Source organism: Bufo bufo, chromosome 7 (genome assembly GCF_905171765.1).
Source record: "Bufo bufo chromosome 7, aBufBuf1.1, whole genome shotgun sequence".
In the NCBI taxonomy this organism is placed as follows: domain Eukaryota; kingdom Metazoa; phylum Chordata; class Amphibia; order Anura; family Bufonidae; genus Bufo; species Bufo bufo.
Genome location: NC_053395.1, coordinates 167,173,355 through 167,461,712, shown reverse-complemented (window position 1 = coordinate 167,461,712; position 288,358 = coordinate 167,173,355). Strand labels below are relative to the sequence as shown.

Sequence of the window (288,358 nt, the reverse complement as noted above, 5' to 3'; positions counted from 1 at the left end):
ATACCCCCATAAATGACCCCATTGTAGAAACTACAGAGGCTGTACAGCATAATACTGTGCTGTACAGCCTCAGAGCAGGGATGATCGAGGTCTGTGAAAGACCTCACACAGCCCCTGCACTCTCCGGTCACGGCGGTCACATGACCGCCGGGCCGGAACAGGAGGCGCACAGCGCTTCCTGCTCTGCATACACAGCGCTCGGTGAGCGCTGTGTATGCAGCGATCCAGAGGGCAGGGACACCTGGGCACTGTCCCTGCCTTCTCTCTGGGTTGCCCTGCTGTCACTGACAGCGGGCAACCCGATTAGCGTGCAGCTGCGATTTCTGAAAGGACGTTTTAAAACGTGCTTTCAGAAAAAGAGGTCCACCCATAGGACGTTTATATCCTATGGGCGGACGGGAGAAGGTTAAGGTTGTAAAACCCATTAGGGGAAGATTTATTAAAACTAGCCAAAAAAACTGGCTTAGTTGCCCATAACAACCAATCAGATCCCACCTTTCATTTTCCAAATGAGCACTGAAAAATAAGAAGTGGAATCTGCATCTGAGGTTGCATCCGACACCTCTACAATCAGCTGTTTAAATAGGAGTCGGCACTCCATACGAGCCCTACTTCCTCTTTATTACACTGCCTGTCGCCTCCCTGTAGTGGTGGCGTAGTGTAATTACAAGTATTCACTCAATTCAATTTAATGAAGTGAGTACTTCTAATTACACTGCATCGCCAAGACTTCAGAAACGAAGGGCAGTGTAATGAAGAGGGAGCACTGTTTCATAGTGTCTGTAGAGGTTGTAAGCTAAATCATGCACGCATCTTTCCTTCGAGATGTTGCTTCCAGAAGGTAGGCAGAGCTTAAACCCTTAGTGACAACCCATACGCCTTTTTTTGGTGGTCCCCAAGGGGCCTTAGACTGGGCCACCGCCTTTTCCCGGCAGCCTGGTCTAAGAGCTGCACAGGTCTCCTTTGCAGCGGAGAGCAGGGGCTCAGCTCTCATACTACTGTTTAACCCCTTACATGCCGTGGGCAATGGCCCGCTGCTTGTATGTGGTGACAGAGGGAGTGGAAAAAAAAACATTACATATTATAAAAAAAAAAAAAAAAAAAAAAAAAAAAGCTTTTCTCCATTGAAAATCCGCTTTTCCAATGAAAAAATAGCAAAAATAAAATCTCTCCCACATGATTGGTATTGTCGCGACCGTAACGACCCACACTAAAGAAATATCATGTATATCAAAAAAACATGAAAAAAGTCAGAATTGCACATTTTTTTTTAGTCACCAAAAAAACTTAACAAGCGATTAAAAAGTGTTATTTACCAAAAAATTATACCAATGAGAACTACAAATCGTCCCGCAAAAATCAAGCACTCAAACAAGTCCATAGAAAGAAAAAAAAAAAGAAAAAAGTTATAGGTCTTGGGATGCGGCACTGCAAAAATACTTTTTTCTTTTTAAAAAAAGGCGTTTATTGGCTTGAAAGTCCACACCTCACAGTTTGGAATTGCAGACACTGTGGAAGAAGTTGGATTTGTGTGCACCCCCAGCTGCAATGGTATGTGAGAAGTTGATATGTAAGAAAGGACATCTCAGAAGGAACTCTGGCAGTAATCCATGGTTCAGCCAGAACTTGGAACTGTTGCTAAGATTTGCATCTCCATCTTGTGTGGAAGTTTTCTGCATCTGCTGTTCAAGAAAAGACAATTTATCGAAACTGGCATTTGATATGCTGGTATTGCTACGGCCTGTGCTGCCAGAGGAGGCGTTTATGATGAGGCACAGACCTCGCCATAAATCAAATGCCCTTTACAACAGTCTGTGCTCCAGAATGAAATCTACAGCGGCTCTTAGCTGACATAGATTTCAGTCATCATTTACCCCAGTTTTTGCCGTAAATACTGATAAATGTGCCAGGGCCTACAGCCTGCCATCACTCCAAACTGGTTAGAGTGCCATAAAAACACCAGTTGCAACTAGATTTGGTCGCAATGGTGTTTTGCAACTTTTTTGCGCCAAAAACAGAGCCTAGGGGAATGATAAATTTCCCCCTGTAAGTTAGCGTGTTCATCTCCACTCTGGTCTCCTGCCTATCTTTCCACACCTCACATCAAGGACACCCCACCTGACATCAACCAGAAGACTCCACACACAGGGTTTGCCCCTGGGACCAAGCTGCCATCAATACTGTGACAACTACTTCCACCAACACTACTACCACTTCCATCCTCCTCTCTGTGCTCCAACTGGGTTGATGTACTATGATGAAAAATTATTTTTATTAGACTCACCAGCTGCAGAGATGACCTATTTACAGTACTGCTGATTAGAAGCCAAACAAATGCTCCCCCAATTTAAAGGGGTTTTCCAGGCTTTTAATACTGATGACCAGGCAGGGACTTGCCATAGACACTCCAGGGAAATTTCCCGGTGGGCCAATGCCCAGAGGGCCACCTAAGCCCTCCTCTTGGGCAAAAGCCAGGTACATAAAAATCTGATGCTCTCGGAATTAATTTAGGCAGTATTTTGTGCTGCACTGTGGTATCTGGTTCTGCTGAGGTAATATTTTTTACTGCACTGTGGTGCTTGGGGCCACTTTTTTTTCCAGGGTCACTTTAAGTTCCCAGTCTGCTCCTGTTGATGACCTACCCTAACGATAGGTCATCAATATCAGATTGGCAGGGATCCAACACACGGTACCCCCACCGATCAGCTGTATAAAGAGAAGGTTAGCGCCATGCGCGTGTGCTGTCTCCCGTCTCTCTTCCTGCTCACTTTTGCTATGTCTATGGCAAGCAGGAATAGAGACAGGAGACAACATGCATGCACGGCATATGCCTTCTCTTCGACACCCCCGCAGATATTCATGACCTCTCGTTAGGGTAAATGTGAACTTCATCTGGACTGTTGGAAAAGCATCCAAGGAGGCTCAATAACTTGGATGAGAGAATAGCTAATGCTGTTATCAAGGCAAGGATGGCGACTGAAGAATTGAAAATATAAGTGTTTCACACTTTCCGGTCACTCCATGACTTAGTCTAGTTAGTTGACTTTTGATGGGATTAATATTATTCTTCAGACATTTATTTAAAATATAAAGCAAAACATCATGATTCAGATGTCCACCTATATTCACACAATGACTAGTATTTAATTAAATGATCGTGTATTATCAAACTAACTGCACTTAACAAATTCGAAAAAAAAATAATTGTACTTACACTCATCGATAAATACTACCAATCACATGCAGAGATTACGAGGAAGCATGGGAGAAAGTGTAAAGTACACATACAAATCCCATGCAGTAAAGAACAGTATAGAATTACAGTAGACTTCAGGGCCAATGGCAGGGTTCCATGTATAAGGGAGCTCAGAAATGCAAGAACTGGCTTCATTTAAACTCTTCTATTTCTCTGGTTTCATGCAGAAAATGTAGATATAAAAACACAAAAATATACGGTATAACGTTTCATAATTTTTTTTCATAAATAGCCAATTTTCAAAACTTTAGATTGCACTAGATGAGAAGGCACAGCCAAGGTACACTGTGTAAATGTCATGATGATATATGTAAGTGATTACAATATTAAAGCAAAAGGGTAAACTTTACAATTGATAATACCCTGTTGAGCCACCTATAGGCCACAGATGTTACAGCTGGGCCTCTAGATTCTACACACTCGTAAGTTGCTGAAGCTGGGGTCCTAGTTGGTCTCATAAATGATTGATTGGCGATAAATCTGGCGACCAGGGAGGCCAAGGAAGTGTTATAATCTGGCAGAGACATTCCTGGGAAACCCTTGCTTCTTGTGGGAGAGCATTATCATGCTGAAAAATGCCAGTTGGAAGCCCTGCTTTGAGAAGCAACACATGTGGATGTCCTGTACATATTGCTGAGCTGTTAGTGTCCCTTGTATCAATACTAGGGGTGACATACTGTCGTATGCAAAGGTCCCTAGATCATCACACCAGTAGTTGGGGCAGTGGGCTACTCCACAGCAAAGACAGGATTGAAGTGCTCACCTCCATACTCAAACCTGACCATTGTTGGATCCCAAACAAACCTGGATTCATCGCTAAAGATGATCCTGTTCCAGTCCACAGCAGTCCAGGTTTCTCATTCACAACACCACTGCAAATGAAGACAACAGTGGCTGTCTGTCAATGCTGGGACACATAATGGGCACCGTGACACTAAAATTCCTTCCTCCCTGTGTAATGAAGGCGCTACCTGTGTCTGGATGGTGGACTTCAAAATTTTTGGAGCCCGATTGCCATTTCTACATGCCGTCACATTGCTACCAACACCTCCTAATACCTAGGTCACAATGGCCTAAATAGCAGGCAATTTGTTGAAAAGACCATGCTCTCAGTCCAGGCAATGAAAACATCATAATGCCTAGCCCTGCCAATCAAAGTGGAGAGGGCGTTGCAGTTAAAGAGAAAGCAGACAGTCTAGGTGTAACAGCAACGCCCCCATTGCTCCTAGAGACTAATTTGCATATATTAAAACATAATTTTTCTCAGAAATGTGGTCACATATGAACTTGGGACCAACACAGATGCCTTCAGCTGTCAAGTGCACATGCAGCAGATCAGCCAGTTTTATAGGTAGAAATCTGCTGACAGATGCCCATTAAACAATTAACTCTTAGACTGATCATACATATATCTGCTGGTAGACAGGTGAACTGGATGGATTCTGATGCCTACGACCAGACCATTCTATAGCAGCTGCCCACAATATAGACACAAATTAACTGTTAAATCTAATGGCTCTTACTCCACACTATTCCACTCTCAACCTATCCTCTGCATATTTCCTACTCCTCCAGATTCTTTTCTCACTCTTGGAGGCATCCAAGATCTGACTCTCTCTCTCTTGGTTATGTTCTTTCGGACAGGACATTTAGTGTCTCCTAAGTCCAATCAAATTTATTTCATGCCTTTTTTTCCTTTGTGCCACGAGGCTCAATACTCAATTCCATTATTTTCTCAAGCTAAACCTACAGCTGTAGACAACTCATCAATTCTTTTGGTTGCCACCAAGAGTGAGAAAAGTCTTGTCTACAAATGCTCACAGTTTAGGGAATAAGATCAATGAACTTGAGTCTACAATGGCATCTGAGAATATAGATTTAGTGGCTGTTACTGAGACATGGTTCAATGGGAGTAATGACTGGGATAACAATACCAGGGTTCTCTTTATATAGGAAAGACAGAGAAGACAAGAAAGGGGTAGGGGTGGCCCTGTATGTGAAAGATAGCATAAAATCTAATTTAATACAAGTTAGCAAGACCAATTTAGAGTCAGTTTGGGTTACCTTGCAGCTTGATAATCATAAGGTAACTCGTGCAAGTGTGATATATAGACCACCTAGCCAAGTCAAAGAATAGCAAAAATGACATTGAAAGGAGAAGTTATCATCATGGTAGACTTCAACCTTCCTGATGTAAACTGGAAAACCAAAATAGCTAGTTCTGCCAGGAGTACAGATATTCTAAATTCCCTACTGGGATTATCTCTACAGCAAGTAGTTGAGGAGTCAACCCGGAAGGAGGCCATTTTAGATTTAGTATTCACAAACGGGAATTTGGTATCTGATATTACTGTAGGGGAAAGCTTGGGATCTAGTGATCACCAGTCAGTGTGGCTTACTATAAGTCACACCAAACTAAAACAAAAGTTTTAGATTTTAGAAAAACTGACTTTTCTAAAATTAGATTAGTGGTATACGAGTCCCTATCAGATTGGAACAGTTTCAATGGAGTCCAGGAGAAATGGGACTACTTAAAAGTGGCACTATTGAAGGCAACAGATAATTGCATTAGGCTTGTCAGTAAAAGCAAAAAAAGGAAGAGACCACTGTGGTACTCAGCAGAAGTGGCCAAAATCATTAAAAACAAAAAGATAGTATTTAGTAATTATAAAAAAAAATTTAAAAAAAAGGATGACAGACACATTTATAAGATTAGGCAGAGAGCTTCTAAAGCACAGGCAGAAGAGGAATTAGCTCAGTCAGTGATAAAAGGCGATAAGACATTCTTTAGATACATAAATGTAAAAAGGAAACTAAACCAAGGAATTACCAAATTAAAAACAAAAGAAGGAAGGTACATGGAAGAAGATAAAGAACTAGCTGACTGCCTCAATAAATACTTCTGTTCAGTTTTTACAAAGGAAAATGAAGGAAAAGGACCTCAGTTAGGAAGGAAGACTAATGAATATTTTGATGCATGTGTCTTTACAGAGGAAGAGGTTCTAAGTCAGCTGTCCAAAATTAATACAAATAAGTCACAGGGGCCTGATGGGATACACCCAAAGCTATTAAAAGAGCCTAGCGGTGAACTAGCAAAACCATTAACAGATTTATTTAACGAATCACTGGTAACAGGAGTCGTCCCAGAAGATTGGAAAGTAGCAAATGTTGTGCCCATTCACAAAAAAGGTAGTAGGGAGGAATCGGGCAACTATAGGCCAGTAAGCCTGACATCAATAGTGGGGAAATTAATGGAAACCATACTTAACCCCTTAAGGACCTAGGACGTACCGGTACGCCCTATTTCCCGAGTCCTTAAGGACCTAGGACGTACCGGTACGCCCTATTTCCCGAGTCCTTAAGGACCGAGGACGTACCGGTACGTCCTGACTTAAAATCTGTATTCCGGCGCCCCAGGGGTTAATTGGAACGGGATTTCGGCTGAAATCATTCAGCCGGCATCCCGTAACAATGCAGGGGGGGGTCATTTGACCCCCCCGTATCGGCGATCGCAGCAAACCGCAGGTCAATTCAGACCTGCGGTTTGCTGCGCTTTTTGCAGTTTCTGATCGCCGCGGTCCCTGACCGCGGGGATCAGAAACTTTAGAGTGGCTAAAATCATTATTTTTCACCCCCCCCTGCACCCCTGCACGATTTTATGCCGGAGGGTGGTGCGGGGGGGGTGTCGCAGGCGGTGGGGGCGTTGCGGGAGGCGGGCGGTGCGGCAGGCGGGATCGCGATCCCCCGCCCGCCTCCCCATGAACGATCGTTGGCTTCTAGTGGGTATACCAGGGTGCCAGCACATTGCTGGCACCCTGGTATAAACGGCTGACATCTGTGAAGATGTCAGCCGTTTAACCCTTTCCATACCGCGGTCCGTACGGACCGCTGTATGGAAAAAGTTAACTGTCATCGGTCAGGGAGCTCCCTCCCTCTCCATCGGGGGGCTGCTGTGGCTTTGCAGCCCCCCGATGGAGAGGGAGAGAGCCCCCAGAGAGCCCCCCTCAGCCCCGTGCTTACCCTTCCCCGTCTGCGAAGTTCTGAGCAGACGGGGAGGGTTCCCATGGCAACAGGACGCCTGCTCAGGCGTCCTGCTGTCCATGGTGCTGAACAGATCTATGCTAAAAGCACAGATCTGTTCAGTGTAAGTAAAATACAGTACAGAACAATATATATTGTTCTGTACTGTATTATACAGACACCAGACCCACTGGATCTTCAAGAACCAAGTGGGTCTGGGTCACAAAAATGTAAAAAAAAGTGAAAAAAGTTAAGATAAAAAAAAAAACATTTATCACTGAATAAAAATTAAAAAAATAAAATAAACTACACATATTAGGTATCGCCGCGTCCGTAACGACCTGATCTATAAAATGGTCATGTTACTTTCCCCGCACGGTGAACGCCATAAAAATAAAAAAATAAAAACTATGAGAAAATTGAAATTTTGCCCACCTTACTTCCCAAAAAAAGTAATAAAAGTGATCAAAAAAGTCGCATGTACGCCAAAATAGTACCAATCAAACCGTCATCTCATCCCGCAAAAAATGAGACCCTACTCAAGATAATCGCCCAAAAGCTGAAAAAACTATGGCTCTTAGACTATGGAGACACTAAAACATGATTTTTTTTTTTTCAAAAATGAACTCATTCTGTAAAACTTACATAAATAAAAAAAAAGTATACATATTAGGTATCGCCGCGTCCGTATCGACCGGCTCTATAAAAATATCACATGACCTAACCCCTCAGATGACCACCGTAAAAAAATAAAAATAAAAACAGTGTAAAAAAAGCCATTTTTTGCCATCTTACGTCACAAAAAGTGTAATAGCAAGCGATCAAAAAATCATATGCACCCCAAAATAGTGCCAATCAAACCGTCATCTCATCCCGCAAAAAATGAGACCCTACTCAAGATAATCGCCCAAAAACTGAAAAAACTATGGCTCTTAGAATATGGAGACACTAAAACATTTTTTTGGTTTTAAAAATGAAGTTATTGTATAAAACTTACATAAATAAATAAAAATGTATACATATTAGGTATCGCCGCGTCCGCGACAACCTGCTCTATAAAAATACCACATAATCTAACCTGTCAGATGAATGTTGTAAATAACAAAAAAAAAAAACGTGCCAAAAAAGCTATTTCTTGTTACCTTGCTGCACAAAAAGTGTAATATAGAGCAACCAAAAATCATATGTACCCTAAACTAGTACCAACAAAACTGCCACCCTATCCCGTAGTTTCTAAAATGGGGTCACTTTTTTGGAGTTTCTACTCTAGGGGTGCATCAGGGGGGCTTCAAATGGGACATGGTGTCAAAAAAAACAGTCCAGCAAAACCTGCCTTCCAAAAACCGTATGGAATTCCTTTCCTTCTGCGCCCTGCCGTGTGCCCGTACAGCGGTTTACGACCACATATGGGGTGTTTCTGTAAACTACAGAATTAGGGCCATAAATATTGAGTTTTGTTTGGCTGTTAACCCTTGCTTTGTAACTGGAAAAAAAATATTAAAATGGAAAATCTGCCAAAAATGTGAAATTTTGAAATTGTGTCTCTATTTTCCATTAAATCTTGTGCAACACCTAAAGGGTTAACAAAGTTTGTAAAATCAGTTTTGAATAGCTTGAGGGGTGTAGTTTCTTAGATGGGGTCACTTTTATGGAGTTTCTACTCTAGGGGTGCATCAGGGGGGCTTCAAATGGGACATGGTGTCAAAAAACCAGTCCAGCAAAATCTGGCTTCCAAAAACCAAACCGCGCACCTTTCACTCTACGCCCTACTGTGTGCCCGTACAGTAGTTTACAGCCACATATGGGGTGTTTCTGTAAACGGCAGAGTCAGGGCAATAAAGATACAATCTTGTTTGGCTGTTAACCCTTGCTTTGTTAGTGGAAAAAATGGGTTAAAATTGAAAATTAGGCAAAAAAATGAAATTCTCAAATTTCATCCCCATTTGCCAATAACTCTTGTGCAACACCTAAAGGGTTAACGACGTATGTAAAATCAGTTTTGAATACCTTGAGGGGTGTAGTTTCTTAGATGGGGTCACTTTTAGGGAGTTTCTCCTCTTGGGGTGCATCAGGGGGCTTCAAATGGGACATGGTGTCAAAAAACCAGTCCATAAAAATCAGCCTTCCAAAAACCATATGGTGCACCTTTCACTCTACGCCCCGCTGTGTGGCCGTACAGTAGTTTACGGCCACATATGGGGTGTTTCTGTAAACGGCAGAGTCAGGGCAATAAAGATACAATCTTGTTTGGCTGTTAACCCTTGCTTTGTTAGTGGAAAAAATGGGTTAAAATTGAAAATTAGGCAAAAAAATGAAATTCTCAAATTTCATCCCCATTTGCCAATAACTCTTGTGCAACACCTAAAGGGTTAACGACGTATGTAAAATCAGTTTTGAATACCTTGAGGGGTGTAGTTTCTTAGATGGGGTCACTTTTAGGGAGTTTCTCCTCTTGGGGTGCATCAGGGGGCTTCAAATGGGACATGGTGTCAAAAAACCAGTCCATAAAAATCAGCCTTCCAAAAACCATATGGTGCACCTTTCACTCTACGCCCCGCTGTGTGGCCGTACAGTAGTTTACGGCCACATATTGGGTGTTTCTGTAAACGGCAGAGTCAGGGCAATAAAGATACAGTCTTGTTTGGCTGTTAACCCTTGGTTTGTTAGTGGAAAAAATGGGTTAAAATGAAAAATTTGACAAAAATATGAAATTCTCAAATTTCCTCCCCATTTGCCAATAACTCTTGTGCAACACCTAAAGGGTTAACAATGTATGCAAAATCAGTTTTGAATACCTTGAGGGGTGTAGTTTCTTAGATGGGGTCATTTTTGGGTGGTTTCTATTATGTAAGCCTCGCAAAGTGACTTCAGACCTGAACTGGTCGCTAAAAATTGAGTTTTTGTAAATTTCTGAAAAATTTCAAGATTTGCTTCTAAACTTCTAAGCCTTATAACATCCCCAAAAAATAAAATATCATTCCCAAAACAATTCAAGCATGAAGTAGACATATGGGGAATGTAAAGTCATCACAATTTTTGGGGGTATTACTATGTATTACAGAGGTAGAGAAACTGAAAATTTGAAATTTGCTAATTTTTCAAAATTTACGGTAAAAATTGTATTTTTTTATGCAAAAAAATTAACTTTTTTGACCCAATTTTAGCAGTGTCATGAAGTACAATATGTGACGAAAAAACAATCTCAGAACGGCCTGGGTAAGTCAAAGCGTTTTAAAGTTATGAGCACTTAAAGTGACACTGGTCAGATTTGCAAAAAATGGCCTGGTCCTTAAGGTGAAAATGAGCCTGGTCCTTAAGGTGAAAATGAGCCCGGTCCTTAAGGGGTTAAGGAGAGGATTGTGGAACATCTAAAATCCCATGGATTGAAAGATGAAAAACAGCATGGGTTTACTTCAGGGAGATCATGTCAAACTAATTATTGATTTTTTTGATTGGGTGACTAAAATAAATAGATGGCGGAGGTGCAGTAGACATCGTTTATCTAGACTTTAGTAAGGCTTTTGATAATGTCCCACATAGAAGGCTAATCAATAAATTGCAGTCTTTGTGCTTGGACTCCCATATTGTTGAATGGATTAGGCAGTGGCTGAGGGACAGACAACAGAGGGTTGTAGTCAATGGAGTATATTCAGACCATGGTCTTGTTACCAGTGGGGTACCTCAGGGATCTGTTCTGGGACCCATATTGTTTAATATCTTTATCAGCGAAATTGCACAAGGCCTCGATAGTAAGGTGTGTCTTTTTGCTGATGACACAAAGATTTGTAACATGGTTGATGTTCTTGGAGGGATACACCGAATGGAAAATGATTTAGGAAAACTAGAGGAATGGTCAAAAATCTGGCAACTAAAATTTAATGTTGATAAGTGCAAGATAATGCACCTGGGGCATAAAAACCCAAGAGCAGAATATAAAATCAGTGATAAAGTCCTAACCTCAGTATCTGAAGAAATGGATTTAGGGGTCATTATTTCAGAAGACTTAAAGGTAGGCAGACAATGTCATAGAGCAGCAGGAAATGCTAGCAGAATGCTTGGGTGTATAGGCAGAGGCATTACCAGTAGAAAGAGGGAGGTGCTCATGCCGCTCTACAGAGCACTAGTGAGACCTCATTTGGAGTATTGTGCTCAGTACTGGAGACCATATCTCCAGAAGGATATTGATACTTTGGAGAGAGTTCAGAGAAGAGCTACTAAACTGGCACATGGATTGCAGGATAAAACTTACCAGGAAAGATTAAAAGGACCTTAACATGTATAGCTTGGAAAATAGACGAGACAGAGGGGATATTATAGAAACTTTTAAAGGGATTCTGTCACCAGGTTTCACCCCTGTCAGCTAAACATATGCTGATGTTCAGGGACTCATCAGGATTCCTAATGTGGGCTTCTAAATGTGATCCGTAGCCTTATTTTGCTAAAAAACAGGTTTTACTAACCTGTCCCTCAAAGAAATAAGGTGCCCAAGGGAATGTCAGGGGATGTCAAGGGAGGCAAGGTCCCCGCCGCACCCACCGCCGTTTGTGCCCAGCGCTGCCTTTCCAGACTTCTGCACCGCCTCCTAATCCTCTGTGCCGCCTCTCGCTCTCCCTCCATCCCCCTTCCTCCCTCCTCCTGCTGTAAGATCTCGCGCGTGCGCACAGGGCTTTGCCTGTTGCGCCCTTGCAGACTTCTCGATTTGGCTTCTTGAAGCGAAGTGCGCATGTGCCGGCACTTCGCTCAACCCAGGTATGACCTGCACTCTGGCGCCAGCCTCTCAGAGCCCTGTGTGCATGCGCGATATATTACAGCAGGAGGAGGGGGAGGGAGAGAAAGAGGCGGCACAGAGGATAAGGAGGCGGTGCAGAAGTCTGGAAAGGCGGCGCTGGGCACGAACGGTGGTGGGTGTGGCAGGCACCTTGCATCCCTTGACATCCCCTGACATCCCCTTGGGCACCTTATTTCTTTGAGTGACAGGTTAGTAAAACCTGTTTTTTAACAAAATAAGGCTACGGATCACATTTAGAAGCCCACATTAGGAATCCTGATGAGGCCCTGAACATCAGCATATGTTTAGCTGACAGGGGTGAAACCTGGTGACAGAATCCCTTTAAATACATAAAAGGAATCAACAAGGTAAAAGAGGAGAGAATATTTAAAAAGAAGAAAAACTGCTACAAGAGGACATAGTTTTAAATTAGAGGGGCAAAGGTTTAAAAGTAATATCAGGAAGTATTACTTTACTGAGAGAGTAGTGGATGCATGGAATAGCCTTCCTGCAGAAGTGGTAGCTGCAAATACAGTGAAGAAGTTTAAGCATGCATGGGATAGGCATAAGGCCATCCTTCATATAAGATAGGGCCAGGGGCTATTCATAGTATTCAGTATATTGGGCAGACTAGATGGGCCAAATGGTTCTTATCTGCCGACACATTCTATGTTTCTATGTTTAGATATGGTGTCATTTCTGATGTAGTTGGCTTTCTTCAAGTTTTTTTTTTTTTTGTTGTTTAAAAGGAAACCCCAAATCGGTTTGGACCAATGGGAGAGCCTTCTGTATTTTTTCTCACCTCCCTAAAACAAAGTAGAAACTCCCTATAAGCGTTTAGCCGTTACTTAGTAACTCTGGATATGTTTGCCAAACCTCTGCAGTCACACCCGTTATAGCGGGAAGTGATGATAAAAATAACTTTTCCTTTGCTATTACCATAATTGCTTAAGCTTCACAGCTTTTTCTTCGCTCAAGAAGCTTTTCCAAGCTCCACTTAGGCTTTCCACACCCATGGATTCATTCTGACACCAGACACCATACACTAGTGGCATTTATATCAGCGGAGTACTGCTACCGAGTGACCTCAATGGCTAAAATTGTGCAAGTGTCTCAATATTGTGTAAGAGTGACCCAAAGTGTCATACAGTATAAATTATATGAAACTCTCCATTTAATCGACTAATAGATAATGCTTCTCAATGAACAGTTGACTCTGTTATCTACATATGAAATCCCTTTCCCTGACATTTTTTTAAACATTTGAATTGAATTACAAATGTAATGATTTTCTTTTGTTCATATAGCATAAGACATATGTAAGGGAATCTGTCACCATGAAAATGTAGTGCATGTCGCTTGCAGATCATACTCCATTTTCATGGTAACAGGTTCCCTTTAAGATCCCCAATTGATTTTTTTAAACGTCTATATGAAGTACAAATTATTACTGTCATATCTGGAGCACAGGGGGTTAAATTCTGATACCCCTATTTATAACCCAACAGCTTAGCTGCTAGGAGACTGCAAATATTTGAAACTGCTCTACTGACAAGTTCTGGCCCTTTTAGAGGCAAACTGGATACAGATGTTTTCTGAAAATGTATTCCAGATGTATTCAGAGATCCTGGCTGTTACTTGAATTTACTAATCTGCACCTCTTACGGCACTGGTTTACGTCCTCTAGAATTGTTCTCTCATTTTCCAATTTTCAATTACTAAATCTACAAAAGTAGTGCATATAGAGCCTCATCCTTTATTTTGTTATTAAAAAGTTCTGTCACACAATGGTTGTCTCATATTAGGATGAAAGCCTCTTCTGAAAGAAAGCTAGCATGCATATTTTTTTCCAATGAACATTTCCTGTAAGACTCGCTACACCCACTGGGTATCCTCAAGGAGAACCAGTGCCTTCCAAGAGCATCTTCAAAGGCATCTCACTCAACCAATTAGAACTCTACTGATGAGAAGAAAAACATCTGAAACAGTGCTTTCTACAGATGGGTGTCTCTGGTTTGGCTGTGCAGAATAGCTCTCCTCCAAGATAAAGAAAACTATTTCTGCAGCGAGCCCCGGAGGAGTCAGTGGAAAGGATGGGAGTGGTAGTGTCCCTGATGAAGTGTTGCGTCATGGTGTACTCCCTCAGGCCATTGCCCCATGGGGAATCAGTGCAGTGTAAATGCAGTATTGAGGAATGAGGCCAGAATTAAATATACTAAAGTGCAACATGGTACTTCAAATACATTTAATAGCAGCTGATTTCAAGTGCAATTTTCAGGCCAAATAATAGTATGAGTGATGGGTCTTAGCTGTAGTCCTTCACTTCACAACCATGTTTCTAATGCTGGCTGTAGCGGTTCACTCTGCTGTCTTAAGGATTTACTTGAGACTGTATTTCTTTGAGAATTTCCTTTAGGAACAGGAGCTCAGCAGTGTGCTTCCTCTTCAGGCTCTGTCTGAACAGGAACTCCCCTTCTGGCAGGAAGCAGGACCAACCCACTTCCATATACTTACTGGTAGGTACAGCCAAATCATACAAAATGCATAACAACATAATACAATAACTATATACAATTGTAGTACCCCCACATTTGGCATACTACACAACCACTTGGGGAAAGTCAGACCACCCTCAGACCACCCTTGGGCTGTGTTTATGATTCCTCCTGGTAGCCCGGCATCAAATACCCAAAGCTGCTGTTCATGCTGACCCTCTCTCTACTATTGCTGTGGAGTGACCATGTAAAGGACATAAGTGTATACATGTCACAACAAATTGCCTAGGCTAGCATGCTTACTGCCGGGAGGACATTTTAGCTTGTGTCCAAGGGGGCCACTCCATGGTGTTGCCAAGAAGGGTGCTAGCTAACCTAAACTAAAGCTAATCAGAAAGGTAACATTCCAGGCTGTGGGGCTCTAATTTACCAGAGTCCTGGGGTTCCACAGCCAGGGGAATACTTGGGCCTGCAGCTCTTGGCCCCAGTAACACAGGGCCCAAGTATGGCACCGGTCAAGTGCGCATAATTCCTGACATTGCATAAGGTGCTTGAACGTTGCATAACTTGAGACAGTGGCGTACACACAACATAGGGACAAGTATGGCACCGGTCAAGTGCGCATACTTCCTGACGTTGCATAAGGTGCTTGAACGTTGCATAACTTGAAACAGTGGCGTACACACAATCCATGGGGCCCCGATGCAAAACTGATCCATGAGGCCCCCTCCCCGTCACCCCCCCAACCTGACTCCACCCCCCTCCCCACTACCTCCACTACCAATGGTGTAACTATAGTATTATGGGCCACAGTACAAACATTTTTACAAAGAAGCGGCAGATTTTCTTACTAAGGGCTCTTTCCGTGCGGCTAATCCGCTGTGTGAATGAGTGCCAAGCCCCATTTTGGACAGCAGAGACACGGAGTAGTAACATGATTGACTGTGATCTTTTTACTACAAAATCACGGTGAGAACTTTATCTCACTGTGATTTTGTAGTAAAAAGATCACAGAGAGGCACGGAGCATTATCAATCATGTGTCTCTGCTGTCCGGAACGGGACTTGGCTCTCTTTCACGCAGCGGATTACCCGCACGGGATCTGCTCGTGTTAAAGAGCCCTAAGCCCAATGCATGGCTACACTCACCCAGTCCTAAAAAAATCTGTTCCTAGCTCATCCAGGGTGTCACTGGCATCGGCTTGATGTCCGCTGGATCCAGAACAAGGCTCCTGTGGTGAGAAAAAAATAATAATCACATAAGGAAAAGATGGTGACTGCCCCTGTGAAATCACCAGCAGGGGGCGCTGTGCTGGCCTGTAAGACTAAGCCATGCCAATGTATAGCAGGGTAATCTAGGACATTTCCCCTAAGTGCAACCACACAGTACTAATGCCCACCTTGTGGTCCCTCACAATAGTTATGCCCACCTTTGTTCCTGTCACAGTAGTTATGCCCAGATATGTGTCCCCTCACAGTAGTTATGCCAAATATGTATCCCCTTACAGTAGTTATGCCCAGATAAGTGCCTCCCTCACAGTAGTAATCCAAGATTATGTGTACCCTCACAGTAGTAATGCCCAGTTATGTGCCCCCTCACAGTAGTAATGCCAAATATGTGCCCCCTCACAGTAGTAATGCCCAGATTATGTGCCCCCTCACAGTAGTAATGCCGGATTATGTGCCCCTCACAGTAGTAATGCCAGATTATGTGCCCCTCACAGTAGTTATGCCAGATTATGTGCCCCTTCACAGTATTTATGCCCAGTTATGTGCCCCCTCAAAATAGATATGCCCAGATATGTGCCCCTCAGAGTGGTTATGCCAGATTATGTGTCCCCTCACAGTAGAAATGCCAGATTATGTGCCCCTCACAGTAGTAATGCCAGATTATCTGCCCCTCACAGTAGTTATGGCAGATCATGTGCCCATTTACAGTATTTATGACCAGTTATGTGCCCCCTCAAAGTAGATATGCCCTGATATGTGCCCCCTAAGAGTGGTTATGCCAGATTATGTGTCCCCTCACAGTAGTAATGCCAGATTATGTGCCCCTTCACAGTATTTATGCCCGGTTATGTGCCCCCTTGAAGTAGATATGCCCAGATATGTGCCCTCTCAGAGTGGTTATGCCAGATTACGTGCCCCCTCACAGTAGTTATGCCTTCATATGTGCCCTCTCATAGTTATGCCTTCATATATGCCCCCCTCACAGTAGTTATGCCAGATTAGGTGCCCCCTCAAATTAGTTATGGCAGATTAGGTGTCCCTCAGTAGAGGTGCCCACTTTTGTGCCCCCTCACTCTAGTTGTGCCCATCAAACAGCCCCCCTCCCCTTGCCCGCAGTCTGCAGCGTTAGAAAAAAAAAAACCACATACTTACCTTCTTCCCTGATGACAGGCTCCCACACTCATTGCGCTGCTGGCTGTGCTGAAGGGAGATTCCCGGGCTTTCAGCTCTCCTTCCACAGCCAGCAGTGCGATGTGGGGCCAGCAGGGGGAGCTTCTGAGCTCTGAAGATCAGTGAAACAGGGAGCAGAGAGGTTTCCCTGCTTCACTACGGAAACGGAACTACATGGCCGGGTGTGAGTGAGTCAGTGCACGCACCCCCCCTCTTCCTTCACCTGTAATGGAGGCATGGAGCACTCTGATGGAGCCCGAAATTGCCACTGTACTTCATGCCGGGCCCCATCAGAGCGCTCCATTACATGTGAGTACAGTGGGGCCCCTGCCAGCAGCCTGGGGGGGTCCACAGGCGGCCAGGCCCCCTGGAGTGTTGGGCCCGGTCGCAACTGCGACCCCTGCAACCCCTGTATGTATGCCAGTGCACTGGACAGTATTCCAATCTGCACAGAAGCGCCATTTTTCCCACAAACAGATATTTCCATAAACTGACAACTTTTTTTTTAATAGTGTTTATTTATGGAAAGCATTTTCCTTTTACAAACTTCTCAAATCCCAAGGGGATACAGAAAACAAAGACAGCCGGACAACAAGTCCGTAATCCAGTACTCATACAAGGATCCCTAAACGGGAAATACATCAGAATAAAACAAAGACAATATGTTCCTAAACAACTAGGCAGTCCCGTGTTATATCATGGTATATTTACAAGTACAGGACCAGACAACCATTCACACACACATTCATTCAACCTGGATTCCCAGAACCCTGCACATAAAATCAAATTGTGCCCTGCGCACATAACCATAAGCCCCAAATCTGATCGAACCTATCGGGAGTCCCCCTTGCTGCATACTGTAGGTGAGCTTGTACATCTGAAGGTAAGCGTTTATCAGTTGGATCCAGGAATCAAGAGTGGAGTTTTTGGGTTGTTTCCAATTCATTGGAACATAAGTAAATGGAGCAGCTTCCTTCCATATTTGGTAGGATCTATTTCCGTCACCAATCCCAACAGACAGACAATAGGAGAGAGTATCCCCGGGAGCCCCAGCTTCGTGGAGATAAAAACACAAATCTCACTCCAGTACCGCTGCATAACAGGACAAGTCCATATCATGTGATATAAAAATCCTCTCGGCTCTCCACACCTGGTACAAGAAGGGTCTGAAAGGCTACGCATATGGTGCAGACGCACTGGAGTGAGATAGACCCTATGTACCCACTTGAGTTGAATGAGCTGATCACGAGCGCTTATTACCGTGGTCTCCAGACAGAACTCAGTTCTTCCAGGTGAGATGCTTCTAGATCCGGGATATCAACCCTCCAACGCTCGAAGGAGCGATAGAGCGGCGAATCCGGCATTTTCATAATTTTAACATAGAACAATGAAATAGGTTTGTATGGTGGTTTCAACCGAGCCACAGATTCAATGGGGCCACATTTCAAACACAAAGATAAGGATTTGAATTGGGCCTCACAGGCGTGCCTCAGCTGGAGGTACCGATAGAAATATGTATGGGGCGAATTGTAATCCCTGCGAAGGGTCTCAAATGAACAGAAGACCCCATCCACATACCATTGGGTAAGATACTTCACACCCCTCTGAGGCCAGAATTCATAATCGGATAGATGAAATAGTTCTTGCAGCTGCCTGTTGCGCCACAGGGGTATATACGGGGACCAAGTATCCACCCCCTCACTCTCAGTGTGTGTCACCACAAACTGCTTCCAAGCCATCACCACCGCAGCCATCGCTTCAGTGTAATGCAAGGCTGAGGTCACTCCCCCCCCCCCGATAGGCCAAGGTGGCCAAAGCCTCATAAGAGCCCACCAGAGCCGACTCTAATACCACTGCAGGATTATTGGCATCTGCCATAATCCACCAAGAGGCATACACTAATTGGGCAGCTATGTAATACAAGTACATATCTGGTAGTCTCAGCCCCCCTTGATTATATAAGGGTTTCAAAGATTTCCTAGCAAAGCAAGGGGATTGGTGTTTCCACAGGAAAGGGGAAAAAATCTTATCTAGGGAATCAAAGTGGATATGGGGATTCTTTGTATGAGCTGCTCTGTAAAGATATAGAAGTTTCGGTAACAATGCCATTTTTATCATATTTGCTCTACCTATCAATGTCAGTGGCAGATTTTCCCAAGCTTCCAGTTTACGCGTAATATACTCCATAGTGGGGACTACATTAAGCCAATAAAACTGCCTGGGATCTCTGTGTATTCTAATCCCCAAATAGACAAAACATTCAACTACCTTCAAACGTGACAGGGGCAGTATATCTGCGGGGTCTATCTCATCTATTAAGCAAAGACTAGATTTACTCCAATTAACCCTGAGGCCTGAGTATTTCCCAAAGCCATCTATAGTGTCCAATAGTGCTTCCAAGGAGGGACCAGTATCAGCTAGATAGACCAGTATGTCATCAGCGCAAAGCGAAATCTTTTCCTGTATTCCCGCTATAGACCATCCCTCAATCAGACTCGATCCATTAAATAATTGGGTAAGTGGTTCCATAACTAGGGAAAATAACATAGGTGATAAGGGACACCCCTGCCTAGTACCTCTATGGAGACCAAAGGGCGCAACAGATACCCATTCACCCTAACCCTTGCCATAGGGGCCTGGTATATCAATTGTACCCACCTTATAAAGGATTGGGGGAACCCAAGACAGCGCAATACTTCCCACATAAAATTCCACTCAACCGAGTCGTAAGCCTTCTCATTATCAAGAGAAGCAATCGCTCGGGATCCCGCGTTATCATGTGAGACCTGTAAATTGGTAAACAATCTTCTAAGATTATTATCAGTGGTCTTACCCGGCATGAAACCAGATTGATCAGGATCAATTACAGACAAAATTACATCCCTGAGACGTCTAGCAAGAAGGTTAGCTAAGATTTTCGCATCTACATTCAAAAGGGAGATTGGTCTATAGGAGATGCACTGGTCCGGAGGTTTCCCAGGTTTGTGGATTACCACAATAGTCGCCTCCATGAACGATCGGGGCAATCTGCGTAGTTAAGGAGTTTCAACAACCGTGCACTTTGTTTGTCTACATCTGCCTTGTACCTTTCTAACGGGAAACCCTCCGGACCAGGAGACTTCCCTAGCATCATGCTTTCTATCGCTGTCCTGACTTCCCCCACCTCAATGGGAGCGTCCAGAAGAGATATATCCGAGCAAGAAAGTGGCGTAAGCTTGACATTCTTCAGAAACCCCTGAATATCACTAGCTGTGTAAAACGTTTTAGAGGTATATAAGTCAGAATAATAACAGGCAAATTGAGTACAAATATCACCGGGTTTGGAAAACTGAATTCCCTCCGCATTAGTAATAAGGGAGACCACTGTCTGAGGATTTTCTGTTTTCGCTAAATAAGCCAGAGCCCTCCCATTTTTATCCCCTTCCGAGAACACCACTTGTTTCTGATACAGTAGCTTCTTCTGAGTGTAGTCTAATAGATGAAGGTGATATCTCCTCTGGGCCTCTTCCCACTCTCCTCTGGTCTCTGGGCTAGGACTCATGAGTATACTCATGTTCTTTGTTAGCTATCTCCTCTTCTAGTTTGGCTCTAGTACTCACTAATTCTTTCCTATGCGAGGTAATAGCATGTATACACTCACCTAAAGAATTATTAGGAACACCTGTTCTATTTCTCATTAATGCAATTATCTAGTCAACCAATCACATGGCAGTTGCTTCAATGCATTTAGGGGTGTGGTCCTGGTCAAGACAATCTCCTGAACTCCAAACTGAATGTCAGAATGGGAAAGAAAGGTGATTTAAGCAATTTTGAGCGTGGCATGGTTGTTGGTGCCAGACGGGCCGGTCTGAGTATTTCACAATCTGCTCAGTTACTGGGATTTTCACGCACAACCATTTCTAGGGTTTACAAAGAATGGTGTGAAAAGGGAAAAACATCCAGTATGCGGCAGTCCTGTGGGCAAAAATGCCTTGTGGATGCTAGAGGTCAGAGGAGAATGGGCCGACTGATTCAAGCTGATAGAAAAGCAACGTTGACTGAAATAACCACTCGTTACAACCGAGGTATGCAGCAAAGCATTTGTGAAGCCACAACACGCACAACCTTGAGGCGGATGGGCTACAACAGCAGAAGACCCCACCGGGTACCACTCATCTCCACTACAAATAGGAAAAAGAGGCTTCAATTTGCACGAGCTCACCAAAATTGGACTGTTGAAGACTGGAAAAATGTTGCCTGGTCTGATGAGTCTCGATTTCTGTTGAGACATTCAAATGGTAGAGTCCGAATTTGGCGTAAACAGAATGAGAACATGTATCCATCCTCTGATGGCTACTTCCAGCAGGATAATGCACCATGTCACAAAGCTCGAATCATTTCAAATTGGTTTCTTGAACATGACAATGAGTTCACTGTACTAAAATGGCCCCCACAGTCACCAGATCTCCACCCAATAGAGCATCTTTGGGATGTGGTGGAACGGGAGCTTTGTGCCCTGGATGTGCATCCCTCAAATCTCCATCAACTGCAAGATGCTATTCTATCAATATGGGCCAACATTTCTAAAGAATGCTATCAGCACCTTGTTGAATCAATGCCACGTAGAATTAAGGCAGTTCTGAAGGCAAAAGGGGGTCCAACACCGTATTAGTATGGTGTTCCTAATAATTCTTTAGGTGAGTGTAAATGTGCCACGCTGCACCGCTTTAAAGGCCTCCCATTCAACCAAAGGATTAGCTGACCCCTCATTGGATGCCCAATAATCGGTTGCTCCCTCAAGAGCTGCACAGGCCACCGGTAACACTTCCAACCATCTAGCATTTAGACGCCACTGTCTATCCGGAGGAGCCAGCGGCATAGCCAAGATCACTAGTAACGGGGCATGGTCAGAGATACCCCGCGGGAGGTATTCCACCTTAGAGAGCCATGGCAAAAGCTCCCTGCTAACAAACACCAGATCTATATGGGACAGGGTATCAAAAGAAGCCGAGTGACAGGAATATTGACGGTCATTCGGGTGAAGAAATCTCCATCCTTCTGTCAGATCATGGGCATCAGCCCAATTGACAAGTGATCTATTAAGCGAGGACTGGGGGCGGAGTCTATCTGCAATCAGATCCAAAACCGCATTGTAGTCACCCATCATGATTAGAGGATCAGTCGGCAAAGTCGATACCCTTCCCATAATATCATCTAGTACTCCTCTCTGAAAGGAGGGGGGTGGAATGTATAGACCCACCACTATGTAGTCTCTTCCCCGCATAGCAGCATGTAAATAACATACCGCCCAGACAAATTAGTCTGCACCAAATGAAGTTTAAAAGGGATTGATTTAGATACCAGGACAGAGACTCCCCTAGCGTAGTTACTATATACAGTGTGGAATGATGAATCAACCCATGGACGTTTTAATGCTAGCAGCTTTTGGCCCCTCAAATATGTCTCCTGCAGCAACACCATATCCGGGGAGAATTTCTTCAAGTAATTGAAAACAAGAGATCTTTTCACTTTGTCATTAAGTCCCCTGACGTTCCAGGAGATAAAGTTACAGCACGCCATCATGTAATAGAGCCAACTACATAAGTCAAAAAATCCCAGGACATCCAGGCCATTCACTCCTCCACACACACTACAAGACAAAAGACAAACAGACATAACATTTAGTAACCCATAACAATAGCAATGTTATGCATAACCCCCCACCCTGCCCAGACCACCCCAACCTATCCGAGTCTATCATCCCAAACTTAATTTCTTGCTAAATCAAAGAGACCTAAGAAACGAATACTAAACAGTCCCCAAATTTAAGACCTGATAACATATAGATCAGCAGACTATCTTCAGCTCCCGCAGATAATTTGGACATCTGTACGGAGCACAAAAACATTGCGGCCAAGGGGCCAAGGAAGCTCAGCCTCTCCCGTCAAGCCAGTCCGAGGCCTCCTCAGGAGTAGTGAAAAATTTAACAGAGTCACCATCTTGGATCCTTAAGCGAGCTGGATACAACATAGCATAGCGGAGGCATTTTTCCCTCGAGCCCTCACCGCAGAGAACTGGCGTCGCAGTTTTTGGACCTCAGAGGAAAAGTCCGGGTAGAACGAGATCCTGGAGTTTTCAAATCTAATATCCTGTATCTGGCGGGCCGCCACCAGGATAGTATCTTGTTCCCGATAATTCAGAACTTTCAATATGAAGAGGCGCACCGGAGCCCCGGGTGGCAAGGGTTTGGTAGGTATTCTGTGCGCTCTCTCAACAACAAATGTGGTGGAAAGATCGATGGGATCGAGACAATTTTTAATGAGTTGCTCAGCAAAGATCTCAGGCAGACCCATAATACGTATGTTATTTCGCCTATTACGGTTTTCCGCGTCATCCACTTTTGCTTGCAAGGCCTTCATCTGCTGCTGCAGGGCTCTGACTTGATTCTCTCCCGAGTGGGCCACGTCCTCTACCTCACCCAATCTCCTCTCCACCTCAGTGGTTCTGTCGCGGATTTTATCAATTTTATCAATGTCATGCCTAAGACAGGTGAGGTCAGACTGCAGGAGGTCTATTTTAACTGTGAGAGTGGACTGACACTGCGTGATAGCTGACATTATTTTACTCAGGTTAGTCGCCTCTTGATCAAGCGGATTATTAAGATCCTTGTCTTCGGTTTGACTTATGACGTCCACCATTGATTTAGGAGGAAGGGGCCCACCAGAAACGCCCGTCTTGCAGCCCATGTATATACGGCTTGATATAGGGTGTCAGAAGAGGGCTGTCACCCCCCAGACACGAGTGGAGCAGGTAATCTCTAGGTCAGTCAGACCGAGCTCGCACAGAGAGCAGTTTAAGAGGGACCCTGCCAAAGGCCTCAGTAGTAAGAAATAGCACAGTCTATGAGGTGTAGGATCCCAACAATCTTACCCAGTACCTGTTGAGGATATGCTGTCAGTCCAATCTTCATATATTGGAGTCACCAGGCAAAACAGCGCAGGCAGAACTATGTATATTCAGGTAGGGACCCAGAGTATTAATAATAGGGCCACCGGTCACCCCACTGGTCCACAACCCCTTTCACAGCCCAGGGACGGGAAGCGCAGCTTCCTCCACTCACTGCAACCACTCAGGCAGTTCCCGGCATGTACACCCGATCTAAGCTATGTACTTGGGCGGCCGCGATCGCCTGCAGGCCGAGGTTTAAAGTCTCAGGGGCACCCCAAGGAGAGAGCTGGGGGAAATGACCTACCCGCTCACCCGCAATCACAGGTCCGCGGTCCAGACAGGAGACAGGCACTGACCGCCGGAGTTGCTTAAATCCAAGATGGCGCCAGGACAGGCAGATCGGAGGCAGGTAATAGGCCTTACAGGGCTAAAAAGACCCAGGAGAGACCGGATATGGCCCCAAGACAGCCCTGCTTCACTTGTGTAGTGGAACTCCAGTTCCCTAAATCAGAAAATAGCACGGATGGCCAGGATATTCAGTGGATGTTAGAGGAGCCGATGCCCGAATCGTCCTCACTACATGACAGTTAGGCCACGCCCCATAAACTGACAACTTTGTTTGACACACACAAAAACGCGCCCTTACCTGTTGATTGGCACCCATAACTGTTGATGTGCATGGATCCACACCTATCTTAAGAATGAAGGATCAAGGATGCTGCTAGGTAGAAAAACAGCAAAAGCCCTTTGTGATGTCATCATCCATGGATGCTAAAGGGTTCCATTGTGACATGCTCAGTGTTCTGTCTATTGAAATTTTCATGGAGGCTGCCATATTTATTTTTTAGAGGCGGCCATTTTGAAACAGAGCTGCCATTTCAATGGATAAGAAATGTTGGGAAAGGTTTGGATTGCAACCACAGAAGTCAGCATGGACGCAGCCTAGTTTCTGACCACTATTGTTTATAGCTACATTGAAATACTGAGTTAGAACCTGCTTTTGGATTCCTGGTGCAGGTAGAGCACTTGCAGAGGTGCTAAGTACATTGAGTACTAGCACAGAACTTTGATTGGACAACAGGCGCATTCTCATTCTGCCAGCTCAAAAAATCCATAAAAGATATGGTATCTCATGAGAGGTGCTGAGTTGCAGACGCTAAACGGATCTGCACCTGCATTGCAGTGGCCAAAAAGCAAGAACCAGAAAAGGCATAGCTCCGTCGGTGGGTGCCTCCTTCCCCCACGTTGCGACAGCGGGTAAAGAGGGGTACTCTCGAAGTTCATATGGCCGTACCGTCAGAAACAGATAAGAAGCTGGACACTATTCCAATCTGCACACAAGCGCCATTTTCCCTCAAACAGGTATTTTCATAAACTGACACCTTCGTTTGACACACACAAAAACACGTCCTTACCTGTTTATTGGCACCTATACCTGTTGATACCTGTTGATGTGCATGGATCCAAACCTACCTAAAGAATGAAGGATCATGGCTGCTGCTACGGAGGAAAACAGAAAAGAACCTTTGTGATGTCATTATCCATGGATGCTGAAGGGTTCCATTGTGACATGCTCACTGTTCTGTCTATAAAATTTTTTAATGGAGGCTGACATATTGATTTTCTGGAGGCAACCATTTTGATTTCAGTTAAACAGAGCTGTCATTTCAATGGATAAGAAATTTTGGGAAGGGTTTGGATTGCAACCACAGAAGTCAGCGTGGACAAAGCCTAGTTTCTGAGCACTATTGTTTAAAGCTGTATTGAAATACTGGGTTAGAACCTGCTTTTGGATTACTGGAGCAGGTACTGTAGAGCAGTTGCAGAGGTGCTAAGTACATTCAGTACTAACACAGAACTTTGATTGGACAACAGAAGCATTCTCATTCTGCCAGCTACAAAAATCCATCAAAGGAATGGTATCTCATGATAGGTGGTGAGTTGCAGATGCTAAACTGATCTGCACCTGGATTGCAGTGGCCAAAAACCAGAAAAGGCATAGCTCTGTCGGTGACCGCTTCCTCTCCCCGGGTTGTGACAGCGGATAAAGAGGTGTACTCTCGGAGTTCATATGGCCATACCGTCAGAAACAGATAAGAAGGTTTTTCTGTTCTGGGCCTGCTAATAGATGTTGGACAGTATTCCAACATGTACAGAAATGCCATTTTTCCCTCAAACAAATTCTTCCATAAACTGACACATTTGTTTGACACAAACAAAAACGCACCCTTACCTGTGGATTGGCACCCATACCTGTTGATGTGCATGGATCCACACCTGACTGAAGAATGAAGAATGATGGCTGCTGCCAGGAAGGAAAACTTCAAGGGCCCTTTGTGATGTCATCATCCATGGATGCTGAAGGGTTCCATTGTGACATGCTCAGTGTTCCGTCTATTGAAATTTTCATGGAGGATGCCATATTGAATTTCTGGAGGCATCCATTTTGATATACAGTTAAAAAGAGCTGGCATTTCAATGGATAAGAAATGTTGGGAAGAGTTTGGATTGCAACCACAGAAGTCAGCATGGACAAAGCCTAGTTTCTGAGCACTATTGTTTAACACCTTAATGACCGGGCTCATTTTCACTTTTTTTGCAAATCTGACCAGTGTCACTTTATGTGTGAATAACTTTAAAACGCTTTTACTTATCCAGGCCATTCTAAGATTCTTTTTTCGTCACATATTGTACTTCATGACAATGGTCAAATGGAGTCAAAAAAATTAATTTTTATTTATAAAAAAATACCAAATTTACCAAACATTTGGTAAAATTTGCAAATTTCCAAGTTTCAATTTCTCTACTTCTATAATACATAGTAATACCTCCAAAAATAGTTATTTACATTCCCCATATGTCTACTTCATGTTTGGATCATTTTGGGAATGCCATTTTATTTTTTGGGGACGTTACAAGGCTTAGAAGTTTAGAAGCAAATCTTGAAATTTTTCAGAAATTTTCCAAAACCCACTTTTTAAGGACCAGTTCAGGTCTGAAGTCACTTTGTGAGGCTTACATAATAGAAACCACCCAAACTACACCCCTCAAGGTATTCAAAACAGATTTTAGAAACTTTGTTAACCCTTTAGATGTTCCACAAGAGTTATTGGAAAATGGAGATGAAATTTCAGAATTAAAATTTTTGGGAAAATGTTCCATTTTAATAAATTTTTTCCAGTAACAAAGCAAGTGTTAACAGCCAAACAAAACTTAATATTTATTGCCCTGATTGTGTAGTTTATATAAATACCCCATATGTGGTCGTAAACAACTGTACGGGAACACGGCAGGGCGCATAAGGAAAGGAACACCATATGGTTTCTGGAAGGCAGATTTTGCTGGACTGGTTTATTTACACAAATGTCCTATTTGAAGCCCCCCTGATGCACCCCTAGAGTAGAAACTCCAAAAAAGTGACCCCATTTTGGAAACTACACCCCTCAAGGTATTCAAAACTGATTTTACAAACTTTATTAACCCTTTAGGTGTTCCACAACAGTTATTGGCAAATGGAGATGAAATTTAAGAATTAAACTTTTTTGGCAAATTTTCCATGTAAATCCATTTTTTACAGTAACAAAGCAAGGGTTAACAGCCAAACAAAACTTAATATTTATTGACCTGATTCTGTAGTTTACAGAAACACCCCATATGTGGTCGTAAACTAGTGCACGGGCACACGGCAGGGCGCAGAAGGAAAGGAACACCATATGGTTTCTGGAAGGCAGATTTTGCTGGACTGGTTTATTTTCACCATGTTCCATTTGAAGCCCCCCTGATGCACCCCTAGAGTAGAAATTCCAAAAAAGTGACCCCATTTTGGAAACTACGGGATAAGGTGGCAGTTTTGTTGGGACTATTTTTAGGGTACATATGATTTTTGGTTGCTCTATATTACATTTTTGTAAAGCAAGGTTACAAAAAAATGAAATTCTGAAATTTCATCTCCATTTGCCAATAACTCTTGTGGAACACCTAAAGGATGAACAAAGTTTGTAAAATCAGCTTTGAATACCTTAAGGGGTGTAGTTACTTAAATGGGGTCACTTTTTTTGGAGTTTCTACTCTAGGGGTGCATCAGAGGGGCTTCAAATGGGACATGGTGTAAAAAAAACTGTCCAGCAAAATCTGCCTTACAAAAAACATATGGCGTTCCTTTCCTTGTGTGCCCTGCCGTTTGGCCATACAGCATTTAACGACCACATATGGGGTGTTTCTGAAAACTACCGTACCAGGGCAATAAATATAGAGTTTTGTTTGACTGTTAACCCTTGCTTTGTTAACGGAAAAAATGGATTAAAATGGAAAATATGCCGAAAAATAGCTGTTTTGGCACAGTTTTTTTATTTTTTTTTACTGTGTTCATTTGAGGGGTTATATCATGTGTTATTTTTATAGAGCAGATTCTTACGGACACTGCAATACCTAATATGTCTACTTTTTTTAAATTTATTTAGGTTTTACACTATATTATACATTTAAAAAAAAAAAAATAACATTTTAGTACCTCCATAGTCTGAGAGTCAGTTTTTTTTCCGTTTTTAGCCGATTATCTTAGGTAGGGTTTTTTTTTTTTTGCGGGATGAGAGGACGGTTTTATTGGCACTATTTTCGGGTGCATATGACTTTTTGATCGCTTGCTATTACACTTTTTATGATGTAAGGTGACAAAAAAAAGCCATGAGGACCGTTGCCGCGGTACGCCCTGTGTCCAGAAGAGGTTAAGCTGCATTGAAATACTGGGTTAGAACCTGCTTTTGGATTCCTGGAGCAGGTAGAGCACTTGCAGAGGTGCTAAGTACATTGAGTACTACCACAGAACTTTTATTGGACAACAGGCGCATTCTCATTCTGCCAGCTACAAAAATACATAAAAGATATAGTATCTCATGAGAGGTGGTGAGTTGCAGACGCTAAACTGATCTGCACCTGCATTGCAGTGGCCAAAAAGCAAAAACCAATAAAGGCATAGCTCTGTTGGTGACCGATTGCTCTTCCCAAGTTGCGACAGCGGATAAAGAGGGGTACTCTCGGAGTTCATATGGCCATACCACCAGAAACAGATAAGAAGGTTTTTGTGTTCTGGGCCTGTAATAGTCGCTGGAAAGTATTCCAATCTGCACAGAAGCGCCATTTTTTCCTCAAACAAATCTTTCCATAAACTGACACCTTTGTTTGACACACACAAAAACGAGCCCTTACCTGTTGACTGGCACCCATACCTGTTGATGTGCATGGATCCACACCTGCCTGAAAAATGAAGGATCATGGCTGCTGCCAGGGAGGAAAACAGCAAGGGCCCTTTGTGATGTCATCATCCATGGATGCTGAACGGTTCCATTGTGACATGTTCACTGTTCCGTCTATTGACATTTTCATGAAGGCCGCCATACTGATTTTCTGCAGACAGACATTTTGATTTGCAGTTAAATAAAGCTGTCATTTTAATGGATAAATAATGTTGGGTAGGGTTTGGATTGCAACCACAGAAGTCAGCATGGACAAAGCCTAGTTTCTGAGTACTATTATTTGAAGCTGCATTGAAATACTGGGTTAGAACCTGCTTTTGGATTCCTGGTGCAGGTAGGGCAGTTGCAGAGGTGCTAAGTACATTGAGTACTAGTACAGAACTTTGATTGGACAACAGGCGCGTTCTCATTCTGCCAGCTGCAAAAATCCATAAAAGATATGGTAACTCATGATAGGTGGTGAGTTGCAGACGCTAAACTGATCTGCACCTGCATCGCAGTGGCCAAAAAGGAAGAACCAGAAAAAGCATAGCTCCTTTGGTGGGTGCCTCCTTCCCCCAGGTTGCGACAGCGGTTTCATATGGCCATAGCGTCAGAAACAGATAATAAAGGCTTTTGTGTTCTGGGCCTGCTAATAGACGCTGGACAGTATTCCAATCTGCACACAAGCGCCATTTTTCCCTCAAACAAATTTTTCCATAAACTGACACCTTCGTTTGACGCACACAAAATCACGCCCTTACCTGTTTATTGGCACTCATACCTGTTGATGTGCATGGATCCAAACCTACCTAAAGAATGAAGGATCATGGCTGCTGCTAGGGAGGAAAACAGAAAAACCCCTTTGTGATGTCATCATCCATGGATGCTGAAGGGTTCCATTGTGACATGCTCACTGTTCTGTCTATTTAAATTTTCATGGAGGCTGCCATATTGATTTTCTGGAGGCAACCATTTTGATTTCAGTTAAACAGAGCTGTCATTTCAATGGATAAGAAATTTTGGGAAGGGTTTGGATTGCAACCACAGAAGTCAGCATGGACGAAGCCCAGTTTCTGAGCACTATTGTTTAAAGCTGTATTGAAATACTGGGTTAGAACCTGCTTTTGGATTCCTGGAGCAGGTAGAGCAGTTGCAGAGGTGCTAAGTACTAGCAAAGAACTTTGATTGGACAACAGGAGCGTTCTCATTCTGCCAGCTACAAAAATCTATTAAAGGTATAGTATCTCATGATAGGTGGTGAGTTGCAGACGCTAAACGGATCTGCACCTGCATTGCAGTGGCCAAAAAGCAAAAACCAGAAAAAGGCATAGCTCTGTCGAAGACCGCTTCCTTTCCCCGGGTTGCGACAGCGGATAAAGAGGCGTACTCTCTGAGTTTATATGGCCATACTGTCAGAAACAGATAAGGTTTTTCTGTTCTGGGTCTGCTAATAGATGCTGGACAGTATTCCAATCTGTACAGAAATGCAATTTTTCCCTCAAACAAATTTTTCCATAAACTGACACATTTGATTGACACAAACAAAAACTAGCCCTTACCTGTGGATTGGCACCCATACCTGTTGATGTGCATGGATCCACACCTGACTGAAGAATGAAGAATCATGGCTGCTGCCAGGAAGGAAAAAAATACCAAATTTACCAAACATTTGGAAAAATTTGCAAATTTCCAAGTTTTAATTTCTGTACTTCTATAATACATAGTAATACCTCCAAAAATAGTTATTAATTTACATTGCCCATATGTCTACTTCATGTTTAGATCATTTTGGGAATCCCATTTTATTTTTTGGGGACGTTACAAGGCTTAGAAGTTTAGAAGCAAATCTTGAAATTTTTCAGAAACTTTTGGATTCCTGGAGCAGGTAGCGCAGTTGCAGAGGTGCTAAGTACATTCAGTACTAGCACAGAACTTTGATTGGACAACAGGCGCATTCTCATTCTGCCAGCTACAAAAATCCATAAAAGATATGGTATCTCATGATAGGTGGTGAGTTGCAGACGCTAAACTGATCTGTACCTGCATCGCAGTGGCCAAAAAGGAAGAACCAGAAAAGGCATAGCTCCGTTGACGGGTGCCTCCTTCCCCCACGTTGAGACAGCGGGTAAAGAGGGGTACTCTCGGAGTTCATATGGCCATACCGTCAGAAACAGATAAGAAGGCTTTTGTTTTCTGGGCCTGCTAATAGACGCTGGACAGTATTCCAATCTGCACACAAGCGCCATTTTTCCCTCAAACAAATCTTTCCATAAACTGACACCTTCGTTTGACGCACACAAAATCACGCCCTTACCTGTTTATTGGCACCCATACCTGTTGATGAGCATGGATTCAAACCTACCTAAAGAATGAAGGATCATGGCTGCTGCTAGGGAGGAAAACAGAAAAACCCCTTTGTGATGTCATCATCAATGGATGCTGAAGGGTTCCATTGTGACACGCTCACTGTTCTGACTATTGAAATTTTCATGGAGGCTGACATATTGATTTTCTGGAGGCAACCATTTTGATTTCAGTTAAACAGAGCTGTCATTTCAATGGATAAGAAATATTGGTAAGGGTTTGGATTGCAACCACAGAAGTCAGCATGGACGAAGCCCAGTTTCTGAGCACTATTGTTTAAAGCTGTATTAAAATACTGGGTTAGAACCTGCTTTTGGATTCCTGGAGCAGGCAGGGCACTTGCAGAGGTGCTAAGTACATTGAGTACTAGCACAGAACTTTTATTGGACAATAGGCGCATTCTCATTCTGCCAACTACAAAAATACATAAAAGATATGGTATCTCATGAGAGGTGGTGAGTTGCAGACGCTAAACTGATCTGCACCTGCAGTGCAATGGCCAAAAAGCAAAAACCAATAAAGGCATAGCTCTGTCGGTGACCGATTCCTCTTACCAAATTGCGACAGCGGATAAAGAGGGGTACTCTCAGAGTTCATATGGCCATATCGTCGGAAACAGATAAGAAGGTTTTTGTGTTCTGGGCCTGTAATAGTCGCTGGACAGTATTCCAATCTGCACAGAAGCGCCATTTTTTCCTCAAACAAATCTTTCCATAAACTGACACTTTTGTTTGACACACACGAAAACGCGCCCTTACCTGTTGACTGGCACCCATACCTGTTGATGTGAATGGATCCACACCTGACAGAAAAATGAAGGATCATGTCTGCTGCCAGGGAGGAACACAGCAAGGGCTCTTTGTGATGTCATCATACATGGATTTTGAAGGGTTCCATTGTGACACGCTTAGTGTTCCGTCTATTGAAATTTTCATTGAGGCTGCCATATTGATTTTGTGGAGGCAGACATTTTGATATGCAGTTAAACAGAGCTGTCATTTCAATTGATAAGAAATGTTGGTAAGGGTTTGGATTGCAACCACAGAAGTCAGCATGGACAAAGCCTAATTTCTGAGCACTATTGTTTAAAGCTGTATTGAAATACTGGGTTAGAACCTGCTTTTGGATTCCTAGAGCAGGTAGCGCAGTTGCAGAGGTGCTAAGTACATTCAGTACTAGCACAGAACTTTGAGTGGACAGCAGGCGTGTTCTCATTCTGCCAGCTACAAAAATCCATAAAAGATATGGTATCTCATGATAGGTGGTGAGTTGCAGACGCTAAACTGATCTGCATCTGCATTGCAGTGGCCAAAAAGCAAAAAATAAAAAAGGCATAGCTCCGTCGGTGGGTGCTTCCTTCCCCCAAGTTGCAACAGCTGATAAAGAGGGGTACTCTCGGAGTTCATAAGGCAATACCGTCAGAAACAGATAAGAAGGCTTTTGTGTTCTTGGCCTGCTATTAGGCGCTGGACAGTATTCCAATCTGCACAGAAGTGCCATTTTTTCATCAAACAAATCTTTCCATAAACTGACACTTTTGTTTGACACACACGAAAACGCGCCCTTACCTGTTGACTGGCACCCATACCTGTTGATGTGCATTTATCCACACCTGCCTGAAAAATGAAGGATCATGGCTGCTGCCAGGTAGGAAAACAGCAAGGGCCCTTTGTGATGTCATCATCCATGGATGCTGAACGGTTCCATTGTGACACGCTCAGTGTTCCGTCTATTGAAATTTTTATGGAGGCTGCCATATTGATTTTCTGGAGGCAGCCATTTTGATTTGCAGTTAAACAGAGCTGTCACTTTAATGTATAAAAAATGTTGGGTAGAGTTTGGATTGCAACTGCAATGAGCAGGACCGTGGTACGGTTACACGGACGCCAAATTATGCAGTGGGTCAGGATATGGGTTTAATAGACTATAGTTTTGTTTGTGACGCCAAATGCAGCGTGCGTAGGGTACTGTTGCAGGGCCCTTTAAGATGGAATAACTTACATACCAGGTTAGGAATGCCAGAGTGGTGTAATGTCTCTGTATGCTAGTGGGTATAGTGTCAACGGTGTCTCCTACCTGGGTACGGCTGGACTCCTGGATCCTGGCTCACTTGCAATAAAATGAGTATTGTGCTAGTAGGAGTAATTGACGAACTTGCAGCAGTAATTGAGAACCAGACTTTGGGTAAAGTTCAAACTTGTCTTTACTAGATGCAGCTTTCATCCAAGTGAGATACAGCATTAGTCTGAAGTCCCAGCAGGTATTGGCAATGTGTGGCAGGAATCTATCTTCTGCTCTATCATGTGCCTGGAGCTTTTGCAGGAAAGGGACGTCTGCTTAGTAGCTCTGAAATGTGGCAGGAATTTATCTTCTGCACTGACTATTTTCTGCTGTCTTGGGGACTGACTTGCTGAGGAGGAATTTGGCTTCTCCTGGGGTCTCTGGACGGTACTCAAAGTTATTGTCTCAGGGTATGCTTCTTCCTGTAACTGGAGGTGGCTGCTTGCTTCTACCAGCTGAGGCTGCAAGGCTCAGGCTGGGGATGGTGATAAATTGTCTCAGCCGAGACAAGATCCTGGCTTTGGATCCCTATATCTGGGAGCTCCTACTTACACAGCCTTCCCCAAGCCGGGGTGGCTGGCACACTAACCTAACTTCCTTCCCCACCCATGAGGCAGGATATGGGAGCAGACCATTTCTGCTCACAGAAGGGGGAGCTGAACTGGAATGTACTATTCCAGCTCAGAAACACTAAACTGTCTCTAAGTCCTTGCTAACACATTGCTGCCACCTGCTGGTGAACATAGAAATTACAGCAATATATAATTACAAGGCTTTACAATACACATTTGTGAGAATATGATGTAAAATCGCATTAGATGACAAGGTAAATACACTTAACAGGTTATAGCGGGGTAAAAGAGTTTCGTAACACAACTCTGGGGTGTTACACAACCACATAAGTCAGCATGGACAAAGCCTAGTTTCTGAGCACTATTGTTTGAAGCTGCATTGAAATACTGGGTTAGATCCTGCTTTTGGATTCCTGGAGCAGGTAAGGCAGTTTCAGAGGTACTAAGTACATTCAGTACTAGCACAGAACTTTGATTGGACAACAGGCGTGTTCTCATTCTACCAGCTACAAAAATCCATAAAAGATATGGTATCTCATAAGAGGTGGTGAGTTGCAGATGCTAAACTGATCTGCACCTGCATTGCAGTGGCCAAAAAGGAAGAACCAGAAAAGGCATAGCTCCGTCGGTGGCTGCTTCCTTCCCTCACGTGGCGACAGCGGTTAAAGAGGGGTACTCTCGGAGTTCATAAGGCCATACTATCAGAAACAGATAAGAAGGCTTTTGTGTTCTGGGCTTGTGCTGCTAAGCAGTTAAATCTACAGTATATAGTTTAATTCGTTGAACCATTCATATATTCTATATTTGGTTATATGCTTTCATCTAGTGGTCGTTTTTGGTATTGCACTTTGTTTTTCTGTTATATCGGTGATATATGTCATTCATTTCTTTGCTCCACCCCTTCTTCTGTGTATATCACTTCCTGTATTTTCATTCTGCTCCAGGGATTCAACAAGTACACATGTATTCTCATGTAAGCTTGCAAAAGCATAATCTTTTGACCGCACAACACCACACAATATCGGAATCTATCTGTTCTGCTGTACTCTGTTATCTGGCTTACAGAATAAAGCAACTTACACGGATAAACTCGGTGTTGGTGAGTTCAAGCTATCTGATAAGGATTGTCGGCAGTGATTATATCTGCTTATACAGGACAGGCATAGAGGTCTCACTAGGGATAAATCGCTATTACAACAATCTGAGTCACAATAGTCAAAAGATGCATAGAATTCCTACAGCCTGCTGTGTATATGTGTGTGCCTAATCTGCAATCAAGCTCAGTGCCATCCGCCATCTTGTGAAAGCACATGGTTGCACAAGCTTACTGCACTTCAAGTGAATGTTGAAAACTGTTTCTCTACATTGCACTGTGTTACCTCACCTGTCTAAGCTGCTGTTCGTCTTCTTAAAGAGACAGTACCATTTTTCGCTGTTCTTCTTCTTAAAGAGACAGTACCATTTTTCGCAAAACCGTAAAAAATGTCTAGACAAGGCTCTTAACACTCTTTAATGGCTGAACCAACGCAGATACAGTCCTGATCAAAAGTTTAAGACCACTTGAAAAATGGCAAAAAATCATATTTAGCATGGCTGGATCTTAACAAGGTTTAAAGTAGCGCTTTAACATGCAACAAGAAGAAATGGGAGTGAGACAAAACATTTTTTGAGCATTCAATTTAATGAAAATGAATAAACTAAAACAGGCTGTTTTTCAGCTGATCAAAAGTTTAGGACCACACCTCCAAAAAAAACTAAACCCCCCCAAAACAGAAATCCAACTTCCAAACATGAACTCAGTAATGAGTAGCTCCGCCGTTATTGTTTATCACTTCCAAAATTCATTTCGGCATGCTTGATGCAAGCGTTTCCATGAGGTGAGTGGTAACATTTCTCCAAGTGGTGAAGACGGCCGCACGAAGGCCATCTACTGTCTGGAACTGTTGTGCATTTTTGTAAACTTCCCTTGCCATCCATCCCCAAAGGTTCTCAATTGGATTTAGATCAGGGGAACACGCAGGATGGGCCAAAAGAGTGATGTTATTCTCCTGGAAGAAGTCCCTTGTCCTGCGGGCATTGTGTACTGTAGCGTTGTCCTGTTGAAAAACCCAGTCGTTACCACACAGACGAGGGCCCTCAGTCATGAGGAATGCTCTCTGCAACATCTGGACATAACCAGCGGCCGTTTGACGCCCCTGCACTTCCTGAAGCTCCATTGTTCCACTGAAGGAAAAAGCACCCCAGACCATTATGGCGCCCCCTCCACTGTGGCGCGTAGAAAACATCTCAGGTGGGATCTGCTTGTCATGCCAGTAACGTTGGAAACCATCAGGACCATCAAGGTTAAATTTTCAATTAATTGAATCCTAAAAAAATGTTTTGTCTCACTCTCATTTCTTCTTGTTGCGTGTTAAAGCTGTACTTGGAACCTTGTTAAGATCCAACAATGTAAAATATGATTTGTTGCCATTTTTCAAGTGGTCTTAAACTTTTGATCAGGACTGTACTGTATATCATGCCTCTGAACCAGCAGACGTACAGGGAGCATATTCTGCAGTTTTTACCGAACAGAGAGTAAGACCCAAACCAACACAGAAACTCAGAGAAAACTATCAAGCCACTAGAGATGAGTTCTCCAGTAATCTGTTAGACCTCTGGGACAGAACCTCACACCGCATGTCAGTTTTGTCACACTCTAATGATCAACCAGCTGAAATAAGATACTCTATAAATCGCCTATTTGCTGTGTATGTACGCTACCAGCAGTTGTCTGCAAGATACTCAGCCTTCTTGCAGGACTCTAATATAGAGGATTCTTCAGCAGAACTGACCAGGACTGATGCACTGAACCAACAAAGTTTAAGGCAGAACTCTGCATTACTCAACTGAAGGAGACCAGATCTCACAGATCCACCACAACCAAGCGCACTGCACTTTCTCCAGATCTTCTTGTTCCAGAAGATAAACATTTAGCGACAAGTTAATAGAGGCCCGCGCTGATGCCGAATCAAAAAGGGCGCAAAGCTCCTTTACCAGAAGGCAAGCAGAGATGGAAGCTCAAATGGCAGCTCAGCAAGCAGAGATGGAAGCTCAAAGGGCAGCTTAAAAAGCAAAGATGGCAGCTCATCGAGCAGAGATTGAAGCTCAAAGGGCAGCTCATCAAGCCAAGATGGAAGCTCAAAGCAAAGCTCTCCAAGCAGAGGCAGATTCACAAATAAAGATTCTGCAAATGGAAGCAGCTTCCCTAGCAAGGTTGAAAGTCCTTGAACAAGCACCTCTCAGCTCTGTATGCCTGAGCCTCTTCAAGTCTACAACGCAAGTACATCTATGCAGCAAAAAGAATCAACTCATGTCAACAACAAGGTGACTTCCAGTAATAAGCCGCAGCTCAAACCAAAGCCAGCACAAGCCTTAGAGACTACACCACAGTTAAACGCTCATGCAACATTATTTTACCCTGGTAAACCTCATCCTATATCACCAGAGAACTTTCACACCCAAGGGGTTTCACAAGTTACTTTGACACCAAGGAGTGAGAGACCAGACATGAATGACTTTGCCAGATACATGGTACACCGTGAGCTCATTAACACAAGCCTCTCAAGGTTTGATGACTGTCCAGAGAGCTACAGGGCCTGGAGATCAACCTTCAAGGCTACTATTGCCGATCTCAACCTTACTGCTAAGGAAGAACTTGATTTGCTCATAAAGTGGCTGGGACCAGAATCTGCAGGTCGTGTTAAAAGACTCAGAACAGTACATGTTGACCACCCAGATGCAGGTCTTGTTGCTGCATGGGCAAGACTTGAGCAAGCCTATGGTAGCTCTGAAGCCATAGAAAGCGCTCTATTCAAGAGACTGCAAAACTTCCCAAAAATAGGGAACAAAGACTACCACAAGCTCCAAGATCTAAGTGACCTCCTCATGGAGCTAGAGTTGGCAAAGACTGACCCACGTCTACCTGGACTAAGCTTCCTGGACACCGCTCATAGTGTCAACCCAGTGGTGTCTAAACTGCCATACGGCCTACAAGAGAAATGGGCACAACTGGGCTCAAGATACAAAAGAGACTATAATGTAACCTTTCCTCCATTCTCATACACTGCTCAAAAAAATAAAGGGAACACAAAAATAACACATCCTAGATCTGAATTAATTAAATATTCTTCTGAAATACTTTGTTCTTTACATAGTTGAATGTGCTGACAACAAAATCACACAAAAAAAAAAAATATAGAAATCAAATTTTTCAACCCATGGAGGTCTGGATTTGGAGTCACACTCAAAATTAAAGTGGAAAAACACACTACAGGCTGATCCAACTTTGATGTAATGTCCTTAAAACAAGTCAAAATGAGGCTCAGTAGTGTGTGTGGCCTCCACGTGCCTGTATGACCTCCCTACAACGCCTGTGCATGCTCCTGATGAGGTGGTGGACGGTCTCCTGAGGGATCTCTTCCCAGACCTGGACTAAAGCATCTGCCAACTCCTGGACAGTCTGTGGTGCAACGTGACGTTGGTGGATAGAGCGAGACATGATGTCCCAGATGTGCTCAATTGGATTCAGGTCTGGGGAACGGGTGGGCCAGTCCATAGCATCAATGCCTTCGTCTTGCAGGAACTGCTGACACACTCCAGCCACATGAGGTCTAGCATTGTCTTGCATTAGGAGGAACCCAGGGCCAACCGCACCAGCATATTGTCTCACAAGGGGTCTGAGGATCTCGGTACCTAATGGCAGTCAGGCTACCTCTGGCGAGCACATGGAGGGCTGTGCGGCCCTCCAAAGAAATGCCACCCCACACCATTACTGACCCAATGCCAAACCGGTCATGCTGGAGGATGTTGCAGGCAGCAGAACGTTCTCCACGGCGTCTCCAGACTCTGTCACGTCTGTCACATGTGCTCAGTGTGAACCTGCTTTCATCTGTGAAGAGCACAGGGCGCCAGTGGCGAATTTGCCAATCTTGGTGTTCTCTGGCAAATGCCAAACGTCCTGCACGGTGTTGGGCTGTAAGCACAGCCCCCACCTGTGGATGTCAGGCCCTCATATCACCCTCATGGAGTCTGTTTCTGACCGTTTGAGCAGACACATGCACATTTGTGGCCTGCTGGAGGTCATTTTGCAGGGCTCTGGCAGTGCTCCTGCTGTTCCTGCTTGCACAAAGGCGGAGGTAGCGGTCCTGATGTTGGGTTGTTGCCCTCCTACGGCCTCCTCCACGTCTCCTGATGTACTGCCCTGTCTCCTGGTAGCGCCTCCATGCTCTGGACACTACGCTGACAGACACAGCAAACCTTCTTGCCACAGCTCGCATTGATGTGGCATCCTGGATAAGCTGCACTACCTGAGCCACTTGTGTGGGTTGTAGACTCCGTCTCATGCTACCACTAGAGTGAAAGCACCGCCAGCATTCAAAAGTGACCAAAACATCAGCCAGGAAGCATAGGAACTGAGAGTTGGTCTGTGGTCACCACCTGCAGAACCACTCATTTATTGGGTGTGTTTTGCTAATTGCCTATAATTTCCACCTGTTGTCTATCCCATTTGCACAACAGCATGTGAAATTGATTGTCACTCAGTGTTGCTTCCTAAGTGGACAGTTTGATTTCACAGAAGTGTGATTGACTTGGAGTTACATTGTGTTGTTTAAGTGTTCCCTTTATTTTTTTGAGCAGTGTATTTCTGCAGGTTCGAATGAAAAGAAGAGAGAAAAAAGGAGGAGGTTTTATTCAGACACTAAAGGATCTAGAGAGAAAAATCCTCCTGTGTCTGACAGTAGGTGCCGACAGTGGTGGTGACTGGAGTCTAGGTAGTGCAAGGGTGGCAGCCAAAAAGTGTCCAAGTGGGGCACTCAATGAAGATTTTTGAAAAAACAAAACAAAAATAGGGGTGGGGAGGAGGTGCAGGAGAGGCGCCAAAAACCGAGCAAAAATGCACTAAAAATTCACTATAATTATTTTAAATCATGGTGCTAGAGTGCTAGCATATTATGCATATAGGTCAAAAGCTTCTATATATAAAAAACCTTTCATGTGAAAAAACATATAAAATGAAATAATAATAATGATTGTTAACAAATTAGATATAATTGAAAAAATATATATATAAAAAATAAAATAAATAAATTAAAAAATAATAATAAAAATAAAAATATATAAAAGAGGTCCCTGCTGTGGTGAGCACAGAGGGTTTAAGGTGGAGGTTAAAAACCAAGGGTTAAAAGCAAGGAATAAAATGGATGAACAAACATCCAGTGAGGCACTTACTTCACTGGGGGGTCGTCAGCAGGATAAGCATAAAACACCTGTGACGATTCCCCCCTGGCCAGGATCGTGTGTAGAGTCTTAGTGAATGATGGCAGCAAGGCGGTGTGCTTCTGATCAAATCACCTTTATTAGCAGATAAGTGGCTCTAAGTGGCTCGAGCCACTTATCTGCTAATAAAGGTGATTTGATCAGAAGCACACCGCCTTGCTGCCATCATTCACTAAGACTCTACACACGATCCTGGCCAGGGGGGGATCGTCACAGGTGTTTTATGCTTATCCTGCTGACGACCCCCCAGTGAAGTAAGTGCCTCACTGGATGTTTGTTCATCCATTTTATTCCTTGCTTTTAACCCTTGGTTTTTAACCTCCACCTTAAACCCTCTGTGCTCACCACAGCAGGGACCTCTTTTATATATTTTTATTTTTATTATTATTTTTTAATTTATTTATTTTATTTTTTATATATATATTTTTTCAATTATATCTAATTTTTTAACAATCATTATTATTATTTCATTTTATATGTTTTTTCACATGAAAGGTTTTTTATATATAGAAGCTTTTGACCTATATGCATAATATGCTAGCACTCTAGCACCATGATTTAAAATAATTATAGTGAATTTTTAGTGCATTTTTGCTCGGTTTTTGGCGCCTCTCCTGCACCTCCTCCCCACCCCTATTTTTGTTTTGTTTTTTCAAAAAAAATAAATTTCTGCAGGTTCATTAGTGATTAAGCCTGGATGAGAAACGATCCCAGCTTAATCTTCAGTGAATCCAACCCGCCTTCTTCATCCTCACCATAATCAAGGTATGATAATACAGCAGCTAAACATAGATACTTAAATACTGCTATATCTGTTAAAAGGACAGAAATCTCACCCTCTGCAACCTCACCTACTGATCAGGGTGTTGTGGATGACAGAGACAAAGAGCCTAATCGTCAGTGTCCTATTCACAAGAAGCCTCACCCTCTTAAGAAATGTAGTAGGCTTAGGGCAAAGACTTTACAAGGGCACAGGGAGATTCTCCAGAAACTTGGCATATGCTACAAGTGCTGTGCTTCTTATAGCCATTTTGCTAAATACTGTAAAGTTGTCATCAAGTGCACAGAATGCGGTAGCGATAGACATGTTACAGTCATGCATCCTACTCCACTTCCAGACAACCCACAACAGCTTCCTACCTCCACTCCCGTCTCAAATCATGGCGGGGAGCAACAAGGTCATGCTTCAACCAAAGATAATGTCTCTTCTTCATTTACAGAAGTCTGTGGAGAAGGCAAGGACCACAAATGCTGTGCCAAGATATGCCTAGTCAAGATATACCCAAAGAGTCATTCTGAGAAAGCTGCTAGGATGTATGCCATAATAGATGAGCAGAGCAACAGATCCCTGGTTAAGCCTAAATTCTTTGAGATCTTTGGCATAGAGGGTCACGCAACACCATATACTCTCAGAACCTTTGGCAGAAGGGTTGATGGATTCATGGTCTCTCATATCAACGAGGAAGAGGGTATACCCCTACCAACGTTAGTCGAGTATGACCAGATACCAGACGAAAGGGAGGAGATTCCCACTCCAGAAACTGCATATCACCATCCTCATTTAAGGCACCTTGTTGATGAGATTCCTGCAATGGACAAGAGTGCTGAAATCTTAGTCCTCTTAGGAAGGGACATTCTCAGAGTACATAAAGTACGTGATCAGTGCGATGGGCTTGACAACGCTCCTTATGCACAAAGACTTGACCTAGGCTGGGTAATAGTGGGTGATGTATGCTTGAACAGGATGTGTACACCATCTGAGATCCACTCCTTCAAGACTTACGTGTTGGGAAACGGACGTGCATCCCACTTCAAACAGTGCCCTCACCATTATGAAGTGAAGGAGAAGCTTCTTGACATCATCCAAGTAACCTGATGTTACTCCTGTCCTTTGTGATGACAACCTAGGTACTACAGTGTTTTATACTACAAGTGAGGACAACAAAATAGCCTTGTCAGTTGAAGACAGAGAACTCATCAAAATAATGGATAAGGAATTCTTTCAGGAGGAGTCTAACAGTTGGGTTGCACCATTACCTCTTCGTGCTACAAGGGCCAAACTCCCAACCAATCGTGAACAGGCTTTATCCAGATTCAACTCACTTCAAAGAACACTAAGGAACAGGCCTGAAATGAAGGACCATTTCATCACCTTTATGAAAAGGATTTTTGACAATGATCACGCCGAACCAGCGCCACCACTTCAAAGACACAATGAGTGCTGGTGTCTGCCTTTCTTCGAAGTGTATCATCCACGTAAGCCAAAACAAATCAGGATAGTATTTGACTCCAGTGCCAATCATCAAGATGTATCCCTAAACGATGTTCTTCTCACTGGCCCGAATCTAACCAACAACCTTGTAGGCGTACTTCTGAGATTTAGAAGAGAACCAGTTGCCATAACAGCTGATATTGAACAGATGTTTCATTGCTTCATTGTACGTGAAAACCATAGGAACTTCCTAAGGTTTCTGTGGCACCGTGACAACAACATGGACAATGAGATTATTGAATACCGCATGAAAGTACATGTTTTTGGAAATAGTCCCTCACCCACTGTTGCAACATACGGTTTACGTAGGACTGCCGTTAATGGAGAAAAGAAGTATGTTGATGATGGACTTAAGTCTTTACCTACAGACGAAGAAGCCATACACCTGCTCCAAAGGACACAAGGTATGCTTTCTGAGGCTAACCTCAGACTACACAAAATTGCCTTAAATAGTGTTGCTGTTATGAAAGCCTTTCAACCTGGCGATCATGCCACAGGGTTTAAGGACTTAAATCTGGGAATGGACATGCCACCTATACAGAGAAGTCTGGGCCTACGGTGGGACTTATTAAAGGACACTTTCAGCTTTCAAGTCAGCTCTACAGACAAGCTATTTACCAAGCGTGGTGTTCTGTCAGTGGTAAACAGTCTATACGATCCAATGGGATTCGTAGCTTCCATCACCATACAAGGTAAAGCCTTACTTAGACAGCTCTCAGAGTCTATTAAAAAGTGGGATGCTCCACTGCCATATGACAAGCTTTCAAAGTGGGAGTCCTGGAAGCAATCTCTACATGCCTTACATGGAATCTATATACCACGTTGCTACACCTCAGCTTCCCTTGCTACGAGCCGGAGAAAAGAGTTTCACATCTTCGCAGACGCATCTACTGAGGCCATTGCGACTGTTGCCTATCTCAAGGTGTGAGACTCTTCTAATGAAACCCACATAGGGTTTCTGTTTGGGAAAGCTAAGTTAGCACCTAAGCCTGAGCACACAATTCCTAGGCTTGAACTTTGTGGGACTGTGCTAGCTGTAGAAATCACAGATTTCATATTACCCGAGCTAGACATTCAGATAGATGACACCAAATTCTACACAGACAGTAAGGTTGTTCTGGGCTACATATACAACCAGACTAAACGTTTCTATGTCTACATCAGCAACCGTGTAGAAAGCATTAGGAAATCATCTAAACCTGAACAATGGCATTATGTCCCATCTGAAATTAATCCTGCAGATCATGCTACTAGGCCAGTGTCTGCAAGTGTATTTGCAAATTCTTCCTGCTTAACAGGTTCTAAATTCCTGCTGGATCATACAGAAGAGACCATGGCTGATGTCTTCGGTCTTCTAGAACCTGACAAGGATCCAGAGAACCCAACTATCCTTACCCCAGCTACCCTGCTTACCCAGAAGCTTGGGTCTGTTCCTGTTCCACCTGGAAACTTTAAAGACGCAAATCAATGGAAGCGAGTACAAAACCTTGCCAACCGCTACTGGAATCGTTGGAAGATGGAGTATCTTTCCACTCTGCAAGGACGCATGAAATGGCAACGTACCCTAACATACAAGTTGGAGATCTCGTTCTGCTCAAGGACCAGCAAGCCGAAAGAATTGAGTGGCCTATGGGACTTATTGTGAAGACTGTTCTTAGATATGACGGTAAGGTACGCAAGGTGGAGGTGAAAGTTGCAAGACAAGGGACTGTAAAGACTTTCATCAGGCCTATCACGGAACTTTTTGGCATTGCACATTGTTTTTCTGTTATATCTGTGATATGTCATTCATTTCTTTGCTTCACCCCTTCTTCTGTGTACATCACTTCCTGTATATTCATTCTGCTCCAGGGATTCAACAGGTACACATGTATTCTCATGTAAGCTTACAAAAGCATCATCTTTTGACCACACAATATCGGAATCTATCTGTTCTGCTGTACTCTGTTATCTGGCTTACAAAATAAAGCAACTTACATGGATAAACTCGGTGTTGGTGAGTTCAAGCTATCTGATAAGGATTGTCCGCAGTGAATATATCTGCTTATACAGGCCAGGCATAGAGGTCTCACTAAGGATAAAACGCTATTACAGCAATCTGAATCAGAATAGGGCCTGCTATTACACGCTGGACAGTATTCCAATCTGCGCAGAAGCGCCATTTTTCCCTCAAACAAATCTTTCCATAAACTGAGACATTTGTTTGACACACACGAAAACGCGCCCTTACCTGTTGATTGGCACCCATACCTGTTGATGTGCATGGATCCACACCTGCCTGAAAAATGAAGGATCATGGCTGCTGCCAGGGAGGAAAACAGCAAGGGCCCTGTGTGATGTCATCATTCATGGATGCTAAAGGGTTCCATTGTGACATGTTCAGTGTTCCGTCTATTGAAATTTTCATGGAGGCTGCCATATTGATTTTCTGGAGGCAGCCATTTTAATTTTCAGTTAAACAGAACTGTCATTTCAATGGATAAGAAATGTTGGGAAGGGTTTGGATTGCAACCACAGAAGTCAGCGTGGACAAAGCCTAGTTTCTGAGCACTATTGTTTAAAACTGCATTGAAATACTGGGTTATAACCTGCTTTTGGATTCCTGGAGCAGGTAGGGCAGTTGCAGAGGTGCTAAGTACATTCAGTACTAGCACAGAATTTTGGTTGGACAACAGGCTCATTCTCATTCTGCCAGCTACAAAAATCCATAAATGGTATGGTATGTCATGAGAGGCGGTGAGTTGCAGACGCTAAACTGATCTGCACCTGCATTGCAGTGGCCAAAAAGCAAGAACCAGAAAAGGCATAGCTCTGTCAGTGGCTGCTTTCTTCCCCCATGTTGCGAAAGTGGTTAAAGAGGGGTACTCTCGGAGTTTATATGGCCATACCGTCAGAAACAGATAAGAAGGCTTTTGTGTTCTGGGCCTGCTAATAGACGCTGGACAGTATTCCAATCTGCACAGAAGCACCATTTTTCTCTCAAACATATCTTTCTATAAACTGACACCTTCGTTTGACACACACAAAAACGCGCCCTTACCTGTTGATTGGCAACCATACCTGTTGATGTTCATGGATCAACACCTACTTAAAGAATTAAGGATCATGGCTGCTGCTAGAGAGGAAAACAGAAAAAGCCCTTTGTGATGTCATCATCCATGGATGCTGAATGGTTCCATTGTGACATGCTAAGTGTTCTGTCTATTTAAATTTTCATGAAAGCTGCCATATTGATTTTCTGGAGGCAGCCATTTTGATTTGCAGTTAAACAGAGCTGTCATTTCAATGGATAAGAAATGTTGGGAAAGGTTTGGATTGCAACCACAGAAGTCAGCATGGACGAAGCCTAGTCTCTGAGCACTATTGTTTATAGCTACATTGAAATACTGGGTTAGAACCTGCTTTTGGATTCCTGGAGCAGGTAGGGCACTTGCAGGGGTGCTAAGAACATTTAGTTACAGCACAGAACTTTGATTGGACAACCGGCGCATTCTCATTCTGCCAGCTACAAAAATCTATAAAAGATATGTTATCTCATGAGAGGTGGTGAGTTGTAGACGCTAAACTGATCTGCACCAACATTGCAGTGGCCAAAAAGCAAGAACCAGAAAAGGCATAGCTCCGTTGGTGGCTGCTTCGTTCCCGCACATTGCGACAGCGAGTAAAGAGGGGTACTCTCGGAGTTTATATGGCCATACCGTCAGGAACAGGTAAGAATGCTTTTGTGTTCTGGGTGTGCTAATAAACGCTGGACAGTATTCCAAACTGCACAGAAGCTCCATTTTTCCCTCAAACAGATCTTTCCATAAACTGACCCCTTTGTTTGACACACACAAAAACGCGCCCTTACCTGTTGATTGGCACCCATACCTCTTGATGTGCATGGATCCACACCTACCTAAAGAATGAAGGATCATGGCTGCTGCTAGGAAAGAAAACAGCAAAAGCCCTTTGTGATGTCATCATCCATGGATGCTGAAGGGTTTCATTGTGACATGCTCAGTGTTCCGTCAGGGCCGTCTTTAACGCAGGGCAAAAGGGGCAGCTGCCCCGGGCCAGTTGCTCCTGGGGGCCCAAGGGAGCTCCGTTTCCCGACTCCCATTCACTAATCTATGCTATGCGAGCGGTGTGTGGCTTGCTCATTAGTAAAGGACTTGTCTGTCCAGTGTCGTTGCGAGGGGGTTGCGGTGGGTGCGGGCCGCACCGGGTGACACAAGTCTGATGGGGTGTCACCCATGGCCCGCCGGTGCTGGAGTTATCACTCACAAGTCTTCAGAACAAGCAAGCACGTCGGCACCGTCACGTGGTAAAGGGGGTGTGACTCACCTCAGCCTGGTGAGTGGCGCCGCGGCGGAGCAGCCAACAGGGACTACGTCTCCGCCTCCGGAGCTAATGGGATTGGGTGGTGAGTCACGGACTCACGTGACCAGTGACTCACTCACCTTACACAGCCAGACCTGCCACGCCGGGAGGAGGAGGTAGGTAGAGCGCAGAGAGCGCAATCACGCATATTGACTTTATTTTATATTAGAAATTTAGACCGGTCACCGAATTATTAATTAACCCTATTCATAAAATAGTGGGGGATTATTATAGGAGACGGCCCCAGCAGACATAAGGGGTTGGGTTCTCTCTGTCTGCGGAACTGTGGCCTGGGGCCACCCGGCTACATTTACTAACCTTTGCTCAGGGGGGCCCTCATGGTGTGGTGTGGACTGGTCATTTTGACTAAGGAATATAGTTTAACCATTTATGTGCAAAAGAGAAAATAAGAAGTCAGCTCCAATCAGATATCTGCACATAGACCAAGAGTCTTGGTCTATGTGCAGATATCTGGTTGGAGCTGACTTAGTGACTTACTTTTTTCTCTTTTGCACATAAATGGTTAAACTATATTCCTTTGTAAAAATAACCAGTCCACACCAAACCATGAGGGCCCCCCTGAGCAAAGGTTGTATTTAAAATAAACGTTGCTTTTTTAAAAGCATTAACTTTGATTTTTTTCAACATATTTTTGGTCCAATCAATATTAAAGACAGCCCTGTGTTCCGTCTATTGAAATTTTCATGGAGGCTGCCATATTGAGTTTGTGGAGGCAGCCATATTGATTTGCAGTTAAACAGAGCTGTAATTTCAATGGATAAAAAATGTTGGGAAGGGTTTGGATTGTAACCACAGAAGTCAGCATGGACAAAGCCTAGTTTCAGAGCACTATTTTTTAAAACTGCTTAGAAATACTGGGTTAGAACATGCTTTTGGATTCCTGGAGCAGGTAGGGCAGTTGCAGAGGTGCTAAGTACATTCAGTACTAGCACAGAACTTTGATTGGACAACTGGCGCGTTCTTATGCTGCCAGCTACAAAAATACATAAATGGTATGGTATCTCATGATAGGTGGTGAGTTGCAGACACTAAACTGATCTGCACCTGCATCGCAGTGGCCAAAAAGCAAGAACCAAAAAAGGAATATCTTCGTTGGTGGCTGCTTCCTTCCCCCACGTTGCGACAGTGGTTAAAGAGGGGTACTCTCTGAGTTCATAAGGCCATACCGTCAGAAACAGGTAAGAAGGCTTTTGTGTTCTGGGCCTGCTAATAGAAGCTGGACAGTATTCCAATCTGCATAGAATACCCATTATTTCCTTAATCAAATCTTTCCATAAACTGACACCTTCGTTTGACACACACGAAAACGCGCCCTTATTTGTTGATTGGCGCCCATACCTGTTGATGTTCATGGATCCACACCTGACTGAAAAATGAAGGATCATGGGTGCTGCCAGGGAGGAAAAACAGCAATGGCACTTTCTAATGTCATCATCCATGTGTAACGGTCACGTACACACACACACACACACAGGGGGGAGGATAGTGACCACTGCACTCCACCCTCACCCCTGGCCCTGCCTACTTGCCTCACGAGTCCTGATGACAGGGGACAACTGGACGGCAGTCCCTAACTTAGTATACGTGCGGGAAGGACAGACAAGACAAATAACGGATAGTGAACGGACCGGGTCAAAACCAGAAGGACAACGCAGTACAGAGGGATAAGCAAAGAAAGGTCAGGAGAAGCCGGGGTCATAAATACCAGGAGAGTCGAGAAGTACCAAAGGAGTCCGCAAAGAATAGTCAGGTGGAAGCCGAGGTCAATATACCAGGAAGGATGCGCAGTACAGGAGGAGCAGGCAAAGGATCGTCAGGGAACAGAATCAGGTAAGTACACAGGTATCCAACAACTGCCAGGAACCTAAATTAACAGGCAACCTGTGGCCAGCAGGCTGCCTGTATTTATAGTGGGGAGTGAGGGTCATGTGACGTGGCCAGCGTCACATGACCGACAGACCGACCAGTCGAGCACCGAGTGATCAGCTCGGCGCTCAAGGCAGACCTAGGAGCAGGGAGCCTCCCAGCTAGCAAAGTCGCCCTGGGAACGAGGTCAAACACAGATCCTCGCTCCCGAAGCTAAGCAGCAGGTCTGCGGCTGATGGGAGACCGAGTGTGCCTTCAGCACCCCAGTACACCATGGATGCTGAAGGGCTCCATTGTGACACGGTCAGTGTTCCGTCTATTAAATTTTTCAATGAGGCTGCCATACTGATTTTCTGGAGGCAGCCATTTTGATATACAGTTAAACAGAGCTGTCATTTCAATGGATAAGAAATGTTGGGAAGGGTTTAGATTGCAACTAGAAAAGTCCGCATGGGCAAAGCCTAGTCTCTGAGCACTTATGTTTATAGCTGCATTGAAATACTGGGTTAGAACCTGATTTTGGATTCCTGGAGCAGGTAAGTCAGTTGCAGAGGTGCTAAGTACATTCAGTACTAGCACAGAACTTTTATTGGACAACAGCCGCATTCTCATTCTGCCACCTACAAAAATGTATAAAAGATATGAGTTGCAGAATCTAAACTGATCTGCACCTGCATTGCAGTGGACAAAAAGCAAGAAACAGAAAAGGCATAGCTCTGTCGGCGTCTGCTTCCTTCCCCCAAGTTGCAACAGCGGATAAAGAGAGGTACTCTCGGAGTTCATATGCCCATACCGTCAGAAACAGATAAGAAGGTTTTTGTGTTCTGGGCCTGCTAATAGAAGCTGGACAGTATTCCAATCTGCACAGAATAGCCATTATTTCCTTAAAAAAAAATCTTTCCATAAACTGACACCTTCGTTTAACACACACGAAAACGCGCCCTTACCTGTTGATTGGCACCCATACCTGTTTATCTGCATGGATCCACACCTGACTTAAAAATGAAGGTTCATGGCTGCTGCCAGGGAGGAAAACAGTAAGAGCCCTTTGTGATGTCATCATCCATGGATGCTGAAGGGTTCCATTGTGACACGCTCAGTGTTCCATCTATTGACATTTTCATGGAGGCTGCCATACTGATTTTCTGGAGGCAGCCATTTTGATATGCAGTTAAACAGAGCTGTCATTTCAATGGATAAGAAATGTTGGGAGGGGTTTGGATTGCAACTACAGAAGTCAGCATGGACGAAGCCTAGTCTCTGAGCACCACTGATTATAGCTGCATTAAAATACTGGGTTAGAACCTGCTTTTAGATTCCTGGAGCAGGTAGGGCAGTTGCAGAGGTGCTAAGTACATTGAGTACTAGCACAGAACTTTGATTGGACAACAGGCACATTCTCATTCTGCCAGCTACAAAAATCAATAAAAGATATGGTATCTCATGAGAGGTAGTGAGTTGCAGACGCTAAACTGATCTGCACCTGCATTGCAGTGGCCAAAAAGCAAGAACCAGAAAAGGTATAGCTCCGACGGTGGCTGCTTCCTTCCCAAACGTTGCGACAGCGGTTAAAGAGGCGTATTCTCTGGGTTTATAAGGCCATACCGTCAGAAACAGATAAGAAGGCTTTTGTGTTCTGGGCCTGCTAATAGAAGATAAACAGTATTCCAATCTTCACAGATTACCCATTATTTCCTCAATCAAATCTTTCCATAAACTGACATCTTCGTTTGACACACACAAAATCGCGCCCTTACTTGTTGATTGGCGCCCATACCTGTTGATGTGCATGGATCCACACCTGACTGAAAAATGAAGGATCATGGGTGCTGCCAGGGGGGAAAACAGCAAGGGCCCTTTCTGATGTCATCATCCATGGTTGCTGAAGGGTTCCATTGTGACACGCTCAGTGTTCCGTCTATTAAATTTTTCAATGAGGCTGCCATACTGATTTTCTGGTTGCAGCCATTTTGATATGCAGTTAAACAGAGCTGTCATTTCAAATGATAAGAAATGTTGGGAAGGGTTAAGATTGCAACCAGAAAAGTCAGCATGGACAAAGCCTAGTCTCTGAGCACTATTGTTTATAGCTGCATTGAAATACTGGGTTAGAACCTGATTTTGGATTCCTGGAGCAGGTAGGGCAGTTGCAGAGGTGCTAAGTACATTCAGTACTAGCACAGAACTTTGATTGGATAACAGCCGCATTCTCATTCTGCCACCTACAAAAATGTATAAAAGATATGGTATCTCATAAGAGGTGGTCAGTTGCAGACGCTAAACTGATCTGCACCTGCATTGCAGTGGCCAAAAAGCAAGAACCAGAAAAGGCATAGCTCTGTCGGCGTCTGCTTCCTTCCCCCAAGTTGCAACAGCGGATAATGAGAGGTACTCCCAGAGTTCATATGGCCATACCGTCAGAAACAGATAAGAAGGTTTTTGTGTTCTGGGCCTGCTAATAGAAGCTGGACAGTATTCCAATCTGCACAGAATAGCCATTATTTCCTCAAACACATCTTTCCATAAACTGACACCTTCGTTTGACACACGCGAAACGCGCCCTTACCTGTTGATTGGCACCCATACCTGTTGATGTGCAGGGATCCACACCTGACTGAAAAATGAAGGATCATGGCTGCTGCCAGGGAGGAAAACAGTAAGAGCCCTTTGTGATATCATCATCCATGGATGCTCAAGGGTTCTATTGTGACACTCTCAGTGTTCCGTCTATAGAAATTTTCATGGAGGCTGCCATACTGATTTTCTGGAGGCAGCCATTTTGATATGCAGTTAAACAGAGCTGTCATTTCAATGAATAAGAAATTTTGGGAAGGGTTTGGATTGCAATCACAGAAGTCAGCATGGACGAAGCCTAGTCTCTGAGCGCTATTTTTTATAGCTGCATTGAAATTCTGGGTTAGAACCTGCTTTTGGATTCCTGGAGCAGGTAGGGCATTTGCAGAGGTGCTAATTACATTAAGTAAAAGCACAGAACTTTGATTGGACAACAGGTGCATTTTCATTCTGCCAGCTACAAAAATCCATAATAGATATGGTATCTCATTAGACGTGGTGAGTTGCAGATGCTAAACTGATCTGCACCTGGATTGCAGTGGCCAAAAACCAAGAACCAAAAAAAGCATAGCTCCGTCGGCATCTGCTTTCTTCCTCCAAGTTGCAACAGCGGATAAAGAGAGGTACTCTCTGAGTTCATATGGCCATACCGTCAGAAACAGATAAGAAGGTTTTTGTGTTCTGGGCCTGCTAATAGACGCTGGACAGTATTCCAATCTGCACAGAAATGCCATTTTTTCATCAAACAAATCTTTCCATAAACTGACACCGTTGTTTCACACAAACATAAACGCGCCCTTACCTGTGGATTGGCATCATACCTGTTAATGTGCATGGATCCACACCTGGTTGAAGAATAAAGAATCATGGCTGCTGCTAAGAAGAAAAACAGCAAGGGCCCATTGTGATGTCATCATCCATGGATGCTGAAGGGTTCCATTGTGACACGCTCATTGTTCCGTCTATTGAAATTTTCATGGAGGCTGCCATATTGATTTTCTGGAGGCAGCCATTTTGATATGCAGTTAAACAGAGCTATCATTTCAATGGATAATAAATGTTGGGAAGGGTTTGTATTGCAATCACAGAAGTCAGCATGGACGAAGCCTAGTCTCTGAGCGCTTTTGTTTATAGCTGCATTGAAATACTGGGTTAGAACCTACTTTTGGATTCTTGGTGCAGGTAGGGCACTTGCAGAGGTGCTAATTACATTGACTACAAACACAGAACTTTGTTTGGACAACAGGCGCTTTCTCATTCTGCCAGCTACAAAAATCCAAAAAAGATATGGTGTCTCATGAGAGGTAGTGAGTTGCAGACACTAAACTGATCTGCACCTGCATTGCAGTGGCCAAAAAGCAAGAACCAGAAAAGGCATAACTCCGACGGTGGCTGCTTCCTTCCCCCACGTTGCGACAGCGGTTAAAGAGGGGTACTCTCGGAGTTCATAAGGCCATACCGTCAGAAACAGATAAGAAGGCTTTTGTGTTCTGGGCCTGCTAATAGACGCTGGACCAGTGGCGTACACACAATTCATGGGGTCCCAATGCGAAACTGATCCTTGGGGCCCCCTCCCTTTCCCATTTCAGTAGTAATGCCAGATTATGTGCCCCTTCACAGTATTTATGCCCGGTTATGTGCCCCCTCAAAGTAGATATGCCCAGATGTGTGCCCCCTCAGAGTGGTTATGCCAGATTATGTGCCCCTCACATTAGATATGCCCACATATGTGCCCCTCACAATGGTTATGCCAGATTACGTGCCCCCTCACAGTAGTTATGCCTTCTTATGTGCCCCCTTATAGTTATGCCTTCTTATGTGCCCCCTTATAGTTGTTATGCCAGATTAGGTGCCCGCTTAAATTAGTTATAGCAGATTAGGTGTCCCTCAGTAGAGATGCCCACTTTTGTGCCCCCTCACTCTAGTTGTGCCCATTAAACAGTCCCCCCCCCTTGCCCGCAGTCTGCAGCGTTAGAAAAAAAAACACAAACTTACCTTCTTTCCTTATGACAGGCTCCCACACTCATTGCGCTGCTAGCTGTGCTGAAGGCAGATTCCCGGGCTTTCAGCTCTCCGCCCACAGCCAGCAGTGTGATGTGGGGCCAGCAGTGGGAGCTTCTGAGCTCTAAAGATCAGTGAAGCAGGGAGCAGAGAGGTTTCCCTGATTCACTATGGAAACGGAACTACATGGCCGGGTGTGAGTGAGTCAGTGTACGCACCCCCCCTCTTCCTTCACCTGTAATGGAGGCATGGAGCACTCTGATGGGGCCCGAAATTGCCACTGTACTTTATGCCGGGCCCCATCAGAGGGCTCCATTACATGTGAGTACAGCGGGGCCCCTGCCAGCGGTCTGGGGGGGGTCCTCAGGTGGGGGGCCCCCTGGAGTGTGGGGCCCGGTCGCAACTGCGGCTCCACCAACAACAGTTCTGTAAACACAAATAGAGGGCACAAGGAGCTCAGGTACATTTGAGTTTATTCCTTCAGTCAGAATACTCCAAATGTTGCAAACCTCTCTCAGGTAGGATGTTGTCAGTAACCTGAGAAAGAGTAGGGGGTAGCACAACTGCCGCAACTTGCACTTTAATTTCAAAGGGAGTCCCTGTAGACGAGAGGCTGGAGGGTGCTTGTGCTGGACCCAACAAGAAACACACATAAACGTGGGTTAGTCCCAATTTTCTTTCTCTCCTGGCGCTCTTAGGGCTCCTGGATTCTTCTGTAGCTCTCAGATGTGGATTGTGGGTGATGTGCAGTGGCCACAGGTGGAACTCCAGATGCTCTGGCTGCTTGCACGCAGGATGAGGTCCCATTCAGTCCAGATGATATGGCTGGAGCAGAGGAGTGGAGAAGCTCTGGCTCCAGTGTTGGCAGATAGGCTTCAGAGGGCATCCTGATACCAAGCATGTTGGTCTAGCGGTAACTTCCACAGAAGCATCAGTGTTAACATAGATGTTGGTATAAGAATTTTTGACCTAGATAAATGAGGGTTATTAGTTCCTTCTATTAATCACTTTCAGACTAATTTGTAATATTACCCATTTCTCATTTACTCTAATAATATGTGTTCCTTAAAACTCTCAACTTTATTGTAAATTTATAAAATGGTGGTGCTCATTAAAAACCTAGCAGGTTAATCGCTATGTATACAAAGTAGCAACAACTGATATGTATAGACAGGGTCAGACTGGCCCACCAAAGTACCATAGGATCCTCTGGTGGGCCCAAGCTTTGACAATAATGGGCCCTAATAAAACAGGGCTCTGGTGGGCACAGGGGACTTCAGTCCGACCTTGTGTATAGGGGCCAGGATTGTGGGGGGGTGCACTGCTACCACTGATCCATACAATACTTGCCTCCGATTATGTGCTAATAATTGTAACGCCCATATACCCCTGAAGACACCAGGGATTTAGTCAAACATGTTGGGGGGCAGTAAGTAGCAAATTTGAGAAGTAGCCAAAGAGAGCGCCCTCATTTCACTGCCCGTGTTAGGACAGCTGCCATGATTGACTGTGACAGCCAGAGCCACTAACACTCCCATCCTCTGCTCCTCAGAGACTCCCTGCAATTACTTACCTGATATATTCCATGCCTTGCTCTGGTTCTGCCTGTTGTACTCTATTTACCTGGCTGCAGCAGTGTCGCATCGCTGCTGCCATTAACTGGCAAGGTGATCTCCTGTGTTGTCCAGTTTCAGGATCACTCACTGTCAGCGCTGGCCATGCTGTTAATTGTGAAATAGCAGGGAAGTGAACACTTTAGGGTACACATAGTAATATACTGTCTAGTATGTGAGGGCAGCAGCTAGGAGCCCAACCGTCTTCTCAGTCAGTACTGCACTTTAGAAAACAAATATGACAGTTACACTTTAATTTTAAAAATATTTCATTATTGGTTTATCCTCACTCTACTACTCCTGGATTTCTGGGATAGCAGTGGCTTAAAAAGCATTCTACAGCTATTGATTGGGTGGACAATTTTCCAGTGGGGTCCATTTTGTTTAGAACTGTCTCAAGAAACCTTAATTTCCCTCTTTCACTCTGCCAGTCTAGTCTGTCTCTAACTCCTCTGAGATTCTTGTACCCTACCAAGATTTTGCAACATATTTTCCAAGCTGTGAACCTCTTTTGTCCTTGCCCAAATTTGAGGTGATGCTGGCAACAGAAACTTATTAAAAATCTACCTCTCCTGTGGCTGCCAGTTTCTTGTTTGTGAAGTAGAAATATGGGTTTCTGAGCATATATTGACTACTAGGGCCTGAATAAAATCACAGTAAAATACCAGTACCCATTGTAATTTATCTCTGAGCCTATTTTTACCATGCTGAAGGTTTGTGGAGCATATAGCTTGATCTAGATTGTCGGGGGGTAATAATTCAATTAAGAATTATTAATTATGGTCATAAAAATAATTAACCATAAAAAAATATAAAAATTTATAAAATTTGTCCTAAATTCTTAAAATCATGACCTAGTGAATTGTCGACAACCTAATTGATACAATTCACATCTGAGTCCGACTATTTCCTCTTTCTTTTTGACGTGAGATGACGTTAATGATAAAATGTAGTTCTGCATTATACAATAATACACAGGTAGATTTATTCGTTACAAGGTTATAAACATATATAAGTAAATAAACACAATGATACATGCAAATGAATATATATACAGCGTTGATATAAAGCATTACAAGCTTAACAATACATGTGAGTGGAAATAACTTGTCACATTATAACCAAGCTATTATTAGGTTAGGATATCAAAGTAGGAACATAAGTTATATAGATTACTTCTGTTCAGAGAAAACCTCATGATATCAAGATGGGCATGTCTAATCCTAGACATCAATATAGAATGCTAAATACATTCTGCCCCCCTCTAACCAACTACACATCACATGACTTCAAGATGGGCAAATCCATTCAAGGATATAACTTAGAAGAGACAACTGTATCCTTCCGCCCCATCCTGGACTATTTTCACATATATAACTTTGGTAAGAATATTAAGACAAATAACAGGGATCTAGGATCTCAAATGGGAAGGACTTGAAACAAGTCTTTCCTGTGGGAATCCATCACTTAGCTTGGCAAAGAATGTTCTATCAATATATATATATATACCGTATATACTCGAGTATAAGCCGACCCGAATTTAAGCCGAGGCCCCTAATTTTACCCCAAAAAAATGGGAAAAATTATTGACTCAAGTATAAGACTAGGGTGGGAAATGCAGCTATAATGCAGAGTGTATGTGTATATAATGCACACACTCTACATTATATACATACATCTGCAAGAGGGTGACTCAGATTGATGGGAGTCTGACTCTGACTCCCTGTATTTAATGCAGAGTGTGTGCATTATATACACACACACTCTGCATTAAATACAGGGAGCCATCCACAGATCTCCCCCCTAAACAGTGCCATCCACAGATCTCCCCCCTAAACAGTGCCATCCACAGATCCCCCCTAAACAGTGCCATCCACAGATCCCCCCTAAACAGTGCCATCCACAGATCCCCCCTAAACAGTGCCATCCACAGATCCCCCCTCCCCTAAACAGTGCCATGATGGCACTGTTTAGGGGAGGGGGGATCTGTGGATGGCACTGTAGGGGGATCTGTGGATGGCACTGCCATCCACAGATCCCCCTACAGTGAAATCCACAGATCCCCCTCCCCGACGCTCACAGCAGTATATTTATAAACTACTACTAGTAACTACTTTAACTTTAATCATTGCTCATTGCTGAACTCTTTACTCTGATTATTTGGATATCTTAACGGTACTTTGTCTTAGCTCCGGTAATAGCAGGCAGTGCGGAGGGCGGCGCTCACTCACTGACGTCACGCGCCTGCTCCCACTAGGCGGCGCAGGCGCGTGACGTCAGTGAGTGAGCGCCGCCCCCCCACACTGCCTGCTATTACCGGAGCTAAGACAGACCTAGACTCGAGTATAAGACGAGGGGGCTTTTTGAGCACAAAAATATGTGCCAAAAAACTTGTCTTATACTCGAGTATATACGGTAAGCAATTATTTAATGCTTTGCTAGATTATGAGTCTAGATTCTTCTGCAGGTAGAATGAAGCCTCACAATATCCTAAGACTGCATCTCAATATGGAGATGATCAATTAATTTAATTATTTATTTATTCGCCAATCTAGATGGTATAATTTCACCCACACTCAAATTAGTCTTAATAAAATGAAATATCATTTTCTGTGTCTCTTACCAAGTCCTCGTAGGAATCTCACTTCTGCTCCTAGGAAAGCTGGGTGGTCCATCATAGCACATCTCACCATGGCTTTCATCTTGATAGACCCCTCTAGAGAGCTTTACTTGTCTCCTCTCTCCTTTTCTCTCTTTTTCTCCCTTTTTCCTTTTTTTTTCTACCTCCTGTGTATGGCTTATGATCACAAACTTATTAGTTAGACACGCCTTCCTAGTTTGGAACTTTCCAATCATTGTCGGATGGGCGTGACCATTGATAAAAAATGTGACATCATAACCTTACCCAGAATGCGCTTTTGCTACTGTTGTAATGTCACCTACTGATACCTAGGTGGCACTGCTGTATAAGCTATTTGCATCATAGTATAAAGGGTTAACTTATGTAAGTCTGAATATACATTCGACCTTAAAAGCTTTAATTCAAAGCCATAGGGATTAATTCTGGCACTTGTAGCAATTAGAGACAGACCTCTAGGCGTCTCTCTGAATGTTTCTCACACTGTTGATTTATGTATAGTAAATAGTATGAATGGCCTTGTTTTCTCACAGAGATATCAGTACCTCCTGTCATGCCAAAGATGTGAATAATTGTTACAAGACACACATCTTTACAGACACTCTTTTAGAGACAGATATTCTCCTAATGAGAAATATATACAATATACTGGATACATGTTGTCTTCGTAACATATAACAATATAATATAAAGTAATATATATATATATATATGTCCTACTGATTGTCTTATGCTAAGGACTAACTAAGGCTCATTAAATGAATATATGAATGATATATTTTGCTTCATTAATAAATATCTAATTGTATAGGTAATGATCACCAGCTGCATAGATCTTATCTTTATCTCCCGTCATAAATTTAAAAGTAGACAAGAAGGATTCTTCTCAGACTGGTACATTAATGAGAAGAATAACACTAGAAAGCAGAAACATTTGTGTGACCTTACTGCGGCCTACTCAAGACATACAAAATTGCAACTATAGTCGAGCATGGCTCTTAAAGGTAATGAACATCCATCTTGACAATAATGAATTGGATATCAATGCATTTACCTATGAAAAGGCACAACAAGATTAAGGAGGGAGGTGAGTAGAAGACCGCATTCAAGACCCGGAAAGAGAAAATATATAAACGTTATCTGGTATGAAAAAATTGGACTGCAGCAGCGGTACCCTTAAGGGAGTAGGTTTAGTCTCCTAAATAGCAAAATAAAAGAGAGGGTGCGGGAACCGCGCTCTAAATCAACAATTTATGTCAGTTATTTGAGTTGAATCTTATAAAGACGTGAAACTGAAATCTTATCCAGCTATCAGAGGCAATAATCGCAGATACATATTGTTCATACGAAAAAGATGTAATCCACCTCCTGCTGAAATATTATCCAGCTATCAGAGGCAATAATCGCAGATACGTATTGTTCATACGAAAAAGATGTAATCCACCTCCTGCTGGTCCGCAGATCTCGTCATGAGTCACCAACCACTGATTCCAAACACTGAATCCGAATACCTTCAAGAAGGAACAGAAAAGATGGTGCAATACCCTCGATATCCTTAAGGTAAGGGGTTTATTGTACTCACAATTATAAAGTTGTAAACATGCACATAGAATTGCCCGACCCGTGTTTCGCTAGCTTCTTCAGGGGCTGCGGTACAAACGCCGCTGCAAACCACGAGTAAAAGATAACTTCTACCCCGGAACTGAAACGGACTTCCGTTGTCAAATATCATGTCAATCAAACAATAAATGTCGGATACCAGACATATGGATAGTGTGCAACATAAACAATCACATAAAATCACATAAAATATAAAATAACATATAAATAGACGATGTAGTAAAACAATGTCATATAAAAACAATGGTAAACATATATGATGTATATAAATATAAAAATATAAAAATATATATAGGAAGTAGTAGTATCAGACGAGTCAAACCATACAGACTGCTTTTATGTCCCATTCAATATTTAGTCCTTGCGGCTGTAAAGTGTCCATTTCAAATATCCATTGCGCTTCTTTCTTGTTAATTTGTGTGGCGGGGTTGCCTCCTCGCCAATGCCGTTTAACTAATTCTATGCCGCCAAATTTCAAGCCAGTGGGATCCTTTTGATGAAATCTCTTAAAGTGGGCTGAGACACTATGCGTCTCCAGCCCCTTCTAGATATTCCTAATATGCTCCGCCACCCGGACTTTCAACTTCCTTAAAGTTCTACCTATATACTGGAGCCCACAAGGGCACTCCAACATATAGATGACTCCCATAGATTCACATGAGATGTTACCTTTTATCTTTAATATAGATGTTTTAGACACAATCTCCACTATTCTGGATTTTTTCTTATCTTCCCTGGAGCGATTTTTGCAACAAGGGCAAAAGCCGCACCAGGTGAAAACACTACGATGTTTGGGTGTGATGAGGTCGTCTTTCACATAGCTATGTACAATACGGTTCCTAACAGTGGGGGCTCTTTTAGAAATAAACTGGTTTTTTTTGGGATGAGATCTCCAATGATTCGGTCATTTTTCAGGACATTCCAGTTTTGATGAATAATCTTCTTAATTTGAGGGCAAATAGTGGAATAGGAGGTGGAGAAGGCGAATTGGTATTTATCCCTAATCTGTTTTGTATGTTCGCTAGGGTCCTTATTTTTATTTTTAGCATTGTGATTGTCTCGCTTAACTTCTTCCCTCTGGTTATACAATGTTTCCCTTTCGTATCCTTTTTCAATGAACCGGTCTATAATAATGTTACTCTGTTTTTCATAGTCTTCTATGTTAGTTCAATTCCTTTTAATACGTTGCAACTGTCCTTTCGGTACATTGCATATCCAAGGCTTATAGTGACAGCTGGCTTAAAATAGGTTTTAGTTAGAATTTTGTATTTATGTAGAGAAAATCTAAATCGCACATCCTCATTCCTATGCTTCTGATATAACAACTGTTTTCAATTTTCAGCATTTCTTTTGATAAAACATGGCTATACAGCACTATTATCAATCATTTGCTGTGCACTATTAAGAGGCATTAGTATACAGTTTGATCAAAGAGCATAGGCCCACTTACCGCGACAAGGTTGCCTCTTGTTTAAGTGGGAACCTACTCTAACCATGGCGCGGCGCCGTGCGGCGACCACCGCGCCTCCACACCGCTCCAGCAGGCAATGGGATCCAGCAGCCACACAGCGGCCCCACTATACAGTGAGGCCACCTGGGCCCCGGGTCCCATCACTCCACCAGCACGGCACAGAAGCAGCGACGGCCACCATCCAGCGCCGCATGTGAACTGGTGCAAAGAGCTCACCTGTTCACAGCCTCTCAGGAACTCCAACTGAGATGTGGTAGGAATTTATAGACCCTTTGCAGACTTCTGCTAATTAAAAGCACCTGAACCAAATAGGGAGGAGTGCTGATTCAGAGGGGATAAAAAGAAGGTAAGGCATATAAATTGTATTTATGTAGAGAAAATCTAAATCGCACATCCTCATTCCTATGCTTCTGATATAACAACTGTTTTAAATTTTCAGCATTTCTTTTGATAAAACATGGCTATACAGCACTATTATCAATCATTTGCTGTGCACTATTAAGAGGCAATTAGTATACAGTTTGATCAAAGAGCATAGGCCCACTTACCACGACAAGGTTGCCTCTTGTTTAAGTGGGAACCTACTCTAACCATGGCGCGGCGGAATGAGGATGTGCGATTTAGATTTTCTCTACATAAATACAATTTACACTCACCTAAAGAATTATTAGGAACACCATACTAATACGGTGTTGGACCCCCTTTTGCCTTCAGAACTGCCTTAATTCTACGTGGCATTGATTCCACAAGGTGCTGATAGCATTCTTTAGAAATGTTGGCCCATATTGATAGGATAGCATCTTGCAGTTGATGGAGATTTGAGGGATGCACATCCAGGGCACGAAGCTCCCGTTCCACCACATCCCAAAGATGCTCTATTGGGTTGAGATCTGGTGACTGTGGGGGCATTTTAGTACAGTGAACTCATTGTCATGTTCAAGAAACCAATTTGAAATGATTCGAGCTTTGTGACATGGTGCATTATCCTGCTGGAAGTAGCCATCAGAGGATGGATACATGTTCTCATTCTGTTTACGCCAAATTCGGACTCTACCATTTGAATGTCTCAACAGAAATCGAGACTCATCAGACCAGGCAACATTTTTCCAGTCTTCAACAGTCCAATTTTGGTGAGCTCGTGCAAATTGTAGCCTCTTTTTCATATTTGTAGTGGAGATGAGTGGTACCCGGTGGGGTCTTCTGCTGTTGTAGCCCATCCGCCTCAAGGTTGTGCGTGTTGTGGCTTCACAAATGCTTTGCTGCATACCTCGGTTGTAACGAGTGGTTATTTCAGTCAACGTTGCTCTTCTATCAGCTTTAATCAGTCGGCCCATTCTCCTCTGACCTCTAGCATCCACAAGGCATTTTTGCCCACAGGACTGCCGCATACTGGATGTTTTTCCCTTTTCACACCATTCTTTGTAAACCCTAGAAATGGTTGTGCGTGAAAATCCCAGTAACTGAGCAGATTGTGAAATACTCAGACCGGCGCGTCTGGCACCAAAAACCATGCCACGCTCAAAATTGCTTAAATCACCTTTCTTTCCCATTCTGACATTCAGTTTGGAGTTCAGGAGATTGTCTTGACCAGGACCACACCCCTAAATGCATTGAAGCAACTGCCATGTGATTGGTTGACTAGATAATTGCATTAATGAGAAATAGAACAGGTGTTCCTAATAATTCTTTAGGTGAGTGTCTCTCTGGCATAAGGCATATGCCTTACCTTCTTTTTCCCCCCTCTGAATCAGCACTCCTCCCCATTTGGCTCAGGTGCTTTTTATTAGCAGAAGTCTGCAAAGGGTCTATAAATTCCTACCACATCTCAGTTGGAGTTCCTGAGAGGCTGTGAACAGGTGAGCTCTTTGCACCAGTTCACATGCGGCGCTGGACAGTGGCCGTCGCTGCTTCTGTGCCGTGCTGGTGGAGTGATGGGACCCGGGGCCCAGGGGGCCTCACTGTATAGTGGGGCCGCTGTGTGGCTGCTGGATCCCGTTGCCTGCTGGAGCGGTGTGGAGGCGCGGTGGTCGCCGCACGGCGCCGCGCCATGGTTAGAGTAGGTTCCCACTTAAACAAGAGGCAACCTTGTCGCGGTAAGTGGGCCTATGCTCTTTGATCAAACTGTATACTAATGCCTCTTAATAGTGCACAGCAAATGATTGATAATAGTGCTATTATACTATTAGTTATAATTTTGCCTTGTTCTAGCCTGATCTCAAGATCAAAAAAATGGATGGTGTTTCTACTAATGTCTTCAGTGAATTTTATATTCCACATATTGGAATTAATGTGTGAAATAAAATCAAATAATCATTTTTCAGTACCATACCAGACACCGATGCAGTCATCGATATACCTTTTCCAAAGTTGGAGACTGCCATTCTCGGTATCTCTCCTTAGGGCGGGGGAGATATTAAAATGCTCCCAATACGCCATAAAGAGGTTGGCGAAACTGGGTGCGAATTTCGCACCCATCGCCACACCAGAAACTTGTAAAAAATAATAATCATCGTACCATAAATAATTATGTCCTAAACAGTATTGTATACAGTCTAGGATAAATGTTTTCCGTTCTTCACCCATCTGTTCATCACCATCCAAATAGAATCTTACTGCTTCCATACCGATATTGTTGGGTATCATTGTATATAATGATGTAACGTCAAGAGTCATCAAAAAAGTATTATCTGGGATATTGCCAACCTCTTTTAGAAGTTCCAGGATATGTCCTGTATCCCTTAAATAAGAAGGAGTAGTGACCACATACCGCTGTAAGAAAATATCTATATACTCTGATACGCGGCTAGTGATTGAGTCAATACCCGAGACTATCGGTCTCCCAGGGGGGCGCTGTGCATCTTTATGCACCTTTGGTAAATAATATATCGTGGGAGTTTTAGGGTGTATATTATTTAGATATTGGTATTCCTTTTGATTAAGGACCCCCTGAGCTAACCCTCTATCAAGGAGGGCTTTAAGTTCCTTTTTATATTAAGTGACCGGATCGTTTTTAAATTTTTTATAAGTGTTTTTATCACTAAGGATTTTCAGCATTTCGGCATTATAATCTGCCTTATTTAACACAACTATCCCCCCCCCCGCCCTTTATCAGCCGGTTTGATCACTAATTGGTCATGCTGTTCAAGATTTTTTAGGGCCTCTCTTTCTTTTCTACTCAAATTATTCTTTTTCATACCCCCTATATCTATGTGATTTAGTCCCTTTAAAACACCACGTTTAAAAGCCTCAATGCATTCATTTTCTTTATTATCTGGGTAAAAGGTAGATTTATTTTTTAAATCTGTATATATCCCCGTCCCATCTGTTTGGGGGGTTTTAATGGGATTTTTTATAAGATATTTGCAAATATTTAATTTTCTTATGAACCGATGCAAATCTAGATAGGTCTCAAATTTGTTACCCTTAAATGTGGGTGCAAACTTGAGACCCTTATTAAGAACCGACAATTCCTCAGGTAATAAAGTGTGGGAACATAGGTTGTAGATACCTGTGGATTCCCTCTGCCCTTCTTTGCTTCGGGACTTATTGTGTCTCTTTCCTCCCCTATTACCCCTACCTCCCTTTTTTTCTTTCTGGGTGTTTCCTCCTTCTTTTGAGGTGTTTGCAGTGTTTTTCCCTTTATTAACTTGTGTGGAAAATTTTCCTCCTGCACGCTATTGTCCTTCCCTTCATTAGGGTATGATCGTGCTTCGTTTCTATTTTCCTTTACTGTGTAAAGAAGCGCAATGGATATTTGAAATGGACACTTTACAGCCGCAAGGACTAAATATTGAATGGGACATAAAAGCAGTCTGTATGGTTTGACTCGTCTGATACTACTACTTCCTATATATATTTTTATATTTTTATATTTATATACATCATATATGTTTACCATTGTTTTTATATGACATTGTTTTACTACATCGTCTATTTATATGTTATTTTATATTTTATGTGATTGTTTATGTTGCACACTATGCATATGTCTGGTATCCGACATTCATTGTTTGATTGACATGATATTTCACAACGGAAGTCCGTTTCAGTTCCGGGGTAGAAGTTATCTTTTACTCGTGGTTTGCAGCGGCGTTTGTACCGCAGCCCCTGAAGAAGCTAATAGCGAAACCCGGGTCGGGCAATTCTATGTGCATGTTTACAACTTTATAATTGTGAGTACAATAAACCCCTTACCTTAAGGATATCGAGGGTATTGCACCATCTTTTCTGTTCCTTCTTGAAGGTATTCGGATTCGGTGTTTGGAATCAGTGGTTGGTGACTCATGACGAGATCTGCGGACCAGCAGGAGGTGGATTACATCTTTTTCGTATGAACAATACGTATCTGCGATTATTGCCTCTGATAGCTGGATAATATTTCAGCAGGAGGTGGATTACATCTTTTTCGTATGAACAATACGTATCTGCATTCAAGACCCGGTAGGGTCACTATGAGAACCTTCTGCCCTTCAGGCTCTGCAATGCTCCTGTGGTACTTCAGTACTTTATAAAGATCATCTTCCAGAATGTACTCAGTACCTAATTAAGTTTATGGAAGATAATGTGATCTATTTTCATCCCGCTGGCTTCATGTCGGTTCTGTATTATCCTGGTTATGGAAGAAATTCTTGTAGGCCAAATGAGAAACACTTATTCGAATGTCAACAGCATCCTTGTCGTCATCGTCTTTCTTAAAGGGTTTTAAAAGAACCCAGAAAAAGTCTCTTCAGTTCAAAACTGTGAAAACTGTGATCAGATTGTGATCAGTGGGTCTTAAGGCTCTTCATAGATTTCTTGGGTTCACAAATTACTACCATCAGTTCATCTACAACTATTTCCAAGTTGTTGTACCCCTGACTGCCTTCACTCACAATTCACATAAGTCTTCTTCAAAGAGATTTTCCGTTTTCATGGTCTATGAACGATTGCACAGTTCAGTTCATCTCAAAAAATTTGAAAGCCTGGTTTGCAATCAGACTTGAATTCTCTTCTGTCTGCCATCCATAAAGCAGTGGTCAAACCAAGAGGATCAACAGTTTCTACAAATTCACTTTTAGGCCCCGTTCACAGTGGGGTTTTTGCTGACAGAATTTGGAGTGGAATCGGCACCAAAAGTCTCCGCCAGCAGCGCTCAATCTGTCTCACATTACATTTAATTCAGCCGCAGTTTATGGCCATGACATGTTATTTATTGGCATTGGTTCTCAATGGACACCGCTGAAAACCATGGCAGCGTCTGTCACACAATATGCAGCAGATTTTGCCTTTGCAAAATCCGCTGTGTGAACTATTCCTTATACTTAGAGTAAGACACTAGGCCAGTTCAATTACCTTGAGCTCAGTTTGCCCAGCACAAGTATGGGCTGTATTACACCTCCAGATTATCTGACCAATATCTGTCCAATCAGACCAATAGTTGGGATGTATAACAAAAGATCTGTGTGTGTAAACGGCCATCTGTCCAATGATTGGTCAGAAAATCAGTCAAATAATCTATTAATCTGATAATCTGTGTAATACAGCCCTAATCTGAGTCTACTGGAAAATCACAATTTATAACTGAAAAAATAAATGTAATTATGACTAAATACAGTAAGCCAAAGCTACCTGCAGTATTTCAACAATGTATTGCCATCAGTCGCCTTTTTTATGTGACAGACTGCTAGACGCTGACCATCAGACAGATCCCTAAAAAGTTTTGTCAAACAATAGATTTTCCCCCCTATCAGCAGAAGCCCAAATGAAAGAAGAAGCAGTCAATCACGGGCCTTTGTGATGACACTTACATGTATGGTACGGTATTTGATCCTTGAGGCCAATGACTAACTGAAGCGGTCATGTAAATGCTGTACATGACATCATTGCTTCCGGACCATTGGGAACCACTTTTAAAAGAAGACCTGTCACCTGTATACATGATATTCTGAAGCATCAATTCTTATAACCATATGTTGTGCTATTCCTCTATTATTCCTTCTTGGAATTTATGAATGAAACCCCAACTGGGTGTTACCAGTTAGGGGAGTGTCTCCGCAGTCTGACACTGTCCAATCAGTGGAGGTGTGGCTGCCTCCATTTTGGTCAAACACAACACATCTTTTTCCATGGGCTGTTTTTAACTAGTGCAGTATATAGCTGTAGTCTGCTGAATTTATTTGAGGCCCGCTGGCACAAAGAGAGGAGCCATGCAGAGCAGATTCAGTATACGTGGGGAGCCTGCTCTCCATGAATTATTTTGAGTCCCATTGGCAAAGAGAGAGATATTGTATAGAGTAGGTTCCCAGCCAGAAAGAGGTCCCCTTGCCATGGTGGATGGGCACCAATGATTTAGATCAAAATATATTTGAGAAGTACCTCATATTTATTTATATAGTGAATACAGCTTTATTTCATATATTCTATGTTTGCAGAGTGCTGTTGCATTGTTTTTGCTTTTACTGACAATAAGTGCTTCCAGTGGAGGAATGACCCTACACACAGTTATATGAAAAGATGCTCCAGAATTGTTATTACATGGGGAATACAAGTGGTTACTTAAACAGATTTGTCTGGAGAGGGGACAACCAAGGGAATTAAAAATGTTACAATATGAATGTGTGCAGGCTTAGGCTACTTTCACACTAGCGTTGGGGCTCCGCTTGTGAGCTCCGTTTGAAGGGGCTCACGAGCGGCCCCGAACGCATCCGTCCGGCCCTAATGCATTCTCAGTGGAGGCGGATCCGCTCAGAATGCATCAGTCTGGCAGCGTTCAGCCTCCGCTCCGCTCAGTGAGCGGACACCTGAACGCTGCTTGCAGCGTTCGGGTGTCCGCCTGGCCGTGCGGAGGCGAGTGGATCGTCCAGACTTACAATGGAAGTCAATGGGGACGGATCCGCTTGAAGATGACACCATATGGCTCAATCTTCAAGCGGATCCGTCCCCCATTGACTTTCAATGTAAAGTCTGGACGGATCCGCTCAGGCTACTTTCACACTTAGTTTTTTTTTCAAACTATAATGCAGACGGATCCGTTCTGAACGGATGCAAACGTCTGCATTATAGGAGCGGGTCCGTCTGATGAAACATCAGACGGACCCGCTCTGAACGCTAGTGTGAAAGTAGCCTTAGACTGGCCCACAGGGGAACAGGTTAATCCCTCCCACTCTCTGCACAATTGGCACTTGGTACAGTAGACTTACCGCACTACATACAGATAGGCAGCATACAGTATCTCAGCCAGCTTATGTCCATATTACAAACTGGGTAGATTATTTAACAAACTACTCGCTTATTATTATAGACACATCGGGTGGCTGAGATGAATTGTAAGTACAGAGGAAGTCCAGCCAGTATCCTCTTTCAGGGACCTTGAAGTGACTGTAGGGACCCCCATAATCAATCATCTTGTAGTGTCTTGCTGCTGACTCTGTGAGCACGTAGTGTTCACATGTAGCTTTACAGTGGGCCCCCAGAATTCATTTTACTGGTGGGACCTAACTCTCTAGTCCGACACTGAATTTGTGTCTAATTACTGCATTGAAAAGAGAATAATTGATTCAACTTTTTTTAACAGCAAAACACTCGGTCCAAGGGAGTGAGTACTTTTTACAAGTACTATCTAGGCCAGCAGTCTCCAACCTGTGACTATCCAGCTTTTGCTGTTCTTACTAGAATGTCATTTTAACTTTTTACTTTACAAAATGTGAAGCTTAGGCCTCAACCCCTTTCTGACATCATCGTACATTTACGGCAGATGTAGAATCTTTAAAGAGGGCGCCCCTCTTGACCGGTGTGAGCGCCATAGTTTCTGAGTTTCTGCTGTTTCACACAGCAGGCACCTAGGGCTAATTACATTTAACCCCTCAGATGCCATGGTCATATGGTCATTTGTGACCACAGTATCAGCGGTGGCTTTCCCCAGGAGTGCTGCGCTCCCAGGGCCCGAACAGCCTCCCCGTCCCAGAGATCGGAGAAAACGTTTGCTCTCTGTGATAGCTTCGGCTTCTCTGAAGTATCCAAGGCTATTACAGCAATAACTCCTATGGAGGCCTGCAGGTGGCAGAGCTCCATAGGAACATAGAGCAACTCCTTAAGCTGCAATGTTAATTCATTGCAGTCTAAGGGATAAGTGATCTAACAATTGCATGTTCAAGTCGTCTAAGGGGAATTAATAAAAGTGTTAAAAGACGTTAAAAAAAAAGTTTTTAGAAATATAAAAACATATAATAAAAAATATAAATATTTAAATCACCCCCTTTCCCCATAATAAAAAAATAAACAAATGAACACCATGATAGGAAAAAAATATATGGTGATGCAAAGAAAAATATTATTAGCAGTTTTTATTTTTTTTTCAGTGTCAAAAACTATATAAATGTGGTATTACTGTAATTGTACTGACGCAGAGAATGAAGAGAATCGGTCAGTTTTGCTGCATAGGGAACAACATTTAGGCAACACCCATACAATTTTTTCCCCCCAATAATATCCCATATAGATTTTTTCCAGCTTACCACTACTTCATATGCATGCAGGCTTCATACCCCTATGTATTCCATGTGCACTACTAGGCTGAAAAAGAGATTTCCAGAGCATTTCCTACCAATGGTCAGTGTAAATCACTGACAGAACACTGATGTTATCATCGTAGTTATGATAGAGCCATAGACTTCAATAGGCATGCTCGGTCTACATCACAGACCAGTGTAGTGCATGTGTCCATATTTTTCAGCTGACCCTCAGGCATGCTGATGTCCGAATAGACAATATTAAAGCCAATGGATCCATGTGCTGTCCATGGAGAACATGCACAGCACAGATCCGTGATTCACTGATCCACTGTCCTCAGTGGGAACGCTGGATGTGACTGACACATTCTCTAGTATGAGAAAAGCTTTCTACCTGTACATTACTATGTTTTAAAGGACCACACTTCACTACATCATCTACCAGACACTTGCAGTTCAATGTAATTCTAAAATATTTTTTGCATATTGTTGAATACACATTTTTGTATAAATTTGTTTTTATGGATAAAGAAAACAGGACATTTTCAAGATTAATAACTTTTTTGCAACTTTGAACAAAGCTTTTCTCATTTTCTGCATGGCATGAGAGTCATCTCTAAAATCACTGAAATCACCAAAGCCTCCATGCATATTCTCCCCTAGAAACAATGCATCCAGGGAAGAACATCTCCATACATACGGCTTCTGATAGAATATGGCTCAATTGTTTTCCTAATATTCATATGGAATCCAACAGACAAAAACTATGTATACTGCCACAGTAAAAACTGAATACACATGCAAGTACAGTAGAGGCCCCATGCTCTTAAGCGGACTCCCCAATAATGGTAAGGGCCAACTAGATCTTAATTGTACACATTCTACACCCACGTAATTCCTCTCATGTGCACTCTAAATAATGTTCATAGAGGGCACAGATATTCGACAATCCATGACACTGCCACAACAGCAAACACAGTTACCGCTGTTGTCACTTGGTTTGGTGTGTCAGGGCTCCCTCTGGTGGCCTCATGGACTCAAAGACTAGGGAGATAACTAAAACACTGTTTCTCAACCTTAGGATGGTGATATAGTTGAATACTGTGGCGATTGGGAGCCAATGTTTCCCTGCCTGGGCATTCACTGTCATATTCCACAGACCACTAGGCCTGAAACCTATCAGAGGACATCATAGGTGGTAAGATGATGTCATCATGATAGCCTGAGCTGGGATGCAAGCAGCTCAGGACACCGTCAGGAAGAAGCCTGTGTCCTGCACTTTATCCCACACCGAAGCATGGAACGGGAGTGAGGTAAGTTTTTTATTTTGCTATTTCCTTTGCCTTTTTAGGAGAACATACTATGGGGCCACTATAGGCGGTCTTTTGGGGTCACTATGGCAGCTTTATTAATACTGTGGGGCACTATTGTACTGGGGAACACCACGGGGGTCTTATTATTTATGTGGACAATATAGGGCACTATTGTTTTAACTACTAGGGCAAAGGATAAGGGCTTTATTACTATTGGGGAGCACTATTGTAGTGTCTCACATATGTGTGCATGGTCCACTCCAAATTGTTGGGTATTATGATGTTATTTTGCATATCTCTTTGTCTATGCTGCTGAATCCATATGACAGGCTAGTAACATGCACTACATACAATTCACCACTAGAAGTCTTCATCACACCATTTATATAGTGCAGACACAGGAAGCTAGAGGGACCTGGAAAGAGAGAGGAAGAGTTGAGTGGAGAAGTTAGAAGGAAGAAGAGGGGACAGGCTTGTCTCCCTCCTCCTGGGTCTAGCCCAGGGGAACTAATCTGCCTCAACCATTGAGTCCAAGATTGGTACTGTATGATCCTACACTGTAGATTACCCATCCGGGGTATCAAGTGGATTATTACTCTGAAGACCACAACCTGTTCAAATAATAAAGCAGAGTGTTTGCCTGCTGTGAAGGAGATCGCCCTGGGGTTGTTGGATCATTGAACTAAAGAATATAGGCGAAGGAAGATAATTAACGTTTATCAGGTTTTAGTCACCTTTGCATTTGGTGGAGAGATTCTAAGCTACTGGCTGCCCACCATTACTAAAGACAGAAAGACTATCTGTCAGAATACTTATTTACAGAGGATCTGAACTACTATTGAAAGGTTGAGTGATCATAGCAAGATCAGGAACCATGTACAAATAAGAACATTACCTTTACTGAAGTGAGCTGGAGTTAACCTTTACAATTCACCATAAGGAGCCTGCTAATTCGGATTTGCAGCTTTACCATTTTTGCTATCTGTATGCAAGACAAAGTGATGATATTGGATGCCGTACTACATCTGACAAGTAAAGTTCCTGTTTGGTTTAACTACTGCCTCATTCCTCATTCTTCTGCTCCATCTCTTAATTGCACATTACAGTGCTGGCGTCACGAACACAGGGGCCCAGCCACTAACGCACCTTAAACACCATCACCATCAAGGGCACCTCAACTTCCATCTGGCTGGTGTGTCCTGTAACCGAGAGTGCCCCGCAGTATTTAGTGCTGCCTTCATCATCACTGCGTGCCGGCCCATGGAGGATCTGGTAACTGTGAGTAAATTAACTACTACCCCCATCGGCCCACCGACACTCACGCGTTTCCCCTGCGGACCCGGTCCCTGCACTATGGTGTCCTTTATTACCACTGGGTAAGGTGTCATTAGTACTACTGGGGTCACTATGGGGACATTTTTACTTCTATGGTAGACTATGGGGGATTTATTACTACTGGGAACACTATAGGCAGGCATTACTTCTGGGGGCACTATAGGAAGCATTATTACTACTGGGGGGACCAAGGAGGGGTTATTACTAATAATGGCATTATGGTGGGCTTTACTTCAAGTGGGGGCACGATGGTGGGCTTTATTACTACTGTGGGACTTTAGGGAACATTATTACTACTATTGGCACTATGGCTGCATTACTACTACTGGAGGCACTGTAGGGGCATTATTACTATTGGAACACAGTAGTGGGCACTATGACTAGTGAGGGCACTCTTAGAGAAAATTATTACTATTAGACAAACATTTGGAACCACTACTACTGTGGGGGCACCCTGGCATAGTATCAATGATTTTTGTGGGACACAATTTTTGTGGCACTATTACTGTCAAAGACAATATTTGCTGGGCACAAATATTTTTGAAGGGAAATGTTAGGCAATGATTTCTGAAGGAGACACTGTTTGTGTGGTACTGGTATTTAAAGGGGGGGCTTTCTGCAGTATAGTATTTGACAGCATTGGGGAGCACATCGGTCACAGTGTTGGTGTGACACCAGTATAACACTATGGCAGCACCAGGAAGGGGAGTTTGTGTTGTCAAGGTGGGGAAGATGATGGAAAAATGCCTAAGATGCCTGAATGGGTGACAAACTGTGCAGAGACGAAACATGGCTGAAAGAAGTCGTCATGGCGGTCTGGGCTGGATAGAAAAGAGAAAAGAAATATCTACATCAAAGGAGACATTACTGAGTGTAATAAGTATGTAGTGCTGTATTCTCCTTATGTTAAGTAGTGCAGGAATGTTAAAAAGTAATAGCCATCAAATCTGAAGCAGGTACTGATATGAAACAGAAGCTCTGGCAGCAGCATGAGAATATCCTTATTTTGCTAATATTTATTACTGATCGCTTCCTTGGGGGTACTCAGTTGGAACTTCTTGCCACTAGGGGGTACCTGGCATGAAAAAGTTGAGAAACTCTGTTCTAAACTACACAGTTTACAAACTGTAAGCACTATAATCCTTCTCCTGGCATCATCCTGTACAAGTATTCTTCTTTATATACAGACATGGGGCGCTTTCTCATTTTTTCAAAAATGCAGACACTTGGGGATAAACAATTTACAGTAGTGTTAAAGGAAAAGCATTCAAGTTTTTATGTAGGGTTTTTGTGTTCTTACTTGCACAGTAACACATATGGCCATGGTTTACAACGTGTGATGGAATTTTTTACAAAGTCTTCATTCGCATCCACGCTGGTGGCTTCGTTAAGGGCCCCCAATCACAGATTCTTTAAAAAATGCCAGACAAAATAGTGCAGCATTCTGCATTATTTTGCCAAAGAAAATGGCAGGTTCCCTGATTAAGAAATTATAGTCAATGGGGTCTGACAGATGTCGTTTGTGTCTGTTGTGCAGGGCCTCCATTATAGCAACATAGGTGTGAACGAAGCTGTATATGTCTTGTTTCCTGGCTTAGAAAAGTCATAAATTTGGGTTCAAGTACCATCTTGCGCCAAAATTTGTGACTTTTTGCAAAGTGAGTCGAAAAGTTGAAAACTGACATCAGCAGGGATGTGGACGTACAAAAACCAGCTGTACCAACCAACCGATCTCAACCAAACCATTCCTCAACATCACCGCTCCCATCACAGTAATATAGGTGAGTGCAATATATTTCTTTCCAGGGACTGTAGTGTCAGACATATTCACTCTATGAGCGACTTTCTCTCGCATGTATGTAGTATACCATGAAGAGACGGACAACGGCTGCAGCCTCTTCAACCAACTGATTGGCCTGGAGTCGCATCTCTACCGACCTGATATTAATAACTAGTGTTAAGCGAACTTGTGTTTTCAAATTCGGCGTACAAAGTTCGGGTTCGCTTTATCTAAGAATTCCATTATGGATTACGCTACCCCAGACCATAAGTTATGGTCCGTGGTACCGGAATCCATAACGGAATTCTTAGATAACCCGAACTCGAACCTTGTACGCCGCACTTAAAAACACAAGTTTACTCATCCCAATTAATAACCTATTCTGATAGGCTGTTAATATTTAATTAACACCAAAAGTGCCACGCAAAAATTGTAAAATTAACAATCTTTATTAAATCAAATACAATATAAATGAATATAAATATCATAAAGTAATTTCATCAATACGGTTAAAAAATGGATCCTATGTAGCGACGCGTGGTAGGTCACACACACTAACAGCGGTCCGCAAATACCAAAAGTATAGCAACAAGTCCACAAACAAATGGAGCCCATAGGTCACTGCACAATGTAGCAAAAGTGAGTCAGATAGATTCGAACACTAATAACAAAAATAATAACTAGAAAGAATGTGAAAGGAGAGCCCGAAAAAGTTCCCAGCAGTCCAAGAATTTCACATAGGACTCACTCCATCAGGTAATACCTTATGCACAGTGATCCATGGAAGTCCATATAAATATACTGTATATGCAGCAGTGTGCCACCACTAAAGACAAGTGGGCAAACACTGAATAATGCATAAACTACAACAAGTAGGACAAGTATAGCATTGTAAGATGGTACAAACCGCAGAGTGGTGTGGCCTCCAGCGACTCCCCAACGCACGTTTCGCCCAGCGGTTTCTTCCAGGGGGCGTATCCACAGAACCCTAGGTGCGCTCTTATAAAGCCCTATTAGTCCACATGTAACTCCCACTCACACCAGAATCATCTAAAGTAAAACAATTTTGTTTGTTAATATTTAATTCCTTAACCCTTCCTGACCTTCGCTGTACGTGTGGTTTACACAGCAGAGACCTGGAGGCAATGACCACGATTGGCAGTAATGTCAATTCCCAACACTTAAACCCTTAGAGACTGTGGTCAATTTCATCTGATGAGTGAAACCCCGGAAGCACTGCGTTGGGCTACTCTGGCAGCCTCAGGCTCTCTAAAGGATCCGAGGCCTGCCACAACAATTTTCTTATGGTAGGGCTCTATAGGAACACAGTGAATCTCCTTTGGCCTGCAGTAATAAATCATTGCAGTCTAGAGGAGAAGTGATCAGTTGATCCCATAGGGGGACTTAAAATAATTGTAAAGAAAAGCTTTAAAAAAAAGAAAAATGAATTCAAATCACTCCACTTTCCACATATTAAAAATAATCAATAAAAAAATTAAGATTATTAGCATTGCTGTGTCCCAAAACATCAGTACTATTAAATATAAAAACATCTATCCCTCACTCTGAACTGCGTAACAGAAAATAAAAATGGCTGAATTGCCATCTTTTCTGCACTTCAACCTCCCAAAAAATTTAATAAAAAGTGATCAAAAAGTCATACACAACCCAAGATGGTACCAATGAAGACTACAGATTGCCCCACAAAACATGTGGTTCAGAATATGGCAATGCAAAGTAAATATATATTTTTTACAAAGTTTTTTTCCAGTATTAAAATGCAAGAAAAACTATATAAATGTGTTATCCCTGTAATGGTACTGAAGACTAGAATGAAAAGTAACAGGTCAATTTTACCACATAGAGAATGCTATAAAAACCGTGTCGGAATTGTGTTTCTTTTCAAATCCATCCTATTTGGAATTGTTTTTCTACCTTCCCACTAGAGCATATGCAACATTAAATGGTGCATTACAAATGGCAACATATCCTACAGAAAATACCCAAGGCAGGAACTAAGAAGCAAAACCGCAAAAATGGAACAATGCAAGTTCAAGAAGGGGTTAAAGTAACCACAGCACTCAATTTCTCATGCAATTGGATGTCTACAATTCTTCACTAAGGTGAAACTGGCCTAACGTTTGTTCGGTGATTATTGTCTTGGCTGTAGTCCCTCACCTTACAGCAGTGTCTGTAGATGTTGATGTTGCAGTTTACTCTGCTGTCTTTATCATCAAGGATTTACATGACTAAGGTATTGGTTAGTCTGCTCCGGTCTCACTAAACCTTTACCCTTTTTCCCCACCATTGAATAACAGCCGGACAACAGTTCGAATTAATTCAGCCATAGCAGCCATTTTATTAAATAAAATAAATATCAAACATAATAACATAACATTAACCCCCAAAACTGAATAAATGACAAGGGAGGTCCTAGAAGCCCCAATAAAATAATTTTACCAAAATAAACTGGCAACTCCATCTTGCCCCCAGCCATTGAACGCCAGCTCAGAGGCACCAACTGATGGACACCTAATTCCTGAACTCCTGTTAAACCATGAGAGCCCAGTCCCACCCATGGGGCCCTCCAATTCTCAACTGCCACCATATCCACCAACTTTGAGGATCTCCCCACCGCCACGACTGCTGCAACAATTTCCCTCAAAACTTCACTAACTTAACAAAACACCCCTTTTAAAAAAAAAGAAAATTAGTGCTCCTTCTACCGGGCGGGCGGGAGTTCACTAGAATACCTAAAATGGCGTCTTGTTACCCATCACACCCCTATTATAAAGCCTACCTGCCACACCCCCAGTCACCATAGTAAACCCCCCCCACCTAACAGCTCCTGTGTCATTAACTCTTGAAATGCCGCCCCTCGCCAACCAAACCAGCGTCATGCTGGCCTCCCCTCAGCTTTTGCCCCAGTCCGGCCACACTAGAGTAGTAGCAATGAAGATTGCTTTCTCTCCCCTCTGACAGGAACTCCCCCTCTTGGCAGGGAGCAGGACCAGCCCTCTCCTACCAAGAGGGGAGGAACAGGGTGGTTAATACAGTAGGATTGGGAAGCTAGGTATACAGCTCCTTGTGCTGGCTCTGTACTCACCATTCCCTGGGCTTCTTTTGCCGGCACTACACCCTGTCCCGTGACCTGCGCAGAGCGTGAGGATGTAGGTGTGGACTGTGACCTCATGCTGTGCGACATTTGGTCACAGCACAGCGTGGCAGGAAGAGCGCTGGATCTCCCAAGTGGTGGCGGCATCTGGAACAAAAGAGGTGAGTTGATTTTTTTTTAATCTAAGGTCTGATTAAGGGTCCATTCACACATCCGTATGTGTTTTGTGGATCACACATCGCCGGAACTATAATAGAAAATGCCTAATCTTGTCCTCAATTGCGGACAAGAATAGGACATGTTCTATTTTTTGGGGGAACGGAATTGCGGACTCGGAAGTGTGGATCCTCATTTCCGGATCCGGACAGCACATTGTGTGGCCCCATAGAAATGAATGGGTCCGCAATTCCGTTCCGCAAAATGAGGAACAGAATTGCGGACGTGTGAATGGAGCCTAACATTGTGGGTCTAATTTGAGGTCTGAATAACATCGGGGGGTCTGATCTAAGGTCTGATTAACATTGGAGGTCTGATCTGATGTCTGATTAACATTGGGGGATCTGCTCTAAGGTCTGATTAACATTGGTGGTCTGATTTGAGGTCTGATGAAAAATATTTTTTTTATTATTATTTTCCGCCTTCAAGACCTAGGAGCATCTTATGGGCAGGTGCATTTTAAAGGGTAATAGGGTATATTAACTGTTTGGGACACCTTTATGCACATTTTGCAACTTGTCTGACAACGAGGAGTGGCTTATTTGGAAGGGGCATAGTTTTCACCAGAAAGGGACATGGTTTAAATGCAACAGTGGAAGTAGGAAATCCATCTCTGAAACACATGGCATATTCTTCCAATAAATATTTTACAGTTTTCTTCTAGTAGAACCCAATGAATCCTGCTTTTTAGTAATTTTTATTTTTACCTCTTCAATACATTAAAGGGAGCCTGTTCTGCCTATGATAAAATGCTGCCAGCATTTAGTAGGCGATGGGGACAGTAGTAATAACATACATTTTGTGAAGCTTTGATCAATCAGAAGTAGTATGAATATAAAGTTTTATTCTGTGAGATTTTGCTCCCGCGTGTGTCCTGGGAGGTGGGGCTTCACTGTGAAGTGCTCTCTGATTTGATCTGTTTTACAGCCCCTCCCCTGTGCTCGGAGTGAAAGCTCTTGCATTCATCCTAGAGACACTGACAGCTGTTACTTAGACAGAAGGGAGGAACAGTAAAGCAGCTCCTGGGGACTTGCTGGAGCAAAATCTGGCAGAATAAAAACTTCATATTCTCACTACTCGTGAAGATGATAAAAGCTCCACAAAAGGTATGTTTATCTTATTCTTCCCAGCCTCTACCTACTGTTGGCAGCAGTTTAGCATGGTCAAAACTGCTAACAGACTCTCTTTAAAGAGAACCTGTCACCATGAAATGTATTGTAATTTTCAGGCAGCATGATGTAGAACAGGAGCTGCTGAGCAGATTGATATATAGTTTTGTGGGAAAAGATTCAGCAAAACCAGTAATTTATACATTTAAAACTCTGGTCTAACGTATGAAGGAGTCAATAATCAGGCCTGTTGGTTGCAACAAATAAAAGTCTCTTTACTGAATTTATGGTAGGAGGAGTGGTAGTAGATATAGCAGCAAAAATGCACACTTCCAAATGTTATAGAAATATTAATAGTAGAAATCCAATCCGCTCTCATCAGACTTTGTGTAAGGACAGGCAAATCTCTCAACCGGAGAATACAAATGTGATCGCACTCTATATCCAGCATTCTGCCCTGCCTCCATGCTGGATGAGACATTGGTGTACATTTTGGCCAAAGCGTAATAAGCCACTCACCGCGTCAAGGTTGCCTCCATTTGAGTGGTCCCTAACCCTAGTTCCCACCTGTTCATGGGCCATGACAGCCACACAAAATCCAGGGAATGCAGGTCAGCGTGCACGCCAAGCATACTCTGCTTTTAACCCCGTCCGGTGCCATTACAGCTTTCATCGGATCCAGTCAGACAAAATTGTTTTCATGTTCAGTTCTGCTGAGCAACTGCCCTGCTCCCGCCCAGTCTGTACACTTTCATTGTTTACTCACAAAAGGTGTAACAATAGAACAGGGCCCATCACCCGACCACTTACTTCATGTAACAAGGATGCAGGAAGTGATGACATACAGGAAGTGATGACATACAGGAAGTGATGACATAGGAAGACAAGACACCATCATTTAGAATAACATAGCCAGCTAACAAACACATGTATCCTATAACCACTGGAGTTAACCCTATCTAGCCTTGCTCAGTGATCAATGCCAGATAAAGTTACTATGATCCTCATGCATGTTTATTTACAGGACAACTTCATTATCTCCAGCGGCTGATCAGGCGCAACTAGAGACAACAAACGCACGTTCCTTTCATATATTGTTCTCTTAACAAATGCATCTACGCCAAGCCAATAAATCTGCGTCTTGCCGGCGTCCATACATCAGCCAACAAAACACTGCTCTGCTGAACACATCAGTCTCCCCCGGCCCACAGCCCAGCGCTTAGCACATGGACCATTCGCCGACGGAGACCTCTGCGCCCAGCAGCTGTGACAGGACATACACAGGAAGATACCCACTCCAATGGTTTACCCTGACACTGAGAGACATGATGACAATACACAATATATTAGAAACACATCCTAATAAAATTCCCACAACACAAAGTATATCATAGTGCATTATTTTCTCAATAGCAGTGTAGAGGCAACAATAATGATGGTAGTTGTAGTACTCCCTTAGTCTGACTCCAAATACTTTGCTATCTCCCGTAGATAACCACATGTGTGCTATTCTGTCCTTATTCTTTACTTCTGCAGTTCCCAAGCTGAGGGGTGAAGAAACTGTAGATACAGACGGCCAATCTGTCTCCAAGTGTGGTTGGTGCAGCGGCCATGATCCTTTCCACGGAAGCAAAGCCTTTCTGCCGTAAATGAGCAAATACCTTTCTGTTTGAAACTTGCACAACCTGGATGGTTATAGACTTTCTAAGATGTCTCCTTCTCTCAAGGGTACTCTGGTAGTACAGAAGCTTGTTTGGCAGTTGTATCCTCAGAGATTAAGGTTCTCTGGACTTGGGCCTAGCTCTCAGGAGCCTGCACATCTGTCTTTCTTGCACTACTAGTAGAGATGAGCGAAGTTTTGAAAAATTCGATTTGGCAACTTTGAACCAAGAAATTTGATTTGTTCCAAATTAATTTGTCGCGAATCGCTATAGATCACGTATGACAAGGCTACTCTGCCTTAGGATACGACCACACAGAGTGGCCATGCTGTGGTGAAAAACCGCATGGCTAATTAGCCGCAGCTGCCTTTTATTTAACCACTTCCCATCTGGGCCATTTGCCCCCTTCCTGACCAGGCCTAATTTTACAAAACTGACATATCTCACTTTATGTGGTAATAACTTTGGAACGCCTTTATTTATCCAAGTCATTCAGAGATTGTTTTCTCGTGACACATTGTACTTCATGATAGTCATAAATTTGAGTCAAAATATTTCACATTTATTTATGAAAAAATCCCAAATTTACCCAAAAATTAAAAAAATTCGCAATTTTCTAAATTTCAATTTCTCTGCTTTTAAAACAGAAAGTGATACCTCATAAAATATTTATTACTTAACATTCCCCATATGTCTACTTTATGTTGGCATCATTTTGGAAATGTCATTTTATTTTTTTAGGACGTTAGACGGCTTAGAAGTTTAGAAGCAATTCTTCAAATTTTTAAGAAAATTGCCAAAACCCACTTTTTAAGGACCAGTTCAGGTCTGAAGTCACTTTGTGGGGCCTACATAGTGGATACCCCCATAAATGACCCCATTGTAGAAACTACACCCCTCAAGGTATTCAAAACCGATTTTACAAACTTTGTTAACCCTTTATGCGTTCCACAAGAATTAAAGGAAAATGGAGATCAAATTTTTAAATTTCACTTTTTTGGCAGATTTTCCATTTTAATCCAATTTTTTTCTTTAACACATCGATGATTAACAGCCAAACAAAACTCAATATTTATTACCCAGATTCTGCGGTTTACAGAAACACCCCACATGTGGTCAGAAACTGCTGTATGGGCACACGGCAGGGCACAGAAGAAAAGGAACTCCACATGGTTTTTAGATGCCATGTCCCATTTGAAGCCCCCTGATGCACCCTTACAGTAGAAACTCCCAAGAAGTGACCCCATTTTGGAAACTAGGGGATAAGGTGCCAGTTTTATTAGTACTATTTTTGGGTACATAGGATTTTTTGATCATTCATTATAACACTTTATGGGGCAAGGTGACCAAAAAATTGGTTGTTTTAGCACAGTTTCTATTTATTTATTTTTACAGCGTTCATCTGAGGGGTTCAGTCAAGTGACATTTTTATAGAGCAGATTGTTACGGACGTGGTGATACCTAATATGTATACTTTTTCTCATTTATTAAAGTTTTACACAATAATAGCATTTTTGAAACAAAAAAATTATGTTTTAATGTGTCCATGTTCTGAGAGCTATAGTTTTTTTTATTTTTTGAGAGATTTTCTTATGTAGGGGCTCATTTTTTGCGGGATGAGGTGACGGTTTTATTGGTACCATTTTGTGGGACATACGCGTTTTTGATCACTTGGTGTTGCACCTTTTGTGATGCAAGGTGACAAAAATTGCTTGTTTTGACACAGTTTTTTTTTTACGGTGTTCATCTGAGGGGTTAGCTCATGTGATATTTTTATAGAGCTGGTTTTTACGGACGCGGAAATACCTAATATATATAGTTTTTTTATTTGTTTCACTTTAACACAATAATAGCATTTTTGAAACCAAAAAAATGATGTTTTAGTGTCTCCATGTTCTAAGAGCTATAGTTAATTTATTTTTTGAGAGATTTTCTTATGTAGGGGCTCATTTTTTGCGGGATGAGGTGACGGTTTTATTGGTACCATTTTGTGGGACATACGCATTTTTGATCACTTGGTGTTGCACCTTTTGTGATGTAAGGTGACAAAAATTGCTTGTTTTGACACCGTTTTTTTTTTTTTTTTTTTTGGTGTTCACCCGAGGGGTTAGGTCATGTGATATTTTTATAGAGCTGGTTGTAAGGGGACAAAAATTGCTTGTTTTGACACCGTTTTTTTTTTTTTTTTTACGGTGTTCACCCAAGGGGTTAGGTCATGTGATATTTTTATAGAGCTGGTTTTTTCGGACGCGGCAATACCAAATATGTCTATTTTATTTAATTTTTTCTATTTTTAAATTTTTTTTTTATTCCTTACTTGGGGACTTTTTTTTTTTTACATGTGAAACTTTTTTTTATTTTATTTTTTCAACCCTTTATTTTTATTTAATTTTTTTTTTTTTTACACTTTTCGTCCCCCATAAGGTCATACAAGACCACTGGGGGACATTTACTTCACTTTTTCTTTCTTTTTTTTCACTGTTGATTTCTCCTGTAACTGGGGCTGACATAGTAGCCCCAGTTACAGAAGAAATGCACCCCCCAGAGAGGCTGTACAGCATAATTCAGCGCTGTACAGCCTCAGAGCAGGGCTGATCGAGGTCTCTGAAAGACCTCACACAGCTCCTACACTCTCCGGTCACGGCTGTCACATGACCGCCGGGCCGGAACAGGAAGCGCATAGCTGTGTATGCAGCGATCCAGAAGGCAGGGACACCTGGGAACTGTCCCTGCCTTCTCTCTGGGTTGCCCTGCTGTCACTGACAGCGGACAACCCGATCAGCAGCTGCACGATTAGCGCGCAGCTGCGATTTCTGAACGGACGTTTTAAAACATGCTTTCCGAAATAGAGGTCCACCCATAGGACGTTTATATCCTAAGGGCGGACGGAAAGTGGTTAATAATGAAGACCTCACTGTATAATCGGTCTTTATTGTTAAAGGCCACGGAGCACCTTTAATACACTTTTAAACAGGGGCGGTTGCTGGTATGGGGTTCGGCTGGTAAGGTGGGGGGATAATATGCATATTATTGCTGTTCTTGCCCGAAATCTCCTGCCGAGACAAACCTGGAAAAAAAGATGAAAAAAACAGGTTTAAATCGAACAGTAAATGCAACAAAAAAAATAAAAACAGCAGAAAGCAAACAAAATTAGACAAAAAAGATGCAAACAACGATTATGAATGTCCCCCATTGTATGCTGCATTTCTCCAGTAACATCACTGATGGAGTTAGACATTATACAAAATGTCAATATTTACTCAGCGCACAATAAGAAAAAACAGGACTTATTATTACAGTCAGAAGGAAATTATATATCTGTAATCCATCAATTAGATATATTTTTTAACAATTTTTACAGCTTGATAAGAAGATGGATATAGTTTACATTGTATAGTTTTAGAAGTACCTGAAGTGGGTACTTAACAACTAGAGCACCTCCACCCCATTCATCAGTGTTGGTGAAACTCCTGTTTTGTATTTTTATCATTAATCACTATTGCTGTCTTTGTGTTTAAGAGCATAAAAAGAGCATAACATTAAAAAATACAAAAATTAAAAAAGAATGATGAGAGAAAAAAATGAGTCCTAGGTGACTTGACACATTGTGGACCATTTACCAAGCCTGCTACACCTTTTTTAGGTGTAAAAAAAAAAGTTGCAAACCCATTTTATTTTTTATAAGTATATGTGATTAATCACTTCTCTTTTTTTATAGCTGCAGCCTGGTTACTAGGAGGATCTCTGTGGATGTCACTGGTTAAGTCCTCATACACATGACCGCAGTTTTGGACTGCATCTGATCCACATTTTTTTTGCGGATTGGATGCGGATCCATTCATTTTAAAAGGGCCGCAAAAAATCTGGACAGCACACCGTGTGCTATCCACATCCGTATTTCCTTTTCAGAGACCCGTTTTGAAGACAAGAATAGGCATTTCTAACAGAGGGCAGGATGTATCGATCTGCAAAATGCGAAACGCACACGGTCGAGATCCATTTTTTGCGGATCCCAACTGCAAAAATGGATACGATCCAAATGAAGTCTTTGTCTTTACTGGTTGCAGATGTTCTTTGAAAGAATCTCTTCTAATTATGAGTGATCTTTTTGCATAAGTAGAAATTTACTTTGGTACAAATTGTTAATGCTGAAAAAAAGAGACTGAACTGTTAAATGAACTGAAACATCCAAAATGTTTCCTTCTAGTGCAAGATGGCATGCATGGCTATGCTCCATTTCAACCACTAGGTGGCAAACATACTCATTTATAGTCATGTTTTCCTATGTACTGATCATTTAACCAGTTGGGATGGTTTATGTACTTGTTTGTTCAGTATAAAGTTTCACAGAGTAGGATTAATACACTGGAGGAGCATAAAAGTAATTACTATCATAATCGTAGATTCATAGATCATTTATCTACTGTATTTACCATTTTGTCATTAAAGGGGTCCTCCAAGACCCAGAACCCCTTTTCATATGTGCAGGGGTTAAAAAACAATATGCTCACCTGTTACCGTTGCTCCAGTTCTAGCATCGAGTTCCATTCTCCCTCCGCTTCAGGTCACCACTGGACCAGAAATATGATGTGTCAGTGGGCACATGCCATGCCTGCATATGTCACGCTGAGCAGGAGCATACTGGAAACTTAAAGTGGCTCTGCAAGAAACCTAAAAGTGGCCCCATGTTGTTGGTGGGTCCAAATTTACTGAAGGTAGGGCAATACAAGTAGACAAGGACACATTTAGAAGGTGGGGCCAGCAATACTGTAGTGCAGAACAAAATACCGTCCCAGCAGAACCAAACAGTGCAGCAAAAAAAAAAAACGCCCATGCCATAGTATGCAGCTGTATCATTGTCCTGACAACCGTTATACTGTTGAATTCAGGAAGGCACCAGTGGCTGCTGGTCTGGTGCAAAAGTGCCTGATGCTCCAAGTTCTACATTAATTAATGCTGAGAGAATCAGATCTTTATGTACCTAGATGGTAGCCATGAGAAGGAGCTTGGGCAGCCCTCTGTGCATTGGCCAACCAGGAATTTTTCCTGTAGGATCTATAGCCAGTCTGCCCCTGGGGAGACCCCATACCCATCAGGTGGTAGACCGAACCCAGCAAAATCATGAGATATATCTTTTTATCAATCTATCTATCTGTCGGTCTGTCCGTCTATTATGGAAAGCAGTGGCGTAGGGATCGCCATAGCAGCCATAGCAAAGGCTATGGGGCCCTACGCCACTGGGGGCCCGCCGCCGACGGAGGATTAAAATTATTATTATTTTTTTAATGTGGCGAGTGGGCCAGGCGTGGCGCTGTGATAGGGGCAGGGCTCCAGATGGTCTCTCCCTCCCCCCCTGTGCTGCTGCCGCCGCAGCCAATAAGAAGAGGGACAGGGGGAGGGGCTGTGGCCACTGCGCCACCAATGAAGATAACTGACCTGTTAATACAAATACAGGAGGCGGGTGCCGGAATCAAATAGCGGCACCCGACCTCTATGACAGGGAGCGGCACCTGAGGGGTTAACTGCCGCTGATCGCAGCTCCCTGTCATAGAGGTCGGGTGCCGCTATTTGATTCCGGCACCCGCCTCCTGCATTTGTATTAACAGGTCAGTTATCTTCATTGGTGGCGCAGTGCGGCCCCCCCCAGTATAATAAACATTGAGTGCGGCCCCCCCCATTATAATAAACATTGAGTGCGGCCCCCCCAGTATAATAAACATTGAGTGTGGCCCCCCCAGTATAATAAACATTGAGTGCGCCCCGCCCCCCCCCCGGCCACAGTATAATAAACATATAAACATTGGTGGGCAGTGGGAAGTGCCAATGAGGGTTAAAAAAAATAAATAAAAAATTAACTCACCTCCTGCAATTGATCGCGTAGCTGTCGGTCTCCTGTTCTTTCTTCAGGACCTGTGGTGACATCACTGAGCTCATCACATGGTCCATTACCATGGTGATGGATCATGTGATGTATCATGTGATGAGCTCAGTGACATCACCACAGGTCCTGCGTCCTGAAGAAAGTACAGGAGACCGGCTGCTACGCGATCAATTGGAGGAGGTGAGTTAATTTTTATTTATTTTTTTAACCCTCATTGGCACTGCCCACCAATGTTTATATGTTTATTATACTAGGGAGGGGGGGGGGGCGCATTGCGCCACCAATGTTTATTATACTGGGGTGTTGGGGGGGGCGCACTGCGCCACCAATGTTTATTATGTTGGGGGGGCGCACTGCGCCACCAATGTTTATATGTTTATTATACTAGGGAGGGGGGGCGCACTGCGCCACCAATGTTTATTATATTGGGGTGTATATAATGTTTATTATATTGACCTTCTACTACGCATTCTGCATTAAAGAATGCTATTATTTTCCCTTATAACCATGTTGTTATAAGGGAAAGTAATACAGTGAATAGACTTTCATCCTAGCAACCATGCGTGAAAATCGCACGGTTCAACCGGAAGGATGGATCCGGTATTTTGAATGCCGGATACGGCACTAATACATTCCTATAGGGAAAAATGCAGAATCCGGCATTCAGGCAAATCTTCCGTTTTTTTCGCCAGAGATAAAACCGAATAAGAATGCTGCGGTTTTATCTTTTGCCTGATCAGTCAAAAAGACTGACCTGAAGACATCTTTTCCGGTATAGAGCCCCTGTGACGGAACTCTATGCCGGAAATGAAAAACGCTAATGTGAAAGTACCCTAAAATATTAAGTTTAAATCCCCCCTTTCCCAATTTTACATAAAAAAATATATAAACAATAAATAAACATATTACATAGCGCTGTGTCCGAAAAGTCCAAACTATTATTATTTTTTTTAATTTCTCCTATGCGGTGAGCATTCGCCATTTTTAGTCACCTTGTCACCCCAAAAAATAGGATAGGACTGTTCTATTATGGGCCGAACGTTTCATAAAATGCGAAATGCACACGGCTTTTTTTGGTGTTTTTTTTTTTTTGCACGGTATTGAGTATCGCAATACTTTTTTATGGTGACGAAAGCGAATCAAAACATTAGTATCGAAACAACCCTACGCCAATCTGATCGGCGTAGCGTTGTCACGATACCAAAATTTTGATTCGGTTTTGATTTGGCGACTAAAAATTTAATTTGGCTTCTAAATTTTTCAGTTCAGGAGCCAATGGCTACTAGGTATTTTTTTTAGTCTGGAGCACTGGATAGGGGGCGGGGAGGTAGAGAGGCAGTCTCCAGAAGTGGAGGAGGCGGGGTCGCAGACTAGGAGCGGCACGTACTGGGAAGCTGCGAGTTGAGCTGCTGGAGTGTCGGTGGCTGGCTGGCTCGGCGGGCGGCGCATGCGCAGTACGCGGTACAGTTCGGTTGGTTCAACTTCAAATGGCTGATGTGAGGGCTGGCTGGGGAGTGGGACTGAGTCTGACTAAGTCTCTGACCAAAGCGGCAGCGTCAGTCAGTGGAGAGATGTGGAGACTGGAGTACTGTAACTGGAGTCACTCTGGAGACTAGTGTAGTGGACAAGTGGAGGAGACTGGAGTTATTTCATCTGTGTGTGTGAGCTACCGCCGGATCTCAGCATCTTCCCTATTCACACATATACCTGCTCAAGCCTGGCAGGCGCAACTGCGCCCTCATTATTTAATAGTGTGGTGTGGTAACGGTTAATGGCATTGGCGAAGACACAGCCACCTAATCCTATCTGAGGGGTCTGTGATTAGGTAGCTGTGTCTTTGCCAAAATGCCATTAACCATTACCACACCACACTATTAAATAATGCAGTTGCGCCTGCCAGGCTTGAGCAGGTATATGTGTGAATAGGGAAGATTCTGAGATCCGGCGGTAGCTCACAGTGAGGTTTAATAAGGCCAGCTTAGGATTCTTCTTATTAGTCTGGACATGAGCATATGTTTAGGTTAGAGGGGTTAAATCTGATGACAGAATCCCTTTAATAGTGTGGTGTGGGGATGTTGGGGTGGGAGGTCTGAGAGGTATGTGTGGGTGGGAGATCCGGGAGGGGGGGCCCATTAATTTTTTTTTGCTATGGGGCCCAGTCATTTCTAGCTACGCCCCTGATGGAAAGGCAAATGGATTCATCTCATTAGCCACAGTTCTTCACCCATATGGTATGTCCATATGGGTCAGGTGTAGGTAATAGTTAATAGTTTTTGTTTGTGACGCCAATTGCAGCGTGCGCAGGGTACAGTCTCAGGGCCCTTTAAGGTGTTGCAACTCACATACCAGGTTAGGAATGCCAGAGTGGTATAATGTCTCTGTGTAGTAGTAGGTATAGTGTCAACGGTGTCTCCTACCTTGGTACGGCTGGACTCCTGAATCCTGACTCACTTTCAATAAATGAGTGTGTTGCTAGTAGGAGTAATTGAGGGATTTGGTAGCAGTAAATGAGATCCAGACTTGGAATATAATTCAAACTTGTCTTTACTCTGATGCAGCAGTAATCTATATGAGGTACAGCAATAGTCTTTGATCCCAGCAGGTATTGGCAATGTATGGCAGGAATCTGTCTTCTGCTTCTATCATATGCCTAGAGAATATGACAGGAATTACTATCTTCTGCTCTATCTTCTGCTGTGTATGGAACTGACTAGCTGAGGAGGAATTTGGCTTCTCCTGGTCTCTGGATGGTACTCACAGTTATGCTCATAGGGTATGGTTCTTCCTGGAGTTCTGGAGGTGGCTGCTTGCTTGTCACCAGCTGAGGCTGAAGGGCTCAGACTGGGAATGAAGATCTTTTGTCTCAGCCGAGACAAGATTCTGGCTTGGGATCCCTAGAACTGGGAGCTCCTACTTGCACAGCCTTCCCCTAGCCGGGGTGGCTGGCACACTAACTCTAACTTACTCTCCACCCATGATGCAGGATGTGGGAACATTCCACACCTCCTCAAAGAGGGTGGAGATAAACTGGAATGTACTATTCCAGTGTAGAAATGCTAAACTGTTACTAAGGCCCAGCTAAACATTGCTGCCACCTGCTGGTGTACATGAAAATTACAGCAAAATACATGTAACAGGCTTAGAATATGCACATTAGTGAGGATGTGATGTTAAATTACACAGGATGACAATGCAGATACACTTAACAGGTTGTAGCGGGGTAAAAGAGTTTAGTAACATAACTCTGGGATGTTACATTCCCCCTTACTTCGAGTTAAGCCCCCCTCGGCTTATGCTTAGGAGGGAGAGAAAGAACCAGCTCTGGGGTACCCAATAAAGTACAAAGTGCTGCATGTATTACATATATGACATACAAAGACAAACATGAAACGGCTATCCCCAGGTTCCTGCCCGCATGAGTAGGGTGTTCAACACACAGTTTCCCTCTCTCTCGGTATAACCAGTGAACCAAATACTGCACTAAGCAAACATTACTGACTGACTTTTAGGGTATCGTCCACCAATACCAAAGAAAGCATGGGGGTATCTTTTCTCCGTAATCCCACCATTATGTAATGGAATGCCGGCAAATGAAAGGGTGGCTTTATCATGTATTCCCTTTCCTGCACCAAAGCCTGAGAAATTTGGCTTATAGCACGATCACTATGGTGACTAAGGGGTAGCTAAATTGTGTGGCTCTAAGGCATGAGGTACCATACCTTAGGCAAAGGCTCAGAAGGGGAGGTATTTAGCGTCTCCATACACTTTTGGCAATTTCACAGGAGGAGGGTAGTATAATCCCATGGAACTCCTGGAAGTAAAACACCTCAGGATGGGAGCAATCCTGAACATGAAACAAGCGGGAAGGAGGGGTCTATGACTACTAACCATTCCCGAAGCAGTGGGTTACCCGTGTAGTTACTGGACCTGCCTGGACATACCACTTGGTCCTACCTGTGCACTAAGAGTAGGCCATTAGTATTAAGCGTCCGCATAAAGGCAGTGCGTATAAAGAGAGGAGAGAACAAGAGCTTCAAAATAAGGCATACTGATTAAGTTGCTACATTTTTTGTTAAGTGCAATGTTAAGTGCAATTATCACAAATAGTGCAGGAAGGTCACATTACGGCACCTGAAAGAGAATACACACAATGGGCATGTTATACTTAAACGTTACATAAAATGTAAACATTTGGCAAAATCAGTGCAAAAACATTATGCAAATTTCAGTGTAATAATACGCTCAAATATGACTTGAGTCCTTTTTCTTTGAAATGCTTGACTGTGGACAGGAGCAAAAAGTCCATAAGTCACTTGTAATCCTCTGAAAATAATAGAGTTAATTTTAATCCACACAAGGTAGCGGGTAATTGCTACAGTGGGTAGTTTTCCTCACAGGAAAGTCTGGAAAACATCCTCCTGGGTCCCATATTTGAAGACGCAAAAGTTCTTCTTTAAACTGTGTGCTCTCAGCAGCTGTAACTCTAGCAGAAATGTCATCTGAGATCTCCTGGTGGCATTCTGTGGCAGAACATGGAATTGCAGGATCACCTTTCTCTGGAAAATCCTCTGTAAGCCTTGGCTTTTTCCTTGTAGGTGACAGGTTTGCTGTTCAGTGCTGGTTCTGATAGGGTCATAATCCATATGAGGTACAGCAATAGTCTTTGATCCCAGCAGGTATTGGCAATGTATGGCAGGAATCTGTCTTCTGCTTCTATCATATGCCTGGAGAATATGGCAGGAATTACTATCTTCTGCTCTATCTTCTGCTGTGTATGGAACTGACTAGCTGAGGAGGAATGTGGCTTCTCCTGGTCTCTGGATGGTACTCACAGTTATGCTCATAGGGTATGGTTCTTCCTGGAGTTCTGGAGGTGGCTGCTTGCTTGTCACCAGCTGAGGCTGAAAGGCTCAGACTGGGAATGAAGATCTTTTGTCTCAGCCAAGACAAGATTCTAGCTTGGGATCCCTAGAACTGGGAGCTCCTACTTGCACAGCCTTCCCCTAGCCGGGGTGGCTGGCACACTAACTCTAACTTCCTCTCCACCCATGAGGCAGGATGTGGGAACATTCCACACCTCCTCAAAGAGGGGGGAGATAAACTGGAATGTACTATTCCAGTCTAGAAATGCTAAACTGTTACTAAGGCCCTGCTAAGCATTGCTGCCACCTGCTGGTGTACATGAAAATGACAGCAAAATATATGTAACAGGCTTAGAATATGCACATTAGTGAGGATGTGATGTTAAATTACACAGGATGACAATGCAGATACACTTAACAGGTTGTAGCAGGGTAAAAGAGTATAGTAAGATAACTCTGGGATGTTACACATGATGCAAATTGTAGATTTTTTTTTCCAGCGCCACTTTATATTGCAATCTGCTACTGATTATTAAAAAACATATTGATGTACAAATATTAATATTAGAAATCTGCTCTCCAATGTCTTTGTGTAAGGAAAGGTAAAAATCTCAATCGCCGTCAGAGTCAGACACAGGTGTTACCATGCTGAATTCTTGCTGAGCAACTCTCCCTCCTCCTGCCCAGTCTGTTTCTTTTATTTACTGACAAAAGGTGTAAAAGGGGCTGGCCCAAAACAAGGATACAGGAAGTGATGACATACAGGAAGTGATGACATAGGAGGATGAGAACATAGCCAGCTCACAAACACATGTATCCTATAACCACTGGAGCGAACCCTATCTAGCCTTGCTCAGTGATCAATGCTAGATAAAGTTACTATGATCCTCATGCATGTTTATTTACAGGACAACGTCATTATCTCCAGCGGCTGATCAGGCGCACTAGAGAAAACAAACGCACGTTCCTTTCATTTATTGTTCTCTTAACAAATGCATCCAAGCCAATAAATCTGCGTCTTGCGCGGGGGCCCTACCCGGCGTCCATACATCAGTCAACAAAACACTGCTCTGCTGAACACATCAGTCTCCCCCAGCCCACAGCCCAGTGCTTAGCACATGGACTATTCGCCGATGGAGACCTCTGCGCCCAGCATCTGTGACAGGACATACACGGGAAGATATCCACTCCAATGGTTTATCCTGACACTGAGAGACATGATGACAATACACAATATATTAAATACACATCCTAATAAAATTTCCACAACAGTCCCTCCTCTTTGTCATATGCTCCCCAGTGTCCCTCGACGAATCTCGATCTTTTTCTTTGAAAAAAACAGTCTTGTCTACAAAAAGTCCTGAATCCATAAAACAAAACAGATGATGGAAAACAAAAAGTCAATCTTGACACGTAGCTTAAAACAAATCTTGACTCAGAGATTATTTTCTTCGGGAGCTGACTCAGGAGGTGGTGTTTCGCGCTGGTCGTCGGCTGGTTTGGAATCCTCTGCATCTGGTCCATTGTTTGGTCTTCAGGGCACCATGTCTGTTTGGGCTTCGGTAACTCAGTCGATTAGACATCAGGAAGATCTCACTCCGGCGTATAGAAGGAATGGAAACAAAAAACATAAGTACATGTCCTATTTCCTTTCGCCCGGATCCAATGGAAAACCAGTGAGCCCCAAGACCTCCCAAAGCTTTAAAAAGGATTCCAACCCTCACTAGTCATAGCTCCACCTCTGCCCTGCTCCTGTCAGTATGGGCCTGACCCTTGTCACTGGTGTCTGCTAGCCAGTGACAAGGGTGATCTCTCTCACTGCCTCAACGGTTTCTTTGAACATCTCATCCACTATGGACGAGAAATTGTTCAATTGCTTCATAAGTCCAACTCCCCATCCCGTCCAGCCAGAAACAAATCCCTTCCAGCTCTCCCTGCCCTTCTTACCTCCTTCCACACCATCAGTTTCTCCCAATCGGCTGCAACGTAAGATACAGGGACAAGCTTCACCAGGACACATGAACCTCTGGCATTAGGGGGAATTACCTTATAAGCGGCTAAACCGCATAGGAAATAGTATGGACCCGTCAACTCCACACAAGAACTTCTGACGGTCACGGGCTTCCAGTAATAACTGAATAGACTGAGGGATCGCTCCCTGAGTCTGAACGTCACACCCTTCTTTCCAGCAGATATAATCTGGTCTATGGGTGTCATTAAAGAGATCGGGGGTTTCATTAGTAAGGTTGACCGTCATACCTTCCTCACAACTGGAGGATCCCACAAACTTATGCCCTTTACCACATCTACGGGCCGCCTAGTTGCCCAGACACCCATACAGGATTAACAAGCGAGGAGCAGGAGCCAGAGCTATTATTAAACCTATAGCTGATATTACCCTCTAGGAATGTAAAACCAGTGCTATCAACATTTCTAAAGAATGCTATCAGCACCTTGTGGAATCAATGCCACGTAGAATTAAGGCAGTTCTGAAGGCAAAAGGGGGTCCAACATCGTATTAGTATGGTGTTCCTTATAATTCTTTAGGTGAGTGTAATTTCAATTCACATTAGCAGAAGAATGTAAGATATATATATACAGTTGCAAGAAAAAGTATGTGAACCCTTTGGAATGATATGGATTTCTGCACAAATTGGTCATAAAATGTGATCTGATCTTCATCTAAGTCACAACAATAGACAATCACAGTCTGCTTAAACTAATAACACACAAAGAATTAAATGTTACCATGTTTTTACTGAACACACCATGTAAACATTCAGAGTGCAGGTGGAAAAAGTATGTGAACCCTTGGATTTAATAACTGGTTGAACCTCCTTTGGCAGCAATAACTTCCACCAAACGTTTCCTGTAGTTGCAGATCAGACGTGCACAACGGTCAGGAGTAATTCTTGACCATTCCTCTTTACAGAACTGTTTCAGTTCAGCAATATTTCTGGGATGTCTGGTGTGAATCGCTTTCTTGAGGTCATGTCACAGCATCTCAATCGGGGTGAGGTCAGGACTCTGACTGGGCCAGTCCAGAAGGTGTATTTTCTTCTGTTTAAGCCATTCTGTTGTTGATTTACTTCTATGCTTTGGGTCGTTGTCCTGTTGCAACACCCATCTTCTGTTGAGATTCAGCTGGTGGACAGATGGCCTTAAGTTCTCCTGCAAAATGTCTTGAGAAACTTGGGAATTCATTTTTCCTTCGATGATAGCAATCCGTACAGGCCCTGACGCAGCAAAACAGCCCCAAACCATGATGCCCCCACCACCATACTTCACAGTTGAGGTTTTGAGGTTGGTGTGCTGTGCCTCTTTTTCTCCACACATAGTGTTGTGTGTTTCTTCCAACTTTGGTTTCATCTGTCCACAGAATATTTTGCCAGTACTGCTGTGGAACATCCAGGTGCTCTTGTGCAAACTGTAAATGTGCAGCAATGGTTTTTTGGACAGCAGTGGCTTCCTCTGTGGTATCCTCCCATGAAATCCATTCTTGTTTAGTGTTTTACGTATAGTAGATCCGCTAACAGGGATGTTAGCATATGCCAGAGACTTTTGTAAGTCTTTAGCTGACACTCTAGGATTCTTCTTCACCTCATTGAGCAGTCTGCGCTGTGCTCTTGCAGTCATCTTTACAGGACGGCCACTCCTAGGGAGAGTAGCAGCAGTGCTGAACTTTCTCCATTTATATTACCGTGGACTGATGAACAGCAAGGCTTTTGGAGATACTTTTATAACCCTTTCCAGCTTTATGTAAGTCAACAATTCTTAATCGTAGGTCTTCTGAGAGCTCTTTTGTGCGAGGCATCATTCACATCAGGAAATGCTTCTTGTGAAAAGCAAACCCAGAACTGGTGTGTGTTTTTTATAGGACAGGGCAGCTGTAACCAACACCTCCAATCTCATCTCATTGATTGGACTCCAGTTGGCTGACACCTCACTCCAATTAGCTCTTGGAGATGTCATTAGTCTAGGGGTTCACATACTTTTTCCACCTGCGCTGTGAATGTTTACACGGTGTGTTCAATAAAAACATGGTAACATTTAATTCTTTGTGTGTTATTAGTTTAAGCAGACTGTGATTGTCTATTGTTGTGACTTAGATGAAGATCAGATCACATTTTATGACCAATTTGTGCAGAAATCCATATCATTCCAAAGGGTTCACATACTTTTTCTTGCAACTGTATATATATATATATATATATATATATATATATACAGTACAGACCAAAAGTCTGGACACACCTTCTCATTCAAAGAGTTTTCTTTATTTTCATGACTATGAAAATTGTAGATTCACACTGAAGGCATCAAAACTATGAATTAACACATGTGCAATTATATACATAACAAAAAAGTGTGAAACAACTGAAAATATGTCATATTCTAGGTTCTTCAAAGTAGCCACCTTTTGCTTTGATTACTGCTTTGCACACTCTTGGCATTCTCTTGATGATCTTCAAGAGGTAGTCACCTGAAATGGTGTTCACTTCACAGGTGTGCCCTGTCAGGTTTAATAAGTGGGATTTCTTGCCTTTTAAATAGGGTTGGGACCATCATTTGTGTTGAGGAGAAGTCAGGTGGATACACAGCTGATAATCCTACTGAATAGACTGTTAGAATTTGTATTATGGCAAGAAAAAAGCAGCTAAGAAAAACGAGTGGCCATCATTACTTTAAGAAATGAAGGTCAGTCAGTCAGCCGAAAAATTGGGAAAACTTTGAAAGTAAGGGCTATTTGACCATGAAGGAGAGTGATGGGGTGCTGCACCAGATGACCTGGCCTCCACAGTCACCGGACCTGAACCCAATCGAGATGGTTTGGGGTGAGCTGGACCGCAGAGTGAAGGCAAAAGGGCCAACAAGTGCTAAGCATCTCTGGGAACTCCTTCAAGACTGTTGGAAGACCATTTCAGGGGACTACCTCTTGAAGCTCATCAAGAGAATGCCAAGAGTGTGCAAAGCAGTAATCAAAGCAAAAGGTGGCTACTTTGAAGAACCTAGAATATGATATATTTTCAGTTGTTTCACACTTGTTTGTTATGTATATAACTCCACATGTGTTAATTCATAGTTTTGATGCCTTCATAGTCATGAAAATAAAGAAAACTCTTTGAATTAGAAGGTGTGTCCAAACTTTTGGTCTGTACTGTATATGTGTGTGTATATATATATATATATATATATGTATATATATATATATATATATATACAGTATATATATAATATACCAGTATAGTGGGTGATAAGCTATGGTCACCAGTGTCAGGCCTCATATACCAGTCACATCACCTGCCCCATGTACTAATGATACACTAGAAGAAGCCGCCATGATGCTCTCTCTCATTCCTCTGGGCAATAAACTGTCAGTCACTATGCCCACCTCACAGTGTACATGTCACAGCAGGTCCATGGTCCACTGTCAGGTAGGTGCCACCTGAGGATTCCATTTTGACCTCATGCCCCCTGCACACGACCAACTGCCACCGACCAACTGCCGTTCACTTTCAACTGTCGACGGCGGCGATTAGACAAAGTCCACAGTCTGGAGGATATTTATGCGAAGATGGTGTCCACAGGACATAGAATAGGTGACGAAGAGCAGAAGAAGAATAAAGATGAGGAGGAAAAGAGAGGAGGACAGTGGATTGGAGGATAAGCATTTAACATCTGACAGCAGCCAAGGCAAAGCAACATCCAGCCCCTATGCCAATCTTACCATCAGCCGATTCACCATCCACCAGGTCCTGGGGAGCGGCAGCTTTAGCAAAGTAAGTTTTATAATTCATTTATGCATTTCTAATCTAACATGTCCATTTTATCCCAATCTATTGCTTCCTGCTATCCACTATTTCATGTTGGGTAGATGTGCACACTCCACCTGTTCTCCTCAGGTGGCCCTGGCATCAGTCCCTGGCCGAAAAATCTACACGTCCATCAAAGTGATCAGCAAGAAGGATGCAGATACCATCATGAGAGAGCGGCGGGTACTCCTGGCGGCCAGAGACTGCCCATTCATATGTCACCTTTATGCCGCACATCAGAGTATATGTCCGGTGACAGCCTGGAGGATCTGATCAATTTGTGCAGCTACCTAAACATCAGCAGCGTGAGGTGAGAAAATTGAGAATATACCTAAAAGAGGAGGATGGAAAATAAAAGCTGAGGTCAGTGGTATAATTAGTAGAGGGCTGACAGGTATGTCCCGGGGCGTAAGGAGGGGGTGTAATTCATGGTAGCTCCTTGGTCAGGGTATTTAGATACAGGTCTAGAGCAGCAAATTGAATGTCAGATGGAGAGGTCAGATGTAGAGTAATGCAGAGAATGGAAAGAATACTGGCTGCCATAAACAGCGCCTCCTTTCTGCTGGTGACCAGAGTCAGACTGGGGTTCCTTGGGCCTTAAAAGGAAAATTTTTCTCAAGGCCCAACCCTGATATCAATAATAAAGTTTAATAGGTTTTTATTCAAGGAAACGGACCCTAGTGGAAATTTATTGTCTCTAAAGGAAACTCTAAATGTTTTTTTTCTCCTGTACCTTTAGGGCCCACTATGGTAATTACTGGCCCCAGCAGAGGATCCTCTGGTGCTCTGGTGGGCCAGTCCTACAGTGTTGGCGACCACCCACAATCCTTCATAACATGATATTAGGGAAATGCTAAAGAAGGATTTGATGACATTTACACTATTTTATTCTCTCTTCTCCCTATCAGACTCTACATAGCAGAGATGGTATGTGGCTTCCAGTTCCTCCATTGACACAACACAGTCCACTGGTGAGCAGAACTTTCCCCTCTTTCTCTCTGTCTCCTTTATATGCAGGAAATCATGCATCCAAGTTTACTTGACTCCTGAAAGTCTATTCTTCCTGTCTTGCAGATTTGTCATTCTTTTGTTATATTTCATTGCAGAGATCTAAAGCAGCAGAACATCATGTTGGATGCAGATGGCCAAATCCGTATCATCGACCTTGGACTGGCCCAAGATCGTGTCACCACTTCTGTAACACCCCAGAGTTGTGTTACTACACGCCTCTACCCCGCTACTGTCTTCTAAGAGCTTTTATATTGTCATCTGATGTCATTTACATTATGTCTCCGCAACTGTGCATGTAAAACCATGTTAAATGCAATTGTTCCTTGTAATTTTCCAGGTTTACCAGCAGGTGGCAGCAACTCAATTGGCAAGGTATAAGTCCTAGTTTAGTGACTCTAAGCTGGAATGGATTATCTGTGGAGGTGTGGACTGTTCCCACATCCTGCAGCATGGGTGGAGAAGGAAGTTAGAGTCCACCCCCTGCTAAGGGTAGAGTGTGTGTGTAGGAGATCCCCTGAATAGGGAAGACAGCAAGGATCTTGTCTTGGCTGAGACCTTGATCATATTCCCAGCCTGAGCACTGGAGCCTCAGCTGGATGAAGAAAGCAGACAATCTCCAGAGTTCCAGGAAGAAAGCATCCCCTGAGAAACTATCTGTGAGTTAAGTCCTGAGACCTAGGAGAAACCATTCCTCCTCAGCTAGTCTGTCCCCACAAAGCAGAAGGTACAGAAAAGTGCAGAAGATTAATTTCTGACATAGTTACAGAGCTACCAAGCAGAAGTCCTATCCTGCAAGCTCCCCACATATCAAGCAGAAGCATTTTTTTCTGCCGATGATTGCCAAAACCTGCTGGGACCAGAGACCAAAGCTGCATACTGCTTGGATACAAGTTATCTTCAGTAAAGAAACGTTTGAACTTCACCTAAAGGTCTGGACTTCATTTCTGCTGCAAAGTTCCTCTATTACTCCTACTATCACTACACTCAAATTTATTGCAAGTGAGCCAGGAGTCCAGCCGTACCCAGGTAGGAGACACCGTTGACACCATTATCACCACCCTATAGAGACATTATAGGCCATTACACCACTCTGGCATTCCTAATCTGGGACGTGCGTTATAACACCTTGGAAGGGCCCTGGGATAGTACCCTGTGCACGCTGAAATTGGTGTCTCGAACAAATACAGACTATTATCCACCCGTATCCTGGCCCACTGCATAAGTGGCGTCAGCGTACCCGTTCCTGCTCATTGCACTTCCAATAAAATCTGTAAAGTGATTGGGACCATGCATTACATGGCCCCTGAGATTATTCTCAAAAACAGTTATGACACATCAGTTGACTGGTTCAGTCTAGGGATTGTGGTGTGCAGGATGGCATCAGGACACCACCCAACGGCCCCTGTGGGAAAATGGCTTGTACAGCAATTACCACCAAAGGGCCAGAAATTCCAACTGATAATGATGATGATGTGAAACATCTTGTCACAAACCTGCTGTGTAAAAATCCTAATAAGCGCCTGGGTGTATGCGGGAACATCAGAGAGCATCCATTGTTTTCCACCATCGGCTGGGAAGAACTGATGGAGAGCAGGGTACGTCCACCATTAACACCATTTCAGCCAATTCTGGAAAAACAACATCTGCAGTGGCCAAAGGATAAGAAAGTCCTTCACCCTGAAACAGCGGCTGCTGTACGCCGCTGTTCCCCCGCTTATCGCCGCGGTCATGGTGCTTCCCATTTCACCACTGCGGTCCTGGGTTCCGTGTCTGTAGGTGGTATTACTTTTGAGGATTCCACTTCACAGCTTCCAATCAGCCCTAGACACAGCATGAGGTCGGCTGGTTTCATGTTACACTGCTCAAAGGGCAGAGAGCATCACTCCCTGGGCTGTGTGGGTTTGGTCAGGGGACCTCGCTGGCCAACCCTGGCTCTCCTAAGTGCCTCAGCCCCCTTCCTAGATGCCTCAAAGTCAAGGTCCTTGAATTGCTGGTTCCTGATACTCTTGTGTGCTCCTGATTTATACTTTGTTCCTGGACTCTGCTTATCGTCTGATCCCTGCCTGCTTGCCTTGTTTCTCCTGTTGCCAGCCCGGATTTCCTGACCTGTACCTGTGCCGCCTGCCCTGACCTTTTGCCTGTCTGACTACGCCTCTGCCTCATCCTTTGGTACTGCACAGTTGCTCCTGGTAATGACCCACCTGCCTTACTATGCATTTACTTCTGTACCTACCCAGATATCTCCTGGTCCGCCTGAACTAGCTGCCACTGACTCGGGAATTGCTCTGGAGTAGCCCCTGGCAACTACCCTAATGGCTCAAGTCTATCCTCACCATCTGAGTCTCTAGTGAAAACCAGGTAGTTGCTTAGACACGCCCCTCCAGAGTATAGCCAGTCAGTGGCACAGTGGCTTCACACCCGCTGATCCGTGACACACCCCATGGCTCTTAGCTATGTGTCACCAAGCTGCGCCCGGTAAGGTCCTCCTCCTCGGGGGATAACTCTCATTGGTTGTGGTCATTATTACTGCCCTTCTGTCTTTTTAGGTGGATGAGAAGATCTGGGCAGTGAAGGAATCCACGACCATCTGGTGAGTGACCACTATATACACAGGACACCCATCATTATATCAGAACATTATATCTGATGTTGCATAGCTGGACACTTCATTATAAAGACCATTCCCCTAAAATAACAGAAGCTAAAGCAGATATATGTATTATGTCTTGCAGGATGAGCCTGTGCTTCCTCCTGAACCATGTCTCATGTCTCTACTGCTTTGTTTCACCTCGGCTGCCCTGAAATATCAGCTCTCTCTATATCATCATCATGCATCACCATTGCTGTACCAGGCCCTTCAGCTGGCATCCTCCAATTCCAGGCAGGCATCTGACATCACTACAGCCTGAAGATCCCCAATGACCCTAGGAGCATGTTGTAGTCCTGGGGCTGCTGAACGGCTATTATCCCTGAACTCCCCTCAGCACAGGCCGGGTAACTATCTCACACACCGCACATCACATCCACATTACTAACACTACATGATAGGTATAGGCACACTGCATGATAGGTATAGGCACACTACATGATAGGTATAGGCACACTACATGATAGGTATAGGCACACTACATGATAAGTAGAGATGAGCGAAAAATTTGGTTCTATCCGAATATATTCGCTGCGAATTACGTAAAAAAACTGCTATTTCCTGGCTGCTGAGAGCCTTTATAGTGGTGTGGAACACTGTGCCTTGAAGTAACATGTATAGGGAGTCTGCTTTGGCAGTGAAATAATACTGTGAGTCCGTATGACATGCAGATGACAAGCTTCGCTCTTAGAATCACTGCACACTTCACTTATTAGGGAAGTCATGGGGCCAAAACTGACCAAATAACTCAAGTATGAACTCATCCTTACAGGTCGATGTTAGTGCCAAGAAGAAGCACACTCCTTTTACACCATCGCCAGCTGATTCCACATAGATATAATCAGAACCTGTTCTATTAAACGCATATACAAGTAGAGCCCCCCGGACAGAGAGGAGAGGATGCCCGCAGTAAGTTTGTGTTGACGTCACTGATTCATTTTCCCTTCCTCTGAACCGTCAGAACAATAACCCACAAAAACGGATCCTGTCTGTGGAGCATATGCCTTCACTCGGTCAGCATTTACTCAATAGTCCATCAGTATTGCTAATGCCAAAAATAAACAGGAGTGGATATAAAACAGAGATGAATGGAATATTTGCATGTCTTCTGTGTTTTGTACTCACTCCTGCTTTTGGCTACCAAATCATAAGCCAATTCTGATGGAACCATACAGGCCTTACAGCTGCTACACAGACAGGATCTGTTTTGTGTCTCATTTTTCCTTCCTTCTGAATGATCAGAAGAAAGGTCAAATAAATGATTATATCAGCCAGGCCAAAAGGCAAATTAGTGGCACAGTCATGAAGTGGGGAGGGTGGGAACAGCATGAGAAGTCCACATAGTGGACCTATGACATATTGATGAGGTGGAAGTAGCATGAGGAGACCACAGAGTGGCCCAATGAGTATGCCACCACCTGCTGGTTCAGGTCCTGCTCCAGGTCTACCTGCTGCTGCTGTTGAGTAGTTTCTTCACTATGCAGGTGAAGAAAGCTACTCATCAGCGACTGTAGATTTAGGCTGCAGCTGATGGAGCTGGTACTGCTCTTGCCACCCCACCCATCCCTAGCAGCCATGGCAGTGGAACGTGAGTGCAGAGGGCCCCCCCGCAGTCAGACCTGCGAGAGGATGGACGATGGCGCAGATAGGCAGCGGCCAACTGACTACATAGGATGTCTCTGTAGTTTGTCCTCCCTCTCAGTGGATGTAAAAAAGGCCCCCATTCTGGACCGGTAGCAAGGGTCCAACAAGGTGGAGAGCCAGAAGTCATCCCCCTGCCGAATGGTGACAATTCGACTGTCACTATGCAAGCAAGTGAACATGCATCGGGCCATTTGCACAAGTAACTCGGAGGGACTCCCTGCCTCCATCTCTACTGCATACTGCCACGGTGTGTCTGGGTCCTTTGTCTCATCTTCCTCATCGCCCTGGAGCTCCTATGGCTGCTCCTGCTCCTCCTCTCCTGTCACCTAAGTAGAAAAACCACCCATTTGGCTACACATTGCCTGTGCTCCAATGTCATTCTCCCCCTCCTCCTCCTCTTCCAGTTCAGCCCCCACAGGGCTCATGTGGCCATGAGATGTAGGCGCCACGTCTCCAGTCCCCTGACCAGCCATTGTTACCAGCATCTGTTCCAGGACATGAAGCAGTGGAATGATGTTGCTCAGCCCGTAGTCCTTGCGACTGACAAATAACGTGGCATCCTCAAAGGGCCTGAGCAAACGACTGGTGTCACGCATGAGCTGCCACTGGTTGACATCGAAGTTAAACAGGGGAGCACTCCTATCCGCTTGCATCATCAAGAAATCGTTGATGGTCTTTCTCTGTTCGCATAGTCGGTCCAACATATAGAGGGTGGAAATGTTGCATATCAGCCTATGTTGGGGGATGCCGTTCTGCCGCTGTAGCTCAAGGAGGGTGTGCTTTGCGGTGTACGAGTGGCTGAAGTGCATGCAAAGATTCCTGGTGATTTTCAGGATGTCTTGCAGATGGGTGGAAGACTTCAGGAACCGTTTGACAACCAGATTGAACACGTGTGCCATGCAGGGCGCATGGCTCAGCCTTCCTTGACGCAGCGCCGACACAATGTTTTTCCTGTTGTCGGTCACCATGGTTCCAATTTTGAGTTGTCGGGGAGAAAGCTAGGATTCGATTTCTTGACGAAGGACACGGAGCAGTTCCTTCCCTGTGTGACTCAGTTCGCCTAGGGAAACGAGGTGCAGAACAGCATGACACCGCTGTGCCCTGCACATGTGGTATGCTGGAGGGGCAATGTGACTTGTCCCTGCAGTGGCGGCTGAGGACATGGTGGAGGATGAGGAGGCAGAGGTGGATATTGTCACAGGACCAACAGCGTGAGAACGTGGAGGCGGAAGCGGCGTGACCTGGCCAAGTTGCTGGTGTGGCTGTGCAGGAACCACAATCTCCCAGTGGGCCGTAAAGGACATGTACTTTCCCTGACTTTAGTTACAGCTCCACACGTCGGCGCTGCAGTGCACTTTGGCAAACACTGACATGCTCATATTTGTGCAGGCCTGGTACTGCCTTTTTGGCAAAGAAATGACGGCTTGGGACAATCCACCTCGGCTTGACACAAGCCGTCAGTTGTCTGAAAGGTGCAGAGTCCACCACTAGTAATGAGAGGGACTGCAGCACCAGCAACTTGCACAGGAGCACGTTCAGCTTTTGCGCTGTTGGATGCGTGCAAGCATACTGCTGTCTCTTGGCAATCGCTTCGGTGATAGATTGCTGATGGAAAGACTGACGAGAAGTAGGAGGAGGAGGAGCAGGAGCATCTGGACCAGCAGAAGATGGGAATGACAGACAGCTTCCTTCGGTTGAGGTGGTGGAGCCTTGACTGCCTGACTGACTTCTACCGCCGCTGCCTCTGTGAACCCCTGCACCACTACTTCCCGGGCAGGTAGGCTGCTGCGAAGCATGTGGTCTACCCCGGGCACATTTGGCTCTCGACCTGCAACTGCTGCCACCCTGCTGACTCCCAGCCATGCTACCACCTTGCTGGCTCAGCCGCTGCCTCACAGGCAAACTGCCACCCCCTTCTCCTGATGATGATGAAGCCCCTTCTGAAACCGGCTCCCAAGTGTGATCGGCTTCATCATCATTGAGTAGTGTCTGCACGTCACTGATGTCCTTAACGGTCTCTGGGTCAGAAGCCTGACTGCTCGCAACACCACCTCCCACGCCACTCTCCTCATCACTACTTGCCCGACTAGCGGAGGAACCGGCGGATGTCTCCTCCAGATCTTGGCTGGGCAGTAGCTGCTGACTGTCCTCTAGTAGCTCTTCCTCGCTGAAAAGTGGAGCAGAGCCTACAGCATATAATACTTATCGCAGTGAGGGAACAGAAAAGGACAGAGGCAGTTGAGGAAAGGTGAGGGCACAGGGCCTGCTCCCGGGCCATGCCATCTAAGGGTTGTGTCTGAGTTAACCAATCAAGAACCGCTGGGTTGCTGGTCAAAACACGACCGCTAGATGACATCGGGAGCTCAGGCCTCTCGCTGCGACTCCTGCTGCCACACCCCCTTACTCTGCTACGACCTCTGCCTGCGCCAGAACCATTTATGCCTCTGCCACTCCTCTGTGCATGGCCTGGCACTTCTCTGTCTGACATACTTTTAGCTGAACTAAATAAATTAAAAGCAAATTAAAACACCCCTAAAAACTACAAAAATATTTTTATTTTTGTACTGAAATAGGCCAGTAAACGCTTTTAGCAGAAATAAATGCACCAGTGAAGTGTGTATATATTTTTCTCTCTGTACTGAAATAGTCCACTAAATGCTTTTACAAATAAATGCAACAGTGAAGTGTGTATATTTTTTTCCTTTTTGTACTGAAATAGGACACTGAACGCTTTCACCACATATAACTGCAGAAGTGAAATGCGTATATATTTTTCCTTTTTTGTACTGAAATAGGACACTGAACGCTTTCACCACATATAACTGCAGAAGTGAAATGTGTATATATTTTTCTTTTTTCACAGCTATACCGTATCCTGTCCTGGGTTTTTGAGGAGGAAAAATATATATATATATATATTTTGAACGAAAAGGTGTGCTATTTTGGTGGGTTTTGAACTACCGTAATGGTGGTCTGTGGATGACACTATTATGGGGATCTGTGGATGGCACCGTTATGGGGGCATCTGTGGATATACAGTACAGACCAAAAGTTTGGACACACCTTCTCATTCAAAGAGTTTTCTTTATTTTCAGGACTATGAAGGCATCAAAACTATGAATTAACACATGTGGAATTATATACATAACAAACAAGTGTGAAACAACTGAAAATATGTCATATTCTAGGTAGAAAGTAGAGGTAGTCCCCTGAAATGGTCTTCCAACAGTCTTGAAGGAGTTCCCAGAGATGCTTAGCACTTGTTGGCCCTTTTGCCTTCACTCTGCGGTCCAGCTCACCCCAAACCATCTCGATTGGGTTCAGGTCCGGTGACTATGGAGGCCAGGTCATCTGGCGTAGCACCCCATCACTCTCCTTCATGGTCAAATAGCCCTTACTTTCAAAGTTTTCCCAATTTTTCAGCTGACTGACTGACCTTCATTTCTTAAAGTAATGATGGCCACTAGTTTTTCTTTACTTAGCTGCTTTTTTCTTGCCATAATACAAATTCTAACAGTCTATTCAGTAGGACTATCAGCTGTGTATCCACCTGACTTCTCCTCAACGCAACTGATGGTCCCAACCCCATTTATAAGGCAAGAAATCCCACTTATTAAACCTGACAGGGCACACCTGTGAAGTGAAAACCATTTCAGGGGACTACCTCTTGAAGCTCATCAAGAGAATGCCATGAGTGTGCAAAGCAGTAATCAAAGCAAAAGGTGGCTACTTTGAAGAACCTAGAATATGACATATTTTCAGTTGTTTCACACTTGTTTGTTATGTATATAATTCCACATGTGTTAATTCATAGTTTTGATGCCTTCAGTGTGAATCTACAATTTTCAAAGTCCTGAAAATAAAGAAAACTCTTTGAATGAGAAGGTGTGTCCAAACTTTTGGTCTGTACTGTATAGCATCTTATGTGTCATCCACAGACCCCCATAACAGTGTCCATGTGTAGTGAATGGGGGCCGGCATCTGTTTCTGTAATGGCAGCGGGGCCCGGTGCAGTCACTGTATTCTACTACACCGGGCCCTGCTCTCTGTGGTATAATGTAATCATATAAACTTGTGGGTATTGTTAAAGTATTCCAATCATCTTAAATCTAGCGCTGTACTACTTACAACTAACTTCTTTGCAGTCAGGAGGCCGGGCGGGCGGGCGCTCGTAGCCTGCTTCATTCATAAAGTGGGCGGTGCAGGCGCAGTGAGTGTAGTGAGCTACGCTACGAGCGCCCGTCTGGCCTCCTGACTGCCAAGAAGTTAGTTGTAAGTAGTACAGCGCTACATTTAAGATGATTGGAATACTTTAACAATACCCACAAGTTAGATATGATTACCGTATACTAGAGAGAGCGGGGCCCGGTGTAGTAGAATACAGTGACTGCACCGGGCCCCGCTGCCATTACAGAAACAGATTTTTTTCGAAGACAGGATTAATAGCACCATTTCTATTTTTGCAGATGACACTAAGCAATGTAGAACTGTACAGTCTATGGAAGATGTCCACACACTACAAGCTGACTTGAACACTCTGAGTGATTGGGCATCAACTTGGCAAATGAAGTTCAATGTGGATAAATGTAAAGTTATGCATCTTGGTAGTAATAATCTCTGTGCTTCATATGTCCTAGCGGATGTAACACTGGGAGAGTCACTTGTAGAGAAGGATTTGGGTGTCCTTGTAGATCCGGCATGCTCAACCTGCGGCCCTCCAGCTGTTGCAAAACTACAACTCCCATCATTCCCTGACAGCCTACAGCTATTATCCTACGGAAGGGCATCGTGGGAGTTGTAGTTTTACTTCCGGGGCAGGGATGTAATACTACCACTTTACAAAGCATTGGTGCGGCCTCATCTGGAATATGCAGTTCAGTTCTGGGCACCAGTCCACAGAAAGTGAACTAACTGATGGTTCGACCAGACCCATTTATGTCTTTTGTCATGTGCTGTTATAATTAGCTAAAACATTACTTTTATTTATTGTTTCCTTTTAAAATCCCTTAAGAGTACTAACAAGACATAGCGGTGGTTTTGTTTGTTAACTTCACCATTCACATAAAAGTTTGCCTCATCACTGAACAAAATCTGCAAAAGATAGGACATGTGCTATCTTTTGCCGTATCTTGTGGATTGGGAACCCATTCAAGTCAATAGGTGCCACATCTGCAGCACGGATGCACATGGCCAGTGCCCGTATATTGCAGACCCGCCATTTGTGCTCTGCAATATGGGCACAGAGCCCTTATGTTCGTGTGCATGAGCCCTTATCCTTATATCACACAAGTCACGTATTAGCCTTTGATACTGGGTTTTGGGGTCAGAAAAGAATATCCCCCCTTGTTATTGGGAGGACAATTGTCCTATTCCTCACAGGGCGTTATCACCTTCCTCTGGATCAATATGGCCGATAGGTTTTAATTAGATAGATAGATAGATAGATAGATAGATAGATAGATAGATAGATAGATAAATATAGATAGATAAATATAAAAATATCTCAATAATAATAATAATAATAATAATAATAGCACCGTTTATTTATAAATAAAATTGGCTTTTTACCCCTCTATACAGTTGTCCTTGTCTTTATTCTTATTGGACATCCATACAGTAAATGCTGTATAAGCCTCAATGTCTTACTTTGGCTTGTAAAAAATCCAATGATTTCATGTGTTTTTACAACCATTTTTTTTTGTGTGTGTGTGTGGTTTTTTTTTTATACAGAAGTTTGTTGCATGGTTACTTTCATGCATTTTTTTTAACCCCTTAAGGACTCAGCCCTATTTCACTTTAAGGACTTGGCCATTTTTTGCAAATCTGACCAGTGTCACTTTAAGTGCTGATAACTTTAAAACGCTTTGACTTACCCAGGCCGTTCTGAGATTGTTCTTTCGCCACATATTGTACTTTATGACACTGCTAAAATTGGGTCAAAAAATTAAATTTTTTTGCATAAAAAAATACCAAAGTTACAAAAAATTTGGAAAAATTTGCAAATTTCAAAGTTTCAGTTTTTCTACTTCTGTAATACATAGTAATACCCCGAAAAATTGTGATGACTTTCCATTCCCCATATGTCTACTTCATGTTTGTATCATTTTGGGAATGCCATTTTATTTTTTGGGGATGTTACATAGCTTAGAAGTTTAGAAGCTAATTTTGAAATTTTTCTGAAATTTTCCAAATCCCACTTTTTATGGACTAGTCCAGGTCTGAAGTCACTTTGTGAGGCTTACATAATAGAAACCACCCGAAAATGACCCCATTTTAGAAACTACACCCCTCACGGTATTCAAAACTGATTTTACAAACTTTGTTAACTCTTTAGGTCTTCCACAAGACTTCATGGCAAATGGACACAAAATTAAAGAATTTTGATTTTTTTGAAAATTTTCCAATATAATCCATTTTTTCCAGGAACAAAGCAAGGGTTAACTGCCAAACAAAACTCAATATGGGCTGCCCTGATTCTGTAGTTTGCATAAACACCCCATATGTGGTCCTAAACTACTGTTTGGCCAAACGAGAGGACATAGAAGGTGGGGAACGCCATATGTTTTTTGCAAGGCAGATTTTGCAGGACTGGTTTTGTTTATATCATGTCCCATTTCAAGCCCCCCGTTGCACCCCTAGAATAGAAATTCCAAAAAAGTTACTCCATCTAAGAAAGTACACCCCTCAAGGTATTCAAAACTGGGTTTACAAACTTTGTTAACCTTTTAGGTGTTCTACAAGAGTTAATGGCAGATGGAGAAACAATTTTTTAATTTCAATTTTTTTGGAAACTTTTCCATTTTAACCCATTTTTCCAGTAATAAAGTAAGGGTTAACTGCCAAACAAAACTCAATATGGGTTGCCCTGATTCTGTAGTTTGAAAAAACACCCCATATGTGGTCCTAAACTACTGTTTGGCCAAACGGGAGGACATAGAAGGAGGGGAATGCCATATGGGTTTTGCAAGGCAGATTTTGCATGACTGGTTTTGTTTATACCATGTCCCATTTCAAGCCCCCCGTTGCACCCCTAGAATAGAAATTCCAAAAAGGTTAATAATGCAGGCATTTCCAGATAGCCTCAAACCGGGGGCGTGTCATGGCCATACTGTAGAGTGGGGTCTAGTAAAGGACGTCCCCACTCAGGTATTGCCTGACACTGGGTTTTTGCACTAGACCCATGTGCAGCACGAAGCCCCAAAACGTCCTCATCTCGGCTGCACTGACTGGTGTCCAGCCACCGGGTCTAGCCAAAAAGGAGCCCGGGTGCTGAGCAACGAACTGTTGGCCGTACAGGTTCGTCTGCTCCACCATCAGATTCACAAATGGGTCACTGAAAAAATAACTAAAAAAGTCAATTTCAGTGAAGCCCACTGTGGGAATCTGGATTCCTGGATTGCCAACAAAATCCGGAATCTCGGGCTCAAAATCCACTGGGGGACACCAGCTAAGTTCACCGGTAGGGGGCTCCAGTGGGCTTATTTGGTGGGCCGGGAAACCAGTACGAGCCCCAGGGCGGCTCGTACTGGTGTGGGCCACAGGGTCCCTAACATGTGGGGCCCCTGGCTCCGCCTGGCAGCGTCTCCGCCGCTTTGGGGGCTCATCGTCATCAGATGATGAGGAGGAGGATGCGGATGACAAGAGGAACGTGGGGTCATCCTCATCCTCACTGGGGCTCTCGGAGTCAGAGGCAAGCTGGGCGTATGCCTCCTCGGCCGAGAACGTCCGGCAGGCCATGGGTATGTGTGTGTGTGCGCGTGTGTGTGTGTGTGTGTGTGTGTGTGCGTGCGTGTAAAACTTTATTGTATGTGTGTAGTGTCCCACTAGGTAGGGGTGGGCACTACACAAGGGTCAATTGGGTCACGTGTCACTCCTACTTCTAAGGGACGGTAATATTATATTTGACCATATACTTTAATGTATTTTCTATGTGTTTTTACATGTATTGTTCCCCTGTGACATGCATAGCAGGCCTATGAGGGTGTAGTTAGGCATCCTAGACACTAGAGGGAGATAGGGAGCCCCTAGTATAAATGTTCAGGCCCAGACAGGGAGGAGGGAGTCTGTAGTCAGGAGTCTGTGGAGACAGAAGTGAGAAGGCACCAGCCAGAGATATGCTGAGGGCCTCCTCCTGACATGCAGCTGGATAGTCTAGGCTGCTAGTTACTACCAGGAGGCTAGTGAAGAACTCTAGCCTGCCTGTTGATAAAGTGAGCCACAGTTAGCTCAGATAATTACCCCAGAAGAAGAGATGTACCTCCTGGGAGAAACTTGCAGACACCCACCAACAAAGCAGTGCCAGTACAACCAGCTCAGATAAGTAAGCTGATGGGCAGAGGTACAATAAAATAGAAGCAAGGGTCAACACGGGAGGAAGATTATTTTACCAAGGATTAAAGCCAGCATTTAGGCATCCGGGCCTTCGGATACAGCCAGCCAGAATAGCTGTGGAGATAGTGCAGCCTGGTCTGTGAAGCATTAATTGTGTACCCTCCGAGTATCTTGCGAGATTATTACCTGCCATATTGTTGAGAATAAGCCTGCTTGTGGAACATTGATATATGGGACTGCATCATTACCAACTGTATGTACAAAGTTTGGACTGTTTTAAGTAAAGCAACGTTTGGTTCATCATACCATCTGTGTACCTCCATTACTGCTCCTATAAATCGGTGTGCCACCGTTACAGGCACTGGCGTCACGATCCTTAAAGGGACCTTGCCCCAGGCACTCAAAATACCTGTAACATCCAGGGCACCTCATCCACCATCAGGCCTGGTCCCTACATACAGAGTGTGCCCCAGAGGAACTTGCGTCTACCTCTCCTTCACTGCCGCATGCCTGCCCAGGAGCTGGTGGTGGGGGAGGGGGGGCAAGTGGCAGTACTCCTGGGTGGGTCTAGGGCAGTGGTGGCGAACCTATGGCACGGGTGCCAGAGGTGGCACTCAGAGCCCTCCCTGTGGGCACCCACGCACTGGAAAAAGTCTAATATGCCTTAGACTTTTCCTGCCATTCATCAGCGCAGGGCGCACTATGAACAGCACAGGCAGCGCACTGAATGTAGCTATTATAGCTAAGTGATAAAGTACATAGAAGATGCACTATATTGGACTGTAGTATTCAGGGTAAATTGCCGTGTTGGCACTTTGTGATAAATAAGTGGGTTTTGGGTTGCAGTTTGGGCACTCGGTCTCTAAAAGGTTCGCCATCACTGGTCTAGGGTCTCACAGCTAAGTGCTGTGGACCCCAACCACCAGAGACAATAAATCAGATAAAGTTTTTTTTTTTCCCCTAACTAACTTTTCCCTTCTATCCCTGCCTAATCGTGCCTCTCCCTCACTGACCATAACCTACCTGGAGGGTGATGGGTGCAGGAGGGTAATGGGTGCCGACGGGGGGATCACAGGAGCTGGTGCTGGACGGTGCAGGTGCAGCAGCAGGAAGAGGAGGGGAGAGAGGAGCTCCGGGAGTTTGAATCTCAAATGCTCGGACTGTGATTGGTGGTGTATAATCACACCACCAATCACCGTCCTTTTCCGGTTCATCGGGTCACTGGAGACCCGAATGGACCGGAAACGCAGCAAACCGCAGGTCTGAATTGACCTGCGGTTTGCTGCGATCGCCGATCACATGACCCCCCCCCGGCGTTGTGACAGGATGCCCACTGAATGATTTCAGCGGACATCCTGTTCCGATTAACCCCCGCTGTGCCGCAATGTATTTTTAAAGTTAGGACGTACCGGTACGTCCTGGGTCCTTAAGGACTTGGCAAACATGTACCGGTACGTCCTAAGTCCTTAAGTTGTCCAGGCTACAGATATTGATGACCTATCCTCAGGGGGGGAAAAGCAATGATAATGGATGTAATTGTGACTTCATCCGAAACACAATGTGACGTCTCAGCCTCCAAGGACACTTTTCCAAGTCAGACCCCACCAATCGGGCATTGATGACTAGTGTTGAGTGCGAATATTCTAATTTTATCACGGATATCACCACTTCGAGAATTTGCGAATATTTCGAATATAGTGCTATATATTTATTATATCGAATATTCTGCATTTTTTTTCCATCTGAACACATGATTCCTCTCTGCTTCTTGCTTGTGGGCCAATGAGAAGGAAGCAATGTCAAGTTCACAACAATACTTAGTGCACCAATCAATAATCTGTAGTCAGACCTGCTCAAATGTAAAGTTTCACGTAGTGCGAAAAAATATTCTAATCACTGCCGATTAGCGCAATCGCAAATATATTGGAGCAATTGACTCTATCTGCATATAAAGCTATTGTAATGCTCTGCCGTGCCAACCATCTTCTCCAGTCTCAGAAGAAACTCATGAAACTTCTAGCAGCTTGAAAAATGTAGCCAAAGGGACCCACGCCTGTATTTCGCTTTACGAATTTACATTACGCAATTTTTACATTGGCAATTTTTCGCATTCAATAAAATAATCTCGAATTCGCGAATATATGACGAATATTCTACAAAATATTCGTTAAATATCGCGAATTCAAATATAGACCCTGCCGCTCATCACTATTGATGACCTATCCTGAGGATAGGGCATCAATATTTGTAGCCTGGACAACCCCTTTAAGTCCGTTAGCCCTATTTAGGTAATTTTATTGGTGCTATAACCCAGATGTTTACCAGCGCCCAGAACATAGCGTCAAATAAGTTGCACAAAACACGAATATCGGTAAAGTTCCCATGTTACACTGTACTCCTGTCCATACTGGATCGATACCGGATCTTTAGTGTAAAATATGCAGACTGCTTCTGTACCGATACCATTACATGCTCCAGTAAGGGGGTATTCACATGATCATATGTGTTTTGCGGTCTGCAAAACGCGGATCTTCAAAAAACAGATGGCGTCCATGTGACGTTCGTGTGGCATTCCTTTTTTTCTGACTTCAATGGCTCTGTGATCTGCATTTGTGGCCAAGAATAGGACATGTTGTATCTTTCTATGTTTCTATGTTTCTATGTTTCTATGTTTTGCGTAACGGACATACGGATGCAGAAAGCAAACGGAAGACATCAGGATAGGTCATCAATATTAGATCAGTGGAAGTCCGACACCTAGAACCCCCGCCAAGCAGCTATTTGAAGAGGTCGATGCACTCAATGGACCTCCAGGTGAGCATGGTGGCATTCTTGCAGCTTAGCAATCAAAGTGCTATCCATTGGATAGTGGCAGTGCTTGGTATTACAGCTTAGCCCAATTCACTTAAATGGGACTGAGCTGCCCTTAGGCCATGTGACCGATGTACAGCGATGCCACTGGCCTAGGAAGAGGCCTAGCGCTCACAGAGTACCGTGGGCTCTTTGGACATCTAATCGACGGGAGTCCCAGGACTCGGACCTCCACTGATCTAGTATTAATGACCTATCCTGAGGATAGGACATTAATATCAAAATTCCAGAGAACCCCTTTAAGCGACTCCTTACACCACACCCCCTTTTTATCTATATAATCATGGACAGTATTTTTGGCCATGCCCATAAAGGCCCCTTGTGGTATCCCTTCTAGAAAGTTTGCCAGCATTGTAGATGCCACGCATAAGGGATGCCATACTGATTTATTATATGTAAAACGGTCGACCATTGTAGATCGTTGCTTGTCTGCAGAGTCTGATGATATTTCTGGTATCTCCATATGGAAAAGGGCTTTTTATAATATGCAAATCACTCCTTATGTGCAAGAAGGTCAGTGCCATTCCACCTAGAAGCTCTGCATCTTGTCTGCTATGCTGCACCCCCACCACTGTGACATACAGGACAGACAGTGACATCATAGTCACACCTGGCCTTGAAGTTTTGCCGGAGCACGTTAGGCACGTGTGCAGTAAAGGGATGGAGATCGCCGGACAGATGGGCAATCTCCATCCCTTTACTGTGCATGTGATGAACGTGCTCCCGTGAGACTTTAGGGCCAGGCGTGAATCTGTTTTCACTGTCTGTCACAGCAGTGCGGGCGCCGCATAGCAGACAGGGAGTGGAGCCTCTGGGTGCAAAGGCATCGCTCTTGTTGCACTTAGGGGGTAATTTGCATACTATAAAAAGTCTTATTTCTCATGGACACTGTAGAAACACCTCACTCTGATCAGTACAAAAAGTACATGTTACATCCATACAATACAGATCATCTGTACCATGGTCCTTAGGCCTCATGCACACGACCGTTGTTGTGTTCCGTGTCTGTTGTTCCGTTTTCCGTGATTTTCTGCAGACCCATTGACTTTCAATGGGTCCGTTGAAAACTCGGATAATGCACCGTTTGTCGTCCGTGATCCGTGTTTCCAGTCTGTCAAAAAAATAGGACCTGTCCTATTTTTTTCACGGACAACGGTTCGCGGACCCATTCAAGTCAAGGGGTCCGTGAAAAAACACAGAGGCACACAAGATTGTCATCCGCGTCCGCGTCCGCGTCCGTTATTTTCCTATCATTTGCAAGGCAATCTTGACTTCGATTTCTTTCACTTTCCTTCATGTCTGGTGATCCTCCAAAAATCAAGGAAGACACACGGAAACAAAAACGGAACAACAGAACCCGTTTTGCGGACTGTGAAAAAATACTGTCGTGTGCCTGAGGCCTTAGGCAGTAAAAAAGGATAAAAAATGTCCCTGTCTTGCATCGTCATGCAATGAATGGCACTGCATAAATTTGTGCTTTATACATAAAAGATCATAAAATTCATAAAAATCTTAAACCCAGCAGTGACATATTCTGGAGTCCACAGTTTTTTTTAAGGATGCTGTACAAAGACTTCATCACTCATTGGGGACCCTGTCTCCCAATGAGATTTTTTTTAATCCTGTATTCCAACGCCTATAGTGTACGTTGATTAGTGCCCATACACTGCGTGCAGAATTATTAGGCAAATGAGTATTTTGACCACATCATCCTCTTTATGCATGTTGTCTTACTCCAAGCTGTATAGGCTCGAAAGCCTACTACCAATTAAGCATATTAGGTGATGTGCATCTCTGTAATGAGAAGGGGTGTGGTCTAATGACATCAACACCCTATATTAGGTGTGCATAATTATTAGGCAACTTCCTTTCCTTTGGCAAAATGGGTCAAAAGAAGGACTTGACAGGCTCAGAAAAGTCAAAAATAGTGAGATATCTTGCAGAGGGATGCAGCACTCTTAAAATTGCAAAGCTTCTGAAGCGTGATCATCGAACAATCAAGCATTTCATTCAAAATAGTCAACAGGGTCGCAAGAAGCGTGTGGAAAAACCAAGGCGCAAAATAACTGCCCATGAACTGAGAAAAGTCAAGCGTGCAGCTGCCAAGATGCCACTTGCCACCAGTTTGGCCATATTTCAGAGCTGCAACATCACTGGAGTGCCCAAAAGCACAAGGTGTGCAATACTCAGAGACATGGCCAAGGTAAGAAAGGCTGAAAGACGACCACCACTGAACAAGACACACAAGCTTAAACGTCAAGACTGGGCCAAGAAATATCTCAAGACTGATTTTTCTAAGGTTTTATAGACTGATGAAATGAGAGTGAGTCTTGATGGGCCAGATGGATGGGCCCGTGGCTGGATTGGTAAAGGGCAGAGAGCTCCAGTCCGACTCAGACGCCAGCAAGGTGGAGGTGGAGTACTGGTTTGGGCTGGTATCATCAAAGATGAGCTTGTGGGGGCTTTTTGGGTTGAGGATGGAGTCAAGCTCAACTCCCAGTCCTACTGCCAGTTTCTGGAAGACACCTTCTTCAAGCAGTGGTACAGGAAGAAGTCTGCATCCTTCAAGAAAAACATGATTTTCATGCAGGACAATGCTCCATCACACGCGTCCAAGTACTCCACAGCGTGGCTGGCAAGAAAGGGTATAAAAGAAGAAAATCTAATGACATGGCCTCCTTGTTCACCTGATCTGAACCCCATTGAGAACCTGTGGTCCATCATCAAATGTGAGATTTACAAGGAAGGAAAACAGTACACCTCTCTGAACAGTGTCTGGGAGGCTGTGGTTGCTGCTGCACGCAATGTTGATGGTGAACAGATCAAAACACTGACAGAATCCATGGATGGCAGGCTTTTGAGTGTCCTTGCAAAGAAAGGTGGCTATATTGGTCACTGATTTGTTTTTGTTTTGTTTTTGAATGTCAGAAATGTATATTTGTGAATGTTGAGATGTTATATTGGTTTCACTGGTAAAAATAAATAATTGAAATGGGTATATATTTGTTTTTTGTTAAGTTGCCTAATAATTATGCACAGTAATAGTCACCTGCACACACAGATATCCCCCTAAAATAGCTAAAACTAAAAACAAACTAAAAACTACTTCCAAAAATATTCAGCTTTGATATTAATGAGTTTTTTGGGTTCATTGAGAACATGGTTGTTGTTCAATAATAAAATTAATCCTCAAAAATACAACTTGCCTAATAATTCTGCGCTCCCTGTATGAATCAAATCGAATAATCTAATATAATAATAGTAATAATGTATAATAATAAAGGACTCCATTGAACTGCATACATTTCTTCCGTATATCCATTTGGGACCGGATTTAATCAGTGCCCACAGTGTGCCCAGCCCTATACTCATGTGATAAGGGCGCTGCTGCTGCCTCTGGCTATGGGAGGTGACACTGAGGGAGGGCAGGAGTATGTGACAACCCAGGCAGGGCCTGCCCCCCTTCACAAATACACATAATCTTTTTACAGGGAGTCCAAGCCAGACATTCCAGCTGCAGCTGCAGAACAGGTAACGGCCCTTGTCTCTTATACTTTTATACTAATTTCTTTTTGCATAAAATATATACTCGCCATCTGTCGTGTTACTTTACTGCAACTATTTTCTATTGACTTTGCTATAGTACTGCGACTGATGAGATTTACTGTGAGAATAGATGAACAGCCGGGTCTAACAGAACCTACAGCAGGCGGTGGCACAGGAATAAGATGCATCAAGTTTAGCTGATAAAAGTAGTATCAGTGGGGTTTTGGCACCTGGGTCTTCACCTACGACAAGAGCAAAGGGATCTTGGTCACCTTTTTCAATAGAATTTAAATGTTCTATTGAGTTAAATAGGAGTTAGGGAGATATACAGAACAAGCATGTATCTGCAAAATAGTGGATGTATGAAGCCGTACGGACATATGGCAGCAGCCAGGATTTATATCCGATCCTGCCTATTACCAGAATCTCTCCTGTTTCTAAAGAGAATGATTCAGAAGATCCATCTGGTGCTGGATGTCCAGAGTCGTTAGCCAAATTTACTAACGTGACTGGGCCTAAAATTTAGCTTAAAATGCAGCAGAATATGATGCATTTTGGTTTAAAATCTATTTAAAGGGCATCAGTCAGCAGATTTGTACCTACGACACTGGCTGACCTGTTACATGTGTGCTTGGCAGCTGAAGGCATCTGTGTTGGCCCCATGTTCATATGTGCCCCCAATGCTGAGAAAAATCAAGGGGGTCATATATTATCCAGAAATACAACTATCTTAGGCGTATTTCTGGCGCAGATTGCAGCTTTTCCTCACTCATGCCAGGTCTAAAAAAGTGAGCAGGTCCCTTCTTTATTCTCTTCGACTGTTTTAGACATAGAAAATGGTTTTAATGTAAGCCAGCTGTCGGATTTAGACCGGCGCTGGATGCGCCGAACTTATGTAGATGCCTGCACCAGATATAGGGGTTATTAAGAATGGTGTCTAAAATGCCGGTCTTAATACATGACCCCCGAAGTTTTACTATATGCAAAAGAGCCTCTAGGAGCAACGAGGGTGTTGCCGTTACCCCTGGAGGCTCTGCTTTCTCTGCAACTGCGGTGCCATGCGGGCACATATGAACATGGGACCAACACAGATGCCTTGAGCTGACGAAAGCACATGGAACAGGTCAGCCAGTGTCATAGGTACAAATCTGCTGACAGATGCGCTTTAAGAATCAAATGCAATGAAAACAAATAATTTCCCACTTCCAGCTCGCCAAGATTTTGCCAGCCAAGTGTAAAGTTAAACAAAAATTGTGTAACGCTTGTAAGGCTAGCTGTATATCTGCGGTCAGATTCTGGTATTCCATTCCAGCATAGGACGCTGCCATCACTTGAAAAATCTTATTTACCACAATGGGGCGTGTCGGATTTCCGCTAGGACAACCGGCATTTTGCCAGACAAAATATCATTCTGCGCAACATTATTTTTGCCAAAACCTCTTCCACAGATGTGACCATAGCCTAAAGGAGAATAGCACAATACATATGAAATCTAAACAGATGACTACAGAATTTGACAGAAGAACCTCAGCAGGGGCGGACTGGGAACTTAAAGTGGCCCTGGAAAAAATACTAAAGGCCCTGTTCTGTAGTCGGGTCCAAATTTATGGAAGGCAGGGCCAACAGTACCATATTGTGGCACATTTTACACTCCCAAAAGTGCCAAATATCACAGCCCATCACAAAATACTGCCAGCAGCAAAAAATACAGCCCCAAAAACTTCCACTGGCTGGCTGTGAGGGGGCTTAGGTGGTGAGATGTGGGACACAACATCAAACCAGCCCTACATTCAGCATGCTGCCTGGACTTCTTCTAACAATGGCCTCTTTAGTTCCTCCAGTTGTATATACAATTGTATAGATAACACAGGATCCACTATCTATGATACTAATAAGCAGCACGGTGGCTCAGTGGTTAGCACTGGTGCCTTGCAGCGCTGGGCTCCTGGTTTCGAATCTGACCATGGACAACATCTGCATGGAGTTTGTATGTTCTCCTGGTGTTTGTGTGGGTTTCCTCCAGGTACTCTGATCTCCTCCCACACTCCAAAGACATACTGATAGGGAACTTACATTGTGAGCCCTATTGGGGACAGCGTGAGGCTAATGTCTGAACTGAATAAGATACATTAATATCAGACCTCTGCACAGACCATAGAGCATACCTAGAAAACTTACCCATAGCAATCAATGAGGTCCCATTGTGTCTATGGCCCAGGTAGGCTTTAAAAATCACCAAAAATTCTAAAAGAAAGGAAAATGTTTAGTCTAAAACTTGATTTAAACAATAGGTCATTTTCTGATTACATATTTCCTTTTATAATAGAACTCCCAATTAAGAATACCAAGTAGTTGACGACAAATAGCTAGTTGTCGCCCCCTGAATGCTATCAGACACAATGAATGTGTCATCAGAAAATGACCTATTGTTTAAATCAAGTTTTAGATTAAACATATTTTTTATAATGTTTGGTGATAAATTTTTGTTACATTTCTGTCACCATATTTAAAAAAAATCCTAAAATCATGCCAGCTAACAGACTCACTTTGACTATGAAGAAATCAATTCTGTTTATTCTATGGTTGGCATTTGCATTGTTTTTATGTTTTATTTTATTGGAAAAATAGTACAGCTGGTGTACATATGATTCGATAACTATGGTTATGTATGATTATTTTTATGTGTCGTTTTCTGCACAGTGATGGATTACATATACTGTAGTTCACACACAGCACTAAACTTGCAGTTAGGCTTTGGCTTTGCCTTTTTGGTGCAGCTTTGAGCAGTGGCGGATTACAATAGGGACGTTCGGGTCGGCAGCCCCGGGCCCAGAACCGCTGAGGGGCCCTACACCGACCCGAACGCCCACATACTGTGGCGGGGCACGGGAGCGCATATAACTTCCGTCGCCGATCACTGCCATAGGCTTCAGGCCTAGTAGGCCTGAGGTCTATGCAGTAGTGAAATCCCGTCGCAGGCGGGCGTGATGATGTCATCGCACGCCTGTGCCGGAACGCAGAACTGTGACGTGTGCACGCCTGCCTCATTCCGCCTTCCTCTGCGAGCAAGCGCCTGGCCCTGGACATAGGTGAGTATTTAGCTTTTAATTTTTTTTATTTTTTATTTTTTTTATTTCATGTGCCTACTTTGGGGGACATGTGAGGGGGGACACAGGAGGACATATTAGTGAAGAGACATCGAGTACATCGGGGGAATGTGGGGGCTGTGTGGGGCCAAATTATTATGGGAGCGACTACTATGTCGGGGCAAATTACTATATGGGGCAGTGTGGGGGCAAATTACTATGTGGGGCAGTGTGGGGCAAATTATTATGGGAGGGACTACTATGTGGGGGCAAAATACTATATGTGGTAGTGTGGGGGCAAATTACTATGTGGGGCAGTGTGGGGGCAAATTACTATGTGGGGCAGTGTGGGGCAAATTACTATGTGGGGACAGTGTGGGAAATTGCTATGTGGGGACAGTGTGGGGAAATTGCTATGTGGGGACAGTGTGGGGAAATTGCTATGTGGGGACAGTGTGGGGAAATTGCTATGTGGGGACAGTGTGGGGAAATTGCTATGTGGGGACAGTGTGGGGAAATTGCTATGTGGGGACAGTGTGGGGAAATTGCTATGTGGGAAAATTGCTATGTGGGGAAATTGTTATGTGGGGACAGTGTGGGGGAATTGCTATGTGGGGACAGTGTGGGGAAATTGCTATGTGGGGACAGTGTGGGAAATTGCTATGTGGGGACAGTGTGGGGAAATTGCTATGTGGGGACAGTGTGGGGAAATTGCTATGTGGGGACAGTGTGGGAAATTGCTATGTGGGGACAGTGTGGGGAAATTGCTATGTGGGGACAGTGTGGGGGAATTGCTATGTGGGGACAGTGTGGGGGAATTGCTATGTGGGGACAATGTGGGGAAATTGCTATGTGGGGACAGTGTGGGGGAATTGCTATGTGGGGACAGTGTGGGAAATTGCTATGTGGGCACAGTGTGGGGAAATTGCTATGTGGGGACAGTGTGGGGGAATTGCTATGTCGGGACAGTGTGGGGAAATTGCTATGTGGGGACAGTGTGGGGGAATTGCTATGTGGGGACAGTGTGGGGGAATTGCTATGTGGAGACAGTGTGGGGGAATTGCTATGTGGGGACAGTGTGGGGGAATTGCTATGTGGAGACAGTGTGGGGGAATTGCTATGTGGCGGGAAATTACTATATTGGGCAGTGTGGGGAAAATTACTATGTAGGGGCAGTGTGGGCCAAATTGCTATGTAGGGGAAATTACTGTGTGGGGTCAAACTACTATATGGGGGCAGTTTGGGGGAAATTACTGTGTGGGGGCAAATTACTATGGGGGGATTACTATGTGGGGGCAGTGTGGTGCAAATTACTATATAGGGGTGTTGCTATTGGGGAGGCACTGTAGGGGCAATACTATTATTTTTGGGGACACTATACAGGGATTATTGCCTGGAGCACAATATAGGGTGTTATTATTAATGGGGGCACTCTAGGGGACATTATAGCTGCTGTGGACACTATAGGAACATTTGGGGGTAATTTATCAAACTGGTGTAAAGTAGAACTGGCTTAGTTGCCCATAGCAGCCAATCAGGTTCCACCATTCATTTTTGACAGCTCTTTTGGAAATCCAGTTCTACTTTACACCAGTTTGATAAATGACTCCAATTATGTCTATTAGGGTCACTATTTTTTAAGCAGTATAGTACCTGGGGCATTGGGGAGCACAACGGGCCCAGTATTGGGGGTGGCAGCAGGATGACACTGTAGGGACACCAGGATGGGGAGGTTGATGGAAAAATTGAGAAATCTAACGTGTCTGTGTTACAAACTGTAGAGATGAGATGTGGCTGAAAGAATTTGCCATGGTGGTCTGGGTCAAATGGAGGAGAAGAGGAAAGAGAAGGTCTACATGACAGGAGATGTCACTGGATGTAAGAGGTATGTGGTGCTGTATTCTCCTCCATGTCTTTTTTATTATAATTATAGGTATTTTAAATTTGGCGACCAAATTTTTCAGTTTAGGACCCAATTTGGGGTAATTTTTTATTTTTTTTTTGTCTGAAGATGTCATATGGCCTAGGAAGAGACTGTGGCGCTCATGAAGCACTGCAGCCTCTTCATACAAAAAAATAAAACTAAACTAAAATGGAGGGAGGGACCCAAGTTGGGTAGACAGCCCCGGGCCTTTCATGCACTTAATCCGTCCCTGGCTTTGAGCTTTATAATTTATGCCTGAACTGAATATAAACAGTTGGTCTTTGTCCATAGGATAATTTTTGGGATATACAGCCCTTTGTCAGGCCTAGTTTACACATGCCCTATTTTGGCACTCTTTTGTTAAGATTTTACTGTTCTATTTCTCTATTAATTTCAAAAAGGAAACCTCCGTATTAAATAGCACATGTAAATAGTCTGATCGAGCTTCTGTTACATGTGGTTTCATAATGTGGATTCCATAGAAGTAGTTTTAGTAGTTTTTACCTTTATGGTTGTAGTTTGTCTTTGTATTACACCACATTACAAAATCTGAATTAAGGTAGTCTAAAGAAAAAAAGGACTCAAGGTATTCTCAGGATATATTTTTCTTACACATTGTTTTTGGTATTGAGCATCTGTCAGCAGGATCGATCCTAATAAACCAGGTCTAGTGGCCTGACCCTTCTGATTAAAACCATATCTCTCTTAAAGGGGTTGTCCTTGTTCAGAGCTGAACCCGGACATATCCCCTTTTTCACCCAGACAGTGCCTCATTTCACGCCCTGATGCTCTCCCTTGTCCTGCGCTGAATCACACAGGGCAAGGGCTTTTTCTGGAGATTCGATGACATATCGGGTCTCTGCTAGGCGGAGGCTTCTGCCTAGCAGTGAACCCACCTCCGCCTAGCAGTATCATAAATATATACAAACAGCTTATATAAAATGCTTCGATGCTCCCCTCAGGGGGGCTGCCTGGATGAAAAACGGGATATGTCCAGGTTCAGCTCTGAACCCACACAACCCCTTTATTGCGCAATTATAGAGATGTGGGGATTCTAACCACTTAGTGTATCTTATCTCGTCTGTTCTACAGAACTGGACAATCCGCCTTCCACTTGATTGAGATTGCCATCAGCAGCATCATCTAGCCTGCCCTGTAATACCACAACTGAGCCATACAGTCCACCCCCGGCACATGCGCAGTACATATAATTCTGCTTTCCCTCCACACAGATGATGACAGGGGTTAAACTGTAGATGCAGCAGCAGGATTAAACTGCCAGGCCAGATGACGATGCTGATGCCTGGCCTTGTCAATCAAGAGGAGACGGGAGTGTCCCGTGCTGCAGATTGGAGAAGCTGAGGTGCACTAGATGGCTAGGGCCCACCCTTGGTGCACTTAAGCATCATTTGCATATGAATTTAAGCACTGATTTCTCTCAGATGGCACAAGGATCAGCTTAAGAAAGATATGCTTTTCAGGGTCATCTTTAGCATTCATTAGGCCTGGTTTTATAGTGAGGATCCTGCTGGCAGATTTTCTTTAGTGAACCTAACGATTTATGGCTCTGACTTGATTTTCCACCATTTTTTAATCATCCCAAAACATTTATTCCTTTATATGATAAACGTATGTCTTGTTATTCATAGATTCTGAATAGTATGGTAAGTTCTGAGACCCTGTGCTTCCATATTGTTTCTTCATGGCGCTGCTGTTCTCCTAGGTAGCATCAATAGTGTTTGCAGGGGTGTAACGTGAAGCTACTATGGGCCAAATGCAAAATCTATGACAAGGCTCCCCAAAAATGTCACTTGTAGTCCTACTGTCCTTATTGGTGGCAGAGAGACCATTCAGCCCTCAATACCCCAGAACCCAGGAGCAACAGCATCCTACTTAGTTAAGTTGACCATACCCATTAGATGGCTGTTGGCTAAACCCACTGATTTTGGTAGGTAGTTTAAGCCTCTACTTTAGGGAGTAAGATGGGTTGGGTTAGTACAATATTTGATGACCCCATACATGGGGCATTTTATGACATCTCTAAATAATCCAGACTATGGCATCCTTCAGGAAAAACCTCTGTATGAAATTGGAGGTATAAGGAGGTACAGCAGAGGCCTCACATAAATTTATGGAAGGCCTGTTATGGTCTTTGCAAAACACGTATGTGTTTTATAATGCACATGATGTCATTGAGCAAAACTGCATGTTAAAGTTATGGAGGCTCCCTGAAACAGATATTTGCACAGACTCCAGGAGCTTCAAACTATACACCTGACTCAATATACTGACTACCTCTTGGCAGCAGTGATAGCATCCTACAAGAGCAGGATGTTCCGCATTTGTAGGGCAGTGTGATTAACGGAGAGCTGTAAAAAGATTTAGCTGAGCCATTAACCACCACTTAGTGATCTCGAAAAACAAACTGGAAAGGTGAGAGGGTAAATAGTATGTGAGCAGAGATCCCTGGAGCTGGGAGGTACTGGAAGATACGTACAGTAGTAATGGCCTTCACAGGAACATTAGTAAGCTATTGTTATTTTAACCTTATCTGGAAATATACTCTATGCTGTACACAGAATTCTCCTTAAAGAGAACCTGTTACCATGAAAATGCTTTGTAATCTGTGGGCAGCATCTTATCAGGAGGATCTGAGAAAACTGACATCTTGCGCCTGCGCCACTGCCCTGGGTAGCGGTGTAAGCGCAGAGGTTCTGTTTCCGCTACTGGAACAGCAGCTGTTCATGCGCTGCTAAAGATACAATTGATATAATGCTACTAAACCCCATACAACATATTGGGGATGGAAACGCCAGTTATGATCTCCTGGAGTAAGATGCACCTAATCTGTTAAGAGGCAGATGCCTCTTAATAAATTATTTGCATCTCTGCGCCTCCATGTACCAGAAACTCAACTCTACACTAGCCAGGGCCGGTACACCAGTTTCTGCAAGACGTTACAGTAAATACGGTGGGCCGTGCTAAGTCCCAACCTCTCCCGCTAAGTCCTGTCCCCCTTTTTCGCCATTATAGAAAAGTGGAGAGAAGCTTAAAATTATGGTGCAAATATGACAATAATCACAATTTTGGTATAAAAACTTTTATCCAGAAAAATGACTATAACCATATATTACTACATGTTACACTTCCCTACCAGATCAGGCTGACTGTAGATAATATAATGTTTTCTAAGCAAAAACAGTAGTAATCCATTTCTGAGAAAACCTGCTTTCATGTATTTCTCTCCGTCATGGTCATACGCATAGACACTATGGATATTATTTCAATAAACTGTAGAAGTATGACTAAACCTAACGTATGCTCAAAAAAGAAGGGTATAAAAATGGTGTGCAATATCATTTTGGAGGTTATGAAAACTGGAACCACTTGCAATAAAGTGGTCACCACAGGACAATTTTCTTTGGCGTCATCACACAGTTACCGTATATTTGTTTTTATCCTGAGTCTGTGTTATTTCATCTAATGCTCATTGCTGCCTAAGTTTAAAATGAAGCCACTATAATATAAAGAGCCAAAATACAGTATGCAGGGGCGGACTGGGAACTTAAAGTGGCCCTGAAAAAAAAACTAAAAGTGGCCCCATTTTGTAGGCAGGTCCAAATTAACAGAAGGCGGGGTAACACAAGTAGGCGGGTTCAACAATGCCATAGTGCAAAATACAATCCCAGCAGAACCAAATAACACAGTGTAGCACAATATACTGCCCCAAAATCTGGCCAACTGCAATGGCCATCAATAGCTACCATCATCCTCCAGTTGTCTATGGAGCAGAGGGCTTAGGAGGTGAGGTACGGGCCACAGCAGTTGAATTCAGCAGGGCATGTGCTGAAGATGGCCGGGTACATGAGTACCTGACTCTCACAGCATTAATTACCACTCAGAGCTCATTATGTACCCAGCCAGCAGCAGAGAAGAGGACTTGGGTGGCCCCCTGGGGCATCGGTCCACCAGGAAAGTTTTCTGTAGGGTCTATGGCCAATCCGCCCCTGACAGTATGGCAGCTAGAAATTCCTGTCATCAGCTAAACTGTAATCACTCAGACAGGAAATCAAATGGTTGAATAAGTGCTAACCCTCCTATTTTTATGGACTGTACCTTGTTAGGACCTATGGACTATGTAGAGAGGGGTCCCCTTTCATGAGCCAGAGCTGGGAGCCCCTATGTAATGGAAACTTTCACAGTGGCAGAACCAACCCTTCCATGTACTTCATTCAGTTTGAATGCTGGGCATGTTACACTACATTTCTACTGCATGAAACGTACATGGCCAGCGCCAGCTACTATGAGTTCCCATGTACAAATCCACGGCACTCACAAGACTCTCGCATTTTAATACTGATGACCGATCCTGTGGATCGGTCATCAGTATCTGATCGGTGGGGCTCAAACACCAGGCCCCTCTAATCAGCTGTTTGAGAAGGCACAAGTGCTCCTGTGAGCGCCGCGGCTTTCTCTCAGCGCATCAATCACAGCGCCGTACATTGTATAGCGGCTGTGCGTGGAATCACAGCTCAACCCCACTTTAGAGAAGGGGTTGCCTTTGTGAGATGATCCTTTTAAATTGTGTGTCACAGGACTGAGCCTAGACCTTAAAGGGGCTATCCAGTGTTAATAAATCTTATAGCGGCTGTCTCATAATAGATACCATCATATAGTGGTGCCATATTATTGGCATATGCCGCTAGCTTCTGAGCAGTGGCAAACAGAATGTTGACCACTGTAATACCGCAGCCACGTGATGCTAACAGTTCTAGGAAAGCACAGTGCTATTTGTCTTCAGTTGGCTCTACTGCATGGGATGTCTCCTGCCAGCTCTGCTCCATAGCCCTGCCGATTGGATAATACTTGGCATATCCTATGACATACCACCAATGTCTTTGATAAGGCAGCCTGTTTTACTGTTGTATAACTAAAAAGTTATGTACATGTCTAATTTAGGTGAGAGGAGGAGATTCTAGCATGGTCATCTGTCGCAGATGTAACGCCCCAGAGTGGCATTACCACCTCTTTTGCACCCCCACTATCTTTTATGGTTGATCCTGTATCATCTTGCATATTTATTGCCATATCCTGCATAATGTGTATGTATATTTTCTTGCAAATGACTGTTAAAGTGTAATGTACTTGGTTCACCAGCAGATGGCGGCAACATTGGCAGAGCTAGTTTACATAGAATAAAATTTGTCTTTCCATTCTAGCCCTCTCTAGAGAGGGAGGAGTTTAGCTAGTGAAGGTCAGTCTAACCTACCCTCCTAAGGGAGAGGTCGAGTCTAGCCTTCCCCTCCTTAGGGACAGATTGTGTAGAGTAGCTTACCCCCTGTAGGGGGAAGGCTGTGTGCCAGGCAACAGAGCCTGTCTGCTGGGCCTGGAGGCCTAAGCTGAATGCCTCCAAAGTCAGGAAGAAAGATTCCTTGAATAAAGAAAAAGATCAAGACAAAGATACAGATCAGGAGAAAGACAAAGTCAGACTACAGAGAGCTAAGTTGCAGCCTACAGCAGAAAGGAAAAAGTTCCTATTTAAAGAGGACCTTTCATGGGTCCGAACATTGTAAGATAACTATCTGGACATGTAGAGTGGCGCCCCGGGATCTCACTGCACTTACTATTATCCCTGGGCGCCGCTCCGTTCGCCTGCTGTGGCCCCGTTACCTTCTCCCGTGCTGTAGAGCTGTCCAATCGCAGCGCAGAGTTCACAGCCTAGGAGGTTTTTTTCTTCCTGGCTGTGAGCTCTGCGCTGCAATTGGACAGCGCTACAGCGCGGGAGAAGGAACGCCCAGGGAGAAACAGGGCAGACTCCTCCCTGGTTTACCGATAGCAATTACCATATAGCGCGGGAGAAGGTAACAGGGCCACAGCAGGCGAACGGAGCGGCACCCAGGGATAATAGTAAGTGCAGTGAGATCCCTGGGCGCCACTCTACATGTCCAGATAGTTATCTTAAAATGTTCGGACCCATGAAAGGTCCTCTTTAATCCATCCCACATAGCGTTGAAAGAGTACAGATGTAGCAGAGCTGATTGTGTTTGCCAGCCAAAACTTATGCCAAAATCTGCTGATAACCAAGATAAAGTTGGAAGATTGTTTCCTGATAAAATTTTATTCAAGTAAAGCTGTTAACTACTTAAATGCCAGTCTAGACTCAATTTATTCTGCAAATCCCTGAACTGTTAGCCCTTTTATCACTGCTTCAGACGACCACCCTTGGGGTTCTGGATATCCAGGTAGGAGCACCGTGACAAATGCAAAGCCGCACCTAAAGGGACACTATAGGCAACCCTTACACCACTCTGGCATTCCTACACCTGGGTCCCACCATCACCTTCTAGATAGGGGGACTTAGTCCCTCGTTGTTGAAATGCAACTGGCGTCACGAAAAACTAACAAACTGACATAACACCTGTAGAAGAGACCCCGGCATCGGTTAAGTCCGTTGCACAGATTCCAGAGTAAATAGTGCTGCATGCAGTGATATTTTGCTCAGCAGAATGATGGAATCCATACTAGAAACCCAACAGATCCCATTATTATCAATTGGATAGGTATTTCACTGCAAATAGCTAGTGTGGAGCGCAAATATTCTAATCGCGAATTTGTAACGCAAATATCGGCACTTCGAGAATTCACGAAGATCTAGAATATAATGCTATATCTTCATAATTGCGAATATTCTAGATTTTTTTCTTTAAATCCTTATTATGCTATCTATCTTCCATATCTTTTTTTTAATAGTTATTTTACCTATCTTTAATCCATTTTTATTAGAAGTATTTTTTAACCTATCATTAATTATTTATTTTTATAGAGATTATATTATTAAATCATTACATATAATATACAACATAGAATCACACAAAGACTGTATGATAAAATCCAGGTATGTGCAAGCCAACAACCTATTCATAAGACAGGTACAGTCAGCATACCTTATAATAACAGTCTTGTGCACTATGAGACAACTAGCAATAATCACACCTCAGATTAACCTCATGGGCTATGATATTGCCAGGATCAGCCTCAAGTTTGCTTGATTTGAGTTGGATGGCTTGGGGGGACCTACACACCTAGATCATTATCATTAGGGTGACAAAAATAGTAAAAAAAAAAATTGGGGATGCCAGATAACTCTTCTCTCACTGCTTAGATGGGCTGCATAACAATTGTAAGTTTTCTAATTGTCCTAATATTATATTCAATAACCTTTCTATACTGTTTTGTCATGTAAACTCATTTGCATAAATTTGAATATGGGAAAGACATGCAAAATAGCAGAATCTGCCTTGTTTTTCAGCTGAAACTCTATTTGCATGTCTTTCCCATATTCAAGTTTATGCAAATGAGTTTACATGACAAAACAGTATAGAAAGGTTATTGAATATAATATTAGGAAAATTAGAAAACTGAATTTTTTTTGTAGCCCTCCTAAGCAGTTAAGAAGAGTTGGCTGGCATCCAAAAACAAAATTTAAAATTTTTGTCACCCTAATGATAATGATCTAGGTGCACAGGTCCCCCCAAGCCATCCCACACAAATCAAGCAATTTTCAGGCTTACTGGTTCTTAGTCAGATGAGAGCTAGAGTTGAGTATCTCATAGTGCACAGGACTGCCATTGTAAGGTATGCTGACTGATGAGGAGAATTTTGCTTATTGGAAATTGGAGATTTATGTACAGTACAGACCAAAAGTTTGGACACACCTTCTCATTCAAAGAGTTTTCTTTATTTTCATGACTATGAAAATTGTAGATTCACACTGAAGGCATCAAAACTATGAATTAACACATGTGGAATTATATACATAACAAACAAGTGTGAAACAACTGAAAATATGTCATATTCTAGGTTCTTTAAAGTAGCCACCTTTTGCTTTGATTACTGCTTTGCACACTCTTGGCATTCTTTGATGAGCTTCAAGAGGTAGTCCCCTGAAATGGTTTTCACTTCACAGGTGTGCCCTGTCAGGTTTAATAAGTGGGATTTCTTGCCTTCTAAATGGGGTTGGGACCATCAGTTGCGTTGAGGAGAAGTCAGGTGGATACACAGCTGATAGTCCTACTGAATAGACTGTTAGAATTTGTATTATGGCAAGAAAAAAGCAGCTAAGTAAAGAAAAACGAGTGGCCATCATTACTTTAAGAAATGAAGGTCAGTCAGTCAGCCGAAAAATTGGGAAAAATTTGAAAGTAAGGGCTATTTGACCATGAAGGAGAGTGATGGGGTGCTGCGCCAGATGACCTGGCCACCACAGTCACCGGACCTGAACCCAATCGAGATGGTTTGGGGTGAGCTGGACCGCAGAGTGAAGGCAAAAGGGCCAACAAGTGCTAAGCATCTCTGGGAACTCCTTCAAGACTGTTGGAAGACCATTTCAGGGGACTACCTCTTGAAGCTCATCAAGAGAATGCCAAGAGTGTGCAAAGCAGTAATCAAAGCAAAAGGTGGCTACTTTGAAGAACCTAGAATATGACATATTTTCAGTTGTTTCACACTTGTTTGTTATGTATATAATTCCACATGTGTTAATTCATGGTTTTGATGCCTTCATAGTCATGAAAATAAAGAAAACTCTTTGAATGAGAAGGTGGGTCCAAACTTTTGGTCTGTACTGTATATCTCTGTTTTCTGTCTATTCTATTCCTAGCATGTTGCCCTTGTTTCCCAAATAACCCGATTATTCTGTGTATTATTACACCTCTTCCAGTTCTTCATATACCCCAGGAGCAACACACAACCCTCGCAGATACTTATATATATATATATATATATATATATATATATATATATATATAAATAGTTTACTGATAACATAGAGATGACAAAGCAATAGACATTATACATAAAGATACAGATAACACAATACATAGAGGACACCACCACACACAGCCACCTCCGTTCCTGCCCACCCTGGATACTAAGCAAATGTGGCTAATAATGTGTATGTATATACAGTATATCCAGAGTCATACAGTCTACTGGATCTACTCCTTTAACCAGCTAACATCCAGTACCTGACCATTAGTACATGTACATATAGAGACTCATGCATAAACAGCATATATAATCTACTGGTAATACAATTGCAGACTACAAATATCTATATGTACACATATAAAGTCTACTGGGATATTATACTTATATACATACCCACATAAGCACACATATAACTTAGCTTGCTCTTGAAATGCTGTTCATCCATGGGTGTCCAGGAAAAGAAGGGCCGAGCTCGACTCCCAACTTTTACCTATATGTTCCTGTGTCCCAGCCCCCCACCATAGACTCCACCCTGTGACCACCCAAATATCTTCCCCCATCTCTTGGACAAGAGAATGTTGTTAAACTGCTTTTACAATGTGCCCTTCCTGCCTTAGATATGCTAACAAGGGACACAATGCTACTGGCCATACTGTATGGGTGAATACCACTGGGTCCAATTATTAGGCATATTTGTGTGGTCATCAGGCTGAGGTTCTGGCTGAAAGCCATATTTCCCTTAACACTGACTGTACCTGTTTTATGGATAGGTTATTGGTTAGCATATACCTGGCTTTTGACATTGTCACGGAACCATGAACCAGACGTACAACAAGAGATAAGTGAAAATAAGAAGGCTTTATTGAAAATAAAGCTGTAAAGCAAAAGTCCAAACGAATGGTGAAACCGAAGCAGAGTCTTTGAGAGGCCAGAGATCAGGAACCAGAAGGGTAGTCAGGCGAAGCCAGGATCAGGAACCAGCAGGGTAGTCAGACGAAGCCAGGATCAGGAACCAGCAGGGTAGTCAGACGAAGCCAGGATCAGGAACCAGCAGGGTAGTCAGACGAAGCCAGGATCAGGAACCAGAAGCAGCAGCAGTCTTAGAAGCATGTGAACACAGGAGGACCAAGCAAGGAACTGAAGCCACAGACCTCCTATATATATGAGCTAGGCATCCAGCTCCTCCCAGTGGGAAGGAGGAGCCGCAGGGTGGAAGGCTACAAGAAACCCAGAAACCAAGATGGCCGCCAGCACATGTCAAACGAAGGAGAACAGCAAGAAGGTAAGACCATGACAGTACCTCCCCCTCAAGGGCCCCTCCTCCGCGGAGCAAAAAACGGTTTCTGAGGGAAGCGTGCGTGGAAGGCTCGGAGCAAGGCAGGAGCATGGACATCTGCGGAGGGAACCCAGGAACGCTCCTCTGGACCATAACCACGCCAATGGACCAAAAACTGCACCCGACCGCGGACCAGGCGTGAGTCCAGGATATTGCTCACCTCATACTCCTCATGATTGCCCACTCGGACCGGACGAGGCCGAGGAACCGAGGAAGTGAAACGATTACACACCAGTGGCTTCAACAGGGAGACATGAAACACGTTAGAGATCCGCATGCAGGAGGAAGCGCAAGGGCATAGGCTACCGGGTTTAGCCTGCGAAGCACTCGGAAGGGTTGAGGTTGCGGGTGGACAACCATACATGGTCTCCGACCTGGTAGGAAGGAGCAGGCGCTCGTCTGCGATCAGCCTGGAGTCTCTGGCGCTGCGCAGAGGCCTCAAGGGACTTCTGGATCTGTACCCAAGAAGCACGTAGGACGGAAAGGTGATCCTCCACAGCCGGAATATCCTGGGGAGAGAATACCTCCGGTAACACGGCAGGTTGGAACCCATAATTGGCCATGAAGGGAGACGTCCCAGAGGAAGAGTTCACCGCCGTGTTCCTGGCAAACTCAGCCCAAGGCAGAAGGTCAACCCAATTGTCTTGGTGATCGGAGACATAGCAACGAAGGAATTGCTCCAAGGCCTGATTGGATCGTTCTGCGGCCCCATTGGACTGAGGGTGGTAGGCCGAGGAGAAGGAGAGATGAATCCCCAACTGGGAGCAAAAGGCGCGCCAGAACCTGGACACAAACTGACTCCCCCGATCCGACACAATCTCCTTGGGCAAACCGTGCAACCGGAAGACCTCCCTGGCAAAAATCGTGGCCAACTCTTGTGCAGAGGGTAACTTCTTGAGAGGAACACAGTGGCACATTTTGGAAAACCGATCCACAATCATGAGAATGACCGTATGGCCTCGGGATGCAGGGAGGTCCACAATGAAATCCATCCCCAGGTGTGACCATGGGCGCTCCCCGGTGGCTATGGGTTGCAGAAGGCCCAACGGAAGGTGCCGAGGGGACTTACTCTGGGCACAAACGGAGCATGCCGCTACATATGCGGCGATGTCGGAACGTAGGGAAGGCCACCAGAACAGACGTGAAACAGCCCAGGACAGCTGATTCTTTCCAGGATGCCCCGCGGTCTTGGAGTTATGGTAGGTTCGCAACAACCGAGTGCGCAACTCCTCAGGCACAAAACATCTGCCGTTGGGTCTCCCAGAGGGAGCACCAGATTGAGCCGCCAAAATCTGCTCACCCAGGGGAGAGGTCAGGCTGGTGCGAATGGCGGCCAGGATCTGATTCGGAGGTATGACCGAAGTCGGAATCGACTCCTCCCTGGACAGCTCGGAGTACTGCCGTGATAGGGCATCCGCCCTGATGTTCTTGGAACCGGGTAGGTAGGAGACCACGTAATTAAAACGTGACAAGAACAGAGCCCATCTGGCCTGACGTGGTGTCAATCTCTTGGCCTCAGAAAGGTAGGTCAGATTCTTATGGTCCGTCAGGATGAGAACCGGAACCACCGAACCCTCGAGCAAGTGCCTCCATTCTTTAAGGGCCTGCACGATGGCCAATAACTCCCTGTCACCAATCTGATAGTTGCACTCCGCGGAAGACAGTTTCCGGGAGTAAAACCCACAAGGAAGCAGAGGACCCTCTGGTGTTCTACGCTGAGACAGAAGGGCGCCTACTCCCGTCTCAGACGCGTCCACCTCGAGGACAAAGGGCAACCCAGGGTTGGGATGCGACAGAATCGGAGCCGACACAAAAGCGGACTTTAGGGCCTCAAAAGCTCGGATGGCCTCGAGCGGCCAGACCTGGGAATTACTGCCCTTCCTGGTCAGATCCGTGAGAGGCTTGGCCAGCATGGAAAAGTCCCTGATGAACTTCCGATAATAATTGGCGAAGCCCAAAAAGCGCTGCAGGGAACGAAGACCACTGGGCTGGGGCCACTGTAAGACAGCCGAAACCTTCTCAGGATCCATGGAGAACCCCTCAGCGGAAATGATGTAACCTAAGAAGGTTACCTGGGATCGGTGAAATTCGCATTTCTCAAGCTTACCGAACAGCTTGTTCTCTCGTAACCGTTGCAACACTCGTCTGACATCCAGAATGTGGGCCTCCATGGATTCAGAATATACCAAGATGTCATCCAAATAGACAACCACACACTGCTGCAACAGGTCACGGAAAACATCGTTGATGAATTCCTGAAAGACTGCGGGCGCATTGCACAACCCAAAGGGCATAACCAAGGTTTCATAATGACCGGTCCTGGTGTTAAACGCGGTCTTCCACTCATCGCCCGCCTTGATCCTTACCAGGTTATATGCCGCCCTCAGGTCGAGTTTGGTAAAGACCGTGGCCCCTTTAAGGCGATCGAACAGCTCGGAAATCAAGGGTATCGGGTAAGCGTTCTTGATCGTGATGCGATTGAGACCCCTGTAATCGATGCAAGGCCTCAACTCACCGCCCTTCTTTTTCACAAAGAAAAATCCAGCCCCTGCCGGGGACGAGGATTTGCGAATGTGTCCGCGTGAAAGCGCCTCCCTCACGTACTCCTCCATGGCCTCATTCTCCGCTACCGACAGTGGATAGACTTTGCCACGAGGAGGAACGGCACCAGGTTGTAACTCTATGGCACAATCGTATGGGCGGTGCGGAGGTAGGGCAACCGCGCGCACCTTATCGAATACATCCCGGTACTCCTCGTATTCAGGAGGCAACAGAGAGTCCGAGGAAGTACACAGCAACTTGACAGACCCATGGATGCAACTAGCCCCACACTGTGGTGACCACGAGAGGATCTCGGCCGATCTCCAATCGAAAGTCGGATTATGCTTCTGGAGCCAGGGGTAGCCCAAGACCACCGAGTAGTGTGGAGACGAAATAACCTGGAGGCAGACCGACTCTCTGTGAACGGCACCAATGGCTATCCCCACTGGAAGGGTCTCATGAGTCACGTGTGACGACAGAAGGGGTCTGCCGTCTATCGCCTCAAGAGCCAGTGGGGAACCTCGAGCCTGCAGAGGAATGGAATTGGCGGCAGCGAACACACTATCAATGAACAAACCACCAGCACCAGAGTCCACCAACGCCTGGGTCGTCACCGAGCCCCCGACCCAGGAGAGGACAACAGTGATCAGTGGTTTGTCAACACGGGAAACCGGGGACGAGGAGACTCCACCCAAGATCTGCCCCCGACAGGATCTCAGGTGCGAGCGTTTCCCGGACGGTTCGGACATGCCAAACCGAAAATGCCCACCGAGAACACAGTACATGCATCGACCCTCGCGTCTCCGGAGTACCCTCTCCCCCTCGGACAGGCGAGCAAACCCCAGCTGCATGGGTTCACCCCCAGACAAGTCATCCCCAGGAGGCGTGGGAGGAGAGGGAGGCACGGGTGGGACAGCAAACGTAGGCGCCAATCTGTTAGAAGACCTCCGCAGGCTCTCCTTAAAGGAAGGTCTCTCCCTGAGTCTGGTGTCAATCAAAATCAGGAAAGAAATAAGAGACTCGAGCTCCACTGGTAGGTCCTTAGCTGCAACCTCATCCTTCAAGGCATCCGAGAGACCATGAGAGAAAGCAGCGACCAGAGCCTCATTATTCCAGCCCACCTCTGCTGCCAGGGTACGAAACTCAATGGCATATTCAGCTACGGATCGTGAACCCTGTCTGATGGACATAAGGAGCTTTGCAGCAGAGGTAGCACGAGCCGGCACATCGAATACCTTCCGAAGAGAAGCAACAAAACCGGAAAACTCGGCAACCACCGGATTGTTGTTCTCCCATAAAGGGCTGGCCCAGGCCAAGGCCTTGTCCGAGAGCAGCGAGATCAAGAAGCCCACCTTTGATCTCTCAGTAGGAAAGGCATGTGGCAGCAACTCGAAATAAATGCCCACCTGGTTAAGGAAACCTCGGCACTGAGTTGGCTCTCCCCCAAAGCGCTGTGGAAGAGGGGCAGAACCGGTCATACCCCGAAACACCGCAGGCGCAACCACAGGTGTCGGGGTAGACTCTGGCGCAACAACCGGAGCGGCAGTAGGAGCGACAACCGACCCATCGGCAACGGGAGCGAAATGAGCTGTGCGTTCAAGCAGGGTTTGCAACGCCACAGCGAACCGACCCAACAGGTGATCCTGCTGATCAAGTCTGGCAACCAGCATGGGTAGCGAGGATGGCCCTGTACCGTCAGAACTCATGGCTTGGTCCTAATGTCACGGAACCATGAACCAGACGTACAACAAGAGATAAGTGAAAATAAGAAGGCTTTATTGAAAATAAAGCTGTAAAGCAAAAGTCCAAACGAATGGTGAAACCGAAGCAGAGTCTTTGAGAGGCCAGAGATCAGGAACCAGAAGGGTAGTCAGGCGAAGCCAGGATCAGGAACCAGCAGGGTAGTCAGACGAAGCCAGGATCAGGAACCAGCAGGGTAGTCAGACGAAGCCAGGATCAGGAACCAGCAGGGTAGTCAGACGAAGCCAGGATCAGGAACCAGAAGCAGCAGCAGTCTTAGAAGCATGTGAACACAGGAGGACCAAGCAAGGAACTGAAGCCACAGACCTCCTATATATATGAGCTAGGCATCCAGCTCCTCCCAGTGGGAAGGAGGAGCCGCAGGGTGGAAGGCTACAAGAAACCCAGAAACCAAGATGGCCGCCAGCACATGTCAAACGAAGGAGAACAGCAAGAAGGTAAGACCATGACAGACATACAGCCTTTGTGTAATTGTCTGTCTATTATATGTTATAGGTAATGAAATTGCATGTGCAGTATGCGCATATTATATTACTGATTTTCACAATCTTTAATTTGCAAACTTATGGTGAAAATGTGGCAAAAAATTAGCAAAATATTGCGAATTCGAATATTGCCTATGCTGCCCATCACTACAACTAACCTTCATTTCTTTAACCTGTGTTACATGCACAAAATGTGGCTATGGATTTTACCCCCTGCATTCAAAAAGGATGAAATTTGTTTTGAAAATCCACAGTAACACAGCATTTCCACCCCATAATCAGTGATGCATGCACATTTTGTGGCCGTTGATTACGCCCAATGCATTCAATGTCACATATAGGAAATAATCAGCTTTTTGCGGATTTCAAAATCCACATAGTTTTTCTGCATGGATTTTGTTTTTCTCTGCAACATGCGAATGAGGTTTAGAAAACCACATCTACTGTACTGTAAATTGCCAAGAATGCCGAGATACCTACAGTCTCCACTTCTGCTTCCTCTATACAACATTCAGCATCACACATATATACCCACAGGATAACATTTTATAGCGTCTGGTATGTTATAACCCATTTTATATGTTGCCGCTAGACTATCAGATTAGACATAATGCTCTACCTATGTATGATACAGGGCAAAACACAACATAGTGGTGGCCTGGCTTCTCATCCATCACCTCCAGAACTGATGTCTTCAACAGCTTCTTCTCTCCGCTGGTCAGTGGGGTCAGATACAATAAATGAAGCTGCTCTAAGACTCTATGTCGCAATGTATCATGGGTAAGGGCATAAATCCAATTTCACAGCCAGTGGCATACATAGAGAAGTAAGGCCCCCATAGCAAGGTTCAAACCAGGCCCTCCACACAGGACATAAGTGTTTCTGTCTAAACCCTCTTCAATGACCCTTCGGCCATTTTTCCACTGCTTCATTTGCTAAAAGTTGATCCTTTAGAAGGTAGAGTCCTAACCAAGTTTCACCTCCAGTAGAAGAGAAGATAATCCCAACTAAGACTTGGCCCCCGTCTTGCCGCTATGGTAGTTACACCCCTGGTTGCCGCTCCACAGGCTAATATGACAAATTAACTGGGAGTAGTGGATGCAGTTTATCAGAGCTGCATGGTACAGAAAGTAAACCTAGCAATGATAGGCTGAACAGAGATTTCCCTCCAAGTGGTTTGCCCCATCGCCCTGCCTTCTTCTTCTTAAAGAAGTAGCAGAGGGCAAATCTGATGTCTCCTAACTGTGCTGTAGCACAGCCATGGTTGCCAAGCTGAAGTAAGATGCTTTTAAGATATTTTTATACACAGCAGCCAATCTGAGAAGAGCATAGTCCTGAACCAACTATGACCAAGAGGGTGTTTCTCAGACTACCTTGAGCACCCTGTCGGCACTGTAGCTACACTGTAGTCACAGATCTCAACTCAGTCCTTATACCGATGAGCGAAAAAGCAACCAAGCTGCAAGATCTGAGGTACATAAATAGCAAGTAATCATCCAATGTATTTAGTGACTTACATATTTTTGAGCTTGTGCTGGACAGTCACTTTAATAGGACCCGTCAGGCAATGTGAGACCTAGGCCTATGCAGTATGTTTATAATGGTAAATAGTCATCCGATATCAGTATCACTTAAAAATACTATATGGCCATACATGTTGCAAAAAATATAGGGGGAGATTTCTTAAAATTTGTGTAACGTAAAACTGGCTTAGTTGTCCAAAGCAATCAATCACTGCCATATCTTGTGAATAATCCCATGTGAACAGTGGCGTAAGTAGAACAGATTGTGCCCTACAGCAAATTTTTAAATGCCCCCTTCCACCAACAACCCCTTCTTTCCGTTTAACCCTCACTCCTATGGCTAGTCATATACAGTGATCCCTACAGTGATAGTCAAGATACAATGGCCTCAGGATAAAATATTTTCAACATGAAATGGTGTTTTCTGACCCATCATAAGTTGAAACTAGACTCAACATACAATGTCTCAGACTCAGATCCAACCAATCAAGGCCACTTCTCTGGTAAAATAGCTATATTAGTTGATAGGTAGCAGATATTCCTGACTGTTATATGTAAGGACTTGTTTTATCTGTCTTAGTCATCTGCTTATTATTCTTAAAGGGGTTCTCCGGGAATTAAGAAAATGAAAATACGCATATATTACTTTATTATAAATACTGTATATTCCCAAATACCTTCCATTAGTTAGAATGGCTCGTTTTGTCTAGGGAGCAATGATTAGGAGAAACAAAATGGCCGCTGTCCTGTTAGTACACACAAAACCTGTTACTTCACAACACTGAGGTAAAGAGCTGCCTCCTCCTCCTCTCTGCTCTGACTGTCAGGGATTATGATCCTGACTACAGTTTAATATGATATTTAGCTGAATCTTTGTGTGAATGGAATTCATCAGGAGACATGAAGTACAGAGAGGACAGACTGTGGTAATGGAGACTGCATACCAGAGCTGCTGCTTATTAGCTACATCTGCTCATGAACTCCATTCCTAAAGAGATTTAGCTAAAGATCTTATCATCTGTATTTGGGATCATAATCCTTGACAAGTAGGAGAGGAGGATGAGCCAGCTCTTTATCTCAGTGTTGTGAAGTAACTTGTCCTGCTGTGTGATTAGGACAGGTTTTGTGTGTACTAATAGGACAGTGGCCATTTTGTTTCTTCTAATGATTGCTCATTCGACAAAACAAGCTATTATAACTAATGTAAGGTATTTGGGAATATATTTATAATGAAGTAATATTTAAGTATTTTAATTTTCTTAATTCCCGGAGAACCGTTTTAAATCTTCATTTTCTCTTATCTTGAATGACATTTTGTGGCTTTAGAACTAATTGGTCAAGTTACAATGGTTTAAACATACAATGGTCGTCCTGGAACCAATTAATATTTTAACTTGAGAGACCACTGTATAGTGCCTCTTGGCTATGCCACTTTATATATAGTGCCTTTTGGCCATGTACCCTCTATATATTGCTCCTTATCTGTGCCCCCTCTATATATTGCCTCTTCTCTGTGCCCCTCTATATATTTCCTCCTGTCAGTTGCTCCATCCATTTCCTACACATATATACTGTATGTTATGTCACTGTATATAATGTCATGGTATAATACTGTTGAGGGGGCCCTGACAATAAAATCTTTCAGTCCTCCTCCTGGGCGGGCTCCTTCTGGGTTCAGATCTCATAGCAGCCGCTTCCACTATAGCTATGCCCCTGCATGTGAGGGTAGAAATGCCACACCTTTCTATGTTGAAGGACCAAAGTAATTGGAATTTTTCTAGACCTGTTTGGATGCTGACGCTTTTTCTTGTTATATCTTTGTGGCCCAAATGGGATTCCTGGACACTGTGATTATAATTAGGTCAAATTCTTGACTGTGTTGCCAAATAGACATTCGCCCAGATTTACTTAAAATTGGCACATCTAGAGTTTCTACACTTTCTCAGAATTGTTCAAAAAGTGGTGGTACTTAGTGGAAAGGAGAGAAGCTCTACATAAAAGAGGGGTAGCCTAAGAGGCGACATTTTGCACCAAAATTGTGCCACAATTTTGAAATAAAATTCTATCTCAAAGTAAGCCAACCAATAGTTGGTAAAAAGCTAGACAAAAGTGTCTATCCCTGCGCCAGATTTATTACCCATCTCTCCAAGTTTCTGCCATCTACAGGAATAGTAAATCTGGGCCAGTTTTCTTGGAGTCCTCAGGCAGCGGACAAGTTAAATATCAAAGCAATTAAATTACTTTTTTAGGCATTTGTCCATGAGGTTTGTGTGACAAGGACAGTGCGTGGAAAGCAGAGAGTTTTTAATACACATAATTGTAACTGACAATAAGACTATTGAAAGCAGTAGAGCCGCCAAGGGCACATGCTATCTTCAGACATCAGCCCCTTGTGGTATGACCATCAGCTGACTGCCCTAGGCACAGACTCTTCTGTGAACTGTCTCACGCTCGTTATGAGAAATAAGTAAACGAGGCCTCTATGGGGTACTTTAAGTGATAATCTTATTACTTACAAGCAAGAAAGTTTATATATGCCTTTTAACCTCTAACCCTTCCAGCTTTTTCTTCTACAGTGTATAATTATCAATAACGGTCATGATGCTGGATTTATCAGCTCTGTCCTTCACTCCCTGCTCTGACCTAATTAATTCATTTCCTGTTTTTACTTTGTGCATTGTATCATATGTCATCTCAGAAAAAAAAGGGCATTATGTGAATAATCTGGATCGAGTTCTGCGCCTGTCTGTTACCATGTTAATCTGCCAGTGCTTCCTGTGGGCTGCAGATAACAGGCTGCATCCTATCTGTTGACTCCTCTCCTAGATCTTACAGCTATTGCGCCCGATGAACACGGTGCCCACTACCATGGGGAAGAAACTGGACCTGTCCAAGCTGAGCGATGATGAGGCCAAACATGTGTGGGAGGTTATTGAGAGAGACATGAATCTACGCAAGAATGAGGAGCAGAGGCTTGAGTGAGTACACAGTATGCCACCTAGAACTTCATACAAATGCTGGCACATTATCTGTACCAGCAGCTTTACCAGTCAGGAAATGTACTTTATGTATGGTATTCTTTTTTTTCCAACTTTATTTTTATGAATTTTTTAAATATATAATTTGTGTTCTACAATCCAATGACAATCGCTGAGTTAATTTATTGACTAAAACAATTCATCTTTATTAAATACTTCGGTAAAAATTTATAGGAGGAAAAAATATAAATCAAAAAGTGTCTACTCAGACTTAGTGCCTGCAATTACCGAGGAAATGATAATGAGGTGTTATAGTGGAACAATCCCCCAGGGTATGCCCTCATCTAGGTAACCAGGTAACTAGCTTTCTTCCGCTGAGCAACATATGTACCTACATAAGCAGGGCCGTCTTTAATATTGATTGGACCCTGGGCAAAAATTTACTTGGGCCCCCTGGATCCCGCCTTCCTACACCTTAGGCAATCACGCCCTCCACCACAACACACACAAAAAAAATCCACACATCTGGTAGAGTACAGTGAATGACTGTAAATACTTCCAGTTCTGAAGACTCCAGCGGCTCAGGATCAGTGGGCACCGCTCTGCAGGAAGGAGACCAGGGCTCGGCTCACCCTAGTGTTACAGTGCACCCCAGCACCCCACAGTATGCAGTATAGCACCCTATAGTATACAGCACCACACAGTATGCAGTTTAGCACCCCACACTATACAGTACCCCACAGTATATAATAGAGCAGTATAGCACCCCACACTATACAGTACCCCACAGTATATAGTAGAGCAGTATAGCAGCCCACATTATACAGCACCTCACAGTATACAACACCTCACTGTATACAGCACCCCAAACTATACACGATACAGCCCCCCACACTATACAGTACAGCAGTATAGCACTCCACACTATACCGCACCCACAGTATACAGTATACAGACCCCCAAAGTATACAGTACCCCACTCTATACAGGCCCCCCACTATACAGGCCCCCCCCCACACTATACAGCCCCCCCCACACTATACAGGTCCCCCACAGTATACAGGCCCCCACACAGTATACAGCCCCCCCCCCACAGTATACAGGCCCCCACACAGTATACAGTCCCACACAATATACAGCCCCCCCCCCACGGTATACAGGCCCCCACAGTATACAGGCCCCCACACAGTATACAGCCCACCACACAGTATACAGCCCACCACACAGTATACATACCCCCCCCCCCCACAGTATACAGGCCCCCACACAGTATACAGCCCACCACACAGTATACAGCCCCCACAGTATAAAGGCCCCCACACAGTATACAGCCCACCACACAGTATACAGCCCCCCCCCCACAGTATACAGCCCCCCCCCCCCACAGTATACAGGCCCCCACACAGTATACTGTCACACACAGTATACAGACCCCCCACAGTATACAGCCCCCCACACAGTATACAGCCCACCACACAGTATACAGCCCACCACACAGTATACAGCCCCCCCCCACAGTATACAGGCCCCCACACAGTATACAGCCCCCCCACAGTATACAGGCCCCCACACAGTATACAGCCCACCACACAGTATACAGCCCACCACACAGTATACAGCCCCCACACAATATACAGGCCCCCCACAGTATACCGGCCCCCACACAGTATACAGCCCACCACTATACAGTAGTTTACAGTATATTAACATAACAGCCCCTGTCACCTTTTTCTGATGTAATGTTCACACAAAAAAGCTCCACAGAACACTCCTTGTAGGACCTGTGATGACCTCATAGCCATGTGACCAGTAATTGCTAGGTTACTGGTCACATGGTGATGATGTCATTAAGGTCCTGATCACAACTTTAACACAGTACGATCATGATGCCTGGACTCAGTGCAGGCAGGCACGGCAGCCCCCCCTGTGTAGCTGACAGCTTGACACCCGGGGCAGTAGCTAGCAGGGCTCAAGAGGCAGCTGCCTTGGGCCCCCCAGGAGCAACTGGGCCCGGGGCAGCTGCCCCTTTTGCCCCTTGGTAAAGACGGCCCTGTACATAAGACAGTCGGCTGTATAATACTGTGTTTTATGTTGTCTGCTGTAGCGCATCAAGACAACTGAATAATTAGCCTCTGTGTTACATAAGTGTTCAGCTGAAAGGGTTGCTACAATGTTGCGGGTCGTGAGCCTGCAGTGGAGGCTGAGTAAGGCTACTTTCACACTCGCGTTTTGGCTTTCCGTTTGTGATATCCGATCAGACGGTAGTATTATCTGAACGAATTCGTCCATGACGGATCCGCACAAAACGCGAGTGTGAAAGTAGCCTTAGACAAACTCACTTAGGCAGTTCTGCCCATAATGTCTTAAAATACACATAGGTTCCATAGAAATCATATAGAAGCATCTATATATGAAAGTAGACAGCCAACAGCAATATCGTATACAGCATTAAAAAAAACTTTGAAAAATAACAATAATAAAGAAAAAACTAAAACACCTAAAACAATTATCTCCTATGCTTTATAAATATGGTATGTATGGTATTCTTTATGAGTTTTACTCATAGACTTTTGATAGACCTTACATTTAACCTCCTTGACACAGTCACGTACACAGACCCTGTAGTATAATCCACAAAGTACAAACATATCCTATTATGGAGGTAGACTGATTCTACAGATTATTCCTACCTCCATAATATGGCATGTATTGAAGCATGCTACAGTTTTTATTTTTCAGATATTAAAGGGCTATTCTATTAACTACAAGTTATCCCCTAGCAACAGAATAGGGATCACGATGGTTGACTATTTCCCCTTAGAGTTTGAACAGAATGGCTGCCGCTTAACATAGCATCCCATTCTTGTGATCAGTAGGGTTCCCAGCAGTTGAAACTACCACTGGTTTAACAGTTATCCCCTATCCAGTGTTAGGAGATACCTTGTTGTAATCAGAATACCCCTTTAATACAGATGAGCAAATTTCTTAAAAATGTATTCTAGTCTAGTTTGCCCAAATCATTTATCCGATTTGACCTAAACGTTAAAAGGGCTCTGATTGCCTGAAAAAGTTCTCTCCCTCCCCCCACCCCGCTTCTCCTCCCCCTCCCCCTCTCCTTCTTCCCCCGACCATCTCTCCTTAATTTTCCCCAATCAAATCACACAAAATTGTGGTTTGTTAGAATCAGAACTTTGGGTTGAAGTTCATAATTTTAGAATTGATTCACTCATCTTTACCCCTAATACATCGGTGAGAAAGAAAAACTGTAGGGGAGATTTATCAAACTGGTGTAAAGTAAAGAACTGGCTTAGTTGCTCATAGTAACCAATCAGATTCCTCCTTTCATTTTCCAGAGGAGCTATGTAAAATGAAAGGTGGAATCTGATTGGTTGCTACGGGCAACTAAGGCAGTTTTACTTTACACCAGTGTGATAAATCTCCCCTTGTGTGCCTGTAATTCTATGGGTGTTATAATACAGTTCTATAACCCACATATGGCCATATGCATTAGATCATAGGCAGAGCACCCACTAAATGAACAGCATGTGTTCTCACATCACAATGTAAGGCTACTTTCACACTTGCGGCAGCAGGGTCTGGCAGGCTGAGCGGACTTCCGGCGGCACGGTGGGCTAGTGTTAGCACTGATCCGGCAGGCTGTTCCCCTGCCGATACAGCTTGCCGGACCATGCTGCCCCAAGTGTGAAAGTAGCCTAAGTTTCGATACTGATAAAAATTATAATAATCTTTATTTATATAGCGCCAACATATTCCGGAGGGTTCATGTACAAACGTAATCATACATTACATAGCAACACCAATTTTATCTATACAGTAAATAATAAGATTTAAATCTGTCTCCATCAAATAAGCTTAGTACCAAACGAAAGGATGTTCCAGACTCTATAGTTGTGTATGTGGAATTTATTGGCACCGTTTTTTGCTGCAGTTTTTATCCCAGCAAATTGCACCGTTTTGTAAATTTCTGCAAAAAGGCCACAAAAGCAACTCATACAAGCAAAATTATCTAAATCATCTCTTTAAGCAGAAGAAAATGTGTTTCCAAAGTCTATGAAAGCTAACGTAGAACAGGACAGGGTGCCTCTACCTGTAGCAGTAATGTGACATATGGCAAAAACATACTAATCTGATACAAAGCCGCAGACTGGTTTGCTGTGCAGTTTTCGCCCTTATGGCACACTAACTGCCATGTGTACAGGAAGCCAAAGAGTACCTCCACACGACTGAAAATACAGCAGAATAGTCATTTTCTACAAAAATTGCGGCAAAAACCGCATGTATTACGTGTTGTTTTTGCCGTGGAGATGTAAGTTAAATCCACAGTGGAGACCTGCAGCAAATCTGCACTAAAGGTCAATTCACACTGCAGATTTTTTGTGCAGGGTGTGGATGAGACTTCTTAAATATTCATTAACTTTGCTGGTACTATACAACACAGCGGATGTGCTGCACGAAAACCCGCAATGGCAAATCTGCAAGGTTTCAGTCACATGTGTACATAGCCTTATGGTTTTAATTGCATTTCCGAGATTCTGATATTGATTGCCTATTTTTAGGACAGGTTATCAATATCATATTGATCAGCTGTTTGAAGCTGATCAGCTGCTTGAAGAGGCCACGGTGCTCCCGCTCTATGCGGGGTCATGTGGCCTAGACGTAGCTCAGTTCCATTCAAGTGAATGGGGCTGAGCTGCGATACCAAACACAGCCGTAATACAATGGATGGCGCTGTTCTTGATAAGCTGCGAGGAGGCCACGGCACTCACAGGGGCACTGAGGCATCCTTAAACAGCTGATTGGTGGAGATCCCAAATGTCTAACCACCGATATTGATGACCTATCCTATCCTGTATTATTTTATGTGAGGATCTTTAGTTCATCTCAGAATAAATTTTAATGCATGCTATTATGTACATATATATACTGTACATATATACAGTCAGGTCCATAAATATTGGGACATCAACACAATTTTAACATTTTTGGCTCTATACACCGCCATAATAGATTTGAAATGAAACGAACAAGATGTGCTTTACCTGCAGACTGTCAGCTTTAATTTGAGGATATTTACATCCAAATCAGGTGAACGGTGCAGGAATTACAACAGTTTGCATATGTGCCTCCTACTTGTTAGGGAACCAAAAGTAATGGGACAATTGGCTTCTCAGCTGTTCCATGGCCAGGTGTGTGTTATTCCCTCATTATCCCAATTACAATGAGCAGATAAAAGGTCCAGAGTTCATTTCAAGTGTGCTATTTGCATTTGGAATCTGTTGCTGTCAACTCTCAAGTGGAGATCCAAAGAGCTGTCACTATCAGTGAAGCAAGCCATCATTAGGCTGAAAAAAACAAAACAAACCCATCAGAGAGATAGCAAAAACATTAGGTGTGGCCAAAACAACTGTTTGGAACATTCTTAAAAAGAATAAACGCACAGGTGAGCTCAGCAACACCAAAAGACCCGGAAGACCACAGAAAACAACTGTGGTGAATGAGCGAAGAATTCTTTCCCTGGTGAAGAAAACACCCTTCACAACAGTTGGCTAGGTCAAGAACACTCTCCAGGAGGTAGGTGTATGTGTGTCAAAGTCAACAATCAAGAGAAGACTTCACCAGAGTGAATACAGAGGGTTCACCACAAGATGTAAACCATTGGTGAGCCTCAAAAACAGGAAGGCCAGATTAGAGTTTGGCAAACGACATCTAAAAAAGCCTTCACAGTTCTGGAACAACATCCTATGGACAGATGAGACCAAGATCAACTTGTACCAGAGTGATGGGAAGAGAAGAGTGTGGAGAGGGAAAGGAGCTGCTCATGATCCTACGCATGCCACCTCATCAGTGAAGCATGGTGGTGGTAATGTCATGGCGTGGGCATGTATGGCTGCCAATGGAACTGCTTCTCTTGTATTTATTGATGATGTGACTGCTGACAAAAGCAGCAGGATGAATTCTAAAGTGTTTCTGGCAATATTATCTGCTCATATTCAGCCAAATGCTTCAGACCTCATTGGACGGCGCTTCACAGTGCAGATGGACAATGACCCAAAGCACACTGCAAAAGCAGCCAAAGAGTTTTTTAAGGGAAAGAAGTAGAATGTTATGCAATGGCCAAGTCAATCACCTGACCTGTATCCGATTGAGCCTGCATTTCACTTGCTAAAGACAAAACTGAAGGGAAAATGCCCCAAGAACAAACAGAAACTGAAGACAGTTGCAGTAGAGGCCTGGCAGAGCATCACCAGGGATGAAACCCAGCGTCTGGTGATGTCTATGCGTTCCAGACTTTAGGCTGTTAATTGACTGCAAAGGATTTGCAACCAAGTATTAAAAAGTGAAAGTTTGATTTATGATTATTATTCTGTCCCATTACTTTTGGTTCCTTAACAAGTGGGAGGCACATATGCAAACTGTTGTAATTCCTACACCGTTCACCTAATGTGGATGTAAATTCCTTCAAATTAAAGCTGACAGTCTGCAGGTAAAGCACATCTAGTTTGTTTTATTTTAAATCCATTGTGTTGGTGTATAGAGCCAACAATGTTAGAATTGTGTAGATGTCCCAATATTTATGGACCTGGCTGTATGTATATATATATATATATATATATATATATATTTCACAGTGAAGCTGTTATTTCAAGCTGTCAGGTTTTATAAACGTATGAACTAGGGGTCCGAATGAAGCAGTATAAACACATACGTGCTATGAAGTGAGTGGTGAAAAGTCAATACTTAACAATTCTCTAAACTCATCCTACTAGCCAAACATTATGCCTGCTCCACCCTGCTCAAACCCCAAAAACAAACAGCTGCTGGTAGGTGCAGGTAGAAATCAGTGATTCACCCCGGCACATAATGTAACACTGAACATCATTATCCACATCCAATAATACAGCGGCCCGTGGATGCTGATCTGAATATACAGCCATACAGGCCTCTAGCTGTATATATTGCATTCACTGTGGGAGGATATAGGCCCTATATGTGATGGCTAACCTCCAGCACACCAGCTGTGGTGAAACTACAACTCCCAGCATGCTCCATTCATTTCACTTATATTTATATTCCTGCTCATTCTGGACTTTGAGGTCCAGGAGGCGGTGCTATCAGTGATTGACAGCCTTCCCTCTATAACTGAGGTACAGATACAGATACAGAGATCGCTGTCAGTCACTGATAGGACCGCCTACTGGACTTCAAAGCACAGAATAAGGCCTCATGCACACGACCGTGGTGTGTTTTGCAGTCCGCAAATCGCGGATCCGCAAAACACGGATGGCGTCCGTGCGCATTCCGCAATTTGCGGAACGGCACGGACAGCCTTTAATATAAATGCCTATTGTTGTCCGCAATGCGCGGACAAGTATAGGACATGTTATATTTTTTTTGCGGGGCCACAGAACGGAGCAACAGATGCGGACACCACACAGAGTGCTGTCCACATCTTTTGAAGCCCCATTGAAGTGAATGGGTCCGCATTCGAGCCGCCAAAATGGCGGCTCGAGTGCGGACCAAAACAACGGCTGTGTGCATGAGGCCTAAGTGGGAATTTAAATGAATAAAATTCAAATTATACAGAAACTTTTCAAACAAAACTACATATCAATCTTTTTAGCTCCTGCTCTATAACATGTTGCATGCAGATGATACTGCATTTTCTTGGTGACAAGTTCCCTTTAAAAGGGTTCTCTGGGAATTAAGAAAATGAAAATACTTACATATTACTTTATTATAAATATATTCCTAAATACCTTTCATTAGTTAGAATGGCACTTTTGGTCTAGGGAGCAATCATTAGGAAAAATAAAATGGCCGCCATCCTATTAGTACACACAAAACCTGTCCAAATTACACAGCAGGACAAGTTACTTCACAACACTGAGCTAAAGAGCTGCCTCACCCTCCTCTCTACTCTACTTGTCAGGGATTATGATCCTGAATACAGCTGATAAGATCTCCAGCTGTATCTCTGTAGGAATGGAGTTCATGAGGAGACATGAAGTACAGAGAGGGTGGACAGGACAGACTGTGGTAATGGAGACTGCATACAAGTGCTGCTACTCATCACTACACCCCTACCTCCTCTCTGTACTTCATCTCTCCTCATGAACTCCATTCCGCAGAGATTCAGATGAAGATCTTAATAGGCTTTATTCAGGATCATAATCCCTGATAAGTAGGAGAGGAGGATGAGGCAGCTCTTTACCTTAGTGTTGTGAAGTAACTTGTCTTCCTGTTTGATTAGGACAGGTTTTGTGTATACTAATAGGGTGGTGGCCATTTTATTTCCCCTGATAATTGCTCCCCAGATAAAACAAGCCATTATAACTGAGGCTGACTTCAGTTATTTGGTCAGTTATTTCCATCAGTTTTTGTGAGTCAAAACCAGGTGTGGGTCAAAAACACGGAACAGGAGGAAATGTTTCCATTATACCTGATCTTTGAGTAGGCTTCACTACTGGTTTTGGCTCACAATAACTGATGGAAATAAGTTACCAAATAACTGATGTGTGTACTCATCCTAATGAAAGGTATTTGGGAATATATTTATAATAAAGTAATATTTAAGTATTTTCGGTAATTTTATTTTAATAATTCCCAGAGAACTCCTTTAAGGTATGCGGACAAGTTCCCTGGAGATACTGGTGCCATATACAGTAAATATATGATATTATTAAAACAAGTAGTTATGAGATCTCTTATGGCTGGCATATTCCTGTCTTTTATTATCATATCCTTCTTAATTTTGCAGGGATCTAAAAGAAAAATTGGAGAAGGAGGACAGTAAGAGGGAGTTTCTGTGCAACCAGAGTAGTCTGAACAGCACACACTGCATTCACTGCCTACAACCCTTCCAGTTCCTGATTAACAGCAAGCGCCAGTGCAAAGACTGCCAGTTATATGTCTGCAAGAACTGCAGCCGCTACAACAAGAAAGAGCAGGGCTGGGTGTGTGATACATGCAGGGTCTCGAGGTAGGAGATGTTTGTTCTATAGCACTATCATTGTCCAAATGTTTAGTACCTCCTAGAAAGAAAAGAAATTCTGATAGTAAAACAACTAGTGTTTAGCATTCAAAGCGGAATTCGGGCCGAAGTTTAGGAAAACTTTGATTCGCACCTCATGGTAACAATTCAGTTTTTCTTAAAATGGTGGATGCACGTGTTACAAAGTGAAAGTAATAAACCAAGGAACGCAAGATACCCAGCATTGTGTGCAGAGAGCCAACCCGCATATAGCCATCCCCTGCCGGAGTGACAACCAATACTATCCAGTCTGCACCCCTTAGTGGGAAGCCAGGTCTTAATGATGACTATCCTCATCTTTTGCTGGCTTTACTTCTTTCAAATCATCCTTCAAAGTCACCACGTCCTATAAAATTCAGCAAGATGCAGAGAGAGGAGGAGCTGGATGTTCCTGATGATACTCTCATTGATATTAGATGATGTTGAAAAGGAGGAAAAGCAGATGGCAGAAGAAGGGCTCCCACCTGTAGGGCAGGAGAGCGCTGGGGTTGGAGAGAAGTGGGTATGCCAGCGCTGATTAATATTCTGTGTTTAAAGTCAAATAACCTGCAGGAGATTGCAAGGAAGAACAACAATAATACGCATATTGTCCCCCACCTAACCAGCCAAACCACATACCAGCAACAGCCCCTATTTAAAGGAGCCGCGCGGCCATTAACAATAAAGAAGGACTATATAGTGCAGTCTTCATTATTAAATGAATGGCTACTGCGGGCTAGTTGGCCGCGCAGTTCTTCACCACAGCATGGCCGTAACCCGCCTGCAGCACGGCCGCTTAGTGTGGCCATACCCTAAGGTAGAGTGGCCTTTTGGCCTGGGTATACCTGATTTATAGTGATTTGTGACAAATTAATTCGGAACAAATAGAAATTCTTGGCTAACTTTGACGAAGTTGCCGAATCAAATATTTTTAAACTTCGCTCTAAAAACAAGATTAGAAATATATTATGTACAGTTGAAACCAGAAGTTTACATACATTATATAAAAGATACATATGCATGTTTTTCTCAATATCTGACATGAAATCAGAATAAACCTTTCCTGTTTTTGGTCAATTAGGGTTACCATTATTATTATTATTTGCCAAATGCCAGAATAATGAGAGAGAGAATGTTTTAAGGCATTTTTATTACTTTCTGCAATGTCAAAAGTTTACATACACTAAGATTACTATGCCTTTAAACAATTCTGAACTGCCCATATGATGATGTCATGTGTTTGGAAGCTTCTGTGAGGTTTGTTGGCAACATCTGAATTAATTAGAGACACACCTGTGGATGTATTTAAATGCACACCTGAAACACACTGCTTCTTTGTGTAGCATCATGGGAAAGTCTAAATAAATCAGCCAAGATATCAGGAAGAGAATTGTGGACTTGCACAAGTCTGGCTCAACCTTGGGTGCAATTTCAAGATACCTGAAGGTGCCTCCATTATCTGTGCAAACCATTATACGCAAGTACAAACAAGATGGGAATGTCCAGCCATCATACCGCTCAGGAAGGAGACGGGTTCTATGTCTCAGGGATGAACGTACCTTGGTCCGACATGTGCATATCAACCCAAGAACAAAAGCAAAAGACCTTGTGAAGATGATGGCAGAAGCTGGTAAGATTGTATTAATACCCACAGTGTACTGTATCAACATGGGCTGAAAGGTCACTCTGCCAGGAAGAAGTCATTATTCCAAAGGAAACATAAAAAAGCCAGATTAATGTTTGCAAATGTACACAGAAACAAAGACCTACATTTTTGGAGACATATCCTGTGGTCTGATGAAACTAAAATTGAACTTTTTGGCCATAATGGCCACCGTTATGTTTGGAGGAAAAATGGAGAAGCTTGGAAGCCTAAGAACACCATCCCAACTGTGAAACACAAGGGTGGCAGCATCATGTTGTGGGGCTGTTTTGCTGCAGGAGGGACTGGTGCACTTCACAAATTAGATGGCTTCATCAGGAAAGAAGATTATGTGGAAATACTGAAGCAACATGCCAGGAAGTTAAATCTTGGGCGGAAATGGGTCATCCAAATGGACAATGACCCGAAGCATACTGCCAAACTGGTTACAAAGTGGCTTAAGGATAAGTCAATGTTTTGGAGTGGCCATCACAAAGCCCTGATCTCAATCCTAATGAAAATGTATGGGCAAAGCTGAAAAGGCCGGTGCGAGCAAGGCGACCAACAAACATGGCTCAGTTACACCAGTTTTGTCAGGAGGAATGGGCCCAAATTCCGACCAACTATTTTGAGAAGAATATCCAAAACGTTTGACCCAAGTCATACAGTTTAAGGGCAATGGTACCTAATATTAATGAAATGTATGTAAACTTTTGACTTTGCAGAAAGTAATAAAAATTCCTTAGAACATTCTCTCTCTCATTATTCTGGCATTTGGCAAATAATAATAATTATGGTAATCCTTATTGACCAATAACAGGAAAGGTTTATTCTGATTTCATGTCAGATATTGAGAAAAACATGCATATCTGTCTTTTTATATAGTGTATGTAAACTTCTGGTTTCAACTGTATGTTATTACCTAATGACAGAGAAAATCCACATTACTCTTTCATTTTATCATTTAGTGAAATAATTGAATAATCAACTTTGTTTTTATCCCACAGCACATAATGGCTCATTAAAAAATATAATCTGTGGTATATCTTCTAAAGCAGGGATGCCCAACCTGCAGCCCACCAGCTGTTACAAGATTCCACATGCTCTGATAGCTGTAGGGTGTTTGGGCATGCTGGGAGTTGTAGTTTTGCAACAGCTGGACGGCTGCAGGTTGGGCATCCCTGTTCTATAGAGACATGGCACACTGCTACCATGGGGCTGGTGGCAGGAGAGCACCTGACAATGAATTGCTTCAACTGTTCATGTGCTAAAACCACTAGCGGGAGCTCTCTGCATACAGAGTCATACAGCTCACTACAGCTCATATAGAGCTCCCTCTAGTGGTGACTATCTGCATTTTTAATAAAGGGATAGACAACTTCTGCCCATATGCATACAGTATTTGCCAACAGTCCTGAAATTGCAGGGACTGTCCCTAATGTTCAGAGAAAATCTCGACAAAATCAAGTTGTCCTGAGCTAAAATCGTGTGGGGCTTATTCAAGCACTACCCATAAGTGGCCCTTCCTGGGTGGCCTTAGGACTTTCCCAGGAATAGGGCTTAAAATCCTTGAATTTACCATCAATAATGTTGGTAAATATGCATATGCTGTTAGGATGTCATATAAAGGGGTTACCAATTTGGGACCCCCCTTCTATGAGCCAGAATGAAGGATCATTCAGTAAGAATGGCAGACTGAAGTCATCCTTGTCTTACATGGACCACCTTTCATCTGAATGACCAACATGTAATACTACACCTCCTGTGCATCAGCAGCTCAAGGAGTAACGCCTGACTCGCTGCGGCTTCCTCTGGTAAAATTAACTTATGGAAATCGTTTGAATAGGGTGGTCTCTGATTTAATAACCTCTTTTAGTCAAGAACAGACCCCCTCTATACAGTTGTTTTATTAAATTAATCAGCACGGAAATTTTGATTTAAGCAATGTTATGAGGCTATTTTTAGAGAGTTGATTGTGCGAACAGGAATATGTAATTCCACTCAAGCAATACTCTGCTCCACTTCATCTTGAGAATGTGATACAATCTGTGCTCTTTGAGCAGTTCTGTAAGCAGAATTCCAGTTCTCCCAGTTCTACAATAAGCAACGGTTACAAAGGGGACATGCAAAGAGGGAAAGTTTGCCAGCAAATGTAATTCTATATTGTGTCAACACCACTGCACCTGACTATAATATGTACTGCCCTACAAAAATACTGGGCCTCATGTACAAAAACTGTATGAAAAAAATATGGTCCATTTTACCAGCAAAAACTCATCGCTGGCCGCTCATGGATTCCAATGGATTCCCATTCATGTCTAAATATATTACAGATGGAGATGCCCTGTTATGTTTCTTACCAATACTCCTCTGTTGTCCACAGAACGGTGAAGATCGGATCCCATGAATGGTATCATGACCATGTACGCTCTAGATTCAAGCGGTTTGGCAGCGCCAAAGTGTTGCGCTCTCTGTACCTAAGGAAGCAGTCTGATAGAGGTGGGTCTGACGTGACGGGTATGACTAAGATGACTTTGCATTGTCTCATTGTGTTTGCTTAATCTGAACACATTGGTCCAATAAAATAAGCAGCATTGAAGATAAAAAATGGAAAGCTCTGTAAAGTATATAAAAAAATTAATGAGATGGACCACGTCTATGTCTGCCTTGTTGAGGGGCAGTCAGTTCTGCTCAACTGCGCCTATATTCACATCTGCATCAGAGGAGGCAGACAGCTCTGTTTCTCTGCAGACAGACTCCATTGTAAATCATCAGTGGTGCCCGTTGTGCCACGGATCTTGGACTGCATTGCATCCGTCATGAAGAGTAAGCACGATGCAGATGTGAACAAAATATAATATGCTTAGGTGTTTTCACTATACTGTCTGGAAGACATGCAGTCGAGTCACATTATTATACCCACCAGCTAATATCCAGAGTAATCACTGTGTGCAGCACAGAGCAGCTAGACGGACTGGGAGGGACTCAATAAGGTCCTGGTAGATTTCCCCAGTTATCTGGAGCCATGCTGACTGCTGTGCATCCCACAACTGCTGGAGGGAGGGTGGTGGAGGATCCATAGAGTGAACATGATGATCCAGGTGGTCCCACAGATGCTCAGTTGGGTTTAAGTCTGGGAAATAAAGGGCCAGGGTAGTGCTTGGAAGTCTTGGTCATGCTCATCCAACCAATGTCACACATTTCTAATATGACATGTCGCATGGTCATGCTGGAAAATCCCATCAGCCCCAGGGATGAGAATCAGCATGTATGGGTGAACGTGATGTGCAAGGATGGATTCTTAACTCAGAGAATGCTGTGAAAACATTCCTCAGACCATAACGCTGTCACCACCAGCTTGTGGTCTTCTAGCAATGGTTGCAGGGTGTTTTCTGATGTTTCTCGCCTGACTTGTCAACGACCATCCTTTCGATAAAGCAGAAAATGGGACTCATCGGAGAAGGCAACCCTCTGCCAATCAGCGGAGGTTTAATTCAGATACTGACGGGAAAATTGAAGCCTTTTCTGCTGATGCAACTTTGTTAGTAGAGGTGCAGTCACCATCCTTCTGCTGCATAGCCCCATACACAGTAGGGTTCGTAGAACTGTTGTTTTAACCCCTTGGTTCATTTTGGTGGTGATCTGCTCCACTTCTGTAGAGTGTCAGTCCGCCCTTGCTCACTTTGTAGCTGACATTCACCTCTCACATCAATGGCATGTGGTGTTCTGAAGTTTCCACATTGCTTATTCTCAATGGTGCCATTTGTCTACTCACAATACACTTTCTCCACAGCAGCACAAGAACAGTTCACAAACTGTGCAGTTCCAGAAATTCTGGCACCCTTGGCCCAAAAGCCAATAATTATTCCTAATTATGTAACTGTGATTAATCATCTCTTTCATCCATCACTGCAATGAGGGATATGTGTGCAGACAGCCTATCACACACCTTATGCACTCACCAACCCAGCTCACGACAAGTGACTTCCTCCATGAGCTACGCGCTGCCGACATCGAAAGTAGGAAGTGGTCATAATAATGTGACTTCACCATGTATGAACAACTTTGTAATGATAGGTAGAGGTCCACGTGGTCACTGTTATATTGAAATCCACCTATAGATGGCGCTAAATGTTGTTTCATCCTAAACAGAATTAGTTTGATTGTATAGCTGACCATGTACATCTGTATTTCTGGACAGGAATTCAGGATAGAGTACAGAGCATGCCCGATATCAACCGTAAGTAATCTGCTCTTCTTCATTTTACTAATCAGGTAGAGAATGGAGTAATCCTAGTTAGGCTACTTTCACACTAGCGTTCGGGTGTCCGCTCGTGCGCTCCGTTTGAAGGGGCTCACGAGCGGCCCCGAACGCATCCGTCTGGCCCCAATGCATTCTCAGTGGAGGCGGATCCACTGAGAATGCATCCGCCTGCCAGCGCTCAGCCTCCGCTCAGTGAGCGGACACCTGAACGCTGCTTGCAGCGTTCGGGTGTCCGCCTGGCCGTGCGGAGGCGAGCGGATCCGTCCACACTTACAATGTAAGTCAATGGGGACGGATCCGCTTGAAGATGACACCATATGGCTCAATCTTCAAGCGCATCCGTTCCCCATTGACTTACAATGTAAAGTCTGAACGGATCCGCTCAGGCTACTTTCATACTTAGAAAATTTTCTAAGTTTTAATGCAGACGGATCCGTTCTGAACGGATGCGAACGTCTGCATTATCGGAGCGGATCCGTCTGATGAAACATCAGACGGATCCGCTCCGAACGCTAGTGTGAAAGTAGCCTTACATAGAACATGAACCAGGCAAATTTTACACAATGATTACACATTATCTGTCAGTTTTACCATTCATTAACAGGATTTCATGTTTTTTTGGCTGCCGAGTTATTCAGGTGGAACCTGTTAAAACATTTTTCACCTGAAACCACGGAAGTTTGGGGTTAAATATGTTTGGTTTTGGTTTTGTGTGTATGTTTGTTTTTTGCACATTGACGCACTGTACCTGCTAAAAGATAATATCAGAGTGGCACACAGGACTGTGGGTCTCCTGTAAGGGGCTGGTCACATTAAGTTTTTGTCCCACGTTTAACATATATGTTGGGAAAAAATCCATACTCCATGGTTTTCTATCCTTCAGCGTCCTGCAAAGAAATGTATATGTTAACCTATATGTTTCTTTTACAGTGGAACTCTATGGTGATGGATACAATATGTTTTTATATAAGAAAAACGTGGGATAAAAACGTGATGTGAACACAGCCTATGGCAATAATAATATGGCATAACAAGTTAAACCAATAGAACTATTAAAAAAGTTCTCATCAAATATACATTCAGAAGAACATACGTGTTTTTGACCATGCGCTATAAAACCATGGACTGCCGTTAAAAAAATATGTTTTTCAGTGCAGTTGTGGCCATGGGACCCTGGTGTAGACCAATCAAATAGGGATTATACTGATATAGATGTGCTGGTCAAACTATTATTGAACAGTGGGGTGACGGAGATAGCAATGATAGTAGTGTGGTTATATTGTTCACTGAGGGACTTTGTGCCACCTGGTGGTCATAAGTGGTAAAGCATTTCTTCAGTCTTACTTTTTCTCATATGACACAATTTAAGATTCTAGATAATAAAAAAAAAAAGAACTTTATTTCTTAGAACTGTACACAAAATGTATTCTGTCAGTCGTTCATAATATAAAGCTTATAGGTATTTCAACTCCAGGCACCTTACACACAGACACCAATATACAGAGACACAACTTGAAGTACCTTAGCCCCAATGCAAAATCTGTAATCTGCCCCCCCCCCAACTATCACATGTCATCATATGCAGAAGATACAATATTGTAAACCTCATAGTTGTATGAAGCTGTCATACAATACCACGTATATAGGTTCTTCTTGTTCCTCCATGTGCCTCCAATTCATATTTCCAGTGAGATTATATAAAAATACAATAGAAATAAAATTGTTCCATTGGTTTGCCCATCCAATTTTAAAGGGGTTATCTCATGACTAATGTACAAAACGAACATCAGACGTCATATAGCACATGACAATTTCTTTCTAACAAAGCTAGAACCAGCCCTGTACCTCACATGGATCCAGAGATCTCCCCATTTATTGCTCTGCTAGATTTATATCAAGCTGACAGCTCAAGGGGAGTGTCTTTTCTGCTGCAGCTCAGGGGGCGTGTCTCAGCTCTCCCTATCACAGCTCAGGGGGCGTGTCTCAGCTCTCCCTATCACAGCTCAGGGGGCGTGTCCATGCTCTACCTATCACAGCTCCGGAGGCAGTTGAAGGATGAAACTGAGCATGTGTGGCCGAGTGAATCAGACAAAGAAATGAGAAAAAAACAAACAGCAGGTGGCGCTATACAGATACATTTTATTGAATAACTCAGTGGCTATGCTACATTTTTACTACATGCAATTACAAAATAATTCTGATCCAGGTGCTGGTTTGAAAACCACAGAATACTTTTCGTGGGACAACGCCTTTACCAAACTGCTGACTAAGGCTGCAGTGTTCTCACCCGTTTAATTATTTCTTGATTCATCTTATCATGTACAGAACTCTAATGTCCTAATATAATACTGGAGCTCTCCAGCGGGTCGGGGGCAGTACAGATATGGATCTTTTCCTCTAACTGTACTGACTGTACGAATATTACATGGAAAATCATTTCCAGTCAATATCCTGCCATTCCTAATTGCAGCTGTTAGATTAGTAAGCAATCAACCACATATTAGGGGAGATTTATCCAAACTGGTGTAAAGGAAAACTGGCTTAGTTGCCGATAGCAACCAATCAAATTCTACCTTTAATTTTCCAAAGGAGCTCTGAAACATGAAAGGTCAAATCTGATTGGTTCTACTTTACAGCCAGTTCTACTTTACACCAGTATTGATAAATCCCTATGTTCTTTTAAAATGTGATTATGTCTTTTCCACCAGGAGAATATCTGCGCCAGGCGAGGGCTGGGATGTTTGCTGATGAGGATGATGATGTACTGGACGGTGCAGAAGCTCAGCGTTATAGTATGGTAACCACATACAACTGCTCTCATCAAGACACTTAACTGCACTCTGCTTTTGCCTGATATGAAGCCCTGGGTTTCGAAATCATTGATCACCACTAGAGATGAGCGAAGCGACTTCGGATGCTACAGCCAAAGTCGCTTTGCAAAAAAAAATTTGCTATAATACTGTACGGAGATTTATCTCTGTACAGTATTAGAATGTATGGGCTCTGATGAGCCGAAGTAAGTTATTCACGAAGTCACGTGAGAAACCTTGGAACTGAACTCTGCTTCGGTACCAAGGTACCACTCGAAACTGAAGCCAAGTTTGGTTCCAAGTTTTGAAGAGGTTTTTCACTGTAATAATCAATTACCGAAGTTATTCAACAAAATCTCCCGCGACTTCATAAATAACTTACTCATCGGAGCCCAGACAAATCTTCGTACAGTATTATAACAAATTTTTTAACAAAGCGGCTCTGGATGTAGCATCCGAAGCTCGCTTCGCTCATCTCTAATCACCACCACAACGCACTGTAGCCTAAAAGTTTTAATTAGAAAGAGGTTTTATGTATTGAGTCCCAAAAACTTGATTACTCGTAATACGGAGAATGTTTTTAACACTCTTAGCGTTACGTGGATCGGCCTTTCAGGATGCGGTTATTTGATGCTCCCCTCCTTAAAATCCTGCTTCCACCAACATCATGTCCTTCACAAGGTTTCCAGCCTGGCCTACAGATGAGACGTCGTTCCTGCTGTGAAGGCGCTAGAAGTGTTCACTGGAACTGGCACGGAAACCCGGTAAACGACATGACATTAGCAGAAGCAGGATTTTCAGAAGAGGAGCGTCATGAGCCCGGGTTCCCAAGAATCCACACAACTTCAGAACAGTAAGTATACGACAAATGTTCTGGTACAGGCATTATGTGTAATAGAAGTGAGATTGTGGGACCCACTGGGTCCTGAAAAGACTCCTATAAACAAAACATGGATACTGGTCGTGTGCATTCCACATTTTGTTTATCAGTACGTCCTGCCACATGATAGAAATGCCTATTCCTGTCCGCAAATACGGACAAGAATAGGACGTGTCCTATCTTTTTTTAAATGAATGAGTCCGCATCTAAATTGCATAACGGATGTGGACAGAAAAATATGGTCGTGTGAATGGGCCCTAAATAGATGCTGAATAGGCACCTTACACGTATACCGTACAAACAAAGCTATTTTACTTTTCAATATTTCAATCATTTTTTACACCCTTGATATAATACTCTAGTGGTCAGTCCATTTTGACCCATCTCAGTGGGTTAATTTCATAGGCTGGGTTCACGCCAGTCGTAAAGTATAATGAGTAAAGGGTACCTATAATTTTTACAGATTGGGGTGAGAGCTTTGGTTGCTGAGACCTAAAACCAAGGGGCAGAAGCTCCCCGCTGAGCTCTGTGAACCTTTGGTTTATGTTAGTTTCTGCTCGGCTCTCTGAGAGGTGATCATGAACGACTATGGAGATTGATCAAAACTGCTGCAAAGGAAAAGTGTCTTAGTTGCCCATAGCAACCAATCAGATTAATCCTTTCATTTTCCAAAGAAGCTCTGAAAAATGAAAGGTGTAATCTGATTGGTTGCTATGGGCAGCTAAACCACTTTTCCATTAAGCTGTACACCACACGCTCAGCTCCCCAAGCAGAGCAGAAACAAAGGGGTACAGCGTCCAGCGGAGTCCTTCTGCCCCTTTTTTTTTTATCACTTGGGGGGGGGGTCTCAGCATCCAAACCCCACTGATCAAAACTACTTCTGACATGCTACTTTAACATGTCAGAAATCAGTAAAAATGATAGTCACCCTTTAAAGGGAATCGGTCACCAGGTCACTTACCAGAAGTCTAGAGATCTTTCAATAAATTAAAATGTGGAACCAGCACTTGATGCTAAAATGTTTCTCCTGTTATAAGAGAAAAAAGCAGCAACATGATGTGAACACGGTGCAGGCAATTGCTGTCAAATAACGCATTTCGGACTAATCCAGTCCTTCTTCATAATGGAGGTGAATATGCCACTGAAAGTCTTAAATGCCTTATACAGTCCTACCCCTACAGAGAGGGATGTGTCCAGTATATAATAGAAAAAAACTAAAATATCTGAGAAATCAAACGTATATAACGTGATATAGATATACCGGTATACAGCTATAAATACGGTTCAGGCTATGAGGAAAGTGGTTAACAAACCTGCCAGTCTTTGATGGATGACAGATGGATACTAGCTACCTTCATGACCTGCGATCTTAAATTGTTAATTATTAAATTATTATTATTATTATTTATGATTTATCCTATTTATGCTGCTAATGTTTTAATTAGAGATGAGCGAATAGAAATTGACGAAGTGGAATTTAATCCGAATTTCAGGAAAAATTTGATTCGCACAGAATCCGAATTACCTTACGCTTTGTGGTAACAAATCTCATTTTTTACTAAAATGCCTGCTGCACGCAAGACATGGAGCAAGGAACTCTGGGAACGAGGGATCATCCACAATGCCATGCATGCATCCAATCAGCAGCCAGCCCTGTGGTGTCACAGCCCAAAAAATAGCCTCAGCCATCTTGGATTCAGTCATTTTCCAGTGTACTTAAAACTTTTATTTTGCTGTATAGAAGTTCAGGGAAAGGATAGGGAGGAATCATTCCACAGTATTGAAGCAGAACAGGGTTCAGTAGGGGAGTTTACAGCCTGGGTAATAGGAACAATCCTATTACACTTTGCTGCACTGACTGCGGATCCAAATTGCCATTATACAGGTCTGTAATTCCAGCAAACCGTTCTTGTCATTGGGGTGCAAGTGCTGTTTGATACAGCCATTAACAGGGTTTATTACAAGGAAATATTTATACGTCTTATTTGCCCTTGTGCGGTGTAGTTATAAGTTCTAAAGCATTTTTGCTTGTATTAGTGGAGAAAAAAAAGGGCTTATTAGCTGTTGTGTGGTGAAGTGAGAAAATGACAGCCCTTTTTGGCGTGTATTAGTGGCACAAAAATATATATTATTTACCTTTTAGCTGTGCATTTATATCTTCTGAAGCCATTTTTGGCGTGTATTAGTGGCAAAAAAATATATATTATATGCCGTTCAGCTGTGTAATTATATGTTCTAAAGCCTTTGGTGGCGTGTATAAGTGGAAAAAAATAAGGGCCTATTTGCCATTCAGCGGTGCAGTTATATGTTCTAAAGCCCTTTTTGATGTTTATAAGTGGCAAAAAAATCTATATTATTTGCCGTTCAGCGGTGCAGTCTTTTGTTCTAAAGCCCTTTTTGTCGTGTATTAGTGGCACAAAAAAAGGGCTTATTAGCCATTGTGTGGTGAAGTGAGAAAATTACAGACTTTTTTGGGGTGTTTTAATTTCCTTTTTATTTATTTATTTGATCTAACAGTATGTCAAACAGAGAAGTGCCAGCCCTGCACAGGGGAGGGGCAGAGGCCAAAATGTTTCTGGCGCAAGAACAGGTCGCAGCAGAGTAAGGGGGCGTGGCAGCAGGAGTCGCAGCGAGAGGCCTGAGCTCCTGGTGTCATCTAGCGGCCGTGTCTTGAACAGCAACCCAGCGGTTCTTAAATGGTTGACTCGTTCATCCACTTTGTCCCAAGTGACATCAGACACCCCCAGCCAAATGTCGGTGGGTTCGTCAGACACAACCCTTAGTTGGCATGGCCCGGCAGCAGGCCCTGTGCCCTCACCTGTCCTCAACCTGCCTCTGTCCTTTTCTGTTCCCTCAGGCAGAGAAGTATTATATGCTGTGGGCTTAGCTCCACTATACAGTGAGAACGAGCTACTAGAGGACAGTCAGCAGCTACTGGCCAGCCAAGATGTGGAGGAGACATCCGCCGCTTCCTCCGGTAGGCGGGCAAGTAGTTAAGAGGAGAGTGGCATGAGAGCTGGTGTTGCTAGCGGCAGTGCAGTTTCTAGGTAAAATTTCTCTCAGGGCGAGTGTCAAAAAAACTCCCCCCCCCCCCCCCCCTCAAAACTGCTCGATGAAATAAGTGTCTCCCCATTGTAAAAAATGTGGAACCACATTGCACGGACGGTCACAGTGACGCACCCACTGTCCCACAGACTCAGGCTCTCACTCACAGCAGGCTTCTTTCTCAGCACTGCTCCGGGCGGGCGGTAACAGGCAGGCAGTGCGGGCGGCGGTGCTCACCGCACTTACTGTACGTCACGTGGCGCGTGACGTACAGTGAGTGAGCGCCGCCGCCCGCACTGCCTGCCTGTGGGGGGACATTATTTTTAATAAGGATCACTATGGACATTATTTAGAATGGAGGCTGCTGTGGGTGTCATTATAACTGTATAATGTCTGATAGGCCTAGTCCTGAGTTATATTACCCTGCCCTGTATAATAATGTACCCTGATACCCTTTAGTCAGGGCCGGCTCCAGGTTCATGTGGGCCCTTGGGCGATAAATCCCAGTGGGCCCCCATGAGGCATTTTTTTACATTGACATGTCCCCCTGTGGCTCCTACACGGTATAATGACCCCCAGTGGCCCCTATACAGTATAATGACTACTAGTGGCCCTTCACACAGTATAATGACTACTAGTGGCCCTTTACACAGTATAATGAACCCCCAATTTCCCCCCCACACACTGTATAATGACCACCTGTGGCCCTGCATTCAGAATAATAACCCCCAGTCGCCCCTATTTAGAATAATGACCCCCCCAGTAGCCCCCACACTGGGGGAATACTGTATGGAGGGGGCTCTGGGGGTCATTATACTGAATGGAGGGTCATTGGTGATCATTATACTAAATGGGGGACACTGGGGGTCATTATACTATGTAAAGGGCCCTCACAGTATAATGACCCCACAGTGACCCTCCATTCAGAATAATGACCCCCAGTCGCCCCCACACTGGGGGTTATACTGTATGGAGGGGGCACGAGGGGTTATTATATTTAATGGGGGCTCTGGTGGTCATTATGCTAAATGGAGGGTCAATGGGGATCATTATACTAAATGGGGGGCACTGGGAGTCATTATACTGTGTAAGGGGCCCTCACAGTGTGATGAATGACCCCCCAGTGGCCCCCTCACATACCTATCATTGCAGGGGAGCTGGCGGTCCTGTCATTCACTAACCGCAGCTCCCTGCGCTCCTTCTCTCCTCCGGCCCGCTGCAGCAGTGAGCCAGGCCTGGAGGAGAGAAGGAGAAGTGCAGTGATGTAGCTAGAACTGACTGGGGCCCACAGCGAAATTAAGTACGCCCCCCTCCCCCCCCAATGTGGGTTCACATTACGTTTTTCCTATCGGTTTGATGTATAGAAATGTGCAGCACTCCACGTTTTTGTATCCTGCAGAGTCCAGTAAAAAATGCAGACGTTAATGTATATGTTTTTTCTACCATGGAACTGTATGGTGAACGGACGCCACTGTACGGCATCAGTCTGAGGCATCTGTTAACGCATACATTTTTGGTATACATTAAATGGATGGAAAAAATTTGATGTGAACCCAGCCCTAGTGTCAGAATAAGCACCAGTACACAGCGGAGCAGCGTGGCGGAGAGGGGAGGCCGCCATGTACTGACAGAGCGCTACCTGGTCCTGGTGGTCAGGGATGGGGACTGTGTTTCCCAAGGATCATTATCTACTGGGAAATACAGGGCACAGCATAATGCACTAGAATCTATATAATATAAAGATATTAGCCCCACCCCCCGAATAATCATACGATTAGGGGGTCATTTATTATATAGAAATACGTCTATATTAGGCGTATATATGACACAGATTGTGGCGCAAAAGGTCCTTAACACCGCAATCTGTATCTTTTCCCGCTCATGCCAGGTCTAAAAAAAGTGGTGTGGGCAGGGAAAGGGATACAGTTATGGCCATGCAGTTATTGGATACCACCGCCATATAGTGATAACACCGCCATATAGTGATACCACCGCCATATAGTGATAACACCGCCATATAGTGATAACACCGCCATACAATGATAAAACCACCATACAGTGACCGGATAAGGCTACTTTCACACTAGCGTTCGGGGCTCCGCTTGTGAGCTCCGTTTGAAGGGTCTCACAAGCGGCCCCGAACGGATCCGTACGGCCCTAATGCATTCTGAGTGGACGCAGATCCGCTTAGAATGCATCAGTTTGGCACCGTTTGTCCTCCGCTCCGCTCAGCAGGCGGACCCCTGAACGCAGCTTGCAGCATTCGGGTGTCCGCCTGGCCGTGCGGAGGCAAACGGATCCGTTCAGACTTACAATGCAAGTCAATGGGGACGGATCCGTTTGAAGCTGACACAATATTGCTCAATTTTCAAACGGATCCGTCCCCCATTGACTTTCAATGTAAAGTCAAAACAGATCCGTTTGCATTATCATGAACAAACATGTTCATGGTAATGCAAACGGATCCGTTCTGAACGGATCTAAGCGTTTGAAGTGAAAGTAGCCTTAACCACCTCAGCCCCCAGTGCTTAAACACCCTGAAAGACCAGGCCACTTTTTACACTTCTGACCTACACTACTTTCACCATTTATTGCTCGGTCATGCAACTTACCACCCAAATGAATTTTACCTCCTTTTCTTCTCACTAATAGAGCTTTCATTTGGTGGTATTTCATTGCTGCTGACATTTTTACTTTTTTTGTTATTAATCGAAATTTAACGATTTTTTTGCAAAAAAATGACATTTTTCACTTTCAGTTGTAAAATTTTGCAAAAAAAATGACATCCATATATAAATTTTGCTCTAAATTTATTGTTCTACATGTCTTTGATAAAAAAAAAATGTTTGGGTAAAAAAAAAATGGTTTGGGTAAAAGTTATAGCGTTTACAAACTATGGTACAAAAATGTGAATTTCCGCTTTTTGAAGCAGCTCTGACTTTCTGAGCACCTGTCATGTTTCCTGAGGTTCTACAATGGCCAGACAGTACAAACACCCCACAAATGACCCCATTTCGGAAAGTAGACACCCTAAGGTATTCGCTGATGGGCATAGTGAGTTCATAGAACTTTTTATTTTTTGTCACAAGTTAGCGGAAAATGATGATTTTTTTTTTTTTTTTTTTTTCTTACAAAGTCTCATATTCCACTAACTTGTGACAAAAAATAAAAACTTCCATGAACTCACTATGCCCATCACGAAATACCTTGGGGTCTCTTCTTTCCAAAATGGGGTCACTTGTGGGGTAGTTATACTGCCCTGGCATTCTAGGGGCCCAAATGTGTGGTAAGGAGTTTGAAATCAAATTCTGTAAAAACTGACCAGTGAAATCCGAAAGGTGCTCTTTGGAATGTGGGCCCCTTTGCCCACCCAGGCTGCAAAAAAGTGTCACACATCTGGTATCTCCGTATTCAGTAGAAGTTGGGGAATGTGTTTTGGGGTGTCATTTTACATATACCCATGCTGGGTGAGATAAATATCTTGGTCAAATGCCAACTTTGTATAAAAAAATGGGAAAAGTTGTCTTTTGCCAAGATATTTCTCTCACCCAGCATGGGTATATGTAAAAAGACACCCCAAAACACATTCCCCAACTTCTCCTGAATACGGAGATACCAGATGTGTGACACTTTTTTGCAGCCTAGGTGGGCAAAGGGGCCCATATTCCAAAGAGCACCTTTCGGATTTCACTCGTCATTTTTTACAGAATTTGATTTCAAACTCCTTACCACACATTTGGGCCCCTAGAATGCCAGGGCAGTATAACTACCCCACAAGTGACCCCATTTTGGAAAGAAGAGACCCCAAGGTATTCGCTGATGGGCATAGTGAGTTCATGGAAGTTTTTATTTTTTGTCACAAGTTAGTGGAATATGAGACTTTGTATGAAAAAAAAAAAAATATAAAAAAAATCATAATTTTCCACTAACTTGTGACAAAAAATAAAAAATTCTAGGAACTCGCCATGCCCCTCACGGAATACCTTGGGGTGTCTTCTTTCCAAAATGGGGTCACTTGTGGGGTAGTTATACTGCCCTGGCATTTTCCAGGGGCCCTAATGTGTGGTAAGTAGGTAAATGACCAGTGAAATCCAAAAGGTGCTCTTTGGTATATGGGCCCCTTTGCCCACCTAGGCTGCAAAAAAGTGCCACACATGTGGTATCTCCGTACTCAGGAGAAGTTGGGGAATGTGTTTTGGGGTGTCTTTTTACATATACCCATGCTGGGTGAGAGAAATATCTTGGCAAAAGACAACTTTTCCCATTTTTTTATACAAAGTTGGCATTTGACCAAGATATTTATCTCACCCAGCATGGGTATATGTAAAATGACACCCCAAAACACATTCCCCACCTTCTCCTGAGTACGGAGATACCAGATGTGTGACACTTTTTTGCAGCCTAGGTGGGCAAAGGGGCCCATATTCCAAAGAGCACCTTTCGGATTTCACTCGTCATTTTTTACAGAATTTGATTTCAAACTCCTTACCACACATTTGGGCCCCTAAAATACCAGGGCATTATACCTACCCCACAAGTGACCCCATTTTGGAAAGAATAGACCCCAAGGTATTCGCTGATGGGCATAGTGAGTTCATGGAAGTTTTTATTTTTTGTCACAAGTTAGTGGAATATGAGACTTTGTATGAAAAAAAAAAAAAAAAAAAAAAATCATCATTTTCCACTAACTTGTGACAAAAAATAAAAAATTCTAGGAACTCGCCATGCCCCTCACGGAATACCTTGGGGTGTCTTCTTTCCAAAATGGGGTCACTTGTGGGGTAGTTATACTGCCCTGGCATTTTCCAGGGGCCCTAATGTGTGGTAAGTAGGTAAATGACCAGTGAAATCCTAAAGGTGCTCTTTGGAATATGGGCCCCTTTGCCCACCTAGGCTGCAAAAAAGTGTCACACATCTGGTATCTCCATACTCGGGAGAAGTTGGGGAATGTGTTTTGGGGTGTCTTTTTACATATACCCATGCTGGGTGAGAGAAATATCTTGGCAAAAGACAACTTTTCCCATTTTTTTATACAAAGTTGGCATTTGACCAAGATATTTATCTCACCCAGCATGGGTATATGTAAAATGACACCCCAAAACACATTCCCCAACTTCTCCTGAGTACGGCGATACCAGATGTGTGACACTTTTTTGCAGCCTAGATGCGCAAAGGGGCCCAAATTCCTTTTAGGAGGGCATTTTTAGACATTTGGATACCAGACTTCTTCTCACGCTTTGGGGCCCCTAGAATGCCAGGGCAGTATAAATACCCCACATGTGACCCCATTTTGGAAAGAAGACACCCCAAGGTATTCAATGAGGGGCATGGCGAGTTCATAGAAATTTTTTTTTTTTGGCACAAGTTAGCGGAAATTGATATTTTTTATTTTTTTCTCACAAAGTCTCCCGTTCCGCTAACTTGGGACAAAAATTTCAATCTTTCATGGACTCAATATGCCCCTCACGGAATACCTGGGGGTGTCTTCTTTCCGAAATGGGGTCACATGTGGGGTATTTATACTGCCCTGGCATTCTAGGGGCCCTAAAGCGTGAGAAGAAGTCTGGAATATAAATGTCTAAAAAATTTTTCGCATTTGGATTCCGTGAGGGGTATGGTGAGTTCATGTGAGATTTAATTTTTTGTCACAAGTTAGTGGAATATGAGACTTTGTAAGAAAAAAAAATAATAATTCCGCTAACTTGGGCCAAAAAAATGTCTGAATGGAGCCTTACAGGGGGGTGATCAATGACAGGGGGGTGATCAATGACAGGGGGGTTGATCAATGACAGGGGGGTTGATCAATGACAGGGGGTTGATCAATGACAGGGGGGTGATCAGGGAGTCTATATGGGGTGATCCCCACAGTCATTGATCATGCCCGTGTAAGGCTTCATTCAGACGTCCGGATGCGTTTTGCGGATCCGATCCATCTATCAGTGGATCCGTAAAAATCATGCGGACGTCTGAATGGAGCTTTACAGGGGGGTGATCAATGACAGGGGGGTAATCAATGACAGGGGGGTGATCAGGGAGTCTATATGGGGTGATCACCACAGTCATTGATCATGCCCCTGTAAGGCTTCATTCAGACGTCCGGATGCGTTTTGCGGATCCGATCCATCTATCAGTGGATCCGTAAAAATCATGCGGACGTCTGAATGGAGCTTTACAGGGGGGTGATCAATGACAGGGGGGTAATCAATGACAGGGGGGTGATCAGGGAGTCTATATGGGGTGATCACCACAGTCATTGATCATGCCCCTGTAGTGCTTCATTCAGACGTCCGGATGCGTTTTGCGGATCCGATCCATCTATCAGTGGATCCGTAAAAATCATGCGGACGTCTGAATGGAGCTTTACAGGGGGGTAATCAATGACAGGGGGGTAATCAATGACAGGGGGGTGATCAGGGAGTCTATATGGGGTGATAACCACAGTCATTGATCATGCCCCTGTAAGGCTTCATTCAGACGTCCGGATGCGTTTTGCGGATCCGATCCATCTATCAGTGGATCCGTAAAAATCATGCGGACATCTGAATGGAGCTTTACAGGGGGGTGATCAGGGAGTCTATATGGGGTGATCACCACAGTCATTGATCATGCCCCTGTAAGGCTTCATTCAGACGTCCGGATGCGTTTTGCGGATCCGATCCATCTATCAGTGGATCCGTAAAAATCATGCGGACGTCTGAATGGAGCTTTACAGGGGGGTAATCAATGACAGGGGGGTAATCAATGACGGGGGTGATCAGGGAGTCTATATGGGGTGATAACCACAGTCATTGATCATGCCCCTGTAAGGCTTCATTCAGACGTCCGGATGCGTTTTGCGGATCCGATCCATCTATCAGTGGATCCGTAAAAATCATGCGGACATCTGAATGGAGCTTTACAGGGGGGTGATCAGGGAGTCTATATGGGGTGATCACCACAGTCATTGATCATGCCCCTGTAAGGCTTCATTCAGACGTCCGGATGCGTTTTGCGGATCCGATCCATCTATCAGTGGATCCGTAAAAATCATGCGGACGTCTGAATGGAGCTTTACAGGGGGGTAATCAATGACAGGGGGGTGATCAATGACAGGGGGGTGATCAGGGAGTCTATATGGGGTGATCCCCACAGTCATTGATCATGCCCGTGTAAGGCTTCATTCAGACGTCCGGATGCGTTTTGCGGATCCGATCCATCTATCAGTGGATCCGTAAAAATCATGCGGACATCTGAATGGAGCTTTACAGGGGGTTGATCAATGACAGGGGGGTAATCAATGACAGGGGGGTGATCAGGGAGTCTATATGGGGTGATCAGGGGTGATTAGGGGTGATCAGGGGCTAATAAGGGGTTAATAAGTGACGGGGGGGGGGGGGTGTAGTGTAGTGTAGTGGTGCTTGGTGGGACTTTACTGAGCTACCTGTGTCCTCTGGTGGTCGATCCAAACAAAGGGGACCACCAGAGGACCAGGTAGCAGGTATATTAGACGCTGTTATCAAAACAGCGTCTAATATACCTGTTAGGGGTTAAAAAAAACACATCTCCAGCCTGCCAGCGAACGATCGCCGCTGGCAGGCTGGAGATCAACTCTCTTACCTTCCGTTCCTGTGAGCGCGCGCGCCTGTGTGCGCGCGTTCACAGGAAATCTCGCGTCTCGCGAGAGGACGCGCCGGCGCGTCCAGGAGGAATGAATCAACCACCTCCAGGACGCGTCTGTGCGTACAGCGGTCCGGAGGTGGTTAAAGGGTATAAGAGGGCACAGTACAGGGAATGACTAGGGGCACTGCACATGGTGTGGTAGGAGGGCACAATGCAGGGTATAAAGGGGCACAGTACGGGGTGGGGGGGCACAGAACACATGACCCTGTGACGTTAGAAGGTCCTTATGGTGAATGCGGTTCAGATGCCACCATAATGAGAGGCAGAGGAGTGAGACGGGGCCCTGGATGGACAGGAGGGGTGGACACAGCAAGTAGGTTGAAGGGGCTCTGAGGGGGATTCATAAAGAAGTAGGGGCAGGAGGTCTGTGCAGGGCAGCAACAGGAGATAGGAGGGTGGGACAGGAGCCCTGGATACATGAGGGAGGAAAGGAGACAACAGGGGCTCCATGAGGATGATATAGGACAGGATATGGGGGGGGGGGGGGGGGGGGGGGGGGGGGGGGGGCAGGTGTCATGGAGACAATCAGCTTAATAAAACAGTAACACAACTAAATAGAATGAAGCAGCAGCGTCCCCTCCTTTCCTTCTGTCCCACAGAGAAGAGACAGTCACAGTGCAGACTCACTCACAGACTGTCTCCACACTTCTCTGCTCCAGCTCCAGCCGTGCGGTCTCTCTCCAGTCTCCTCAGGCAGCGTGTGTCCTGTGTAGAGGGGGCGTGTCCTGTGTAGAGGGGGCGTGTCCTGTGTAGAGGGGGCGTGTCCTGAGTCTCTGCAGCTCAGAGGGCCCACCAGAGGGGTACTGCGTATGTGAAAGGACAGCAGTGAGAGCTCCCATCTGTATTGATGGAAGTGCTCATAGCAGCTCAGTGGGCCCCCCCAGGAGCATTGGGCCCCGGCACTTGCCCGGGGATGCCGGGTTATGACGCCGGCCCTGCCTTTAGTTATATTACCCCAGCCGGGTAATATAACTAAGGGGTATCAGGGATGGGTACATTATTATACAGGGCATGGGCAGGGTGATATAACTCAGCTCAGGACTAGGCCTGACATTATACAGTTATAATGAGTAATGACACCCACAGCAGCCTCCATTCTAAATAATGTCCATACTGATCCTTATTAAACTTAATGTCCCCCACAGTGACAGTGGCCCCCATTTTCATGTCTCCCACAGTGACAGTGGCCCCCATTTTCATGTCTCCCACAGTGCTCCCCCCCCCCCCATTGTAATTAATGTCCCCCCCATTGTAATTAATGCCCCCCCATTGCAATTAATGCCCCCCCCCCCCCATTGTAATTAATGCCCCCCCAGACCATCACTCGCCTCACAGCAGGCATCAGCACTGCTCAGGGGCTCAGGGTGGGCGGTAACAGGCAGGCAGTGCGGCGCTCACTCACTCACTCTATGTCACACGCCTGCGCCGCCTAGTGGGAGGAGCAGGCGCGTGACGTCAGTAAGTGCCGCCCGCACTGTCTGAAGAGTGAGAGGACTCGGCACTCGGGCACAGGTCAGGCGAGATGTCAGAGGGAGGCAGGGCCGGTGCGAGGATTTTTGCCGCCCTAGGCAAGATAAAAATTGCCGCCCCCCCCCCCTTATCAGACATCACATATGTTCCACCCCTTTCTCAGCTTTTAAATTAAAATAACTGCTATGCTTCCCTTACGGTTAATCCAGCTTCTTGTAGCTGTCTTTTTGCGGAATGGAATTGCGGACTCATACATTTCTATGGGGCCGCAATTCCGATCCTGAAAAAAATAGAACATGTCCTATTCTTGTCCACAATAGCGGACAAGAATAGGCATATTCTCTTAGTGCCGGCAATGTGCGGTCCGCAAAATGCGGAACGCACATTGCCGCTGTCCGTGTTTTGTGGATCCGCAAAACACATACGGACGTGTGAATGGACCCTAAATGTGAGGTAAATTTAATTTAATAACTAAACAATTACATAATAAACATATTGCATTGTCTACTTACCACCAGGACAATAAGATGATCTGGTCTCTGGCTGCAGTCTGGCTCTGGGGACTCCCTTGTCACTCTCTTCTACCCCCCCCCCCCCTTGTCACTCATTAACATTTTCCCCCCCTTGTCACTCATTTCCATCCCCCCCCCTTGTCACTCTCTTCTACCCCCCCCTTGTCACTCATTAACATTTTCCCCCCCTTGTCACTCATTTCCATCCCCCCCCTTGTCATTCATTTCCATTCCCCCCCCTTGTCACTCATTTCCATTCCCCCCCCTTGTCACTCATTTCCATCCCCCCCTTGTCATTCATTTCCATCCCCCCCCTTGTCATTCATTTCCATCCCCCCCCTTGTCATTCATTTCCATTCCCCCCCCCTTGTCACTCATTTCCATCCCCCCCTTGTCATTCATTTCCATCCCCCCCCCCTTGTCATTCATTTCCATCCCCCCCCTTGTCACTCATTTCCACCCCCCCCCTTGTCATTCATTTCCATTCCCCCCCCCCTTGTCACTCATTTCCATTCCCCCCCCCGTCACTAATTTCCATTCTCCCCCCCCCTGTCACTAATTTCCATTCTCCCCCCCCTGTCACTAATTTCCATTCCCCCCCCCTGTCACTAATTTCCATTCTCCCCCCCCCCCTGTCACTAATTTCCATTCTCCCCCCCCCCCCTGTCACTAATTTCCATTCTCCCCCCCCCTGTCACTAATTTCCATTCTCCCCCCCCTGTCACTAATTTCCATTCTCCCCCCCCCTGTCACTAATTTCCATTCTCCCCCCCCCCGTCACTAATTTCCATTCTTCTCCCCCCCCCCGTCACTAATTTCCATTCTCCCCCCCCCCCTGTCACTAATTTCCATTCTCCCCCCCGTCACTAATTTCCATTCTCCCCCCCCCCCCGTCACTAATTTCCATTCTCCCCCCCCCCCTGTCACTAATTTCCATTCTCCCCCCCGTCACTAATTTCCATTCTCCCCCCCCCGTCACTAATTTCCATTCTCCCCCCCCCCCCCGTCACTAATTTCCATTCTCCCCCCCCCCCGTCACTAATTTCCATTCTCCCCCCCCCCCCGTCACTAGTTTCCATTCTATTGTCACCCCTAGTGTAGCGTGGCCGAGCTCTGGTCGGTCCGCGGTACAGGAGCATTTGTTTCCTGTACCCGGCCGGACTGACAGGAAGTGCACACTTAGTGTGCACTTCCTGTCAGTCCGGCCGGGTACAGGAAACAGAAGCTCCAGTACCGCGGACCGACCAGAGCTCGGCCACGCTACATTAACATGAGCACAGAGCAGAGACAGCAGGCAGGAGATTCTTTAGAGGAGCGGCAAGCGCTTAGCCGCTTAGGAGGCGCAGCATGACGGGCGCCGCCGGCCGGCAATTATATATAACCAATTTTTATTTTTTATTTTTTTACACCACACAGGGCGCCCCTGCCGGCGCCCCCCTTCTGACAGCGCCCCGAGCGGCCGCCCGTCCCGCCCGCCCCTAGAAACGGCCCTGGCTAGCGGTCAGGCTCCTGACCCAGAGACCATTGAGGAGGACATCAGTGACGTGCAGACAGTACTCGATGATGATTATGTAGCTGATCACACTTGGGAGCCGGGTGAATTAGGGGCTTCATCATGATCGGGAGAAGAGGGTGGCAGCTTGCCCGTGAGGCAGCGGCGGAGCCAGAAAGACGCTATCCTGGCCAGGAGTCAGCAGGGTGGCAGCAGTGGGAAGTCAGGAGCCAAACGTGCCCGGGATAGACCACCCGCTTTGCAGGAGCCTACCAGCCCGGAAAGTAGTGGTGCAGGGGTTCACGGAAGCAGCGGCGGTAGGAGTCAGTCAGTGCAGAGTGTTGGGGGTAAAATCACCTACTCGGCGATGTGGCAGTTTTTTGTTAAGCTGCCGGAGAAGGTAAACATGGCCATTTGTAGAATCTGTGGGCAGAAGGTGAAGCGTGGCCATGGTTCCAATGTTGGCACCATGGCCCTGCGTCAACATATGCAGCGTCACCATAAAGTGGCCTGGGAGAACCGTGGCTCCGATGTGGTGGTCCAGCCTGCCGCAGCAACCGCTAAATCACTTCGTGGCAAGCACCCGATTTCAGGCAGTTAAGGCTCCACCGCCTCAGCCGAAGGGAGCTATCTATCCTTCCTATCATCCGCTGGTTCTGATGCTCCTGGTCCTCCTCCTACTCCTCATCAGTCAATCCATCAGCAATCGATCACCGAAGCGATTGCCAAGAGATAACAGTATGCGTGCACTTATCCAATGGCGCAGAAGCTGAATATTCTCCTGGCCAAGATGCTGGTGCTGCAGTTCCTCCCTTTCCAAGTCAGCGACTCTGCACCTTTCAGAGAACTGATGGCTTGTGCCGAGGTGAAGAGTCCCAAGCCGTCATTTCTTTGCCAAAAATGCAGTACCAGCCCTGCACACGTATGTAGAACAGAAGGTAGGCCAGTCCTTGAGTCTGTCGGTGTCTGCCAAAGTGCATGGCAGCGCCGACGTGTGGAGCTGTAACTACAGTCAGGGACAATACATGTCCGTTACGGCCCACTGGGTGAATGTGGTACCTGCACAGCCACACCAGCAACTTGGCAGGTGACGCCGCGTCCACCTCCACGTTCTCACGCCGTTGGTCCTGCGACAATGTCCGACTCACTCACAGACTGTCTCCACACTTCTCTGCTCCAGCTCCAGCCGTGCGGTCTCTCTCCAGTCTCCTCAGGCAGCGTGTGTCCTGTGTAGAGGGGGCGTGTCCTGTGTAGAGGGGGCGTGTCCTGTGTAGAGGGGGCGTGTCCTGAGTCTCTGCAGCTCAGAGGGCCCACCAGAGGGGTACTGCGTATGTGAAAGGACAGCAGTGAGAGCTCCCATCTGTATTGATGGAAGTGCTCATAGCAGCTCAGTGGGCCCCCCCAGGAGCATTGGGCCCCGGCACTTGCCCGGGGATGCCGGGTTATGACGCCGGCCCTGCCTTTAGTTATATTACCCCAGCCGGGTAATATAACTAAGGGGTATCAGGGATGGGTACATTATTATACAGGGCATGGGCAGGGTGATATAACTCAGCTCAGGACTAGGCCTGACATTATACAGTTATAATGAGTAATGACACCCACAGCAGCCTCCATTCTAAATAATGTCCATACTGATCCTTATTAAACTTAATGTCCCCCACAGTGACAGTGGCCCCCATTTTCATGTCTCCCACAGTGACAGTGGCCCCCATTTTCATGTCTCCCACAGTGCTCCCCCCCCCATTGTAATTAATGTCCCCCCCATTGTAATTAATGCCCCCCCATTGCAATTAATGCCCCCCCCCCCATTGTAATTAATGCCCCCCCAGACCATCACTCGCCTCACAGCAGGCATCAGCACTGCTCAGGGGCTCAGGGTGGGCGGTAACAGGCAGGCAGTGCGGCGCTCACTCACTCACTCTATGTCACACGCCTGCGCCGCCTAGTGGGAGGAGCAGGCGCGTGACGTCAGTAAGTGCCGCCCGCACTGTCTGAAGAGTGAGAGGACTCGGCACTCGGGCACAGGTCAGGCGAGATGTCAGAGGGAGGCAGGGCCGGTGCGAGGATTTTTGCCGCCCTAGGCAAGATAAAAATTGCCGCCCCCCCCCCTTATCAGACATCACATATGTTCCACCCCTTTCTCAGCTTTTAAATTAAAATAACTGCTATGCTTCCCTTACGGTTAATCCAGCTTCTTGTAGCTGTCTTTTTGCGGAATGGAATTGCGGACTCATACATTTCTATGGGGCCGCAATTCCGATCCTGAAAAAAATAGAACATGTCCTATTCTTGTCCACAATAGCGGACAAGAATAGGCATATTCTCTTAGTGCCGGCAATGTGCGGTCCGCAAAATGCGGAACGCACATTGCCGCTGTCCGTGTTTTGTGGATCCGCAAAACACATACGGACGTGTGAATGGACCCTAAATGTGAGGTAAATTTAATTTAATAACTAAACAATTACATAATAAACATATTGCATTGTCTACTTACCACCAGGACAATAAGATGATCTGGTCTCTGGCTGCAGTCTGGCTCTGGGGACTCCCTTGTCACTCTCTTCTACCCCCCCCCCCCCTTGTCACTCATTAACATTTTCCCCCCCTTGTCACTCATTTCCATCCCCCCCCTTGTCACTCTCTTCTACCCCCCCCTTGTCACTCATTAACATTTTCCCCCCCTTGTCACTCATTTCCATCCCCCCCCTTGTCATTCATTTCCATTCCCCCCCCTTGTCACTCATTTCCATTCCCCCCCCTTGTCACTCATTTCCATCCCCCCCTTGTCATTCATTTCCATCCCCCCCCTTGTCATTCATTTCCATCCCCCCCCCTTGTCATTCATTTCCATTCCCCCCCCCTTGTCACTCATTTCCATCCCCCCCCTTGTCATTCATTTCCATCCCCCCCCCTTGTCATTCATTTCCATCCCCCCCTTGTCACTCATTTCCACCCCCCCCTTGTCATTCATTTCCATTCCCCCCCCCCTTGTCACTCATTTCCATTCCCCCCCCCGTCACTAATTTCCCTTCCCCCCCCCCCCGTCACTAATTTCCATTCTCCCCCCCCCTGTCACTAATTTCCATTCCCCCCCCCCCTGTCACTAATTTCCATTCTCCCCCCCCCCCTGTCACTAATTTCCATTCTCCCCCCCCCCCCTGTCACTAATTTCCATTCTCCCCCCCCTGTCACTAATTTCCATTCTCCCCCCCCCTGTCACTAATTTCCATTCTCCCCCCCCTGTCACTAATTTCCATTCTCCCCCCCCCCGTCACTAATTTCCATTCTTCTCCCCCCCCCCCCGTCACTAATTTCCATTCTCCCCCCCCCCTGTCACTAATTTCCATTCTCCCCCCCGTCACTAATTTCCATTCTCCCCCCCCCCGTCACTAATTTCCATTCTCCCCCCCCCCCCCTGTCACTAATTTCCATTCTCCCCCCCGTCACTAATTTCCATTCTCCCCCCCCCCGTCACTAATTTCCATTCTCCCCCCCCCCCCCCCGTCACTAATTTCCATTCTCCCCCCCCCCCGTCACTAATTTCCATTCTCCCCCCCCCCCGTCACTAGTTTCCATTCTATTGTCACCCCTAGTGTAGCGTGGCCGAGCTCTGGTCGGTCCGCGGTACAGGAGCATTTGTTTCCTGTACCCGGCCGGACTGAAAGGAAGTGCTCACTTAGTGTGCACTTCCTTTCAGTCCGGCCGGGTACAGGAAACAGAAGCTCCAGTACCGCGGACCGACCAGAGCTCGGCCACGCTACATTAACATGAGCACAGAGCAGAGACAGCAGGCAGGAGATTCTTTAGAGGAGCGGCAAGCGCTTAGCCGCTTAGGAGGCGCAGCATGACGGGCGCCGCCGGCCGGCAATTATATATAACCAATTTTTATTTTTTATTTTTTTACACCACACAGGGCGCCCCTGCCGGCGCCCCCCTTCTGACAGCGCCCCGGGCGGCCGCCCGTCCCGCCCGCCCCTAGAAACGGCCCTGGCTAGCGGTCAGGCTCCTGACCCAGAGACCATTGAGGAGGACATCAGTGACGTGCAGACAGTACTCGATGATGATTATGTAGCTGATCACACTTGGGAGCCGGGTGAATTAGGGGCTTCATCATGATCGGGAGAAGAGGGTGGCAGCTTGCCCGTGAGGCAGCGGCGGAGCCAGAAAGACGCTATCCTGGCCAGGAGTCAGCAGGGTGGCAGCAGTGGGAAGTCAGGAGCCAAACGTGCCCGGGATAGACCACCCGCTTTGCAGGAGCCTACCAGCCCGGAAAGTAGTGGTGCAGGGGTTCACGGAAGCAGCGGCGGTAGGAGTCAGTCAGTGCAGAGTGTTGGGGGTAAAATCACCTACTCGGCGATGTGGCAGTTTTTTGTTAAGCTGCCGGAGAAGGTAAACATGGCCATTTGTAGAATCTGTGGGCAGAAGGTGAAGCGTGGCCATGGTTCCAATGTTGGCACCATGGCCCTGCGTCAACATATGCAGCGTCACCATAAAGTGGCCTGGGAGAACCGTGGCTCCGATGTGGTGGTCCAGCCTGCCGCAGCAACCGCTAAATCACTTCGTGGCAAGCACCCGATTTCAGGCAGTTAAGGCTCCACCGCCTCAGCCGAAGGGAGCTATCTATCCTTCCTATCATCCGCTGGTTCTGATGCTCCTGGTCCTCCTCCTACTCCTCATCAGTCAATCCATCAGCAATCGATCACCGAAGCGATTGCCAAGAGATAACAGTATGCGTGCACTTATCCAATGGCGCAGAAGCTGAATATTCTCCTGGCCAAGATGCTGGTGCTGCAGTTCCTCCCTTTCCAAGTCAGCGACTCTGCACCTTTCAGAGAACTGATGGCTTGTGCCGAGGTGAAGAGTCCCAAGCCGTCATTTCTTTGCCAAAAATGCAGTACCAGCCCTGCACACGTATGTAGAACAGAAGGTAGGCCAGTCCTTGAGTCTGTCGGTGTCTGCCAAAGTGCATGGCAGCGCCGACGTGTGGAGCTGTAACTACAGTCAGGGACAATACATGTCCGTTACGGCCCACTGGGTGAATGTGGTACCTGCACAGCCACACCAGCAACTTGGCAGGTGACGCCGCGTCCACCTCCACGTTCTCACGCCGTTGGTCCTGCGACAATGTCCGCCTCTGCCTTCTCATCCTCCATTGGGTCCTCAGCCTTCACTGCAGGGACAATTAACAGTGCCCCTCCAGCATACCACATGTGCAGGGCACAGCAGTGTCATGCTGGTCTGTACCTCATTTGCCTGGGCGAACTGAGTCACACAGGGGAGGAACTATTCCGTGTCCTTCATCAAGAAATCGAATCCTGGCTTTTTCCGTGACAACTCAACATTGGAACCATGGTGACCGACAACGGAAAGAACATGGTGTCGGCGCTGCGTCAAGGAGGGCTGAGCCATGCACCCTGCATGGCACACGTGTTCAATCTGGTTGTCAAGCGGTTCCTGAAGTCTTCCACCCATCTGCAAGACATCCTAAAAATAGCCCGGAAACTTTGCATGCACTTCAGCCACTCGTACACAGCTCCATGAGCTGCAGCAGCAGAACGGCGTCCCCCAACATAGGCTGATATGCAACGTTTTCACCCATTGGAATTCCACCCTCCATATTTTGGACCGACTATATGAACAGAGAAAAGCCATTAACGATTTCTTGATGATCCAAGCAGACAGGAGTACTCTCTTGTGTAACTTCGATGTCAGCCAATGGCAGCTTATGCGTGACATCTGCCATTTGCTCAGGCCCTTTGAGGTGGCCACGTTATTTGTCAGTCGCCAGGGCTACGGGATGGACAACATCATTCCACTGCTTCATGTCCTGGAACAGATGGTTGTAAATCTGGCAGGTCAGGGGACTAGAGACGTGGCGCCTAGATCTCATGGCCACATGAGCCCTGTGGGAGCTGAACTGGAGGAGGAGGAGGACATTAAAGCACAAGTAATGTGTAGCGATATGGGTGGTTTTTCTACACAGGTGACAGGAGCAGAGGAGCAGGAGCAGCCAGAGGAGCTACAGCGCGATGAGGAAGATGAGGCAGAGGACCCACACACACAGTCGCAGTAAGCAGGTGGAGATGGAGGCAGGGAGTCCCTCCGATTCACTTTCACAAATTGCCCAATGCATGCTCACTTGCTTGTGTAGACTTCTGGCTCTCCACCTTGTTGGACCCTCACAACCGGTCAAAAACGGGGGCCTTTTTTACACTCGCTGAGAGGGAGAACAAACTGAACTACTATAGAGACATCCTATGTCAGGGGTGCACAACCTGCGGCCCGCGGGCCGCATGCGGCCCCCGGAGCCAAAGTTTGCGGCCCCCGTCCTGCTGGACAGAAACACAGCTGATCATGCGATCAGCTGTGTTTCTTCCTGGAGCGCCACACAGGGAAGGATGACAGCTCCTGCCCCTGTACTATAGCAGGAGTCTGGAGCAGGACGGGTCCCTGGCTATTGGTGAGAGTGGGGGAGCTGAGGAGAAGGCAGGCGCAGTTTATCAGCGCTTCTGCCTTCTTCTCAAGAAGCGCTCTGCATACTAAGGGAGAGGCGTGGGGGGCAGTCCACCCCAGGTGCCGCTCTCAGGTGGGTGCCAGAAGCAATGAGCGCTTCCATCAATACAGATGGAAGCGCTCATTGTTGGAGCACAGGGATCTGCAGTTCTGTCACTCACTGCTCCGCGCTCTTCCCCTCCTTCAGGCCGGCAATGCTCTGAATGGTAGAGTAGGAAGACTTCTCCCCGCTCCACCATTCAGCCTGCAGACATGGATCGCGCTGCCAGCATGTGTGGGCGGAGCCTGAAGCCCGGGAATCTTCAGAAGCTCCGCCCACATAGTGCTGCAGAGCGATCTGTGCCGGCAGAGAAGAGAGGTATGTGAGCTTCCGGAACGGGACAAGGTGAGTAGGTACTGTGTTTGCTTGTTTTTTTTTTGTTTTTTTTAAAGGGGGCACAATGGTCATTGCTAATGTGAAGGGGGCACAATGGTCATTGCTAATGTGAAGGCGGCACAATGGGCATTTTTACTTTGGAGGGTGGACAATGGGCACTGCTAATGTGAAGGGGACACAATGGGCATTTCTACTATGGAGGGGGCACAGTGCACAGAGGGCATTACTACTATGAAGGGGGCACAGAGGGCATTATTACTGTGAAGGGGGCACAATTGGCATTACTAACACAGAGGGCATTACTACTATTAAGGGGGAACAATGGGGATTTCTACTATGGAGGGGACACAGAGGGCATTATTACCGTGAAGGGGGCACATTTGGCATTATTACTGTGAAGGGACACAATGGGCATTATTACTGTGAAAGGGGACAATGGGCATTACTACTATTAAGGGGCATTATTACTGTGAAGGAGGCACAAAGAGGGCATTACAACTGTGAAGGGGCACAGATAGGGTATTACTACTGTGAAAGGGGCACAGAGAGGGCATTACTACTGTGAAAGGGGCACAGAGAGGGCATAACTACTGTGAGAGGGGCACAATGAGGGCATAACTACTATAAAGGGGGCACAATGTTGGCATAACGACTGTTAGGGGGCACACATCTGTACAAAACAATGAGGGCAATACTACTGTGAGGGGTTACGATTTTCTTAAAGTATTGGGGAGGTGCCAGAGAAAGGACCCGCCCCGGGTGCCAAACAGCCTAGGCACGCCACTGCCGCTGATCAGCTGATAAACAAGCGATCACTCGTTTGTCGGCTGATTTGCATGTTTTATCAGGATGAAAGACGTACAATTATTGTCACTGTGCATATCTCACCGTGTAATCAGGAATTTGCTGCCAATAATCAACAGAACTGAATGAGAGAGCAGTGATTGTGGTAGTGATCATTCCTCCCCATTTACTTTGCATCAGCCTGTGTAATAGGCTGATGCAAACAAGTGCTGATTAACTTTTTTTTTTTGCGGCCCCTTGAAATACAGCAATGTGACAATGCGCCCCGAGACCAAAAAAGGTTGTGCACCCCTGTCCTATGTAGTCAGTTTGCCGCTGCCTATCTGCGCCATCGTCCATCCTCTCGCAGGTCTGACCGAAGGGGCCCTCTGCGCTCACGTTCCTCTTCCATGTCTGCTCTGGCAGGGGGGGGGGGGTAGGAGCAGTTCCAGCTCCATCAGCAGCAACTTGAGTCTAGAGTCGCTGATGAGCAGCTTTCTTCACCTGCCTAGTGAAGAAACTACTCTCCAGCAGCAGCAGCAGCTAGACCTGGAGCAGGTACTGAACCAGCAGGTGGTGGCATACTTGGACAGCATCCTGCCAACCCACATTGAAGATCCGCTGGACTACTGGGCAGCCAAACTGGATTTGTGGCCACAACTGGCAGAGTTTGCCCTGGAAAAGCTGTCCTGCCCGGCCTGTAGTGTGGCATCAGAGTGGGTATTTAGTGCGGCAGGGGCCATAGGTACCCCAAGAATAACTCGCCTGTTCACCCAAAATGTGGAGAGACTGAACTTTGTCAAGATGAATCAGGCATGGATCAGCCAGGATTTCCACCCACCAATGCCTGATGCATCAAACTAGATCATCCATGGTGCCACACCAACACTTTGACAAAAGAGACTGGTTTCTTCTGGCTACCTGCCTCAGCTATTATTCTGATGCTGCCACCTGCCTGATGCCACACATCTGATGCCAAGTGCTCCTTCTTTCACCCAGAATCTTTAGCTGGTACTGGTATTGCCACCCACCTTCCCACTCTGTCACCGGGTCACTTTGTGGTCTCATGATGCTGCTGCCACCTACACACTATGTCACCTTGCCACTCGGTGGTCTCCTGATGCTGTTGCCAACTCCACAGTATGTCATCTTGCCACTCTGTGGTCTCCTGATGCTGCTGCTGCCACCTCCACACTATGTCACCTTGCCACTTTGTAGTCTCCTGATGCTGATGCCGCCTCCACACTGTCACCTTGCCACTTTGTGGTCTTCTGATGCTGCTGCCACCTCCACACTATGTCACATTACCACTCTGTGGTCTCCTGATGCTGCTGCTACCTCAGCACTATGTAACCTTGCAACTCTGTGGCCTCCTGATGCTGCTGCTGCCACCTCCACACTGTCATTGACCCACTTTGTGGCCTAATGATGATGCTTCTGCCACATCCACACTTTGTCATTGTGCCACCCTGTGGACTCCTCCTGATGCTGCTGCTGCCACCTCCACACTTTGTCATTGTGCCACTCTGTGGTCTCCTCATGGTGCTGATGCTGCTGCAGCGACTTTTACACTGTCATTTTACCACTCTGTGGCCTCCTCCTGATGCTGCTGCTGACGCCACCTCCGCACTCTGTCATTGTGCCACTCTGTGGTCTCCTGATGCTGCTGCCACCTCCACACTGTCATTGTGCCACTCTGTGGCCCCCTCCTGATGCTGCTGCATCCTCCAGACTCTGTCATTGGGGCACTCTTTGGTCTCCTCATGCTGCTTCCATCTCACTACTATGTCACAGTGCCACTCTGTGCACTTCTCATGCTGTTCCCACCCTCCCCACTTCATGACTGGGCCACTATTTTGCCTTTCGGCCTGGCTGACGTCATCATTTATTTGACCCTTCTTCTGATCTGTCAGAAGGAAGGAAAAATTAGACGCACAACGGATCCTGTCTATGTAAAAGCTGTAAGGCCTGCATGACATGGTCCCTATTTTGCATCAGAATTGGCTTATGATTTGGTAGCCAAAAGCAGGAGTGGGTACAAAACACAGAAAACATGCAACTATTCCATTCAAGTGTCATCTCTGTTTTGAATCCACTGCTGTTTTTTTTGGCTTTAGCGATACTGATAGATTACTGACCAAATGCTGACCGAGTCAAGGCGGATGCTCCACAGACAGGAACCGTTTTTTGGGGGTTATTGTTCTGACGGATCAGAGGTAGGACAAAATAATCAGTGACTTCAACACAAACTTACTGCTGACACCCTCTCCACTCTGTCGGGGGGGGGGGGGTGCTCTACTTGTATAAGCGTTTAATAGAACAGGTTCTGTAGACATCTATGTGGAATCAGCTGCTGACGGTGTAAAAGGAGTCAGCTTCTTCTTGACGTTAACAAGCTGAGTTCACACTTGAGTTATTTGGTCAGTTTTGGCCCCGTAACTACTCAAATAAGTGAAGTGTGCAGTGATTCTAAGAGCGATGCCTGTTATCTGCATGTCATACTGACTCACAGTATTATTTCACTACCACAGCAAACTCCCTATGCGTGTTACTGCAAGGCACAGTGTTCTAGACCACTATAAAGGCTCTGTGCAGCCAGGAAATAGCTGTTTTTTTTAACAAAATATTTATTGATTTATCAAAATCATGTAACAATCAATCAATAAAGTTGTCTTATGTTTAAACAGTTACATTGTCCGTCATTGAATCATACACAGAACACATGAGCATATAAACTTTGTCATAGGACAACCTATCCATATGAGAATGAAATATAATCCCTAAGTATAGAAAACAATAATAACAGAAGAAGAAAAGAAACGTTAAGTAACGAGAAAGAAAAATAAAGAGGGGGAAAACCAAAAATAGGTGACATAAGCATAAGTTTAGCTCTTATCAATAGCCAACCTTTGTTCATACACATCTCAGTATTGTAGATATATTATATTCAAGGAAAAATTAAGCCATACATTCCATTTCTTAATGAACTGGGGTATTTTATTTATGGAAGAAGCTATTAGTTTCTCTGACAAGCCATTCTCATTAGTTTCTAATTTGTTTGACCACAGCACTCTTTCTTGACCTGTCAAAATTGGGTGCACGTCCGGGTTTTGTTCTTAGCTCCACCAAAAGAACTGTATACGTCGTATAAATTTACCACTGTGCCTGGCTGAAATGAAATAAAATTCACTGAGCATCATAACTGTCGTTGGAGTGCTGTCAAAATTTATACAAGCCATTCTCATTAATCATACCTGTGATTTCAGCAAATGGGGGAGGATTTATTTTTTCCCAGTAGCTAGCTATTTTTAATCTGACAGCGATTATTACCTGAATGATCACAGTTCTGATCTACTGACAAAAGAGCTTGCTGTGCTGAGAGAGCAATTGAATTTCCACAAACCTGGGTCAATAGGTTATTGATAGCTGACCAAAGAGCTTTAATCTATCTAGAGTTCCACCATACATGAATCATGTCTGTCTTGGGTTCAGAGCACCTCTAACATGTATTAGTTGTATTAGGGTATATGTTATTTAGCCTAGACAGTGTAAGATACCACCTATATAGAATCTTTCTTGAGTTTTCTAGGTGATTCGTACACTTAGATAACCTGGATGTAATTGAGAAGGATGCCTGCCATTGATCTGTACTAATAGAGCAGTTCAGACCTTTTTCCCAATTACGACAATATACAGCTAGGGGGTCGTCAATAGTATATAACATATAGTTAAATGATAGCGACAGTCACTTGAGATGATGAGAGGGGTTATGTAGCAAATGAGAAAGCTTAGAAGGAACAGGCCGTGGACACATTTCTTTTAGAAAATAGGTGTCTTATCTGCAAATACTTGTATAATTCCTTATTGGGTATGCCATACTTATCTCTAATTGTATTAAAAGGTAATAATTCAGCATTTTCAAATAATTCCCCTATATACCTAATGCCAGTGTGAACCCATGTTCTGAGATCCAAATCTGGGATACACCTCTCTAATACTTCTAGGTGGGCCTTATAGAAATCCACATTGATGACTTTCACTTTGGTGGTTGATAAGTTCCATAATTCTAAAGCCGCATCAATTGTAGGAGAGAGGTGTATTATATACTTTTTTATGCTTTTGTTCTGTCACTGAATAAACGCAAAAGAATGAGGATGGGTTAGATATCCCATTAGATGCTTTCAATTGAGATCCAGATCCATAGATCCATAGCCTGTTCTCCTCCTCACCTTTCCATAGAAATCTAAGCTGCTCAAATATGCAGGCTCTATAATATCTTACAATAGACGGGCACCCGAACCCCCCTCTGGAGAGAGGTAAGTATAGCACTTTGGCATATCTATATTTAGATATGATAGATTGCAGTTCCTTTAATATTTTCATAGGAAAGGGTATTGTTAAATTACGGAACAAGTATAATATCTGAGGCAAAATAAACATTTTAATTGAAGTGATTCTACCTGTCCAAGAGATCTCATGTTTTTTCATTCTAATTAGCTCCATTTTTATTTTCTCCCTTAAAGGCGTATAGTTAGTTAAGATGAGGTTTGAGGTAGACGGTGTGAGGCATTTTACCAGGGATTTCCCATGTGTTGAAGATCTCCTGAAAAGTTGGTATAATATGAGGGGCTAAGATGTCATAGCAGGTTTTAAAGTACTCATTGACAGACAGTCGAGTCCTGGGGTATTATTAATTTTGGCCGTTTTTACCACTTTTAATATTTCCTGTAGTTCTATGGGTTTATTTAAATTTATTAATTGTTCCTTTGCTATTTCTGGAAGTGGAATTTCTTTCTGAAAAGTCTTGATCTCATCACTAGTTGGTTGTGGGGTGGAGGGATCATCATTGAGATTATAAAGTAAGGAGTAGTAAGAAGCGAAGACGTTGGCTATGTCTCTGGAGTTTTGCTGCTTGTTGTGCTCGTCATCGTACACATAGTGTGGTTTCCATCTGGCAGGCTTTAATCTTATTAGCGAGCATAGATCCTGCTCGATTCCCCTGCCAGTAGAAGCGTGTTTTCGCTTTTCTTAGGTAGTGTTCATGTTTGTGTTGATATAATTGATATAGCTCATATCTTAAATCCTGGAGTTTATATGTTATTGGCAAAGGTTTAATTTTGTGTGAATATTCCAGGTCTGCTATGGCTTTGCTTAGTTTTTCTGTCTAGAGAAGTTTATATTTCTTGTTATGAGCAGCAATTTTTATCAGCTGCCCCTTATAAACGCTTTATGCGCACACCACGCAGTGATCGGGGAGATATCTGCAGTGCAATTAAAGGAAAAATATTCCTGTAAATTCTCCTGTATTAGTTTTTTGTATTTAGGGTGCGTTAATAAGTAATTATTCATTCTCCAGGGTGAATAAGGGTAATTATTAAAGTCTTCAGAAATTTGGCATGACACTGGCGCGTGGTCCGACCATATTATTGAACCTATGCTAGCCATTTTAATATTTTGCAGTAACCAATTATCTACTATAATAAGGTAAATTCTTGCATATGTTTTATGTGGATTGGAATAGAATGTGTAGTCACGCTCGGAAGCATGTAGTACTCTCCACGTGTCGTACAGATCTTCTGATAAAAGAAGTTGTGCAAATGGGGATGAGTGGCTGGAATCTGGATGGGAGGATTTATCCATGATGGGTGATGGAGATAAATTAAAATCTCCGCAAATGAGCAATGACCCCTGTTTTATGCTGGATATCTTTAATAATAAATCTTTAATGAAAGGAAGTTGTTGATGATTAGGGGCATATATGGTGACTAATGTATATATTTTATTATTAATATTACATACTATATCTTTCGTCTTGGTCCATTATTTCTTTCGAAAAGCTAAAAAAAATGTAATCGCTATTGCTACCCCTTTTTTCTTCCCCGTAGCTGGAGCGATAAAAATATTAGTGACGTTCCTATGGTGCAACCTAAAAGTGTCCTCTTTATTTAAGTGGGTCTCTTGGGCACATATTATGTCAGATTTTAATAGTTTTGCTTCCTTCCAGAACATTGATCTTTTAAAAGGGCTATTAAAGCCTTTAGTATTAATACTAGAGATAGTAAAAACCATATTAGTATCCTAAATAGGAATGTCACCGTTAAGTAAAATGAAAACAATAATAAAAAAAGAAAAAATACAATGGGGTTAAGAAGGAAAGAAAGCGGTGGATATACTACCGCTAACAACTAACTATAACAGATTAAACTGTAATTATAACAGTAGAATATAACAGTAGAATAGGTAAGAGTCCAGTTCTAAGTGAACCTACTGGATCCTCTATTTATCCTGTATATTACATGGGGGAGATCAAAGAAGTTAGCCGTTCCTTCGCTGCTCCGGGTACTTGAAACTATAAAGGGTTAACTCACCAGACCCCAGGAGACTGCAGCTCAAAATTGTCCCCATGATTTATGTCCATTTTTTAGAAAGCGTCGGCGGTGGTCTTTTCTTTAGTGCAGAACTTGTGTCTTCATCCAGAGTTACTAGCGACCATTTTTGCAGTAGTGTCATGGCTTTTCTCAGCGATGTCAGGACATGGGTTATGCCATTTTTGGAGACTATCAATTTGACTAGATATCCCCACTTGTAGGCAATGTTGTTGTCCCTCAAGACTTTTGTGGCAGTAGAGAATTCCCTGCGTCTGTTTAAGGTGGTAGCGGATAGGTCTGTAAACACCAACACGTTTTGGAAGCGCTCCGGGAGATCTTGCGATGATGTCTCTAGGGGCTGAGTTTGGTGCACTTTTAGGCTTAGGTATGCGATGCGCTTTGTCTATAAGCAAATCTCTTTGTTCTGCTGATGGGATGAGCGCTACAAAGACATCCGTTAGGAAATCCTGCAAAGCTTCTGCATTAATACTTTCGGGATCCCCCTAAACCACAAATTGTTATGCCTTGAAATATCCTCTTCTACCTTATTGTGTGCGTCCACTAATTGATTGTGTGCGGTTGTGAATTCCTCCATTTTATTTTTAATATGGGAGGTTCTGTCCCCCATTTGTGCTATATCTTTTTTCAATGCTGAGAAGGCAGTGGTGATATCTTTATGTATTGACTGTTTCAGCTCAGATAAGAGACTTCTCAGTGTGGATTCTGTGACTTGACTATTCATGCCTCTGCTGGGGGAAGGCTGTGACTGTGCCTCATGTATACATTCAAAAGAGCCTCTCATTGAAGGAGCAGTTTGTTCTTTATTGCGGGGCTGTTCTTGGCTTCCACTGAGGTGAGAACTGCGGGCTCCATCTTGATTTTTGCCCGAGGCCGGGACAAAGACCTTAATCTTTGCTGGCACTGCATATTTTTTCTTAGTGCGGCCTATAGTGAGGAAGTGAGTGCTTGGGGCAGCTGTGGAGCGTGTTAGGACATGATTTAAGAGGTCCAGGAGTGCTGTGTGCCGCTTTATGTGTCGGTACCTGCTGGAGCTGTTTTTTTGAGCATCCTCCTAGCTCCGCATCTGGCCACGCCTCCCCAAAATAGCAATTTTTTTAACGTGAATCGCCATGAATAAATTCAGATCGATGCGAATTTTTTCAAAAAATTTGGCGAACCGGCCTAAAAGAATTTTGGAGAAATTCGCTCATCTCTAGTTTTAATTATGACAGAAAATGCCTCTAACACAGAAACCTTTCCTCCTACCTTTTAGCGCTTATTATGAAATGTGGATGACTGTACAGCCAGACTTAATCAATCGGATGACGTGTTTGAGGAACGCATCCTGGATCTTACTAAACTGATGTGGGATCTGGAAAAAACATTTATTTAAGAAAACAAGAGTATGATGGGATTTTTCCACTATGCAAAAATACAGCATATGCAGAGAGGAATGACACCCAGGGGCTTGAGCATCCAAAATCCATCTAATCCAAAATTTTTATAAAGACCAACTGAACATTTTTTTTAGCCCAAAATGAGTAGAATGTAAGAATAAATAAAAGAATGCCCCAAAGGTCCCCGGCCTTTAAGTGGTTATCCCAATTGTATTTTAAACAGAACATACAATCCTACCCCTCATACAATCCTACCCCTCGTTATAGGGGTAGGATTGTATGAGGTATGTAACACATGCAGTGACATATTCACCGCCATTATGAATAAGGCCTGGAATAGTACGAAACACGTTATTTGGGAGCGATTGCCTAGATCGTATTTACAGCATGGTGCTGTTTTTAGAGTTTTAAAGCATAGCAAACATTTGTAACAGTTTAGTAAGATCCAAGATGCGTTCCTCAAACACATCATCCGATTGAGTCTGGCTGTTTTATTCACATTTCATAATGAGCGCTGAGAGGTAGGAGGAGAGGTTTCTGTGTTTGAGTCATTTTCTGTCATAATTGAAACATTAGCAGTATAAATAGGAAAAATCATAATAATAATTAACAATTTAAGATCACAGGTCATGAAGGTAGCTAGTATCCATCTGTCATCCATCAAAGACTAGCAGGTTTATTAACCTTTTCAAATCCACTCTCCTCATGGCCTGAACCGTATTTATAGCTGTATACAAGTATATCTATATCACTTTGTATATGTGCTGATTTCTCAGATATTTTTGTTTTTTGTCTTTTATATGTTGGACACATCCCTCTCTATAAGGCTACATTCACACGTCCGTGGTGTGTTGCGGACCCGCAAATTGCGGGTCCGCAACACACCAGCCCGTCACTCCCATAGAAATGCCTATTCTTGTCCGCAAGCTGCGGACAAGAATAGGACATGCTCTATCTTTTTGCAGAGCTGCGGACCCAAAATCGGGGCCGCGCTCCGCAATTGCGGCTGCAGACAGCACACTGTGTGCTGTCCGCATCCATTCCGTCCCCATAGAGAATGAATGGGTCCGCACCCATTCCGCAAAATTGCGGAAAGGATGCGGACCCATTTTGCGGACGTGTGAATGGAGCCTAAGGGTAGGACTGTATGAGGTATGTAACACATGCAGTGACATATTCACTTCCATTTTGAATAAGGACTGATATAGTCCGAAACACATTATTTGGGAGCGATCGCCAGGACCGTATTCACACCATGGTGCTGTTTTTTGCTCTTTTAAAGCATAGCAAACATTTTAGCATCAAGTGCTGGTTCTACATTTCATTTTTTTCTCTGTCTGTTGGCAGGGGTGCACCTCCAATGTGGCCAGGTGAGGCGACTGCCTCAGGCGGTGAAACTTGGCCACTACTACTGATGACAGAAGGACTGGAGGGAATGGGTTAGGTTGAGAATTTGGCATGGGGGGGGACGTTTCAATTTTTGCCTCAGGCAGCAGAAAGGCTAGGTGCACCCCTGCTCCTTGCCATAAAGCACTGAGGGAAGGTGGGGGGGAGGGGGGCACAAGCTGAACTCTTGCACCAGGGCCCATGAGCCTTTAGCTACTCCCTGGTTAGAACCATAGTAAGGCTGGAAACCCCCTTTAAATGACTGACTGTAGCATCAAATAATTACATCATTTTCTAACATATATACAGTGAGCTGTGGTGTTTAATGGACACTGTCCTCAGCGGTTTAGATCATGATGGAAACCCCACTCTGCAGTACTCCATATCTGGGATGATGTATGTCTGCATCCTTCTTGTACAAAGCTGATTTTTCTGCTCTTATGACTTCACTGTTCATTGATTTTCTCTCCTGAAGATGCGCAAGACCAAGCGTCTGCTGTCAGTTCACCCATATGACTTTGACAATGATTCTGAGTATTCAGCTCAGTCACGCAGACAATCGGTGCAGCTTTCTCCATCTCTAGAACCAGATGTTTTCCAGGTATCTTGTGGGTTGAGGTGCTATCACTTTTCCGTAATATACAAATTGATTTGCATGGTGGTTGGGTAGTGTATGAAGGGTGGGCAAACAAAACCACCTCTGTGTTTTGTACTCAAGTATCCAAGAGACTAAACTAAACTTTGATATTTCACATGACGTCTTGTTTCACAGTCGTTTTCTGAGTACACCAGCACTGGCAGAGACGTGGCTCGAAAAGATTCACTCATTGCCGAAGCTGAGCTGGCTTCAGTGTTCCACCGGCTTCTCCAGGAGCAAGGCCAAAATGCCCCCAACCCAGAGCAGGAGTTCAGTACTGAAGTTCGTTTGACAATGAACTCTCGACGCCGTAGTCTGGAAAACATCCGGAGGTCCAGTAAGTACAAGCCCCTAGCTTCTGTTAAACATCATCTTGACCTTGTCGTAATACAGTATGTTGTGTTCATGTTCAGAACCACACAGCCAGAGGGCTCTGTAATACACAAATACATAAACTGAACAGCATTTTCTACTCTGAAAGTGTGTTGTTAGAAAATATCCTATAATTTGAATCATGTTTTTATATTGAATATATTTTTTAATAATTTTTGTGTTATTTTTAATCTTCTACGTCACATCTATATTTTATAAAGCTTCTTAAAATCTCGCTGTTTTTCTACTGGCCACTCTAGCAATAGGCTAACGCTGTTCTGTGGAGATCGCTAGTCAAAAGTCATCTCATTGTCATCACAAGCAGGATTACAATGACAGATATAATTTCTATATAGATAAAACGGGATCCACCATTCACAATAGGTGATGGTTAACTCCCCCTCCATGTACAATGACTTCTACTCAAATCACAGAGAGTGGTGAACTTTACCACTGCACAAACCAAGCAAATTCTTGGTGCCCAAAGAGATCGGAGGGCCCACTGCTTGCCAAAAGGGGTTGGCTAAAAAAATAAAAATATATGGGGGGAAAATACTGCCTTTGCTGCCAGTTAAGTAGCACAGGGCCCGGGGGGCTCTTCCCAACTGTAAGATATAGCAGAAATGCCACAGCTGCACTGCTAAGCTGAGAGTGGGGCTTAGTAGGCCAACATTGGCAGAGCTTGGTGGTGCAACAAGGGAATAACTTACTGGCGCAACTGGGGGAAGTTTAGTGGTGCAACACGGCCCCAGAAATGACAAATCTGTCACTGGTCACAGAGCATGCCCAGAAAACTCTTCCATTAAAGTCACTGAACATTTCCTGTCTATTCTTGTCGTATAGTTCATGTGGCTGCTGTAAAGCATACCTTTAAAGGGGTTATCCCATGACTGATGTAAAAAATTAAAATCATATGGTACATGATAATCTCTTTCTAACAAAGCTATAACCAGCCCTGTACCTCACATGGATCCAGAGATCTCCCCATTTATTGCTCTGCTAGATTTATATCAAGCTGACAGCTCAAGGGGAGGGTCTTTTCTGCTGGAGCTAAGGGGGCGTGTCTCAGCTCTCCCTATCACAGCTCAGGGGGCAGGTGAACGATAAAACTAAGCATGTGCGGCCATCTCAGTGAGCAGATCAAAGAAATACAACAACAAAAAAAACTGCAGGTGGCGCTATACAGATATATTTTAATGAATAACTCAGTGGCTATGCTAAATTTTTTATTAAATGCAATTACAAAAGTATTCAGACCCAGGTGATGGTTTCAAAACTGTAGAATATTTTTCATGGGGCAACCCCTTTTAAATGCTTTTAACAGTAGCTCATGCAAGATGGCAGCCTCCATAATCATTAGAGATGAGCGAATTTCTCAAAAATTTGATTCGGCTGGTTCGAAATTTGCTTCGATACGAATATATTTGCGGTGAATCGCTATAAAAAGAGCTATTTCTGGGCTGCATAGAGCTTTTATTTGGGTGTAGAACACTGTGCCTTGCAGTAACACGCATAGGGAGTCTGCTGTGGTAGTTAAATAATACTGTCAGTCAGTATGACATGCAGATGACAGGCGTTGCTATTACAATCACACTGCACACTTCACTTATTCGGGCGATCACGGGGCCAAAACCGACCAAATAACTTAAGTAGTAACTCAGCCTTAGAGGTCGATGTTTGTGTAAACAAGAAGTGCACTCCTTTTACAGCCTCATCAGCTGATTACAGATACAGTGGGATGCGAAAGTTTGGGCAACCTTGTTAATCGTCATGATTTTCTTGTATAAATCGTTGGTTGTTACGATAAAAAATGTCAGTTAAATACATCATATAGGAGACACACACAGTGATATTTGAGAAGTGAAATGAAGTTTATTGGATTTACAGAAAGTGTGCTATAATTGTTTTAACAAAATTAGGCAGGTGCATAAATTTGGGCACCACAAAAAAGAAATGAAATCAATATTTAGTAGATCCTCCGTTTGCAGAAATTACAGCCTCTAAACGCTTCCTGTAGTCTCCAATGAGAGACTGGATTCTGGTTGAAGGTATTTTGGACTATTGCTCTTTACAAAACATCTTTAGTTCATTCAGGTTTGATGGCTTCCGAGCATGGACAGCTCTCTTTAAGTCACACCACAGATTTTCAATTATATTCAGGTCTGGGGACTGAGATGGCCATTCCAGAACGTTGTACTTGTTCCTCTGCATAAATGCCTTAGTGGATTTTGAGCAGTGTTTAGGGTCGTTGTCTTGTTGAAAGATCCAGCCCCGGCGCAGCTTCAGCTTTGTCACTGATTCCTGGACATTGGTCTCCAGAATCTGCTCATACTGAGTGGAATCCATGCGTCCCTCAACTTTGACAAGATTCCCAGTCCCTGCACTGGCCACACAGCCCCACAGCATGATGGAACCACCACCATATTTTACTGTAGGTAGCAGGTGTTTTTCTTGGAATGCTATGTTGTTTTTCCTCCATGCATAAAGCCCCTTGTTATGGCCAAATAACTCAATTTTAGTTTCATCAGTCCACAGCACCTTATTCCAAAATGAAGCAGGCTTGTCTAAATGTGCTTTAGCCCACCTCAAGCGGCACTTTTTGTTCTGTGGGCGGAGAAAAGGCTTCCTCTGCATCACTCTCGCATACAGCATCTCCTTGTGTAAAGTGCGCCGAATGGTTGAATGATGCACAGTGACTCCATCTGCAGCAAGATGATGTTGTAGGTCTTTGGTGCTGGTCTGTGGGTTGACTCTGACTGTTCTCACCATTCGTCGCTTCTGTCTATCCGAGATTTTTCTTGGTCTGCCACTTCGAGCCTTAACTTGAACTGAGCCTGTGGTCTTCCATTTCCTCAATATGTTCCTAACTGTGGAAACAGACAGCTGAAATCTCCGAGACAATTTTCTGTATCCTTCCCCTAAACCATGATGGTAAACAATCTTTGTCTTCAGGTCATTTGAGAGTTGTTTTGAGACCCCCATGTTGCTACTCTTCAGAGAAAATTAAAAGAGCAGGGAAACTTACAATTGACCCCCTTATATACTCTTTCTCATAATTGGATTCACCTGTGTATGTAGGTCAGGTGTCACTGAGCTTACCAAGCCAATTTGAGTTCCAATAATTAGTTCTAAAGGTTTTGGAATCAATAAAATGACAACAGTGCCCAAATTTATGCACCTGCCTAATTTTGTTTAAACAATTATAGCACACTTTCTGTAAATCCAATAAACTTCATTTCACTTCTCAAATATCACTGTGTGTGTCTCCTATATGATATATTTAACTGACATTTTTTATTGTAACAACCAACGATTTATACAGGAAAATCATGACGATTAACAAGGTTGCCCAAACTTTCGCATCCCACTGTATATTTCTACAGAACCTGTTCTAAACGCTTATACAAGTAGAGCCCCCCGACAGAGTGGAGAGGGTGTCAGCAGTAAGTTTGTGTTGACGTCACTGATTAATTTGCCCTTCCTCTGATCCGTCAGAACAATAACCCACAAAAAATGGATCCTGTCTGTGGAGCATTCGCCTTCACTCTGTCAGCATTTGCTCAATAATCGATCAGTATTGCTAATGCCCAAAAAAACAAAACAGGAGTGGATCTAAAACACGTGAATGGATCTAGAACACGTGAATGGAATATTTGCATGTCTTCTGTGTTTTGTACTCACTCCTGCTTTTGGCTACCAAATCATAAGCCCATTCTGATGGAACCATACAGGCCTTACAGCTGGTATACAGACAGGATTCGTTGTACGTCTCATTTTTCCTTCCTTCTGACAGATCAGAATAAAGGTCAAATAAATGATGATGTCAGCCAGGCCGAAAGCCAAAATAGTGGACCAGTCAAGAAGTGGGGAGGGTGGAAACAGTATGAGAAGTCCACAGAGTGGACCTTATGACATACAGGGAGTGCAGAATTAGTAGGCAAGTTGTATTTTTGAGGATTAATTTTATTATTGAACAACAACCATGTTCTCAATGAACCCAAAAAACTCATTAACATCAAAGCTGAATATTTTTGGAAGTAGTTTTTAGTTTGTTTTTAGTTTTAGCTATTTTAGGGGGATATCTGTGTGTGCAGGTGACTATTACTGTGCATAATTATTAGGCAACTTAACAAAAAACAAATATATACCCATTTCAATTATTTATTTTTACCAGTGAAACCAATATAACATCTCAACATTCACAAATATACATTTCTGACAATCAAAAACAAAACAAAAACTAATCAGTGACCAATATAGCCACCTTTCTTTGCAAGGACACTTAAAAGCCTGCCATCCATGGATTCTGTCAGTGTTTTGATCTGTTCACCATCAACATTGCGTGCAGCAGCAACCACAGCCTCCCAGACACTGTTCAGAGAGGTGTACTGTTTTCCCTCCTTGTAAATCTCACATTTGATGATGGACCACAGGTTCTTAATGGGGTTCAGATCAGGTGAACAAGGAGGCCATGTCATTAGATTTTCTTCTTTTATACCCTTTCTTGCCAGCCACGCTGTGGAGTACTTGGACGCGTGTGATGGAGCATTGTCCTGCATGAAAATCATGTTTTTCTTGAAGGATGCAGACTTCTTCCTGTACCACTGCTTGAAGAAGGTGTCTTCCAGAAACTGGCAGTAGGACTGGGAGTTGAGCTTGACTCCATCCTCAACCCGAAAAGGCCCCACAAGCTCATCTTTGATGATACCAGCCCAAACCAGTACTCCACCTCCACCTTGCTGGCGTCTGAGTCGGACTGGAGCTCTCTGCCCTTTACCAATCCAGCCACGGGCCCATCCATCTGGCCCATCAAGACTCACTCTCATTTCATCAGTCCATAAAACCTTAGAAAAATCAGTCTTGAGATATTTCTTGGCCCAGTCTTGACGTTTCAGCTTGTGTGTCTTGTTCAGTGGTGGTCGTCTTTCAGCCTTTCTTACCTTGGCCATGTCTCTGAGTATTGAACACCTTGTGCTTTTGTGCACTCCAGTGATGTTGCAGCTCTGAAATATGGCCAAACTGGTGGTAAGTGGCATCTTGGCAGCTGCACGCTTGACTTTTCTCAGTTCATGGGCAGTTATTTTGCGCCTTGGTTTTTCCACATGCTTCTTGCGACCCTGTTGACTATTTTGAATGAAACGCTTGATTGTTCGATGATCACGCTTCAGAAGCTTTGCAATTTTAAGAGTGCTGCATCCCTCTGCAAGATATCTCACTATTTTTGACTTTTCTGAGCCTGTCAAGTCCTTCTTTTGACCCATTTTGCCAAAGGAAAGGAAGTTGCCTAATAATTATGCACACCTAATATAGGGTGTTGATGTCATTAGACCACACCCCTTCTCATTACAGAGATGCACATCACCTAATATGCTTAATTGGTAGTAGGCTTTCGAGCCTATACAGCTTGGAGTAAGACAACATGCATAAAGAGGATGATGTGGTCAAAATACTCATTTGCCTAATAATTCTGCACGCAGTGTAGTGGTGAGGTGGAAGCAGCATGAGGAGACCACAGAATGCCCCAATGACAGGGTCACTATCCTTTCCCTGCACTAGTAAATCGCTTCTTTCCTTTTTTTTTTACAATTAGTTTTTCTTTCACTCTCCCTAGCGCCTGCATTCATGTCTGTCCCTGAACAAAGTACGATAGTGAATGGCAGACTCTAAGATGGCAGCTGTATTTATAAGGCTGTGACATCACCGGGCTGGCTGCTGATTGGCTGCATGCATAGCATTATGGGTCATCCCGCCTTCCCACAGTTCCTTGCCCCATGTCCTCACACGTGTAGCCGCCATTGTAGCCGGCTAGCTTGTTAGGAAAAATTGCGATTCGTTACCACGAAGCGCGAGGAAATTCGCATTCGTTCAAAATCAAATTTTTCCTGAAATTCGGAACGAATTCGACTTCGTCAGCTTTGATTCGCTCATTTCTAATAATCATGCACAAAAAATATAATGGAAAATGAAAGTTAGCAAAAACATCCATCCCTTGAGCACTAAATCTGTAGTGAAATTGATCATATACAGCAAAATATACTGCACAGTTGGTCCAGCTAATAAAGAAAATCCAATACATCCATACACTATGCAGTAACTGGAATACATACTTTAGGCTTCAGAGATTTATACAGCTCTTAATGAGTTCTACTGTAGCTGTAAAAATCCATATGCATTAGGTCCCCCTAGCGGTGCCTGCAGGCAGCCAGAGGTTTATCATTTACAATGGGATACATAGCTCCTCAGGATAGGTCATCAATATCAGATCGATGGCCGTCCGACACCTGTCATCCCCACCAATTAACTGGTTTGGGCAGTTGGAAGTTATACAGTGTTGAAGCCAGAAGCAGAAGATTCCATCCACTGTGTAGTGGCCATGCCAGGGTATACTTCAGCTCAGCTTATATTCAAGTGAATGGTAGCTGAGCTGCGGTATGCCGTTATCGGTCAACACAACGCCGATCTTGCATTTATCACCTATCCTGTAGATACATGTTAATACTTGGAGCAATATAACAGTCTACTAAAAGTTTATCTATCTATAAACTGTAAGCGGTCTTATGTCTCTTCGTCATTCAGATGAGACTAAACTTGTCTGTATAACGAAAAGGTACATAATGTGACAATGTGAGACTTGTGTGTTTTCCTGTAGATTGTGCCATCATTGGCCTTTGCATAACCATAAAGATCAGAATCCAAATCAGACATATTTTCCATTGTAACTATCTTCAATAATGCCCATTTTTCCCTCTCTTACCCTTCTCATCTGATCCTCCAGACCTTCCTTGTTTAACAGAATCACAAACAAATTGTTCCATCCCAGATGCCCAACTAACTCGCACCCGCTATCTCCCTAAAGGCAGCCCTTACCTTATACCCAAGGGATCACAGTACTCTGGTGACATGGACAGCTCGGATGACGAAAGGGGGGCTGCACCCAAAGCTCCCCCCAAACGTAGAAGCCGGGCATCATCTCAGGAAAATATCCACCACTCAGGAACACAGGTAACATCTGTACCCATAGGACTTCTGTGCTTCAGCAACCCTGTGAGGCATCCTATATGCAAACATTTCTATGTATATGATGTCAAGAAGAGAGCATATTCCTATAAACCAAATTTTTTTCTTACTTTATGTAATTAAAGTTGTGCCAGCCATGACGATTTTCAGATGATGTAATTAGACCCTGTCATTTAGTGCTTAATTAAAATCATGGCTCAGATTCACTTTTGATGTAAATTATTTCCCTTTTCACTTCGCTCTTAAGCTCTTCACTTCTTTGTATGATTCTGCTAAGTATCTTCTCTGTTCCTTGTTCTTGGAATGAGTGTGTCTCAGAAAAATCACTTTAAAGATTGATTATCATTAGAGAAGTTGTTTGATGGACACTAGAGGCATAAAGAGCCAAAAAACTATTTATTAACCCTTCTTTGTAGCAACCTATACCCCTATAAGATTATCAGGAGTTACTTTCGACATACATTTAATATTTTGGAAAAAGGCTTTGCTTAGGTATTGTCTGCTTTGGAGTAACCCATCTTAGATGGTCCACAATGAATGGCTGATCATATATTATGCACAAATCACAGAGAAAGATAAAAAAAAAAAAAAACATCCTGCACGATATGATAAATGAATATGCAGATGTGCATGGCTACATTTATAAAAGAATAATCACAGAACAGAATGCACTAACAAAATACATGCAAATATTATATATGGACTAAGCCCTTATTCTGATATGATAAGATCTGAGACAAAATATTTTGATCAAAACACATCTGTGCCCGCCTACCAGCGCCAAGGTGGTCTCAGTCAGGCAAGTCCTGAAACCTACCTATGCCGTATGAGAGCAAACCCTGCACATATAGTATGCTGCTTCTTGTTACCTCTGCATGTTTTTTTGGTCATAGATTATAGTCATATAAATACAAATTATCTAATTTACTTTTAGTATAATTTGGGAACCTTCATTAAAATTCAATTTAAGGGGTTGTGTCACAAAACAGATTGTACATTTTCAAACCGGCACCTGGATCTGAATACTTTTGTAATTGCATGAAATTTAAAATTTTGTATAGCCACTGAGCTATTCAATAAAATGTATCTGTATAGCGCCAGACTGCTGTTTGTTCTTTTCCTCATTAGTTGTCCACCTCACTGAGGTGGTCGCACATGTTCAGTTTAAATCTTCAACTGCAACGAGCCATATGTTCTGTTAGAAGCTGTGGCAGTTACAGAGAGAGAGCTGCAGCAGAAAGGACATGTTCCCCGGGCTGACCCAACTGAATTCTGGACACTTGGGAGGATGAAGTACAGATACTTAGGGGCCATTTACACAGCAGCTTTGACAGTGGAATTTGGCACACAAAAAAACTGTGGTGGCCAAGGCGAATCCGCCTGCCATTTATGTGGCTGCCGGTTTATAGCTGCAGCCGTGCCAAAAAAGTCTATATCCTTAGTGCAGTCTTGGCTATAAACTATGGCTGCATGAATAGCAGCATTGCCTGCTACTACTGAAAACAGCTGCTATTCGGGAGTGGCTTCTTAATCAATTATCAGATGTAATTTTTAAGATTTACTGTCATAAAAGCATCCAGTGTTTCTAGTCACCAAGCAGATGACATTACAGTGTCAGGCGGTTCTGTCACCAGTACCTGGGAGGGTGTTATGCACTTACCAGGAGGAGATCCATGTAATGGGTAAGAGAAGTGGCAGAAAATACAACAAGGATAAGAACGTGACACGTTATAAAAGGCGTCACTGGTAAATGTAAACTATCAAAGCTCTCAGATTTTCCAGTCTTTGCAAAGAGTCTTTACTCAAAATGTGTTACGGTCTATCATATATGTATCATTTCAAGTGACATCTGGAGATCTAACATTAGGTGCTCGGTAAAATCGATGTCCACCCTTAACACCTTAAGGGCCTTGCCATTTTTCACCTTAAGGACCACTTTACTTATCCAAGCCATTCTGAGACAGTTTTTTCGAGACACATTGTAATTCATGATAGTGAAAAATTGTAGTCAATATAAAATTCACCTTTATTTAAAAAAAAAAAATTTTAGCATTTGAATTTATCTGCTTTAAAGGCAGATAGTGATACAAATCACTGCGAAAAATGATAGTATAGTTTACGCTCCACCACTAAAATTACTTATTACTGCCAAAAGGAACATTGAAGGCTAAAACAATTAATCTTTATTGAGTATCTTGACTAAAACTAATGGGAAGTAATAACCCTATATACCAAAAAGTGTCAAGTATAAATTAATACCTATGGTTGCTCAAGAAGTGATACTACCCCCCTGAGTGTTATAAGAAACAATCCCCCATGGTGTACCCTCTTGTAAATATTTGTGAGAAACCAGGTAAATAAATAATTACCATCAATTGAACAACATATACGCCTACACAAAAACAACAGACTGTATGATTCTGTATATCTCTTGTTCACTATAGCACTATTAGACAAGTAGATAATCAGCCGCTGTGTTGTGTCAGTATTCAACTGTGGATGCTGCTAGAGTGTTGCAAATTATGAGAATGAAATGGAGACATAGTTAAGCAATCCCATTATGGAGTAGTTCCCTTGGGGTGGAACTTGTAGGTACCTTGGGTGGAAATACTCGATAATGGGATTTCTTAACTACTGTAAGTTTCCATTTCATGCTCATAATTTGCAACACTCTAGCAGCATCCACAGTTGAATACTGACACAACACGGCGGCTATTATCTACTTGTCTAATAGCGCTATAGTGGACAAGCGATATACAGTATCATACAGTCTGTTGTTTTTGTGTAGGCGTATATGTTGTTCAACTGATGGTAATTATTTACTTACCTGGTTTCTCACAAATAATTACAAGAGGGAAAACCCTGGCAGATTGTTTCTTATAACACCTCAGGGGGTATTATCACTTCTTGAGAAACCGCAGGTATTAATTTATACTCAACACTTTTTGGCATGTAGGGTTATTCCTTCCCATTAGTTTTAATCGTAAAAGGGGTGTGGAGTGATAGGGGTCCACCATTTTTGATACTTCTCGGCGCAAAAACCACGACCTTGAGTGATTACAGACGATTCTATTTTATTTACATATAGGTGACAACATGTTTCAGAGTTGAAAAACACTCCTTTTTCAAGTCTAAAAGGTGATCAGATTCCATAAATTAGGACAAATAGTATTATACTAGTAATATATAAAGAGACAATAATAGTAGGGTAAGGTACACGCGGATACATATATAGAAAAGAACATAGATACATATATAAAAAAAGGGGGATTCCTTCTAAAAGTCCTTCAATTGAAGGTAAAATTATGTTTCTTAACTATATCATGAGTAAAATCATATCTATAAAATGCATTTTAAATCGATAATGTTGTCTAAATAAAACTACAGTGGGATGCGAAAGTTTGGGCAACCTTGTTAATCGTCATGATTTTCTTGTATAAATCGTTGGTTGTTACGATAAAAAATGTCAGTTAAATACATCATATAGGATACACACACACAGTGATATTTGAGAAGTGAAATGAAGTTTATTGGATTTACAGAAAGTGTGCTATAATTGTTTTAACAAAATTAGGCAGGTGCATAAATTTGGGCACCACAAAAAAGAAATGAAATCAATATTTAGTAGATCCTCCGTTTGCAGAAATTACAGCCTCTAAACGCTTCCTGTAGTCTCCAATGAGAGACTGGATTCTGGTTGAAGGTATTTTGGACTATTGCTCTTTACAAAACATCTTTAGTTCATTCAGGTTTGATGGCTTCCGAGCATGGACAGCTCTCTTTAAGTCACACCACAGATTTTCAATTATATTCAGGTCTGGGGACTGAGATGGCCATTCCAGAACGTTGTACTTGTTCCTCTGCATAAATGCCTTAGTGGATTTTGAGCAGTGTTTAGGGTCGTTGTCTTGTTGAAAGATCCAGCCCCGGCGCAGCTTCAGCTTTGTCACTGATTCCTGGACATTGGTCTCCAGAATCTGCTCATACTGAGTGGAATCCATGCGTCCCTCAACTTTGACAAGATTCCCAGTCCCTGCACTGGCCACACAGCCCCACAGCATGATGGAACCACCACCATATTTTACTGTAGGTAGCAGGTGTTTTTCTTGGAATGCTATGTTGTTTTTCCTCCATGCATAAAGCCCCTTGTTATGGCCAAATAACTCAATTTTAGTTTCATCAGTCCACAGCACCTTATTCCAAAATGAAGCAGGCTTGTCTAAATGTGCTTTAGCCCACCTCAAGCGGCACTTTTTGTTCTGTGGGCGGAGAAAAGGCTTCCTCTGCATCACTCTCGCATACAGCATCTCCTTGTGTAAAGTGCGCCGAATGGTTGAATGATGCACAGTGACTCCATCTGCAGCAAGATGATGTTGTAGGTCTTTGGTGCTGGTCTGTGGGTTGACTCTGACTGTTCTCACCATTCGTCGCTTCTGTCTATCCGAGATTTTTCTTGGTCTGCCACTTCGAGCCTTAACTTGAACTGAGCCTGTGGTCTTCCATTTCCTCAATATGTTCCTAACTGTGGAAACAGACAGCTGAAATCTCCGAGACAATTTTCTGTATCCTTCCCCTAAACCATGATGGTAAACAATCTTTGTCTTCAGGTCATTTGAGAGTTGTTTTGAGACCCCCATGTTGCTACTCTTCAGAGAAAATTAAAAGAGCAGGGAAACTTACAATTGACCCCCTTATATACTCTTTCTCATAATTGGATTCACCTGTGTATGTAGGTCAGGTGTCACTGAGCTTACCAAGCCAATTTGAGTTCCAATAATTAGTTCTAAAGGTTTTGGAATCAATAAAATGACAACAGTGCCCAAATTTATGCACCTGCCTAATTTTGTTTAAACAATTATAGCACACTTTCTGTAAATCCAATAAACTTCATTTCACTTCTCAAATATCACTGTGTGTGTCTCCTATATGATATATTTAACTGACATTTTTTATTGTAACAACCAACGATTTATACAGGAAAATCATGACGATTAACAAGGTTGCCCAAACTTTCGCATCCCACTGTATTACAAGTGGGTGGTCCTCATAATTGATAAATATGTAAAATACTAAATAAATATATATATATATATATATATATATATACAGTTGCAAGAAAAAGTATGTGAACCCTTTGGAATGATATGGATTTCTGCACAAATTGGTCATAAAATGTGATCTGATTTTCATCTAAGTCACAACAATAGACAATCGCAGTCTGCTTAAACTAATAACACACAAATAATTAAATGTTACCATGTTTTTATTGAACACACCATGTAAACATTCACAGTGCAGGTGGAAAAAGTATGTGAACCCTTGGATTTAATAACTGGTTGAACCTCCTTTGGCAGCAATAACGTTTCCTGTAGTTGCAGATCAGACGTGCACAACAGTCAGGAGTAATTCTTGACCATTCCTCTTTACAGAACTGTTTCAGTTCAGCAATATTCTTGGGATGTCTGGTGTGAATCGCTTTCTTGAGGTCATGCCACAACATCTCAATCGGGTTGAGGTCAGGACTCTGACTGGGCCACTCCAGAAGGCGTATTTTCTTCTGTTTAAGCCATTCTGTTGTTTATTTACTTCTATGCTTTGGGTCGTTGTCCTGTTGCAACACCCATCTTCTGTTGAGCTTCAGCTGGTGGACAGATGGCCTTAAGTTCTCCTGCAAAATGTCTTGATAAACTTGGGAATTCATTTTTCCTTCGATGATAGCAATCCGTCCAGGCCCCGACGCTGCAAAGCAGCCCCAAACCATGATGCCCCCACCACCATACTTCACAGTTGGGATGAGGTTTTGATGTTGGTGTGCTGTGCCTCTTTTTCTCCACACATAATGTTGTGGGTTTCTTCCAAACAACTCAACTTTGGTTTCATCTGTCCACAGAATATTTTGCCAGTACTGCTGTGGAACATCCAGGTGCTCTTGTGCAAACTGTAAACGTGCAGCAATGTTTTTTTTTGGACAGCAGTGGCTTCCTCTGTGGTATTCTCCCATGAAATCCATTTTTGTTTAGTGTTTTACGTATCGTAGATTCGCTAACAGGGATGTTAGCATATGCCAGAAACTTTTGTAAGTCTTTAGCTGACACTCTAGGATTCTTCTTCACCTCATTGAGCAGTCTGCGCTGTGCTCTTGCAGTCATCTTTACAGGATGCCCACTCCTAGGGAGAGTAGCAGCAGTGCTGAACTTTCTCCATTTATAGACAATTTGTCTTACCGTGGACTGATGAACAGCAAGGCTTTTGGAGATACTTTTATAACCCTTTCCAGCTTTATGCAAGTCAACAATTCTTAATCATAGGTCTTCTGAGAGCTTTTTTGTGCGAGGCATCATTCACATCAGGCAATGCTTCTTGTGAAAAGCAAATCCAGAACTGGTGTGTGTTTTTTATAGGTCAGGCCAGCTGTAACCAACACCTCCAATCTCATCTCATTGATTGGACTCCAGTTGGCTGACACCTCACTCCAATTAGCTCTTGGAGATGTCATTAGTCTAGGGGTTCACATACTTTTTCCACCTGCACTGTGAATGTTTACATTGCCCAATTTCTTATGCTGGATGGTGGATTGTATGGGTATGAATATAAGTGTGTACACATAAATATGTGTGCACATGTGTGTGTATATACAGTACAGACCAAAAGTTTGAACACACCTCATTCAAAGAGTTTTCCTTATCTTCATGACTATGAAGGCATCAAAACTATGAATTAACACATGTGGAATTATATACATAATAAACAAGTGTGAAACAACTGAAAATATGTCATATTCTAGGTTCTTCAAAGTAGCCACCTTTTGCTTTGATTACTGCTTTGCACACTCTTGGCATTCACTTGATGAGCTTCAAGAGGAAGTCCCCTGAAATGGTCTTCCAACAGTCTTGAAGGAGTTCCCAGAGATACTTAGCACTTGTTGGCCCTTTTGCCTTCACTCTGCGGTCCAGCTCACCCCAAACCATCTCGATTGGGTTCAGGTCCGGTGACTGTGGAGGCCAGGTCATCTGGCGCAGCACCCCATCACTCTCCTTCATGGTCAAATAGCCCTTACTTTCAAAGTTTTCCCAATTTTTAGGCTGACAGACTGACCTTCATTTCTTAAAGTAATGATGGCCACTCGTTTTTCTTTAATTAGCTGCTTTTTTCTTGCCATAATACAAATTCTAACAGTCTATTCAGTAGGACTATCAGCTGTGTATCCACCTGACTTCTCCTCAACGCCACTGATGGTCCCAACCCCATTTATAAGGCAAGAAAACCCACTTATTAAACCTGACAGGGCACACCTGTGAAGTGAAAACCATTTCAGGGGACTACCTCTTGAAGCTCATCAAGAGAATGCCAAGAGTGTGCAAAGCAGTAATCAAAGCAAAAGGTGGCTACTTTGAAGAACCTAGAATATGACATATTTTCAGTTGTTTCACACTTGTTTGTTATGTATATAATTCCACATGTGTTAATTCATAGTTTTGATGCCTTCAGTCTGAATCTACAATTTTCATAGTCATGAAAATAAAGAAAACTCTTTGAATGAGAAGGTGTGTCCAAACTTTTGGTCTGTACTGTATATATATATATATACACATATATATATATATATATATATACACACACATGTATAAAAAATACACCTACGTGCACACAGACACGTGGAGGTGTGGATATAGAGAGCAAACAGGGTTATTGTATGGCATAGTGATCCGATAATCACTGGATACAATAATTAAAATACTAACAATGTATTACATATGGGGGCGCATCGCATTGCGAAAGTGGTGACTGTGTTGCAAAAGTATGATAAGGTAATTGATGTCAGTGTTAATACCTGAGATGTAGAAACAGAGCCTCCTCATGCAGATATCAAATCATATTAAAAAAAGAAACTCCCCCTTTTTTATATCATCATTTCATGCTACTACACCAATCAATTCACCATATCCATTCATCTACAGGATTAGTCATCATCACATTATATAGCCTTCTATGCATTAGTATATCACTATACCATCATTCACCAGGGTTCTTGATTTCATCTAAATACACTCAACATAATGTAACACTCCCAATTCATGCAGTCATATAGCCACTCCATATTCCACTATCTATTCATACATCCACATCAGCCATTTGATGTTATCATGTCCACCTACGTACTTATAGCACCAGTCATCATCACTACCCATGTAGCTATAATACGATCTACCCTTAACACATCTGTATATCACCAGACTACTATCCACTAGCGCTCTTTAGTTCATTATCTCAGAAGCATTCAAAAACCTGGTTTAATATACAGTACACACAGTATCTCCTCACAAACTCATACAGTTCATCCCTTCTTTCTCCCAAACCCTAAGACCACTAATTCATTCTGAAACATATATCTACAACAGCAATCCAAACACACTTTAAACCTCCCTCCTTTCATCAATCACTAAAACTGACCAAATAACTCAAGTATGAACTCAGCTTTACAGGTCGATGTTAGCGCCAAGAAAAAGCGCACTCCATTTACACCATTGTCAGCGGATTCCACATAGATGTTTACAGAACCTGTTCTATTAAACGCTTATACAAGTAGAGCCCCCCGACAGAGTGGAGAGGGTGTCAGCAGTAAGTTTGAGTTGACGTCACTGATTATTTTGCCCTTCCTCTGATCCGTCAGAACAATAACCCCCCAAAACGGCTCCCGTCTGTGGAGCATCCGTCTTCACTCGGTCAATATTTGGTCAGTAATCCATCAGTATTGCTAAAGCCAAAAAAACAGGAGTGGATTCAAAGCAGAGACGACACGTGAATGGAATATTTGCATGTCTTCTGTGTTTTGTACCCACTCCTGCTTTTGGCTACCAAATCATAAGCCAATTCTGATGCAAAATAGGGATCATGTCATGCAGGCCTTACAGCTGTTACATAGACATAATCCGTTGTGCGTCTAATTTTTCCTTCCTTCTGACAGATCAGAAGAAGGGTCAAATAAATGATTATGTCAGCCAGGCCGAAAGGAAAAATAATGGCCCAGTCATGAAGTGGGGAGGGTGGGAACAGCATGAGAAGTCCACAGAGTGGCCCTATGACATAGTGGTAAGGTGGAAGCAGCATGAGGAGACCACAGAGTGGCCCAATGACAGTGTGGAGGTGGCAGCAGCATCAGGAGGCCACAGAGTGGCACAATGACAGAGCGTGGAGGTGGCAGCAGCATCAGGAGGAGGCCACAGAGTGGCACAATGACAGTGTTTAGGTGGCAGAAGCAGCATCAGGAGGCCACAGAGTGGCACAATGACAGAGTGTGGAGGTGGCGGAAGCAGCAGCATAAGGTGGAGGCCACAGGGTGGCACAATGACAGTGTGGAGGTGGCAGCAGCATCAGGAGGCACCAGAGTGGCAAGGTGACATAGTGTTGAGTTAACAGCAGCATCAGGAGACCAAGGTGATGGAGGTGGCAGCAGCATCAGAAGACCACAAAGTGGCAAGGTGACATAGTGTGGAGGTGGCAGCAGCGTCGGGAGACCACAGAGTGGCAAGGTGACATAGTGTGGAGGTGGCAGCATTAAGAGACCACAAAGTGGAAAGGTGAAATAGTGTGGAGGTGGCAGCAGCATCAGGATACCACAGAGTGAGAAGGTGACATAGTGTGGCAGTGGCAGTAACATCAGGAGACCACAGAGTGGCAAGGTGACATAGTGTGGAGATGACAGCAGCGTCAGGAGACCACAGAGTGACCCGGTGACAGAGTGGGGACGTGGGTGGCAATACCAGTACCCGCTGATGAAGGTGGGTGAAATAAGGAGCTCTTGGCATCAGATGTGTGGCATCAGGCGGGTTGCAGCATTAAAGTAGTAGCTGAGGCAGGTAGTCAGAAGAAAATGGTCCCTTGTATCAAAGTGTTGGTGTAGCACCATGGATGATCTAGTCTGATGCATCAGGAATTGGTGGTTGGAAATCCTGGCTGATCCACGCCTGATTCATCTTGACAAAAGTCAGTCTCTCCACATTTTGGGTGGACAGGCGAGTTCTCCTTGAGGTAACTATGGCCCCGCCGCACTAAACACCCGAACTGATGCCACACTACTGGCCGGGCAGGACAGCTTTTCCAGGGCAAATTCTGCTAGTTGCAGCCACAAATCCAGTTTGGCTGCCCAGTAGTCCAGCGGATCTTCAATGTGGGGTGGCAGGGTGCAGTCCAAGTATGCCACCACCTGTCGGTTTAGGTCCTGCTCCAGGTCTAGCTGCTGCGGAGTAGTTTCTTCACTAGGTGGGTGAAAAAAGCTGCTCATTAGCGACTCTAGACTCAAGTTGCTGGTGATGGAGCTGGAACTGCTCCTACCCCCCCCCCCCTCAGCCATAGCAGCCATGGCAGAGGAACGTGAGCGCAGAGGGTCCCCTCGGTCAGACCTGTGAGAGGATGGACGATGGCGCAGATAGGATGGACGATGGCGCCTCATCTTCCTCATCACCCTTTAGCTCCTCTTGCTGCTCCTCCTCTCCTCTCACCTGTGTAGAAAAAACACCCATTTCGCTACACATTGCTTGTGCTCCAATGTCCTCCTCCTCTTCCAGTTCTGCCCCCACAAGTCTCATGTGTCTGTGAGATCTAGGCGCCATGTCTCCAGTCCCCTGATCAGCCATATTTACCAGCATCTGTTCCAGGACATGAAGCAGTGGAATGACGTTGTTCATCCTGTAGTCCTGGCGACTGACAAATAACTCGGCCACCTCAAAGGGCCTGAGCAAACGGCAGGTGTCACGCATTAGCTGCCACTGGCTGACATCAAAGTTACACAGGGAGTACTCCTGTCCGCTTGGTCTTTCTCTGTCCGTATAGTCGGTCCAACATATGGAAGGTGGAATTCCAACGGGTGGAAATGTTGCATATCAGCCTATGGTGGGGGATGCCGTTCTGCCGCTGTAGCTCAAGGAGGGTGTGCTTTGCAGTGTATGAGTGGCTGAAGTGCTGAAGTGCATGCAAAGTTTCCTGGCCATTTTTAGGATGTCTTGCAGATGGGTGGAAGACTTCAGGAACCGCTTGACAACCAGATTTAACACGTGTGCCATGCAGGGCGCATGGCTCAGCCCTCCTTGATGCAGCGCTGACACCATGTTCTTCCCGTTGTCGATCACCATGGTTCCGATTTTGAGTTGTCGCAGAGAAAGCCAAGATTTGATTTCTTGATGAATGACAAGGAGCAGTTCCTCCCCTGTGTGACTCCGTTCACCAAGGCAAACGAGGTGCAGAACAGCGTGCTGGAGGGGCACTGTAAATTGTCCCTGTAGTGGAGGCTGAGGACACGTGGAGGATGATGAGGCAGAGGCGGATATTGTCGCAGGACCAGCTGCGTGAAAACGTGGAGGCGGAAGCGGTGTCACCTGGCCAAATTGCTGGTGCGGCTGTGCAGGAACCACAATTATCAAGTTGGCCGTAAAGGACATGTATTGTCCTTGACTGTGCCGTGCACTTTGGCAGACACCAATAGGCTCAAGGACTGGACCACCTTCTGTTCTACATACGTGTGCAGGGATGGTACTGCCTTTTTGGCAAATAAATTACGGCTTGGGACTCTCCACCTCAGCTTGGCACAAGCCATCAGTTCTCTAAAAGGTGCAGAGTCCACCACTTGGAAAGGGAGGGACTGCAGCACCAGCAACTTGGCCAGGAGCCCATTCAGCTTCTGCGTCGTTGGATGAGTGCATGCATACTGTTGTCTCTTGGCAATCGCTTCGGTGATCAATTGCTGACAGAATGACTGACGAGGAGGAGGAGCAGGACCATCAGATGATGGGAAGGACAGATAGCTCACTTTGGCTGAGGTGGTGGAGCCTTGACTGCCTGAAATTAGGTGCGTGCCACTGGGTGATGCAACTGTTGCTGCGGTAGGTTGGACCACCACATCAGAGCCTTGGTTCCCCCAGGCCACTTTATGGTGACACTGCATATGTTGACGCAGGGACGTGGTGCTAACATTGGCATCCTGGCCACGCTTCACCTTCTGCACAGATTTTACAAATGGCCATGTTCACCTCCTCTGGCGGCTTAACAAAAAAACTTCCACACCGCCGAGTAGGTGATTTTACCCCCAACACTCCAAACTGACTGATTGCTACCACCACTGCTTCCATGAACCCCTGCACCACTACTCTCCGGGCACGTTTGGCTCCGGACCTCCCACTGCTGCCACCCTGCTGACTCCCAGAAACCCTAGTGACTTGCTGGCTCCGCCGCTGCCTCACAGGTGATGATGAAGCCCCTAATTCACCCGGTTCCCAAGTGCGATCAGCTACATCATCATCATCATCGAGTACTGTCTGCACGTCACTGATGCCCTCCTCAACGGTCTCTGGGTCAGGACCCTGACCGCTCGCAACACTAGCTCCCACGCCACTCTCCTCATTACTACTTGCCCGCCTACCGGAGGAAGCTGCGGATGTCTCCTCCACATCTTGTCTGGCCACTAGCTGCTGACTGTCCTCTAGTAGCTCATCCTTGCTGTATAGTGGGGCAGCATATAATACTTCTCTAGCTGAGGGAACAGAAAAAGACAGAGGCAGGTTGAGGACAGGTGAGGGCACAGGGCCTGCTCCTGGGCCATGCCAATTAAGCGTTTTGTCCAGTGGTGACTCTAGGAACAATATATAGGGGGGGCACATAAGATACCACAGTCAAAAATGGGGGGGGGCACTAATAATTTTCACCAATCATACTACTGAAAAAAACTAAATAAGTATATATAAATAAGATTACAAAATACGAGAGTATTGCCGTATGCAGCGATACCTTTTTATTGTACTAACCTAATACAAAAAAGACAAGCTTTCAAGAGTTTTCCTTTCTTCCTCGGTATTGCTTCAGACTACACTCTCGAAAACTTTTCTTTATAGTTTAACATAAAAAAGGGGAAACTGGTGGGTCTGATGTGATATAATCACATTCAGCACAACCCGCTCCTACGACCCCAACCTCAGCACCAATCCACTGGGAATAAGTGGAAGTTGTGCTATTATCCCACACTAAAGATACACCTCGTGGGAGAAATTTGAACCTATTCACGCCCAGGGGGTGTGTGTTCGTGGGAAGAGGGAGCAAGCGATTTTTTCATATAAACGGCTGTGGTGCCATAAAACCAGCTTGTATTGTACAATATAAAAATAATCTTTTTATATATATAATGTGAGATAGTGACAGATCTCACAGAGGTGACTGGCAAGGAAGGGGTGGATAGTGCGGTCCACACCCCTATTCCACCAGGTGCACAATCAGTCTGGGGATAGCAACACAGCCCCAGACTGTACGTCAGAAAAAAGTGAGATCCTGGAAAGGTGATGTTATCATGTTGCACAGCCTGGGGACTGGAGGACTTGGGGAGCACAGAGCGACTCCTGGGAATGGGTCGCAGGGACTTTTTATTTGCACAGCCTAGGGGCTGGAGGACTACAAGGTGGGAAAAGCCCCTGTGTGAACGGGGCTTAGAGGTGAGTCAGGGAATACCTCTGTTTAGTCAGGGCCCAGCCGGGCAGGTATTTATTTTTGTTTTGGTGTACGTGGGAACCCAGTGGTGTGTAACTGGGCTGTCCTGTATGCGAAGAATTTCAAAATAAATGCAATGCTTGGCCCCTAATCCTGCTGTGGATGAAGATCATTGTGTGAATGACCCCCAGATAAGAGCTAATCCCTACAATAAATAATTAGAAATGTATATAGTATTAAAATATTATATAATGAGCTGGTAGTCACTTCATGAGGACTTCTATTTCCGGACATGCGCACCAATGCGTCCCAGCGTGGAATGCATAGATCCCGTTCCAGACATCCGCACCGATGCATCCCGGCTTGGAACGCACCATATACACACTTGCGCACTACCGCTACCCTGCACTTCCGTTTCTGGTCCGCCCTGAAGCTGCCGGACGGAGGATGCAATAATGACGAAGGAAAGCCACTCCCACCATTATTTGGCGATCTTTTTTAAATCAACCAACAGGTATATATACCCCCATGTCTATACCATCTGTGTAAGCTGCTCCTGATGAAGGGACTTGTTGTCCCGAAACGCGTAGAGCCGGATTTTTTACTGCTGCAATAAAGAAATTTGAACAGAAGCCCTGAGTGACTGGCTGCCTTCATCTTTAACACCCTAGAGGCGATCCAGAAGGTTCTAGGTTTACTGGTGTTTTATGCTTATCCAGATAACCCCTCCCCCCATGAAGTGAGTACCAGCTCATTATATTACAAACCGGATTCCAAATAAGTTGGGACACTAAACAAATTGAGAATAAAAACTGATTGCAATGATGTGGAGATGGCAAATGTCAATATTTTATTTGTAATAGAATGTAGATGACAGATCAAACGTTTAATCCGAGTAAATGTATCATTTTAAAGGAAAAATACGTTGATTCAAAATTTCACGGTGTCAACAAATCCCAAAAAAGTTGGGACAAGTAGCAATAAGAGGCTGGAAAAAGTAAATTTGAGCATAACGAAGAGCTGGAAGACCAATTAACACTAATTAGGTCAATTGGCAACATGTTTGGGTATAAAAAGAGCTTCTCAGAGTGGCAGTGTCTCTCAGAAGCCAAGATGGGTAGAGGATCACCAATTCCCACAATGTTGCACAGAAAGATAGTGGAGCAATATCAGAAAGGTGTTACCCAGCGAAAAATTGCAAAGACTTTGCATCTATCATAATCAACTGTCCATAACATCATCCGAAGATTCAGAGAATCTGGAACAATCTCTGTGCGTAAGGGTCAAGGCCGTAAAACCATACTGGATGCCCGTTATCTCCGGGACCTTAAACGACACTGCACCACAAACAGGAATGCTACTGTAAAGGAAATCACAGAATGGGCTCAGGAATACTTCCAGAAACCATTGTCAGTGAACACAATCCACCGTGCCATCCGCCGTTGCCAGATGAAACTCTACAGTGCAAAGAAGAAGCCATTTCTAAGCAAGATCCACAAGCTCAGGCGTTTTCACTGGGCCAGGGATAATTTAAAATGGAGTGTGGCAAAATGGAAGACTGTTCTGTGCTCAGACGAGTCACGATTCGAAGTTCTTTTTGGAAATCTGGGACGCCATGTCATCCGGACCAAAGAGGACAAGGACAACCCAAGTTGTTATCAACGCTCAGTTCAGAAGCCTGCATCTCTGATGGTATGGGGTTGCATGAGTGCGTGTGGCATGGGCAGCTTGCATGTCTGGAAAGGCACCATCAATGCAGAAAAATATATTCAGGTTCTAGAACAACATATGCTCCCATCCAGACGTCATCTCTTTCAGGGAAGACCCTGCATTTTTCAACAAGATAATGCCAGACCACATTCTGCATCAATCACAACATCATGGCTGCGTAGGAGAAGGATCCGGGTACTGAAATGGCCAGTCTGCAGTCCAGATCTTTCACCTATAGAGAACATTTGGCGCATCATAAAGAGGAAGGTGCAACAAAGAAGGCCCAAGACGATTGAACAGTTAGAGGCCTGTATTAGACAAGAATGGAAGAGCATTCCTATTTCTAAACTTGAGAAACTGGTCTCCTCGGTCCCCAGACGTCTGTTGAGTGCTGTAAGAAGAAGGGGAGATGCCACACAGTGGTGAAAATGGCCTTGTCCCAACTTTTTGGGGATTTGTTGACACCATGAAATTCTGATTAAACATATTTTTCCCTTAAAATGGTACATTTTCTCAGTTTAAACTTTTGTTCCGTGATTTATGTTCTATTCTGAATAAAATATTAGAAGTTGGCACCTCCACATCATTGCATTCAGTTTTTATTCACGATTTGTAGTGTCCCAACTTTTTGGGAATCCGGTTTGTATATTGTAATACTATATACATTTGTAATTATTTATATACATATAAAAATATTATTTTTATACTGTACAATACAAGCTGGTTTTATGGCACCACAGCCGTTTATATGAAAAAATCGCTTGCTCCCTCTTCCCACGAACACACACCCCCTTGGCGCGAATAAGTTAAAATTTATCCCACGAGGTGTATGTTTAGTGTGGGATAATAGCACAACTTCCAATAGCATAACCAAACTTATTCCCAGTGGATTGGTGCGGAGGTTGGGGTCGTAGGAGCGGGTTGTGCTGAATGTGATTCTATCACATCAGACCCACCCGTTTCCCCTTTTTTATGTTGTCTCGACATACAGACAACTGTCTGTATAGTGTACCCCAGAGCAGCCTTTCCTCTTATCCCATTCCTCTCTTCCTTCCCTCTTCTCTTGCCAAACACTTCTCCATCCTCTGGCGCTTCAAGTTTTTCTGGTCTCCTGGATTTAGTATCCACGAGATCCGATTAACCCTCAACCTTCTTTCTCTTCACACTTTATAGTTTAAAGCAGTTTTAGCAAACACCAGGGCTGTGTAAATAATCCCATATGTTAAACATGTCACTAAAGAAGACCAATGAACAGACGCTCACAGGCTTATTCAGAAAAGGGTGAAGAGTTTGGAGAAGGGAACAATCTAGGACAACATGACTGAATAGGAAAGTGAGCTGAATTGGAGAATTTTTTTCAAATCAGCTATGTTGTCCTATATGGTTCACTTCTCCTGACTTCTCCAAACTCTTCACCCTTTTGTGAAATAACCCTGTGGGTGTTGCTGGTGTGTGCAACTAAGGGTTCTTTCACACTTGCGTTGTGAGGATCCGGCAGGCAGTTCCGTCTCTGGAACTGCCTGCCGGATCCGGAAATCCGTATGCAAACGGATACCATTTGAAGACGGATCCGAATGCGGATCCGTCTGACAAATGCATTGAAAAACCGGATCCGTCTATCCGGTGTCATCCGGAAAAACGGATCCGGTATTTATTATTTTCACATTTTTAAAGGTCTGCGCATGCGACCGAAAGACCGGATCCGTCAATGCTGCAATTTTAATGCCGGCACTAATACATTTCAATGGAAATGAATGCCGTGTTCCGGAATTTTGGACGGAGAAAATACCGCAGCATGTTGCGGTATTTTCTCTGGCCAGATACAGTAAGAGGGACTGAACTGATGCATCCTGAATGTAATGCTCTCCATTCAGAATGCATTAGGATTAAACTGATCATTTTTTTTCGGGCATTGATCCCCTAGGACGGAACTCAATACCGGAAAAGAATAACGCTAGTGTGAAAGTATCCGTATACTACTACTACTAGAATGCGGCGGTCAGGGGTGCGTGTAACGCAGAGTGCGGTGGTCAGGGTTGCGTGTAACTCAGGGTGCACTGGTCAGGGGTGCTTGTAACGCAAGGTGCGCTAGTCAGGGGTGCATGTAACGCAGGGTGCGCTAGTCAGGGGTGCATGTAACGCAGGGGGTGCTGGTCAGGGGTGCATCGCAGATAGAAAAAGTACTTACAGTTCTGATGTGCTCTGTCCTCGTGCTTTCTTTCTCTAGGCGTGGTGGCAGGGGGAGGGGTGCGCAACGATGTTTCCTGATGTTAAATCCCCAAGCCGCATTATTTTATGCCTCTGCTAGGCTGAAATACACAGGCAGCCAATGGCAGTGCTGCCCTCTTCCTCCCTGCCAATAGCAGCTGAAGTGGGCGGGGGAAGATTCACTTGGCTGCCGACTGCCGAGGAGCCCGTAGTGAAGCGGGTGGGCAGCATGGGCAGTACTTTCAGTTTGGCAAAACTGACAGATCACCGCTGTACTCAGGGACATCTTTAATATTGATGGGACCCTGGGCAAGAATTTACTTGGGCCCCCTGGATCCCGCCTTCCCACACCCTATCATGCAATCACGCCCTCCACCACAACACCCAAAAAAAAAAATCCACACACCTCGTAGAGTAGTAAACTTTAATAATGATGAGTGCCCACTAGAGGTGTTCCTTGGCAGTAATGTACATACTGCCTTTTTTTCTGAAAAGGCAGTGTTTACATTAAAAAGCTTGCAGAGACACCAGAACTACTACGTTTAGCTGTTGTGGTTCTAGTGACTATGGTGTCCCTTAATATAGAGGGGGGGGGGGGGAAGAATCAGCACAAAAGTATCAAATAAAATGGCTGTATCATTATTCTAAAAAATAAAAAAGCACAACTTCTGACACAAATATATAGTATTTTGCAGATTACTTTTTTTTTTTCAATGTGCAGATAGTACTGTACTACTAACCCCTCCATCCACCCCTACATACAGGGTAATACAGCGCCACATACCTCTTACATCCAGTGACGTCTCTTTGATGTAGATGTTCTCTTTCCTCATCTTCTCCTTTCAGACCTTCAGACCAGACCACCATTTTTCAGCCATTTCTAGTCTCTGCAGTTTGACAAACAAAATCTTAGTTTACTACTTTTCCATCATCCTCCCATCTTCTGGACAAATCATCCTACCACCTTAAATACTGTGACGCTGTGCTCCCCAATACTATGCTGCTGAAACAGATAAACCCCCTGATAGTAGTACAATGCAGATAGTGCCCTTTAATAATTATTGGCACACAGAACCCTAAAATAACTGCGCCCAGCAAATAGTGCCCCTGACACTAATAGTGTAAACATAACATCCCCCAAAAATGGTAAGCCGATACCGTGCCAAGGTGCCCCCACAGTAATAGTGCTCCCAAAATTCCCACCAATAGGAATAATTCTCTGCTAGAGCACACATGGTAGTAATAGGGCTCCTACAGTGCCCAAAACATGTCCCCACTGTGCCCCAGAAGTAATAATGCTCATACTAGTAATCATACAATAGTGCCCATACTAGTAATCATTAGTGATGAGCGGCAGGGGTCATATTCGAATTCGCGATATTTCACGAATATTTTTTAGAATATTTGCGAATTCGAGTATTCGTTATATTCTACGATTTTTTTTTACTCGAAAAATCGACAAGGTAATGATCGCGTAATATGCGAATTTTTATTGCGAATTTTTCAATTGCCAAGCAAAAACATGATTCCTCCCTGCTTCTTGCTTGTGGGCCAATGAGTCATAGCACTATATCGAATATATTAGTTTTTTCAAATATTCGTAATATTCTAAAACAAGAATATATAGCAATACAGCGAATATTCGAAAGAAACGAATGTAGAGCAATTTAGTGCTATAATCTTTTTTTTTATAGTTGTAATTTTTTTCCAATCTGTACTTCAGATAAGAAAAAAATTACAACTATTAGACAAACAAGATTATAGCACCATATTAGCTAAATTGCTCTATATTCGTTTTTTAGAATATTCGTAATATTCTAAAACAAGAATATATAGCGAATATTTAAAAAAAAAAACGCTCTACCCTGCGTGAGACCTGTCACTGTCTCACATACCCCCCCCTTCCCTTTGTTCAAGCCCGTGAGGGTGAACATCTGCATAACCACGGGAGGCTGGTGAGAGGGCATCCACCTGGCCTGGACGTGGGGAACAGCCACCCACCCTGCTCTTTGGCTGCTCCCAATAAGAACCGGCCCAGATTGGCTTTACAGCCACACTAAGTAACACAGTGTCAGTGAGCACTAGCTGTCGCTGACACAGAAAATTACCGGTTCTTATTTCACCGAGGCCAGGAACCTTTTTTTTTCACTGACCCAGCCGGGATCCACTGCGGCCGGCTCACAGTCACTGGATCTGCCACACAACTATTAACAGGAACAGTCTTACCACCTGACGTGATTCGGGAGACAACGATATTCCCACGACATCTCTACCAAGATCACCAGCCTTCTCTTGGTTCCTGATATTCCGAACACCGGTAGACTCCTTACTGCAAACGTTGCCGCCGGAAACAGCATGGCCTGGAGTCCCGCGTTTCCTGGACGGTACCTCCAGCCGCACTCTTTAGGACTTTGCGCACACGTGCAGGAAACATAGGATCTCCTGAGAGCCGCACCGCTCTCCACCTCCTTTTCTTCCCGACAGTTGCCCTTGGCAACGGCACACATCTTTTCCTCTGGAACTCCAGCCGCACAACTCGAAGCCTTTTTTCCGCGCCATAGCTGCCAGAAGAACGGAAAGTCTTTGCCAAGCACAAACTCCACTTCCAGGGTCTCACATTTTAAGAGCTCCCATTGCACAGGGCCATAGTCCGTGATAAAGGTCAGAGACACGGTGACATCTGTCTCTGGCCCCTTCTTTAGAAAGTCCAGTACTTCGGGCTTAACCTGGGACACCTGTTGGCGGGCATCTAAAGTGACCCACAGCGGAATTCCCCCAATCACCAACTCGCAGGATCTTTCTGTATAAGATCTTCTGACCTCACAATCACCCATTATGTAGTCCTTCTGCAGGTGGGTCTGCACAGACCTCATAGTGACAACAACAACAAAAAAATTATTAATTATAATATATATTTTTTTTCAATCAGTCTCTTCTCTGGGCTTCTGGCACTTTAAATCTCTGCACCACAGCAAAATAGTCCACAATAGCACGAGCAGCACCTGCTCCACCAAACAAACAGGCTTCCGGCCCTTTAACTCCAGCACAGCAGGATTCAGCAGCACCTGCTCTTTCTCGTCGTTGCCCCTAGCAACCGACCGTTGCCCTTCTCTCATGGACAAAATGCGTGCATCATCCACCAATTGTAGGGGATCAGCTCTCTTTCGGGGGTCATTCTCACAGATATCTTCAGGACACCAAGTTTAAGATCCAAACACGGTGCTTTATTGCGGCACATCCGCGTAAACATAAACAATAATACAAAATAATAAACACTCGCCCGGCTGGGCTCTAACTAAACAAACAGATCCCTGATCACCTAAGTCCCTGTTCACACCCTGTGAACACATGCGGCTTTCTGAGCCAATGTCCCACAGCCTCCTGGCTGTACAGAGCACAGTACGCCCACTGTCTCCAGTCCAGTGTCTCTTGGTGAATCGTGGTCTCTCAGCCCTCCTGGCTTGGACCACACAGAGCCTCCAGGCCTCTGTCCACAGGTAACACACTCCCCCCTTTCTAACACCCTGGGAGGTGCTTGATGCCAGCCTGATTACTTCCAGCTGGTCTGCCTGTGGTGGAATAGGGGTGAGGACCGAACTATCCCCTCCTTCCTTGCCTCAACCCTGCGTGAGACCTGTCACTGTCTCACTATATATATATAGTATGTATATTATATAAGCTATTTGGCAATACATGTACATATATCTAATAGAATTAAAACATATATTAAAAATGTATTACTCTTTTAATTATTATTGTTCTGTGCTTGAAGGGTTTGTACGTGTTTTCCTCTTTATTGTTTTGATACCTGTGATTATGCTTCCAATTATTCTTATTCAATGATTTTCTGGTATTGACTCTGCCAAATATTCAGGTAATTGGTGATGGGAATACTCTTTTTTGGTGATGGGATCTGTCCCAATATGTTCCTTTTCCTTCTGTCACAGATCTCTGATCTGAACAAACGCATGTCCGCTATTGAACGCATGCTAAACCGCTTAGAGGAAAGAATCTCTGTGCAGTCTGATGAGGTAATCCCAACTCATTACCAATTTGCTCAGTATAGAAGACGGCAAATATCCATTTAAAGCCTGACACCATCTAATCCCTTAGTCCACAGGTCAAGGAGGACAAACTGATGCAGACTTGGAGGAAGAAACACTTAAACGAAAGATAGGAGAACTTGCCAGTAACCTTAGTGATAAAGGAGGCTCTTCTGATGATGAGAAAGGACCAAAATTCAAGTCAACAGTGAAACTTTCCAATGAGGATGCTACCGACGATCAGGCCCAGAAGGTAAAACCTTAGGACAGCTAGGGAATGTTAGACATTAAATTAATCTGTCTTTTCTTGTAGACTGATATTTTTGGATACATATCTTGCAGCCCAATAGAGTTTTTGTTTGGAAGTCTACATCATACATAGAAAGTGAATCAAACAATAGCTGGATGCATCCTAAAAGCGACTCCAACTCCAGATGACCCGAGCATGTAGATTTCTTGAATTGGTTAATCAGCGAATAAACCTTTACGTTATCAGCTCATTGTAATCAGAGAGGAACTTCAGGTTTAAAGTGATGGGTTTTTAATGGGAAGGGGAAACACAATTTAGAAGTGTTTCAAGTGGTTATAATATATACATCTCAGTGGATATTTAATAGTTAAACTTGAGATTAAGTTTACATTTCGGAGGGAGGGGCGTTGTTATAAAAAGAGTAGAAAGAATAACCAGACTTCCCATTGCTTCATCCTCTTGCAATAAGGACCCGCTAATGGGAGCTCTCTGTCCCTTGTAGTATGTTCAGTACAGAAAAGGATGCATCATGAAGATCAAAGTGCCTCTTGAGAGAGATGATGTGGACAATTAGCCCACCATCTGCCCTTAGGGCCATACCTCTTCCAAACCCCTATTCATCCATTTAGCGTAACACGTTAGTGGGAAGCTGCATCTTGAGGGATAGCAACATCTCTTTCACTCTAATGGATCTATTTAAATGTAACTAAAAAGAAACATGAAACTGGGAGTCGAGTGTTTTTTGCATTTCGCTGTTATTCAGTCACAGTAAAATATGGATTCACATACCATACATATCTACTCAACATTGCCCCATCTTCATTTCCCACATTTGACATCTGTGCTACATCTGAAAAACATACATTTATTAAAGCACATTTCCTGTTGGTATCTAGAATAGACATATGGATAGAAGGATGGTACTATTGCACAATGACCTCCTCCACTCTCCATAGACCTCTATGGGCAGCTTATCGTATGAATTCTTAGAGAGCGGAGAGCAGAGAATGTTAGTTTAGGAACATAAATATTACAAGGTTTCTTGCATTCATCTATACTTTTGTTTTATGCAAAGTTAGCTGAGGTTAGTGACCATTTAAACATACCCATGACCTTAATTACACTTGGAATTTCTGAATGGACAGTACCTTCTCCCATCTGCAGAGGACCGCAGCTCAGGCTCTCTGTGATATCACAGCCAAAACATTGAGGACCATAAATGCCACTGAGAGAGCCATGCAAGAAGCCTTTGACGGTGAGATCCAACAGCCCATCATTCATTACACCAAACCAGGAGCCAGCGGCAAGGCACAGGCTGAATTCCAGAAATTAGAAGAAAATGTAAGGCATAGGATGTAGTGGATCATATTATGAATAGTGGTAGCATGGTCATGTGTCATGTCAGCACAACAGGTTTCAGTACGTTCTTACAACCAGCATTAGATTTAAAAAAAACTATGAAAGCAGACATTGTGAGTGATGCAAAAGTGTATCTTTTTTCAAAACGGGTCATCTTGTTACACTCATCCTGGTAAAAGTTATGCCAAAAGGCAAGGCAAGGAAGGACACATCTTTCTTTTGAACATTTAACAATGAGTCATGCCACGCAAGTAATATTCATTTGCAGCAATATATCATCTCCAATAACTGGTCAACTTTATATCCAATGTTTAATATTCTAGGTGTACATGATAGCAGATAAGACATATCGACTTGAAAAGAACCTCCAGGATCTGGAGGAACGTACACGTCAGAGTGGAACCACAGATTCTGAGCTTTCAGAATTAGAGGTCAGTGTGGCATCTGCTATGGCACAAGTGCAACAGGCAGAGAGTGAGGTGAGAGGCAAGAATCCCCTCTTTCAAATTTTTTTTTATTTCTTTTTTTAATCTATATCATCTTATTTTTCTTGTATAGGTGTCAGATATTGAATCCAGAATAGCTGCTCTAAGTGCAGCAGGACTCACTGTGTCACCTTCAGACAAGGCAAAGAAGAAGTCCAGCTCTCGGGTAATATAGCACAGGATATATGTTACTCTATATAAAATTTTACTAAAAGAGTAACCATTATTTTTTTGTCCTATAAACTAATTGTACAAGTGGTCATTAGAAACTTTGTAATGTACTGTATATTGTTACAGAAAAATGCAGCTTCCTCCACAGACTCTCCTCCTTTCTGATTTCTATGGTGAACACTCACTCTCAATTCACTAGTAAAATACATATTTAGAGAGGTAGAGATGAAAATGGTCATCAGCTTACTGAGCGTTCAAATTATAACAGCTGCCCCTAGAAGTCTGTCGGGAAGGGAGAGGAGGAGAGTGCAGCTGCTGTAAGAAAAAGAGGGAAGCAGACATAAAGAGATGCTGCTGCTGTTTCTAGTAGGCATTCTACTATCTCACCCCAGTGCTGGATTAATAGCAACAGTGTTCAGTACTGCTGTATAATGTCCTCTACAGTATGTTGTTTCTGCTTCAGAGTAATAGGGTAGCAAGATATTATCTTTTTTCTGAGTGCTGTCTATGGAAGACACTCTGGAGCTCAGTTCAGGTAAAACTGGCAATTATAGTTGGAGATAAGGATCAGGCAAATTGGATTTCAGCTGCCCAACCCTTTTGTTCTCGGAGAGATGAGCTGCTGCCCATGGAGTCTGGCAGTGGCTTCTTCCCGCTCTTCCTACTGAGAACATGATTGCTCAGCTAAACTTAACTTCTGTATGAAGGGATGGGGAATAATAGCTGTCAGGCAAAAAATGGCCAAACAGCTATCTTATGTGTATGGCCAGTCTTAGGCCTCATGCACACGAACGTGTGCTGGCCGTTCCATGCATTGGGGACCGCAATTTGCAGTCCCCAATGCACGGGCATCATCCGTGCGGTTACCGCAGACAGCTGCAGACCCATTCAACTCGAATGGGACTGTCATCTGTCCGCACCGCAAAAACATGTTCTATTTTTTTGCGGTGCCGAGGCATAGAGAGAAACCCCACGGAAGTGCTCCGTAGTGCTTCCGTAGGGTTCCATGCCTCTTCTTCCAGATTGCATCCGGGATATGGTGTGCACACGGCCGGTGACCGTATATTGGCGAGTGTAACTGTGTCTTTACAGAAAGCAATTTTCAAGAAACAGTTGCAACTGTAGCTGTCAGTATCAAACGTCTGTTTGTAGCCTTAGGGTGGTCATTGAAATAACTGTTGGCTGAACAAATTTGTTTGGCCAAATATATATTTTTTTCGGACTCCCCTTAGGCCGAGCATGCAAGTTTAGTTAGTGGGAGTGGGAAATTGTTGCCCTATGTGTTTTATGTCCCATGGGAATGAAGGATCATCATTGCAATCCAACATGTCCAATCCTCCTTTCCCTCTATATGTGCCGATATCGGGTGGCCTGTGTACATGTTAGATGGTTGGTCTAATCTGTTGAAATCAGTGGGTCAGCTGAATTTTTTCTAGTGTGCATGGCACCTTTATAGTGTTATATTACAAGATTATTTGTAGAATTAATATTTTTGCTGTGCTAAAATTATTTCCCTATTTACTATTATTTCCCTATCTACCAGACGACCGCCTCTGCTATATCCAGAAGCACAGAGCCATTTCGCTCCTCATCACCAGAATTACAAAACCTTACTTCAACACCCAGTGAAGCGAAGGTTAGTCCACTTTCATATCAAATATTTGAGCGGACACCATTTAGAAATGTATTTACAGTTTCTTGAAAATGACATTAGTGGAGTGGAGAATGACATTATCTGTGCAAATGCTGTGGATCTACTGGGGCAGTCATAGGCAAACTGCGGCTCTCCAGCTGTTGCAGAACTACAACTCCCAGCATGCAAAGACTGCCTACAGCTTTCAGCCTACAGCAGGGCATGGTGGGAGTTGTAGTTTTGCAACAGCTGGAGAGCCGCAGTTTGCCTATGACTGTACTAGGGAAACACAAAGCATGACTTCAAGGGATATTTCTATCTCATCTGTTTATGGCTAAGGTTGGAATACCCCTAATATGAGGCGGCCAGGGTTACGGAAACAGCCACGGCTTTGCTACTCTGCTTACAAAACTCCCATAGAGGTGAATGGAAGTTGCAGAAACAACATATAGTAGCACAGCAAGCTACACTGTTCACGCAATTTGACAGCTATGGATAGTGCGTATTTTACTGTCATCCGCAGGTGGGTAGAATGAAATGGAGCTCATGAATAAGCCGGACTCCTCTCTAACAGCGAGTGTCTCTTCTACATTACACGCAGGACATGGTGCTGACATACTGTAGCGCTTATTTATTGTAGAGCTGAGGTTATGTTACAAAGTTCCATTCTAGTCAAAACTCTGTGACTTAGCCTCACAAATCGTTTGCCTGTTCTGAACCTCATGGATAATCGATCACTTACTGTATAACGTAGGTAGCAATCATTAGGACAGGAAACAGCTTTGTGTAGTTTATAGTGTTGAGCGAGCATGCTCGGCCGAACTGCTGTTCGGCTCGAGCATCGCTATGCTCGGCACATCCGAGTGCTCGGCCGAATACTGCGGGTGCTCGAGTACAATTTAATACAATGAAAGTCAATGGGAGACCCGAGCATTAAACCAGGCAGCCCCTGCTCTGAAGAAGAGAGGGTGTCTGGTTCACAAAAAAAGGTTAGAAATTGATGGAAACCCCATCAAAATGGTTTGGAAACAGCATTAAGAGGATGGCTGGATGCGTCTTGGACTCCTATTTGCTCCCACATACAATAGACAACCACACAAAGGCTATATGCTAAAAGCCAGGTATATGCAAGCCATCAATCTATCCATGAGACAGATGACAGGCTTAGTCAGCATACCTTACAATGGCAGCCTTGTGCACTACGAGACATTCCAAACCAGCTCTCATCTGACTGAGAGCCAGTAAGCCTCAAAATTACTTCAGATCTGTTGGATGGCTTGGGTGGACCTGCGCACCTAGATCAATATCATTAGGGAGGCAAAAAGTTTCTGATTGTCCTAACATAATATTCAATAACCCTTCTATACAGTTATGTCATGTAAAAACTCATTTGCATAAACATGGGCATATGGGAAAGACATGCAAATGAGCAGAATGTGAACCAGACACCCTCTTCTTTTCCGAGCAGGGGGTGCCTGGGGTTCTCCTATTGACTTCCATTGTGCTCGGTAGAGCACACGAGCATACCAATGTGTTCGGCCAGAGCACACGAGCACTTTGGTGCTCGATCAACACTAGTATTTTATTAATATGATTAATGACATTGCCTAGTTGATACATTCTGGCAAACCATATTGAAATAAGTTGTAGTAAGTCTGTAAAGTCCCTTATAAACAAAAGGGAAAAGTTGGCTTATCCCACCGATATTGGTTGGACCAGCCAACTATCTTATTTATATGAGGGCCTCCAAACTCTCCCCCCAGAGAAAATTGGCAAGAGGGTTCGGACATCCTGAATTTCAAAGCCCAATCCTTTTGTTCTCAAGGGGAGATAAGTTTTCTCCAGAGACCAGAAGGCATCTTTATATTCTCTTCACAAGACATGCTCTCTCCACTATGCCATGTCTTCATGTGTATGGGGGACTCGGGAAGTATATATACTGTACGTGAATAACAGTAACCTTTTCTGACCTCAGGTGTCTCTACACGGAGTAATGTTTGACGCATTACAGGTTACTTGATCATTTCTACATTAATTAAAACAAATATGACAAGTTTAAATGTGATGGCTAAAAAACTAAGGCTGTAACAAATTACATTATCCATTTCATGATCTTTCCTCCCACTGACTTGAATGTGGAAGAAACCAAAAAACCATAAACCACCTTTTTTTTTTGCCCTAGACAGCAAAGTGTCATACTTATGTTCTTTTGTCTGTGATAAATGACAGATGAAATGTCTTCCATGCCTAGTGGTTTGTTATTACATCTTACATCTATATCTACTTAAAGGGGTTATCCGGGTTCAGAGCTGAACCCGGACATATCTTCTTCTTCACCCAGGCAGCCCCTCTGAGATGAGCTTTGGAGAATTTTATGAGATGGAGCTGCCTGGGTGAAGAAGGGGATATGTCTGGGTTCAGCTCTGAACCCGGACAACCCCTTTAAGTAGGTATAGATGTAAGATGTAATAACAAACCATGTTGGAGGACTAGGTATGGAAGGCATTTGAAAGGTTACCTGTGAAGATATACTAGCCTGCTCCCCACTGCTCCATTCTGGCTCTCTGCCTCACTTTACCATTCTTCCATCTGTCAACTTCCGCATGAACGGGTTCCCTTGTGTTACTGCAGTCAATGACTGGCCTCAGCCGTGATATGTCCCCAAGTGACGTGCTGTTTAGGGACATCACCGCTGAGGCCAGTCATTAGCTGTGCACATGAACCCGTCCATGCAGAAGCTGACAAACTGGGACTGGAAGACCAGTAAAGAGAAGAAGGGAGCAAGAAAAGAGTGGGGTGGAGCAGGGTTCCCAAATGTATTCCATGCTGGTGTAGAAATTAAAAACTCTGGACAACCCTTTAATGCCTCTATTTATTGGCCCTTTCCCATAGATTCTAACAATGCAGCAGGCTCTAAGAAGAAAATTTAATATTGACACGGACATGGCTGGTGAGTATGCGATCTTCTAAAGAAAAAAAGTTTTATTACATGTAAATCATTTTTCTTATTCATATTCAGAGTAAAGAGTCTGGTGGTTGATTAAAATATATCTTAGCACAGGCAGGGGTAATATATTTATTTATATATATATATATATATATATATAAAAATAAAGAAAGAAAGTCCGCAGCACTCCTTGAAGTAAAAAATGTTTGAATAAACTGCACATTTTTTACTTCAAGGAGTGCTGCGGACTTTCTTTATTTGTCTATCCGTCCTGTATCGAGGGACCACCGCGGGCACCGTATAACTGTGATAAAGGAGTGCTGCCTGACCTTTTCTATGGATATATATATATATATATATATATATATGTATCAAGCCTGATTGATGGTACCTGAGGAAACGGTTATCTGCTTGTGTAGTTCCTGCAAAGGTTTGCCACTATTGTGTATTGTGACAACCAGTGCCTGACCTGTGCATACTAAGCATATTGTTCCTCTGCCACCTGCCCGGACCTATTGCCTGTTTTATCATATTACGCAAACTCTGCCTGTCCTGACCTCAGCTTGTCCTCTGACAATTTGAACATGCTTCTGCTTGTTCTCTTGGTGCCATGCTTTGGTGTCTCTTGACCCTCGGTTAGCAGCCTCTGAATGGAGACTATTCCTAGAAGTAGAGACCTGGTGGCCCCTGCATGCAGTCCAGATCCTCATTAGAGGGTGAAAGGCTGAATACAAGGGGACCACTTTGACAACGCCATCCGGAGTAGCTCTGTTCAGTGGTACGGTGTGTCCACACCCACTGGAGAACTTTAGTATTGTTTGCAAAGATCTAGGAGTAGTAGTTTTGTGTCTATTAAAACAAAGAGTCCTATCCTACAAGATGTGACATATTTTGAAGAACTTTGACAGATGCAACAGGGAAATTCACACATGAATTTCCAATAAGATTAAGCTAATCCTTTATATATGGACTCTGTATGAAAAGGTACAAATCATTGGAATAAGACAATTATTACAAACACACACACACACCAAAGGGAACCAAAAAAAATTGTGAAAACCTGATCTAGAGATTACATAAAATAAAAACCCCAACTCAGTCCGTAGAAGGGTGTCACTAATTTTCTGATACTAACGTCGTGTTCTAGATTTTAGCATTTTACTGAAAGTCTTCTTTTGTTTGGAGGGGAGTTATTTGCAATACTGTCATCAGAAACAAATTTTTGTTCTGTTAGTCTCAAAATTTCTATGATCGGCTTTAGTAGCTGATGAACATTACAAGTCCACCTCCCTATAAGTGACATGCATTGAACGTCTTTCTGCACTCACAGATAAAGAGGCCTCTTGACCCAGAGTTTTTATTCTGATGTTAAACATTAGTTATAAACTAACTGGAAAGGTTGACCTGCAAGGCTTCAATTAACCTTCCTATAATGTTCTAATTTCATAGACGCTTATCTCTGTGATTATTGCTGTCATCACATCTTCATCCTTCTCTTTTATTTCTTTATGACAATTGCTAGTTGGAATGAAGTACAACTGATTTATAGTAATAGTTGTACAATTATATCTCAATGGTCACACCTTTATTTCCATGCGGCTCTTTGTCAGAATACCTGTTGGTATATAAAAAGGTAATGGCAAGGTACTTATAGATGGACAAGTGCTGAAGTTGGTGATACACAAGCATGGAAGTCCAAAGGCAACTGTAAATTTTAAAGATACACTATCAATTCTGCCCATGCCAATTAGATCAATATGAATGGACCCTGCCACAATTGGTGGAATCTGCAGACAATCTAATAAGATGTTGGATGGAGTAAGGATCTGGCTTGCTGGATTTCAACATTCCTAGCGGGGTGTATTATGGCATAGTGTTTGGGGGGCTTTCAACGAAAAGTGGTATCAGTAATTTTCATAAAGCGAACAAAGTCTGCAGATAAAAGAGTGGGACAAAGTAGACATCTTTTAACTAGCCATACACATTAGATAATTGTTGGCCGAATGCTTGTGTGGCTCACAGCTATCTTTCCCTATCCTCTGATACATATGCATATTGTAATTAGTGAATGGGAATTGGGGAGAAACTCTGGCAATGGCTTATCTCCCAAAGAACAAAAGCATCGGGCAATCGAAATTCAACATGCCTGATCTTTTTCTCCCCGGTGGAGAGTCGGGAAGATGCCATAGACATTAAAGCGGTTTTCTGAGAGTTTATAACTGATAACTAGGGTTGAGTGAAGCATGCTTCAGATTTTACTGTAGATCCAAAGGCACTTTGTTCAAAACTTCATTTGAATGTTGTACGGAGACCCATCTCACAAGACTTCTCAGTGAAGAACTTCGGCTTTCGATTGTACAACTTGGAAACCATTTTAAAATTGCAATCCAAAGTCAGTTTCGGTATTTTGCTATTTTAAAATGGGTTTCAAGTTGTACAATGAAGGTCCAAAGTTCTTTACTGAAGTCTCGTGTCTCACTTGGACTTAACGAATTTCACCTCTGCACAGCACATTTGAATGCTTCGCTCAACCCTACTGATAACCCATCCTTCTGGATAGGTTATCAGTATCTGATCGTTAGAGGTCCAACACAAGGGACCCCCACCGATCAGCTGTTTGAGAAGGTACCGGTGCTTCTGTGAGTGCCGCGGCCTTCTCAAAGCTTTTCCTAGGCTTGTGACAACACCTTCATCGGTCGTGTAGCATAAAAGCAGCTAAGCCCCATACAAGTGAATGGGGCTGAGCTGCGATAACAAGCACAGCTGCACTGACACACAGGGACGTCGGTACCTTCTCAATCAGTTGATCAGTGGGGGTCCCGGGTGTCAGACCCCCACCATTTAAATATTGATGACCTATCCAGAGGATAGGTCATCAGTATTAATATCTCGGAAAAACCCTTTTAAATGCTCTATCAAACCAGATGAATTTGGCAGGCTCAGACGATATATACATCTAATGTATATGACCAGCTTAACTGAGGTTTCAAAGATCAGACTAAATGGTAACCAGCAAGCATTGAGATGTACAGTCTGGTAGCGATTTTATATTTTTTTAATTAACACAGTTGTCTCTGGTTTTGTTCACAGATGGTTCCTTTGAACGTAATGCACTTTACCGCGGCTCCCTGACACAACGCAATCCAAATGGGAAGAACAGAAAGCTGGACCGCGTCTTTGCTGTAAGACTCATAGATTAAAGTATGGCTAAAACTTTTAGATAAATTGGCTGATGAAAAGATATAACAATTAGAAGGAAACTAACTAAAAGAGTGCCACCCTTACTTGTATAGTGCCACTTGTATGTGTCCCGATGAAGCAACAGTCACAATAGTTATCGCTCCTGTTCATTAATCAGCCTGTTAATGGAATATTGAACCCCTGTGAGGAACTGAACTTTGTGAACTCTGGAGATTCGTGGAGGTTGGGTGATAGGTTATGTAATACAGAGAATAAGAGTCATTAGATAGCACTTGTGTAATTGCAATGTACTTGTCTTCCAGAAACCTGTTCTCAGCCAGAGATGAAACAAGGATCAAAGCCTTCTTCAAATGCAATGGCTCCTTCTGCCTCATTTACACCAAGAGGATTGAACCCTAGCTTACAGCAGCAAACTTTATGGGGGTCATTTATTAAGACCTTGCGCTCAAGGGGAATTCGCCAAAGTTATGAAGAGGTGCTGCCTCTACAAAACTTTGGAGTATCCACTGCCGGTCTAAATGTAAGACAGCTTCCTTGCTGGCTTAAATTTAGATCATTTTCTACACCTAAAAAGGCATAGAAAATGATAATTAAGACAGGCCAACACACCCCCTTTTTTAGACCTGTCGCGAGAAGGTAAAAGTTGCAGACTGTGTCGCAAATAACCTTTGCTCTGCAATTTGCGCCAGATATACACCAGAAAATTGGCGTATATCAGTTATTAAATGACCCCCTATGTCAGGGATGGCCAACCTGAGGCTCTCCAGCTGTTGCAAAACTACAACTACCAGCATGCCTAGACTGCCTACAGCTATCAGCCTACAGCAGGGCATGGTGGGAGTTGTAGTTTTACAACAGCTGGAGAGCCGCAGGTTGGCCATCCCTGCCCTATGTACACAGCCATGTCTGCTATAAGTGCCTGGAACTAGGATATTAAAATAATAAATGTGATTATAATGGTCTCATATATAGAAGTGATCATATTCTTTATTGTACTGTTCTGCAATACTACTGAAATAAAAATCACTAATTATAAGGACTAAAAATTTTACATCACTAGACCCTAAAGTATATGGCTAGCAAATTTGAAGGTTAAACTCTAGACTGACATGGAAGAAAAGATATGTATTTGTATATACAATATGTAAGAGGTAATACGGCAATGGGAAGAAAGCTAGAGAAACTGATAGAGATTATGGGAGACATTTATTAAGACTGCGATTTAGACACTGGTCTTAGTCCCTTTGCGCTGCCAGTGGATGCGCCAAAGTTATGTGGAGGTGCAGTCCTCTACATAACTTTGGGGCTTCTTCCAGCAGGCCGTGCGACATACTAAAATGTACGCCAGCTCCCTCGCTGGTGTATATTTAGATAATTTTCCACACCAAAAACTAAAATGAGACTGGCCTGCCGGCCCACCTTCTTCCCCGCCGACGCCAGGCCCCCCCTTCTCGGCTCTCAGGAAAAGTGGTGTGAGCAACAAAACGTTGTCGATTTTGCCGCAAAAAAACACTGCGGCAAAATCAGCGACATTAATACATTAATAAAAGTGGCGTATAATTTATAATAAATGTCCCCCTATGTATGTAGCCATAATGGCGGTCAAGTTGAGAATAGTAGTAAACAGTGAGACACGTCGGATAGGAATCTTAGAATGGATTTTATTTTACCTGTACAAAACATTTATTTTTGGGCTAGTGACTATTCCTTACCCCCAGGTACTGTTGCTAGGAGAACCAAAGAAAATGATGTTACATTCTATTGCTTTATGTCTATACTTGTATTGTCTGTGTAAACTCTGTATGTATACTCTTGCTCCAGGGGTATCCATGTTTTATGAACAAACGTTCTCATAGGTATTCCTAGAGGTAGTTTAAAAAGGTGGTTTTATAAAAAAATAAATGGGCCCTTGGCAACAAGTAATGTACAGCACCCCTTGCAAATTATACTGTTTCTCTCACAAAACACTGCCATACCACCAAACAAAACCAACAACACCTCAATATACAGCCTACCTAATGCCGCAATCTTGTACACAAACAATATGCAGTATCTATGTAATACTTCCCTAAAAAGCCCACAAAATAGTGCAATATGCACTCACTATTCGCTGCCGTCATGATGTTGAGCTCCTATAAAATAAGTTTTGATGTAACAGTCCTGCTTCTCTGACCACTGTAGGTGCAGGCATACTAACTAAAAGTTCTGGAGAACATCAAACATAGGTTGGCACCAAAGCTACATACCGGTATGTTTAGTGTATCTATTAGAAGGTATGAAATTCAAGAGGGATACGTCCACCAGATACCCATTTCTGTATGTGTTATGTATGGCTTATATTGTGGATAAGTAATGTAAAAATAATAAAAAGAAAAATATGAAAACGGCAAAGATGTTGTTTGTACTTGCATCACTGGATCCGATGAAAGCTGTAATGGCACCGGACGGGGTTAAAAGCAGAGTGTGCTTGGCGTGTATGCTGTACCTGCGCTCCCTGGACTTTGTGTGGATGTCATGGCCCTTAACAGGTAGGAACTAGTGTTAGGGACCACTCATGGAGGCGACCTTGACGTGGTGAGTGGCTTATTACGCTTTGGCCAAAATGTACACCAATGCCTCATTCAACATCCAGCATAGAGGCAGGGCAGAGGGCTGGTTGCAGAGTGCGGTTGCATTTGTGTTTTTGCGTTTGTATCTGTATTTGCCATAGCAATGTGCACCTGCATACAGGGTTGTGCTGGCTGACCCCCCACATTTTTTTCTTTGTAGTATATATTGGAGGCGTGGCGATCTCCAAACAGCCATGCACACCTGACCAGTTAGGCTACTTTCACACTAGCGTTCGGAGCGGATCCGTCTGATGTTTCATCAGACGGATCCGCTCCGATAATGCAGACGTTCGCATCCGTTCAGAACGGATGCGTCTGCATTAAAACTTAGAAAATTTTCTAAGTGTGAAAGTTGTCTGAGCGGATCCGTTCAAACTTTCCATTGAAAGTCAATGGGGAACGGATCCGCTTGAAGATTGAGCCATATTGTGTCATCTTCAAGCGGATCCGTCCCCATTGACTTACATTGTAAGTCTGGACGGATCCGCTCGCCTCCGCACGGCCAGGCAGACACCCGAACGCTGCAAGCAGCGTTCAGGTGTCCGCTCACTGAGCGGAGCGGAGGCTGAACGCTGGCAGGCGGATGCATTCTCAGTGGATCCGCCTCCACTGAGAATGCATTGGGGCCAGACGGATGCGTTCGGGGCCGCTCGTGAGCCCCTTCAAACGGTGCGCACGAGCGGACACCCGAACGCTAGTGTGAATATAGCCTTAGTCTGCCCTGGAGGCTGGTTTTAAAGTCAGTATAAAACTGAGTCCGCTTATATAGCACCTACCAGTAGCCATTTGGCTCCAGGAGAAGTATATAGTGGGCTCAGCATGCATGTTGGTACTTGCATCCCTGGATCCGATGAAAGCTGTAATGGCACCGGACGGGGTTAAAAGCAGAGTGTGCTTGGCGTGCATGCTGTACCTGCGCTCCCTGGACTTTGTGTGGCTGTCATGGCCCATAACAGGTAGGAACTAGTGTTAGGGACCACTCATGGAGGCGACCTTGACGTGGTGAGTGGCTTATTACGCTTTGGCCAAAATGTACACCAATGCCTCATTCAACATCCAGCATAGAGGCAGGGCAGAGGGCTGGTTGCAGAGTGCGGTTGCATTTGTGTTTTTGCGTTTTTATCTGTATTTCGCCATAGCAATGTGCACCTGCATACAGGGTTGTGCTGGCTGACCCCCCACATTTTTTTCTTTAAAGAATAGAAAATATATGTACTAAATTAGTAAGCAGCAGCGCTAGTCCTGTCTCTCTTCTTTATCTGGTATGAAGCTTGTTTCTATGGCTGAATTGCTGTCCCCCTCTGTTGCCATCTACCCATTGGTTATGTGACACTTAAGGGCGTATTTCCATTGTACCGATGAGCAGACAATTATCGGGAATGAAGTTTTCCTTATAGATACATGTAAATACCTGCTCCTCAGTGGCGATAAGGGCTGTGTGTACATGCCGCGTTCACCTCCAGTAGACGACTACTGCTATTGCATGTCTTTATTCAAATTCATTGTTTCTGGGCAGCAGAGCACTGTTCACACAGCATGATCTGCTGCCCAGAAATGAGGATTGAAGTGTCTGCACCAAAGTTCATTTCACCAATGAACAAGCGTTTTTGATCTGGGGTACCTTTACACAGGCTGATTATCTGCCTGACAATTGAGCGGTATAAATGCACCTTTACCAGTCATAATACTGTATATTCTGGTTCAGCTCAGCATCCTGTTGGTTGTCTACTCATCTGGATAGTATGCAACCTCCAGTGACCCCCTGTTCTGGTTCCTCCACCTATTTATGCCATAGCTTGTTTTTGTCAGATCCTGATGTTCTTTCCACTTCCCAAAGATACAGTGGATACCACAAGATTTACAAGGGATTTCTGATTACTTGTAAAATTCAGTTTTAATTGCTAGCCTTGCAATTCCTATAAGAAAATAGGCTTAAAGGGGTTGTCTCATCATGGACAATGGGGGCCTATCTCTAGGATATGCCACTATAGTCTTATAGGTGCAGGTCCCAACACTGGGAGCCGCACCTATATTGAGAACGGACCCCTGCAAGTGAAGAAGGGTGCACTGCACATGCCCAGCAGCCCTCCATTCATTTTCTATGGGGCCGGCAAAAATAACCGAGTGCTGGCTCGGCTATTTCTGTCAGCCCCATAGAAATTAATGAGAGCGGGAGCCGCGCATGCGCGGTACGCTCCCATTCACTTCTATGGGGAGCCAACTTGCGGGGATCCGTTCTCTATATAGCTGGGACCCGCACCTATAAGACGATGGGGGCATATCCTAGTGATATGCCCCAATTGTCTATGATGAGACAACCCTTTTAAGTATTCAAAGGCCTTCCTTATTTCAGGAACTGCTCGCAGCTGGATTGATTGGGCCATGGTAATTAACTAAAGAATACATTCGTGCCTCTCCCAACATCCACACACTATACTGCAGTGCCTCTAAATGTGTGATTATGAACCCCCTTCTGAGTGACAGATCTCCCCTCAAGCAAGATTGCAAGTGTGAGTCTGGGGCATACAGTCATCCATACGGTAACAGTCTAGGGAGACTATGCTAGATGGACCAAACAAGATTCCTGCCAATTAAGCACACAACAATAATATGCCAGGCAGGTCATGTTAAATCCTCAGCATTCACTGCCACTGGAGTACTGCAATGGCTCCAGGGACTTCACTGACCAGTGTTGAAAATACTTGTCACCTGGATAACAAGCTTGTCAAACAGAGGCGTAGCTAAAGGCTCATGGGCTCCGGTGCATGAGTTCAGCTTGGGTCCCCCTTCCCTCAGTGTTTTGTTGACAGGGGCAGGGAAACACATTGCCTTCATGCTGCCTGAAGCAAAAATTGATACGGTACCCTCCATGCCAAATTCTGGACCTAACCCCTACCCTCCAGCCAGAGGTGTAACTTGAGCAGCATGCACTTTCTATAATACCAGTGTCTTCTTATGCTGCATAAGGGTCTTTGGGCCCCTTCAGGATCCTGGGCCCTGTAGCTACTGTTACCCCTGCCCCCCCCGGCCCCCCCCCCCCCCACACACCTCTCCCCATGGGGGCTATCACTAAAGCAGGGCAACATCAATTAACAGTTTAGGGATTTGTTTTCTCTCCCAACTGAAAAAAATCTTAGTGGATGAAAAAAAATCCTGTAATACATGTCAATCACGTTAGGGAGTCTCCATATTCTTGTATTTATACCAAGAGATATTATGAAATTAATCAGTAAGACATTATGTATATTGGTTCCATCACAGGAAATAGTTTATATTAAGTTGTCCCTTAGGCCTCATTTTACCAGTATTTGTCATTTAAGCCACAATAAGTATGAAGGTCTAAGACACAATTCCAAAGGAGATCTTTCTGTACTTTCTGTGCCAGTTCCACTCAATGGACAATAATAGAGCTGAGAAGCCTGGAACCCTTGTTCAAAATGCAGCCCCAGGAGACATCAGAGACACCAGCCATCATTGAGCACTCATTCGTTTAACACTAGGAACACTCATTCCCATTAATTGTCCTGTGTAAAGGCATCACTGATCACCCCCATGACCAAGCAAACACTTGTTCACCGGGGAAAAGCACTGTTGACGTGGACAACGTGGACAACAGAATCACAGTTTCTGGAAACCAGATAGTTCTGTGTAAACAGGCATCTGCTGCAAACAAAATATGATTCTGTATGCGATTGCATTAGCGTCTGTTGCTGCAGCTCTCACTTCTGTTGATGATCAGGCAATTATCAGTTTGTTCTCCATAATTGCCTGCAAACTTGACCCTTGTAAAGGAGCCTTTATGCATACAGATCCACCCTTATCAAATCTTACTTTTCATTTGGTTAAGAAAACAATTTCTCATGAAACCAATACAATATCATAACATACTGCAACCCACAACACAACCACTGGGTGGGCGCACATACAGGATAGACATCTTGTTACACAATATCATGAAATCATGTTGTTTTGGAAAGCTGGTCATCTACTGAGACACTTCTTGTGATTTGTCCAGGGAAAGTAAGGAAGGGCACATCTGTAGTTCACAGTTACGATTCTTCTAAATGAACCAAAATGGTCTTTATTGTTAAATTGTAACTGTTTTGATCAACTTTAGTGTGTATGGATACTTATATAGTAGTGGCATTTTATCGCTTGGTCCTTTGTGTGTATTTATAGTACGGGCAGAAGATTGAAAGCTACTATGAGACAGCTTTTCAGTCTTACTCAACAATAAAAGTAGTAGTTGCTTCCTAAACTCAAGTTGGCACAACCTGGAGTAAACGAAAGCAATATACTGCTGAACAATATGTCTGCTTTCTATGTAAACTTGTATTGCAAGTGTCTTCTCAAGGGTCCTTTTCAAATTTAGTTATTTTTTTAAGTCTTGTTAGACCATTTACATCCTAACACCACTATATAAACCTGCAAGTGCATTTTAAGTGGCAATGCTATATAGGCAGGATATAGAGAAATACAATATGTGCACCTCCATAAGGAGGTGTAGCGAACATCTTAAATGCTCATTAATACCACGAGATGAGAAAAGACCTGCCCTTTCCATTTCTGTATTAGGCGCTAAATGGAACTTGAAAAGATAAGAGTCACATGTGAGTCATTAAAAGCCACTGCTTGAGTTGGTTAAAAAGAAATTAACATAATGGATTTCAGAGGTTAGGCAGGTGAGTGGAGGATGCGAGAGCTGATAGAGGGGCAAGGGGCTGCTACTGACGTCAAGCCACAGGCAGCTAATATAACCAGATTGTAAGGGGAGCAGGCACAGGAGGACAGCTGGGGAGAGAGTCCCCTGCCAGGAAAAACCGTGAGTATGATGGCTAACCACTGTCTATTACCTGTTCTATAAGATGGACACACAGTAACACATCGTTTTCACTTATACCATTTAACACTGCAATACACCAGGGACTATGCACTCAGCTTAATTAACAACATTGAGATTAATATTTAATAATTAAGTTTCCTAACTATAATTTTTACTTTATTCATTGAGCCAAGCCTTCCAAACGTGTGATGAGTATGAAGTTGCCATCTAGACTGGATAATGTGATGCAAGAGATGTCATAGAATGGATTCTAATGGATGATATCCAATACGCTGAAACATTGTACAGTCACTTGAAATTTCTTCCCCATGCTAAGTTCTTGTGAAAGTCCAAATGTTTGTATCTTTAAGGACATGTGCACATTTGTAAAGTTCTGTGAGTGAGCCACTGTGTTTATGTCAAGTTTGTACACAACCCTTATATTCTACTATGAAAGATATTTCATTCTTTATTTTTTGACTGTTAGGGAACAATAATTCAGAAGCAATATTTTCTAGCATTTTGCTGCTGTAGAGAGTATTTTAATCCTTCACATAGCTGGCTGTTCTGCTGCTTCTGACATAGATGGGACAGCATATTGCTCCTGGTTGTGTTGGCTCTCTGCTCCACCCTCCATTTCTCAGTGTTAGAGATAGCAGCGTGTAGAAGGAAGAAGAGGATGTACTCCACAGATCATAGGAGCTAGGAGAGAGAGAGAGAGACATACAGGTTTTTCAGGGTGGAAAAATGATGCCGATTATAGAGAGGGAAGGTGAATCATGGGTTGTGTATCGATGTACAAAAAGAGAAAAGCATGCATGGCAGACTGAAGAGAAAGAATCCTCCCCAGCATTAGCATCTGTCAGCACCAGGGCAAAGACATCCCTCATGAGTTGCAGTACAGGAATGATGCTATGCTGATACATGAGGGCTAGTGAAGACAGTAGCATCCCGGACACACAAAGATTTCATATCCAGCATATTTTATTGGGAAGGACACACATCCATGTGAGAAAAATGTGAAACCAGGAACAGGTTATGAACTGCATCAGGGTGTCTTAGAATGGTTAGAGCAACATGTTTTACTCAAAGTAACCACTAATACCAGACCCTTTAAATAGCATGGTAGGACTAACTGTCCCATACCAATTGGAAATAAGCTTGAGATCAGCTGATCGTTTCTTCACTGGGAAAGCCACATTCTCCCACTGATATCAAAGAAAAACATCTACACAAACAGGGTGATCATATATTAAGTTATATAAACTAATACAAAATGAACCTGTCCAGAGCAAGAACAAGTATGTTATCTATAACTGTGTTCCCCTTGCAGACTGCCTTATGCCCTGCTGCTCTTCGCCAGCAGTCAGTGGGTTCAAGAAACGTAGAATGAAACTGGAGTGTGCCTCTATTTCCTGCTTGTTGCTGCTGTGCTTGGTCATACCGGAGACTCAAAGTCGAGTACTGCAGCCATCCCTAGACATTCGAAGTGAGTACTTACAGTGAGATGAGACAGTAACATTTAACCAGACCTCTACTAATACCTTACTAGTACTATGCCACTATTACACTAGTTTACACACTGTTAAACTGTTAATAATACACTTTCTTTTTCTGAAGCTGCAAGTGTATTTACTGTTTACCCACTACGATGATGATGATGATGATTAAAGATGATGTTGTGCCATCAAGCTGATTGTGACCATATGTATTATATTTCTCCAGAATACCCTGTAGTTGTATGTGTTTTTGAGCTTTAACTTTTTTTTTGTGGCTTCTGCTGTGGCCTCATCACTTATGTTCTTCAAAACAAGACTGACTTTTCCACTAAACTAATATTGGAGAAGTAAAAGAAGTTAGACAAAACCTCTGTTTAGAAGAAAGTCTGAGGTGGATGGATCCAGATAGTTTTTTATTAATACATGTACAATCAACGAGTTTTGTGAAAAACCCCTTCTTGACATACAATAGGACATGATTGTGTATCTAAAGAGTTTTTCCCCCGAAAAGCATTGTACATGTTGGATTAATTAAATGCTATCTGCCTCCTCTACTCCTTCATTCACCGACGTGCAGAGTGTTTCTGTTGACGCATTGGGTCCGGCAGCCAGCCTTTCATAGTGTGATCCTTTTATGTCTACATGGTTATTGTGACCTTCACAACAACATAAAATGAGGGTCCAATCTCTAAGTCCATTTTTTTCCACTTTTTTCGCTCAGGTCCTAGCAATACCCCCATATGTGGCTCTAGTATATAATAAAGTAGTCTCAACATCCATACAAAGAAAGATAGTGTAAGATCATTTATGCTTCAGTCGGATGGTTCAGCTTTGTTTAGTCAAGATACCACTTGTGTCTGCTAAGTTTTCTTCCTCAGATTCTTTATTGTTCAACGTTCCCACGAATAGTCATATACAATACTATAAAATGTCGCTCGGATCTTTGTTTTAATAGGCAAATCACTATATTTGAGGATATTTTATGATAACATTTTGCCCTACAGGCTCTCTTTAACAGCTTGACAGATTTCACTATTTTTTTTCAAGACATACTTCATGACCTCAAGACACCATATAGCATGGTGGTTGAATGGGGCTTGGGTTCATTGAGACACATTTATATAAGAGTAAATGTTGTGGCTGTAATAACTATAGAGTATTATGCTTTTTATAAAAAGAAAATGAAAAGATATTAGTGGTCTTATCTTCACTGTCGCTGCACATCAACAAACCCCATAAAAATCCTGTGATATAAAAAGTCATGCAATCTCTAGGTAGATGTTTGTCTATAAATGTCAATATATTCATTGTACATCTTAATGGGAGGCAATTAGTATACATTGACACTGTAGCTATAGGCTAGTTACTTTATGCTAGCTGACAGTATACTTGTTGGGAAAGACAAATTAGCATGAATTTACTTATAGGGCCACTCTGTTAAAGCTACCTATTATTATTAGCATTGGTATCATGGCATTGCATCCTATGCTTAGAGCGGTCCATAGACTTCCCAGACATCTGCAGCATGGCTACAACTAGAAACCCTCCACAGTCACATTGAAAAAAGCTAATGACCCCAGTAATAAGTATGCCCCTTCTTCGTCACCTTTTACAACTACTATAGTAAAAAGAAGCATAATTTCCTGCACCACAGAAAAGTTGTGGCTTCAAAGGGAATGAAAACCCCACGTCCCAACCATCTTTATTGTGGAGGAGCCACCAGCTGCATAAGAAAATACTTTGTCTAGGGCTACCTCTATTGCAGCTACAATGTGGTCCATGGTTTGATTGGCCTTTTTCTTTATTTGCGATATATCATTATATTTTCTATAATCGAATACTCTTACAACCACAGATCAGGAGTCCACCATCCTGAGCCCGAACCTAATTCATTTTGATGCCACCAGACTATGAAATAGAGAACCATAGGTGAGGAGATCTCAGGCAGAAAGCAAAGTTTTTTTTTTTCCTGCTGCTTATATTACCTTCATAACTTCATATTCAATATTGAAATGGGTTATCTGAATTTATGATGCGTGAAACTAATTATGCTGAGAAGGTCTGGCTGTTGGGATCATGCATTCATGGAGAAGAGTACATGGAATAATCCCGGATAAAGTTTCTAGTGGTTCCTATTCATTCATGGCCTTGATAATATTTAAAGGTACGTTCACAGAGCAGATCTTGATGCTGTCAAAATCTGCCACGTACTCCGTTGCAGAGACCATTGTAGTTTTTGCCATGGTTGTTCACTTTCAATGGCATGGACCCGCTCAAGGCTTAGCTCCATTGACTGCAGGTAAAACGAAAACGAACACCTGCCACGTTGTCCGTCCGCTGTCACAGCTTTAAACCTCTGGCCCTGCCATTTAAAACAAATGGAGGCAGACACCACACCACCGCCGGCAGAATTTTGTCAGTGTCCACACCAAAATTCAGTCAGCAAATTCCATTGTATGAATGGGCCTCTCCACTCCACTATGATTGTGCCAAGACCAAAAAGCTCTTATTTGATTATTTTTTATCTAAAATTTGTTTCAACCTTTCCTAGGTCTTTTCCCTAAAATGGCCACAGCTGCACACAGAAGAAGTGGTATGTCTATCCGTACATGCTTATGTGTTTGTGACATACATGTAATATGGCCTCATTTCACAGGTTCATAGGTTCTTTTTATCTATATATCTTTTTAGTCATACTACTTGGGCTCCATCATCTCATTCTCAACATATGAGCATGTCAAGAATTGCATGAGAAGATCTGGCCATGGAGTAACATGGATTGTATGGTTATTATGAACTGATCAATATATGAAACGATATTCCAAGTGTAATAAGAGAAGCAGTTAGTGGTAGAACCTGTGGTATGTGGACATCGTAGTCCTCTCAGTTGATTCATTGCTGTTCTAGAGATATTTGGAAAGAGGTACTGATATTGTGTAATACTTCTTATAATAGCTTGTGCCATTCAGCAAATGGCATTTATCACGTAGACAATGTTAATTTATTGCCTCCTTTGCTGGCTGGATTCATTTTTCCATCATATTATACACTGTTCGTATCCAGGGGTTATGACCACCCTGAAATCCAGCAGCAGTGGTCGTGCTTTCACTCTATAGGAAATAGCACCAACCTATGTGCGCTCCCATGGTCCTGGCCAACAGAGAAGCTGACGCTTTTTTCTATAGTGTGCAAGCACAGTCACCGCTGCTGGATTTCTGGGTGGTCATAACCCCTGGGAACAAGCAATGTATAATGTGATGGAAAAATGAATCAAACCAGCAACGGAGGCTATATGGACAATCACAATACATTAATAAGGGAGAGTTTACATAACCTTTTCAGGTGATCCTGTTAAAAAAAAAAAAAAGCATCCTGTGTATCAATCCTCCAGTACTTTTTTCTGTCAAAAAAATGGATCTCAGATGGATATGGCTCAAATGGATGCCAAATGTGCATAGCTAATGCACAGAATCCATTTTTTCACATGATCTTGTTTTGTTTGTAACGTATCAGAAGTACGGAAAATGAAACGGTGATGTGAACCTAGCCTAATTGTATTAACTTTCTCTACATGATAAATGCCATTTGCTGAAGTGAGACAACCCCTTTAGGCCTCCTGCACACGACCGTTGTGTGCACCTGTGGCCGTTGTGCCGTTTTTTTTCGCGGACCCATTGACTTTCAATGGGTCCGTGGAAAAATCAGAAAATGCACCGTTTCGCAGCCGCATCCGTGTTTCCTGTCCGTCAAAAAAATATGACCTGTCCTATTTTTTTGACGGACAACGGTTCACGGACCCATTCAAGTCAATGGGTCCGTGAAAAAACACGGATGCACACAAGATTGGCATCCGCGGCCGTGATCCGTGGCCGTAGGTTACTTTCATACAGACGGATCCGAAGATCCGTCTGCATAAAAGCTTTTTCAGAGCTGAGTTTTCACTTCGTGAAAACTCATATCCGACAGTATATTCTAACACAGAGGCGTTCCCATAGTGATGGGGACGCTTCTAGTTAGAATATACTACGAACTGTGTACATGACTGCCCCCTGCTGCCTGGCAGCACCCGATCTCTTACAGGGGGCTGTGATCCGCACAATTAACCCCTCAGGTGCTGCACCTGAGGGGTTAATTGTGCATATCATAGCCCTCTATAAGAGATCAGGGGCTGCCAGGCAGGAGGGGGCAGACCCCCTCCCTCCACAATATTATATTCATTGGTGGTCAGTGCGGCCCCCCCGGCCCCCCTCCCTCTATTGTATTATTTTCATTGGTGGCACAGTGTGCGGCCCCCCCTCCCTCCCTCTATTGTATTATTTTCATTGGTGGCACAGTGTGCGCCCCCCCCCGGCCCACCCTCCCTCTATTGTATTATTTTCATTGGTGGCACAGTGTGCGGCCCCCCGGCCCCCCCTCCCTCTATTGTATTGTTTTCATTGGTGGCACAGTGTGCGGCCCCACCGGCCCCCCTCCCTCCCTCTATTGTATTATTTTCATTGGTGGCACAGTGTGCGCCCCCCCCCCCCGGCCCCCCCTCCCTCCCTCTATTGTATTTTTTTCATTGGTGGCACAGTGTGCGGCCTCCCCTTACTTAGCAATATTAGAAGCATTATACTTACCTGCTGCGCTGTCTGTGACCGGCCGGGAGCTCCTCCTACTGGTAAGTGACAGATCATTAAGCAATGCGCTGCACAGACCTATCACTTACCAGTAGGAGGAGCTCCCAGCCGGTCACAGACAGCGCAGCAGGTAAGTATGATGCTTCTAATATTGCTAAGTAACCATGGCAACCAGGACTGCAGTAGCGTCCTGGTTGCCATGGTTACCGATCGGAGCCCCAGCGATTAAACTGGGACTCCGATTGGAACTCTCCGCTGCCACCAATGATCGGGGGGGGGGGAGGGGAGGCCGCACACTGTGCCACCAATGAAAATAATACAATAGAGGGAGGGGGGGCCGAGGGGTGCAGCACCTGAGGGGTGAATTGTGTGGATCACAGCCCCCTGTAAGAGATCGGGGGCAGTCATGTACACAGTTCTTCATCACCATGGGAACGCCTCTGTGTTAGAATATACTGTCGGATCTGAGTTTCACGATCTAACTCATATCCGACAGTATATTCTAACATAGAGGCGTTACCATGGTGATGGGGATGCTTCAAGTTAAAATATACCATCGGATTGGAGAAAACTCCGATCCGATGGTATATTAACTCCTGACTTTACATTGAAAGTCAATAGGGGACGGATCCGTTTGCAATTGCACCATATTGTGTCAACTTCAAACGGATCCGTCCACATTAACTTGCATTGTAAGTCAGGACGGATCCGTTTGGCTCCGCACGGCCAGGCGGACACCAAAACGACTTTTTTTTCATGTCCGTGGATCCTCCAAAAATCAAGGAAGACCCACGGACGAAAAAACGGTCATGGATCACGGACCAACGGAACCCCGTTTTGCGGGACGTTAAAAAATACTGTTGTGTGCAGGAGGCCTTAAAGTGTATATCAGATACCATTCCCACCTCAAATCAAGGGATTAGTTTCAAGGGATTAGTTTTCTCTGGACAGATTTTTATTAACCTATCGTTATCGTTATCTTGCTGTAGACCACATTCAAGACTATTCATGGCATTTGGGCAAGCAGTAGTTACTTTTAAACATTTCAGACAGAAACGGATGATATCAGATTTTTCTCATACACAGCACGCTAAAATTCACATGCATCCCCTAGTCACCAGCTATTGCCTCCATTCCTTATGTTATATAAGTAAACACCCTGAATCACCCTTAAGGGGAGCGTGTCATCAGAAAATTACATATTGTGTGTAGCAGTGAAACCACTGGGACACGCACGTATCTCAAGAACAGAGGACCTCCACCCCCTAGACGGCCTCTAGCTGTGCAAAGGAGTCCAGAGGTGGCCAGGATTATGGAAGCAGCTGAGCTGGGCTGTTTCTGTAGATCCCTCAGGAGTTACTGAACTAGGAGACCACAGGGAGCTTGGCTGGTTCTGTAAGGAGGTCCGCTAAATGCTGGCTATCACATCCACAATGAGATTGAATGTATAGGTAACCAGCAATTAGGTCACCTCCATCTTTTAGATAGGTGAGGGTCCCGTATCCAACAAATATTTGTCTGTCTTAAATATCTAAAATAAGAATATCCATTTACTTTTCGGCCATTTCTTTCATTAAATTCACTGGCAGTATAACAATGGATAATAAAAGGTCATGGTCACAGCTCACATCCTCCCCTTCACTGCATAATGACCTCTGGAAAGGTCACAGAGGGTCTAGAATACTCTCTCATAGCAGTCAATGAGTGATCTCCAAATGACAGGTTCCCATGGTGTATGTGGCTTCCATAAAGCATATACTGTCCAGAAAGATGGCTTCCCCCATAGTCATTGTACAGAGAATAGAAGAAAAAATACACAATCAGAAAATAAAAATAGATTAGAAAAATTTGTATTGTATCACTTTCCAATTTTAATTAGTAAAAGAAAATAGGTTAATTGTCACTTTCCTTTAATTCTCACTTTCCAAACCCCAATAATGACTTTTAATGGGGGTGTCCGATATAACTGAAACACTTCAGCGGTCGCATGTGCAAGAACGGCACATCACTAGCAGTAACACACCATTCTTGCACATGTGGCCACTGAGGCCATTGATTGGCTATAGCAGTTTTGTTACCAAGAACTGGTCTCCGGCACTTCCGGTCTGGCAGGGATCCATTAGAGCTAAGGCATTGGAATGGATGGTGTTTTAAAACAGGAGTTTGTTTTATTTTTTATTTTTTAACACTGCTGCTTTCCAGACAACCCCTTTAATTATAGAAGCTAGCGATGATTATCTCTATAATAGTATAGCCAGTGAGCTATTAAGTAAAATGTATCTGTACAGCGCCACCTGCTGCTTGTTCTTTTTCTTATTTCTCTGGACTCACATGCTCAGTTCCAGCCTTCAACTGCCTCCTGAGCTGTAATAGGGAGAAAGCTGCAGCAGAAGGGACATGCCCCTGAGAAAGGACACTCCTCCTGAGCTGCCAGCTTGATATCAATCTAACACAGCAATGAATGGGATGGTGTCTGCATCCATGTGAGGTACAGGGCTGGTGCTAGCTTTATTAGAAAGTGACAGTCATGTACTATATGACTTTGATTTTTTCCATTGCTCATGGGACAATCCCTTTAAGGAATTTTTCAATTACCAGAACAGGGGACAATCACACCAATACATGCACTACAATAAACTCTGTCATCCTCTGGGCGCACTGTTTAGATTTATAAGGGCAAACATTGAGAGTATTTTGGCAACGTATTGCCCTCACTGGATAGTTTTTGTACTCTATAGGGACTATAAGTCTCAAAGTAGACCAAAGGATAGCACTCTATTGGCAGTATTTAGTGACACATGGGCAAAATATTGCATGTGCACTGCATGCAGTTAATGGGAGCTGCCTAGCACTGTCTGGGCTCTTTCTGACCAATGTGTTCAGTACAGCAGCTATATGGCGCTATAGAGAGAGATTTTTTTCCATACTTAGTACTAGGGTGGCCCCAAAGATAAAACTGTGTTCCTTCTTCCCTTCCTAATTATGGCGGTATGTCCTCCTTGAGTATAGATAGTAAATATGGCTGACACTGCAATGAACTGCTGCTATTACTCCCATGAGGGCACTTTTCTGACTTGGCATGTGCGTATGTTTTTGTGCATACAGGTACATCTGCCTGCGTGCGCACTGTATGAACTACCTCCACAAAACCGCGCTGTTTGTCATCATCACAATATAAGGGCTCATGCACACGACCGTATGTATTTTGCCGTTTTCAAAATATGGATCTGAAAAAAAAAAAAAAACGGATTACATCTATGTGACATTTGTGTTGGACCCGTGTTTTTTGAGGATCCTTTGTAACACTGCCTGTCCTTGTCCGCAAACTGGACAAGAGCATGACATGTTCTATTTTTTTGTGGAACTGACTTGCGACATAGGAAAATGGATTGCACAAGGAGTCATTTCTGTTTTTTTTTGCAGACCCATTGAAGTGAATGGTCCCGCATACAGGCTGCGAAAAAAAACCCGGAACGGACGTGTGCATGAGCCTTAACTCTCATTTTTATATTATCAGGGATATACAAAAGTGCACTGAATGCACTAAAAATGCTCTCCCTCTTTTCTTCCCCCAGATCCTGATATCGACCCATCATGGTACACTGGCCGTGGGATCCGTCCTGTGGGCCGGTTTGGTAGGAGAGGCACTACCTGGGAGGACGCTCAAAAGTCCATGTATAGGCCACTGGGCCAGACATGTGTCCCAATAAAAGACAGCGCCGAGCTGAATGATGACTTCTAAAACTGCATGCGTGGTGGTGTCAAATCATCGTTTGCCTATGTACTGTATATATTTAGAAGATAAACAGCCCTTTAATTTTCCTCTAATTGGAAGCACATAGCCATACTGAGAGCTGAATTGGCTTTTTATTACCAGATTGTGTACACAACACATACTTATTTTTATGTATTAAGCTAAGAATTTAATATCGCTGACTCTGCAGGACTGTACAGAGAATACAATCACCTCCGTCATGGTCTCCAATATTGCTCATTATTTATTAGCTTGGCCTCACATATACATACACTCTAGGGGCAATTTCATTTATTTACATGTCCAGTTTTTATGAAGCTTATAAATACTTTGCAGACCATGAGGTTCTGAGCCTTTGCCTGGGGTGTAACTAGAATAGCACCAGAACATGCGACTGCTATGGGGCCCAGGGCAAAAGGGGGCCCAGTCTTAGTTGGGATTATCTCCTCTTCTACTGGAGGTAAAAACTTGGTCAGGACTCTACACTCTAAAGGAACAACTTTTAGCAAATGAGGCATTGGAAAAAATGGTCCAAGGGTAATTGAAAGGAGTTTAGGCGGAAACCCTTCTGTCCTGTGTGGGGGGCCTGGTTTGATCCTTGCTATGGGGCCCTTACTTCTCTATGTACGCCACTGGCCTTTGCCTTCACACAAACTAATATCATGGCTTTCATTCCTAAAAAGTACCTGTCACCTTTCCTGACATGGCTGTTTAAGAAACTACTTTCATGCCCATATAATAAAAGCTCTTTGGTGGCCGGGACTGTTGAAGCATGCATAGACACACATGCGCATCAACTTGCTTTATGGCCACCTCATAGCTGCGCTGCAGCGGTGGCCGTAACCCGTGGAAACGAGCAGTGTAGATAGGTAATATATTGTCAATTTATTGCTGCTGTGAGGGGAGGATGTTATCTGAAAGGTGATCCACATGACAATAGTAGGTTTAGAATCAGAATAACAGGATGATTGTTCTCTTGATCGGCCTAAATAAAGGTGCCCACACAAGAACATGGCACTGATTAGTGTAATGTGTGATGCTTTAACCAAGTCACTACAGGGGAGCTCTCTCAAGTCAGATTGATGATCACACCGAAAAAGTCAAGCGAGACGTTTGCTGTGCTAAAAGTCTGAAGAGGAAGTTAAAGAACCAGGACAGCAAGTAGGATACATGGAGTGGCTTAAAAAAAAATTATTTATCCAGAAAACCATCTTCTTGTTTTTTTCTAAAACAAAATTACACAGAATACTCACATAAAGATTGTAAATATGTGATTTGAAAAACGATTGATGGGCGCGCAATTATAGTCCCTAGAAACTAGATTTTATAGTCTACTAAAGCGTAACAAAATGTCTTTAGTAAAACCACTCAAAATTGCAATGACAAGTGGTCTTGTAGGAGGTGGTCTTCCCAAAGAATATGGCCAGTGTGTAATATATGATGGGACCAAAAACATGTCACATAAAAATCTGGCCTGGAGAATGGGGCTGGTCTTCTCAATGAGGCGGTCTTTTATAGAGGTTTCACTGTACTAGACGTTCTTTACTACTGGTATGTCCTGGAGAGACACTATTCCATCCAAAGGCTGCTATTGCGCCTTTAGTGGAAATTGCAGCATCTGTGCCTTACATCGGAGGAGAGTGATTCTTCAAGGGTGATGATAGAGTCCCTTCTGCGTTGTTTCTCTTCCTTTTGTTTTTCCAAAGCCAGTAGTTCATGGGCTGCAGATACATAAAATAGGACCTGGATCAGTAAGACCCACAGGAAGCATTAGCCTATTAAATATAGATGTGCATTAAGTAGAAAACAGGGGAGTGTAAAGGATGTGCTTGGTGCGTAATATATGAAGAGTTCCTGTGGAGGAGACATATAAAGTGGAGAAGATGATGATGGATCTCAGGATCAGTGACATAACTTCCCTGTGGAATGTAATATATAACATCTATCTTATCACTGCCTCCATTATACACCACAACGCTCTCATTGCCCTCTGTTTAGTGTAATACCGCACAATATGGAATTGGGTATATTGATAAAATGTTGAGGTGAATATACAGTTACATTTTACACCGCTACACAAGTGTCAATACAGGTAAAGACATCCAATAAATGACATGGAATTGTATTAGAAATGTACATAATGCACCATACATAATTGTGTTGAGTTACCAGTTAACAGTATATTTTTGGAAAATAGCTGGAAATTTAAATACCTGGAAGAAACCGGTAGAAGCATGGAGAGAACATAAAACCTTCATGCAGATGTTGCCCTGTAGGGATTTCAACAGTGCATTGCTAACCAAAACCTACAATTAGTGTTGACTGAATCAAAATATCCGAAGTGGACTTCAATCCAAGTTTCTGTAAAAATTAAATTTGCCGCAAAGCCAATATTTCCTTGTGCTTCATGGTAACAACTAGATTTTTGTATTTACCGTAAAATCTGTTTCTCTTCCATTGATTGTGGGACACAGGCTTGACCATGGGTATAGCTGTTGCCACTAGGAGGTGGACACTAAGCACAAAGGTATGAGATCCTCCCATTAGCTATACCCTTCCAACAAGACTAAGCTAAATCAGTTAGTGCAAAAGCAGTAGGAGAAGCAAGACAAAAACAGGAAAACCAAACTATGTACCAGCCCAGAACCACACGGCCAGAAAAAGGCCATAAACAAGTGAACGGGTGGGAGCTGTGTCCCCCTATAAACGATAGAGAAACTGATTTTACAGTAAATACAAAAATCTAGTTTTCTCATCCGTATTATTGGGGCACACAGGCTTGACCATGGGACTTTACAGAGCAGTCCCAAGGGTGGGCATAACCAGAAACCCTCCTGCCTATCAGAGAACCACCGTAAAACTCTACGCCCCAGAGAAACGTCAGAAGAAGCAAAGGTGTGTACTCTGTAAAACTTGGCAAAAGTGTGCAAAGACGACCAGGTAGCCACCTTGCATACCTGAAGTGCCAAAGCCCCATGATGCACTACCCAAGAGGCCCCCACTGCCCATGCAGAATGAGCAGTAACTCGGAAGGGTGGGACCCTGTCACTGACGCGGTACGCTTCCACAATGGCCAAACAAATCTATCGGGAAATTGAAGTTTTAAATGCAGCCAGCCCTCGTCTCGGCCCCTCTGGAATGGCGAACAGGGAATGCATCCACCGGAAGGATGACGTCTAGGACAGATAGATGCGAGCGGCTCATACCAAATCCAGAGTGTGGAGCGACTGCTCCCGAGGATGAGATGGGTAAGGATAAAATGAAGGGAGAATAATCTCTTCATTTAGATGCAATGCCGAGACAACCTTCGGAAGGAAGGACTAAACAGGGCAAAAGACTACTTTGTCCTGATGGAGGATCACGAAAGGCGACTGACATGAAAGAGCCGCGAGTTCTGACACCCTATGGATGCAAGTGATTGCCACCAAAAAGGCCACCTTGTAGGACAGGAAGCAAAGTGACACGTACTGAAAAGGCTCATACGGTGATGACTGGAGAGCGTTGAGCACTAGATTAAGATCCCAAGGATTCAATGAGGATGGAAATGGAGCGCAGCATGCGCAACCCCCTGCAGAAAAGTCTGAGCCGCAGAAAGCAAAGCCAAGTTCCGTTAAAAAATAATGGAGAGAGACGAAACTTGCCCTTTGAGGGAGCTGAGAGCCAGCCCCAAGTCCATGCCCGACTGCAGGAAAGACAAGAGTCGCAGCAACGAGAAACTAACGGGAGACAGCTGATGACGCTCGCACCAAGTAAAGTAGGACTTCCAGGTCCGGTGGTAGATTCGGGAAGACGACGGCTTTCTGGCACGAATCATGTACTGGACAACCACATCCGAGAAACCCTGAGCCCTTAGTACGGCGGCTTCAACAGCCATGCCGTTAAATGTAGCGACCCTAAATTCGGGTGGAAAATCAGTCCCTGCGACAAGAGGTCCTCCCAAAGAGGAAGATGCCAGGGTTTGTCGGTGAGGAGGGTGACTAGAGATGGGTGCCACACTCAGCGTTGCCAATTGGGCGTCCACGAGAATGACTGGCAGACCTTTGGACCTGATTTTCTGGAGGAGACGCGGAATGAGAGGAAGAGGAGGGAACACGTAGAATCACTAGAGCATCGCACACCAGGGCCCTGGGATCCCTGGACCGCGCAACGAAGTCCTCGACCTTGTGGTTGAAGCGGGAGGCCATGAGATCCACGTCCGGCTGACCCCATCGCTCGCAGATGGCTAGAAAAACCTACAGGTAAAGAGCCCATTCGCCGGGATAGAGGTGCTCCCAGCTGAGGAAGTCAGCGATCCAGTTGTCGACGCCGGGGATGTGGACTGCCAACAGCGCTAGAACATGGTTCTCCGCCCAGCTGAGGATCAGAGCTGTTTCCGCCATGGCTGCCGGGCTCCGGGTGCCGCCCTAGTGATTGAGGTACGCTACAGCCGTGGAGTTGCTGGACTGAACTTGAACCGGACGTTCTCGGAGATGGTCGGTCCAATGCTGCAGAGAGAGACGAATCGCTTTAAATTCCAGAATGTTGATTGGGAGGGAGCGCTCCTCGCGTGACCACACGCCTTGAACGGATAGATTTCCCAACACTCCCCCCCAACCGCCAAGGCTTGCATCCTTTGTTAACACTTTCCGACAGAGAGGAAGCAAAAAAAAATTGCAGACCTGCAAAGCAGGGAGGTCTGCCTCCTACAGACACTAAGCTAAAACTGATTTAGCTTAGTCCCTGTAGGAAGAGTATAGCTGAAGGGAGGAGCTCACACCTTTTTGCTTAGTGTCCGCCTCCTAGTGGCAACAGCTATACCCATGGTGAAGCCTGTGTCCCCCAATGATACGGATGAGAAAAATTAATTTTCCCTGAAATGGCGGTAAAACAAAAATATATACTAACTTCATCCATTTGAGCACATAGAGGCCGCCGCTGCCACCTTGATTAAAGATCCCATGCAAAATCTTGTGCGTGGTGATGCTGGCCGGTGTGATGACGTCATCACACACCGCGCAAGATTTTTTTTAACAGATTAATCCCTGAATGACCTTACTATTAAACCCAAATGCCGAATGCATCTGAGGGGTTCATCGACGGGGGCGGCACAATCGCTGTTCCCTGTCATTGCACCCACTACTTACAAAGAAATGCGCTTTGTGACTAAGTAATTCATTTACAAAGCAAATTTCTTTGCGAAATTCGGCGAAGTAGCCGAATAGAATTTTTCTAAACTTCGCTCATCTCTACCTACCATGCCATCCCGATTTTTAATCAACTGGGAAAAATTACATTATGGCTAGTGATCACATGCCCCTGTGTCCGGACGTCATCGATGCAGCGGGAAGTGGAGTACAGCAGGGGACCTGCCAGCTTGGGATGGGAGCAGCAATGAGGGGAGTATGACTTTTGTTTATGTATTTCCACCAGTCTGGGCAGATTGAAAAATATTTTTTCCCCGGTCAGCTTCCTTAAATTGACCATATATAAGTAAATTGGAAGCTGAAGGTGTTTTTAAGGGTATGACTGCATGGGACAACTCCGCTGCTGAATTTCCATTACAGAAACAGGAGGTTTCTCTGAAATCCACCACCACAAAAACTGCCCAATATGGGCAGGATTTAGCATCAGTATTACTGCAGAAATGGCAGCCGGTCTTCTACCGCTTTCAACCTTGCAGCATAAATTAAAAATCCACAGTGCAAGTCAGTTTACACTATGGGTTCTTTTTGTGGTGTATGGATAAGACTTCTGAAAATCTCACCCACTTTGCTTCTACAGTAAATGCTGCTGATTTTCTGCACACAATTCTGCTGCTGAGAATCCACAGTATTTGCACCACGTGTTGTCATACCCTAGTTATATCTGGATATTTTTGCAAAGGTGGCAACAGGAAATGCAGACATATTGGGTGTCATCTTTTAAATGATATATTCGATTTGTACTATACTATATATTAAAAATGTTACATTACGAGTGGTAATCCACTTCAAGCACTTCATGTAGTAGACTGACATATAGATAGGCTAGCTGAGATGCTATACAGTACATTGCTTATTTTCATATAAAAAACTGGGTAGTGTGGGCAGGCAGAATATGCATGTAGTTTTACAGAGTGCCCCAAAAATGAATTTTACTGGTGGGCCCTAGGCACCACAGTCCGACACTGTTCATGCACATCACCGTATCTCAGCCCGCATACTGCAAATCCGCAAAATATGGATCTGTGGACAAGAATAAGGCATGTTTTATAATTTGTTGAACGTACATACGGATGCCGAGAGAGATGTCATCCGTGTGCTGCCTGTTTTTGTTTTTTTGCAGACAAATAGAAACGAATGGGTCCATGTGCAAGCAACAAAAAATGTGCAAAGGACACAGGTGCAAAATACGGCCATGTGCATGAGGCCTGAGAATGAATTTGATGAAGTCATGTAATGTATGTGTACTTACCCACTGCTTCAAATACCTCTTTCACGCCATCTCCTGTTTTAGCTGAAGTTTCTATAAACAGAAGTCCCTTTTGTTCAGCAAAAGCCTGTGCAACCTGAGAGTAAAATAATTTATTGGAATAGGTCAAGGATCAACACGTGGCACAGTTTCTGATTGACATATTAATATACGGTAATTTGTAATTTCCTACAGCCTGAATCTACAGACAGTCCAGGGGAATATATTGAGTGCGTACGTACAATTATGATGTGACTGTCACACTTGAAAGTGTTGCATGATCATTTCAGATAAAACTTTTTTACAACATAAGTCTATCCGCAGCACCAGCCCCATGAATCCACATTCTAGATACATGGTAAAGAAGGCAGTAGCAGGGGACACGAAATCACCTGTCCGATTTTCCTTAAGACCATATTCCACCATTATAAATGTTTCAAAATTCCATAATCTCAATGCAGATAACAATGATTCTCGTCCTAGGGTTCTCGTCCTAGGGTTAACGCGCAGCCCCACACAGCAGCAGGGGCCCGACTGATACTGACAGCCGGGCCCCTGCTGTATCTGCCAGCAGCGGTGAAAACACAGATGCCGGCATATTAACCCCCTGTATGCCGCGGTCACGCTGACTGCGGCATACAGGGGGTTTGCGGCAGCTTGTATATCCCCATCGGGTCCCTGTGCTGCGGTTCCGGGGACCGATGGTTGCTATGGCAGCCCCGATGTCTTGAACAGGCATCGGGGCTGCCAGCTACGGAAGCCCAGGAGATCCAGCCCCAGGGCTTTGTCTCCTAGGCAACTGTTAGCGTCTTACAGTGTAAGACACTGACAGTTCAATACAGCACAATACAAATGTATTGTGCTGTATTAAAACAGGAATCAGACCCTGAAATGTTGAAGTCCCATAGTGGGACATAAAATAAAGTAAAAAAAAAAAGTTTAAAAAATAAAGTTTTACAAAAAAATTTAAAGTTTCAAGTAAAAAAAAAAAAAAGCGCCCTTTTCCCAAAATAAAGTAAAAAAAAAACATTGTAAAAAATAGGTCTTATCTGTACACAGAGGTGATAACATTACAGGCAGGATTAGAAAGAGTTAACTGCAGTAAAGTGATCTGTGTAAACCAAGAAGTGGCGCCAATTATTAGACATAGTGGCCAGTGCGAAAACTGCAGGATATTTGGTTTTAGATTAACATAAAAAGTGAAATGGAAAATGAAAAATAACATCATCAAAAATTATTTAAAAATATGTTAAACATAAAAAAGTGATTTAAACAGCAGGTCATTTTCTGATGACACATTCCCTTTAACTTCTTCCTCCTTTGTTTGGACTTTTAGCACAGCGAACAGCCTCACTTGACTTTCTCAGTCAGACCATTCACTGCGGCTAAAAAAGGAAAGAGATGAATGACTCAGTTACAGTATCAATCATTACACTGCTATGTGCAAAGTTCTTCTGTGGGTATATTTATCTAGGCCTATTAATAAAGCAACAGAACTGTCATATTGCTATCTTAATTCTACTGATGTACGATATTGCCAGCAGATAACATCTCTCCCTTGCAACTGCAATAAAACAACAATGGGATCCCTATCTATATAGGAGTTTTCAATTTAATAGTATTGCATAAATAAAAAAGAAAAATAGCCAAAAAGTCTTAAAAACTGTTTTCTAGGAATATTTTGCTTAAAAGAATTCCTTTCTGACAGAAATGTCCCTTTAAAGGGGAACCTGGTCCTATCTCAAGAATTGGGCCTCATCACATGCCAACGGAATGATGAGGATCTAAGCTATTTTTGGAGGTCCCATAGCAGTGAATAGAGAGAGACGCACATAGGGAGCCTCTTCTCCCATCCCAATGGCATGCAACAGAACCCTGTTCATGGTGGCTCAGGGGTTAGCACTGGTGCCTTCCAGCGCTGGAATCCTGGGTTTGAGTCCAACCAAGGACAACATCTGCATGGAGTTTGTATGTTCTTCCTGTGTTTCTGTGGGTTTCTTCCCACACTGCAAAAAGACATACTGATAAGAGAATTTAGACTTCCCAAATTCACCCATATGATGGCACAAAGATGCGGCAGCTTGGAGCTCTCAGGGCTGAGCTACCAAAATGATGTTTCATTGTATGAAAATAATAATGTTTCTTTTGTTCTTGAGATAGGAGCTCGTCCCAGAGATGGGATCCACACCTATTGGACATTTATGGCACAACCTGTGGATATGCCATTAATGTCCAGATGGGACAACCACTTTAAGGCCCCTTTCACACGAGCGAGTTTTCCGCGCGGGTGCAATGATTGACGTGAACGCATAGCACCCGCACTGAATCCAGACCCATTCATTTCAATGGGTCTGTGTACATGAGTGTTGTTTTTCACGCATCACTTCTGTGTTGCATGAAAATCGCAGCATGTTCTATATTCTGCGTTTTTCACGCAGCCCTGGCCCCATAGAAGTGAATGGGGCTGCGTGAAAAACGCATTGCATCCGCAAGCAAGTGCGGGTGCGATGCGATTTTTTTAACTGATGGTTGCTAAGAGATGTTGTTTGTAAACCCTCCGTTTTTTATCACGCGCATGAAAAACACATCAAAACGCATTGCAACCGTGCGGAAAAAACTGAACAACTGAACGCAATTGCAGACAAAACTGACTGAACTTGCTTGATAAATGGTGGGAGTTTCACTGAACGCACCCTGAACGCATCCGGAGCCAATCCGTCATGCTCGTGTGAAAGAGGCCTAAGGGTATTTTTACTTATTGGGGGTCATATTGGAAAAATCATGTAGAAAAAAAAACAACAGTTCAATAACATCGAAAAAGATTGGGTAAACGGCAGTTTAAAAACTGCAGGAGGTCCTATAAAAACACCTATTTTTTTTTTACTCAAAATGAATGTTTTATTTTGTATACCCCCTCCACAGGGCTAATCGTGCCATTTTCCATACAATAATTAGACATTACAAGCATATTACAGAAGTCTGCTCATAGCTGTCTGGTTGCTTTACCTCTCTTGAGACCTTTCCTTTATCTTGAAGGTCACTTTTGTTTCCTACCAGTGCAATAACCATCTCTCCACTGAAGACATATTTCTGCAGCTCCTGAAACCAAAGTTGAGCTCTGCTGAAGGACTCCTAACGGCAAAAGAGACTATATTAGAAAGAGACTGTCATTGCCCGAACTCTGGATAGAAGCTGTTAGATTTGGTCTAAGGCTGAGTTCACACGAGCGCGTCCGGATAAGGTCCGGATGCGTTGCGGCAAACCCGCGCGAGTAGGTACCCAATTGCAGTCAGTTTTGACTGCGATTGCGTTCCGTTGTTCAGTTTTTATCGCGCGAGTGCAATGCGTTTTGCATGCGCGTGACAAAAAACTGACTGTGGTACCCAGACCCGAACTTCTTCACAGAAGTTCAGGTTTGGGTTTGGTGTTGTGTAGATGTTATTATTTTCCCTTATAGCATGGTTATAAGGGAAAATAATAGCATTCTTTAATACAGAATGCTTAGTAGGTGGTCAATTGAGGGTTAAAAAAGAAAAAATAATGAACTCACCTTCTCCTCTTGATCGCGTAGCTGCCGGTCTCTTCTTACTTCTTTAATCATGAGCTGCCGGCTAAAGGACCTGTGGTGACGTCAGATCACATGGTCCATCACCACGGTGATGGATCATGTGATTGGACCATGTGATCTGACGTCACCACAGGTCCTTTAGCCGGCAGCTCATGATTAAAGAAGTAAGAAGAGACCGGCAGCTACGCGATCAAGAGGAGAAGGTGAGTTAATTATTTTTTATTTGTTAACCCTCAATTGACCACCTACTATGCATTCTGTATTAAAGAATGCTATTATTTTCCCTTATAACCATGTTATAGGGGAAAATAATACAGTGAATAGACTGTCATCTTAGCAACCATGCGTGAAAATCGCACCGCATCCGCACCTGATTGCGGATGCTTGCGATTTTCACTCAGCCGCATTCACTTCTATGGGGCCTGCGTTGCATGATAAACGCACAATATAGAGCATGCTGCGATTTTCACGCAACGCATAAGTGATGCGTGAAAATCACCGCTCATCTGCACAGCCCCATAGAAATGAATGGGTCGGGATTCAGTGCGGGTGCAATGCGTTCACCTCCCGCATTGCACCCGCGCAGAAATCTCGCCCGTGTGAACTCAGCCTAAGGCTTATTGCAGGGGTAGAGATTTTGCAATTTTTACTCTCTAGGGAACCTGTGCACGTAAAAATGCAGTGCATTGATATATAGAAAAGAGCACACCGAAGAGGAAAAGTGCACTCTGCAAATATTATTTGGTTAAAAATATATGCTTTATGTACATCATAAGTAAAAATCACACATATTTGGTAAAGACAAAAAAACACCACATGACAAGACACCTACTAGGGTCAAAAATAACAATGCAGATACATCATACAATACAGGTAGCATAAGTAACAAGGCCACAATGGAGGGATACACATATACAGACCCATTAGGCGCTGCAAACACCAGCCCCAACAAGTGTTTTGCTTTGCTTCCTCAGGCATTCATATATAGTTTTATACCAAAAATTCTGCAAAACATATAATTTATTCATTTAAAAAGGGTTTTCCGAGACTTTACTACTAATGCTCTTGAATAGTTTATCAGTATCTGATCGGGTGTCGGACCCCCCGCCGATCAGCTTTTGGAGAAGGCACCAGCACTCCTGTGAGTTCTGTGGCTTTCTCTATAGCGGCTGTGTTTGGTATCACAGCTCAGCCCCATTCACTTGTATGGGGCTGAGATGCTTCTAGGCCACGTGACCTAGGCCACATCACATGGCATAAGGAAAGCTGATAGAAGGCCGCGGTGCTATTTCAAGCGCCAGTGCCTTCCCAAACAGCTGATGAGCAGGGGTGTCGGACCCCCACCAATCAGATACTGATAAACTATGCTGAGGACAGGTCATCAGTAGTAAAGTCTCGTAAAATCTACCCTTTAAAGCTGTTTTCCAGTCATAGATATTGAGGACTTATCTTCAGGATAGGTCATCAATATCACATTGGTGGGGGTCCAAAACCCAGCATCCTACCAATCAACTGTTTTCGTCAGCCACCCGTGCTGAAGCAGACGGATCCAGAAGCAGACAGCTCCTTCCACTGTGTAGTGGCCATGCTAGGCTACTGCAACTTAGCTCCCAATCAAGCAGATTGCACTGCATTTTAGGAGAGCATAAGCTTTGCATGGCAAAACTACAGGTTATAATGGGTTGAAGCCAATATTTCCAAAATTAAGTACCAGAATCGATAAGCAGAAGTCAATCAGAGGCCAAACAGTTCAAGTCCTCCTTCAGCAGCTGTCTCTTCTGCCTCTCTACGCCAATGAGTTAGACAATTCCCAATTATCTAGGGTCATCACATCCAACAGCACTGTACATAGATCAATAGGTTGTTCTTAAATGGTTCTTTCAACAAACTTTGCATAAATTAATAGTGCAGTTAAATATGAGAAACTTTGTAATATACCTTATCAGAGAAAATTATTCTTTCGCCCTCCACCTACCTCCTTAACTAACATTTTCTGCTAAATCCATCTAGACTTCTAACAGTTGACTGAAGAATCAGATTACATGTTGCCCATAGAAGATTACGGAGAGAGGAGGGGTGAGCTGCAGTGAGAGAGAAGAGGCAAAAAAAAGAGTGTATTTAAATAGACAGAGACACACATGTGGCCCATAGAAGTCTATGGAGAGGAGAAAAATTCTGAGGAGAAAGAAAAAGGCATTTTCTCTGATAGAATATATTACAAAGTTTTTTTTATATTCACCTGTATCATTGATAGATTCAAAATTTGTTCAAACAACAGATACAAGAATTCTTCATATGTATTCATTCTACTGTTTCATCAATAACTTTCTCAAACTGCTTTCAGTTTTTGCAATAACTAATTCAGCCAGCATTCTTTAGATTTCTACAGCATGTAAATAAAAATCATATTTTGTAAGATTTGAGAAAGAATGTCTCATGGTATTTGCGGCTTATCTCCAACACCTAAAACTCACTAAACTCAGAATAATATTACCAATATTACCACTGACTAAATAATACCTGAAGACCATGAAGACAAATTACTAGGACACAGTGACTAAATACTACCAGATTGACGATTTATAGAAACCAGTGTAGGAAAACCAAAGTTACCACCATACAATGACCATATATTGGTAAATACCAGGACACTCTGCAGAACGTATAAATGATGACAGTACAGGTGTATGTAGCAACTTACACATGACATCCTCTCTGATCATTCATTTTACTTTTTCTTCTTCATCCAATCCAGACTGCTATGAAGACTTTTTCCAAGCATAACTTATATCTGCAGAGTGTAATGCAAAGACATCTGTGGCCCATAGTTTTTGCGGCACCCTCGGTAGTTATTTCCCTACTCATTCAGTAATGTCCCCCTTAGTGTCCCCGTACAATAGTAATGTCATCCTCAGAGCCCCTGTACAATAATAATCCCCCCCTTTGTACCACAGGACAATACTAATTTACCCCTTTGTGCCCCAGTGCAATATTAATGTCCTCCATAGTGCCCCTTACATCTGTAATTTATCCAGTGTTGCCGCCCCTTAAATCAGTAATGTCCTCTTTAGTGCCCATTTCAAGTGCCCCTTGCAATAGTAATGCCCCCCTTGGTGCTCTTTAGAGTAGTAATGTCGCACTTGGGGCCCCTTAGTACAGTAATATCTTATTTTAAGCTCCAACAATAGTAAATAGTATGTCTTTACAACATTATTTAAAAAATGAAACTCACGATGAGTGATCCATTTCCTCCAGCTCACAGTAAACGGTCCTTTGCAAGTGGCGCAATACAGTGACTTCATTGTGCCACCTTACGTCTTCTATGTGCTCCAGATCTCCTGGGAGCCCATACATCGAAGTGTCTGCCTCTGGTCCTCTGGTAGGCCTAAAGCAGTCTGTGAATAACCAGAGTACAGTGCCTTGAAAATATACTCATACCCCTTGAACTTTTCCACATTTTTTCACATTACACCCACAAACTTAAATGTGTTTTAGGGCTCTTTCACACCTGCGTTATTGTCTTCCGGCATAGAGTTCCGTCGTCGGGGCTCTATGCCGGAAGAATCCTGATCAGGATTATCCTAATGCATTCTGAATGGAGAGTAATCCGTTCAGGATGCATCAGGATGTCTTCAGTTCCGGTACGGAACGTTTGTTGGCCGGAGAAAATACCGCAGCATGCTGCGCTTTTTGCTCCGGCCAAAAATCCGGAACACTTGCCGCAAGGCCGGATCCGGAATTAATGCCCATTGGAAGGCATTGATCCGGATCCGGCCTTAAGCTAAACGTCGTTTCGGCGCATTGCCGGAGCCGACATTTAGCTTTTTCAGAGTGGTTACCATGGCTGCCGGGACGCTAAAGTCCTGACAGCCATGGTAAGTGTAGCGGTGAGCGGGGGAGCAGTGTACTTACCGTCGCATGGATCACGTCATCCATGCGCATGGGGCGCTCTGACGTCATTCTGGAGCGCCCCGGGAGCCGCACGGACTGTAAGTATACCGCTCCCCCGCTCCCCGCTCCTACTATGGCAACCAGGACTTTAATAGCGTCCTGGGTGCCATAGTAACACTGAAAGCATTTGGAAGACGGTTCCGTCTTCAAATGCTTTCAGTACACTTGCGTTTTTCCGGATCCGGAGTGTAATTCCGGCAAGTGGAGTACACGCCGGATCCGGACAACGCAAGTGTGAAAGAGGCCTTACTGGGATTTTATAATAGACTAAAGTAGCAAGTATGTGTGAAGTGAAAAGAAAATGATACCTGGTTTTCAAAATGTTTAATAAATAAAAATCTGAAAAGTGTGACATGCATTTGTATTCAGCCCCCTGTATTCTGATACCACTAAATAAAATCCAATGTGACCAATTGCCTCCTGAAGTCACCCAATTATTAAATAGAGCCCACCTGTGTGTAGTTTATTCTCAGTATAACTACAGCTGTTATGTGAAGGCCTCAGAGGTTTGTTAGAGAGCTTTAATAATCAAACAGCATCATGAAAACCAAGGAACACACCAGACAGTCCAGGGATAAAGTTGTGGAGAAGTGTAACGCAGGGTTATGTAAAAAAAATAATAATAATAATATCCCAAGCTCTGAACATCTCACAGAGCACTGTTCAATCCATCATCCGAAAATGGAAGGAGTATGGCTCAACTGCAACCCAACCAAGACATGGCCGTCCACCTAAACTGACAGCCGAGGCAAAGAGAGCCCTAATTAGAGAAGCAGCCAAGAGGCACATGGTCACTCTGAAGGAGATGCAAAGATCCACAGCTCAGGTGGAGAATCTGTCCACTAGACAACTATTAGTCATGTACCCACAAATCTGGTCTCTATGGAAGACTGGCAAGAAAAAAGCCATTTTTGAAAGCAAGCCATAAAAAGTCTAATTTGCACTTTGCCGAAAGCCATGTAGGGATTACATCAAACATGTGGAAGGTGCTCTGGTCATGAGACCAAAGTTGAACTTTTGGCCTAAATGCAAAATGCGATCTGTGACGGAAAACTAACACTGCACATCACCCTGAACAACACATCACCGTGAAACATGGTGGTGGCAGCATCATGCTGAGGGGATGCTTTTCTTCAGCAGGGACAGGGAAGCTGGTCAGAGTTGATGGTAAGATGGATGGAAGTTAATACAGGGCAATCCTGTTGGAAAATCTGGTAGAGGCTGCAAAAGACTTGAGAGTGGGACGTAGGTTCACCTTTCAGCAGGACAATGACCCTAAGCATACCATTGAGAATCAGTGGCAAGACTTGAAAATTGATGTTTACAGACGCTTTCCATCCAATCTGTTGAGTCTGAGCTATTGTGCAAAGAAGAATGGGAAAACATTTCAGCCTCTAGATGTGCAAAGCTGGTAGAGACATACCCCAAAAGATTTGCAGCTGTAATTGTAGTGAAAGGTGGTCCTATAAAGTATTGACACAGGTGGGCTGAATACAAATGCACACCACACTTTACAAACTATCGAAAATTTTGAAAACCATGTAACATTTTCTTTTCGCGAATACTTACTACTTTGCGTTGGTCTATCACATAAAATCCCAATAAAATAAATTTAATTTGTGGGTGTAGCGTGAAAAAAAGTGGAAAAGTTCAATAAGTATGAATACTTTTTCAAGGCACTGTAAATGGTGGGGCAGGGAGCCAAATGCTCTCTGCTTCACCATAGATTTTAACTGGATCTGTATCGTGAGCATGCAGATACAGCTGATAACTGCACTTGCCTGGGATTTGGGATGGGTCTTTCGCCTCCATTATAGACCGGCTGGACAGGTCTATTACAGTAGTAAAACCTAATGCTCAGTTTAGTGAGTTGGTGCTGGCTGCCCACTGGTCAGCCCATGGGGAATCTTCCCGGTATGGTCCGTCTATGGCCAGTCTGCCTCTGTGTTCAACATAATGCAAAATAATGAAAAAAAACACTTTTTATTTTTCCATTTGGGGCTTTCTTTACAGGTGAGTGAGGATGACGTTTTCATATATGTCAGATACCATTGTAATACTAAGATTTATTTACAGAGCAATGACCAAATGACTATTTGAAACTTTGGCAGAGCTGTGGATGCTCGCCTAATCTTACTAAGGATTCACAGATCTAACTATACTCCTGATGTAATACAGTGAACTCGGCCAGCACTCTCCACACTTGTAGTGGATTAATGGTCTTTTCCTCTGTGCTAATGGTATAGTATTAGCAATAAGATATTATATTTGGAAAGTCAACCTAAGAGAAGCAAATTATCTTGTAGATTTTGTTAGGCTGTAATGAAAACACACATATTAACCCCTTCTACCCCGGGCCAGTATTCACCTTCCTGCCCAGGCCATTTTTTGCAAATCTGACATGGGTCACTTTATGTGGTAATAACTTTGGAACGCTTTTACTTATCCAAGCCATTCTGAGACTGTTTTCTCGTGACACATTGTACTTAATGACAGTCAATATATTTCACCTTTAATTATGATAAAATCCCAAATTTACCAAACATTTTGAAACATTCGCAACTTTCAAAATTTCTATTTCTCTTCTATTTTTAAGACAGAAAGCGATACCTCACAAAATATGTATTACTTAACATTCCCCATATGTCGGCTTTATGTTTGCATCATTATGTAAATGTCATTTTATTTTTTGGAGACGTTAGAAGGCTTAGAATTTTAGAAGCAATTCTAAAAATTTTAAAGAAAATTTCCAAAACCCACTTTTTAAGGACCAGTTCAGGTCTGAAGTCACTTTGTGGGGCTTACATAATAGAAACCACCCAAAAATTACCCAATTGTAGAAACTACACCCCTCAAGTTACTCAAAACTGATTTTACTAACTTAGTTAACCCTTTAGGTGTTCCACAAGAATTAAAGGAAAATGGAGATGAAATATAAAAATTTCACTTTTTGGGCATATTTTCCATTTTAATATATTTTTTTCTTTAACACATTGAGGGGTAACAGCCAAACTAAACTCAACATTTATTACTGTGATTCTGTGGTTTACAGAAACACCCCAAAGGTGGTCGTAAACTGATGTAAGGGCACACGGCAGGGCGCAGAAGGAAAGGACTGCCGCATGGTTTTTGGAAGGCAGATTTTACTGGACTGGTTTTTAGACACCATGTCCCATTTGAAGCCCCCCCGATGCACCCCTACAGTAGAAACTCCCAAAAGTGACCCCATTTTGGAAACTAGGGGATAAGGTGACAGTTTTTTTTGCTACTATTTTGGGGTACATATGATTTTTAATCGCTCTATATTACGTTTTTTGTGAGGCAAGGTAAACCAAAAATGGCTGTTTTAGCACTGTTTTTTTTTTTACAACGTTCATCTGACAGGTTAGATCATGCACTATTTTAATAGAGTAGGTTGTTACGGATGTGGTGATATCAAATATGTCTACTTTGTTTGCTTGTTTCAGTTTTACATAATAAAGCATTTTTGAAAAAAAAAAATGTTTTTGTGTCTCCATTTTCTGAACGCCATATTTTTTATTTTTCTGCCAATCGTCTTGTTCAGGGGCTAGTTTTTTGGAGAAAGAGTTGACGTTTTTATTGGTACCATTTTTGGGTACATATGATTTTTTAATCATTCATTATTACACTTTATGAGGCAAGGTGACCAAAAAAATGTTGTTGTTTTGGCACAGTTTTGGCACAGTTTTTATTTATTTATTTTTACAGCGTTCATCTGAGGGGTTAGGTCACATAATTTCTTTAAAGAGCAGGTTGTTACGGACGTGGCAATACCTAATATGTATACTTTTTCTTATTTATTTAAGTTTTACCCAATAATAGCATTTGTGAAACAAAAAAAATGATGTTTTAGTGTCTCCATAGTCTGAGAGTCATAGCTTTTTTATTTTTCGGGTGATTGTCTTAGATAGGGGCTCATTTTTTTCAAGATGAGATGACGGTTTGATTGGTTCTATTTTGGGGGGCATACGCCTTTTTGATCGCTTGGAATTGCACTTTAAATGATGTTAGGTGACAAAAAATTGCTTTTTTGGCAATGTTTTTTTTTTTTTTACGGTGTTCACCTCAGGAGTTAGGTCATGTTATATTTTTATAGAGCAGGTTGTTACGGACAGGGCGATATCTAACATATCTACTTTTTTTTTTACTTTAACACAATAATAGCATTTGTTAAGCAAAAAAAAATCATATTTTGTGTTTCCATTGTCTGAGAGTCATATTTTTTTTTTTTTTTTTTTTGGCGACTGTCTTAGGGTCTCAATTTTTGCGGGATGAGTTGACATTTTTATTGGTACCATTTTTGGGTACATATGATTTTTAATCATTCATTATTACACTTTATGAGGCAAGGTGACCCAAAAAATTGGTTGTTTTGGCACAGTTTTTATTTATTTATTTTTACGGCGTTCACCTGAGGGGTTAGGTCACATAATATTTTTATAGAGCAGGTTGTTACGGACGTGACAATACCTAATATGTATACTTTTTCTTATTTATTTAAGTTTTACACAATAATAGAATTTTTGAAACCAAAAAAATTATGTTTTAGTGTCTCCATAGTCTGAGAGCCATAGCTTTTTTTATTTTTTGAGCGATTGTCTTAGGTAGGGGCTCATTTTTTGCGAGATGAGATGACGGTTTTATTGGTTCTATTTTGGGGGGCATACACCTTTTTGATCGCTTGGTGCACTTTAAATTATGTTAGGTGACAAAAAATTGCTTTTTTGGCACTGTTTTTTTTTTTTTTTTTTAGGAGTTAGGTCATGTGATATTTTTATAGAGCAGGTTGTTATAGACACAGCGATATCTAACATATCTACTTTTTGTTTTTTATTCCACCTTAACACAATAATAGCATTTGTGAAGCAAAAAAAATCATATTTTTGTGTTTCCATTGTCTGAGTCATAGTTTATTTTTTATTTTTTTGGGGCGACTGTCTTAGGTAGGGTATCATTTTTTGCAGGATGAGGTGATGGTTTGATTGGTACTATTTTGAGGGGCATACGCCTTTTTGATGGTTTGGTGTTTTGTGATGTAAGGTGACAAAAAATTGCTTTTTTTTACATTGTTTTTATTTTATTTTATTTACTGTGTTCATCTGAGGGGTTAAGTCATGTGATATTTTTATAGAGCTGGTTGTTACGGATGTGGCAATACCTAACATATATACTTTTTTTTTTTTTTTTCGCTTTAACACAATAATTGCATTTTTGAAACAAAAAAAATGATGTTTTAGTGCCTCCATGTTCTGAGAGCTATAGTTTTTTTTATTTTTTGGGCGAAAGGGGGAAAGGGGCGTTTTTTTCTTTTTTTACTTGAAACTTTATTTTTTTTATTAAAAACTCTTTTTTTAAAACTTTATTTCTGTCCCACTCTGGGACTTTTGGGGGTCTGATCCCCTCTGCAATGCATTACAATACATCTGTATTGTAATGCATTGCCTGTTAGTGGATTACACTAACAGGTTGCCTAGGAGACTCAGCCTGAGGGTGGATCTCCTGGGCACCCGTAGAAGGCAGGTCCTGATGCCGTGCAAGGCATTGGGCAGCCTGTGCACAGCATCAGGCTGCCTTCTCACCCATCGGGCCCCCACCATGGTCAGCGCTGATCGCGGCATAGAAGGGGTTAATCCGCTGGCATCGGCTTGTACAGCGATGCCGGTGGATACAGCAGGGGCCTGGCTATCAGGGACTGCCGGGACCCTGCAGTGATTGGGCGCGCACCTCTCCGATGCCCGCCCGATCACCATGACGTAATAGTACGTCAAAATGCGGGAACGCACCTGCCGCCATGAGGTACTATTATGTCTTATGTCGGGAAGGGGTTAAAAGGGTTGTGCAGTGCCTTAATAATAATAATAATCCTCAGGATAGGTCATCAGTATCAATTTGGAAGTTGGTATGTCTCCTGGCATCCCCACTAATAAGCAGTTTGAATGGGTCATGGTGTTTGTCCAAGTGCGGTTTCCTCTTCAAAATTACCTGCACACCATCTCCTTTGCAGTGTGTGTGCCATGTAATTACAACAGCTCATCCCGTTCTATCCCTCACCCCGTCCTCTTTGTCCAGCTAATGCCCTTTATCATTACTTCCATTTTCCTCAAAACTCCCATCCATCTTGAACTGTCCTCCCACCTTTTTCAACCAGCCGTTAATGATCTGCTCAAGTGAACGGAGCTTAGCCGCGCCCAGGCCAGTTGATGCTAGTCGTGACGTCACTGGGCCAGCGGTAAACAGTGAGAAGGCCGCGGCGCTGCTGGAGCGCCGCTGCCTTCTCAAACAACTGATTGGCGGGGGTCCCGGGTGTCAGACCCCCGCCGATCGGATGCTGATAATCTATCCAGAGGATAGATTATTATTATTATTATTAAATATTATTAAAGCGCCATTCATTCCATAGCGCTGTACATATAAGAAGAGGTATACATACATAATACAGACAATTGCACTAATCATAAACAAGACGTAGATCATCAGTTTAAACAAACTGCAGAACCCTTTAAGCAGATCTGCCTGGTTTTCCTGCTATTGGCAGCCACGCCCCCATCTGTCCTGCTCTCACCACGCCCCCTCCTGTCCTGCTCTCACCACGCCCCCTCCTGTTCTGCTCTCACCACTCCCCCACCTGTCCTGCTCTCACCACTCCCCCTCAGGTCCTGCTCTCACCACTCCCCCCCCTGTCCTACTCTCACCACGCCCCCTCCTGTCCTGCTCTCACCGCTCCCCCTCCTGTCCTGCTCTCACCACGCCCCCTCCTGTCCTGCTCTCACCACTCCCCTCCTGTCCTGCTCTCACCACGCCCCCTCCTGTCCTGCTCTCACCACTCCCCTCCTGTCCTGCTCTCACCACTCCCCCCCCTGTCCTGCTCTCACCACTCCCCCTCCTGCCCTGCTCTCACCACTCCCCTCCTGTCCTGCTCTCACCACTCCCCTCCTGTCCTGCTCTCACCACTCCCCCTTCTGTCCTGCTCTCACAACTCCCCCTTCTGTCCTGCTCTCACCACTCCCCTCCTGTCCTGCTCTCACCACTCCCCCTTCTGTCCTGCTCTCACCACGCCCCCTTCTGTCCTGCTCTCACCACGCCCCCTCCTGTGCTACTCTCACCACGCCCCCTCCTGTCCTGCTATCCATTCACTCTGTCTCCTGTATTGAGAGGCTACTGCTATATGTGAGGATGTAGCAGAGCCAGGAAGGTGCTGTGAAACACAAACTGTGATCAATCCCACTGTCTGTCCTGTTTATGGCCCCTCTGCTCTGTGATCTTATCACAGACATGTTTATTACAGCCAGACCAACAGTTTAACCCCTTCTGAGCTGTATATATGGCTGAGGTCAGTGATTTCAGCAGCAGTCACTGGTCTTATCTGTAAATGTGTGCCCTCTCCTTCCTGCACACTGTATATAGTGACCCCCCCCTCCCATGTAGTTATATGTGACCCCCACACTGTATAACAGGTCAGTCCTTTAATTGTGCAAGCTTATGAGGGAGTCGATGAGGGATAGCTGAAGGCCTAGGGAGCGTTTTACCATCAGCTATGGACTTCATAGGGGGGAGAAAGCTGGCACTAAAGTGCCTAGGGCCAGGGCTGGGACAAGGTCCACCACCAACAGAGGCTGAGCTGCCCAAGTGCGCCCCCCCCCCCCCCCCCCCGCCATTTAGATATGTATGCTTGTTATTAATCAGACATCCACCCCAACCCATCCAACCCCCCCCCTCCCCCCTGGGGGCGTTCCTTGTAATTTTACCCCATCCAGAACCCCATCAGACATCAGATCAGACGGAAAAGAATATTATCTTTATTTAAGAACTATCTTACTTCACTTCAGGGCAGACTCTCACACTCTATCCCTGCTGGGGCCTGGGCTAGTTCGTGACACAGTGCTGTGATCCTTGCCTGCTGCCCGCGCTGCTCCTGGTCTCCAGAGGGCACACATGTGACCTGACTGCGTACAGCGCGTCAGGTCAAAGTGCGCGCTGTACGCAGCCAGTCAGGCAAGCGACTGAGCAGAGACCAGAGCAGCGGAGCGGCCGAGCCAGGAGGTGGAGCACGTAAGTCAGTGCCAAGTGCTCACTACTCCCTCCGTCCTCCAGCGCGGCCGGCAGCCCGGCAGGCGCGGAAGCAGCAGCGACGTGGTCAGTGGCCTGCCTGCCGCCCAGAGGCTGGGGAGCTGGCCTGCGCCCTGAGGCTGGAGCCTCCCCAGGCTAGGGCAGCATCAAATCTGTCTCCACAGCAGTAGCAGGATGTAGTGTCACATATCACACTGCTGGTCTGTGTATAAGGAGGAGCGGTGCGGCCGGGAATCTGCTGTGCTCCTTCTCCTACACAGACCAGCAGAGCAATGTGTGACACTACATCCTGCTACTGCTCTGGAGCGCCAGCGGCTGAACTGTGATCATGAGGAACTAGGTGAGTATATTTTTTTTACTTCCTGTGAAGGGGGCACATATCTGACCATTACTACTGTGAGGGGGCACATATCTGACCATTACTACTGTGAGGGTGCACATATCTGACCATTACTACTGTGAGGGGGCACATATCTGACCATTACTTCTGTGAGGTGGCACATATCTGGACATAACTACTATGTACTGGCACAAAGGGGGAATAATTACTATGTGGGGGCATTAAGGGGACTGGGTGTGTATAGGTATGCTTTGGACAGAGTTAGAGGCGTGACCTAGTATGAAAAGAATATATATACGTATTGTAAACATTTTCACAAGACGTTTTTTTATTTGCACATATATGTTTATATTTGTATGTGTGGTTTGGGAGGGGGGGGGGGGGCAGGTACATCCTTTGCACAGGGGCCCAGACATTTATAGGTCATTTCATCATTTTCCCAAATTCTTATGAAAATATATTCAGCACATACTGCATTGAACTAACTGTACCATTTTAAAATTATAACGACTCCGACTTCGACTCCACACCCTTGTATTATACAGCATAATAGATGCAGTGGACACAGGTATGTAGTATACACCCAGCAGTTTACTAATATGTGAGGTACAATGTATAATAGATGCAGTGTGTACAGATATATATTATATACAACAGTGTAGTGAGATATGAGGCACAAGGTACAATAGATGCAGTGTGTTAAGATATATAGTAGATACAGCAGTGTACTGATATATGAGGTACGAGCTGTAATTTATACCTCATACCTCACATATCAGTACATGCTGTATATACTGGCCAGAAACAGGGAGTGAGTGGGGCTACGAATCGGGCATGGGGGCCCAATTTATATTCTTACTATGGGCCCCAGTGATTTCTATGTACGCCCCTGCCTGAGAAGTCAGCTCAAAACCTTAACCATGACATAGAAGGCTGCCAACAACATCTCCCTCTCCATACATCTCTGACCTATTCTCCTGATAGTTCCCCACATGCAATCTTCAATCTCTTACCGTGGGTATTCCTCCTCTATACCACTCCATTCAGTTAGTTCATGTTTATTGCACCTTATTTTTGCATTATGTTATGTAATATGTACATAAAGCCGTATCATGTACAGCTCTCTGCCATTAATGATGCTTTAAAATTGTATGCAGAACTTGGAAACCCCAGCGTTTTACATGTTTTCAGCACCTGGCTGTCCAGCAGAGATCAGTGCAGGAAAACAGAAGATATATTCCTGTCACACATGTATTTGTCGTCAGTGGAAGTATGCAGTTCCTCAAGGTCAGTGTACAATATCTGGTACCTGGCTTTCAGTGATATATGTTACAGTGGTACCTCTTATGATCTTTTCATTTACAGTCTCTAGTTGGTGATAGTCTCCCACATCTGATGTCTTTCACTATGTCTTAGTACCTGTCAGACAGTCGAAAATAATTCAATCAAATATCACAAAAACTGTGCAAGGTCCATCAAAAGGCTTGTTAAAGTCCATATCACAGTGGCAATAATTGCAAAAGAATGTCCCCAAGTGTCAACCATGATAAAAATACAATGGATTTACCTTAGAAGTAATGTCGTAAACCAGCAAGGCAGCACTGGCACCACGGTAATAAAGATGGGACACACTGTGGTATCTCTCCTGCCCAGCGGTGTCCCAGATCTCAAAGTCTAGAATTCTGCCTTGGAGACAAACTCTGTGCGAGAAAAAGGCACCTGTAACATGGAGAGGAAAAAAAACCCCATAAGAACCATAAAGACCTTAAAGTATCACTAACCTTTCAACAAACTTTGCATTAATCAATAGTACAGTGTGCGTACATAGAAACATAGAGGAAACATGAGGAATAACATTATTTCTGGCCATTATATCACTTGTATCTAACTCTTTTAGCAGTTTTCCTCTGTGCATAGTGAATGTCTAATTTGCTGTCATCCACTGCACATGGAAAGTAGAGGAGAATCCGCTTTATGGTATTCTCTAATTCACTGAGAAGCAGCCCGAGGATCATGGAGGACATTACAGAGGCGTACTAACCTGTATGTTTGTGAATAAAGTACTCATGTAGTTTATATCTCAGTTCATGTAGCTCCATCACTCTGCTTGTCTGTTCTCCTCTGTCTCACACATGCTGCTGCTCACTCCTCCCCCCCACCCTCCATAGACTAGTCAGAATTAAAGCATTTTACAAAAAAAGAATCCATTAGCATGAAGGGGTGGGGGAGAGGTAAACAGGTGATAACAAGAGAATTAGACATTTCTCACTGATAAAACATAACAGTTTCCTTTGGTGGCTTGTACTATTGGTTTATGCAAAATTGTTGGAAAAGTTAGTGACCATTTAGATATCCTGAGCATAGAAGAGAAACTCAAAAAATAATCACACAAAGTATGATTCTAAGTAAAGCGTGCCTAGGAACAGGAACTTAAAAGACTAATTAGAACATACAGTATTGCCAACATTTAGTGCGGATTATAAATTATGATAATTACAATCATAATAATAGGGTCTTTGCTGTGGGTAATGCCCCTAAAGTATAGTATTGGACATATTATCAACTGTAGTTCTTATAATATTAGTGTACAGTGTCAGTACAGTGATAGGCACAATGTCCAAATACTAATGCAAAATGAGTGTGTCAGCCCTTTGATTCTTATGATTGCTGAGGGTTCCGGTGGTTGAACTTCCACTGGTTATAAAATGATTGGGGCGAGATCTATCAAAAATAGTGCAAAGGTAAAATGGAATGGTTGCCCATGGCAACCAACTAGATTTCACCTCTTTCATCTGAATAGTTCCCAAACAACATCAGGTTTTCCAAGCACAATTACATGTTCTATGAGGCCAAATTTGCTGAAAACTATCAGTGCAGACTCCACACCAAAAATCTTTAAAGGGATTCTCCCATTAAAAGAACTTACACTCTATCCGCAGGCTAGGTGATAGGTTTCTGATTGACAGGGATTCTACTAGTGGGGTGGTAGCCAAGAACAATCGTTCGGCTGTCTCTGGCAGCCCCATAGAGCTGAATGCAGTGGCAGGGATTGTGCATGTGTGTCTGCCGCTCCATTTAAACAAGGGAACATCGGACTCCATTCTTGTGATCAGCGAGGGTCCCAGCAGTTGGACCCCCACCAATCAGACAATTGCTACTTGGACAGGGGATCCTATGGCTAGGGGATACGTTTTTGTAATGGGACATCCCTTTTAAAAGAGCCCTGTGATTTTTTATTTTTTTTTCCACTGCGGATTTGAAAGCATTTCTGCTGGGGGTTTGCCATGCAGAGTCAAATCTATGCCATACCCACAGCTAAATCTGTGGTGAAATCCATATGTAAGACATGCATATTTTTGTTGACGATTGCAGCAAAATTCTGAACGTCTGAACTCACACTTGCTATTTGCTGCACTCAAAATACTTTTTGCAAAAACATGAAATCCGTGGCAAATATATCACATTTGCCGCGTCTGAAATTCCCAATTTATTAAAAAAACAAGTTTTATTTTAAAATGAGGATCAGGTTTGGAGTCATTATATTAAAATTAGAGATGAGCAAATTTCTCAAAAATTCCATTCGGCCAATTCTCTGAATTTTCCCAAAAATTCGGTTTGATCCGAATTTATTCATGGCGAATTGCGTTAAAAAACGGCTATTTCCTGGCTGCAGAGAGCCTTTATAGTGGTGTAGAACACTGTGCCTTGCAGTAACACCCATAGGGAGTCTGTTATGGTAGTGAAATAATACTGTGAGTGCGTATGACATGCAGATGACAGGCGTCGCTCTTAGAATCACTGCACACTTCACTTATTTGGGCGGTCACGGTGCCAAAACTGACCAGATAACTCAAGAGTGAACTCAGCCTTACAGGTCAATGTTAGCGCCAAGAAGAAGCGCACTCCTTTTACACCGTCGTCAGCTGATTTCACATAGATGTCTACAGAACCTGTTCTATTAAACGCCTATACAAGTAGAGCCCCCCGACAGAGTGGAGAGGGTGTCAGCAGTAAGTTTGTGTTGACGTCACTGATTATTTTGCCCTTCCTCTGATCTGTCAGAACAATAACCCCCAAAAAATGGATCCTGTCTGTGGAGCAAACGAGGTGCAGAACAGCGTGACACCGCCGTGCCCTGCACATGTAGTATGCTGGAGGGGCACTGTGAATTGTCCCTGCAGTGGCGAGACCTTTGATTGCTAGGGTTTTGTTTTCTCTAAATACTCCAAGTATTACTGTAGTGTCCCACTACGTAAGGGTGGGCACTATTCAACGGTCAATTGGGTCACGTTGTTCTCCACCTTCTGTGGAACATGGTTATGGTATTTTATATTGCATTGTAATGTATAATGTAATGTTATCTCCTGTGTACCAGGCCTGTTAGGGGTGTAGTTCCTCCTCCTAGGCAGTAGAGGGAGCTAGGGAACCCCCTAGTATATATAGTCAGGTCCAGACCAGAGATAGAGGTGAGTAGTCAGCAGCCAGTGTGCACTTTACCCAGAAGGGAGCTGGGAATCAGCTTCTGACATGCAGCTAGATAGCCCAGGCTCCTAGCTTGCCACCAGGGGAAGAAGTTACCTCCTGAGGATAATTAGCACCTTTTAAAAGTACAGTGCAGAGCCATTTTTATCCAGCCAAATAGAAAGCTGAAGGGCAGAAGGATATTTAAAGCAAGAAGATATAGACCAGAGGAAGGTTCTCCTACCCAAGGATAAAGCCAGCAATAGAGCATACGGGCCTTGGTGAAAGCCAGACAGGATCTGAGGAAAATACAGCCTGATCTGTAAGTGTTATTCCCTCTGAGTATCTTGCAAAGACTTTGCCTGCCAATTGTATGAAGCCTGCCTGTATTCAACATTATACATATGGAACTAACTGAAGACTGTAAATAGTTGAACTGTTCAGTAAAAAAAGTTCTGGTTCACTGCAACTGTGTGTACCTCAATTCTTTCTACAATAAATCGGTGTGCCACCGTTACCGGCACTGGCGTCACGAACTTTAAGGGATCTTGCCACAGGCACACTAGACCTACAACACCAAGGGCACCTCACCTACCGCCTGGCCTGGTCCCTATACACAGAGCGTGCCCCAGAGGATCCATGTGCCAACCTCTCCATCACTGCTGTACGCCTGCCCAGGGTATATAGAAACTGTGAGTACCAAGAGCAACCCTCGGTTTGTTAACTACCCCTGTGACCGCACATTCGCTCACCCTGCAGGGCTGCGTACTGCATTACTTCATGGGTTAATAAGATTAAGAGATATGAAAACATTCCATATAAGCAGAGAAATACTGAGGAAAAATTGACAAAAATTTGGGGAGAATGGAACTTTTAATGTTTTCCTGCCTACACTCCCTCATTATCCCCCCTTTTTTCGCATATTGATGGGGGGGGGGGGCGGGGCGGGAGACGCATCACAAGGGAGAGGGTTGGTTGGGTATGAACAGGGGGGTAGGGTTTATTAGGGGAAAAATAATATAATAATGTTTTCTTTTTGGTGAATTGTATTGTTTGAATTTCTAATAAAATGTTAAATAAAATTAAAAGATGAGTAGCATATTACACACTGAGAGTGAAAGGAGCAGGATTCCTCAGCAGTGCAGAGTATTTCAGAAGAGGAGTGTGCTGATCTTGTTGAAGATTGCGGACTGAGTTACAAGGTGGAAAGAGCAGGGTCCCTAGCAGCAGAGTATTTGAGGAGTGTGCTGGAAAGGACAGACAGGATTACTGGTTCTCAAAAAGCTTAGAATCAACGTTGAAAAATATATGGCATCAGAGGTGTGTGAGGACGCCATCACGATAGGACGGGGACACTATCCAGGGCAGATTGTATATGTGGGCGACATACAGAATATAACCTGGAAACAGATTGAAAAATGGGGGCAATACGATCTGATAATTGGCGGCAGTCCTTGTAATGACTTATCTGTTGTTAACCCGCACCGGAAAGGCTTTTATGAGAGGCAGTGGACAACTGTTTTTTGACTTTCCACGATTACTCAATAAAGTGTTGCCTAAGACAGGAGAGACTCGGCCAGTCTTCTGGTTATTCAAGAATGTGGTTGCAATGGAGAAAACATTCCAAAAACAATATCTCTCCACCTGGAGACGAATCCTGTCAAGATTGATGCAAGTGCGGTATCGGCTGCTCATTGAGCGAGATACTTCTGGGGAACTCGGCCTGGCATGAACAGGCCTCTAGTAGCTACAGAAAATGAGAAGACAAAGCTGCAAGATTGCTTGGAGTCCGGAAGAGTTGCAAAGTTCATCAAGATTCAAACCATAATTACCATCCCCTGGTCTCTTCGTCAGGGAAAACATCATGAGTTCCCAGTCATCATGAATGGGAAGTAGGACATCCTGTGGTGCACGGAGATGGAAAGGGTCTTCGGATCCCCCCCCCCCCACACACACACACACACTATACGGACATCTCAGAAATGAACCACTGCTTCCGACAAAAGCTCCTGGGAAGGTCATGGAGCGTCCCGGTCATCCGACATCTATTTTCCCCACTGAGGGATTATTTTGAAAGTGTGTAGAAGCCACACGGGGCGCCCACTCTGCAGAATTAACATGCTGACACAGGATTTTATAATATTACAATATTTTATATAAAGAAAAACAAAAAAATTAAACCCCTTCGTCACCCGGCTCCCAAGTGCGATCAGCTACATCATCATCATCGAGTGCTGTCTGCACGTCACTGATGTCCTCCTCAACCGTCTCTGGGTCTGACCGCTTGCAACACCAGCACCCATGCCACTCTCCTCATCACTTCTTGCCTGCCTAGTGGAGGAAGCGGCGGATATCTCCTCCACATCTTGGCTTGCCAGTAGCTGCTGACTCTCTTCTAGTAGCTCGTCCTCACTGTATAGTGGAGCTGAGCCCACAGCATATAATACTTCTCTGGCTGAGGGAACAGAAAAGGGCAGAGGCAGGTTGAGTACAGGTGAGGACACAGGGCCTGCTCCTGGGCTATGCCAACTAAGAGTTGTGTCTGACAAACCCACCGACTGTTGGCTAGTGGTGTCTGATATCACTTGCGACGAAGTCGAAGATCGAGTCACCCATTCAAGAACAGTTGGGTTGCTGGTCAAGGCACGACCGCTAGCTGACACTGGGAGCTCAGGCCTCTCGAAGTGACCCTTGCTGCCACGGCCCCTTACTCTGCTGCGACCTGTGCCTGCGCCAGAAACATTTAGGCCTCTGCAACTCCTCTGTGCAGGGCCTGGCACTCTGTCTGACATACTGTTAGATCAAATAAATAAAAAGGAAATTAAAACACCCCAAAAAGTCTGTAACTTTCTATCTTCACCACACAACGCCAAATTGTTTTTTTGTGCCCCCTAATACATGCAAAAAAGTGCTTTAGAACATATAACTCCACCGCTGAACGGCAAAGATATATTTTTTTGCCACTAATACAGGCCAAAAAGGACTGTAATTTTCTCACTTCACCATACAACGGCAAATACTTTTTTTTTTGCAACAAATACACGCCAAAAAGGACTTTAGAACATATAACTGCACCTCTGAACGGCAAATAATATATATTTTTTTATACTAATACGCGCCAAAAAGGACTTTAAAACATATAACTGCACCGCTGAACGGCAAAATAGGTCCTTACTTTTTTCAACTTATACACTCCACAAAAGGCTTTAGAACATATAACTGCACCGCTGAACGGCAAATAATATATATATTTTTTCCCACTAATACACACCAAAAACGGCTTTAGAACATATAAGTGCACCGCTGAATGGCAAATAATATATATATTTTTGCCACTAATACACGCCAAAAAGGGCTGTAATTTTCTCACTTCATCACACAACGGCAAATACTTTTTTTAGTGCCACTAAGGCCTCTTGCACACGAACGTATTTTCTTTCCGTGTCCGTCCCATTTTTTTTGCGGACCGTATACAGATCCATTCACTTTAATGGGTCCGCAAAAAAACTGAAGATACTCCGTGTGCATTCCGTTTCCGTTTTTCCGTTCCGCAAAAAAATAGAACATGTCCTATTCTTGTCCGCATTATGGACAAGGATAGTACTGTTCTATTAGGGGCCAGTTGTTCCGTTCCGCAAAATACGGAATGCACACGGATGTCATCCGTATTTTTTACGGATCCATTTTTTGCAGACCGCAAAATACATACGGTCGTGTGCAAGAGGCCTAATACACGCAAAAAAGTGCTTTACAACATATACCGTATTTTTCACCCTATAAGACGCACTTTTCCCCCAAAAAGTGGGAGGAAAATGGCAGTGCGTCTTATGGGGCGAAGGCTGCCATTTTTACAGCGCGGCCGGCTTGTGTATCAGCGAGGGGGGAGGAGGGGCTGGGGGCCGGCCTTTAGTTTTGTAATGGCAGCGGGGCCCGATGCAGTCACTGTATTCTATTGCACCAGGCCCCGCTCACTGTACTAATGCTATCTACTGTAACTGCAGGCATGCAATGGTTAACTATAGATATGTTTGATCCAGCGCTGAGCAGCCTGTACTTACGATCATAGCAGGCTGAAGGCAGGAGGCTGGGCAGGTGGGCACTGACAGCGTAACTTCCTACGTCACGTGCCTGCTTCGCCAACTTTATGAATGAAGCAGGCAGCGCAGGCACGTGACGTAGGAAGTTACGCTGCCAGTGCCCGCCCACCCAGCCTCCTGCCTCCAGCCTTCTATGATCATAAGTACAGGTTGCTTAGCGCTGGATCGGACATATCTATAGTTAACCATTGCATGCCAGCAGTTACAGTAGATAGCATTAGTACAGTGAGCGGGGCCCGGTGCAATGGAACACAATGATTGCACTGGGCCCCCTGCTGCCATTTAAAAACTAGTGTAGATGCCAGCCCCCACCCCCTGTATTGGGGGTCATTCACAGTGGCTGACACTGTTATGGGGGGATCTGTGGATGTCAAATAGCATAAGATGCTATTTATCTGTCATCCACAGATCCCCCCCATAGCATTGTCATTCCATCCACAGATGCCCCCATAACAGTGCCATCCACAGACGCCCCCATAACAGTGTCAGCCACAGACCCCCAAAACAGTGTCAGCCACAGACCCCCATAACAGTGTCAGCCACAGACCCCCATAACAGTGCCATCCACAGACCACCATAACAGTGCCATCCACAAACCCCCATAACAGTGCCATCCACAGACCCCCATAATAGTGTCATTCACAGACCCCCATAACAGTGCCATCCACAGACCCCCATAATAGTGTCATTCACAGGCTACCATTAGTTCAAAGCCCACCAAAAGCACACCTTTTGGTTCAAATTTTTTTTTCTTATTTTCCTCCTCAAAAACCTAGGTGCGTCTTATGGGCCGCTGCGTCTTATAGGGTGAAAAATACGGTAACTGCACCGCTGAACGGAAAATATACATTTTTCATTCAGCGGTGCAGTTATATGTTCTAAAGTCCTTTTAGGCGTGTATTAGAGGCATAAAAAAAGTATTTGCCGTTGTGTGGTGAAGTGAGAATTACATCCCTTTTTGTCGTGTAATAGTGGCAAAAAAATATACATTTTCCGTTCAGCGGTGCAGTTATATGTTATAAAGCGCTTTTTGGCATGTATTAGTGGCACAAAAATATATATTATTTTCCGTTCAGCGGTGTAGTTATGTTCTAAAGCCCTTTTTGGCGTGTATTAGTGGCAAAAAAATATATATTATTTGCCGTTCAACGGTGCAGTTATATGTTCTAAAGCCTTTTGTGGAGTGTACAAGTGGAAAAAAGTAAGGACCTATTTGCTGTTCAGTGGTGCAGTTATATGTTCTCAAGCCCTTTTTGGCATGTATTATTGCTAGAAAAAATTATATTATTTGCCGTTCAGCGGTGCAGTTATATGTTCTAAAGTCCTTTTAGGCATGTATTAGAGGCATAAAAAAAAGTATTTGCCGTTGTGTGGTGAAGTGAGAAAATTACATCCCTTTTTGTCGTGTAATAGTGGCAAAAAAATATATATTTTTTTGCCACTAATACATGCCAAAAAGGGCTTTAGAGCATATAACTGCACCTCTGAACGGCAAATATATATTTTTTTGCCACTAATACACACCAAAAAGGGCTGCAATTTTCTCACTTCATCACATAACGGCAAATACTTTTTTTGTGCCACTAATACATGCAAAAAAGTGCTTTAGAACAAATAACTGCACCGCTGAACGGCAAATAATATATATTTTTGTGCCACTAATACACGCCAAAAAGGGCTGTCATTTTCTCACATCACCACACAACGACTAATAAACCCTTTTTTTCCCACTAATACAAGCCAAAAAATGCTTTAGAACATATAACTGCACCGCACAAGGGCAAATAAGACATATAAATATTTCCTTTTAATAAACCCTGTTAATGGCTGTATCAAACAGCACTTAACAAGAACGGTTTACAGACCTGTATAATGGCAATTTGGATCCGCAGTCAGTGCAGCAAGGTGTAATAGGATTGTTCCTATTACCCAGGCTGTAAACTCCCCTACTGAACCCTGTTCTGCTTCAATACTCCCTATGCTTTCCCTGAACTCCTATACAGGAAAATAAGTTTTAAAGTATTTTCTAGCACTGTCCCTAGCACCTGCTGACGTCTCTCCCTCCCTAGCGCCTGCTGACGTCTCTCCCTGCACTAAGTACACTGGAAAATGGTTGAATCCAAGATGGCTGAGGCTATTTATAGGGCTGTGACATCAAAGGGCTGGCTGGCTGCTGATTGGCTGCATGCATAGCATTGTAGGTGATCCCTCGTTCCCAATGTTCCTTGCTCCATGTCCTAACACGTGCAACAGCCATTTTAGGAAAAAGCATGAGGAAATTTGGATTTGGTGCGAATGAATGGTTTTTCCTGAAATTCGGATGGAATTCCATTTTGTCAACTTCGATTCGCTCATCTCTAATTAAAATCTGACAGGGAATGTCTTGATCCACAAGCCATTTACATAATATTAGTTTATCTGAACGGTGTCCTCTATAAGTTGGAGTGATCCAGTAAAACATGGCAGGGTTGCACCGATTCTTCATGTTCCCCTCTGCTGGACTGCAGAATGCTGAGCGCAAGCTTTGTTTTTGGCAGGCTGCTCTCTCTGGAGTGTTGAAATAGGCTGCAGCGGTGTGATAACAGGCACAGAAGCCTCTGCACATATTTTATTCCCAGACACCAGGCTGTCATACACTGCAGCAGAGGGCAATCTGTTATTCTCTAGGGCTTTTTACTGAATGTTTCCAGCTGGTAAATGGAATAATTTAAGAATATTACAAGTGAAATGTTGACAAACGTCCCTAACAACTAAATGGAGCACATTATAGGGAGGGCAAAAGAGGCAAACGCCCTAGAGAAGGGATGTCAAACACATTTAGCTGTTGCAAAACTACAACTCCCAGCATGCCATGATAGCTGTAGACTGTGCAGGCATGATGGAAGTTGTTGTTAAACAGTTGGAGGGCCACGAGTTAGACATCCCTGCCCTAGAGTCTCCGATTAGGCAACTTCACAACCCTCCTGATGAGGACTCTGAACAGGGCCTATATGCTTAGCTTGAAAACAATGGCCTGTTAGGCTACTTTCACACTAGCGTTCGGGTGTCCGCTAGTGAGCTCCGTTTGAAGGGGGTCACAAGCGGCCCCGAACGCATCCGTACTGCCCTAATGCATTCTGAGTGGACGCGGATCCGCTCAGAATGCATCAGTCTGCCAGCGTTCAGCCTCCGCTCCGCTCAGCAAGCGGACACCTGAACGCTGCTTGCAGCGTTCGGGTGTCCGACTGGCCGTGCGGAGGCAAGCTGATCCGTCCAGACTTACAATGTAAGTCAATGGGGACGGATCCGTTTGAAGATGACACAATATGGCTCAATCTTCAAACTGATCCGTCCCCCATTGACTTTCAATGTAAAGTCTGGACGGATCCGTTCAGGCTACTTTCACACTTAGAATTTTTTTCAAACTATAATGCAGACGGCTCCGTTCTGAACGGATCCAAACGTCTGCATTATAGGAGCGGATCCGTCTGTGCAGACATCAGACGGACCCGCTCTGAAAGGTAGTGTGAAAGTAGCCTTACCTGGGCTTTGCATATCACTGCTACTCAGGAAGTGTATGGCAGTGTACACTGCATGACATTATTTTTAAAGATAAAATACATGTAATGATCCTTTTACACCAGCTAACAATATAGTCTGTTATAGACCATATAGTTACATAGTTAATACGGTTGAAAAAAGACATAAGTCCATCAAGTTACAGCCGAGTTCGGTTCCAGGTTTTAAAGTGGTTTTCCACTTTAAAAACAAAATACCAAAGTTATTCAATGAAGTCTCTCGCGACTTTGCGAATAACTGACTTTGCCTCATCAGAGGCCGTACATGTTAATGCTGTACGGAGACGGATCTCCGTACAGCATTAATCCGAGGTTTTGAGCGAAGCAACTTCGATGTAGCATACGAAGCTCGCTTCGCTCATCACTATTCCCGATAATTGGCCTGTTTGAATAGTGATGGCGATCACACAATGAACATGCTTTTGCTCTTTCAGTGGATAATTGTGTTCTTTTGGCCACCACCCAATGGTCCTTTTACAAGCACAGTCCTTTTAGGCAATTATCGGGTATCAACAAAACATTCCTAATAATTGCCTGATCATCAGCAGAAATGAAGATGCATTTACATCAGCAATCATCTGCTCTGTGTGTGGATGAGTGACTGCTAAAGTGATTGTTTGTCCCCGTAGTTTCATTGCTTCTGGGCAGCAGATCCTTGTTTATACAGGATGATCTGCTGCCCAGAAAATATTATTTTAGGTGCCGGGCAAAAGACACAATGTCCGATGAATGAGCATTTAATTGTTCATCTGGTGATCACCAGCACCTTTTACAAAGCCAATTACTAGGAACGAGTGGTTTTTCAAACTGCTTGTTACTGTTAGGCCTCATGCACACGACCGTTGTTGTGTTCCGTTCCGCAAAATGGGGTTTCCGTTGTTCCGTGATCCGTTTCCGTTTTTGTTTCCGTGTGTCTTCCTTTATTTTTGGAGGATCACCAGACATAAAGGAAAGTTAAAAAAAATCTGAGACAGGTTTGCCATGCAAATGATAGGAAAAAAACGGACGCGGACGACAATCTTGTGTGCCTCCGTGTTTTTTAGAGGTCCCATTGACTCGAATGGGTCCGCGAACCGTTTTCCGCGAAAATAATAGGACAGGTTATATTTTTTTGACGGACTGGAACCACGGATCACGGACGCGGATGACAAACGGTGCATTAGCCGAGTTTTCAACGGACCCATTGAAAGTCAATGGGTCCGCAGAAAATCACAAAATATGGCACAACGAACACGGAATAAAACAACGGTTGTGTGCATGAGGCCTTACTTGTTCACTTTATGTTAGTTTTTTGCAAAGAGTGTGATTTTCATGGCTATCTATAATCTTTGAATATTTTTGTAGCTGTATAATTTTCATCAACTAATCTCCTGACTCTCACAAGAATGGAAGGAAACCCCACAAGACGCTTTGCCCAGTCACCTTCATAGAGCTTTATCTGAACCTGTAACTAAATGTAATTTTCTCTTTAAACTATATTCCTTTGGAATGCTGAAATAGCCTTTTTATAGGGCAGCGGGGGAAGCACATTCATGCCCTCTTGTGGCAAGATCCAGTGTCTTATAAGACTGTACCTATGATAATTTGTCTGAGACTCAACTGCATGCCGAGTTTTGCGGAAATCCAACATTTTTATCCGGGTGCGTTTTTTTTTTAATGTTATTAAATGTATATAAACAGCACATTTACATGTATAACAGAAATGGAATACCACACTTTCATTCTCCATTTTTCCTAAGATCAATTTTACATATATTGGGGTAACTTACATCCTGTAGTAGAGACGGTTTCCATAAAATCATCTCTTATATACCTGAGAACCAGGCTTGATTTTCCCACATCAGCGCTCCCGAGTAGCACCAATTTGAAGCGATTTTCTGTCTGTCTCTCAGAAGTTGACTCCTCCGCTAGTTCCATCCCTATAACATGACACAGTATGAGCCCAGAAGCACTGCGTAGTACCGTAACCTGCAAGCAGGAGGAAGGAAGCAACATGTGCTATAGCTACTTTCTTTGACCCCTGCTTGTTGTCCAGTTGACCATTTAATTCTAACAATACAAGAAAAGTAGGACTGGGCACGCATGCCACACAGAGTAACAAGAGAATATCAAACCTAAAAAATAAGGGATATAAAGAGGTTTTATTAAAGGGGTATTCTGGTAGATAAAAATTATCCTCTATCCATAGGAGATCCACAAGAATAGGTTCCCTGTGCCCTCTGAAATGAGCGGAGCGGCCGGTCGCACATGCATGCTGCCGCTCCATTCATTTCTATGGGAGTTCCGGTGATAGATAAGCGCTCTACTCGGATATCTCCGAGACTCCCAGAGAAATGAATGGAGCGGCCGCACATGTGCCACTGGTCGCTCCGGTCATTTCGGGGGAGCAGCCGGGGGTACGGGGCCCCCATTCTCATAATCGGTGGTGGCCCCAGTGGTAGGAACCCCACCGATCTGATAGTTAGCTACTGGAATACCCCTTTAAGGTTAAAAGGGTATTTTTGTGATAGATATTTATGGTATATCCATAGGATGCGCCATAAATGTCAAAAAGATGCAAGTCTCACCTATGAAACCTGCACCTATCTCCAGAATGGACATGCCCCAGACTGAGGTGGTGGCAACTGCTGCAGTATGTGACTGAAGGTAGAGGTGATGGGGATTATGGAAACAGCGTGCTGTGCTAGGGTATCTGTGTAACTGCCATTAAAGTCATATTCTGAGCGGACACCGAACGGACCCCATTATAGTCTATGGGGTCTTTAGGCTCCATTACGCTCATTTAGGTCTCAGTTATCTGCAGAATCCGTCCTTTCCGTTCTTCTGCTCCTCAACGGAGCCAGAGAGCGGAAAGGAGAAACGGTCATGTGAAAGGGGCCTAAGGGTACTTTCCCACTAGCGGTTTTCTTTTCCTAGGGGCTTAATACCGGAAAAGAACTGATCAGTTTTATCCCAATGCATTCTGAATGGAGAGCATCCGTTCAGGATGCATCAGGATGTATTCAGTTCAGTCTTTTTGACTGTTCAGCATGGAGATAATACCGCAGCATGCTGCGGTTTTAACTCCGGACAAAAAAAATTAACACTGGCCTGAATGCCGGATCCGGCATTTTTTTCCATAGAAATGTATTAGTGCCGCAAATACCGCAATGCCACAGACCGGTAAAAATGTGAAAAAAATATATAACCGATCCGTTTCTCCGGATGACAAATGGAGAGACGGATCCATTCTTGCAATGCATTTGTAAGACGGATCCGCATCCGGATCCGTCTACAAATGCTTTCCGTTTGCGAGCAGATTGCCGGATTACTCTGCCGCAAGTGTGAAAGTACCCTTATACTAAAACATGTGCATAATGATTATAAAGTACAGACTGATATAACACCAGAGATGATTATCTGGGAACTGACACACATAGAAAGGGCTCATGCACACGAACGTTATCTGGTTCCACATCTGAGTCGCATTTTTTGCGGCATGGATGCTGACCCATTCACTTCAATGGGACAGAAAAAGATGCGGACAGCACTACATTCTGTTATATTTGGTGAACAAGAATAGGCATTTCTATTATGGATGACCCTTTTAATTCTGCAAATTGCGGATCGAACTCGGGCGGCATCAGCGTTTTGTTCTGCAATTTGTGGACCGCAAAATACTGCGCAGTCGTGTGCATGAACCCAAAGCCTTTAGTGAGGGGGAGGCTGCTACTAGATATAATACACTGTACAGGATGAGATTTACCAGGAGAAGTATAGTCTATATGGATTAACATAATTAACATTATGCAGGTCTTATTAGCCAGTGTGAACACTACATATTCCCTTCATTTGCACTCCATTGGTGTCCACCCATAGCTCTCCATGGTCCGTCCATCTAATTATAATCCCCAGTAAACTGACCCTCACAAATTGCTAAGAAATGCAAAGTATCGGTATATGTAAAATTTTTAGAGCTAGGATCAGGATACCTGCATATGGTGCATATTTGTATGCAGAAAATCTGTATGACACCCGCACCAAAAGCGCTAAAAAATGCACATAAATCCGCACCATTAATTATGTTTTTTGTGCAGTTTTTGTTTTGGATTTTGTTGCGGATTTTCTGGTTATGTTAACACCATTTAAGTCTATAGCAAACACTACTCTACATAAGGGCTAATGCACACGAACATGTGCCACCCATTCTATGCATTGCACGGGCACCATCCATATGGCTCCCGCAGACAGATGCGGACCCATTCAATTCGAATGGGTCTGTGATCCGTCCGCACCACGAAAAAATAGAACATGTTCTATTTTTTGCTGTGACGGAGGCACGGACAGAAAACCACAGAAGCACTCCGTAGTGCTTCCGTTGGATTCCGTGAATGGGTCAGCATCCGTGATAGGTGCACAAACGGCCGTTGCCCGTATATTGCTGAGACGCTGTTTGCAGGCCAACAATGGTCTTGTGCATGAGCCCTAAGGAGCAAAATGCACAAACAATTGACATGCTGCGTATTTTAAAATCCACACAGCAATTTCTGCACGGAAGAAAAAAGCAAAGTTTACATGAGATTACAATTTTAGATGTATTACACTGCAGTTTTTTACATGTAAGTTTTTCTGCATCGTGAGGTTTAGAACTCATGTTAAAGAAGTTAATTAACATATACTAAAACCTGAAAAAAATCTGTATGAGGGCTCATGTACACAAATGTATTTTTGGTACCCGTATCCAATTCGCATTTTTTGCGAGTCGGGTGCGAGCCTATTCATTTCAGTGGGGCTGCAAAAGATGCAGACAGCACACCCGTGTGCTGTCCACATCTGTATGTCTGTTCCACGGCCCCGCAAAAAAATGGAACATGTCTTATTCTTTTCCGTTTTACGGACAAGGATAGGACAGTTCTATAGAGGGGACAGGACATACTGTTCTGCAAAATGCGGAACACACACAGCCGGTATCTGTGTTTTGCGGATCCGCAATTTGTGGACCGCAAAAAATGGAAACGGTCGTGTGCATGAGTCCTAACTGACTTGTTTCATGTAAGCTGAGAGCACAAGACTAATGCCTCTATAAAAAGGGCACTCGACCACGCTGTGTAGTATATATCATGGTGTATATCTTTATACAAACAATTGCACAAACTGGAGCGCTGGGGTTGTACAACATCACTTTTTATGGTCCTAAATTATCAAAAACTGGATTTCAAGTTTTTCGATTTTGTATAGATTGTCAGCTCACCTGTGCCAGTCACCGGCTGCCCTCACTGCATTGTATGGTGGAATGGCCAAGGACTTAGTAAACTCGTCAGGAATTCTCTAGACTGTGACAGGTATAAAGTCCATAGAGGGAGGTACAAGGAAACTGCAAGTGTATTTTATTTTTTTATTTATCAGTACTTCATCATGAAACCTGTTGCATAATCCCTTACTGACACTGTGGGCAGTCTGTAACGAGGTCAATGACCAATATATGATATATTGTCCTCACAAGCATGGGCATAACTACTGATCAAGGAGCTTATTGGAAGCATTGGCCATTGCACATCCCTTTTTTATCTCTAGGCTCTTATTTGAAGTATTTTCATTATTTTTAGGACTACCTGTATACTGTTTGATACATGTTGTATAGTGTGAAACTCCATGAAGGACCATTTACACAGCCCAACTGAGCAAGCAATAAACTGTTTCATATAATTGCCCGCTCATCAGAAGAGGTGAGAGCTGCATTTACATGCAGCAATCATCTCCTCCATATGGGGCCTGACAATTGCTTTTGCGATTGCTCTTTCCCATAGAGAATCATTGTTTCTGGCCAGCTGACCCCAGGATGATTTGCTGCCTAGAAATAATGATTTAAGGCCTCTTTACACAAGACAATTATTATATAATAATTACTAGTCGAAGGACCCGGCTTCGCACAGCTATATTTCATCTATTTCCTTTAATGTTTGGGTGTGTCACTAAAAGATATTGACAGTATCCCCCATAACAGTGACCTCTACAGCACCCCGCTCCCTTAACAGTGACCCCCACTGCCCCCGACCCTTAACAGTGACCTTCACAGTAGCCCACTCCTTTAACAGTGACCGCCACATCACCCACCCGCCCCCTAACAAAGACCTCCACAGCGGGGCGTTATTGTCTTTAATGGACAGTATATAAAACCCCACAGAATTAGTATACACTCAAGGTCATGTGAGTTACATTAGCCTCTACAACAACATTGGCTAAACATCGCAATCAAACTCACACATAAGCTGTCTTATACTAAGAATGTCCTTCATTGCCTATAGCAACCAATCAGAGCTCATATTAATGACCTGTAGCAAAATAGAAGCAGAGCTGTGATTGGTTGCTATATGCAACCTGATGAATATCCAGGCGAACTGCCACAGCAGACAATGGCTCCTGTAGTGTGGCGGTTAGGTTACTAAGAACTAAGGACCCGGCTTCGCACGGGTATATTTTATCTATTTCATTTAATGTTTCTGTGTGTCGTTAAAAGATATCGACAGTATCCCCCATAACAGTAACCTCTACAGCACCCAGCCCCTTTAACAGTGAACTCC

The 288,358-nt window shown here is 43.8% G+C and overlaps 2 protein-coding genes across 12 annotated transcripts; one reads left to right on the top strand and one right to left on the bottom strand.

Annotated features, from left to right (window-relative positions):
- Window positions 1-116,419: 116,419 nt before the first annotated feature.
- Window positions 116,420-230,547, top strand: MLPH (melanophilin). Of its 10 annotated transcripts, none has more exons than XM_040439877.1 (18): window positions 116,420-116,455; window positions 140,722-140,873; window positions 149,653-149,874; window positions 153,930-154,045; window positions 155,748-155,786; window positions 158,519-158,607; window positions 190,980-191,105; window positions 191,277-191,478; window positions 198,370-198,515; window positions 219,863-219,946; window positions 220,029-220,211; window positions 221,373-221,549; window positions 221,891-222,046; window positions 222,126-222,218; window positions 223,767-223,859; window positions 226,749-226,806; window positions 229,894-229,985; window positions 230,307-230,547. In XM_040439877.1, exons 2-18 carry the CDS (start codon window positions 140,743-140,745, stop codon window positions 230,328-230,330), a joined length of 2,031 nt encoding a protein of 676 aa, XP_040295811.1. In that variant the 5' UTR covers window positions 116,420-116,455; window positions 140,722-140,742; the 3' UTR covers window positions 230,331-230,547. The 10 variants fall into 10 exon arrangements, with proteins under 10 accessions (XP_040295811.1, XP_040295810.1, XP_040295808.1 ...); XM_040439876.1 differs by having other exon boundaries at window positions 198,289-198,515; window positions 221,891-221,998; XM_040439874.1 differs by having other exon boundaries at window positions 198,289-198,515.
- Window positions 230,548-248,769: 18,222 nt separating this feature from the next.
- Window positions 248,770-287,078, bottom strand: RAB17 (RAB17, member RAS oncogene family). Of its 2 annotated transcripts, XM_040439872.1 has the most exons (6): window positions 287,029-287,078; window positions 283,568-283,717; window positions 271,251-271,402; window positions 256,743-256,868; window positions 253,740-253,833; window positions 248,770-249,028 (listed from the first exon to the last, which is right to left on the bottom strand). In XM_040439872.1, the coding sequence occupies exons 2-6, from the start codon at window positions 283,713-283,715 to the stop codon at window positions 248,907-248,909; spliced, it is 642 nt and encodes a 213-aa protein (XP_040295806.1). In that variant the 5' UTR covers window positions 283,716-283,717; window positions 287,029-287,078; the 3' UTR covers window positions 248,770-248,906. The 2 variants fall into 2 exon arrangements, with proteins under 2 accessions (XP_040295806.1, XP_040295807.1); XM_040439873.1 differs by lacking the exon at window positions 256,743-256,868.
- Window positions 287,079-288,358: the final 1,280 nt, after the last annotated feature.

Bases quoted from the DNA above. Each gene is read 5' to 3' on its own strand.
- RAB17 (XM_040439872.1), bottom strand. From the start codon at position 283,715: ATGGAACTAGCGGAGGAGTCAACTTCTGAGAGACAGACAGAAAATCGC. The intron at 253,834-256,742 runs GTAAAGCAACCA...TTTTACTCTCAG, and splicing joins AAGGAAAGGTCTCAAGAGAG to GTTGCACAGGCTTTTGCTGA. The intron at 249,029-253,739 runs GTAAGTACACAT...ATGTATCTGCAG, and splicing joins AGAGGTATTTGAAGCAGTGG to CCCATGAACTACTGGCTTTG.
- MLPH (XM_040439874.1), top strand. From the start codon at position 140,743: ATGAACACGGTGCCCACTACCATGGGGAAGAAACTGGACCTGTCCAAG. The intron at 155,787-158,518 runs GTAAGTAATCTG...CTTTTCCACCAG, and splicing joins GAGCATGCCCGATATCAACC to GAGAATATCTGCGCCAGGCG. The intron at 191,106-191,276 runs GTATCTTGTGGG...CTTGTTTCACAG, and splicing joins TAGAACCAGATGTTTTCCAG to TCGTTTTCTGAGTACACCAG.